Consider the following 286,627-nt stretch of genomic DNA (forward strand, 5'->3'; position numbering starts at 1 on the left):
AGAGGATTTATATGAATATCAAATTCATGTGTCTTATTTACTAATCACAGCAAAGGCCTAAATAAAGACAATACAAAACCACATCTTGATACATTGTCTCTTTTCATTGATCTTATCTTTACAGATGGATCCTTTGATTGTAATGTGTAGTTTTACTTTATGAATATCTACACTCATAGTTCTGAGCGACCGTTAGTACACTGTACTAAGATGGGGACCCAAAAGCAGACGCCACAAGGCAAGACATTAGTCATCAACATCAATCTATTCTCAGAGTTCTGGTGCTGGTCAATTAATCAACCAATGACACAATAGGACTGGGTGGGTTTTTACTTGAAGCCCCTACAAGGAGTTTGTAACTCATTAAACAGCCTTCTTTAAATATTGCTGCCTCTTTATGACCTACAACAGCAGAGGAGACAATGAGGGAGAAAAATTGCTTCTTCTATAAACAATTGTGAATATCTGGTCGTAAATGGCTACGTTAAATCAGCTCTAATATTGTTAGATTGTCTTTACAGACCAATGGCTTCATATTTTTCTGAATCTTTATTTTTGTATGAGAATGCTGACAAATTTGATATTTCAACCCCCCTTGTTGCACTTTGGTAAGTGCACCCAGGAATCACTCACTCATTTTGCATTAGGAGCAGAGAGAGACGGTGGTGTGAGAAGGGGATGGAAAGTGATGCAGTCGCTGTTTCATGTTATATCATTTCAGTAAATACAATCTAAAGAGATCTGCAGTGTCGCAGTGTTTTCTTGCTCTTTGTCCAGATTTTCCACTCCTTCCAAAACAAACGCACATGCTGTGTGCATCGTGGTTTGTACGACAGGTGACAGTGGAAACATTACTACCTTTGTCCACCTTGGAGCCAAAATCCACAGTAATGAAAAGTTCCTTGTTGGACCTAAAAGGGATGGTTCACCCAACGATCTACTTACCACTATGCCGATGAACGGGTGGGTGAAGGGCTATACTTTGGGAGTTTCAGGGAGAAACAGCATAACAAATTCAATACAATTTAGGTAAATGGTGACTGATTCTTCTGACGTAAATAAATCAGCAGAAAAAACACTAATAAATGTCTCCATACTGGTGTCATCCATGTGTCTGCACATTCAAATTCAGCTAAAAACGGCATCATTTTCATCAAGTTTTGAGCCTAAATATCCTCAGCCCAGAGCCACGTCCATGTGCTTCTTCAATGTGATTTGCTCCCATCTTTGTAAGACCTCAACAAACATTTAAATAGCTTTGTGCATTTATGTGTGTGATGTCAAAATACATATATTACTAAAGTTTCTCTGATCTACTTGTTCAGTTGCATACAAACGGAAGGTAGCCAAATTGTATTTGCAATTTTAACTGCATCCACAGGCTGTGCAACTGCAATGGAACACACAGCCTCTATCAACTTGTCTTTGTCAATTTGCAGGACTTTAAATTCCATGTGGCCTGCTCTTCCTACCTTGGAAAGCTGCTGTTGATTGAGGTTGATAGATAGCTTCACCCACTGTTCCCAGAAGATTCCTGCTTTCGATACAAGGTTAAAGTCAAATCTCCTGAGGGAGACACCGACAACTTTCCCATTTACCACTGGATCGCAGACAGCGAGGTTCACCTGTTCAAAGCAGGGACAGTTATGTGGAACCTACACTACAGTGTGCATTTTGCATGTATACAAACTCAGAAAGATGATTATTAATCAATCTTAGTGATCATCTTGGCAGGTGCAGTAGAGAAGGATGTGAAGCTGAGGGAGCAGCTGTAGCAGTGAGAGCAGTGTTATGAATTCATGTATAATATTATACATTTCAGATCCTCAACCCATGAATCCTTAAAGTGAGTAAGACATAAACTGTTGCTTTGTTACTTCTGAAAAGTTTATATCTTCATTTTATTGCTATATCTTAAAAGTTTTTAGATATACAGTATAGGGTAATATTTCCATTTAGTACTTTTCAAAAGTGCATTTCTTCTCCAGTCTGCTCTGTTTTCTCAGCTGGGACACGAATAAAGAGAAACTACCTCACTGCATCAAGGCAGATAACTGTCTGTCTGCATCTACTGAGGACAGTTTCTGAAGTCCCTCGCAGAATGAATCTTTGCTGAACCAGTGTGAAAGTGTGTCGTGAGAAAATGTTCCATTCGAATGTATTTTGATACCTTGGAAGTGTCCCTCATTAGCATTGTGCAAGAAAGATGACAGGTAGTTGGATCGACGATGAAAGGTGTAAACACTTAAATGACTCACAGTTATTTTTCGTCTTGCTCTGATAAATGTGCTGCAAGATAACAAACTGTGGGTGTAAAAGCAGGTATGGACTTGACTGGGCCCATGGAATATCTGCCAGAAGTCAACTGGTTAAGAACGAGGAAGGTCAGATTGTGTGAGATACTTCTTTTTGAAGACCTTCATGTGATGTTCTGATTTAGCTCGGACCCCAAAGCAGAGATTGAATACAGGAGTAGATCTTACTTAGTACAGTTTCAATGATTATATTCAGTGAATCAATCATCAATATCTTTTTTTTTCATGCAGACTCCAGCAGAAAACAATACAATGACTTTTGATGGCAAAAGATCGTCAAAGAAGTGTAGATTTCAGCATCAACTCAAAATTCACATTCTGCCTGAAACATTTCAGTGACACTCCTGTGACAAAGCCTCTAGTACTGCAAATAAAATCAACAACATGTCGACACTTCCTCACCAAAGCTTGAAGTCACCACATTTGAAGTTAATGAGCAGTGTTTCCTCCTATGAAAAGTGTAGTGTCATTTTACAGAAAATATAATAACACTTGCACAACAATTGTCGCCATCTTTTCTGTCTTTTATCAAATCACAGTGCTAAAATCTTGGTCTGTTAATGTCTGTCTGCTGCTTCAGGCATAGCAGGAGTCAGAAAGTCTTGTCAGTGAACAGGAAGTGTTGTGTATTACATATTAAAGCAACTCAGGAGTGAGGTGAGCCAAGGTATGTGGGTTGTTTTAGAATGTAGTGGGTAGACAGGTCTGACGGGCCTACTTTCCCTGCCTTCACCTCTCTAGCAGGAAAGAGACTTTATGGAAAGTCCCTAAGTAACAAGCAGCACAACAAACAGGCTTATTCCTCAAAGTGAAAGAACTAAATCAGGCAGCAGACCCCAACACTCACAGCCTGAGACTTCTATGTTGGGGATGGTGAGGCCTCCTTCATGTGAGCCGTCCTATTTCTATGTATTTCATGCTGATGTGCCGTACTGCTGTGGCAGGTACAATCTCAAAGAGTAGCTGCCGAATTCAAACAGTTTGTCTATATATTGGGATTTTCATTTGCTCAGGCCAGGATTTGGCTGTCCATTTATAACAGATGCATCGCTATTATCTACCGTGAACTGTGATTGGACAATGAGAAAGAAATCTTACTACACAGTTTTCTTTTGTCTATCTCTTTCTGAGTATTATTTCCAGTTTAACTTTGACACTGTAATGGGAAATTATTACATATCATGACACAACAAGCAATTATCAATTCTGGATGTTTAATTCAAACCGTCTGCGGACGGTTTACAAAGGTCAAGTCACGACAACAGACTTGACCTCAATGGCACAGAGCTCAAACATCACGGTGACAGATGTGAGGGCAATGGCAATGAGCTCTCAAAAGTACACTCCATTTATACAATCAGATCCCTCCTCTCCACAGTAAAATACATTTGTCCAATCAGCTTCTCTCCATGTCGTTACAGGAAGACCAGACATTGGTCTCTGGCGGTCTCTTTGAAGTTTGAACAAGATGCTAAACGCATCTTGTTCCAGACCCTGTGAGTTTCTCAGAGATCTCCTGTCTCTGCAGGTCACACCTATTAGCCTTTGAAGCTCCCTGCTGCAGAAGACTTAATTGGCCCCTGTTGAGAAACCTTTTGTTCACACTAGACTGAGAAGGCCACGTCTATAAGGCCCTTCAAGAGCATTATGCATAGTGTTAACTTGAGCTAAACTCTGACTATGAGTCTTAAACACAGAAATACATCTTTCAGTAAACTTCTTTCTATATAAATGTAATCTGTTACATTTGAACATGTCTAAATACAAAATTCCCATCACAATTCCTCCCTTTTTATCCATCTGGGATCAACATCTTTATAACATCTCATCATTTAGATTGGGAATTTTCCAGGATATGTGAATTAAAGAAGTAACACTAGTCTTTAGTGCAAAAACAATACAACAGAGTTACACAATTGAAAATGATCAGTTTCTACAAACTTCAATAACGTATTTTACAATTATTAACATGATGATCATCATATTATCAAAATGTTCACTGTATTGGTGCCACACTTCGTCCTGATCGTGTGTCGAACACCTCCTTGTTGAAGAACATCTTGTTTCAGAGACATCTTGTATGCTCTGACTTTGATGATCAGAAATTTGATGTTGTTCCTGCCAAGCATTCGTGAGCAGGGAAACCATCTCTTTTCCCTTGAATGCTTCTCAGTCGTATAATCATGTGTTGCTGATCTCCTGTTGGTGCGGTTGTGTTCAGCGTGTAGCTCTTCAAATGTGTTGACTCTCCTTGCAACACCTAAAAATTTCAGACTGAAGCTCACACACTGGCACAAAGCACTTCCCGTCCTGTAGATCCACCCCTGGCTCTGGAAATCCTCCTGCGTTGGCCCTCATCTCCAGGTTGACCTCTGCGACCTTCCTGTCATCTGTGTTGAGAGGCATTTGGCTTGCACTCGTTCCATCGACGTCGTCTTCTTCTTCTTCCATCCGCACGTCCTTAAGCACAATCCAGTCTCCTGGTTTCAGGTCACGCAGTCCTCTCTCCATGGATTTAGATAGAATCTCCTCGTCTGCCTGTGGATTTTAAAGAGTACAGGAAACAGTTTAAAACAATATCTACCAGTTTGTTTTTCAATGTGTTTTTCAATGTGTTTGTTATGTTTGTTTTTTACTTCCTTCTCTCTCCACTGTCCCATCCCTGGCGGGATGTGGCATGATGTTGCCTTGTGTTAATACTCATACTCACCAGTATCCATAATGCTATACTTATGAATATGTTACCCTTGTCAGCGGACATCCTTTTGAAATCTTCCATCATGGAATGAGTTCTCCGAACAGTATCTGTTTCACCGCTGGAGAATCCTGTTTAGATGTTGGGGAAACACTTCTGCTTGCATAGAAATCATGTCATAAAACAAAACAGTATTTATTTATTTCCCTAACCTACTTTATTTAACTTAATCTTTATTAAACCTCTCTATAAATGATTAAACCGTTTGTTTTGAGGTGGATGTCAATCTTGTAGAATCTGGATGTCCTTATTTTATTTGTAACTCAAATTACATAACTCTGTTAAAAAAGTTTTATTGAATATTATTTAGAGTGTTTCTTGTGTACACCCAATAACCCAATTCATCTATATCCAGCATATGTTACTCCTCTCTCTTGACACACTGACTCCAGTCATGTGTCAATCCAACCTAATGAGAAAACATACACAGGTTGAACAAAATCATCCATATCCCACATCAAAAGTCCATCGACCACCAAACAAAACACAGTCTATCAAGACTACTTAATTCCTAAACTAATAAACCCAAATCTGCATTCTAAAAAAAATTAGTTTGATGTAGTCTTGCTAACCGCTCCTGTAACCCACATTAAATGTCAGTGTTAAGAATCATTCAAATGCCTTCCATGTCCTCTACAGACTGCATACTGTTTGCAACCAGTAACACAGTCAAGGCAAGACAATGGTGTGAAGTCAATCTCATGAATTTCTTCTTCAGCCCAAATCACATGCAGAACCCCCATGCAAACAAGCTATCAGTGTAAATCTTGACACTCTCGCCACTAGCATATTTGCATCTCTTTGGTTCATGCATGTAATGATGGGGACGGTTTTCCTTTGTTTCAAACAGAGTCGTAAAACCCCTCTGTCATTCGTTATCACACTGTGATGCTGAAAACCTGTCATCAAACACTTCAGTTTCACAGTATTCAGCTGTTAACCATTTAAATCTTAATTTGTTCTACTGATAAAGTTAAGAATTTCCTAGTTAAAAACTTTCTATTTGTAAATAGTAATGTCTATCATCCAAAACAATCCTGTATCATAGCTGAACCTCCTAGCTGTTGAAAAGTGAACGTTATTTTCTCCAGCAAATATCATTGTTACAGCATATGACACTAGTAAAGTCTTATTTCAAAGTATCACACATATCACATTATTCTGTTCTCTCAGAAAATCGTTTGCGATTAACTTTAAACCTTCCTTTTTAAAATCTTTTCATTTGATTAAATGTATTTTCTTTTCTTATAGCCAATGTATCTATCAAAAACTACTGAGACAACACCGTATTTACTTATTCTAAATGCAACCAAACTTATTTTATCCTTAATTTACTTACTATATAACCTTTTAAACTAAATTTGTCTGACCAAGTGTTTAGATAAATCTAAGTAAATACCATTTGTGCTCTAATTTGATCTCTCCCCTTGCTCTTTGCAAGAGGATGTTAATTTAGAGGTGAGAAATTTGTCTCGGATCATCCATTGATACGCTTTTGTCAGATCCCCCTTTCTCGTTTAAATAAATGCAGATGTTATTCAACTCTGTCTTCCACTACTGCCCTGCTGTTTTAAAATTTAGCATACTATTCTATCTTCCCCCTAAATTTTACCCAGCAGTAAAGTGACAACAGAGATAAATGTTTGTCTTGCATTTAGCCTCTAACCACATTATTAAACCCCAATGATAAAAATGGATCTATCTACAACTTTTGCATATGTTTTTCTATCATTATGAGCTATATAACATTCATTCTAAGAGTAATATCACACTATTTACACATATTTACTGGTGCTTTTAGTTCCTGAACCTAAAAATAGATTTAATTTGTGTGTTTTTAGCAATTAGTTTTATTGATTTCTAATTTAACTATAATAATGTTAACCATATGCTTTATGTGTAACATTAATTCACATGGTGTCTGCAGCTGTGTTCTTACGATATTGAAGTTTTGTTGAACTTCTCTCTCTCCATCATGGTCTGCTCTTGATGGCATTTTCTACTGTTCCCAGCTCAACTGCTGGTCAGTAACACTGTTGTGTGGATTCTCAGGGCAATTTCTTGCCCAGTGTCCTGCTTCAGCGCATATGAAACAAGTCCCATCTCTCCCACGTCCTCTCTCTCTACCGCGTCCGCGGGCTTGGCTTTTCCAAGCATTTGGCTGTGCAGCTTTCAGCGTCCCTGTAAAATTAGCACATCTTCCACATGCAAAATGGTGGAAACTGAAAGCCTGCTCACCTTCACCTCCACAACAAAGCTGAATTCTGGAAGTGTTGATTGGGACGTTTGAGGCCGACGCCTGCTCTGTCTGCAACGATCTCCCTCTCAGTGGAAATGTATCCAGATCAGAACCTATTTGGAGAGACTGATACCTGGAGATTATTTCGGTTACTTCCTTCTGTATACTGTCTCTTATGTTGACTTCAGTCAACCAACACTCAAATGCTCTCCAGTCTGGCACAAATAGCTCCACATCTCTCCCTGTGTCTTGTTCCTCTTTGCTTCGTTCTTGTTCCACGAGCAATTTGATCTTAAGCTGCTTCAACTGATTTAAAGTTATGTTCCCTGTGTTTGGAAAATCATAGTTTTTTACCCACAAGCCAAACTGTGTAACACTATAATGACCATACTTCAGAACCATATCTTGAACTGTAGGAGAAGAAATCTGTGGTAAATTCATCTCTGTAATGGTTGTTTATCAATTTAAACTCTGATTTATTCAGTAGAATACGAATCTTTTGGGAATTTAAGTTCTACTGATATGGAAAAGACCCTAATGTTTCTGAGATTTTTTTCCTAAAGCCAATTATTTCCTAATTCTTAAAACCGTCTATTTTCAAATTCATTTTAAGATTGATCTGAATCTTTTTCTTTTTCTTTTGATATAAGCCTTTAAAACTTACACATATATCCCAAATATGATTGAAATTATACTCACCTTATTCCAGTGTTGAGAATTCCAAGAAATCCTCTCTCACTCACTCCTCACTTTTTCTTTTTCAGCTGTAATTCTCAGATTAGTCTCATCAAATCATGCATGTTACTTGTATCAAATCATCAACATTTGTGTAACGTTGATAGTAACCTTTCACCTTCAAAACACTTTTTAAGAGACAATGAGAAAAACCCCTTCAGTTATAATATTGCCACTGTAATCACCTCTTGTAATTACTAAGTTTTAATTTTAATTCCTCTAATACAATTCTAAAACTCTGCATGAATCAAATCGCCTTAGAGAAAACTTAATTTCACATTTCTCTTAAACAAGACACATGCAGGTATAAAATGTATGGGAATTTATCAGATTTTTCAACAGATAGCTATGCTGAGACGATACAGACCTGGCCTAGGTCTCTCTGTCACAGCTTTTCCTCCATTTCAAAATAATAATACTATTATATATTTATATTCTACTCTTCTGCTTGTTTACAATAACTATGAGCATGCCGCAGCGTCCAATATTAAAGTAATTTAGCATTAAACTCTTTCGCTAAACCCTGTTTAACATTTTGATCTTTTTTCGAAAAGAATCTTAACCTATTAAGCTTAATGAATCCTACACCGGTCTCTAAGACCTCCGCAATGCATACACGTCTGTAACTCACTTCCCTGAATGAGTGAATTTCTTTGGACCTTTTTCCTTAAAAGATCTAAAAACAAGAATTATACTTTACCAGAATGAAACTGCTTGCCTGTCCCAGTCGGTTCTTTAGCCCACCTCAGTGAGCACTCCGGATTCTCAGAACATCAGGCCCACTGAAATAATAAAGGTTTAGTTCCAAACGTACTGCCCCGGCGCAATTACCTACCCTCAGCACCGAGAGCCAGAGTCGCTCACGTGGATGTCACTGCCAACAACAGCCAAATGTAATGGGAAATTATTACATATCATGACACAACAAGCAATTATCAATTCTGGATGTTTAATTCAAACCGTCTGCGGACGGTTTACAAAGGTCAAGTCACGACAACAGACTTGACCTCAATGGCACAGAGCTCAAACATCACGGTGACAGATGTGAGGGCAATGGCAATGAGCTCTCAAAAGTACACTCCATTTATACAATCAGATCCCTCCTCTCCACAGTAAAATACATTTGTCCAATCAGCTTCTCTCCATGTCGTTACAGGAAGACCAGACATTGGTCTCTGGCGGTCTCTTTGAAGTTTGAACAAGATGCTAAACGCATCTTGTTCCAGACCCTGTGAGTTTCTCAGAGATCTCCTGTCTCTGCAGGTCACACCTATTAGCCTTTGAAGCTCCCTGCTGCAGAAGACTTAATTGGCCCCTGTTGAGAAACCTTTTGTTCACACTAGACTGAGAAGGCCACGTCTATAAGGCCCTTCAAGAGCATTATGCATAGTGTTAACTTGAGCTAAACTCTGACTATGAGTCTTAAACACAGAAATACATCTTTCAGTAAACTTCTTTCTATATAAATGTAATCTGTTACATTTGAACATGTCTAAATACAAAATTCCCATCACAACACATAACATCGACATAAGTTCAATACTCACATACACATTCATGGAACCTGTGCTGCTGGAAAATATGGTGGCTGTGTGCACATAACTCTGACTCTCTCTGACTATAGACATGGTGATAATTAAGAATCTTTTTCCCACAGGGATTTGGTTCTCTTGAGTCTTTCAACTCCCCAGTGATGATTTTCCATATTTTCCTTTACTATGATTGTCTAAAGCTCATTTTAAAAAGTTCTCAAACAAACTTTGACACTGGGCAAACTAAATACACTCAAATCTGACTTTTGAACAATAATATGTTTATTACTGACCGTGAGGATTTGGATGTTTTATTAAATCTTCTCATTTATTCAGAATACTCCATCTAGTTTTTGTCTACAGTGGAAACAGAATCCCCAGAAGAGTCGATAGGATTTTGGAAGTTTTGGATGACGTGCAAAGAGAAGTGGCTGCAGGCCATTGTTACCAGGTTTACAGCCAACCTTACTTTCAGTGCAATTTTCTGTTGGATTGCATTCATCCGATTAAGAAAGACAATCAAAGCCAGTAAAATAAACCTCAGCCTGTTTGTATGAGAACACAAAAACACCTCCTGACCTAACGGGGTCTTAACAACTCATGGAGTTGTTTTAATCAGAGATTGTGGTCAAAAGATTTGGACTCTTCACTATTGTCCTCTGGTCACAATTCCACCATATAAGACTATCAGTATTTATATGTTTTCATTTCTAAAATGTCAGTGTTTATCAGTCAGATAAAATATTTCAGCCTCTTATCTCCTCCATCTCCTTCCTCCTACCTCATAACATGTTTACTCCTGCCTTATGCTCTCATAGTTTCACATTCCTGTGGTTCTCCCTGGTGCTTGTTGCCTGTTGAGAGTCAGTTATTTGGAACTAACAAGTCACACCCATTAAACTGGATTTATATAAAGAGAAGATAGTGGTGAACACCCATCAATGAATATCCTCAGTCTCTTCAGCGAAGGTAAGAGAGATGATTTTTTGAAATGATTTAAGTCTGCAAAGATTTGACTGCAAAAGATCAATAGGAAAATACAGATGTAATAGGAGTAATTGTAATAACCTTATTTATTCTAATTGATTCTATGCACTCAAGCTGATTTATTGAAAGTTAACATTATCATTGCTGACTGAGAGAGTGATTAATGTTATTGTTGCGGGTGGAAATCAAAGGCAGGAGGCGTCGTTCTCAAGTTAAAATTAAGCAGGTTTATTCAGAGGTCACAGGTCAGGAAACTGCGGTGTCTAGCAAATGATCATGCATGGTCCACTGATCCTACACAGTTAGCTGCACAGGAGAAATGGCGCTGGGGCAAAGTGCGCACATCGCTTATATATTGATATACTGGGCGTGACAGAGGTTCTTGTACGCGCGGCAGTGCCTCGTTGGCTGTTTCACAAGGCAGTCCTGCCCTCCTGGCGTTGGGTCCTTCTCCTGGCGTTGCGTGTTGATGATGCTGTAGGTGCGCGCCATTGCTATGGTTACGAGAGGTCATAGTGTTCTGGCCTCAAAGCATTCTAAGACTGATGATCTCACAGGAGAGAGGACGTTTTAGAAATTAATATAATGAAGTGATTCATGGAAAACTGTGAGAAAGGCATGAAAACCTCTAGTCTAATCTGTCCGCTGTGTGTGTGAGGGAGGGAGGTCTGTTCGTTGTCTGTCTCACCTCCCTCAGATGTTGGGCCTCTGCCTTGTGTGTGTGTGTGTGTGTGTGTGTGTGTGTGTGTGTGTGTAGTTAATGCTCAAAGGACATGGTATGTGTATCTGACCACACGTTAAAGTGTGTGTATGTGTGTGAACAGTGGTGTATTATCAATATTATTCTGTCCCTACCAGGATTCTTCAATTTCCAGGGTGAAAATGGTGAATTACGAAGTAACAGTTTACACCACCAACTGCGCCTTTGCCGCCACCTTCAACAATGTCTACATTAAGCTGGTTGGCTCAAAAGGGGAGAGCAATTGCAGCTGGATTTGGAGCATCAGAGGGTCTCTGGCCCTCTTCAGAGGAGAAGTAAGTTTTGAGTATCCCTGTTAATTAAAAAAACTCAAAGCACACTTATCTCACTTTTGCCTGAATGAGATTTCAAGCATGTTGTAAGGCCATCATGTTGTGCTTTATTCTGTCAAATCCACTTTATGTCCACGTCATTGATACAGGTTTTCAAACTGTTTCTGTCATTATCCCAGGTTGCATATTTCACTGTCAGCTGCCCCAAATCCCTTGGAACTTTGTTCCTGATAGAGCTACAGAAGCAGCATTTCCTATTCTTCCAAGACTCTTGGTACCCCTCTAGAGTGGAGGTGAGATCCCCTGAAGGAGACACGTACTGCTTTCCTGTCCACTGCTGGATCACTGACCGTGAGGTGCACCGCTTCAGAGAGGGAAAAGGTTTGTGAAAATTAGCTTGTCCTACATCCTGTGTGCTATTAACTGAAAAGCGGTGGATCTAAGATTTTTCTTCAAAATTTGGGGCCACGGAGGGGCCACAATTTACAAAGTTAAAAGTCCGGATTCAGTAAGGTGCACATTTAAGGTATTTATTTTTACTGTTACCTCTATAGCCTTGAACAAAGCCATACACCCTTGACTATATTTCGAAGAAGCTTACAAAAAAAACAATTAAGACCCTCCCCCTATGTGATAATTTATACAGGAAACAGTTCTGCATGTTTTAGTCTAGCCTCACATTTCATTTTACATGGAAAGCTTCTGCTATAGACATGCAGATAGGGAAATGTCTTCGATTCACACAGGAGTGAACCCACTCATATGTATTTTTTCCCTCTTTCCAATTTGACATTAAACATATGTAAACTATTAATTTACATTCTTGCATACTGTTTGTTCTGCTGTAGTTATAAGTTCTTCAATCCTGTTATGTTTAAAAAAAACAATACCACGTTGTGCTTCCTCTTTTAAGCTTTGAAAGCCTTTGAAGAAACCCACGGTCTTGCCAAGCACGCCAGGAAGCAGGAGCTCATTGGTCGAAAGAAAGACTATTGGTAAGACATCAGAGCTTGTCAAATTATTAGCATTGTATACATCAAAGCTAACATGCATCCAAACTTCCTTCACCTTTTGGGAGATTTCGAAAAAGATGCATTACAGTACAACATGCAGTGTCCAAAGAAAAATTAAATACTGGTCAAGTATTATATGCTTTCGCACTCTAAATCAGGGGTATTCAACAAAAATTTAAAAAGGTCCAGTTAGAGAAAATGTATTGAAGCAAAGGTCTGGAAGATCATAATGTCTAACTATTTAGTGTGATATATATTTAAAAGCCTAGTAGTTGTATCAACATCTGCATGTACTCACTACCTGACTGTCAAATCAAACGAATTCAGTATGATTCAAAAACTTTTGGACTATTTATTGTCAAGTTGCATAGAACTGAACATATATGTATGATTGCAGATATGTATAATGTTCTTTCATTAACTAAATAAAAGTAGGGCTGCATTTTCAAAATAAGAGAAAATAAATGAAATGTGAATATTGTGCATGTTCAAATAAAGGGCTTAACTTCAGAAAAATGAATTAAAGGGAGCTAAAGCTATAATTTAAATTGTTTATGTTTCACATCTTGACTCAAAAGTCTCAACCAATTTTGCAGATAATTAATCTCAACACATCTTAACAATTGAACAGTTTTAGAATCCCTTTCTGCCCCTCTCATATCCCACTCCCCCACTTTTTTCGTCTGTTTCTCTCCCTTTCTCCAACTCACTCCTCTGTTTCTCTTCCTTTCTCTGTCTCACTGCTCTGTTTCTCAACTTTCTCCGTCTCACTCATCTGTTTCTCAACTTTCTCCGTTGTCACATCTGCGGTCCACCTGTTAGTGACCCCTGCTCTAAATTAATACTGTTAATAGTTCGTTACTCCACTCTGTTTTCTCTAGCTGGAAAAACTGGGAAGAAGGACTACCTCACTGCATTAAGAACGAAAGTCCTCTTTCTCTGCCTCTTGAGGTTACGTTCTCCTTCACCAAGGATACTGAGTTTTTGTTGACTGCAGTAACTGGGTAAAGTCCTGAAATTAACAACAGATATCTATAAATTAATCATTAAGCTGCCTGTTTATCAAATGAATAAATACTTTGCCATAAAGATACTTTGCTTTTGATTTTCTAGGGATGTTAAGAAGCATCTGAAACAACCTAAAAAACCATTGGAGCCATGGGCTAGCATCCATGAGATCGAACAGGTGTTCAGGTTCAAGTCGTCTAAAATATTAGGTACTGTAATGATAGATGAATCGGATACTTGATACTACATAATAGTATATTCAACTCTATTAATTCCTATAATTAACAGTGCACCATTATACTACCAGTTAGTGTGTCGTTGAGTCATCTGGGTCAAGTTACCTGTAAATTGTAGACCAACCCTGCTTTTGTGTGAATCATTAGGGTCAGAGGGGGTGGGCTTGGGATAGGTGTTGAGCTGTCTGGGGAGAGACCATTGTAGGTCGCTGAAGGTTAGTGTCTTAAACTACCTTCTCTGTTGAGTGATGGTTTTTTTGTTATTGGGAAAAAGTTGACAGAGAAGGAAATGTATATGTGTCAAAGAAACATCAAAACATGCCAGCGACAAGCTGCACAGTGTGTTACTGGTGGAGCTGGATAATAAGGGATTTCAGTAGTCTGTGTAACAGATTGTTCTTTTCTTCCTAGACCATGTCCAGGAACAATGGAAGGAGGATGAATTCTTTGCCTACCAGTATCTAAATGGTGTCAACCCCATAATGATCAGACGCTGCAAAGAACTGCCAGAAAACTTTCCTGTCACTGATGGCATGGTCTTTCTCCATGGTCAGGGTAGCTTGACAGAAGAAATAGAGGTAACCGTCTCATACTGACTGCAAATTTCTTCATATCTAATATTTCTTTGTGATAAAACCATGTATTGACCGCATTTGTCCGATGATTTTTTTCAACCTCAATATAATTTCAAACAGAGAGGCAACATATTCCTTTGTGACTACAAGCGTTTGGATGACGTGACAGCAAACACCATCAATGAGAAGAAGCAGTACTTGATGGCCCCACTCGTCCTGCTCCACAACAGAGGTGGCAAGTTGATGCCAATTGCTATTCAGGTGAGATAAGCGATCAAACATGGCTCATTCACAAGCTGTAAGTTTGAGTATTGATCCAGGCAGCTATCACTCAAAAGGATTGAGAAGCATCTTATTTGCTAAAAATGTCTTAACGCAAAACCATGGAAACTTCATCTGCAGCAGCTGGAATTAACTATTTCTGTCTGTGTTGGATTAAATTGATTCTATTAACCATGTCCCTCTATCTTGTCCTGTAGCTGAAGCAAACCCCCGCAGATGACAATCCAATCTTTCTTCCCACTTGCTCTGAGTATGACTGGTCGATGGCCAAGATCTTTGTGAGAAGTGCAGATTTCCAAGAACATGAACTCAACGTTCACCTGTTGCGCACTCACCTGCTGGCTGAAGTTTTTGCAGTGTCACTTCTGCGCAATGTGTCCATGGTGCATCCACTGTACAAGGTAACAAATCTATCCACCGAAGTTGACTAACCATTGTATTTTAGTGTTTTATATAAAGTGCCAGTATTTCAAAATGCTAAATGACAAAGAGGCATTAAGATTTCTGTTTTTGACAAACGATAGTGTTAATAACAGAGTGTCCTCTTTCTCCCAGCTCCTTGTACCTCACACTCGCTACACTCTGCAAATCAACATCTTGGCTCGACTTGCTCTAATTTCTGAGAACGGAGTATTCACACAGGTACAAAAACACCCCCACGCTCTGAAGACCTACAATTACACAGCAGTTTGGTTTCTCTCATGTCTTTTTCCTTCATATTTGACTGTTTGCTAGTTTGCAGCCTCTGGGGGAGAGGCCATGATCACAATCATGAAGAGATCACTGTCCGCAATCACCTACAAGTCCCTCTGTATACCAGACGACATTGAGGAGCGTGGGGTTGGGAAAATACCACACTACTACTACAGGGATGATGGACTCAAGCTTTGGGATATCATCTTCAAGTATGACAGATATTTTGCATTTTGCATTATCTCACAAGCAGGGAAAACAGTTTGTGATGACTGGTGTAATTATTTGCTGGATCACATGCTTTCCTCAACTGAAGTGATGGTAATGAAGACAAATTAACAGGCCTGATACTATACATATTGTTTACCCAAAGACAATTTGCAGTCAAAGTAAGTAATGCTCAACATCATGTGATCATGTCTCCACCCTCTTTTTTACTAAAGTTTCTTTGCTTCAACTCTGCAATTTTTTTTGACCAGGCACATTTGAGCATGGTTGCCTACAGGTAAACTGTCCATGTGGAGAGCAAGGAGGCGGAACACATCAGTGGAAATGCATCAGCTCACAGCTTTTCTATTATCTGAAACTATTTACAATAGCTATATACACTGTAGATTTTCCAAAATGTTGTACACCAACACCAACCAAAAGTATCAGTGTTTGTGAGACTATGGCTGATGGGCTCTGACCTTTTGTAATTCCCTCAAAACCACATCTGCTTGTATTTAAACAAAAGCGATTCAACATGTTAATTATTATAAGTTGTCCATTGTGTTTCCCCCTGCACCCAGTTTTCATGCTAAGCTAAGTGACTTTCCTGTAGAGCCACAATTAATCAATTTTCTCATCAGAATTTTGGCAAGAAAGTTAATAAGTAAATCTTTCTGGTTACTGTGTGAAACATCATGCTAACTTCCCATGAATAAAAACTACAACACCCTAACATTATCTATTAAAGGGATGGCAATCAAATTATCTCACCAAAGTGCCTGTTACTACTAAAGTGTGTATAAAAATGTGTGTTTCAAGGAGAAATGTATTTTACACTGCTTTCCACATTTGTCCAAGATTCGTGGAAGGAGTACTCAGACACTACTACGGGTCTGACGACATGGTTAAGAAAGACCTTGAGCTGCAGGACTGGATTCAGGACATTTTTGAACATGGATTCCTTTCTCAAGAAAAAACAGGTGCCAAATACCAAAAAATAAGATATATTTTAGAACAAACTTCATCTGGTCATTTTATCATTAGACAAGTTCATCTTTTAGTTATGCAATTGATGCTCTGTTCTCAGGAATTCCACAGAAATTCTCCACCGTGGCTGAGATGACCAAGTTTGTCACCATGGTGATCTTCACCTGCTCATGCCAGCACTCAGCTGTGAACAGTGGACAGGTGAATCCTTTTAATAAACCGGGATGATCAATTGTAATGGTGCTGAGTGGTTAAGGTGGATGGACATGGATGAATGAATTCTGGTCAAATAGGTGATATCTGACCTTTACAACAACCTTGCACATAAACAAAAAATGATAGTGTTTATATCTTAGCATTTGGTAATAAGCCCAAATAATGAAAAGTATTTGGCAAAAGAGTAAAAATAGGAATAGTTTAGAAGATAGTTATTGTAAATCATCCTGAAACAATGTCTCGTCCAAATTCATTGGCAATCCAACAGAGCATTGTTTGGAGACATTTGTCTCAAAACCACCAAACATCATGGTGCTGCTGGAGGAAAAGGTCAAGGGATCACGAAGGTGATACGTGGTTATCCTCTTGGGTCCTTCAATGTTACTACAAGTATAATTGCAATCCATCCAAGAGTAGTTTTTAATATAAAAATATGATAAATATCGAAATAATTCTGGAATAAGTAGTGGAACGACTGATCAAGGGACTGACGTCCCCACAGCCAAGCCACAAGCGTTCCTGAAAACTGCTTTAAATTGTTCATATGGTCTCAGTGCTACTGCTTCAAAAAATATTAACCAGTTAATCATTTCTTCATTGTAGTATGAGTATGGTGCCTGGATGCCCAACACTCCCATCTCCCTGCAGTTTCCTCCGCCAACAACCAAGGGACCAAAAGAACACATTATGATGGAGACTTTGCCTAACAACAGCACCACAGCTAAAGGCATGTCCACCATGTGGCTGCTCAGCAAGGAGTCTTCTGACTTTGTGAGTATAAAAGACTTCATGAAATATTATATAGATCATACCATTATTACATAAATCATATAATCATACCATTTATTTATTTTTATTCGCTGAACATTAGGTCCCGCTTGGCCAGTACCCGAAGGAATATTTCACTGAGCCTTCCCCCCTCGATGAGATAAAGAAATTCCAGGGAGATCTTAGCCTGTTGAGTGCTGACATCAAAAAGCGAAACGACAATCTGAAACTGCCGTACACGTACTTGGATCCAGAAAAGATGGAAAATAGTGTTGCCATTTGAACACTTAAAATGAGTGACCTTGTTAGCTGTTGGCCTACTTCAGCGTCACATTAATAAAATAACTTCTATATTTTGTATTTTTCCTTATTATATACTGCTCTTTGTGCTTCTTTGCTGAATTAATTAAGTCACTTATGTGAGAAACAATGCAAATGGGAAATAATTAAAACTGCTTTGCTGTTGTTTTTTTTTCTTTTTGAAGTGATACTGAAAAAATAGGACAACTTTCTTTCTAGCTTTTTTTCAATGTGTTTAAGGGATAAAAACAATCATAATGTTTTATATGAATATCAAATTCATGTGGCTTATTTACTAATCACAGCAAAGGCCTCAATAAAGACAATACCAAATTAAAATATTGATACATTGTCTCTTTTCATTGTTCTTATCTGCACAGATGGATCCTTTGGTTATAATGTGTAGTTTTACATTGTGAATTTCTACACTCTTTCTACGTAGTTCTGAGCGACCATCAGCACACTGTACTAAGGTGGCGACCCAAAAGCAGAAGCCACAAGGTGAGTTCTTGTGCTGGTCAATTAATCAACCAATGAAACAATAGGGGGGGGGGGGGGACTTGAAGCCCCTACAAGGAGTTTGTAACTCATTAAACAGCCTTCTTTAAATATTGCTGCCTCTTTATGACCTACAACAGCAGATGAGACAATCAGGGAGAAAAGTTGCTTTTTCTATAAACTATTGTCAACGTCTGGTCGGCACGGATTACTCATGAGGTCAGAGCAACGATTCAAGACAGTCAAAAGCCTCCTGTGTAGGCAGAACAGAGAAGAAACAGAAGCAGGGGAAGCTAACCGGGCTACACGCCAGGCTATAGGCTAGGCCTATAATACTCAATGGTTTGGTTAAATCAGCTCTAATATTGTTAGAAGATTGTCTTTACAGACCAATGGCTTCATATTTTTCTGAACCTTTATTTGTGTATGAGTATGTTGACAAATTGTATATTTCAACCCCCCATTGTTGCACTTTGGTAAGTTTGGTAGGTGCATCCAGGAATCACTTACTCATTCTGCATTAGTAGCAGAGAGAGACGGTGGTGTGAGAAGGGGATGGAAAGTGATGCAGTCCCTGTTTCATGTTATATCTTACAGTAAATACAATCCAAAGAGATCTGCAGCGTCACAGTGGTTTCTTGCTCTTTGTCCTGAACTCGCTACATGTCTGTAGATTTTCCACTAATTCCAAAACAAACGTACATGCTGTGTTCATCCTGGTTTTTACGACAGATGACAGTGGAAACATTACTACCTTTGTCCACTTGGCGCCAAAATCAACAGCAATGAAAAGTTCCCTGTTGGACCTAAAAGGGATGGTTCACCCAATGATCTACTTACCACTATGCCGATGAAGGGGTTGGTGAAGGGCTATACTTTTGGAGTTTCAGGGAGAAACAGCGTAACAAATTCTATACAATTTAGGTAAATGGTGACTGATTCTTCAAAAGTAAAGAAAACAGCAGAAAAAACACTAATACATGCCTCAATACTGCTCCTATGGTGTCATCCATGTGTCTGCACATTCAAATTCAGCTCAAAACGGCGTCATTTACACCAAGTTTTGAGCCTAAATGTCCTCAGCCCAGAGCCACGTCCATGTGCTTCTTCAATGTGATTTGCTACCATCTGTGCAAGACCTCAACAAACATTTAAATAGCTTTTGTGCACTTATGTGTGTGATGTCAAAATACATATATTACTAAAGTTGCTCTGATCTACTTGTTCAGTTGCATACAAATGGAAGGTAGCCAAATTGTATTTGCAATTTTAACGGCATCCACAGGCTGTGCAACTGCAATGAAACACACACCCTCTATCAACTTGTCTTTGTCAATTTGCAGGACTCTAAATTCCATGTGGCCTGCTTCTCTACCTTCGAAAGCGACTGCTGATTGAGGTTGATAAATAGGTTCACCCACTGTTCCCAGAAGATTCCTAGTTTCGATACAAGGTTAACGTCATTGTCTTTTATCAAATCACTAATATATTGGTCTGTTAATGTCTGTCTGCTGTGTCAGGCACAGCAGGAGTCAGAAAATCGTGTCAGTGACCAGGAAGTGTTGTGTTTTACATATTAAAGCAACTCAGGAGAATAGTGAGCCAAGTTCTGCGGAATGTTTTAAAAAGTAGTGGGTAGACAGGTCTGACGGGCCTACTTTCCCTGCCTTCCCCTCTCTAGCAGGAAAGAGACTACATGGAAAGTCCCTAAGTGGCAAACAGCACAACAAACTCCACAAAATGAAAGAACTAAATGAGGCAGCAGAAACTTTGACTCAAATCCCAACACTCACAACCTGAGACTTCTATGTTGGGGATGGTGAGGCCTCCTTCATGTGAGCCGTCCTATTTCTATGTATTTCATGCTGATGTGCCGTACTGCTGTGGCAGGTACAATCTCAAAGAGTAGCAGCCGAGTCAACCAGTTTGTCTATATATTGGGATTTTCATTTGCTCAGGCCAGGATTTGGCTGTCCATTTATAATAGATGCATCTCTATTATCTACCGTGAACTGGGATGGACTATGAGAAAGAGATCTGACTACACAGTTTTCTTTTGTCTATCTCTTTCTGAGTATTATTTCCAGTTTAACTTTGACACATAACATCGACATAAGTTCAATACACACATTCATGGACCCTGTGCTGCTGGAAAACATGGTGGCTATGTGCACATAACTCTTACTCTCTCTGACTATAGACATTGTGTTAATTGAGAATCTTTGTCCCACAGGGATTTGGTTCTCTTGAGTCTTTCAACTCCCCAGTGATGATTTGCCATATTTACCTTTTACTACGATTGTCTAAAGCTCATTTAAAAAAGTTCTCATACAAACTTTGACACTGGGCAAACTAAATGCAGTTCAGAAATCTGAATGCAATATACAATTCTGCTCAACTCAAATCTGTCTTTTGCACAATTATATGTTTACCCCTGACAGTGAGGATTTGGATGTTTTATTTAATCTGCTCATTTATTCAGAATACTCCATCTTGTTTTTTTCTGCAGTGGATACAGAGTCCGCAGAAGAGTTGATAAGGATTTGGAAGTTTTGGATGAAGTGCAAAGAGAAGTAACTGCAGGGCAGTGTTACCAGGTTTACAGCCAACCTTACTTTCAGTGCAATTGGATTGGATTGGATTAATCCGAAAAAGAAAGACAATCAAGGCCATTTAAATAAACTTCAGCTCGTGTGTATGAGAACACACAAACACCTCCTGACCTAACAGGGTCATGAGAACTCATGGAGTTGTTTTAATTAATGATTGTGGTCAAAAGATTTGGACTCTTCACTATTGTCCTCTGGTCACAATTCCACCATATCAGCATATCAGTATTAAGATGTTTTTTGCCCACCCTTCTTTTCCGTTGCACTTCTGTATTGTACAGTTTACCTCTATTTGCACATAGTAGTTATTCTTATTCTTTTTGTGCACTGAGTGGAATTCCGCAGAGCAGGGACTGACCCAATCCCGTTTCTATTAAAGCTGGTTTCACAGAATTGCTTAATGCCATTGTCTGGTCCACGTTCAGGATAAAGCCCGAAAGAAGAAGTCCCAAAAAGCGAAAAATAGATTGTTTTACTCATGTTACTCATGTTCCAGTCTTTCTAAAATGTCTTATTGTTTATCAGTCAGATAAAATATTTCCGCCTCTTATCTCTTCCATCTCCTTCCTCATATCTCTAACATTTTTAAGTGCTGCCTTATTCTGTCATAGTTTCCCATTCCTGTGTTTCTTCCTGGTGCACGTTGCCTTGTGAGAGTTTGTAACGGGTCACACCCACTAAACTGGATGTATAAAAGAGATGATAGTGGTGAGTCCCATCAGCGAAACTCCTCAATTTCTTCAGCAAAGGTAAGAGAGATGATTTTTTTAAATGATTAAAGTCTGCAATGATTTGACTGCAAAATATCAATTAGAAAAGACAAATGTAACAGGAGTCAATTATTCTAATTGATTCTATGCTCTCAAGCAGATTTATTGAAAGTTAACATTATCATTGCTGACTGAGAGTGATTAATGTTATTCCGTCCCTACCAGGACTCTTCAACTTTCCAGGGTGAAAATGGAGAATTATGAAGTAACAGTTTACACCACAAACTGTGCCTTTGCCGCCACCTTCAACAATGTCTACATTAAGCTGGTTGGCACAGAAGGGGAGAGCAATCGCAGCTGGCTTTTTAGCATTGTAGGGTCTCTGGCCCTCTTCAAAGGAGACGTAAGTTTGGAGAATCCCTATTACGTTAAAACTTATAGCACACTATTACATTTACTACATTACAGGCAAGATGTAAGGCCATCATATTGTGCTTTATTCTTTCAAATCCACTTTATCTCCACCTCATTGATAAATGTTTTCAAACTGTTTCTGTCATTATCCCAGGTTGCACATTTCACTGTCAGCTGCCCCAAACCCCTTGGAACATTATTCCTGATAGAGCTGGACAAGCAGGATTTCCTAGTCTTCCAAGACTCTTGGTACCCCTCTAGAGTGGAGGTGAGATCTCCTGAAGGAGACACGTACTGCTTTCCTGTCCACCGCTGGATCACTGACCGTGAGGTGTACCGCTTCAGAGAGGGAAAAGGTTTGTGAAAATTAGCTTGTCCCACATCTTGTGTGTTATTTACTAAAAACAGAAGAAGAACAACGGTTGTGCAAGCCAGTGGTGGATCTAAGATTTTTTCTAGATTGGGGGCCATTCAGGGGCCACACTTTACACAGTTGAAAGTCCACATTCTATTTAACATGGAAAGCTTTTGCTATAAACATGCAAATAATGAAATGTCTTCCTAAATATATGGATCAGACTTCTTGTGGTTGACAATTTAACAGAAGTGAACCGACTCGTATGTATTCTTTTCCCTCTTTTTAATTTTACATTTACCTAATGTAAACTATTAATTTACATTGTTGTATACGGTTTGTTCTACTGTTTTATATGTTCCTAAATACTGTTATGTTTAAAAAATGTTTTACCTTGTGCTTCCTCTTTTAAGCTGTGAAAGCCTTTGAAGAAACCCACGATCTTGCCAGGTACGCCAGGAAGCAGGAGCTCATTGGTCGAAAGAAAGACTATTGGTAAGAGATCAGAGTTTTTTTTGGAATAAAACAAATGCATTACAGTACAACATGCACTGCCCAAATGAAAAATGTAATACTGGTCAAGTATTATATGCTTTTACACAAATGTATACTTTTAACAGTTTGTTGCTCCCCTCTATTTTGTCTAGCTGGGAAGAGTGGAAAAAAGGACTACCTCACTGCATTAAGGGGAAAAGTCCTCTTTCTCTGCCTCCTGAAGTTAGGTTCTCCTACACCAAAAATACTGAGTTTTTTTGGACTTCAGCAATTGGGTAAAGTCCTCAAATTTTCAACAGATATGTATTAATTCACCATTAATTTGCCTGTTTATCAAAGGAACAAATACTTTAAAATAAAGATACTTTGTTTTTGATTTTCTAGGCAAGCTCAGCGGCACCTGAAAGGACTGGAAAAACGACACGAGCCATGGGCTGACATCGATGCGTTTGATCGGGTGTTCACCTACAGGACGACTGACATGTCAGGTACTGTAATTAATCGGATACTAATACTGTATGCATAATAGTATATATTCAACTGTATTCATTCAGATAACAGTGCACCATTATACTACCTGTACCACCATTATACTACGATCTGGTGGTTGAAATCCTAACCAGTTAGTGTGTCGTTGGGTCATCTGGGTCAAGTTACCTGTAAATTGTTGACCCACCCTGCTGTTGTGTGAATCATTAGGGTCAGAGGGGGTGGGGTGTGGATAGGTGTTGAGCTGTGTGGGGAGAGACCATTGTAGGTCGATGAAAGTTAGTGTCTTAAACCACCTCCTCTGTTGAGTCATGTTTTTTTCCAGTTTGACAAAGATGGCTTCTATCGCTCCTCTTTTAAACCATCTGTTTTCTCGGGCCAAAATATATATATTATTACCATACTAAAGAGTGTCCATTGTCCTTGAGTGCTGAGGAACTGGCTATTTCTCTATTAGCATCTTTACTTTGTATATTATTTGTAGAACAAGATGACAGAAAAGGAAATGTATATGCGTCAAAGAAACATCAAACCATGCCAGCGCCAAGCTGCACAGTCTGTAAAGATTTACTGGTGGAGCCTGATAATAAGAAATTACAATAGTCTATGTAACAGATTCTTTTGTTTTTTTCCTAGAATATGTCCAGGAACAATGGCAGGAGGATGCTTTCTTTGCCTACCAGTATCTAAATGGTGTCAACCCCATAATGATCAGACGCTGCGAAGTACTGCCAGAAAACTTTCCTGTCACCGATGAAATGGTCTCGTTTTGTCGGGGTAGCTTGAGGAGAGAAATGGAGGTGACGTCTCATACTGACTGCACATTTCTTGATATCTAATTTATCTTTGTGATAAAACCATGTTTTGACCACAATTGTCCGATGATTTTTTCAACCTCAATATAATTTCAAACAGAGAGGCAACATATTCCTTTGTGACTACGAGCGTTTGGATGGAGTGACAGCAAACACCATCAATGGGAAGAAGCAGTACTTGATGGCCCCACTCGTCCTGTTCCACAACAGAGGGGGCAAGTTGATGCCAATTGCTATTCAGGTGAGATAAGCGCTCAAACATGGCTCATACACAAGCTGTAAGTTTGGGTATTGTTCCAGGCAGCCATCACTCAAAAGGATAGAAAAGCATTAAATTAGCTAAAAATGTCTTCAAGCAATACAATTGAAACTTCATCTGCAGCAGCTGGAATGAACTAATTGAATGAATTAATTAATTCTGTCTCTGTTGGATTAAATTGATTCAATTAACCATGCCCCTCTATCTTGTACTGTAGCTGAAGCAAACCCCCGCAGACGACAATCCAATCTTTCTTCCCACTGACTCTGCGTATGACTGGTTGATGGCCAAGATCTTTGTGAGAAGTGCAGATTTCCAAGAACATCAACTCAACGTTCACCTGCTGCGCACTCACCTGCTGGCTGAAGTTTTCGCAGTGTCACTTCTGCGCAATGTGCCCATGGTGCACCCACTGTACAACGTAACAGAATCTATCCACCAAAGTTAAAGAACCATTGTGTATTTGTGACTATATGAAGTGCCAGTATTTAAAAATGCTGAATGGCCAGGAGGCATTAAGATTTCTGTTTTTAACGATGGTGTTAATAACAGTGTCCTCTTTCTCCCAGCTCCTTGTACCTCACACTCGCTACACTCTGCAAATCAACATGTTGGCTCGACTTGGTCTAATTTCTGAAAAAGGAGTATTCACAGAGGTACAAAAAGACCACTACGCTCTGAAGACCGACAATTAAACAGCAATTTGTTTTCTGTCATGTCTTTTCCCTTCATATTTGACGGTTTCCTAGTTTGCAGCCTCTGGGGGAGAGGCCATGTTCACAATCATGAAGAGATCACTGTCCTCAATGACCTACAAGTCCCTCTGTATACCAGACGACGTTGAGGAGCGTGGGGTTAGGGACATACCCAACTACTACTACAAGGATGATGGACTCAAGCTTTGGGATATTATCTTCAGGTATGACAGACATTTTGCATTTTGCAATATCTCACAAGAAGGCAAAAACAGTTTGTAATACCTGGTGTAATATTTTGCTGGATCACATGCTTTCCTCAACTGAAGTGATGGTTATGGGCATAGATATATATAAAGACTAGATGTCTCGTCTGGAACGTCCGCACATGGCGGCCATCTTGCTAGGGGGCAGCTCGCTCACCCATAACATTGTGTTGGTAGTGGTAAATAACCATAACTTGCTAAATTTTCAACCAATTTTGAAACGGTTTTATGCCGTGTCATAACTAAATCTCTGACGTTTATAACAAACCAGATCGTTTAAAAATCGGTTGAAAATTGAGCAAGTTATGGTTATTTAAAAAGTAAGTACTACGACAACACAATGTTATGGGTGAGCGAGCAACCTCTGGCAAGATGGCCGCCATGTGTGAACGTCCAGCTCCGTCGAACGAGAAATCTAGTCTTTATATATATCTATGGTTATGGGGACAGATTAGCTGGCCAGCACAAAGGCAACACATCTGTGTCAATGAGATTGCCCCGCTAACAGAGAGTACCAATCCTCAAAGGAATGTTACCTGAAAATACAAATATAGGATTTGAGGGTTCATTTTTTTAGATTTTATTCAAAGGGCTGTGAAGTATCTCTCTGATCTGACATTATCTACACTTCGCTGCAGCTGTATAAGCCAGTATACTGCAAATAAGAGTCAACTAATGTACTGTATAGACAACAGCAATACTGAGGATACTATAAATACCTGTATTGTATGTGAGTGATCATGCTCAACATCATGTGATCATGTCTCCACCCTATTTCTACCATCAGTTTATTATAATAAATGATTCCCATTAGCTATATACACTGTAGATTAGTCAAAATGTGGTATGGACTTACAAAAACCAACAAAAAGTATCACTGTTTGAGTTTGTATGGAGAAACGTTTGACTCGTGTGATAATAGAAACTAGTCGGACTGGAAACACTTTTCGGCGAATGTAAGATGGAGTCTTGATCCAAATAACCGCTGTCTACAATGAAAGCCCAGAAATATTGTTTGTTGCTGCCAGAGGATTATTCGACGTGAGACTATTGCTGATGGGTTCTGACCTTGTGTAATTCCCTCAAAACCACATCTGCTTGTGCTTAAAAAAAAAAAATGCAACATTTTCATTATTATAAGTTGTCCATTGTGTTTCCCCCTGTATCCAGTTGTCCTGCTAAGTCACTTTGCTGTAGTGCCACAATTAATACATTTTCTCATCTAAATATTGGCAAGAAACCTAATAGGTATATTTTGTCTGGTTACTGTTTCAAACATCATGCTAACTTCACAAAAATAAACAGTCGCTAACATTATCTATTAAAGGGATGGCAATCAAATTATCTCACCAAAGAGCCTCTTAGTACACATTTTTAAACACTATAATAACTAAAGTGAGTATAAAAATGTGTATTTCAAGGAGGAATGTGTTTACAGTAGTTTTCCACATTTGTCCAAGGTTTGTGGAAGGAGTACTCAGCTACTACTACAAGACTGACGATGTGGTTGTGAAGGACTCTGAGCTGCAGGAATGGATTCAAGACATTTTTGAACATGGATTCCTTTCTCAAGAACAAACAGGTGCCAAATACCAAAAAATACCATGAATCATAGATCAAACTTCATCTGGTCATTTTAACTTTAGAAAAGTTTATCTTTTAGTAATGCAAATGATGATCTGTTCTCAGGAATTCCAAAGAAATTTTCCACCGTGGCTGAGCTGATCAAGTTTGTCACCATGGTGATCTTCACCTGCTCATGCCAGCACTCAGCTGTGAACAGTGGACAGGTGAATCCTTTTAATAAACCGGGATGATCAATTGTAATGGTGCTGAGTGCTTAAGGTGGATGGACATAGATGAAAGAATTCTGGTCAAAAAGGTGATATCTGACCTTTACAACAACCTTGAACATAAACAAAAAATGATAGTGTTTATAATATATCATAGCATTTGGAAATAAGCACAAATATTGAAAAGTATTGAGCAAAAAATTTAAAATAAGAATAATTTAGATTGCTATATGAAAACATACAGGGTCACCAATGTAATTGTAATTCGTCCTGAAACAATAATGTCTCGTCCAAATTCATTGGCAATCCAGCAGAGCATTGTTTGGAGACATTTCTCTCAAAACCACCAGACTTCATGGTGCTGCTGGATGAAAGGTCAAGGGATCAGGAAAGTGATAAGTGGTTATCCTCTTGGGTCCTTCAATGTTACTACAAAATATAATAGCAATCCATCCAATAGTAGTTGAAATATTTATATCTGGAATAAGTAGTGGAATGACTGATCAAGAGACTGACATCCCCACAGCCAAGCCAGAAGCGTTCCTGAAAACTGCTTTTAATTTTTCATATGGTCTCAGTGCTACTGATTCAAAAAGTATTAACCAGTTATCATTTCTTCATTTTAGTATGACCATGGTGCCTGGATGCCCAACACTCCCATCTCCCTGCAGTGTCCTCCGCCAACAACAAAGGGAAGAAAAGACCACATTATGATGCAGACTTTGCCTGACATCAGCACAACAGTTAAGGGCATGTCCACCATGTGGCTTCTCAGCAAGGAGTCTTCTGACTTTGTAAGTATGCAAGACTTCATCGAATATTATATACATCATACCATTATTACTTAAATCATATAATCATTCCATTTTCTTTTTTAAAATTCACTGAACATCAGGTCCCGCTTGGCCAGTACCCGGAGCAATATTTCAGTGAGGGTTTTACCCGCAAGCTGATTAAGCGCTTCCAGCGAGAACTTCGCAAGTTGAGTGTTGCCATCCAAGCCAGAAACGACGATCTGAAACTGCCGTATACGTACTTGGATCCAGCCAACTTTGAAAATAGTGTTGCTATTTGAACACTAAAATGAGCGACCTCGTCAGCTGTTGGCCTATTTCAGCGTCACATCAATAAAAAGGGAAAGAACTTCTATATTCTGTACTTTTCAATCTTACTATATGCTAATCTGTGTATTATAGACGACCCTTCAATCAAATTACAAACTCTAGTCTAGAAATACTGTTTTATATCTTTCTCCTCATCCTAAATAGAATTTATATAGATAGGGTTATACAGCAAATTTATCAAATAAATAAACATTAGCATATTATAATAATAACAATAACATACAATATCAAAATCTAAGATGTGAAGCTGTTTTATTGTTTTCGACACAAACATTTATAAATCTGATAATAATGTAGAACGTGTATTACAGCATCTGTGTTGAGGTTTTCATGTGAGCCAGTCATCTAAAGAGCTTCATTGCTGAATTAATCAAGTCACTTTTGTGAGAAACAATGTAAATGGGAAATAATGAAAATTGCTTTGCTGTTGTCTTCCTTTCCTTTTTGAAGTGTTACCGAAAAAAGGAAACAACTTCTTCTTTCAAGCTGTTTGTCAATGTGTGTTAGGGATAAAAACAATCATGATGGTTTATATGAATATCAAATTCATGTGGCTTATTTACTAATCACAGCAAAGCCCTCAATAAAAACAACACCTTGATAAATTGTCTATTTTCATTGTTCTTATCTTCACAGATGGATCCTTTGGTTGTAGTGTGTAGTTTTACATTGTGAATTTCTACACTCATATTTCTGAGTGACCGTCAGTTCACTGTACTAAGATGGGGACCCAAAAGCAACACAAGAAGGCAAGACATTAGTCATCAACATGAATCTATTCTCAGAGTTCTGGTGCTGGTCAATTAATCAACCAATTAAACACAAAGACTGGGTGGGTTTGTACTTGAAATCCCCACAAGGAGTTTCTAACTCATTATGAAACAGTCTTCTTTAAATATTGCTGCCTCTTTATGACCTACAACAGCAGATGAGACAATCAGGGAGAAAAATGGCTTTTTTGAATGTCTGTGGCCGGGACGTATACCTACGAGGTCTGAGCAACGATATACAACAGTCAAAAGCCTCTGTTTAGGTAGAAATGAGAGGAAATGGAAGCAGGGGAAGCTAACCGGACTACATGCTAGGCTATAGGCTATGTTCGTTTTCCATATTCGACTTGAAACGGTGTAATTTAAACCACGTTTAAAGCCTATAATTCCACTGGAAGTGGCTAAGCTAGCGGACGTAGCCACACAATGGTGTGTCAGAGGGTCCATGAACGCACCTCAAAGGAAGATATCAGTGGGTATTTAGGCTAAAAATGTGGTGTAAATAACGCTGTTTGGAGTCGAATGTGAATGTCGGGACATGTGGGCACTTGGATAACACCACACGAGTAATATGGAGGGATGTTATGTTTTTTGTGTATCTTTCTATACGTCTGAAGAAGAAGTCATCAGTTCCTCTGAATGGATTGGATTGTTTATATGATATATATAAAACATATGTTTATTACTGACAGTGAGGATTTGGATTTTTCATTTAATCTGCTCATTTATTCAGAATACTCCATCTTGGTTTTTTCTACAGTGGTAACAGAGTCCGCAGAAGAGTCGATAAGGTTTGCGAAGTTTTGGAACGAGCAAAAGAGAAGTAACTGCAGGGCATTGTTACCAGGTTTACAGCCAACCTTACTTATCAAAGCCAGTGAAATAAACCTCAGCTGGTGTGTATGAGAACACACAAACACCTCCTGACAATGTATGTCTATTTATGTAAGTACACTGAGTGAAAGTCCATCCAACAGTCTGGGGGTAGTTTAAGGAAGGACAAAATATATTACCTGACCTATGCTCCCAGTTTGCTCTGAGAGTCCGTTCTGGCATCACACGTCATTGTGGAAAGTCTAATTTTAATTATTGACAGAATTTCTCCTACTTTATTTTGTAAAGGCTATGAGATAATTAAAGGTATTTGCTCAAAACACACATATCATGTTTCTTCCACAAAAACAGCGACTGACCCAATCCTGTTTCCTTGAAAGCTGATTTTAGATAATTACCTAATGCCATTGTCTGGTCCCCGTTCAGGAAAGAATCTGATAACAGAAGTCCCAAAGAGCAAACATTTACATTTCTTACTCATGTTACTCATGTTGAATGATTTATAAAATATCTTAGTGTAAATCAGTCAGTTAAAATATTTCAGCCTATTATCTCCTCCATCTCCTTCCTCCTTCCTCATATACAGTATAACTTGTTTAAATGCTGCCTTAATCTGTCATAGTTTCCCGTTCCTGTTTTTTCCGGTGCATGTGGCCTTGTGAGAGTTAGTTATTTGGAACTATCAAGTCACACCCACTATGGATGTATAAAAGAGATGATAGTGGTGAGTCCCATCAACGAAACTCCTCAATCTCTTCAGCAAAGGTAAGAGAGATGATTTTTTGAAACGATTTTAGTCTGCAATGATTTGACTGCAAATTATCAATAAGAAAAGACAAATGTAACAGGAGTCATTATAATAATTCTTTTATTTTAATTGATTCTATGCACTCAAGCAAATTAAGTGACAGTTACCATTATCATTGCTGACTGAGAGTGATAAATGCTATTCTGTCCCTACCAGGATTCTTCAATTTTCTAGGTTGAAAATGGTCAAGTACGAAGTAACAGTTTACACCACCACCTGTGCTTTTGCCGGCACCACTAACAATGTCTACATTAAGCTGGTGGGCTCAGAAGGGGAGGGCAAACGCAGCAGGCTCAATAGTGTCAAAGGGTCTAGGGCCCTCATCAAAGGGGATGTAAGTTTGGTGTATCATTCTCAAGTTAAAACTCATAGCACACTATTACATTTACTACATTTCAGGCAAGTTGTAAGGCCATCATGTTGTGATTTATTCTGTCAAATCCACTTTATCTCCACCTCATTGATAAATGTTTTCAAACTGTTTCTGTCATTACCCCAGGTTGCACATTTCACTGTCAGCTGCCGCAAATCCCTTGGAACATTGTTCCTGATAGAGCTGGACAAGCAGCATTTCCTATTCTTCCATAAGTCTTGGTACCCCTCTAGAGTGGAGGTGAGATCCCCTGAAGGAGACACGTACTGCTTTCCTGTCCACCGCTGGATCACTGACCGTGAGGTGCACCTCTTCAGAGAGGGAAAAGGTTTGTGAAAATTAGCTTGACCCACATCTTGTGTGCTATTTACTGAAAACAGAAGAAGAAGAACAAAGGTCTCGCAAGCCAGTGATGGATCCAAGATTTTTCAAAAAATGTGGGGCCTTAGGGATCTCAGGGTGCTAATAGAGAACAGACCAATGCAAACATCTTATTTAGGAGAAGTAAGGCTGTTGTCTGAGCCAATTCAGACTGGTTCTATCTCGACGAGGTTTGAGACAGGATCTGAATATCATAATAAGTCACCGGACGGTTAATAAATCATTCTAAAAGCGGAGAGACTTCAGTTCTAAGTAATCTAACAAAAAATGTACTTTTCCACCACACCCACATTTAATTTCAGATATATAAAGCTATAAACATGCAAATAAGGAAAATGACTTCCTAAAAATATGGAAAACACTTTTTGACAAGTGCTTGACAATTTGACGGAAGTGAACCGACTCATATGTATTCTTTTCGCTCTATCAATTAAACATTGTCCAAATTACCAGACTAGTACTTAACGTTCTTGAATATTGTTCTCTTGTACTTATGTTCCTCAATCCTTGTCCATAGCTTTAAAAGAATATTTCTAAATTTTGCCTCTGTTACCTTTGTGTAATGTATACATATTCCATCATAAAAAAAAACAAAACAATAAAAAAGACTTTAAAAAATGTCAGAATATTATAATACAAGGCTCCGCTCACTTAACGCCGCCCCTGAAGCTGCACCTGCCATAAGCTAGAGTTTATTCCTGCCAACATCCTGTTGTGTTTTAAAAAAATGTTTACTTTGTTGTCCTTCCTCTTTTAAGCTTTGAAAGCCTTTGAAGAAACCCACACTCTTGCCAAGTATGCCAGGGAGCAGGAGCTCATTGGTCGAAAGAGAGACTACTGGTAAGAGATCACAGTTTTTAAATTATTAGCATTGTATACCTCAAAGCTAAAAACATGTTTTAAATGCATTACAGTACAACACGCATAGCCCAAATGTAATATTAAATACTGGTCAGGTATCATATGTTTGGACACTCTTAATTAAATCTGTTAATAGTTTGTAACTCCCCTCTGTTTTCTCTAGCTGGCAAGAGTTGAAAGAAGGACTACCTCACTGCATTAAGGAAAAAAGTCCTCTTTGTCTGCCTCCTGAGGTTAGGTTCTCCTACACCAAGGATGTAGAGTTTGGTTGGACTGCACTAACTGGGTAAAGTCATACAAATGACCACAGATGTCTTTTAATTAACCCTTAGGCTGCCTGTTTATCAAATTACCAAATACTTTACAATAAAGTTACTTGTTTTTCATTTTCTAGGAAGGTTGAGCTGCACCTGACAGGACTGGACAAACGCAACAAGCCATGGACTGACATTGATGCTTTTGAACGGGTGTTCCGCTGCAAGACGACTGACATATCAGGTACTGTACTATCATGATAGATGAATCGGATACTTGATATTGTATGCATTATAATAATTAGTCAACTGTATTCATTCAGATAATTAACAGTGCACCATTATACTATGATCGCTCCCTCTTTCCTTCCTCTCTGGCCTCATCTGTTTTATCAACCCTCCCTTCATCTTTCTCTTTCTCCCTTACTCTGCCACAGACACTCTCCTCTCTACTCTGTCCACCTCTCTTGATTCTCTCTGTCCTCTTAGTTTACGACAGGTGCACAAGTCCTCCCCAGCTCCGTGGTTTTCTGACTCGGAGCGCGCCGACAGAGCCACTATCAGTGTTGTGCAGGTTAACACCTCTCATGAACTAGTTCAAAGTTCAGTAAACATGATAAGTTCACGTTCATAGTTCACCATTTAAATTCTGAACTAGTTCATAGTTCAGTTTATCTCATAGTTTAAAGGTGGAAAGTGAGAATGAAAGACCTTACTTGTTTTTTAAAGAAAACTTTATCCATCACTACCCCTTGCCTTAAAATGTACTTCATATGTATCAAGTACTAAAATATTTTTTTATTAGTGCTAATTTTGCCTGTTTATATATTCATACCCTGCAAACAAAAGGCACCACAAATCATAGTGCTATGCTTGCTATGAAACCAATTATTAGGCTAGACCAGACATGGGCAAAGTACGGCTTTTTAATCCGGCCCGCCGAACTTGTCCAAATAAAAAAAAATTATTTTTGAAGAAATCGTACTTTCTTGATTCTTGTTGTTCTTGGTTTGAACCCTTGGGGTTGAATGCACTTATTGTAAGTCGCTTTGGATAAAAGCGTCAGCTAAATTAAATTTGCCCGGGAGTGTGGTGTATAGGGCTCGAAAGGGCACATGATCTCCCTTCACTTTTTCCCTTTGCCCTGTGAGCCCTTCTGTAAAATGAGAGGATCAAGGAAACGAAAAGTGGACAATGAGTGTCCACTCATTTGTTGTTTAACACGGAGTCGACAACAAAATACTTTTTCACTGATGTCCAATCGAAGGCTGTATGCCTGATATGCCGAGAAACTGTCGCAGTTTTCATGGAGTACAACATCAGCCGTCACTTTGCTACGAAGCATGCTAACTACGCTAGCAAGCAGTCAACCAAGAACGGGTGGCTGCAGCTCAGAGGTTGGCGACTAATTTACAGACTCAGCAACATTTTTTTCACAGACAAACTGCGATTAAAGAGTCATCTACCAAGGCATATTTTTTGGGGGGCATTCTAAATAGCAAAGGCTAGCAAGCCTTTTTCTGAAGGCGGTTTTTGTTAAATGGCCTTGCAAAGAAGTGCTTTGCTACTTGGTAAAGGCCAAATCCTTTCATGTAATGATTTTTCCATGTCATTTATATTAGTTCACAAAAACACTCCATCCATCTGTTCCTGGCCCGGCCCCTCTGTCAAATTTTGGAACCCATTGTGGCCCGCGAGTCAAAAAGTTTGCCCACCCCTGTTCTAGACCTTTCTGTTGCATTTGACACGGTGAACCACCAGATCCTTATTTCCTCCCTTCAGGATCTGGGTGTCTAAAGCTCTGCTCTCTCGCTGCTCTCATCCTACCTCAAAGACCTCACTTACCGGATAACTTGGAGAGGATCCGGAACAAGGTTCTGTCCTCTCACAACTGGGGTCCCTCACGGTTCTGTTCTTGGTCCTCTCCTCTTCTCTCTCGACTCTGTCATTCACTCAAATGGCTTCTCCTACCACAGCTACCCCGATAATCCACTCTTTTCGCTCCTCTGCTACCTTCACTGGTTACCAGTGGCTGCCCGCATCCGTTTCAAGTCACTAGTACTTGCATACCGTGCCTTGAATGGATCGGGTCCAGTCCTCATCCAGGACATGGTCAAACCTTACACCCTAGCCCATCCACTCCGCTCTGCGTCTGCCATTCGGCTTGATGCTGCAACTCAAAAAAATCATGACTATTAGCTGTTGTTGTTCTGGGTTGTCAGGTTAACAAAGATGGCTCACTCCTCTTTTAAACCATCTAACCTCTCTGGCAAAAATACCTACATTACCATCCTAAAGAGTGTCCCTTGTCCTTGAGGGCTGAGGAACTGGCAAAATCTCTATGAGCATCTTTACTTTGTTTATTATTGGAAAAAGTTGACAGGAATTGTATATCCGTCAAAGAACATCAAAACATGCCAGCGACAAGCTGCACAGTCTGTAAAGACTTACTGGTGGAGCCTGATAATAAGGAATTACAATAGTCTGTGTAACAGATTGTTCTGTTTTTTTCCTAGAATATGTCGAGGAACAATGGCAGGAGGATGAATTCTTTGCCTACCAGTATCTAAATGGTGTCAACCCCATAATGATCAGACGCTGCAAAGTATTCTTGATATCTAATTTTTCTTTGTGATAAAACAATGTTTTGACCCCGATCGTCCCATGATTTTCTCAACCTCAATATAATTTCAAACAGAGAGGCAACATATTCCTTTGTGACTACAAGCGTTTGGATGGAGTGAAACCAAACACCATCAATGAGAAGAAGCAGTACTTGATGGCCCCACTCGTCCTGCTCCACAAAAGAGAGGACAAGTTGATGCCAATTGCTATTCAGGTGAGATAAGCGCTCAAATTTTGCTCATACACAAGCTGTAAGTTTGAATATTGATCCAGGCAGCTATCACTCAAAAGGATAGGGAAGCACATCTAATTTGCTAAAAATATCTTCAAGCTAAACATTGGAAACTTCATCTGCAGCAGCTGGATTAATTATTTCTGTCTCTGTTGGATTACATTGATTCAATTAACAATGCCCCTCTATCTTGTCCTGTAGCTGAAGCAAACCCCCGCAGACGACAATCCAATCTTTTTTCCCACCGACTCTGAGTATGACTGGTTGATGGCCAAGATCTTTGTGAGAAGTGCAGATTTCCAAGAACATCAACTCAATGTTCACCTACTGCGCACTCACCTAATGGCTGAAGTTTTCGCAGTGTCACTTCTGCGCAATGTTCCCATGGTGCATCCACTGTACAAGGTAACAGAATCTATCCACAGAAGTTAAAGAACCATTGTGTATTTGTGTTTTATATAAAGTGACAGTATTTCACAATGCTAAATGGCAAGGAGGCATTAAGATTTTAGTTTTTGACAAACGGTGATGTTATAACAGAGTGTCCTCTTTCTCCCAGCTCCTTGTACCTCACACTCGCTACACTTTCCACATCAACATCTTGGCTCGACTTTTACTAATTTCTGAGAAAGGAGCATTCACAGAGGTACAAAAACACCCCCACGCTCTGAAGACCTACAATTACACAGTAATTGGGTTTCTCTCATGTCTTTTCCCTTAATATTTGACTGTTTCCTAGTTTGCAGCCTCTGGGGGAGAGGCCATGTTCACAATCATGAAGAGATCACTGTCCTCAATGACCTACAAGTCCCTCTGTATACCAGACGACATTGAGGAGCGTGGGGTCGGGAACATACCAAACTACTACTACAGGGATGATGGACTCAAGCTTTGGGATATCATCTTCAGGTATGACAGACATTTTGCATTATCTCACAAGCAGGGAAAAACGGGTTGTAATACCTGGTGTAATTATTTGCTGGATCACCTGCTTTCCTTAACTGAAGTGATGGTTATGAGGAAAGATTATCTGGCCAGCACAAAGGCACCACATCTGTGTCAATGAGATTGAGCCGCTAACAGATAGCAGCAACCCTCACAGGAATGTAACCTGAATATAGAAATACAGGATTTGAGGGTTAATTTTTTATAAATTCGATGTTATTCAAAGTGCTGTGAAGTATCACTCTGATCTGACATTATCTTCACTTCAATGTAGCTGTATTAGCCAGTATACTGTAAATATGAGTCAACAAATTTACTGTATAGACAACAGCAATACTGAGGATACTATATACATTGTTTACCCAAAGACTATTTGCATTCAAAGTAAGTTATCATGCTCAACATCATGTGATCATCCAGTTTCATGCTAAGCTAAGTCACTTTGCAGAAGTAACTATAGCGTGTATAAAAATGTGTATTTCAAAGAGGAATGTGTTTTACAGTACTTTTCCACATTTGTCCAAGGTTTGTGGACGGAGTACTCAGCTACTACTACGAAACTGACGATGTGGTTGTGAAGGACACTGAGCTGCAGGACTGGATTCGAGACATTTTTGTACATGGATTCCTTTCTCAAGAACAAACAGGTGCCACATACAAAAAATACCATGAATCATAGATCACTTCATCTGGTCATTTTAACATTAGACAAGTTCATCTTTTAGTTATGCAATTGATGCTCTGTTTTCAGGAATTCCACAGAAATTTTCCACCGTGGCTGAGCTGATCAAGTTTGTCACCATGGTGATCTTCACCTGCTCATGCCAACACTCAGCTGTGAACAATGGACAGGTGAATCCTTTTAATAAACCGGGATGATCAATTGTAATGGTGCTAAGTGGTTAAGGTGGATGGACATGGATGAATGAATTCTGGTCAAATGGGTGATATCTGACCTTAACAACAACCTTGAACATAAACAAGGAATTACAGTGTTTATATCATAGCATTTGGTGATAAGCACAAATAATGAAACGTATTGAGCAAAAAAGTAAAAATAAGAATAATTTATGTTGTTGTATGAAAACATAGAGGGTCACCAAAGTAATTGTAATTCATCCTGAAACAATAATGTCTCGTCCAAATTCATTCGCAATCCAGCAGAGTATTGTTTGAAGACATTTCTCTCAAAACCACCAGACATCATGGTGCTGCTGGAGGAAAAGGTCAAGGGATCACAAAAGTGATCAGTGGTTATCCTCTTCGGTCCTTCAATGTTACTACAAAGTATAATTGCAATCTATCCAATATTAGTTGAAATATTTATATCTGGAACTAAGTAGTGGAACGACTGATCAAGAGACTGACATCCCCACAGCCAAGCCACAAGCGTTCCTGAAAACTGCTTTTAATTTTTCATATGGTCTCAGTGCTACTGCTTCAAAAAGTATTAACCAGTTATCATTTCTTCACTGTAGTATGACTGGTGCCTGGATGCCCAACACTCCCACCTCCCTGCAGCATCCGCCACCAACAACAAAGGGAACAAAAGACCACATTATGATGCAGACTTTGCCTGACATCAGCACCACAGTTAAGGCCATGTCCATCATGTCGTTGCTCAGCAAGGAGTCTTCTGACTTTGTAAGTATGCAAGACTTCATGAAATATTATATAGATCATACCATTATTACATAAATCATATTATTATACTGGTTTTTTTTTTTTATTCACTGAACATCAGGTCCCACTTGGCCAGTACCCGGAGCAATATTTCACTGAGGGTTTTCCCTGCAAGCTGATAAAGCGCTTCCAGCGAGAACTTCGCCATTTGAGTACTAAAATCAAAGAAAAGAGTAACGACCATCTGAGTGTTCCCTACACCTACTTGGATCCAGCCAACTTTGAAAATAGTGTTGCCATTTGAAGCTGTTGGCCTATTTCAGCGTCACATCAAAAAGGGAAAGAACTTCTATATTATGTATTATTCAATCTAACTATATGCTGCTCTGTGACTTATATACAACTCCTCAATCAAACTACAAACTCTGGTGAAAAATTAATGTTTTAAATCTTTTTCCTCATCCTAAATAGAATGGATATAGATAGGCTTATACAGAAATGTATCAAAGAAATAAACATTAACATAGTATAATAATAATAATAATAACATACAATATAAAATCCAAGATGTGAAGCTGTTTTATTGTTTTCTGACTCGACATCAAAATTCATAAATCTGATAATAATGTAGAACGTGTATTACAGCATCTGTGTTGAGGTTTGCATGTGAGCCAGTCATTTAAAGAGCTTAATTGCTGAATTAATCAAGTCACTTTTGTGAGAAACAATGTAAATGGGAAATAATGAAAATTGCTTTACTGTTGTTTTCTTTCCTGTTTGAAGTGTGACTGAAAAAAGAAAACAACTTTCTTTCAAGCTGTTTTTCAATGTGTTTTAGTGATAAAACTATCATGATGGTTTATATGAATATCAAATTCATGTGGCTTATTTACTAATCACAGCAAAGGCCTCAATAAAGACAATACAAAAACAAAATATTGATACATTGTCTCTTTTCATTGATCTTATCTTCACATATGGATACTTTGGTTGTAATATGTAGTTTTACATTGTGAATTTGTACACTCATAGTTCTGAGCGACTGCAGTACACTGTACTAAGATGGGGACCCAAAAGCAGACGCCACAAGGCAAGACATTAGTCATCAACATCAATCTATTCTCAGAGTTCTGGTGCTGGTCAATTAATCAACCAAGGAAACTGGGGTTGGTTGGGTGTTACTTGAAGCATATTAAATATTGCTGCCTCTTTATGACCTACAACAGCAGATGAGACAATCACGGAGAAAAATACCTTTTTCTATAAACTATTGTCAACGTCGGAACGGTTTACTCACAAGGTCAGGAAAACTATTTAGACAAAGAAATTAGGTCTGTGTTTGCAAGTAGCAAATTCAACAATTTTTTTTTTGTTTTTGTTATTAAAAGAGATGAATAGATCAGATACAAATTTTCAAATGTTAAACAAATCTCAAACTGGTTGACCCAACATAATTTAAAATGACAGTCTTGCATAATTATACGTTTAATGAATCAGCCAATTTATTCAGAAAACTCCATCTTGATGGAAGACTTATAAATTAAGCTAGCTGCAACTGTCATTTCAGCAAATAAAATCTTGAAAAAAGATTTTAAAAAATAATTTCAAACAAACTAGTTGGGGAAAATCAATCAATGCTCTGATTCGTGGTCCACCATCATAATCCAGCTGCGGCCTTGGATCTGCAAAAAACGATGAAGCACAGGAACTTCGGGAAAGAAGTCAAGTCAGTAACATGTATTTATGAGATTGATTGATGTCTTTAATGTGATTAAGAGGGAGAAGAGGAAAGAGAAGCTCTATGTGTCATGTGTCCCCAGACATTGTAGACCTATGGCAGCATAACTAAGAGCAGGTCTAAGACAAGCCTGAACCAGCTCTAACTATAAGCGTTATCGTAAAGGAAGGTTTTAAGCCTACTCTTAAATGTACAGAGGGTCTTCCTCCCGAACTGAAACTGGGAGATGATTTCACAGGAGAGGAGCTTGATAGCTCAAAGGTTGATAGCTCAAAGGTTGATAGCTCAAAGGTTGATAGCTCAAAGCTTGATAGCTCAAAGCTTGATAGCTCAAAGCTTGATAGCATAAAGCTCTGGCTCCTCCTCTACTTTAACAGACTTTAGGGACAAAAAGTAAGCAGTGTCCGCCAAAAGGCTTTAATTGTTATTTTGGGCCTTTGCTAAAGCAACATCGCGCTCGACGAGAAGTCTTGTGACTGTTGATGCCAATTTCTGACCCTAACGTCCGCAGCCTCGGAAGGCTAGCCACTTGCTGAGTTTTGTTAAGTCCACTGCCTCCTCAGATTTCTGTTGTTGGCTGATGTCGTCTTCTGATGTTGATCTTCAAGATTGAGCATTCTGCAACACTTCTCTACTAACCACTGTTGTAAACTGTGTTTATCAGAGTTAACATTGTTGTTCTGTCAACTGGAACCAGTCTGGACATTCTCCTCTGACCTCACTCAGCAATGAACCGATTCTGTTTGCAGAGCTGCAGCCCACTGGATGATTTTTTAGTTTTTTGCACTATTCCGTGTAAAAAATGTGGAGACTGTTCTGTGTGAAAATCCCAGGAGATCAGCAGTTTCAGAAACACTCCAACCAGCACTTCTGGCACTAGCAATCATGCCACAGTCAAAGTCACTGAGATCACATTTTTCCCTGTATCCTGATGTTTGATGTGAACATTAACTGAAGTTCCTGCCTTGGTTTATGCATTGCACTGCTGCCGTATGATTTGCTGACTGGATAATGACATGAATAAGCATGCATGCCTAATTAAGTGCTTGGAGAGGGTCATAAAATCTGAATTGTTAACATCAGATCGCTGTCCTCTCCTTCTTCTTCTCATTTATTCATCCTTTGTGGCATCTACTGCTGCTGATAGCCCTGTGCTTGTTCTGAGTGTGTGTGTCAAAGAGGAGCTGCTCATCAAAACATTAGACGACAGCATTGTTGGGGAAGGCCCAGTGATCTGACTTAGAACAAAGAGTCGTAAACGAGGCCTACACGCAAGGCTGAAACCAGCTCTAGAGTGTCCTGGGGGTCGACACCCCAACCCCCCCCAGCAGGTCCTGGGGGGGAAGATGTTGCAAGCAGCTGGGATCCTGAAACGCCCACTGAGGTCGACTCCCCGCCCACTAAGGTCGGAATCCTGACATTCTCATTGGATGAGAGCCAACTGAACCCTATGACCACTTCCTGAGGAAGCAGGAAGTCCTCAGGTGGTATAAGAGTGCTGAGGTCCCAGAAATCTCTCTCTTCTACTCCGATGCTGACGTTGTACTAGACCCCCCCCCGGGGGTCTTCCTAATTAACCCAGCAATCTAATGGAGGCGATAAGACGTTTATTTTAACTCATTCCAGTATTCTTCTTTTATCTCAGTCGAAGTTTTATTTTGAAAGGACATTTCGCTGTTTTAACTTGAAAAGACCAAACAGGAATCTCACTCGCGAGACGAGTGAGACACGGACTTTACTTTTATTCTTTCTCCACACGATCTATAACGGCTACAAGCAGCCGCACGTTCCTGTGAGGCAGCACGATCTCCGCTGCTACCGAAGAAGACTAAGCCTCATCCCGCCACGGAGCACGACGGATCCGCTCCGGCCCAGCTGCGGTGCTCACGGGAGCTCGCCTGAGAGACTTCAAGCTATTCACTGAACTTCCGGGATATTCGCGCCAACGCGCATGCACCCCACAAAACCATGGTTACAGTAAGAGAGGCTTATGTTGTCTGGGCAGATGTTAGTTTAATACGTAGCGTATTGTTTTAATACTTGAGTGTATTTGTTTTATAGGAGACCGCCGAGTCTCCAGTGTTTTAGCCGCGGCGATCTTACAGAGAGTTTACCGGTCAACTTCAGCACACAACGCCGCTTGAGTGCTGAGTGGTAAAGTAAATGTAACTTGTCTCTGACGATGTTTTTAAGAGCTATTTTGATATCTCCTTGCATGTTCTCTCTCTCCCTCTCTCTCTCTCTCTCTCTTCTCCTAAACCTGCTTACACACATGTTCCGATCTGTATTTATAATACAGTTCATGTCACATAGTTAAATCTATACTTCGAGAGGCTGAACACATCTGGAAACCATTTGGCCCCCAAAGCCAAGTAGAGATAAGAATTCTCTTTGTCTGAAATTTCCTTTGTGTAATTCATCTGGCGACCACCATTGTGAGTTCAGGCCACATGGTCATTAACATATTCTCCATTTTGGATAACGTTAAGTTAAACCACCATCTTGAGTCTATTATTGCCACGCCTTCTCTCTCTCTCTCCTCCCATTCTGGATCTAACTTCCAAAGCGGCCATTTTGAGAGTTTTAAGCTAATGACTCCTTGAGTCATTGTCTGCCTCCATCTTAGATGTGACGTCACGACGTTACTGTGTCATCGCCACGCCCCCTTCTTTCTCTCTCTCTCTCTCACACACCCACACACACACACACACACACACTTTGATAGACACAGACAGATGCACACACACACAGATACACATAGATGAATACATGTGTTTTCTAAATTGTGATAAATGCTGCTGCTGTTGTGATCTTTGAAATATGGGAGTTTGTTAAGATGATGAATCATTAAATAACACTAACTTTATTTCACACACACACACATAGACACATACACACAGAGGGACACTTTGACACAGACACACACACACATAGAGACAGACATACATAGGTAGACCGCCGGTCTTACATGTATTTTCTGAATTGTGATAAGTGCTGCTGCTGTGTTTATCTTTGAAATATTGGAGCTTGTTAAAATGATGAATCATTGAATAACATTATAACTTTATTTCCCCTTTTTAATAAATGCTTTTGTAATTAAAGTATCTGTAGTCTGTGATTACTTGTGCATATGTGTGTGATTACAGCTGGATTATGATTGCCTGTGCTCGAACTTAGAAGCCTTCACTGTTTATTAAGTAATCGTTAATATTAAAATATTGACATTATTAATTTGACATTTATCATTATGAGACTGATATTTATAGCTTGATATCGTTGGTCCCTGTAACCAGGGTGGTGCCCCTCTACGATAAGTTATGGCCTTATCATTTTTTTTAAATTATTTTTAATAAATAATCTTTTATTATTTTTATAATCATATTTCATGATTATTAATAATTAGCCAACGTCAAGTCTACTCCTATTGCACAACAGCATTATTAGTAGTAATAAACTTAACAGGATACACTCAATGTATGTACCCTAGTGACAGATGTGGCTATAGTCAAAGAAGTTTGTTTGCTTTTTTTATACTAACAACGGAGAAACACGCTGCCTTGACCATATGGTTCTTTGTCTTTCCTTCTCCTGTCTCCTCCTCCCCCTCCTCCCCCTCCTCATCCTCCTCCTCAGGTGCTGCAGAACCTGAAGCCCATTTACAATTAAGATAGGTGATAAGAGACTGGAGGCGCAGAGACTTCCCTCTCTCTCTCGCCACAGCGGCAGCCTGCAGCTCACCTTTGTTTGCCCGGTGTTATTACCCCCGGCATTCATGTTAGGTTTTTTCTTATTTTGGTTTGTTGTTTTAGTTTGAGATCTACAGTGGTCCCGTTTTGGTGGTTTGGTTTTCATCTAGATTCAGATTCCTTGTTTATTTATTAGATTTGGAGGGAGTGCTGGGTGCGACGGCAAATTGCGAGGTTCGCCCAGAGTCTTACTAATCTTTTGCTCATTTTGGCCGGGACCTCAGCCTCATTTTGTTTCAGTAACTTAGTCTCTTTATGGTTTCCGCTTGTTTGCAAATAAATCATTTTTTCAGTGCATCAACCTGTTTGTTTGTGGCGTCCCTATTTGTGTTACGGCATCATTTGAGACTCTGTTTGTTTATTGATTTTTGTGGGGGCGCAACAGTGATCATCATACAAATTTGGAGCAGGAGTCTGTGCAGTAATAGTCGGGGATGGATCATGACATTTTATAGCATCAAATTACCATTTAAACCAGACAGATACCGGGCTTTACTCAAGTCGTCTTCTACTTCACTTACAAACATTTAAAAAACAAAACATGTTTTGTTTCTTAATATATCAGTCAAATGTATTTTATTTACATACTGGTCTAGATAAATCTGAATTTTGGTGAATGCACCCATGCATACAGAAAACCTCTAAATTCCAGCCAATGCCCTTCATTGTCACAGCATACAATACGCAACTACGTGCTTTGCAAGTTACACACAGAGCACTCTACCATAACACATGACATACACATTTTGTGCACTTTAAACTGCCTTGCACGACACAAGGTTTCAATCTGTATACATGTTCTTGAATCAAAAAGTTTAAATACCAACCATTTTGAAATCCAATTAATATCCATGGATGAATTAACATAACATATAAACCACACAACAAATGGGATTGGAGAGTATGTACACGCAACTACATTTACAATAATACAAGTGGTGAAAAGCCTAAAAAGTTGTTGGTGTTGTCTTTATAACAAAGGGCACTTAATAAAACAAAGCACATACTGTATCATAGAAAGTAACAGTTTGGTTTGCAAATGTCAGACACGTTTCAAGTATATGAGAAACATGATGGTGGAGTGTTTGAACAACTTTAAGAGGCTTCAGAAAGAGATCCAGGTGACCAAGATGCTTTTGTGACTGTTTTCCACCAAACAAGATCTCTGAAATAAAACAAAAAGAAAAACTGCAAAACTGTGCAATAGAACAGTAATGAACCATACCGTACTGACTGATTCAGGTTTGAAGAAATCAAATCATAACACACATTTTGTCTTTTACACTTTTTCTTTTTTTGAATATTTCTTACCTTCAAAGAAAATGAATAGTACCTCAGATATTCTGCTGATCAAAACATTTCCAAATTGCGCCCCTGGCTGCACGTTTTAACATCAGGTAAAGAAAAAGCAATGGCTCAAGGTTTAAAGGATCAAGAAAAAAGCCTACCCCTGAGAAGGGGAACCATACTCTCTCTCTTCAGGGAGAAATGAAGTGAACGTGGGCCTCTCACTGGCACGGCTGGAAGGCTAGCGCTGTGTTAGGTGGAGTAATATCTCCGTGGTGTTGAGGTACGTGCAGGCTTCAGACTAACGCGGTGATGGAGTATGAAGGAGGCTGCGAAGACGGGAGTGTGCCGCCCATGAGATTCTGTTCCAGTCCCTTTATTTGTAGACAGTTGAGAAAGAGAGAACCACTGTTCTGCAGACGCACAATTTTTCGGACATCGTTCACAGGGTTGCTGGGGGGGCCGGGGGGTGTCAGCTTGGGCTACTGCCAGAGTGAAGGGGGTGTCACTACAGAGTCACTTCTCTTTGAGATGATATTCCCTCGTGTTTTCGTTCTGCTTTTTCCCCATGTTCTGTCAGTTAGAGTCTCCTCAGATTGTGCTCCTCCGTGCAGGAGCCTTTCCTCAGGGTGATGTCGTCCACGGCCATCTCTCCACTCCTGCCTCGCCCACGCTCCCCCTTCAGGATCACCTGGGGAACAACAGCACAGTGCACAGTGAGGTACTATCGTAGAGAAACAAAAATAATAATAACATAAAAACAGTACAAAGTTTATTACTATTACAGCTTTCAAAAACAAAATATGCTTCACAAAATAAAAAGTGCAATGATAGCATATCGTAAAAAAGCCAGACCATACTCAGCGATGAAATAAAACTAAAGTACTGATTATTCCGATCTAATGTTTATAGATGTTTGTTGGAGCTAAAACCATAAACACATGATCCACTATTTTCTGCCTGGATAAACCTATGATAAAAACTTATGGTAACACAAGGCTGGGTTCACGCCTCCTTTTAAAATGCAGACTTTGAAATACTCTGATTTTTTTTAAAATAGGATTTAACACATTTCCATTCACAACTGTCAAAAATGACTGCAGAAATAATAATTAAAATATCAGTTGGAGCTGCATGAGTGAAATTGTTCACATGTTTGTTTTTACTTACACTTTCCAGGCCTGTGCCCCATAATGTGATTTGGGTGTGCCTCCAGCCGTTTCCACCTGTCCGGCCCCACACTGCTGGACTGTACTGCTTCCCCTTCTTCACAAACACCTGCAGCATCCCCACGTGGTGGCCCGCCAGCTTGTGCCGGAACGACAGGCACAGATTGCCATCGTTCCAGGGAGGGGTGAGCGGGAGGACCAGCCGAGCCCCTCGTCCAGTCCTCTTGTTTCCTACATCAGGTATGGTGAGGTACCGTCCACCTGGGGGGGAGCGACAGGCGTAATAGAGTTAATTAATCAAAATTAAACCAGTGAGGCACAGTTAATTAGCATGTGTTCCATATATCCTCTGCTCATGTATGTCCAATACATCTGTCCTTCACAGCAGGTGGTGAGTATAAACATCTGGGGCGGATTCAGTCAGCGTACAAGCCAGAGCATTTGGATTTGTTTATCCAGTAATTCTGATTTAAAGGGTCCTTCTTAGGGTCATGCCCAACAAAGTTTGACGGGAATAAGTTGTTTTTTAGAAATCCTAACAACAACAAAATGGCGCATCTTCGAACCAAGTTTCACGGTATCAGAGCTCCCGATAGTCAGGTGCAATACCCCTGAAAACTCGAATATTCAGAGCTAGAAATCATCTCTGCTGCAATGTCAAGGGGGAGAGGTTCTAAGGGTAGGAAAACTGCGATCAATCAGCCTGAAATTACGGCGCAAGACGAAGCTAAAAACGCGCTAGCTGACCTCGAGATGGAAGAAGATGGCTGCCATGAAACTACCTGCTCTGAACTAGCCGACAGCGAGGCTGGAGTGCGCTCGGGTCTGGCAAACATTAGCAAGGACATAAAGGACATAAAAACAGAAATGACAGCCTTACTCCGCGCATTTTGTGAAGATTTGAGGAGGGATGTGAAACGAGACCTGGATGATTTCAAAAAAGGAATTAACCAAGAGTTCACTAAAATTGGCACTGAACAGCAGCTGCAGAGCGGGAGGCTAAACGAGGCAGAGACGCGGCTGGAGAAGCTAGAATCTTGGGCACTGGAGGCAAACAACGCTCTCATTACCTCTTTGAAAGAACGGAAAACCCTGCAAGACAAGTTAACTGATTTGGAGTCGAGGTCGAGGAGAAACAATCTCCGCATCTATGGGGTCCCTGAGGGAGAAGAGGGCGAATCGACAGCTAAGTTTTTGCAAGACATGCTCAGGCGTGAACTGCAACTGCCGGATGACTTAAATCTCCAAATACAAAGAGCGCACCGATCGCTGGCACCCAAGCCAGCAGCCGGCGCTCAGCCGAGACCCATCATCGTCAATTTCCTGGAATTCACCACCAAAGAGAGAGTCCTACGGGACGCGTGGAAAACCAAAATACAGCTGAGAAACAAACTTCTGTCATTCGATCACGATTATGCGACAGAGGTTGTTCAAAAGAGGAAAGAATACAACGCTTCTAAAATGGCGATGGAGTGGCAGCGCAGAGAGGGACCTCGGAGGAGCACCGCTTCAGCAACGACCATGGCAACGACACGCGCAAGGGATAAACTACAAGAATTCAGAAGATCTGGAGATTGAAGTAGGATCAAGACAACAAACATGATGACCTGTCCGGTAGGAATGTTCCGTTTTAAACTACGTCTACAAAAGGTTGAATATTGATCAGCACGTTTGCCCTATGTAAGTATAATTAAGACTATCGGGACCTGAGTGTTACCCTATTTTTTATTCTTTTTCTCTCATGGTTTTTTTTTTTTTTTTTCTTTCTTATCCGTTGGACTCACTTAGAATGACGAAAGCCTGTACCATAGGCCATTATGGCATTACTAAGTTAGGGCCCTCTCCGAATGAGAGGCTTTCCCTTCGGCCCCCCAACGGGACCGGAATTCTGGAGGACGAGAAGACCCTCCTTCTTTTGGAAGTGTTTTATTTGTTTAGTTCGTATTGTGCCACTGTTCAGGCACGGTTAGTGGGGCCACTGATGTTCTTATTTGTCCTTAAGTGATGCACGTTAGTGATGTGAGGATAGCGTCCTTAAATGTGAATGGTTTAAATAATCCAATTAAAAGAAAAAAAGTAATAACCAAAATGAAGAGGGAAAACATCCACTTGATATATTTACAAGAGACTCACCTCTCTCAGCAGGAGCATTCTAAGCTTGGGTCTTTTGGATATAAAAATGCCTTTTATAGTACGTTTAAGAATGGCCCCAAAAGAGGAGTTGCCATATTAATCTCTAATTGTGTGAACTTTGAATTCATTAAAGAAATAAGGGACAAAGAGGGGAGATATGTCATCGTAAAAGGAAAAATTGACAATAATATAGTTACTTTGGTTAATGTCTATGTGCCACCCGGTAGTGATAAAACTTTTCTGAAATCAGTGTTTGAAATTATAGTCTTGGAAAATGAAGGGACCCTGATTTGTGCAGGGGATTTTAATATGATCTTGAATCCTAAACTTGATACAACCAATGCTAAAAGAAATAAGACACAATTATCAAAACTTGTCAATATCACACTAGTTGAACTGGGGATGTTTGATGTGTGGAGGGAACTCCACCCTTTAGAGAAGGACTACACGCATTATTCTGCTCCTCATTCCGTTTACTCTCGAATAGATTACTTTTTTATGAATACAGCAGACAGACATAGAATACAAGATTGTAGTATTGGGATAGCTGATCTGTCTGACCATAGTATAGTCTATCTTAACATCAAATTGGAGGCAAGGAAGAAAAATTCACTCTGGAAACTAAATGCAGGTATGTTAAATAATCGGGACACAAAAGAGGGAATTAAAAAAGAAATTAAAAACTGCATAGAAGAAAATATAGACAGCCCTGTTGATGATACCACTCTTTGGGATACGGTTAAAGCGGTTATGAGAGGGAGATTGATATCAAGGGCAGCATACCAAAAGAAAATTAGAGAGGAAGAATATAAAAATTTGATTAAACAATTAAGAATACTGGAACAGAAACATAAAAACCATGAGGGTGGAGCCCTTCTGCATCAAATAAACATTACAAGACGGCAGATAGACGACAGTTTAAATAATGAGATTGAGAAAAAACTGAGATTTACTAAACAAACATATTACGAATCGGGCCCCAAAGCGGCTAAATACTTGGCTAGACGCCTTAAGGTGCAGCAAGCTGCTAATACGATACACAAGATCAGAGACCCCTTAACAAAAGAAATTTTATTTTAACCGGAGGAAATAGAAAAGGTCTTCAAAGAATACTATGAAAACCTGTACTCTCAGCCCCCAGCAAAAGAAAAACACGAGATGAAAGAACTTCTCAATTCATTGGACTTACCGGCTATTGGAGAAGATCAAAATAGAAAATTAAATTCTGCTATTACTAAAAAGGAATTAGACAGTGCTATTAGCAGATTAAAATTGAACAAATCACCAGGCAGTGATGGCTATCCGGGCGAGTGGTATAAAACATTTAAAGAGGAATTGTCTCCACTTCTTCTGAACTCCTTTAATGTAACTTTGACAGAGGGTAAAGTGCCCCCCTCTTGGAAAGAGGCGGTGATCTCAGTGATACTAAAGGGAGGTAAAGAAAAGGAATTATGTGAATCTTATAGACCTATCTCGATTTTAAATGTAGATTATAAGATTTTCACGTCAATCATCTCTAAAAGGTTTGAAAATGTTATGTCTGATTTGATCGATGAGGATCAATCAGGATTCATTAAGGGGCGACAGACTCAGGACAATATTAGACGTACTCTACATATCATAGATCACATCCAGAAACAGGGACTGGAAGCAGTATTAGTGAGCCTTGATGCCGAGAAGGCCTTTGATTGTGTCAATTGGGAATTTTTATATCAGGTACTGGAGAAATTAGGTTTTCAGAAACAGTCAATACAATGTATTCAAAGCCTTTACAAAGAACCCACAGCAAGGATAAAAATCAACGGCCACTTAACCAATAGTTTCAATCTACAAAGAGGCACTCGCTAGGGATGTTGCCTTAGCCCCACTCTATTTGCCATATTTATAGAACCTTTAGCACAGCTGATCAGACAGGATAGCAGTCTGAAGGGAATCCAAATAGGAAAACAGGAACACATCATAGGACTTTTCGCCGATGATGTTATTGTGACCCTGCTGCACCCAGATAAAACCTTTTCTAACCTGATGGCAATATTAGATGACTTCGGTAAATACTCTGGCTATAAATTAAACATGGCAAAAACACAAATCCTCACTTTCAATTACTCTCCTAATAAAGAAACCAGAGAAAAATACAAAATTAAATGGAAGGCTAAAGTATTAAAATATCTTGGAGTGACATTAACAAAAACTCTTGGCAACACGTTTGAAATCAACTATAAACAGGTCAACGAAAATATTGGAACAGATCTCAGGAGGTGGTCAGCCTTTAACCTAGATATGGGGACACGTATAGATATAGTGAAAATGAACATACTACCAAGACTACTATATCTGTTTCAATCTATTCCACAGATGATCCCAGAAGCACAATTCAGGCTGTGGGACAAATTGATTTCTAGGTTTATCTGGGCCGGCAAGAGACCAAGGGTCAGGTATAAAACACTTCAAATAAATAAAGAGGAGGGTGGTGTGTCTCTGCCTAACTTGAGACAATATTTCTATGCAGCACAAATTAGATTTGTAGTATGCGGAAGCTGCCCGCAATATGAAGCCAGATGGAAAGACATTGAAGTTAACATAGAGACCTCTCCAATCCAAGCAGTGTTAGGGGACACAGCGAATAAAATGCGCCAAGAAAGCAACAATGATATTATCAAACAGACCCTGGGTATTTGGAATAAGATGGTGAAAGACTACAAAATGGAGGGAGACGCAAGGATTTTGACTTGGCCCGCCCTGGATCACAAATTTAAACCAGGAACGAATGATATTGGGTTCAGACAGTGGTGGGACATGGGTATAACAGCTATATGTACACTCACACAGGGTGGGCACTTCAAGAGTTTTGAACAATTACAAAAGGAATTTGATCTAGATAATAAAGATTTTTTCAGATATTTGCAAATTAGGGATTACTTTGATAAAAAAATTAAACCAGAACTATCTGTAGAGGGTAATGCAGTGGTTGAAATCCTAGTTGAAGCTTATAAAAAAAAGAGTAATAAAACTATTTCCAAAATATATCAGGGCCTACAGAAACAAAATGGAGAAAATACAGGATATGTTAAAGCAAAATGGGAGAAGGAATTAAACATAGAAATATCACAGGAGGATTGGTGTTCTATGTGGAAAGCACAGCATTCATCCACAAGCTCAAGGAAGTGGAGAGAATTTGGTTGGAGGAACTCAATTCGTTATTTTATAACACCACATATTAAAAGTAAGCAAATTCAGTTAAAGGAACCGTGCTGGAGGTTGTGCGGAAACACGAACGCCCATCACTCTCATATTTTTTGGCTATGCCCAAAAATTCAGATATTTTGGGGGAAAATATGTCTGTCTTTAAGTAAGATTCTGGGATATGAAGTCACAAACAATGTAAAGGTGCTTTACTTCTGTATTTTAAAGGATGTCATCTCAGGAAAAGATTTGTATCTGTGTAAAATATTGCTCATGGCCTGTAAGAAAACAATCACTAAGAACTGGTATCGAGCGGACACTCCAAACCTCAAACAATGGATGGACATAGTAAATCAGATTAAGACAATGGAAAAAATTACTTTCTCTCTCAGATCCAGAGGAGCGATTTTCCCAAGTAAATGGGAGAAATGGACCACCTTTATTGAAGAATTAGATGACGCTTCAATATCAGGATAAGCTTTGGACAATCAAAGAAAATATGTATAAAACTGTTATACCGGTGCGCCCCCTCGTTATTGGTTATGTTATTGTACTTGTATTGTGTGTATGTCCTTTAAAAATGTGAAAAGACTAAAATAAAAAGTTTAAAAAAAAATCAGTTTTAATGAAACAGACAAACAAACAGCAATGGTAACATAACCTCCTAGGCAGAGATAATTAAAAGAAGAAACTTTGAAGTGAGCATTCAGTACATTTTCAGTCAAACAACAATGAATAGAAAAATCCTGCTTGAAAACCACTTGAATTTTGTGTTAGTTTTAACAAAAGTGATTATTTTCCATCTCTCTTAAAGCTGCCACTCACTCCTGAGTGGAGTCTCATTTGTTAGTACATAGTCAGTATATTCCACAGACTCACAGTTTTCATTGGAGCAAAGAAAATCTGTCCATGCAAACTGCAAAAAATGTCTGTGCATAATTCTGCAAAGTGGAACTTTTTTCTGTAACTGCGCTTGAGTTTTACAAAATGCAGTTATTGGATTTCTTTGAGCAGCACAAATGAAATCTGAAAGATTTGGGTAAGAGGTGGACAAAAAAGAGAAGATATATTTCATCCTTTCCATCCAACTGTGGAATTTGAAGTGATACAAAAAGAAGTGGTGAAAAAGACTTGACCCACTTACGTATGTTTCTCCTTCTAAAAATATAGCCAGTTACCCATGGCAACTATTTTTTGGTATTCATTCATGCATTAGTTAGTGATGGAGCTGTATAGTTTTAAAAATGTAAAGGTAAAAGTGCTTGTGGCTTATATGTGATTAATGTTGATGTATTTTGCGTATCTAGTGGATCAGTGTATGGCTGCTGTTAACCACAGGGGGTCCAGTAGCTACTGTATCTGCAGGCCACACAGACTTTCTGCATAAGCTATGAGCCTCCTCCAAATCTGTGCCAAGCTTTTAAAGCCACGAGTGTCTGCCAGTGGCTGTCAATCAAAAGAGCTTAAAGTGATGAACAGTAAATAGCTACATATTTCACAACACACTGAAGATGTAGGTGCACACACACGCATCCATAAATAAGACATAAGTAAAATGTTGTGATTTAACATATTCACCACACACTGCAGCAGATTGAAATATGTTCTTTTAAGATGGATTAATCTCACTCAGACCTTAGTTTATGATTTACTGTACATTATTTTCCAAGTCTGGGCAAAAGTATTTACTTGCACTAATAAGTGAGCACAAACTTGGCTTAAATGAGACCTGAATGTCTGGAAACAAACTTGTAACTGCAGGCCAGTTGGCTGTGGAGGCCACATGGAGCTTCTGTTAAACATTGCCAGGACGCTGCACTGTTTAGTCTCCACGCTGCCTCTACTGAGACGTCTCAGTGTAATTCAACAGAACTTCCCTCTCGCCTGGACCCCAACAATAACAGTGTTGTGTTTCCCAGCCACAAGTATGAGAGACGAGTCACGTAATCCACTTTTCATCTGTATAGCTTTGTAAGGCAAGGCACTAATCTGCAGAAAACACAGACTACTTCCCACAAGTAACTCTTCATTCTGACCTGTGAGTGAGCAGAACAACGGATGTTGTGGTGCCGATGAGTGACACAAGGACTGATTCTGTGACATGTGGGTGTTTATTGAAACAATAACCAGATCAGAATAAAAGCTGTAATATCAGTCCATGCAGACAATTCAGATTGAAATACGTTAAAATGTGTTTGCTATTGATAGAAGCATTCGTAAGCTAAGCTCAGGAAACACACCGATCCTCACACACTATATTTTCCTCTCTATGTGGTTCACTAGATCCCCAAACAATCAATGCCAGTGAGGTGAATAACCATCACGATCCCTGAAGCACTCCAAGTCAGCTATGGGCTATCACGTTCTCTGCTAGATCATTATAGATATACTGTCGATGTATATATATATATATATATATATATACAATGCTATGTATACTGATATGGAGGGCAGCCCTGACTCTGCATAAACTGATGTTACAGCTTCTCTATAAATATCGCAAGTATTCTGATCTGGCTAGTTTGTTGCAATAAACTCATTCAAACCCACAAGTTGCGGTTTAAGTCTCTTCTTGAGTCACTTGAGCCGCTTATGTGTGTGTGTGTGTGTGTGTGTGTGTGTGTGTGTATGCGTGTCTGCATGTTTGTGCGAGCCAGGAAGTTTAACACAGCTCTTCTCATTTTCATTTACTGAATGTAAAATAAATAATTTTCCATATTTGAGTGTGCGGGCTCTGCAGTTACCTGACGGATCAGGTGTCGTCTCCCAGTGTAGGTCTCCGTCTTTGTCCCTGATCCAGCCGCAAAGGCCGTCATCAAAAGAGCAGCTCAGATACCCTGACTCTGAAGAGGATGAAATGTTTTCAGAAGAGACGAGGACACACACGCACACGCACACACACGCACACACACACACACACACTCTGTGATGCTTGACAGGAGCTATGCTTTGTGCCTCTAACTTCACCTAATGCCAGAGGACTGCTGATGCTCTGATGAATGAAATGAACACAATAGAAGTGTAAATATATGTTATAATGTAATTTCTGAAGAGACCTGTTGCATTGAGGGAAAAATCCAGTTGAAAGCTACGTGATAAAAAAAATGTGAAAAGCATCATCATTATTTGTTTAATTTGCTGGCACTGCGATATTAGTGTATATAAGTGTATTTACACATACAGCTTATTGTAAACATACCATAATAAAATATCTCACGGTTACGACCTAGCCATAAAATGGACCGCTCTGTTTATTTATTTATTTTGTTATTTATCCACCACTCCAAAGTGCAACAGTTATTCTATTTATCAGTGCATACATTATTTTATGACTGTCTTTTGTGTCTCTATTTTGATTCCTTGTATATACATATGTTATGTAGATATAGAAAATATTTTATTCTATTTTAATATTCTTAAAGCAAGTATTTCAAATTTTATCCTTTACCTCATAGTCTCAAGTTGTGTATATGAGCTAATAAGGCATCTACAGGCTTTCTCCATACAAACTTTCATTGTACCTGTACAGTGACAGTAAAGATCTGTCGAATCTCAAATCTCTTGAATGTCTTTATATTATGAGGCAAAAATAGTCACTCTCCATGAACTGCTGCACAAATTTTGGATCCAAGATAAGAATAACCTCCATTATTTAGTTAATGAAGCCCCGTATCCCAAAAAAACACTTCTCAGTTCCTTCTCTGAGCCAATGAAAACTCTCGACACTGCATGACAAATGATGCTCTGCCAACCAAAAATAAACATGCGACTAAATCATTAGGGCAAATTAATCTGCGTGCCATTGACAACAATAAATCACACTGAGCAAATACGACAGACAAAATGCTGTCTCCTTTCTAAATCTATTTTTTTTAATTGTTATTGTAGGAATTCTACATCAAGAACAATGGCGCTTATGAGCGGAGATGTGCCTCCAAATGATCAATTAATCTTTCAAGCAGTCAAGCAGGCTTCATGTGAAAATTGAGAAAATCTGGCAGTGCGTCCTGGGCTGTGAGCCATTATTTAAACGGATATGAACAGACCTCGCGGTGAAAGGCCTATCAAAACACATCTGTTCACTGTAATGTCTTCGCCTCGGCAGCGATACTACAGGAGCTGATTGTCACTTTCATTTTGCCCGTGACAAATGTGGCTCGTCTGTCATTGTTTGAGCTCTGCAGTCAGCCGCCGCTGATTGTCTTTGTCAAATGTGTTGTTTACCTGGGTCGTCTCTGGCTTCATCCGCCGTGTTGCCGAGCTCAATGTCAAAGTCGATGCCGAGCACGGTGTTGTCGCCGTTGTTCCGAGGGACTGAGGTGAGAGAGGCGCAGGGTTAGATAAAGGATTAACAAAGGTATTATATTTTCTCACTGCTTGTGGCTACCGTGTGGATTTGTTTCATTACTCCACAAGGATGAATCAATGTCATGGTTTATTGCCCGTGTATCTAAACACATTTAACCACACAGACCAGAGAAAACCTGCACAAACACCAGAAGTCAAATGTTAATCATAAGGTGAGAAAGGGCAACGGCTCGTCTGAGGCGTATTTTGGGTAAATGCTGCTGCTGCACAACCAGGAGCTTACACTTACACACACACACACACACATACACACAAAGATACGGTTGTACAGCTATCTTAGTGAGGAAATTCATCGGCATAATTCATTCCCTAGCCCCTAGCACCTAATTCTAACCCTAACCCTTAAACCAAGTCTTAACCTCAAACTGTTCAAACTGTAAAGAGGGGTGACAAAGTTAGGACCAGCCAAAATGTCCTCAATCCGTAGGTTGTAGACACAAAGCTGTACAATAGCACAGACACACAGACACACACACAGACATACACACACACACAGACACACAGACACACAGACACACAGACAGACACACAGACAGACACACAAACACACACACACACACACACACACACACACACACACACATACACACACACACACACACACACACAGTCCTGAAATAGCCACTTTCCTTCTCCAATGGGGTCACACAGCCCAAAATACCATAAGCCAAGCTGTCTTATGAAAGGTCAACTGACAAGTGACGCCCAGAAAGTTGGTACAAGTCTTTTTGCAGCTTGAGATGCTTTGACCCTTTGGAAGGAAAGTTGTCTTCTCTGGTTTGAAATCATTTTCACAAAGGAAAGTCATTCATTTATTTTCTAACATGCAAATTGGTGGCATTTTCCTGATAAGAAGAAACATCTGTGGAACTATTGCCAACATCCCGCACAGATTCCTGCTACTATGCTTCAAATGTGCTGTAACCTGCACTTGAACCGTCGGCCCCCCACAACCCCCCCCCCCCCCCCCGGGCCACACAGCCCCGCAGACTGCAATGTAGTCTGTCAGTCGTAGGAATCTCAGAGCAGGGAGGTCACACTCACACCAGGCTCTCCGGCAATCCCAGGCACCCAGGTCTGTGTGTACGTGCTCGTGTGTGTGTGTGTGTGTTTGTGTGTGTGTGTGTGTGCTTTTAAGGAAATAGCCACCCAGGAGTTGTTCATCCGGTCGTAGGTCAGAAATATGGAGTGTAAATAAAGTGACGTGCTTATTAAAGGAGCGATAATTTGAGCTGTGGCACTGAGGCGAGTAGTAAAATATAGCTTTGATATTCTATCTCATCAAGTTGGGCAGTGGATCCACAGTCAGTGGATTGTCCAGAGCAAGTGTGACACTGTGTCTGTAAATGCAAACTGATCCAAATAAGCAGAGCAGCTAAAACAATATAACACAAATGTTTGAGGGAAGTAACCCTGTATAAAAGTTCATACTTAATTTAACTACATTAGTAACAGTTGTAATTTTACCTTTGAGGCTTTGTGGTTTATTCAAAGCAAATATTTAATTCATTATTGAATTCAATAAAAGCGGCTTATGGGGGATTTTCTATGATTTGCTTAAGCGTTGAGCAAATACACTGATCAGAGACGACTTTTCTTTCCTTGTCTCTTTATGACTCAAAAGAAAAAGCATTTTTCATGATTTGAATTTTTTGAAGATGAAGTGTGAGGAACATTACATGAAACATTAAAAAAACACATTGTCACTAGGTGATAACCTTGTATCTCGAAAGAACCATCGTCTACGAAACTTCTATTGTGTTTTTTATCTCTGGGATTTGAGGATATTTCATCTTACAGAAGAGGCTATTGTCCTTTCAAGAAAAGTATATTTACTTTCAAGGGTAATGTGCTGATTTGATTTCTCTCCATCTTGACTTAGGATAGAGAATATTGCCTCTAGATCAATGGAGCCTGGCTGTGAAGTTACCGTGAGGACGAGGGTCTGTTACGCCTGCCGCTGAAACGCTCCTATGGGATGTATCAGAGCCTGAGGGTAGCTTACCTTAGCATAAAAAGCAAAGGGAAGAGGGAAGAAGCTAAAGCTGAAATCTAAAATCTCTTTTGACTTAAAAGTACACACACTGAAATGTAAAGGCAATGTATGGACCTACAGGTAGTTATAGGCACGAACCTTTATTTGGCTGGAAGGTTTAAAATCAGAGGTGATGGGTGGAAAGAGCAACAAGTACCTTTCTCTAAAAATACAACGTTACAACATACGAACTGTGATTTTTACATTTCTGTTTGTGTCCTTGTACAACACAACCCCAAAGACTGCCTGTCTAAGTAGCTTATTATGACTCATTTTACTTTATTGTTAAGTGACCCCTAGTGGCTATGGTAAGTGTGACAGGAGCATATTGTTATTGGCCATGATGGCGAAGGTCTGTTAGGCCTGCTGCTAATCTGCTTCCAAAATATGGTATGAGACAAACAACCTGTAATTAAGCACATGGTGCTATTTAAAAAAAAAATTATTATCATAATTATTAGTAAGTATATTTTTTAACTTAGCAGAAAGCCAAAGTCCCGGCAACTTTTTGCTAAGATTTATGCTAAGCTATGCAACTTACTTCCTAGCTCCAGGTTCATACTTGACACAGAAACGTGACTAATTATAAAACTTTTAGTTGAAGTTTCCTGAATTTCCACTGTGAAGCAATCATGCAGGCGATTGAGAAGGTCCGGACTGAACAGGAAACCACAAAACTCAGAAAATTGCTCTGGCCACAGCACACACCTGCACAGCTGAGGTGTCCTTCATACCCTGAGGCTCTTATTCAAATGATTCCTATTTCAGACTGTGGTGTCTCTGCTCCTTCCCTTCCTCGTCCTGTACAAACCTTCTCCAGGAAGCTCTGATTTCTCGAACTGCTCTGGTGCAAACTAATAGATTGATGTCTCCCTCAAGCAGTGCAGACAGGTGTTAATGTAATTTCTCTCCTCCTTCCTTTTTCTAATTATGTGCTGCCATCTGGCAAGGTGAAGAGGAACCACATGATCTCCCCTCTTATCCTGTACTTTGCTGTTCTCTCCAAACATGTCAGAGGAGCTTAATGTTGGATTTTTTATCCACTGACTGTTGCTGTGCCTACAAGTGAGCATGACACAAAAACACTTCTATTTATGTTTGATTACACTTTCTGTGTTATTCATGCTCTTGCTGCATCTGGACTTAACAGTCCTCACCTTCTGCTGCTTTTTCAGTTTGGCTATACGCTGCATCATAATGTGCCTATTTACCAAAGCTGCCTTTCCGCCTCAGGAACACAACCCAGGAACTCTGCGGTTCCACTGGAGGGACCAGGATCCAATTTAAGTTTGGTGGAAATATTTTTAACCAATAAAAAGTCCCTGCTCAGCAATGCTGAAGATATCTGCTTGGTTGAGTGCTACATTTTTAATTAGTTCCGGTTCAATGTGGTTATTGTTTGCACAGAGAATTTAAAGATATGAAAGGGACGTTTTGGACACTGAACAATATGAAGGATAAAGATGGCATCATTCCAAATTTATAATAATATCAACAAATCCTATAAAAAGCATTAATACCTTAGTTCTTTTAAATACTTTGCAACTTCCCAATCCTGTCTTTAGATATTGATCCTTTTAAGGTATTTTTTTCCTACTGAAGAGGTGAATCTTTTAAAATGCATCACAGCTTGATAAAAAATAAATAAAAATCTAAGTAATTTTCAAGAACAGTTGATAATTAAAGTTCCTTTCAATTTCACTTCATTCAAAAGGAAGATAAATAGAGCATTTGTTGGGGACTATTTATACTGGCGGATGAATATGCAGTAGGTGTGCTCATAAGAAATTTACCTTGCCAGGATGTATGAATAATGAATAATTCTCTGCTACATTTTTTTTGTTACAATATAGGGTTAATTCTCCCAGGCTCCAAAATAACACATTGTACCTCTGTGTCAAGGTTCTTAAATATTTAACATAAAATTTCTGCTCCCACACAAATGCGGTGGAGTCGGAATAAATTGTGTTGTCACCCAGTGCAACAGTGTGGCTCAACCGTGGAGGCTTACGGCACAGATAAATGCACTGTATCAGAGTTATACACACAATAGCTCTTAGTGAGATCAGTTCATTGTTGATTTTTATGGGGTATGTTGACAATCTGGAGTAATATGGATCCTGCAATAAATCTAGCAGCTGTTCCTAAGTTATCGGTCCTTTGCTGTCAGGGCCCAACCCAGAATTCAAACCTAATGGCTTTTGTGGTATTTTTTATTAGCGATTACTTATGTGTTTCTCTATCATTCATCTTCTTTGTTCAGTTTATTTGTATTTATTTATTTTCTAACCATTTCAAGTTTAAATGATATATTAAACTCCTTTGCTTGTCCCCTTTAATATTTAGTTTTATTTGCCCTCTTTTTGAAGCACTTTGTAAAGGCTGTTTTTTAAAGGAATTGCATAAATATAGTTATTATTATTATAAAAAAGTGTTTAACTCCATACAAATAGATTCACAGGAGGGGTAAGGGTTATACTGTACCTGCGTTTTTAGACCAAAAGTAGCAATTCTACGTTTCATTATAGGTGAAATCTATTCAACACTGAGAGAATTGCAGTGTTTACCTCCTATTTTAAAGCGAAAAAGAAAAAAGAGGTATCAACCGGCTCTCCCTGCTACAGTATTTTAAATTCTGCTCTGTTATTTGGTTACTGTCAAGAATGTCAAACTAAATCAAAGACGGGTAAAGCTCCATGCTTGGCAGAGAGCACGATGTGGCATGTGAATAAACAATAGTCAGATGGAGCACCAGTCTGTTTTTTAACTCACCTTGAGATGAAAATGTCTTTACTGTGCTGTAGATGCAGCTTGATTTACGTATTCATCATGTTAAATTCATATATAAAGAGGGTCACATATTAAAGTGAGAGCCTTAGCCTGGCTGATTAGACATTTCAACCACTTTTAGTTGACATTATAAACAGTTTTAAAGTTTCTAGATACACTGCAGCCCGATGCAAATTGCTCGGATAAATTGCATCCACATGTTCATGAGTTTGAATACAAAATAGATATGATAATTCACATAATCAGACAGGTAAACATCACTCCTGATTCCCCAGAATGTGTCATGTTTCAAAATAAACGCAGTGTTCTCGGATTCAGATGAAGAAATATGCTAATTCTCTCCAGCGATAGACCTGTCAGGGAGTTGATGAAGACGAATAGCGAGACAAATAAGAGCCTTATAGAGTTAAAGTCTGTGACCTGAAAGTAAACAGGAGCTTCACTGCACAATTAAACAGCAAAACCCAGAGATTAGAGCCTCCTAATGCAGCGTTACTATGTTAGACCTGCTCCAATCAATATCTTTATATGAGCATACTGCATTTGGTTGAAATGTGAACAGTGTTGCTTCATCTCTTAACTCTCAGTTATTTATTGTGTATTGGTGTTTTTCAGGTCAGTTCTTTGGGATTTTACAGCCCATCACTCTACTGTTTTGGTTCAGTTTAAACACTGTCATCATCATCATCCTCTCCAGACACAGCAGCATCTGTTATTATTGAAAAAAAGATTTAACAGCTAAAGAGGCAGATATTTCCCCAAGGAGAAGATTCACACCTAAATTGGAGAAAAAAAAAAATGAGTGAATGTGGGGCACGGCTTCAAATGAATTTTTTTTCTGCGTCTCCTGGATGTGGGAAACTGCAACAGTTTGGAAGCAGGTTCACCAGATGTATCACGTTAAGAGGTGAGAATATGTCAGAGCTGTTGTTTTGCAGATATAGTTTAACTGCTCTCATGTGGCCAGAAAATGAATTTAATGCAGCTATGAAGGTCTGCGTATATTATTGGTATTTGTAAACAGGTTTATAATTGAATTTGTCTTGAGTTTAAAAGCATTTTCTGTCTACAAATCATCAATAACTCAACTACAGCTCTTAAGTTCTGCTTGTGCTTGGATTTGCTCTGCTTGTGCCCAAACTTCGATGTTTAGTTATTTTTGTACAGATTTCCTTCACTCCAGCTTCAACTCTTCTCCTCATACCTCGCGGTGTGAACATGAAAAGTCTATTCCTCATCTGCTCTTTGATCTTTTTTCAAAGTTCGCAGAAGGGTAAGTATAAGAAATATTCTAAAATCTGAACATGACATCAATAAGTCCTGCTCTCACACTGACAGAGCATGCTGTTGAATATAGATAGTAAAATAAACCAAAGTAAAAAAGGTGTGAAAGGCGTTAAATGTTTCTTTTCTACGATAAGAGTGTCATTAGGTCACCAACAGTTCAGAAATATAAATAAAATAACGGAAAAATCAAGCTCTTACTGTGAACGTCCCCTCTCTGCTTCGTGACCTCCTTCTGGATGGTGTTGTCTACAGGGGTGGGTGGTGGCGGCGTGGAGGGGCGACTGGTCGGAGCTACTGGCCTGGGTGGGATGAAAGGCTTGCGTGTTGGTATCAGAGGCTTCCTGGTGGGGATGAAAGGCTTCCGGGTGGGAACTGATGGTTTTCGTGGGGCTGGGGTTACCCGACGCGGAGGAGGAGGTGCCTTGGTTGTTGCAGTTGGGGTAGTTGTTGTTGTGGTGGTGGTGGTGGTGGTAGATTTGGGGATAACGGGGAAGATTCTCCTTGGGGTCTGTGGAGGGCGGATGGTTGTGGTGGTCCTCCTCTGATCCCGGTCAGGGATGTGGTTGTGATGATTTGGGGGCGGTTTCCCCGGTCTCGGTGGGTCAATAACCACTTTTGGAATGGCTGGAATGATAAGAGAATGCAGATGGAGCACTGAAATATGAGCACTTAAGACTTAATGAGGCGTAGAATTGCAAACTAACTGCAATGATTAGCTTGACTTTTGCAGAGGAGGGCTTTCTCTCATCTCCTGATATCAGTTAACTAAATGTTAGCAGCCTAAAACAAATTTGGTGTCTCAAATCACACCGACGGAAAAGCTCACATTTGCGAAAACAGGCCATTAAACCAGCTGCAGTTCTACATTCATTCATTCAATTTGGAGCTTTTTAAAAACAAATCTGCCACTGTGAAGGCGACCTGCTTTCAAATGAATATCTGCATTTTTTTTAAAATTCACATTGCTTTTTGGCCGTGGCTTCTTATTCACGCTCGTCCTGATTAGCGATTCTTTGTGCGCTTGTAGCCGGAGGCTTCACAGCATCGGGCTAAAGCTGTTTTCTGTGTGTGTGTGTGTGTGTGTGCGTGGAATGATCTCTGCTTTCAAACAGGCGGCGGTGCCCTGGAGATCACCCTCACTCTGCAGACGTCATCAAAGTTACACCTCCCATTTCCCCTTTGTTCTTGCGCACATTCTTCACGTCAGGGGCAGAAGCAGAGACTGGGGTGGTGGCTGTGGTGGTTGGTCGGGGGGGTGTCATGAGTGAGGAATGAGCGTGGACAAAGGCAAGCGGTTTGAACTCAGTTATTGCATTCTCGGGTTGCAGGCGACTTTGATATGTGATACACAAATAGGATATTGCAACTCGAGTCCCAGAACTCTTGGGGCTCACACCCTGTGGGCAGGTGACAGGGTGAAATATTTGCGGCGCCCTACGCCAGGAGGCATCCTCTCTGCTCCATGGACTGTAACACCAGTTGTGTCTGTTGGATGATTAAATAACTGTGGAGAATAAATGACTCCTTGTCCACTGAGCTGAAACTGCAGACGCACTGACTAATAGACTGTGTGTCAGCGAGCAGAAAGAGACAAACTGCCGGGGAGAGAAATATTTCACATTTGATGATGATGACTCTTATTTGGCTGATTAAAATGGCCGGATGTCAACATCGGAGTCAAGCCTCACTCTGGGCGCATGTGATAAGGGAGCAGGCTGATTTAAGTAAAGACTGACAGCCATTACAAAGAAAGGAATTTCAGTCCAAGCTCTGTGCTTGCCAGGCTATTCCTCCCTCGTCCTTGCTTTCCGAAACACGCTAGCGAAGAAAAGAAAAATGTGGGGCCCTGAGTCCCCGCAGAAGGGAACACTGGGGCCAGGGTTTTGTTCTCCGTCCTTACGTTTGCAGTCGTGGCCCATCCCCCTGTAGCCGTCTCTGCATTTGCACTTGTATGAGCCCGGCGTGTTGTAGCAGGTGGCGAAGCTGCTGCAGTGGCTCTGACCTAAAGAGCACTCATCCACATCTGAAAAGATAATGGAAACGTATCAACATTCAGCGAGTGGGTGCAAGTGTAAAACGCTTCAGACAAAACAGCAGAATATCAAAGGCTAATTGCTTCACATCCACTTCAAGGAGGGTTTAAAGTTTATGTCAGGTGTACTGTTAGCGAAAGCATTTAAGTGAATAACAGTGATCCCTCCATGAATGCCAGAGCAAAATCATTACAAGGAGCTGCAAGGTCCTTGAAGCGAATCAGATGCGACAGCCACCAGCTCCTCCAACTACCACTGCTGCCCTTTCTATTCTTCAGCCTCAAAAAAGTTTGTTCTGAAAAAAAGGTTTCAATAAAGGAAGACTGGTGATGGTGAGTTCTCCACATGCTGCCAGGATTCAAGGGAAATGTGGGTTTCTGTGCACAAATAATTTTAGTTTTAATGGCAGCTACTCTTGAGTGTAGTTTCCTGTTCCTCTTTACAAAATAAAGGGGAAGGGACAATTGAGTGAGATATTTCAAATTCAATTAATTGTAATCCTATCTTTTCTTTAAAGATTCTACATGCTTGTATTCAAAATACTGTCACACCCGATCCTCTTTAGGGTCATGGATGTTACTCAATGTTTTTCTTCAGCAATTCTTCTGTATGAATCAATCTCAATTTAATTAATTTAATTTCGCTATTTAAATTTTTAAACACATTTCTAGTTCTTTCTTAATCCTAAGCAGTGGAAGAAGTATAGTGCCTAAATACTCCATTAAATGTAAAACAGCAGCATTTAAAATTAGATTTTATCACCAATACGTTAAGAAAAAAACTACCATGGAAGAATGTTATTTACTAAGGAGCTAATTTGAGCAGTTTTTTTTACAGTGTACACGCAGTTTAATGTATAAGAATGCATAATAAGTTTATGTATGTACGTTTTGTAAATAAATCTTGATTTGCGAAAAGATAAGAAACTATAGTAAACAATTAAATGTAAGGGATTAAAAACTACATTATATAAAAAAGAAAGAAAGTTATTTCGACTTTAATGTTTCTGAGCTTCTATTAAAATTAAATAATCAGTTTCATGTGTTCCTGCAACACTGATATTGTGCATGTTTTAAAATGTACATTAAAGCTCCGTCATTGTCAGTCAAGCTCATTAATAAGAACTTATCTATTAGTCGAAACATCTCAGCAGAACCCTAACCCTAACTGTGAGTTTATATCTGTGACCGCCACCGTGCAGAGGCCTTGTGACGCTACCTGTGCACTGGTATTTCCCTCCGATGTACTGCAGGTCAAAGCCATCGTGGCACTTGCAGATGTAGCTGCCGAAGGTGTTGATGCATTTCCTGAACCGGGGACACACAGCGATCCCTGCTGCGCACTCATCCACATCTACAAACAAAGAAAAGCATTACATACAGAAGTGATTCAAATTCACATACAGTATTCTACATATTATGCACACACGATAACATAATGTACTAATACCTTTGGATTCAAAGTGGCATTTAATTCAAGATTCAACCAACATTCATTTTCAAATGAGAACTTTTTTCAACATTCACTTTTGTGAACAAAGCCCATTATGTATTCTGTTCAGTGAGCAGAATCCAGTGTACACTGCTTTGTTCCATTATTTAATGAGCTACTCTAAGTGTCTTTGTTTATCACCTTTGCAGACATGGCGGCATTAATATTTAGACACTGAGAGGCTCAAAGCATCCGCCTTAAAATCATTAATGGGTCCACTGCCGCTGAAGCATAGTGGAGCCACAGGGACTGTACTTTAAAAGGACCTTAAAAATACACCTGGACCAGCTGGGGAAACAAGCCAGTGCAGGAAGTGGGCAGAGCTTCCTTATCTCCTGAACAACCACTGTTGGAGTTCTCATCAGCAAGGCACACTGCTCCAGTGGAGCTGCTAAATGGACGACGTTTTGAGGGTGCCGCTGCTGCTGCTGCTGCACCCTCCATTCTTCAGCTTCTGACAGGACAATGGTGAATTATATTTACACAAGCAAACTTTGATGCAGGTACTGTACAGATTGTCTTTACACACAAAATATTGCTGCTTATAAAGCTCTGGATTTATGAATATATGAATATTTACATCGGGCTTTGAAGAAAACTCTGACTTGGTAAATAGCAGGGTTAAGGGTACACACACACACACACACACACACACACACACACACACACACACACACACACACACACACACACACACACACACACACACACACACACACACACACACACACACACACACACACAGCAGCAGCATTTCTTTCCCTCTCCGGTTGGGTTTTCTAATTGTTTTAAGCTCCACAAATGTCCTATTCTTTCATCCCTATTAATACATCAGTAACAGCACCAATTATTAATAAATTCCTATTTATATATTATTTTTTCATAGTTCAAACTATATTATGAACAATATTAGCGTGTAAATCACCGCTCCTCTAAAGCAGGTGATAAATATATATGTATTAGAGAAATGCTACTGTCTCCACCTCTCTCCATAAAACTCAAGCAACCTCTCCGTCCTCTCCTGCATCCTTTTTCATGATTTATGTCTGCCCTCTTTTGGAGACCTGCCCCCCTATTAGCCGGCCCGGAGATAAGTGGGACTATATGGCAGAACAACAGGAACGGCCCAGTTTGGAACAGCCTGTCTTTAAACTTGACACAGGTTAACTGCCTCAACCAGCCCCCTTCATCTGCTAGTTACTCATGTGAGGAGCTGAGCCGCGTAAAAGAAGGAGGGGATGATGGGAAGGGTTCGGGGGGGTGGAGCCGGGGACTTCCCCTGAGGACATTTCTTCTGTGAAAGCTGGAGGAGGTAGGAAGTGGAATAAAGTCCCTGTTAAGTGACACACTGTTTAATTGCTGGGGTCCTTGATCAAAGTAAACAAAGATGTATTAGTTAATATTTGGGACGAGTTTCAACTTTGCTCACTAAGATATTTCCTTTCAGCTCACAAATAACATTTTCACTGCCAATCGCTTTCTCTTGCTCTGCCAAAAACTGTTGCTTGATTATCACTCAGCCCATTAAAAAGACGAGAACAACACTTAACAAATAGAAAAATATACATTCTCATTTGTGATCCATTGCCAGTCGACTAAAAAAGAAAGTGGGTAAAATAAAGGCAGAGTTTTTTTGCCTCTTGTACGGTGGCCCTGAGAGCTCAATGCACTTCAACTTCAGAAAGCGAATGTAGACTTAACACAGGGAAACAAAGAACACGTCTGGATCAATGACAACACATAGCACAGCAAATAGAAAACTGTTGGTTGTGTTGCCAGTATTTGGTTGTGTTGTGAGTATTTGGTTATGTTGTGAGTATTTGTTTGTGTTTGTTTGCAGAGCATTTTCTATTCACTGCACGTGTGTTCTCAAATTGATAAAGACGTGTCCATTTGCGTGTGTTGTGTCTATTTGCAGGTGTTTCCTTAAATTGCAGTGCATTGAACCCTCTGGGCCACCGTACTCTGGAGATACACAGTGTAAACTGTGGGACGTACCCACACAAGTTCTTCCATCTGGAGCCAGCTGCAGCCCCGGTGAAGGACACTGACATCGGACCTCTCCTTTCATCACCTCGCAGCCGTACTGGCAGTTGGCCATGCCACAAGTGCGGGCGTCTGGTGGACACAAGGGGAAGACAATACATATTGCTGATGTCAAAATGGAGTGCAAAGGGTGCAGAGTTTATACTGCCTTCACTCCCACCCACACTTAATAGACTCTCAAGCTTGGTGCTTATCCTCCAGCCAATGTGTACGAGGTACTTGCCTGACTTTTCTGATATTAGTCAGGTTGATCCTGGGGTGCAGACAACAGAGCAGCACACACGCTGCCATTATTAGTTTCCTGCGCTGCACAATCGCCCTGTGTTCACACCTTGCCCACGCAATCCTCCCTCACCAACTTTTATCCTCTCCAACACTTGAAAACTCATAATGCATCACCGACGTATGGAAGCGCCAGTGTGCAGCGGCTCTGTGGTTGAGCCGCGCCAGGCAGATCGAGACCCTAGATTTCGCTCAGCCTCTCTCGATAACTTCGGACATTTCACAGGAAATTAAAAGCGAGGCCCGTGCTGCTGCTGCCTTAGTTGCCGTGGCACCCTCGAGTACAGAGTAATGTCTAAGTAATCCAGGCTGATTAAAAGCTACAGTGATCTATTGATCAAAGCAGCAGCCAGGGAGAGAAGATGGTGTTTAACACTATCATGCTATCATCACACAACAACACCCCAGCATATCTTGGTATTGCCTCCAGAGGAGAGCAATTCAGACTCTGAAAATGTATTATCTTCTGATAAAAACACAAATGAGTAAAAATGAGCTACTGGGAGTTACCCATACCAGAGAGGAGACATGTAGAGAAAAGAGTTATCAGGAGAGGAAACAGAATTTACAAACAGGCTTCTATTCCCTTTCTGTAAAATACCTCAGGGCAAACAATAAGACTACGGCTCTAAAGATGAAGTTTCTGTTTCATTTAAGACCCCTTTAGGTTCTTCACAGGGGTTCTCCACAGTGTAGTGCTGCTATAATGAAGCAAATCAACATGGGGCATTAATCAAAACAGTCTATCAAAGGATTGTGAGGCTGCCGTCAGAGGTAGTGACACAAGCGGGAAGAAGTATTTTGTAATAGAGAGCATATGTCATCAGCTTTTCCCTGTGCAGGCGCTCAGATGAATACGTTTTTAGTGAAGCGAAGAAAAGGCTTCGCAGAATCACACCCGGGCTGCAAAGCAGAGGAGACAGAGGAGGGAGAAGACAGGGCAGGAATGTTTGAGACAACAATGCAAATGGTGTGTACAATCATTGTGTGTGTGAGTGTGTGTGTGAGGGGGGGGGGGGGGGGGGGGTGTTCACTCACTTCCACAGGTCCCGTCAGGCAACAGCATGTAGCCGTTGAGGCAGTAGCACTTGTAACTCCCGTATGTGTTCATGCACCTGTGTTTACAAGGCCTCGGCTTCAGCCCGCACTCATTCAGGTCTGCAGAGGGAGGGAGAAGGAAAGAGAGGGAGGCATAAGTGGACTGAAGGGGAGAGGGAGAGAGAGAGAGAGAGAGAGAGAGAGAGAGAGAGAGAGAGAGAAAGAGAGAGAGAGGCCCTCCGAAACAGATGAAATTAGTCCGAGGGCAAAGGTGAAAAGGTCAATTGTGTTAAACCTCACCCATCCATTAAGTTTGGGCTTGAGGTGTCTGTGTGTTTTTGTTGTGTGTGTTTGTGTGTGTTTGTGTGTTAATGTGTGTGTTTAAGAGGGGGAAGGAAGTGAAGCGTTGCCGTGTTCCGACAGGCCCACAACTCCCCTCTTTGATGATATAACAGGAAGCCAGCGTTAACCGTCACCCTGCCGATAAAAGATTAAGTTATTACTCTCTGACTCACCACAGCTTAATGATAGACACATATAATTCCCATTTTTTCTTTCTTTTTCTTTTTTTTATACGCAGGCATAAACAGTATCAAGATCTCGAACACAAGAGCCGGTGAAAATTGTAATAGAAAATGATGTTTGTCTGAGTTCGCGGCAGGGAAGGCTCCAGGGAGAAAGGAGTATGCCCAGAGCTTAACACCTGTCAAACGCTTATGCTAATTCAAAACATTATAGCTTTGTTCGAAGCAGACAGCCTCAAACTCCAGGGTTACTAAGAAGGTTATTCATGTCTCCGCACTCTTGACGAATCTCAGTCCCAGGGCCTGGAGTGGTTCGGCAAAAACTACTGAACAGATTTCTGCGATTGACATTGGGAGATTTTTCAACAAGTAATTGATATCTCAGAGAATAATGCATGGTTCTTGATATTTACGAGTATGTGGAATTTGGTGCAGATCCACGAAAAAAATTAAGATCCAGTGAATTTAAAAGTGGTTTCATAAGGACACGGTAGGGCCTTGGAGAAGGAATATATATTTTACTGAGTACCATTCTATTTTTTTTTGTATTCCTCTTACTGCGATTCAACAAAACCTCTAATTTAAGGAACGTCACAAAAAAGAAAAGAACTGTAGCTAAGCAACCGCTCAAGAGCTCTTTAGTCTTTTCATAATGTCAGAAGGTTTGACGTGTTATAGCAAGAAATCCACAGGTATAACTAATAGCATTAATAATGTCTGCATTCCATTCAGGTATTTTAGTCCCAGGGCCTCTGTGTTTCGCTCCAGTGACGTACAGACACTCCTAGACGGAACAGAGCAGTCGTTAATGTTATTAGTTACACTCGTCCTTCCTGCTATAACAGAAAGTCAAGCTGTCCTTCATGAGTCTACTGCTGCCTCTGCACCATCTTTGTGAAAGCATGTAACTAAAATAGCATTCACAACATCCAATTTTAATGACATTTTTTTTTTACAGTTAATCGTGGGAAAAGGCTGAATGTATCTAATAACATTACACATGTTGGCACTGATATTAGGTGTTTCAGTTTCATGGATCTAATGTGGAAGAGGCATTAATGCTCACCTATAGATATATAATACATTGGGAGAAAAACAATCAAAGAGCCAAAAAGAGTTTGATCGCTTTGTCTCCAGTAGTTTCTTTTCATGTGATGTAAGAGAAAAAACACAGGTATAACTTATAACATCATTAAATTGCTATCTATGCACATCGTTACCAGGGCCTGTTTAATTGCGTAATGGCTGACAGGCTCCAAAAAATATACATTTCATATACACTGCTCTTAAGAGAATATTAATCATGCTGCTATTAGTTGAAGTGAAATCTAAGTTTCTCTCAGTCAATTATTTATTTCAGAAGATTCCTTTTGCACACAAAGATTTTTTTCATTTTAGTTTGCTTCAAGCTTCTTTTTCCTCTGAAATCAATTTGAAGTTTTCTTATAAGTGGTGTCAGTGAACTGAAGAGAACTGAACGTTAAGGAACGTTCATACGGAACTGGTTGTGATAAGCAGACGCGCCTTTTCATAACGCAGCTCTTTCTCACAGCCCTTTTCAAGAGTATATCTCAAAATGTATTTTTACTAGTTATTTTTTATTAGTAATACATTATTTACCTCAGTTATGGAGGGGATGTTTTTTCCCCTACCCGTTTGTGTGTTTGTTTTCCACTCAGCCTTCAGATGGGACATGTGCCAAAAAGAAGGCATCTAATTAGGGGGCAGATCCAGCTATTTCTTTTATCGCTTTCTCAAACATTACAAGAGAGGCCTGGTGTCTTTGGGTGACTGCACATTGGTCCAACTGGATTGAATTTAAGGGAACTGTTCTGTAGAGGTAAAGTGACAGTGCTTCCAATTTAGTTCAGTACACTTGCAAGCTACCTAACTGTGGGTTACAGTAACTGTCAATTATCCACATTAACTGGCTATGAGGGAAAAAATACTATTTTTAACAATCTGTAAAAGTTAATACACATTGAACCAAATTGTATTCATCTGATGCCTTTAGCTATCAGTTTTAATTTCCTTGATATAAAAGTCACCACAGCATTTAATGGAATTTTTACCTGATTATATTCTTTAGGATTTAATAAAGGCTCACATTGTGAATGGCTGGAATACTGGAAAGTTGTTCTTGGCTTGGTTTAAGTGTAAGGTCCAATTCATTTTAATGTCTGATCAAGGATAATTTAGAATGAGTGAATAGGCAGGCATTAAATATTTATGGTTGCTGATGGAGACAGTGGGTAATGTGTCTTACTTGGTCCCAATCAATTCTTCATATTTCTTCCACAAATATTTCTCCTGCCACTGCAACTAAACTAAATGTCTGGTCCGTTGGGAGTTCCAGGCCCAAAAGGCGAAAGTCAAATGGGAAACTACAGAAATAGACTTCAATGGAATGATGGAAATATAAATAACTTGAACTATCATCACCACTCTGTTTGTGGGTTACTGTGGAACCATCACAAATAGACTGCACATGCCGGGTCATTTCCATATTGGCTGGCTGCATTAGAAATGGTGCCCGGTTTAGCCCTCCGGACATATGCAGGGTGCATTCTCTGAGTGCCACATACCTCCCACATTGAACAGATACCACAGATTAATACGGATGAATGACGGAGCAGATGCCCGGTTTGTATGTCGCCAGACCCCGCCCTGTATTAATGGAAGCCTCGGGTCTACTAAAGCCACGTCGGCTGAGAGAATGGGCTCGGTTGGAATTTGGAATGACCTTCTGTTTGTTGAATCCAACCAAGTGCCATCAGGCTTAAAGTCGTGTTCCACAACTATACATTCCGGTGGAAATGCAGTGATGAGTTTGTAATTGGAGTGCATTAACTTGACTGAAAACAAGACTGAGGATAATAAGAGGCCTTTTAAACTGTCTTACAAGACAATTAGAAACGTATAATTAGGCCGGTTTTACACTACAGCGGATATTTTGTTGAAACAATATTTTCCTCTCCGTTTTTTAACAAATCTCTGTTCACGGGAACTTCATTCACAAAATATCTCAACCAAACGACTACAAACGCTCGATCAAGCATGCCGGGCCAGTAGGCGGCAAATAAAAATTCTAAATTTAGCTGCAAATTTGTAATTAGACCGAACAATGCTCAACAAACGTAGAGAAACTGTTATATAGCCGCCATTGTTACTGTTTCTTCTGGCGCATGATAATTTCACAAGCTGTGACTTCACAGCGTTTTTGTGACTTAGAACACGAGAATGACGATACAGGGTTGTGTCAAATCTTCATAAAACTTTGTGCAAGTACAAGTTCAAACCTGGTGTGTGTGTGTGTTTGCCTCTTCAAGGTTATAGAAGGAGGTTTTCTAAGTAGGTGGTAATACAGATGCAAAGTCACGCCAAAATGAATGGTGACATTGCAGCATACACACAACAGGTTTTGTTTACCAAATGCTGGCTGCGGGGTGTGTGTTTGTGTGTGAGTGTGTGTGTGTGTGTCTGTGTGTGCGTGGACATAGAGGTAGCTCCTCGAAAGCCAGGATACTTTCTGTGTGGGCGGATATTGATGCTTCCTATTTCTTTATCAATAATCAAACTGATTTGTCCTGACAGAAGGGTTATTATCGCTGTTCCTTTTCATAAGCCCAAGCATTTGTTCTCTTTCCTCACAAGACGCTGACCGACATATACACAAACGCAAACGCACACACACATTCTCACTCTACAGTTCTTTTTAATTAGCGGTGTCACCCCATGTTTTCAGCCCTGGTGTTCACAGTAAACAAACTGCATTCTTATAACTGCAATCACAGAAAACCATAACAACACTGTCCATTGTCAGTGTGGCAGAGGAACAGGTCTCCTCCTGCCCGTCGCTCTGAAAAACAGCTTAAAAATGTAAATGAGGGATTACTGAAACGGTCACATTCTCAGAGAGAGGGGCAGCTCCGTGAGCATCAGCACATGCCAGGCACAGGAAACAGCCAGGGCCTCCTGTGTGGAGTAGGAAAAGAAAAAAACAACAACACAACACACAGGACAAAGAGACGACACAACAAGACAGGACAGGGCAAGGACACAGAGGGATTGAAGAGTTGAGCGATATTAGACGGATAAGAGCACGGCACTGACAGCTCGACATGGCCCCAGGACTCCAGAGGCCTGTGAGAGAGCGGTGGAGGTGGACAGCCGCCTCTGGGCTGTTCACTGTACAGTAAATGAACTGCTAGGACACATGTGAAGGGATGCAAAGTGGACTGATTTATTGGGTCAGCTCCACTGAGGTATGCTTTGCTGCATTCTGGACACGCCTCTATCACTGACAGAGAGATTAGCAGGGGTCTCTCTCTCAGGGGATGTGCGTGTCTCTGAAGAAAATAAAACTGGTGGGGGGGGTGGCCTTGTTCTAGCAGTATCGAGGAGCGGTGAGTGCTGCGTCCATGTCGATGATGGTTTTAAAAAAAGGAAGGAGCGGCTGCCTTTTTTTTTGTCCAGGTGCTCAAAAAAAGAAACTGGAAAGGAAACTGATAAAAGAAGAAGGGCGCAGGAACAGTGAAGAGAAGATTGTGACGGCTGTTTGGTTCTTAGGGTGGAGAGTTTCAGAAAGAGGCAGTGGTGGAGTGATAAAGACTATGACATGCTTGGCATTCATGCTGGCACTTCTTCTGAAAAGCTGTTCCTGTGGTGGCTCTGGGTGGCGGACGACAGAAAGCAGTGAGGAAATAGTCGAGATTGACATTCACTCCTCGCTCTCGCACAGTGCTGCACCATGCATGTTGCTAAGACGGGGGGAGAAGGGAAGCCGCTGGGTGGGGAGGAGGTCGATCGATGAATCTCACCCTCCATCACCACTCTGGCTGGCTGATGATCCACAGGTAGAAAGATAGGGAGGTGACTGGCCCACACTGGTGGGGTTAAATAGTCCAGCTCTTCTTCTTTGTACAAAAGGAAATGGGTCAGAGAAGAAAGGAGAGGGTGGGATTGGGGGTATTGAGGGTTTGATGGAGATAGAATAGTAAAGAGAGGAGGATGAATAAAAAGGACAAAGAGACAGAGAGAGAAAGAGAGAGAGAGAGAGATGTGAGGATGACAAGCACCAACCAAAGGATTAGAACACCTCTGACCACACACCACATTCCTGGAAAGTAAAGAGGAGCATTATGAATCAAAGAGGATTACACTTGTGGGAATTGGACATGAGCTGAGTATCAGGACCGAAGAAATTGAGGGCTCGTGGGAGAGAGAGTGAAAATTGTTTTTGAGTCCCTTCTCCTCCTCCTCATTCCCTTTCTTTTCCTCACCACTCCATTTTTTTTTGTCGTGAGGATGAAATAGGATCTTGGAGAATTACATATACATCGTACTTTGCAGTTTCAAAGGATCCCTTTGCAATTTGTATGAGGAGGTTCAAAGGTGGAGAGGCATCGCCATTGCAGAAACCAGGCAAAGACGAATTTCAGCCCCTCCCCTCTCTCTCCATCCAACCACCTCTCCTCTGGCGCTGAGCTAACAACACCTATTGTTAAGTGATAGCAATATGATACAGCAACCTGTGACTGCTTTGCAAGCTTCAAATCAGTCAAGCGTGTTCCTATCGCAGGGTTGTGGTAATTTAAACCGAGAGGTTATGCAAGCCCAGTGCATTCTTTCTAACTCTGCCCAGTACTGAAACAGTAGTTGTGAACAAAGAGTCACAGTTGGTGTATTGGTTTGAGAGTTTTCAGTGACTGAGAATAAATATTCACCGGCAGAATCACTTCACCTGTGCAGAGCAGTCTATTCAAAGTTTGTTTGTAGCTCAGTTGTTTGCATATTATAATGTAAATGCATCAAAGTTAAAACTAGGGCTGGGCAAGTTAACTCGTTTCAATCGAGTTAACTCGAGTTATCTCGCATTCACTCAGGTTTGATTATTTATTGTTTAATTGTGAAAGTCAGGCTTTTATTTTGTGAAAGTCTGTTGCTGACTGCTGCAGAACAGGAAAAAAGAAAATAATGCTGCAGAACAGGAAAAAAGAAAATAATTGGCGGATAAACAATCGAGTTAACTCATCACTTGAGTTAACTCGATTAAAACGAGTTAACTTGCCCAGCCCTAGTTAAAACCTCTGCCAAGAACGTTACATTTTCATTGGTGTTGTTTGTCATTTACCAGGATTACACAAAAACCAACTAAATCAATTTCCAATGATATTTTGTGGAGGGCTGGAGCATGAGCCAGGTGAGAAACCATTATATTTCGGAGCAGATTGGGATAAACGGGATTATCCAGGATTTGTTTTAAACTTTCTTTAACATGAAGAGAAAGGACGTGGGCAGAAGTATGTGTGCGTCTCTAGTCCTGATTTAAATTTGAGTTCTGATAAACGATTGATCCACATTTGATCAAGAAATTTAAATAAGATGGTTGTCAGGCTCACAAACGGGACTGATTTGGGGAGATGTTAGGAGTAGATCAAGGATTTATTTTGCGATGTAGAGAACATTTCTCAAAGAATAATTCATGGTTCTTCTTGCAAAAATCCGACATATTAAGTGACTGATATATATGAGTGTGCAAAATTAAGTGAGGATCCAAATACAAATCTGGATCTAGTGAGTTTAAATTCATAAGGGGCTGTGTCTTTACAGGGAAAATGTGACTTTCCGTTTGCATCATGACTATCACCTCTCAGGGGGGAATTAGGATGAGGTCTGTTCTTTCAACGAGATTCTGTTTCCTACTCCTTGCATGTACTCTGCAGATCAAATATTACTTCATACCACCTTAATGACCTTGTTTTAAAACAGAACATTGATCAAACAAACACAATTTGGAGCAATTAGATGACGGCGGAGAGAAAATACACAGTACGATGACATGCATGCGATACTCTAAATACTTGCAGCTGTTTGAGCACAGCCAGGAACACAAACAGTGACGGAGAGAGAGGGATCCGTTTCTAAATCAACATCTGTGTCGTATCTGTCCACACATACGCTGAATTAAATTCATGAGGAGATCAGTGGAAGTGGCCATGAAATGACAGCGATGTAGCGTTACCAAAATCAAGCAGTTAAGGTTCCAGATATAACCCAATATTCTAAACACAGATCTAGGATCAAACCATGCTACCACAGTCCAAGACGATCACACTTAAGGTGGTATTAATTATACAGTTGGCTGACAAACAAGGAGCGAACAGAAGAAAAACAGCATCTGGAGACGATGTAGCTCGTTTCTTCTGATGTACGAGAGATTATTCCTCCAGCAAGAGTATTTTAATAGTGTCTTAACAGGAGGTCAACTACACCTAATTAAATCCACCTGCACGGAATAATCGTTGTAATAAAAGGATTGGATCAGCAGGGGAAGTGTGCGGCCAAATTGTTAAACAGATTATCCCGATAATGAGTTTATTTGTGCAGCGAGAGTGGTTCACCTGTTGTCGCCGAGCTGCATGACAGATGCTTTTCTCATCGGTAACGAAGGTGAAGCACTTCTTTCCCCCAAAAAATAAAAGGGATTCTTTAACTAGAGGTTGTTATTCAAATTTCTTTTGGTTCTAATGATGAAAATAAATAAATAATGAGATTCATTAAAATCAAATCCTGTTTTTAAAGTTTTGAAGTGATGAAAGTGAAATTAGCACAGAGGGGAACTTATTTGGCAGGTGGAAAGTACTGGCACTAAAAGTACTGCAGGTATGTAGTTACTGAAGTATTCATATTTTCCTAATGATACCGCCTCATAAATATGACTTTTGTTCTGGAAGTGATTTAATCAATTCGGTATTTGCGCTGCTTGTTTTGTTGTAACCATCCTGTTTCCTCTGTGGTTTGTTTTTGCTCACACACCGGTGTTCCCAAGGTGTTTAACACTTGTGTTAATCCCGATGCCTCCAGGGTCATGCAACTATCCACACCTCCCACTCAGAGCTAAAGGAATGTGCATACGTTGAAGTGTGTTTTCCCCACAAAATTCTCTTCAGATGGTAGTTTAACATTTCGATATTTTAATGATTTATGACCTCCGCAAAGGGAGTCATGCTTTTATCTGGGTTTGTTTTTCTATTATTTAGCAGGATTACAAAAATACTGTTTCATTCATATGTTCTTTCTTCAAAGTACAGCAAAGAAGTGCTGTTGGAGCGATTTAACCGATGCATGTTGTTGCTAACATGCTAATGATGCATCTTTCAAAGCTAAATTTCAGTTTAATGAACACTGAAATACGTCCAGAATAATGTAACAATAATGGGAAATGAAATTAGTCATTTTAAGTATAATAACCTAATGATTAATACATAGTTTTGCTGTGCATCCTTGTCGCTGCTTGACTTTTAGCAGCATGAAGGTTAGGGAAGCAGCTCTGGGTATCTTACTTCATCTTACTTCACCAGCTCCTGCAGTTGACTTGTCAAGATAAATGTGGGGCTCCGCAGGGACAGGATATTGGAATACTTGAAAACATTGACCACCTGGCACATCAATAGTAAACCTCAAATCAATCCTTAACTGGGGCTGCATTTAAATGAGCAAATCTAATCTATGGCTCCTGAGTAATTAAATTGGTTTTCATAGCGTGAAGCAGTTCAAAAGCAGAATCCAAGGTTATCTCCATCCTGAATAGGCTGAAAGGGCAAGTCCGCCATTCAAAGCGTATGTCAAAAACGGACGTCCCGAGCTTAATGGACAATCATGCGTTGGATGGACACTTTAAAGTACAGTCTCATCTTGAAAAGGTCTGTGCTATCACATTTGTCAGATAAGTCCGTCTGAATGGTCGGCGGCAGCGTCTATTGTAGTCGGATATGGGACATTGATCCTTTTTCCTCTTCCCTTTGTTGCGGATTAAGACAAAGTCGAGCCGTCTGGCCGGGCAGACAGGAGCCACCTATAGCCTCGAAATGCATGATGAGTCATTTGGAACATTCCGGAAAGGATTTCAACACCCCCCCCTCCCACCATACCCCTCCCTATACCTCCCCCTTGTTTTTAATTACACACTATCCTATTCCTGTCTTAGGGCGTGAATTCCACAAGTATTCTCCAACTGCTCGGAAGCACGTCAACGTACCACTAACCGAGACGCTCCAGTGCTTTTCAACATGCCCAATCTGTCAATGATGAAAAAACAGAAGGCTCAGGCATCTATACACACACACACACAAACACACACACACTCTTTCAATAACATCGGATGCACTCAGCCGGTTGCACTCAGTTATCTCAGGTCAGTAATTGAGATGTTATCTTGACGAGAGAGGATGCACTCCGGGCATCATTCAACACGGCCTCACCACTCATTTCCATTTGAGCTGAATCAGCGTTCTCTCTCTCCACCTCCTCCCCATTGTGATTAAAGTGTCTCACTTCTCTTGGCTGGTGGGGAACCAGCTTCTGCTCGATGAGTAAGTAGTAAGTGTAATACGCTGTGTGTTGCCGCAGTGAAGACCGGACCGCAAAAACCATTGACGATCGTCCTGCCGCTGCTCGGTGCCTGCGGGGGGGGGGGCTCTGCTACAGTTTTCGTTTGAAAAACGTAAATGTCGGCAGGTGTGTGTGGGCTCAGGAGATTGAGTCATGATGTGCTCATTCTCGCTCTTTCTGAGAAGTGTAATAAAACAATTTTTACACCACAAGTAGCGTGTGTGCACAGGTTTTTTAAAACTCATTTCCCGTAGCAGTAGAGGAGTTTGCCTTCCTGTATTTTCCGCAGAGAGATATAATAGACATCTTACCTCACTGTCAGGTTCGGGTCTCGCTCAATACGAAGACAGAAATTGCTGTTTTGCATGTTGTTCCCAAGATGTAAAAAAAACCTGATAAATAATCTCTCACGGTTATTTATGTGTAAATAAGCGGAAGTTCCATGTGAGTCATCACGTCGCGCAGAACAAGAAGAAGAACTTTGCTCGTTCACCCAGGGGTCATGTTTCTGTCACGGCCCATCGGAGCCGATAAAAAACAGAGAGTCGTGTGACCCAGGAGTAAATGCAGATTGTATCCAGTCTCATTACAAACAAAAGCCAGAAGTTAATGGGTATTAAAGTTGTTTTTGACAAGTGGAAAACGAGCGTATGTTTCAGTTTTAGTGCACAATGACATACAAAGTCACACAGGATGCTCACCTTGATTGCAGGTCTTGCCAGTGAAGCCCGGGTGGCACTTGCACTTATTGGGTCCCACGCAGTCTCCGTTCTTACAGCCCGGCTGGCACACAGCTGTTCAGAGAGGATTCAGAGAAGAGGAGACAGATCAGTGCAGCGCCCCGGCAGACGTCTTGTACCAGATCAGGATGACAAAGCACTTAATCCCACTGCGTCTTGACTTCCACAACCCCTCGGCTGTAAATGATCTGTTTACTCCACATTACAGCAATAAGACGGCGTGATGTAGGATATTGATCATTAAAGGAAATAACTCATAAAGGAAATGTGTTTGTTTGTTTCTCTACGTGTGACAGTGTTATTATCACTAACGATAATAGAGAATCCATTTTCAGCTAACTGGATTTTTTTTTTCACATCGGGAAAGTTGCTTTGACCTTTTAACACCCGAGAAACTTCCGGTTTTTAAATGCGCCACTGATATTTACACTGGCACACAGCCAACAGGAAATACTTAGGTACTTAGGTGAATAAATGTTTCCTCCTCAGACTGGAGACAAAACAATTAGAGCACCGAAATAGTAAATTATAATTAGTGCCTCCGTAAAGCGCTACCCTCACTTGGTATACTGTGCGTGGAAGGTGATATTTTGAGTGTGTGCAGAGACGTGGAAGCTGCAGGAGCCGCACACAGCCTCAGTGACTCACTGGGTTCTGTCTCAGTGAGCTGGAGGCCTGCCCTGCTTATCTGACTGTGCTTACTGCAGCCTGCTGCTGAGCATGTCTGATACATGGGGCCGCAGCCAAGTGTTACTAATTTTCATTAAAAGCTTCATTAATTCTGTCATAATACAGTGCAATCAGAGGACTTAATTATCACTGTGGTGGAGGACGCAGTGTGTGTGTCTGTGTGTGTGTGTGTGTGTGTGTCAGACAGAGGGAAAGAGAGAGAGTGATTGTGGTGGTGAGTGCTTATCACAGCAGCCAGTTTGTTGTGTAGTGAAAGGAGTGATGGTGAACTAAGTTTTATTTGTGGCAACACAGTTGCAGGCTTTACTATATTGCTGTGTCAGCGCTGCCTTACATATTACAGCCAAACAACCTTCTTGGTAAATGACCTGTAAGAGGGAGGTTTTGTTTTTGCAGCCTCCTGTTTGTCGGCCTGACCTTTAGCAGCATTGCTCAAAAACAACCTAATGGATTTCAGTTATAAATTGGTTCATGGTGCAAAAGACAAACAGATTAGTAAAGGTTCAGACCCCAAATAGCACTACATTAAACATGTTGTGTTGGTAAGGATGCTGTGTTGGGTTTGGGTGAGAAGAAGACAAATGATCCTCAAATGAAAAATGAGGAAGTCCAGTATTAAACTGGAATTATCGCCCTGCTGCTGTGTGTCTCTGCCAACTACTTTCAGCCTGCATAATGTAGGCTACACTTTTGACCTTTGACCACTGAAATATAATCAGTTAATCTTTGAGTCGAAGGGACAACCGGTCAAAACTTGAAGAAATTCCCTGACGGCAGACTAGAGACATCATGTTCAATAGGTCAAAAACATGTTTTATGAGGAGACTGTGACCTTGACCTTTGACCACCAAACTCTAAACAGTCAATCTTCAGATCTATGTGAATATTTGTGCCAAATTTTAAAGGATTCTTTCAATGCGTTCTTAAGATAAAGTGTTCAGGAGGTAAAACAGAGATTTATGAGGTTACAGTGATCTTCATCCATGAGTCTGAGAACTTATTCTGTGTCCAAGGATCAAGGGTGAACTGGATTGTAACTGAGCATGATCTTACCTTGGCGCGTGAATAGCAGCAACATAAAGCACTTTTAACAATGAGGTGACATATTCACATGACACATTTGCAGCTCTATATCAAATGAACTATGCAGCCTTGGTGGGGATATCGCTCTCTAATGCTCTAATGCTTTTATAACTACAAATAATTCGGAGGCTGTTTTAACACATTGACACATATCACATATTCACTTATATAAGGAAACCTATTGGACCTGAAGAATAAAGGGTTCTTTATATAGGAAATACACACAATCAGAATCAAGTTACAATCTCTGAAGTTTCCATTCGTACACATTCAGCTTGTGAGGGCCGCAGGACTCTCCAGAGGAACAACTTCAGCTCCTTATGTTTCAGTCTCTAACACTGAGTTCACAGGCAACGCTATGAGATGAATCCTAGCCTCTTCTGGAGTAGATAACATCTCCAGACTCAATCCACTTTGTTGAGTGATATAATGAAATAGGAGGAAAGTATTGTTTGCCGACTCTGTGACGCCTTTGATATGAGCCAGGGTGTCAATGCAGTGGGCAAAGTTCACGTAAAAAATGGCCCAATTTGGCGAAGGAACATGAAGAGAGTCGTACTTTTCTGGAGGCAGAAGATTGTTAGACCTCAGTGCGGTCAGATGATGAAAGGGAAGTGGTTACTGATGTTGTTCGTTAGAGGATAGTCAAGTGGAGGGCTTTCTGTTTGTCTCCTACATGGGGAGGATTTGATTAGCGTGATCAGAGGGGCCCATCAACAGGCCGTGCCTCTGGGGGTATTTTTGAGCCTCTGGCCTGCCAGAGAGATCAGGAAAATGGCCAGTGTTCATTAAACACACCAAAGGACACGGAGGACTAAAAATGGCCGTGCCAGCTGGAAGGCCAAACATAGCATGTACGACCCTTGGTCCATGAACATCTTTAAAGCACGCCGAGTGATGACACACTTTCACTCTGATTTACATCAGCCATTCCTCTGGACACGAGACGTCTGGTACCGATGCAGACTCTTTTGATTTATTGTCTATCTGTGAATATCTGACTGTAATTACAAAGGAAAGTATTCTTTTTTTAATTGATACTGATACTGTGTATGAATCCTAATACCAGCTTAATGAACTAAAATGGGAAAATCATTAAATAGTTAAATAGAAGTTGCATCAACTTACAATTCACTAATGAATCACACAAGGCTGCTTCTAATGATTATTTAATTACGGGATGATTTTATGAAATGCAAATTTTCTCTTTGAAAATACCAAATGAGTTCCCACAGACTGAGGTTATAGTTTAAATAGAGTATTTGTCAGCTCAACAGTCCTGAACCCAACAACTGTTCAGTTTAAACTCACATAAAAAGTGAGAAAAACAAATAATGCATGGGAATATTTGGCGATTTTAACCATATTTCAACCTTTTTAGCCCTCTGAACTTTTTCAAAGGAACTAGATTCTCGCAGCCTTTGTTTTCATCACAGTCTAAAGACCAGAGGAGACCAGATAATGGGCCTGCTGACAAATTAACAACCGATGGCTACAACAAGTAGTTCCACTCCAGTCCACCAGGCTGCAGTAATGATGACTACAGCCAGGATTATGCTATACATAACGTATATATGGATTTAGAGCACTAGCAACTAACGTACTTAACAAGTTTTTTTAAAAATGGGGGCTGAAATAAGCTCCACAAATCAGGTATGTTTAGCCCTACGAGCCCCAACTCAAAGGTTCCGGTACTTTCGCAAAGTACAACCCCCCCAACACGGACTTATTTGAGGATAAATAGAAACTTAGTTTAGAACCTTGTCCCTGCCATGTTCCTGCCAAAGGTTCAGAGTTCTGGAGCAAAGTTTCTGTGGTGGAAAAATTTAACAAATGACGAATGATTGAAAATAGAATTGTTGAGCTGATTAAATGGTAGATTAATCTCCCACCAGAGTCCTTCACCAGGTGACTCACCAAAAAGATGCATAATGGGTAGAAAATATATTGAATTAAAGAGTACGGGCATGGGTTGAAAATGAACTAAACGTGGATGGGCAGTGGGTGAGAGCTTAAGAATTAAAAAAAATTCTGAAGGAATCAAAATTGTATTATTGAATTAAAATGATTGTGCCTTATTTTTAACATTCAAATCACCTGACGCCAAGTCAACCAAAAGGATTTGTTTAATTGTGAAAGCCTACTACAGCAAATTTGACCCGTTCATTTCTGCGAACTGGCAAGCCCGTCACAACGGATCACATTATGACAGAAATAGCCAGTGGTGATTACATTCTCAGCAGCATTGCTGCTTGTAAAAAGTGCCAAAATGTACCAGCTTTTGATAGCTGCAAGCTAGTCCCGCACGTCACATTGACAGCTGCAGTTTACAGATACTTTACCATGAACACCACTCAACCACCTAAACGTGAGGACAAGGAGCCCATGAGTATGACGGGTACAGCTGACAGGTCGGGTTGCGGGACATATGCTGACAGTTCCTGGGCAGGTCTGGATTTGACTTGGAGATGATTGCAGGTAACAGGACAAAGCTTTGCGGTTGCGGGTTTTGCAAAAATCAACACGTGCAGGACGTTGCAATCAATCAATCACAAAGTAAAAAGTACACAGATATCAGAACAGTCGGACCTTTTGGTGCCTGAATTAGTTTGATTTTGGTTTGTATGGAGTTAATAAAATGCCACTGATCTGCCTGGTGGTGTTGTTCATGCTATTAAAGTGAAGTATGACGTTTTCATTCTCAACCCAACTAATCCAATCAAGATGTGAATGTGTTTAGAGCCTCTCTCGCACCGTGCAGATGGATCTATTATATATTGATGTATTAATTAAAAAACATTATGGATTTCAGCTTTGGGGGTTTCATTAGCATTCGAAGGGGGTCGAGGGGGAGGGGGAGTTGAATCTTAATAAGCCACTAAAGAACCGCAGCATAATTCATGTTAGACATGTCTTCAGGTGAAAGCAGGTCTGCTGAGCGTAAGCTGTTTGCATAGATCTGTGGCCAGAGGGAAGGCGGTGGTTCGCTGCCAAGGGGTGTGAGGTGTTGGGTGTTGGGTGGGGAGCTGAGGGGGGGTGGGGGTGTTGGGTGGAGTGGGCTTGGCTCTATAAATAAGTGAGTGAGCACAGGATTCAGAGGATGTGCCCCCCAGCAATACATGTCTAGCAAGATTATTTCAAGAAACATGTGGAGCTAACCTTGCGGCTGGCACCTTATCCCGACTACTCTGTGAGTTAAGGCGAAGAGAGCTGCAAAACAAATAGCCACACAAACAAAAGGTTGCAGGTGCTGTTTAGTCTTTGAGAGGGAAGAAACAAAATTAAACATGATGTTAGAGGGCAGAGCGGGTCTCTGTCACTGGGACAAGCAAACATTCCTAAAAAAAAAAAAAGAAGAAAAACACACACTCGCACACACACTCTGGAGTTCTGGAGTCACACATATCCCAGTTGCCTCAGGACAACATGTAAATTTTTAAGTGCGTTTACACTTGAGTTTCAATAATTGAAATGAAGTTTGACTGGACCCCGTGTCTGCGGGGGTGTTTTTCTGTCATTCTGGGAACTGTTAAATTCATATTCCATATCACTAACATCTAAATGGTGCTGAATAAAGTAGTTTCTCCTCACACTCGGCACAACAGTAAATACCACCATTATCATCCAATGGGATCATGGTCCTGGTTTCTTCAATATAAAATAAATGCTCCAGATACCTGCCTCTACACTGGGGATCGGATTTTTTGATCACCACAATTTTCACTGCCTTTAAAGCCAGAATTGTATCAAATATTCCACACACGAGTCTTTTATTTCTGCAAACGTTCCCTCGACTTTTTTTCTTTTTACGAGCGACCCCTTCCATTTAGTTTTAACCTTATTACCTTAAACAGATAGCTGGGACTTTACAGCCCGGTGATCATGAAAGAAAGAGGGAGTTGACGAGGAAACCGCACAGACAATCACGATAAAGTGAATAACTTAAACTGAGGTATCGCCTCTATGCTTTCATCTCTCACTTGTTAGCTCACATTACAGATTCAGGAGTCCTGCTTTAATCCTGTTCACTGCGTCTGCAGAAACAAAGACTCTACACAATTACACTAAATCCTGCTCTCAGTGGATTTGGAAATTCACCGGGACCAAATTATACTGCGTGAACTATTTAATAAGGAGGTATGGAGAGGAAATCAATGTCTTTCTACCTGTTCTAAGTCTGTTATACAATAGTCTCTCGTCTTTTGAGACGTCCAAATCAAGTCACAGGTCTTCCAGGTTTCAAACAACAACACAATATGCGGACAAGTTCTTTTCATGTAAATTATTGTACGTTTTCATTCACTGCGGATATGCAAATATTAGAAATTGGTTAATTGAGATAGACAGCTGGTGACCAGACTTTTTTTCAGTCAGTTGCCCAAAAAGCATTGCAGAGGAAAGGGTGTAACTATATCACAAGTCTTAACTTGGACACTTAAGTCACAGACTGATCTTGTGAAAGATATTTTAAGTACTATAATAGGAAGTGTAGGATCAAGGGCAAAATATCAGGACTTCTCCCAGTTTCTAAAAGATCGACGATAAAAATGTATTTCCTCTACATCCGCACATGGCAGCTATGATGTGAGTAATGCGTTAGAAATTGGTGGTTATACCAAATAAACTTAAGGTTTGCTGTAAATGGTGGTATATTTATAAAAATAAACAACATTTGCAGGTCTGTGACCTGACACAGATTTCTGTCTCCTGTCTGAAAGATGGAGACACTCAGAATATACGACACCAACTTTTACAGCCTTGGGTGAGTCTAATACTCATGCGTGAGGGTCTGTGAGGGTCTGCTAGAGTCTATTAGGGTCACCAAAAGTAAACTTCTGTCTAGAAGTCCATATACCCACCAAATGGGTTGTGTCCATGAGGCCATATATGCAACCACAATGATTCACTGGCACCAACTGCTCATGCATAGTGGGAACTGTTTGGGTCTTTTTATGTCATGATTTGGCACTTGAGCTGATTTGAAAACCTTTTATTTTAGTTCATTCATATTTTTTACCATGGAGGCACGTTGTAACCTTGTTTAGATAAGCGCAATACTAATAAAGTTATTATTATTATTCTTGCAAGCAAACTTGAGGGAAGTATAACAAGAATAATCCAACGTCCCCAGTGTCCTTAGCCCTGTATATTTCTGCAAGGAAGTATAATAAAAGATTTATTCTCAAAACCGCCTGCACTGACATGAAATGTTGGCATGAGCGTGAAGGGCGGTGGGGAATTGTCCAATGTGAACTTATTCAGAAGAATGCTCGGCTGTATAATCAGGATTCTTCCGTGTGGCTGTCCTACCTGTCTTTTCTGTTTTTTAAGCAAACCCCCAAACTTTTTTCTCAAACATACATTAAATTAAAAGAAAATATAAATACATTTTCTTAATAAAACTTGTTAATATAACATTTGAATGAAATGTTTACCTTTTTGTGCTGTCAATTTAAGTATCTTTTAAAGTTGGTTCAACAATTAAATTTTTTCAGTGTATAATATGATTCAAATCTTTTTACAAGCACATAATTAGTTTGATCTGACATCAAATGAAACAGATGATCAGAGTGAACCACTGGATATTAAAATTAGTTGAGGCAACTTGTTGATTAGATAGTTAATCATCCTCATCAAGAGAAATGGAAATTATTTGACTGTTATTGCACTTGAAACACAGTTAGGCCGCCAAATGCTGAACAAATGTTAATATGCTCACAGTGACAGGAAAATGTTCCTGATGGCAACTGGTTAGAATAAGTAGCTTCAAGTGTGGCTCAGCCTGCCTGATGGCCTGTCAGAACATTATAAGTGGAGCTTGAGTCTACTATGAATCTAAAGCTCTGCTCTCTCTCTCTCTCCATCCGCCTGATTTTCCCACTTGTCTCCCTCTTCCCCTCTCTGCCAGCCTATCGTCCTTAACTCCTTACCTCTAAAGCATTTCCCTTTCACCTCAGGATTTCTACTTTCTCCAGCTCTTAGTTCTTTCCTTCCCTCGCCCCCTCCTCGCGCTTTCAATTCCGATAGCTTTTAAAAAAGTCAAGGTTGATCCATTTCTCATTCTTTGAGAGAAGCAGCACAAACTTATCGCTGAGCTCCGTGGCCGAGAGAGCCACAATCCTGCGGCTTCGATCTAATCTCCTCTATCGCCTCAGAAACTTAAACCTGAAATCTGTGACGACTGCATCCTCTCACACGCATGCACACACACACACGTTTGTTAAGCTATCTTAGTGAGGACACGTAATGGCATAATGCATTCCCAGGCCCCTTACCCTAACCATCCACACTAAATGCCTAACCATAACCCTTAACCCAACACAAACCAAATTCTAAACCTAACCCTAAACAAAATCTTACCCCTCAAACACTCCATTAAAGTGGGTCACAAAGTGAGGACCAGCCAAAAGGTCCTCACTTTCCCAAAAGGTCCTCTGTAGGTTGTAGACTAAAACTGGTCCTCCCAAAGATAGCATTACAAGAACATACACACACACACTTCCCATGATTACAATCCACCTCCTACCTCTAAGGTTTAAATCAGCACCTAACTATCTTGATGGAATACTGATTGTAGTCTCAAGTGAGCAGATTTGAGCTGTGCACGCAGTCAGGAGCATTTAGAAGCATTAAGGCCGGCACTGATGCAACTCTCACTTCAGATATGGTTTTGATGGGGAAAAAAAGTAGCACCTTGATATTGTGGTTAAACTCAAAATTAGCTGATATTTTTGGTTCAACACAGAACATGTGGGACTCCAGAACAACAAAGAAAACATGTTCACACACTGCTTCTTGGGTGGTTGAGTAATTTGATATTATATTAATGCCAACTGTGATGTGGTATCACTCCCATTATCTAGAGGCAAAGCTACAATTGCGACGCTAATTGAACTGTTACCAGGCTACAACATGTGCTCTGTGCTATGGCATCAATGTTTAGGTTTTAAGTGGTTGAAATATCAGCACATGAATCACATCTTGCCTCATAAGCCTCTGTGTTAATTATCGTCATCTATTTCGTCCTCGTCCAAAACCTACATCTATTCCACTTTGAAATCTTCTGAACATGGGGCGCTGTCAAGGCAGACAGCCCAGTACAGATGCACTGGGAGGACTTGGGCATTGAGACGGCTGACACGTGCCAGGATTGCTGCTGAATCTGGCCCCATGTTCAGACAAACAGTATCAAATGATGCAATTGAGCTGTGAGGGAAACATAGCTGCTTTTGCTTAAATCAGTCCAGCATAGACTGTGTGGATCAAGTGTCAAGGCCTGGTGAAAAGGTAGGTTTTTTCGAACAAGGCAGACTAGTGCAAATAACACTCTAATTTCCAACCATGAAATCAACCCTTCCTCAAAGGTCTGGCCCATAAAACATTAGCATACCTTGTTTTTCTAACACTCAGTGTATGTAAGAATAAAATTATCCTATTTTGTGTCTAACAGACATGAAGCCAGAGGTGGATGAAAAGCAGATTTGCCTTGCAAAGACCTCGGGTTAATCTGGAGGAGCTAAAAGAAATACAAAGCACCGGGGGCCATGAACTCAAGTAATGCTGTTTGTTTTCTCCAAGATAAAATGAGAAATAGTGCACTACACTCGAACATGAACATAAAAATGGTATTTTGACACTTCTGCGTGGAAATCCGAGTGAAGAATAACTGCTTATACCAGCAAATTCAGCAAACTTTAGGATGCAGCAGCTTTGGACCCAACAAGCAGTGTGTGAAATATTTTTGCACAAAAAAATATAAAAATACAATGAGTTAAACAAAAGGTCAATTAAGGCATGGCATGATGAGTGTCAACACATAAAAACAGTAAATCATATGTGACAATTTTAGCAATGAAAAACACAAAATGAGGATTAAGGATTAATAAACATTATTTACAAACTATAACATGGATCCCGAACCAACATGCACCCTCATGAACCTTTATAAGCCTTTTCCACAACAGGAACTTAACAGTCCGTAACTTGGAGCTTCGAATAACCCGAACTTTTATGAACTTGTAAGACTTTGGTCCTAAGTTCTGTTGTTTGTTTACACTGTGTTTAACAGAGAGGGATGACGTATCCGGGGATGTTTTGATTTTGTTTTACTTTAATATTGATGAGGTTCCCTTGATTGTGGCATTTGGTTATTGCAATTGTCTTGTGTTTGTACAATAATTATCCTATTTCTATGATAATTTTGCCCTCTGTACGATCAATAACACATGATGTACGATAATTGGATCATTTTGTGACATCGGGTATTATCAGTTGTATTCTGAATTGTGAAATATGGATCAAGTCTTCATTTACGCAACTCTTCTCACGCGACGTCTTTCTAGCAAATAATGCATGTTGTGATTATGAACGTAAACATTCAGGTTGCAGTTTGGTTCATTTTCCTGCGATGGAAAAGGCCTTTTCTGTGCTTCACCCACTTCCTCATGAAACCTCAACAGCAAAGCACCAGCTATACCATATACGGCACCAAGCCATGCAGTGGGTGTGACATTTGTGAGGCAACTGGCCAGAGAACCATGTAAACATATTCACACCTCCCCTGGTTAGGGTTACAGGAGAACTTACACAATGTAAATATTTCAAAAATGTGATGTGTTCATGTTTCTTACAGTGCAACACACACATAGTGCTGTGATACTATAAGAAGTAAAGGACACATCCTCTGAGTGGCGCTGCTGAATGTACGAGTCGAGGTATGTAAACCTGACAACACTGTGGATTGTGTGCACACAGCCCCTGCTACGTTCCGTCTTCTGTCAGTGTTGGCAAGCTTATTTTTTCGATTTAATCATTTATAGTCCACCTGCAGCTACAGTCTATACCTCATTACTGCCACATGCAGCCGGTCCTCCATTCAACCGGTTATTACCATCAATCTTTAGTCAAAGACCTTCCCAGGTGTGATGCCCCATTAGCTTTATGTTTCTGTTGTGAGAACGTGCATGTGTGTGTGTGTGTGTTTGTTTCCCTGAGCCTTTGGCATTACAGCGTCCCCTCTGTCTAATGGTGTCTGTGACCCCAGCTTGGAACCTCGCAACCTTGTTAGCCCCATTTGCCCCCCCCCCCCCCTCCAGCAGCAGCGGCAGGCATGGTGGCACTCACGTTGGCAGTGACCCCAGGAGCGGCGGGTCCATCCCCAGCAGCAGTCCACCCTGGCCCCGTATCGACACAGGCCGTTGGATGAGGCCATCTGCCGTGGCCACCTGTGTGGGGAGGACATAATTAGTTCACGGCCAATTAAAATGTCTCAGTGAAAAGCAGGGGTCTTTTCAAAGTGGTTTGGGGAGCGGCTTAAAAGTTTCCCCATGATTCATTTCATTCTTCTGCTGTAGAGAGAAAAGGAGAACATCAAGTGTAAACATGAAATGTTTCTTTCTTTATTGATTTTATTTTTTGTTTGAGGATGGATGGTGGAGGCCACAGATTGTAAATCCATACGAGTCAAGTTTTCTAATAGAACCTTGATTCTGTCAGGGCTACAATACAGTAAAGATATTTTCTATTATCAGTAAATAGTGAGTCCCATTACAGTTTTATTATTTCCTTACAGGCTTGTGGAACAGATTCGAAGTCATTCACTGCCTGGTGCCCTCGAAAATACGTATTTTACCATTTCATTAGAGAGTATATAATACTGTAACCATACAATTTGACGACAGTGGTAGATAATATCTATTGTCCCTACTGCTTCGTATTAGTTTTATACAGACATAAGTTATTTCCCCAAACAGTGAAATTCCTCTTAGAGAAATTACAGCTGGATGTTTTTGTTACACCATGTTCTATTCAGCTCAGAAATAGCTTCTTGGCAGACAGTGCATGTGGATTACCTTTTTATCTGTACCAAGGCTCACCACATATTTATAGAGAGAAAAGGGTGAAGGAATGAGTCCATTTAAGGATACTGATGAAAATCCGAGCTGCATACTTTGGGCGCCAGGCTCTGTGATGTTACCTAAAATCTAGCAAATAATAAATGGATCTGAAGCGAGGAGAGACTTTGCGGGGTGACTTCTACAGTACAATAAAGAAAACTATCTATCTCCCTAAGCCCGGAGACTACACTTTCTCTTTATCTCTTTTTATCATTATAAAAGGTCTTGAGGACACAAGATTTTTGCAGGGATCACTGAGTAAGTCCAGTATATGAAAACTGAATGCCCTGAACTGACTATGCAGATTTTAAGCTTCACAGAGGTGCTGCAAACACTGTAATCCACTTCCAAAACAAAGAAGTTCTTCTTGAAATACCTCCTTTACACAAAAGAAGCCTTCTTGTGTGCCGGAAAGTGAGAGTGAGGTTGACGCTCAGTATTCAAGGCACATCCTTTGCCGCTATCCCTGCCTAGTTAGTGTCTCTATGCCAAGATGAGGAAATGCTAATGCTTGCCCCCGCTGCCAATCACCACATTGGAAATAAACCCGATGGATGCTAAGTGAGAGTGGCAGATCCAGGGGAAAATGTTTGTTTGCTGCCCGGCAAGCAGGGACGCAGTCAGGCAGGGACAGACTGCAAGCCCATAGGACAGGAAAGGAAAGGACACAATAGGAAAGGAAGGGAAAGGAAAGTAAAGCAATTGGAAGGAAAGGATATGGTAGGATACGATTCAATGCAAGACTATTCGATGAGAAAGGAAAGGAAAAGATGGGAAAGGGAAATATGGGAAAGGAAAGGAAGGGAAAGGAAAGGATACAATACATTAAAATACGATCATTACGAAAGGAAAGGAAAGAAAAACAAAAGGATAGGAAGGGAAAGGAAGGGAAACAAAAGGAAAGGAAGCAATTTGATACAATACAATACAGTACAATACGATACAATAACAGAGAAATGGATGAGAAAAGAGAGGAAAGGAAACATTGTAAAAGGAAAAGAAAGGATGGGATAGGAACGGATAGGGAAAAAAGGAAAGGATACAAAACGATAAGATCAGAAAGGAAACAATGGAAAAGGTAAGGAAAGGAAATTTACGATACGAAAGGCCAGGGCATGACAGAAGAGGAAAAATGATTATACTCAATATCTACACACACACATACACATAGTAACACACTGTCCCTCCCTACTGTACACTAGTCACATAAACAAATCAAGAACCTCTCTGCATGTGGCAAACGTCTCTTCACTGGGAGCTGACACATTCAGGAACATCTGACACCCTCCCATTTTTGATGACATTTAAATCTGGTGACTGGAAGCTGACTTTCTCGTCCACGCTCTTGAATTTATTCATTGGTGTGCATAAGGTAATTATCATCTCAGCGCACGGAGGCATCAAGTGGGAAGAGTTCATGCTGCTGTGGGGTGCACCTGCTCCCATTCAACCGAACGGCCTCACATTCCTCTGAATAAACATATGACATTACTAAATGATCACCTGAGCCCCAGAGGAAAGCTTCACATGCAACCGCAGAATACAACAGCACATCGGCTATATGAGTGAGCGTTACATGGTGTAAGGGAAATGCAACATTTTGATCATGCACAGTGTAATCATGTTAATTTCACCTTCGATTGATTATGATTGAATCCTATACAATGTAAGCTTGATCATGCTGTATCCTGTACAACTGAATGAATGTTGGCCTGATTGCCTAAACTAAGGCATTTCTGCCTTGATGTCCTCAGAGGATCCTGCCCCTTGGCTTAGCAACAACCTCAACCGGAGGGGGAGGAAAGAGCCAGACGTATAAAGAACAGCTTCCCATCTGTGCGCATATTACAAACCAACCTTTCTCTTGTGCACCATGCTCTGAGCATTAAAGTTTGACAATACTGTAAGAGATTTGTGTCTCGTTCCTCTTTGTCAGAGTGCGATTGCAGAATTCCCACGACAATTGATATTTTCTCCAGGCAAGAACGTAAGTGCTCATAAATGAAGGTTTTTGTTTTTCTCTTCAGGTACTGGACTTGAATGGAATACATTTTCACCCAGGCGTTCATAAGAGAAACTCTGCCATAGATGTATATAAACTTATCCTAACAGTAGCTTCTCAGACAGGGATTCAATGGTGTTTATCACACGACTGGTTCCTTGATTTCTCCATCTAGAAATACGCTTTCTTTTATTTGTGCAGAAGTTTTTGGTTGAATAGCAAATTGTCAGACTAACATGATTGTTGTTCCGCCACCTCTTCTTCTCTCAGCCCCTTGAAGTTAATCTGATGCCACAAGTTGCTTTGAAAATCACATCTAACGGCAGTGTTTGCTAGATGTTGTTTAGACGTAGTGTTTGCAGCTAATTAGCTTCATATCACTTGCCAAAGTAGCTGTCTTGTTCCACTGGCGTAGTTATGTGATGGAAATATCCTTATTTCTATACCTATTGTTAAGTTAATCTATTTGCTGTTCAATCAAATAGCAATGAATCACAATAGCTGACTGATGGAGAGTTGTTTTATAAAAGTGAGCCTTTGAACAAACATCAGCGTGATAAAAACAAACTAAAATGACAGAAACTATCTTTGGAGAAAATGTATTTGATGTGTACTTTGACTTTTTAGTTTGGTCCATGTCTCTTCCAGTGACAAGGAGGAGGCAGGAATTATGATCTATACTGCAGCTAGCCACCAGGGGGTGATCAAAAAGCTCTGGCTTCACTTTTGGGGTGAAGAAGATGTCAATGATCCAAGACAACAACAGGTGCACTTCGCTCTAGGAATTCTTTCTGTAGTTAGTCGGCACATTGAGAAAGATTAAAATTGACTACTAGTTAAAACCATGATTTTTAAAACCCACTATATATTGAGGCCACTGAAATGTAAAATCATTATTATTATCTAAACACACAGAACAGGCTGCCTCATCATGGAACCAAGAAAAAGTCCATGGCCTAACTTGGCATTGAAATATAAAGCACGAGGAAACAATAACAATAATAGTAAATGTGGAAGAGGTAATATTTTCATTTTACCTAGAGGAGTTTAAAAAAATGTATAAACCCATATTTCTGGTTTTCTCAACACGTGAGGGTGAAAAGGGCATGAGAGATGACTGACTCAGAGCAGAGCAAGGGTTTGAACTCCTGAGGGCTCCCACAGGACGCTGGGCGGGGGGGATTGTCTGTGTGGAAACAGGAACCTCATGAGATGCAACAGACTCTGGATTATTGAGTCAAACATTTTCTCACACAATAATATATTAACACACACACCCAGGCACACAGAAAGTGAATATGGAATCAGGTTTCATGTTCTCACTGCTTATTTCAGTCCTCTTCATGCGGAATTCAGCCTGCAGCAGTTTATGCACCGCAACACGCTCTCAACTTGAAACTGAGGATTTAATGTTATTTCTGCAATCGCAGTTTCATCACGCCAACACTGCAACTATGTCAAGTGCCTATTTTTCAGTTCCTGGAACAGTAAGTGTTTAAAAATTACAACTTATCTCAATCAACAGGGGAAGTTATGATGACACTGCACCAACAAAGTGGCTTTTTTTCAGCTGCAACTTGTCCCCAGTGATATTCCGCTGAAAGGGAAGCCGATATATCAAATTTTACAGTATATTTATTACCCTGAGGCTCAGAATAATCTTCCTAAATTGCACGACGCCTTGAGGGAATTCAGGCAGATAATTATCACCCTTCATGCACGCTGCGTGACACCTCTCTTCAAGCACAGCCAAGGTTCTTCCTGCAGAACCTGAGAGGTGGATATCCACAGTGGGGGAAACCATCCTTCATCCATTGTTTTACCACGGATATAGAGCTGGCCCATCTCCTCTGCCTGACAGTGAGGAGCAGTCAGTCCATCGCTCACCGGGGAGCAGCGTGGGGTGTAGCATGCTAATCAGAACTATGAAGGAACAGTCCTCATTGAGAGCGATGATAATTCAATCTATCAATCTATCATCCATGCATGAAGCCTTACTGAAGCATGCAAAGCTTGTCAGCCGAACGGAGCTTTCTCACAAACACCCACGGATTTTGATTGCTTGACTTGTAGCATCTTGGGTGAGTGACGTGCTCTGACCTGCAGATCTCAGCTGAAGATATGAGCCTGTGGAGTAGGAAGGTGTCTGCTGTCTTAATGAACCGCGCACTGCCAGATCTACTAGCAGGCTTCCAAGACTGCAAAAATGAATTAACACGCACAGCACCGTGTGGGATTTTGACCGATACAAGAGGTAAAGACTTTAACTGTGCAATCAGCTGACCTGTTAAATCTAAATATGTCTTATGAGAACACAAAGTGGAAGGTATTCATTAAATGGCCAGGAAGCTATTACACCAGTATGATGTAACACAGTGCAACAGCAGCCCCACAAAAAATGATACCCAAGAGGAGTGGGTCATATTGGACTATGCTCACCCTAATCACAGATATAGTGCGGTAAAATTTTAGAAATATGGTTTAATGTAATTTATTTTACAATTCATTAATTCGATATAGGTACTTTAGTCCACAGTGCCTTACAATAAGTTCTAACATGGGAAATAAAGCCAATGTCCCCTAAAGCATACAGCTGCCTGTAGGAGGATTTTTAAGTAATGAGATGTTTGGGATTTGTCAATTAATCACTATGTTGATTTTAAACAATTTTGATTAACTGCTTTAGTAATTTTTCAAGTAAAATCACCAAACATCTGTTGGCTCAAAAATTTGAGGATTTGCTGCTTTTCTCTGTAACTTAAGTCGTTTTCAGACAAAAACTCAGAAAAATGTTCAAACAATTGGGACGAGACTTTCTCCGGAATTGGCTCCTTTTAAGAACACAGAAGCAGATTGTCCTGATAAGACACGTTCACCATAACAGGAAGTGCGTTCAGGTGAGGACAGATGTCTGGGTAAAGAGCATCATGCAGGATGCAGGACGTGTAATATCACATGCTTTTGTTTCCTAAACATCAACACTGGCATCTGCCCTTTTCGTCAAAAGCTCTCGAATCTTCTTCATCATCTTTGTTTTTCACGTGGATGACACCTCTTTTGCAACCTGAGATTTATATTATTTTTATTCTTCTCGTGCTGGGTGAAGTTTCTGTATATTTTCCTGACACTCACCATTGTTCAGTAGTAAACAGAGACGCTAGAGAAGTTGTAAATAAGCGGACCAGAAACCGGAGCACACCAATGCATCACTATGAATGCCTGGCTCTGTACGTAGGCTACAAACATACCGACGGCGCAGCTGCAACACTGAAGCACAAATTGGCATTTAGTTGGAGAAAACAAGCAAACGGTGGACAGTAACATGGTAGAAATTTGTCAGAAATTAGATAATCAATACTGAAAATAAATGCTGGTTGCATCCCTGATTGCTTGGCATGTCTGTGTGCAGCTGATGGGCAGTGACTCCGCTCTACCATCCGTCTGACTGCAGCTTGACAAATTACCCTAGAATTCACTGTGGCTCATTATTAACATAGAGTAGTATTGAATTGGCAAGTGTCTGGTCACACAGTGTCTTGTGCAGCAGTCGCTCTCTGTCTGTCTTTCTATAGAGCAGATAACATGTCTTTGCCTGTATACGTTAGTTACACATACATACTTCATTTAACAAGACTTCACTACATTGATCTGGGAGTCAGTTGCTGGTGTCTAGAGGCACGTCTTCCTTAATGCATGTTTCTCAATAGGAAAGTCAGTGGAGACTTCACTTCTTGTTCTCCTGCAGAAAACCTACGAATCTTGTCTGAGTAGAAAACTATAAATGTGTTGCTGTTTTTTTATCTCCTGCTACTTCATACCAGTAAATGTGACTCAGTGTTTTAGCACTCTCATTCTCAAAGGCTAAAAAGTGGGTCTGGTTTTACAACGCCAACATTACCTGGCACCGGTCCACGACTTTGGATTATTACTGAGGAGGTCTGGTATGTGCTGCTTGGCTGCGTTGGGTTTAACAGTTTAGTGACATCACTTGGGAAGCAGATCCTCTGGTCTACTGTATGTGTTTTGTATTTTGTTTTGAAAAAAAAGAAGCGTTTTCTTTGCTACCTGACAGTAAATCTGCATCCTTCAGTCCTTGGTTGGGCATAAAAACTGGCAACAACAACAACTTCAACGACTGCTCAATGCTCTTAGGCACAGATTTGCAGGAAAGCAAATTATGTGAAGCCATGGGAGAACAAAATCATCTTGCCAATGATGCCCGTGAAGGACCCTTCAGGGCGAGATGAATAAGCCTGTTAGGAACGCTCTCTAAAAGGCAATAAGTGAGGGAGACTCGGAAATAAATGGCTTTCTTGCTTGTGCTCGGGCTCAGGGGATATTCTCTCAATGAATTAATATTGAAGCACAGTCTCTGGGCCGGGGCGAGTTTATACCCATAAAAATTGGCAAATTATGGCCACGGTGACAAGCCACTCCATCAGCAGGAATGTTAATAATGTACAATATGCTGCTGCTTGGTTAAAGTAAATGATCATTACACAAAGGCAAAGCGTGAAATAAAACTTGAGGCCCTAAACATCTCATCGGGCTGCGGCCTGTCACACAGACATTAGCCACGGTGAAAAATCTCCTAAATAACAATTACACATGTGCCGGCAAATGCTTAACTCTAATGTTCTGCTCTGTGTTAGCGTCTGCCCTCTCCTGCTTCACGCTCTCTCACAGAGACACGTTCTCTTCCTGTTGAAACCTTTGATTTCCAAATCCCTTCTTTAACAACAGTTCCCACCACAGCAGCAAACTGGATTTAAAGAGGCCGAGGAGGGAACATGTCAGAGTCTGTCAACAAGCAGGTGGAATGGCTGGGAGTCTGGAAGGGCCTTTTTTCTTTTCAATGCGTGCACACTATTTCAATAGCAATTACCATCACAATCTTCAAAGTTTATTAATTCATTTGAAGATGGAAGAACAAGAGAGGGGAGCCGGCTGCGGGACTCAGCCTGTCTGACATAGATCCATGGGGGAGAATAGAGAACAAGCGGTTTTCTCTGATGCAGATGAAGGATAGTTGACAGAACAGGACTCTGAGTAACTCTCTCACAGGTTGGGTGGACTTCAGTCTTAATCTGAGGTGTAATCCATCTCAAAATAACACAACTCACAACAAGAGGTAGTTTTCATGTTACTTAACTCCAAAAGTCTATGGTCTAATCAAATAAAAAAGCATGATACATAAACAATTTTAAAGGTGTTTTAAAAATACTTGTTTGGGACTAAATAACAATATATGGTTGTAAATAAAGCGCCAAGCATCATCCATCACTTTAGAACCTTAAACTCAGATGCAGCCTATAGGCAGAGGGAAATCTTGGACATTCTTCGGGGTCTGGCGCGTCTCCGCACCTCTGTCTTCACATACTTCACCGGATTCGTGTTTGAACATGAGCCACCGGGCAGCGGGCTGTCACATCACTTCGTAATCTGTCTGCTGCTTGAGCAAGAGGGGGAGCGCATGCGAGGTTTCTGCACGTAAACATTAAACACGCACACAACACGCACGCACGGCTCCTGTGTGCTGTGCGCTCTGAGGCGCAAGGAAACCCACATGCGCTGGATGCAGTTTGATTACAACTGTTTTGCATAAAGTTGGAGAAAGAGAATAAAGCGGAGATGCCACTAATCAGACTCTGCACTTGATCACATGTTTTGTATATTAAATAGGATATAATGCACAGTTTTCGAGGTCTTAAAATAATCGTTTGGTCAAGTGTTGCATTTAAATCAGAGGCAAGGGGAAAAAAAGGTTGATATCAGAAAAGGCTCTCGGTCAAATTCAGCAATATTTCTTAAAGGCAGTACCAGTGAAAGCATGAGCCATTACCAGTGAAACCATGAGCCTTTACCAGTGAAACCATGAGCCATTACCAGTGAAACCATGAGCCATTACCAGTGAAACCATGAGCTATTACCAGTGAAACCATGAGCCTTTACCAGTGAAATCATGAGCCATTACCAGTGAAACCATGAACCTTTACCAGTGAAACCATGAGCCTTTAACCATGAGCCTTTACCAGTGAAACCATGAGCCATTACCAGTGAAACCATGAGCCATTACCAGTGAAACCATGAGCTATTACCAGTGAAACCATGAGCCTTTACCAGTGAAATCATGAGCCATTACCAGTGAAACCATGAACCTTTACCAGTGAAACCATGAGCCTTTAACCATGAGCCTTTACCTGCCGTCAAAGTCCGCACTCGCTCCGAAGCAGCAGCAGCACAACAACACCGACAACTTTATCCATAATTCCATGGTTCCGACTGTTACGCGTCCCTCGTTATTCTCCGTAATCCACGATCCCCGGGTGGAGGCAGGACCGGGAGGACCGGAACCAGTTTCTTCTTGGACGCTCGCTTGAAGCGCACAGTTTGGAAAGGTCCGCTGGTCCCACTGTGCATGTGCGGTGGAGACAAACCAGTCCGCTGCCTGGGAGAAGAGTGACCCCAGTGAGTCAGTGTGGGAGTGTGTGTGTGTGAGAGAGAGAGTGTGTGTGTGAGAGTGTGAGTCTGTGAATGTGTGTGTGCGCATGTGGATGAGGAGCGGGTCGGACTCCTCCGGGAACAGCGAGCGCGCACAGCTCCCTCTCTCTCTCTCCTCAGCTGGTAAGTTCAGTGCGCGACCTCCCTCCCCTGCTGCTGCCCCCCCACTGCGGTCGCACCTCGTCTCGCCTCCCTTCAGCCACAGCAGCAGCAGCAGCTTGTGGTATCCAGCCGCCGGCTCTCCAGGGACTTTTACGCACCGCGTCACGACCCCGCACTCACAGCAGCCTGCAGAGGGGTGGCAGCGGCCACCCAGGAAGATGTGCACGCACACGCACGTAAGACAATGCAGGTGGAAATTACTGGGGCTGAATTGGAAGAGGACAAACAGAGGAGCATCGCACAATATGGTTAATGAGAGGTTTCCAGGAGCAGGAGAGCTGTGGAGAGATTGTAAATAAAAACCACAAGTGATGTGACTTCTGATTGGAGTAATTATTGATGTAGAGATTACAGCAGCAGACAGCGTGTCTCTGCTTGTGTGTCAAATAGTTTTGTCTTTGTGTAAAGATGTTAATCTATCTGCTTGTAATTAACATTTCAAATTAAACAACACACAGCTTGAACACTTGATGCTTTATCACTCTGATTCATCAGTCAGGGTGATTATATTATATCTGAGACCTGATCAGCACCAATGGAGATGGAAGTATTTGCTTTTAAATATACTTAATAAGTAAGTATAAGTAAAAGTACTTACAGAGTGTATCCTATTCTCTAATGCAACTGTCTCCTGCATCGTTATGGTTGAGTCTCATTATGGCCTTTTCCAAATCTGAGCAGTTTCTTCACAAGTGATGCTGCTGCTGCAGATGACAGGGTGTGATGTTCCCTACCTGCTCTGGATCAATGGACCAGTTCTCCTCTCATTATCGATTACTTTATATAACATATTTTAAAAAACAGCGTGAACATGTTACAAACTAAAATGTGAGCATTTACTGGAGTAGGAAGTCCAGATATGTGGGGAAAAGGGAAACATACCTGAACACAAATCCACTCAAGTAAAGAACATGAACAATGTAGTAAAGTACAGTAACAAAGCAAACCAGAAACCAGGATGTCTGCAGTTGGATCCCAGTCATGCATTCTGCCAAAGTTACAAAACTGAAACCCAAATGTACCAATTTGCTCCTGACAGCGTTATGAGTGATGTGTGATAAAGTGCAGCTCATAGAGGAACTGAATGACGTGTATGAATGTGTGTGGGGATGAGTGAATAGCAAGAAGTGTACTGCAAAGAGCGTTGAGTGGTCATCAACACCTTTTACTGCACACCACTGATTGGCACTTCCCAGCCCTGGTGAATTCTACTTCCTGTGGCACAATCACAAAGGCCTTCCTCAGCCTTTAGACTCCAGAATCCAAGGCGGGAAAATACTGTTCTTGCACAAGGACTCGATGGAAAGAAAGGAGAGAAGTGAGGAAAAGATGTAACATGTAACCAAACATCATCATTTTCAGTAATGGAGCAGGAGATGAATGAGTGTGAGGTTTGATGTACTGCTGGACCGTGAACAAGCCGGAGTTCCCAGTCACCGCTGCTGTTTGATACATGACAGCAGGCGCCTTGTTACGCCCCGTCAGCCGGTTTGATGAATCTGCACGTGGCACCGAGGTTTGACGTCTCCAGAAGCAAGTGATCGGAGAAACGCAGGTTGTGTATAATTACACCATTAATCACGTTATTTTCCACTGAGACGGAACTGGAACAACGTGATTCAGTGATGAGTTATCGCTTTTCAGAATGAGTTATGGGTTCTGCAGATCAACAGAATCACGCCTCATTACCGTCAATATTCATATGTTGTTGAAAGCTGGAGTCTGATAAAGGTTTAAAGAGTCCGTTCACCCAAAACACAAAAATACATTAGCCTCGCTGACATTCAATCCATTTATCTCACTCGGCCAACTAGTTTTTTAGTCTGCTGAGGTTTAAAGGTGAAATAAAGTTATTTTATTTAGAATTCAAAGCAACTGTTGATATCTATTGGGAGTCCTTGAAAGATTAGCGCAACTTAAGCCCAGGTAAATATGAATTCATTGGCCAATGATCTCAGAGGGGAAAATGAGCCACAGCAAACAAAAGCATAAAATAAATGGAAATATTAGAATAAAAGCGTGGTAATCTTATATAAAGGGTTATATAAAGGTGACGACTGAGGTGGCAAGAAAGATGAGAAGCATCAGGGAACAGATTACAAGATTATTAGGGGGCGCTAAACATCAGCTGGGACCTGCTGTAGGCAACTGGAGAGGAAGTGTGTGCATAATGATAGTTGTTATTCTGGGAATCCCATAATTATTCTCAACATTGTTTATTTGGAAAATTAATGAATGCAAGTCAAATCAAACACTGCGGTGATAATGCATGTTAAATGGAAATAATGAAAGAGCAAGTGTGATATTTTAGATAATTGGAAGGGCAGCTCGGAGCCATTTCATCTCAACTTGTCCTTTATACCAGCGCCTGTTAAAACAAGCCAAGAAAAATAAACAGATTTTTACAGATTGTCAAAAAGGGAGAATTTCAAATCAGCAGGGAGGAACCTCAGATGCACCGCGACGGGCTGCTGCTCGCAAACAGCCATAAATGCCAGCCAGGGTAATGAGGCTGAAAACGGTCGAGCAGAACATCAAGCAGAGCAGATTTTTAATCACAATTAAAAAGTGAAGTTAATTAAACAATGAAAGCGGCGTCATTTTCCTGGTAGACGTTCTCTGCTGCAGGGGAGATTGTGGAGTTCAGAGCTGCTTTGGAAAAACTCGAAGAGTGTGAGAAAAGTTATAGCGTTAGTCCAAGTTCTAAATCACGATTATTTTATCAACAATTACACAATTGCTGGTTAAATGACATTTTACTACACATGTAGAAAACCTTTGTTTCAGCTCACATGTTGGTAACTTAAACCTTAAAGGACAATCAGTTGATTACACCGTGAGCTAGATGGTTCTCAGTCAAGCACAAAGCTCCACCAAGGCCCAAGAGTCCCCTTTAGAAACCACATTTAAATTCACTAGATGATTTTTATTTGGATCTGCACCAAATTGCATACATTCATGAATATCAGTCCCCTAAACATGACGGATTTCTTCCAACAAGATCCATGAATTATTCTTTACTCCTGGATCCGTCCCCTCATCTGTATCCACGACGATACGCTGATCTCTCTTCCTCCGCAGTGTTTTTCAGGCTCATTTTCATACATTTTCAATATAGTCTATCTAATAATTGTCTTCTTGTTGATTTCAACCGCTGCCCACCCTCTCTCGATCGGACTGCATACAAAAAATGTGGAGGTGCACATGGAATTTCTAGCACACAGCTGGCAAAAGTCCTCCTATGAGGTAAAATCGTAACCTGGCCGACTTTTGGCAACAAAAGATGGGAGGGCATCCTGGTCCAGGCAACTCAGTGGGAAATTAAACATTGCTCATCTTCATATCTCGATATTGAGAACAATACAAAGCGGATTCAAAATGAATGGGTTCTTTGTTGGGTCAAGTCCCACGCCTCCACAAAATGTAGAGGAAAAAATGTGTTTTTGCTTAAAAAACAAACAAACACAGACGAGAACAACCTTCTTAGTGATGTGACAATACATTCTGATCATAGAGACTTCATGAAGCTGATCATTAGTAAATAAACGGCCCATTTACAATCAGGTATCATTACATTCGTGACGTCTGTCTGGCCCCGGGTGTTCAGGTTAAATGCAGCTCAATGTTCTCTTCTCTAATGTCAGCTCTACAGGGGAGTCACCAACTACCTCTCCCCTCCGTTCGGCCTATTTGCTCTGCTGAAATATCCACTTGTGCCGAGCCACCAGCGAGAAAACAGGCAGTCAGATGTCCTCTTCTTTAGAGACAATACCAGTCGTTGGAAGGAGCTGTGTCTGTGGCCATTCACCTCAGGATAGATTGACTCTGCTGACTGAATTCAGATGAGCCCAAAGCTGGAGACGAGTGCAACTCTCTCGTCTGTCCCTTCACAGTGAGAGCGGGACAAACCGGCGCTCCAGCTACCTGCTCAGTTTTCTCAAGAAGTTGCAACGCACTGTCAAAGCTGAAAAGAGGATTTTTTTTTTCTTCACAGACACAGATGACCGGTTTCAGCCCCGAGAACGAAAGCTCTCAGGCTATAGTGCGTCCGCGGTGCACAGGATTGGAAATGGGGAGCATATTGTGTGATTTTTAGCTACTGGGCTCTGAACACTACGGATCTAATCAAGCACCATGACCTTTTCGCCGGCATCATAAAATATTCATCGTTGCTGAACGTATTACTGGATGCATAGCATACTCGCATCCATTCTTTATGAGGAATAATCAGTTTCTCTGTAGAACCTTGACAAATGCTATATTTCACCTGATGTGATACGGGTTTAAATCCGGTTCCTCCCACTCGGTTTCTCGCAAACAAACACAGGAGAAGCTAGATAATGATAATTCCCCTCTCATCTAGTTGCAGTTGAGTTTTCTAGCAGCGAGTTTCTCTTTCTTCTGTTAATAAGAGGCGACAGAGAGCCGACTGCTGGGATCCATCACAGAGGGCTACAGACAGACTCTTCGCAGAAACAGCATGTGGAAGGATGGTGTACTTAATTCACGATGTGGGCGTGTAATTGTCATGGCTACTGTTTACCCTGACAGCTTGATCACAGTTTATAATTGAGCACATTTGAAGGATAATTCCAATATTTTTCAAATTGATATGTTCCCCGTTAATGTGGCTCTATGGGCTGTGGTGACTCGCCACCTGTGTTGGAGATTCAGGGGGGGGGGATGTGGACCGAGGTTATTTCTGGGAAATCAGCGTGAGTCTCCTTCAGCTTTCTGAATAAATAATTTTTCTCTGTGTCTGACCGAGTCACGGTGTACACTTAGGATCACATGCTGACTTATGACGACCTACATCCAGGTCAAAGAGCTCTGCATATTCATCAACCCACATCGGTTTGTTTCCACTTGTGAACGCACCTCCCCTGCAGTTGTTTTGTTCTCGGAGGTGATTATCCAGTCAGAAATCATGGCAACGGTGCTTTTACCCTCAAGGCTGACAGAAATTGTGGAGGCTGACTTTTCAGGACAGAAGAAATAAGCAGACATCTCTTTTTATTTCCTGAGGTCATTACTTACAAAAACGGGACACTTGTTAAAAGTGAATAAAAATAAAATGTGGAGGTTGGATACAAAATAGTCGTATTTTCAGCACAGACACTGAGGACCTTATCGAACCCTGACCATGCAGACGATGCTCTGCTGTTCACCGCTGCTTTCAGTCCGAGTTATGCACCACTGCTTCCAGTTGGCTCGCGCTGACTCCCAGTCCGCTCTTCTGCAGCAGCTTCCCCACCAGCATGTTGTTCTTCGGTGAACAGCTTTCAGGCTCCATGGTCATCACCCGCACCGAGTAGCCGTGGGTCTCTGCTGCCCACGACCGGTCCAAGTCGACCAGGCCCATACAGTCTTTACCTGTAGCGATCGAGGCAGAAACATACAGCTGTTCATCACATACAAATTAAACATTTCCACTATTTTCCCAGGTAACAATTTGAAAAAAACAGGCACATTCAAAAGTGACGTCGAAAACCAAACATGTTAAATATACAATTAAGTACAGGATTAAAAAAGTAGAATAAGAAATGCTTGTTAGGGTTACCCTAACTCTAACCCTAATGGATTGAGAATAGCTACAGATTAACTTCTGTCAATGAATTAATCCATTAATCCACTTTTTTCACAATTTCAGCACTTTCCAATTTAGAAATTTTGTTCAGAGGTTTTCAACATGTTGAACATAATATAAACTATAAACATTTTCGGTTAAATCTTTAAATTGTTCAGCAGGACGTTTTAGAACTTAACAATAAAATGTATTATTTACTTTGAAGATGATAATAGCTGTTACCAGAAATGTGTTTTTATTTAAAAGGAACTATTACAATTAAACTGTAAACTTTATTGTTCAATTTGAATTTGTTATTACTGTAGATACATTTTGTTAAGGAAAACGGGAATTAACCAGCCTTAGGTTTGCAGACACTGCCATACATGTTCACTGTGCCATTAAATGACACATTGAATCGTGCCAGGCTTCGCAACAGTTATAAAGAATCCAGGGAGGGGTCCAGCTTAACTCAATTTTGACTCTAAATGCCAAGAGGAAAAGATATAAGTGACGTTGTCCTTGAGACTCTGCTGTCCTGATGTGAGACGTCTCTTTGAGGAAGACAATGTCCTCATCCTCGGGGCACGGGGGGGGGGGGGGGGGGTTCACCGAAAGACTCGACGAGTATGAAAATGATGAGAATCGTATCCTGTCGCCTCTGCAGACATCCGACTTTAACGCAGCTGAACACCTATGAGACAAGCTGTCTCCAGTAGGGTTAAAGTGTTGACGGAAAGAAGCCATTTTGGCAGGCTTGGTAAATTAAATACAATTTTTTATATTTTACGAATATGTGCATGCTTCCTTTATCTTCCATTCATTCATATGTTCTTCTCACTGAGTATCCTGCTGTTCTCTAAGGATCTTCTTTAAAAGCAGACTTCAGTTAAGCAGTTATGTAGCAGGTGGCATTCACAGTAATCTGCGGTGCTGCCAGACGGTCACAGTCCCTGACAGGCTCCGCAGAGAGACGAGATCAAACACGGTTAGAAAAGTATTTGGGAGAAAGGTTGAGCCCCGCTAACTGATAAAGAGCAGGAGCTGCTGTGACGGGTGATGTCAGGTACATATGAAAAAGGCTTCAGAGTGACAGGGCAATGGAGAGCTATCAGGGTGAGGAGGGTCCTCATCGTAATGAAACACTGAACAATGACGCTTCAGCTCAAGCCCGAAGGTTTCAAACACAACACTTCCCATCTGACTCTGACAAAACTGATGTGGCAGCTGTTCAGTGCAGCTGTTTGGTCCCGCTGCACAAATCCCTGCGTTAACATTTGTCACACTTCTCCAAAGTCTGGATCGGTTGCAAACGTAGAGAAGTGAGGTCAGGTGACAGCGTGAGGCTACATTCACAACGCTACGTTTGAGTTGTAAATGAATCACTGTTGCTACGTTTATACCAACTTCCAAAACACTGAGAACACTTTCTCATCAACAGTTTCACCTCGACAGTCCCGGAAAATAAGTTTTTTAAACTTATTTTTCACCGTTGATGTTTCAATCTGTAAAACGTCACGGTGTACATGAATGTCCATCTGATTTGCGTTTTTAGTTGTGTTAGTATGGACAGGTATTATTACTGACATCAAAATGCTGTTTCTTTTAAAAACAATAATGTATTTGTGTGGATGAAGATTAAAAATCTCGCAAATCACGTCCGATGCTGTGGTAGCAACATCACAGAATTCAATCATTCTAGAAACAAGTAACTGATTTCATACCAACAGCTGAAGAACAATACATCTTTATCAACGAGGCTTATATTTCTATCACCAGACATGTGAAAAGAAAGTGGGTTAAAAATAGTACCGATGTGTCGTCGGTCAGGAGGGAGCTGGACAGCAGTTTGGTCTGCGAAGCGGCAAAGGATCATGTGTTCCTGAAACAAGGACAAGACAATACGCACAGGAACAGATTATATGGATGAAATTGATGTTAACAGTAACGCATGTTGATCCGGTCAATGCGAAATCAGCAAAATCATCAATCAAGTCTATCAGGGATAAATAATACTTGCAATTTTATGCATGCACATTCTTGACTGGAATCAGATATTTTCATTGTATAACATCCTCAGTTGATCAGTTTAAAGATTAGAGATTACACCTGTTTCCCTGATGTGAAATGTAAAACACAAAAATAAATAAAAGACAAATCCCCTCTGTAAACTTCATGTCAATTCTAAGATTCTTTTCGTAAAGTCTTCCCTGTAAACTCTGCAGAAAGGTCACACCCTGGCTATTTACCCTGTTTATTTAGTTCTATCAATTTTTGTCACTCCTGTTTTTTAACTCGCCACGGTTCATGGAACAAGTGACTCATGGGAGCGGTTAGTCATTACTAACCTGCTTCCATTTTAATTGATTCTATCCTTCACTCTGCGGGGTTGACGCTGAATGCAAGGCCACAGAGCAGGTGCTTAAACTTAGAGCTGAGCACCGATGTTTCACACCATTAGCCCTTTATACCGGCGATACACCATTTGTCAAAGTGCTGTCATTCTGTTTAACTACTGTAGTTGGGGAAGGACAGCTATGGTCCTGCAATAAAACAATGCGATGGCGCTTTTATATCTATAAGTGCCAGCTGGGGTTCGGAAGCAGAGACAAGAGGAAACAGTGGGATTCGTTGAATTGAGGCCAAACGAAGGGAATATATCAAACTTGGTTGATAAAAGCAAAACCATAAGGGCAGGATCGGGGCTCAGGTTTAAAATGGCAGATAATACATTTGCTGGTTTAATCAGAACATTGATTTTATTTTTCAGACGTTCAGCAACAACATGTTTAGTTTCTTATTTCCGAAAAGAAAATATTGCAATTGTAATTCCTTTTTCTTCTCTGGGCTTTTGGACAAACACGGCTCAGACACAACAATTTACCAGCGTCTAGTAAATAATATGAAATCTTACATGACTCTAAAGCCTCCTCTGTAAGAATGTGTTTCTTCAAGAGCACCAAAGAAAATAAAAGTTCGAGGTGGTCTGATGTTGGGATATGTCAACTCCTGAGGTTGCTATGGCGGAGACCCGCAGCAGCCTTTTTTGCAAAAACTCTCCCCAGGCGCAGTGACAGGTCCCATACATCATCACGGGACGGGCATCCCCCCCAGCACAGAGCTTGGTCTGTGCTGCTGAGCGATACAGGATTGGAAACTGAAGGGTGTGAGCCGGCCTCTCGGAACTGCCGGGGGAATCTTTGTTCCCGAGACAGTGATGGGCCCGGAGCTCTCATCAATTTTTTACTACTATGCCATAAAATGAAATGAAATTAAAATTAATTTAAAAACAAAAACAAATAGAGCAATAGAAAATCGTATTCATGCCAAGTCAAAAAATAATTTTATGAGAATTACATTTTAATGGTTGTTAGATTTATGGTGAATCCAAACCCCAGCTGGCACAAAAATAATTTGATTGCATCAGCTATTCCTGAGTTAAGCATAATCTGATTCATATTATAATGTAGATTACATTACAATTCAATTATATTGCTGTAACTGGGGAGATTTTAGACCATATTAAACAAAAATAACCAGCACAGGCCAAATTGAAATTAGGAAAATGTAATGCCAACTTCTAATTAAATTAGCTAAACAAAGGTTGCAGCAGGTTTTGTATTTCCTATTTCAGAAGCACAGTGTGCAAGTATAAAAACAAAAAGTGAAACCTGGTTTTACAAAGGGCTGCAGTTTTATTATATTACAATCTCAGAGCCCATCGCCTAGTGTCGAATTAGCCTCAGGGGGAAGCAGCCAATATTTTTGAGCTTCTGTTGTAGATGGCAGATATCCGGGCCAAGACCCCGCCTTTATCACCACATACTGTTTAAAGTCCACAAAAGTTACATTTCTCCACACAAAACACAAGCAGTGATACTTTGTGTTTGTGTTCTTGGTCCAGGCGACATTTTGTCTAATCACCATTGCCAGCTAAATCCATTAGCCGATGCATTTGGGTCTTAACATAAACTGTTTACCTGCGGGCAACCGAAACCTGCTCAAAGTGAAACTACAAAAAGAAAACCAGAACCAGAATCCTGTCCCTTACCTACCGATTCTGCATATTCACATGCAAAATCGTTTTACACAGAATAATTACAACTATACCGCCCTTACTCTGCGATTTTTTGTTTTATGTTGCAATTTTGGTTCGAGATAAACCTCCTGTTTACACACTGTAGTTGCACAACAGATGTTTTTCAAGCAACCAATTCACATGTCACTTATTAACCTAAAAAATTAAATGCTACTAGTTAGACTTTACCTAGAGATGGATATACAATAATCTTGTGCAACCAGGTGGGTGTCTGTTTTGTCTGAACATTTGTTTGACTCTTGTGTGGCTGGTGTGTTTGCTGCGTGTTGACAATCGTGCTGGGACAAAACATTCCACCTCTCTCTGGGTCACTGCTCTCAGGTCTTGACGTGTGAAACGATTCACTTTTAAACCATGTGCCTCTGATTCAATTATACCTCTGTTAATGCACAGGCATCTCAATTAAAATTCAATTAGCGAGAAAAACGTGTCTCACTGTGTTGTAGCAAAGTACGTAGGATAATGAATACCAGGTTTTAAGTCAAGTCCCACAAAGGCCAACAGCGTATTTCGGTGTGTGTGCTCAGTGAACGGAATGTTAAACACAATCCTTGTAGAAACTTGCTATAATTGAATATTCTGCACTTGATATTTTCCTCAGTGCAAATGAATAATACATGCAACAGAGGGATTTAATCCCATTTAAAAGCCTACCTTATAAGTCAGAGTTTCTTTGAACCTTTTGCTGTAGAAACAGAAAAAAGAGCAGATTTTTTTGTGTTAAATTTACAGCGGGTACAAAATAGGAGGAAAATGTAAACTGTACACCTCTATGTCATGTTTACAATCACATTTTTAGAGAAAATCCCTTTAAAAACAAACTTGGACAATATACAGATGAACCACAACATTAAAACCAGTTATCTAGTCTCACATATTTAAACCCCACCCTACTCTGGTGTGTGTGGTGTAGTGTGTGTGTGTGTGTGTGTGTGTGTGTGTGTGTGTGTGTGTGTGTGTGTGTGTGTGTGTGTGTGTGTGTGTGTGTGTGTGTGTGTACATATGCATATATAGCCCATGCATGCATATAGCATACAGTAAAACCAAAGGCTCCACACAAAAACAGCCTGCACGTCTCCCTAATAAAACACAGTCTCTCTGGGAAACATGAGCTTCTTTAAAAACAAGGCTCCTGCATTAACATGAGAACAAGGTTTGTTTGTTTGTGGTGGTTAAACAAAGTCAGATCATTGTCAGAGCTGATTAAAAATCAACATGAGGAGGATCAGAGGTCGGTCAGATCACATGGAGAGGCGTCTTAAGTTCAACTGGAACTCTTGGAGCCTTAATGAAGACGGCAGTTCACAGCTCGTAAAAAAAACCTGTGAACTCCCAGGAATGTCTACACCTGCAGAAAATCCACACCAGTACCTGGAACATGACCTGAGGGGAAAACACTAAAAGTAGCGAGATGGAGATTGACACAGTCAGGTGCGTAGGCCCCTCGCACACACTGCCCTGCAGAAACACACGGCTTCTGGTCCATTACAGCTGCGTTGGGCGGTAATAAATATTTTATGAGGTGTCAGGAGAGGTGAAGTGTCAAGATGGCAAAAGTGAGGAGGGAAGAAACTAAGTTGGTGAAAACTCCTGAATATCATCACTACATCTCGAGGGTCCTCCCCAGGGCACAGTTTTTTTGTTGATGGGCTCTTTTACACGCTAGGGTTATTTTTTCCTACGTTCCTCGCTCTAGTTGAAGTTGGACAGATAATGATGCAGCTTGTTAAGTCCAATCAGGCAAATGGTAATTTGTGAAAACAGGCTACAAAAATACAATTTAATATGATCGATAGAAAGTAGTCCCTGAAAATACGGCATCTGTAAAGAATATGCCACTGCTTTTCACCATCATGTACATTACTAATGCCATTCACATATACCACATTATACATGCTACATGTGCTCCTTGCTATTCAAATCTCACTGGCTGATAATACAGGTGTTGTGCAATGGTTTTTCTTAATGTCCTCAGCTCTATGTGAGGCTGTAACTTTTAATTCCATGATAGAGCGTATGCAGCCATGCAAAAGCTTTAAATTAGATTCTTATCCATTAAACAAGACCAGCAGTGAGGAATGTGACTGTAACGTTAAGATAAAAATAACCATAAAGAGGTAGCGACTGATTTGGAAAGAACATTTGCAGAATCCTTAACCACCACACACTGAGTGATGTTCTCACACAAAAACCTAAAATAAAAACTGTCAGTCCTAAAGCCCCAACCGTCGCTATAATCAGCCCAACGATTACACCCGTCTCCCCCTTCGCTTGCTTGTGATCACAGTCTCTCAGTTGCTACAACAACAATCCTACACAACAGCTTTGTCTGGTCGTCCTCCGCTTCCCAATGTTGTTTTAGCGACATACTGCCTTGTGTCGGTTCTGAAGCCATTACAGTGCTGAGTGCTGCTATAGCGACAGGATCAACACCATTTAAATACACCCTCGCTTTCCACTTTACCTCGCCCCTGTTGTTACTTCCATCCGTCTCTATTCAAACAGCAGCATATTTAAGCTTACAGAATTGGCAGAGATGAAAGATTGAAGGGTTAATTCTCACTAATACTGGGTGATAATCTAATTCTGATAAGAGCAGCTTATCTCGTCTGCACCTTAGACTGGATTTCCCTGTCACTCTCTAATATCCAGGTGAGAACCCTATTCTGTGTGGCCTCACCGTTGGAGGCAATGCGATGCCGCTGCCTCACACAATCAATGGCGATGAAAAGTAGTAGGTGAAAAAAAATGCAACGCGAGAGGTACAGATTGTGTTTATGTGCGAGTGAAAGAGTGTGAATGAGCGTGAAAATGTTACAGCTAAAAAGAAAGTGGAAAAATCCCTCAGAGACAGTAGATGGACGGAGGGGAGGGGGGAAAGGCACAGTGATCTAACAAGAAAACAACAAGGTCAGACACATCCTTCTTCTTTTTAAAGGCAGAAACCTGGAGAGGTGACACTGGACCGAAGTGTGGAGTGTAGCTACAAACCTCTTGGGGAAGGTGAACTTGACTGCGTTCTGAATGAAGCCATAGCAACAGGGACTGATGACAAACGCGGCTGCTGCCTGGATACAATGCTCCATCACCATGTCCGTTGCAACGCCACATGCATGGAGGGCCACCTGAAGGGAACCCGAGAGAGAGAGAGAGTAAGAGAGAGAGAGAAAGAGAGAGAGAACAACAACTTTCACTAATAAAATCTGTGCTTCTTTGAAAAGCAACTTCATTCAACAGAAAGGCCAAACCTCAGAGCGGCACAGAACAAGCACTCAATCTAATTGATTACTTCATAATGGGTGCTGCTATTAAATACATCTATACTCTCAAAGGTGTGGACCGGGGAGTTAAGGCAAGCTACATTTATTAGAGCTTCAGGCACAGAGGCACGAATTGCCATTGAGTGGGTAAACCGTGCTGATGAACACCTACCTATGCATTAGTAATGACGTGCTTATATATTGGACGGCAGAATAAAAGACTGAATATTATCGCCTTTCGGTTTTTCAGCAATCCTTCCCCCCAAAGTAAATCAGCAGAAATACATTCCAACTCTTACAAAGTACAGTGGTAGAATAGATGATTACCTCTCAAGTGTGTATTATCACACAAACAAAATGCATCATCCCCCGTCTGATGTAACAATAGATACCCAGACTCGGTGTAATCAACTCGAGTAGCAGCTCTATTCTCCTCTTCCAAGAAGTTGTCATGGTGGCGTCTGGGAGTCTGAAAGCTCTGCATGTTGCCTTGACAGCAGTGCCACGGAGCAGAAGTTCAGAGCCGGTTAGGACAGGACTAAGCCAAGACTGGCTGCAGCTCCAGAGATTAGTGAGATACAGACACTCTGAACATGGCCTAACCCTCTCATAACGAGGGGGGGCACAATTCTCAGATTTAAATGATTTCTTCCTCAAGCTCTTAAGCACACGAGAAACCAAAAGGCATAAACTAAAAAACCTGCTGTCTTTTATACGTGCAATTTCACAACCCACACTCTGAAATAAATCCTTTTCATCGGTGTGAAGAGCTCCACGTGGAAATATGATGCTTCTGCTCTGTGACTGTTCATAAGCGATCAATGATTTATTCTTCTTCAGAGAGATGTGCATTTATTTAAAAATCAAGTTAAACATGGTGAGTCTGCACATGAAATAACAACCAGAGGGAAAATTGAGAAATTAGCAGCAATTACCTGCATGGCCTTGCACGTATTTAACACCTAATTTTCTCTCACGCATTTATTCATGGCATCAGGGAAAAGCTGTATTTTCTTTCTCCAGTGTGTATCAGACTGCTGATTAGGAGGAGGAGCCCTATCAAAGATTGCATGATGTGACTTCCCACACATCTAAAGCAAAAATAATTAACAAAGTAGCACTATCACTCTTACCCAGCTACTTAATGTCGTACATTAGTCATGCCATGGTAACTCCTAATTACATTTTATAACCTTTAGCCTTGATTTAACACGGACACAAAGCCGCTCAAGCTAGACAAACGCTAACAACAAAAATAAAACACATTCCTATACGCTGTAAGAACTAATTATGTTTTCTCCAATTCTCGATGTGGACAGAATCCTCGTTAAGAATGTTCACCCTGCTCGTCGGCGTATTCTGCTTTATTATTTTCACCCTCGTCTGTGTACGTGCGCGGAAAAAATATCTCAATGCATGAGCAGATTTTCTACAAGCTTGGTAGTGTGGGCGTATATATCTCCGGATGATTAATTTTCGGTCTGTCAAAGGTTAAGGCCTGGGTCAACAAAAACACATTTTCTAAGATACATCAGGAAATAATAGGTCGAGGTCTAGAATCGATCTAAAGCTTTTATTATCAGAAAAATGATTCCCCATTATATGATATAAAGCCAGTAAAGTCGTATTGAACTCAAGGATGACATATGCATATTTCAAAAACAGTTTTCTGGGTAACTTACTGCCACTTGATGCCACTATGAATTCGGGGGAATAATGTCATATAGCATTGTGCTGCATTACCTTTTGCAACCAATAAGATTAGAGAGGCCAGCTACAGTTTATAAAGATGGAAAATTAAATAGCCTGGATACGGTATAAATGACGTTATCATGAAATGGTATAATTACAATATAAAAAGGTTAGCAGTGCCTGTATGGAGTAGAGTATATGCAGGGAGCATTCAGGGAAGGCATTGTCCCTCTGAAGATGTCTTGTTTCTCTGATTGAAGCACTTTCGATAATGAATTGCCTCAACCCAATATTTCTTTGCATTATACTAAATGAAAATTCATATTTGAAGATGACAACATGTGCCAGGCCTAATTTTAGGGGTTTTCTAACAGAACCTGCTAGGATTTACTCCTGCACAAACATTTAACTGCAGATTAACTCAAAGATGACTATCCATCCGTTAATTATAATTAATTTGTCCTTTGAGGAACAGAAAAGCTGCTTTAATCTGCATCACTCTCTAATCACATCAGAGGGATAATGAGGCTTCATTATTCACTCTTATTCAAGTAATTAAATCCCTCTGCTGTCCTATATGTGCACCTGAAACAGAACTAGTTCCTGCAATACAGGTTACTAATGTTCCACTTAATCACCATCACACCAGCACCATACTGTTGCAGGAGAGGGATGCAATCGTTTCAAAGATTTGGTGCCATAGCTTTGCTGTGTTCTGTTTTGAAAATGTAGTTTTGTTTGTTGCAATGATTTTCTTTAAAAAAATTTGACGTAACCAAACCATAAAACTAAAATATGTGTATATATCCAAAAGCTGCAATTAACTGGACATAAACAGATTCAGTGTTAAACTCTCAAAAAGAAGAAAGAAAGAAATAAAACTCCTTAAATCAGAATTGGAATTACACCTCATAAAGAAAGTCTTATTGGAATTGATCAATATCCATTTCTACTTATCGCTCAGAGCAACAGCAGAAAGTACAATTTCCTTCCCACAGCATTAAGAAGCCAACTAAGAGAATCAATCACAAACAACCCTCAAGCAGAACCAATAACAGACCAGGATCCAATTAAATCAACACTTCCTGCCTCTTTGGCCTGTTTACTCAGTGTTTGGAGAAAAATAAAACTGTTAAAAGTACAGACGGGTCCTGATACCAGTCTAAAACATGGGCAACTACAGACAACAAAGAATGAGACGCCCCACAACTTAATTATCCTGATTAAATTAATGTGACTAAAAAATGGGAGCATGTCTAATACATAAGAGGATTAAAACTGGTTCTTCAGGTAGAAGTATCTGTATCAGGTAGGAGGAATCTTGATGAGGCTGCATAAATGCTGATTTGTGAATCTCACGCGGAGAAAACATAAGCACCTGGTTCAAACATAAATATTAACATTCGTGTGAAACAAAATCCTTGTGCGCGCATTAGCACCCACATAATGGGTAGAAGAATAATCTGTGCTGTTTGTTTCTTGCCAAGTGGAACAGGTCTCAGCGGAGTGAAGACGCTGGAACAATAGCGTTTTCTAATTACAGCAGGTTCAAAAATATTCCTGTTTGTTCCAGAGAGAGTTAAAATAAGGCTACTGGAACATCTGGCTTCTCTGGAACTGGGCTACGACACACATGAGGAAGACGGATCTTCCCGGCATGTTTGGGTAGAAGACACTGACCTGAGAGACATAAATAATGAAAGCGATAAAGAGTGATTATAGAGATATGAGTGGGGAAAGCAAAATGACGCGTGTGTGAGAACAGGAATGCAGGAGAGTGTCTGCTGAGGGATTAGAGTATTTCACTTTGAATCCTAACGACTTGTCTTTGTGCGCTGGAGCGAGATTCAAACAGCCCATAAACAACCACAGTTAAGGACCTATTTGCCCTAAATTGATAATCATTATCGGTTTGAGAAGTCAAGAGCTGTGTTGATGAAGGTGGGCGTTTTAAATAAGTTTTTTTGACTTGCCGTTGGAGAGTGCTACTCAAAGCTGAATTTAAGTTTATTTTAGCCTCAGCAAAGAGTTTGAAGTGTGCTTTGAAAGCTACTGAAATATGTATTCTGTTGTCGCAGGTAGCTGTGCAGAATTAAACACATTGGCAGAGCTGGAGCGTTGTGCTTAACATACACAAACAGGCACAACTGGCGTCTTGGCAGAGATGTAGGTGGGAAAAAAAGTCTGTGATGAATTAGGCAGTAAAAGAGTGACATGGAAGCATTCAACTTGAACTTGATATTGGCAGGCGACCATTTTTATTTTTTATTACAGACCCTTTCCAAAGATTACACTTTCCTTAAGCCTTTAATACGATCTTGGGAAAGCCAAACCAAAAGCATCTTTGGACTGCAGATGTTTTTACAGTAAACTAATATTTCTCATGAATACCTTTGGGTACTGTCTGGTTAACACTACCTTTTCACTTTCCATTTATTAAAGAGGGAACAGTGACTAACTGTACATTTCATGACTGAAATACATTGCTAACGACTTTGATTTAAAAACTCTAGACAGGAAATAAAAAGCCATCTTAGCTGCTCTGAAAAGACTAATTGCATGTTGACATTTTCGGTTCCTGGAATAGTTTGAAAGAATGACACGTTTCTCCACGTGAACTGTTCTCTGTAATGTTAAGGCTGGAAAAACAATGTTCAGACACCAGTTTTGACTGTAGGAAAAAGTAGGATAACACACGTTGTTTATGCGGTGATAATCAAAGGTGTTTACTTCGCAGTTTCAATCTAACATCAGAAACAGTAAGCACTGGATTATTGGCTTTATTATCATCATTGATGTTGTGTTGTGACTCGCTGCGAAAAAAAGGTCAATGTTTCGAAATTGCTTATAAAACAGTTCTTTGTAATCTACCTCCATAATAAGGTATTGGGCCAACACTCGTCTGATTATGTGATGGGACTGATACCTTCCACTTTATTTATGCTTCCTTTAGGCAATGTTATCCAATAGCATCGTATAAATCACCCCTCACATTCCAATGCTACGCATATGACACAGAGCTGTATTATTTATCTCGACAGCTGGATGAAACTAATCAGGTAGTCAGACTTCAGGAATGTGTTAAAGACATAAAAGTTAAAAAACAAACATCATCTGATCGTTTAGTTACTTTGGAGTCTTTAACTTGGCCTCTACTAAGGCCTGAATGACCGGGCTCCATCAGATATTAATGAGCTCAGAGACCCATATTCCCCTGATGTACTGAGCTTCTCTTTCTCTCTCCATGTCACATAACTGCATGTCATTAACTTTTCGTTTTCACTCTCCCACAGTTGTACTTTCACTGTGTGCCCCCCCTTTCTCCTCGTCCTCATTCTGCAGGTGTCCCTGACTCCAGAGCTTCACCATCCAGATCTAAAACGGCCAATCATTAACCTTATAATTGTTAATGGTAGTGCTGACATAATTTGTCATGGCATTAATTGGCGCTGTTAATTAGTAACATATTACATTTATAAGAAACCTTATTATTATCATTACAACAAGTCAAGGCAGAGGACCAACCACCCTGAAACTGGTTCTGTTAGAGGTTTTCTTCCTGTTTTAACATATATTTCTCTACACTGTCAATTACTGCTTTCTCGTTGTGGGGACTGCTAGATTTCGCTCAATAATATTATGAATAATGTATGATCTGATTAGATGCTGTGCAATGAATTTGAATGGACTTGGAATCAAATTCTTGGAATTTCCATGTACAGATGACTTTGCCTATCAAGCCTTACTAATTATATTTCCCCTTATTTAAAATTGTTGTGTTACCAGGGAAGGTTTCAAAGTGGAAAGGTAATTTGATTTAATTAAAGTGTGTGGAGTTGGAAAATTGCAGAAAATGCTAATCAAATTAAACTACTGCAATAAATCTTGCTAAACTATGACATCTGTATTTTAGCAATTACACAAACAAAACATTGTATAGTCCATACAACATTATGACTACAGGTAATTCCAACATCTGTTTGATTTTAGTTACTCTATGACTACTTGAGCATCAGTTATTCAAACAAGTAAATTATATAATACTCAGGTCTATAATAGTTACCATATTATCTACACTCTATGAATCATCAAACAAAAGCTGGGAACAAAGTCTCAAGGCACCGTTCCTCACTTACTCACCCCAATTTGAAAAGGTCCAGTGAAGTAATCCAAATTAGCCTGAATGAAGCCGATGTTTTTCAGCCCGAGCTCTGCACCGCGACACTGGGCCCTGACCAAGGACTCTTCTTTGTTCTCTATGAGGATGACCTAGATATAGACAGAAAAAAGTCACAGAGTTACATGTGATTCTGTTTTTTTCTAAAAAATCAAGCACTAATAAAGTCAAAATGTATGGGAACATATAACAATGTTCAAACCAGCAACCATTGGATCTATGGAGGACAAAAACAGCTCCAAGTCTTTTATTATCGTGAGATTACAAAAGGCCTATCTAATGATTGAAATAATCACTTTATTATTGGTTGATCTGTGAGTTTAACTGTTCATCTTTTAGTCTGAACAATTAAACACTGCACTTAACAATAATTTGCACAAATGCAAAAATACGCACAAACAACCACACTAAACACAGACATTACCTGGCAATCTGGAAGAGTGTGAGCCAGAACAATCCCTACATGGCCCTGAGAGACGGCACGGAAGGAAAGACACATTAAACAGAAACATTAAACAGAAACATTAAACAGTAGTAACCATTTTTATTCATATGTATTAACCATGCTAAACAGCTCCCCTGCTCTGGGTGTGCATTTTCACGAGTGTAATTACCAGTCTGCCTGTGTGCACAAGACAAAAACAGGTTTTAAAAGTGTGAGGAACAGTAAGATAACGAGGTCCTCCTAAAGCTGCAGTGATCTAATGTACCCAAGGTCAGATGCTCTGATAAATATAGATGCAAAGCTGGACTGATGGATGAGCACATTTACCGTTCCACTGCAGAAATCCACGATGGTGTGTCCTGGCCTGGCCATCTCCGTTACCATGGCGACCAAGTTATTCAGCTGTTGCCTCTTCCTGACGGCGCGGATGTTTGACATTTTACCTGCAAAAGAAACACACCTTCCTCATTGAGTCTGAGCATGAAGAAGAAATGCAACAGGTTTTTACAGGCAATTCCCTTTAAACTCAATTAAGGGAAGAACAAATCTCTAAGCTGTCAAACGTGCATGTAATTTTATTTTTTTGTAGCTTGGTTGGTTTCAGTCAATATCTGCTCTTTACATTACACCCAACGCAAGCAACGAAATGATGTCGCAATACTTTTCATTACTCTAATGAATTCCTTCCCTCTGCCCCTGGCAACTGCTCAAATCTAGATTTACAACCAAACATTTCAGGTAATGGGAAAAGCACACAGATGAAAAGGCTCTAAACTCTCTCATCAGCATGATTCCAGCCAATTGACGACTAGAGAGTTCAAACAATCTTTCAATATCAACAACAGAAAGACTCCAAGATAAGATCGTGTGCCGTGCCCCCCCCCCGCTGTTTGCAGCACAACCTTCTGCTGCTGTGCGAGCAGTATGTAGCCCATTAACTGAAAGCAGATTTCTGTCTCCTGCACGTCCGTCTCCCATCTTCCAGCACGCCAAGTCGGTAGTGAGCTGTTGACACAATGTGCGGAAACCATCTCTGGTCCATAAGTCTAGAGTGATGAGTGGTTCATTTACTATGAGTCACACCCTCACATTCACACGAATGGAATAATATACTTCCTGGCTCACCTTGCATTGCCTATCACAACTGGGGAGGAGCGATGGCACAGGAGACTTTTCAATCTGGCTACACAAACAGGAAATTTCCTTCAGGCTCTCATACTGGCTGTTATTGAGCCGATGCCAATTGAAGTGAGATGGATTTAAATATGGAGAATTTGCAGGAGGGTAGTGACAGGACTCTGGTCTTCATTTGGATGAGTAAATCAAACGGGTGCAGCACAAGTGGATACTTGCACTTGCAAGTATCTTGCACTTGCAAGTATCCACAGCTCGGCAGAAGCCTCAAAGTAGAACTCCTTTTGATGCATCGGAGCACATTAAGATTGTTAATCGCTAATTCCAAGGCTGTGGGTGATACAATTCAACAAGGCATAAATTAAATATTATTATGGAATTATAAAACCCCAAATATAAACAGAGTACCTTATCCACACAGGGCGCATTGGATATAGAACATTTTAACAATATTGGCCTATTTTGGGGAATTGGACACTGCTTTTAATAGATAGAGAGCACAGAATCTATAAAAAGATGGACAATGTGTCTCCACTTCCTCACACAATCCAGAAATACAGCTTAAATATCTCACAAATAAAACTCGCCTTCTGGTGCATCTGGACCCAGAGTCTGCACTCAACCAATTGTGAGTCAGTCTGAGCCGTCAACCATGTTTCACCCCGTTTTTACAGAATCAAATAACAAATTAAAACTAAACTTGCAGAAAAAGCATTTGAACAAACAGTTTATATGAACTAAAATGAAAAAAAAACATCTTTGAGAAAGATTTTTTTGTCTGACTCATGTCCTACCCATTAACATGGAGGGGGCAGAAATTATGACCGAAGTTGAATCCAGCCACCAGGGGCGATTGAGTCACTTGGCTTTATTTTTTGTGAGCAGTCATGTCATCTTTATGCACGTTTTATGATACAGAACAACATTGTTTTGGGCAACCTGATGGATATAACTGCAATATTCACTACTTTTAGCTCTGTTTTAATCCCCACCAACTCCTGAGAAAAATATCTGGCTAAAGGCTACACTCTGTGCAATGTCTGTTGTTGGGTACTGGGCATAAAGTGTTTATTTGTATATCATTCTTGCTGAAATCATTAGCCGCAAACGGTGCTATGACAGGTGGTGAGGGGAACAGCACAGCTGTATTTGCACTACTTAGGGTTCGGGTTCTTTTAAGCAGTTATGTGATTCCATTGGTAAAAATACAAATTCGAGCCACTGCAAGAGTAGAAGGTTTTGCCTAGAACTTTTAACAAGGATATGTTTTTCAAACTATGCACTATAAACTTTGAATTGCTGTTGATGTAGTTGTGAGGATGCACACATCCTGTTTGCAGAGGGAGGCAAGTCTGTGAGGTCACGCAAAGGTGTTTACACATAGTTCGACAAATGTATCAGACACAGCGTTGCAGAGAAACAAAGAACCAAGGTCAGTTACACAGGTTCTAACAGAACAACACTGAAGTGCAAAAGGTGTGTGTTGCTTGTACAAATTGCTTTTACAGTCCGTGTATGTGTGTGTGTATTTGATGAGAGTTCATACACTGCTTAAGGTCAAAGCCATAAACTACGTAGAACTGAGTGGGTGGCAACAGAAGAGCTCACCACTTGCCGCCTCTCCCTTTGTTTTCCGTCTTATTTCTTGAATGTGGGTTCAAGGAAGAGAGCAAGTCTGAGAGAGGTCTTTTAAGTTCACGCCCTGGGTCACTGTAATTGCATCGAATTCACACAATTTCACATGAACATCATATTAGAGTATATATCAAATAGAGTAGAGGTCATAAAGCAACAAGATGTGAAAAGAAAACATTGGAAACACATTGTGAGATTACTACAAATAACTTGTTTCATAATGTTTCTTTCTTTAATTTCAAGTCGTTTACTTATAAAGCAAACTGGACTTCCTTAAAATATCATATGAATTTAAAGAGCATCATCTTATTTATTTTCTTGTGACTAAGCTTATGCTTTAATATAGGTAGAAAAGGGTAAAGGATCAATATCTCCAAATTAGGTTTGTAGTTTTAACATCATCACTGTCAAAACAAATAACATCAAAGACAATTTCCCTCTCGACCTCATTTAAGGGTTTATTTAGTCCTCTGGTTTTCACCTAACACAGCTGGAAGTGGGGATAAACTCTGTGGTTCTTAAATATTTAATCCTCAATTAATGTGTTGATCTCCACTGGCTGACATTTGCTAAAAATCAATGATCAGCATCAGTGTAAGTTCCAGTAAAATATCTCAGTAATTATACCCTACTCAAATATTGGATTTTAGGAACTCTGGGTTATTCTTTTTTTCCAAGCACTTTCAAGCAAAAATTTGGGTCCTAATTATTTCAAACGTGGGATTCATACTAAGAACTGGAAAAATTATCAGATTTTCCACCAGTGCAGCTAAGGACAGCTACTCTGCTGGATGGAAAGATGGACCATCATTGTCCTGCGTTGTATGATGTGTGCATGAGCCTAATTTGTGACTATTAGCATTTCGCCCAATCAACATGGCTAACCTTTGAGTATGAGATAAATTGAGTACAATGTAATAGAGGAAAGATATTTATTGTTGCAGGGCTTGAAAAAAACCATTCAACGACAATGTGATACCAGAGTTGCTGGCTTAGGAATAATGTATATGATAGCAAACACTGCCTCAATTGCAACTGCATCAGAGTGAAGATTGGAGCATATCACCACAATTCTGACATGGAGGACTTTATCCCAACCACAACTCACAAGAGAAAAAACAATCACAAACCATGTAATTCACAGAGCGAGGGGCCAATCTGCACGGTGATTTCTTTTGCACTTTTTTTTCATGAGGAGTTGTTGACAGGTGGACATTAAATAAGCTCTCACACTGTGTGCACACAACTGAGGACGAGCTCCATTATTTCAGCAATTAGTCAGGCGGTGTCTTTTATTGTAGCATTTAGTTTGTTTGCAGGCAAATAAAAATGCATGAATCATCTTTGGAGGAGTGCAAATTAAGGCAACATCAAAAGCTATGATTCCACGTTCCAGGAAATGAAAGACTTTAAAACTGGATTCAAAGACTCCTTTCAAATTGAACGTTGGCATCATGGAATACAATCCTTTGCTTGTATTAAGCAATGGGAACAGATGCAAAGGAAAGAACAATGTTGAGCCAACGGTGATTTGTCGTGGCAATTTCTGCAATCCCACTCTGACGACGTGGAACTAGACACATTGCATATTGACAATTTATTGTACCTTTATTTTCTCAAGGTACGAACAAACAAAAAATCCATAGTAAGAAAACATGGTGAAATTAGGATAAATTTCCGATCGAAACTTCAAGGCAAATTTCACCAATTTTCTACAATTGCATGTTCTTTGCTAGATCGCAGTGCAGCCTTTTTGTGTCTGGTTCAAAAACTCTTATTTCTGCACAAAACTTCACGTTGACTTTTTTGTGCTGTAGATACTGACAAATACTCACACATGGAGTCCAAGTTTCATACAACATAGCACAATCTACTTTGGATTCATATATTTGCTCAGTTTAGTGGAGGAAGACATTTATTTCGATCGTACACAATGGCCAGCCACAATTAAAGTCCTCCTCTGCAGTGGAAAATGTGATTTTTGTTTCCTTGACCTCTCAGCATTATTCTGCCGACACGTGCTGTGGGTTGAAAGTTGATTTGAGCTCTCGTGCTTTCTTCTGAAATACTTTTCTGTTTAACCTCCTTCCACAGTCTGATGTGAGCTGAAAACTATACTGATGTTGGTGAAGTTTATGAACAGGTGCACAGACACCATTACACCTGGATAACTGCTGGCACAAAACCAGAGATGACAGAACCATTGAGAGTCTGGGTCTGGCTAAACAACCTTTTTTTTTCATCAAGAGGTTGATGTCTCTCATTGCTCACCTACTACAATCTGTGGCTGCGACATTAGGGGTGAACGAGGATCTATTACCCTGTGTGTCCTCTAATGTTAAGAGGTGCCTTCCTCAGCTGCTGCTGGCAAGGAGCCCTGTTCTCTCCCTTTTCCCCTGATGCTGCAGAAGTGCCCACGGCCTTATCAAACAGGTCCATCACACAGATTAGAATGCAAAAACACTGCTGAGGCACAGGGGGCCTCTGTTTAGGCTCTGCAGGTTCCAACAGCCAGTCCTGCTCAGAGGACATGCTGGTTTGAAGACCAAAGATGTGTAGAGCCGGTTTGAGATTTAGAATTAGATGAACATTTAAAATATGAGACTTCAATATTTTAGGCTTCGGATTTTATATTTGTTTGATCAAAATGTATTTAAATCTCAGTCTCTCATTACATTTAAGAGAGGGTCAATTGAACTAAACTCTTACTTGCAGCCGTAATATTAAGGGTTAAAAGTTCCCATATGTTCACCAACGTTACGCAGCCTCAAAAGTGTTGAGCAGCCCACAGAAGTTGTCTGTTGGCTCACGTTACTCTTCAGGAGAGAATAAATTCCTTATGGATGGAAGGCGTCTCCAGACGTGTTTACAACAGAAATGTCCCAGACAGAGTCATCTGTCAACGACCCAAACATATGGTGTCACAGGAAGTCATGTTAGAAGAAGTCAGGCCTCAAAGGACGTTCTTAGAAACACTTATGTTACAGGCAAACTCTGTACAGGGTTCGAAAGTTGACTGCTTCCAGGAATGCGAGTGGTGTTTGACTAAATAAAGAATGTAGGGTTGAATAATGTAATTTCAGTTTTTTTTTTTTATATATGACAGTGATATTTTTATTTTATAAAAGATATTAAATGTGCTGTGGCTGTCTACTCTGTTTAATTCCGTGGTTATCATCGTCAGATAGTCTTTACCCAAAGCCGCCACTGCATCATAGCTTGTCATTTATATTTATCATCTTAATTTGTGCCGAGATGAAATACTGCTCTGAGTTTTGCACAAAGTAAAAAGAAAACTGATTCAGGCAGCTATTCATGATGGATAACAATACAATTTATCTCATAATACTGACTGTCAGCAGCTAAAGTAAAAACAAATAATACATTTGAAAAGACATGCCGTTAATAAAATGAACGTGGGACCTGCTAATACTTCTCCAAGAGATGGCGACTTTAATGAGCTCATTTTTTCACACCTCATCACCAGTTTAATGAAAACAAATATGCAAAACCACAAGTTAATAAATCAAGGAGAAACTAAGAAGGATAAATAGTAGGAAGGCTCTATATTGCATCTGAAGATAACAAGTGTTAAACCTTTGCATTCATTTGGTGTACCTGTGTAAAAAAAACATGTGCACACGGAGCATGTAGAATTCCACCATATCACAGTCCGATTCTACACCAGATATAATTGTTCATGTAGGCACAGGGGCACAGAATATGAACAAGAGTTGTGTGAGGGGAAATGGAAACAGGAAGGTGTGGTTGATCATTATCTTTCCAGCCTGGCTTCCAGAGGCTCATTTGATTCCTATCATGTCTGAATACCTGGATGCTGCTCAAGTATATTGCATCCATGTCTGATGAGGAGACATGGATGCTGAATGTACAGTCATAATCAGATAAGTCTGTCTTATTCCTTCTGAGGAACAATAACAATGCACTCTTACTTTGGCAGCTGCTCAGAACAATGCAGTGTGTGTCGTAAAAAAACAGAGAGGATACTGTGGGAGCTCTAAAAATGTTGATTCCTGCATTCTGCAGCAACCTGATGTTGATAGAAAACTGCAGTGTAATGTCTAATCCATACATTGGCATGTGAATACGCCAGGTAACAAACGGCTGGCTAGTGCCACCATGGCTCCTGTCAGGTGTGAGGGAGCATGCTATATTTCTATATGTGACTGAACGAGTACAAATTACTGTGAATGTGCTGCAGCAATAAACTGACCACTGTAAAGAGTGACCACCTGATCAACAGAGTGCCTGGAGCTCAGCAACAAATGGATTACCAATGTACAAGGAAGGGTACAGGCTAAACAACATGGTGCCTGTTATAGCATTGGCTGAGAAGAGTAGGGAAAATGTTGCATCGTTAAAAAAAAAAAAAAGAGGAAAGGGAAGGGAAGACTTTCCCTCTAATATGCCCAATACGTTCGTAGACATTAAAACAGTATCACTAACAAACCCTGTACCTCCTTCAAACACTTAAATAAAAACAACCACATAATTATGTTCACTATGTAGTTATGGTTACAGTAGGTGAAGTCAAAGAGTTTATGGTTTTTATAACTGCACCATTATAAAGAACGGAAATATTCTAGATGGGTTTTTTTTCATGTAAAACATTAGTCGCAAATTAAAACACTTATCACACACAGCTAATTACACATTTCCTGAAGCCTGTAAGCACACAAGCAAGACCTCAGCCTTTCAAGTAGAACATTTTCTCAATGCATTCTTTGAATAACTTCAGAACAAAACGGAATAAGCCAAGCAATCCTCCCTGGGAACACAAGGTCTCTTACAACAAGTCTGTGTTGTACGTGCTCATATGTGCGTGTGCAACTGCTGCTGATAGAGAAGTGAAAGTATGGTCAGAGGGAGATCATAAGGAAAAGGGAATTGTTGCATAATTGTAGGAGCCAATAAAACTGTCAAGGTCTTCTCCAAACTTTACAATTTGATCCACTGGTGCAGAAAATGCATTTAGCCGTATAACCTTTATCATTGGAAATCTATGGATGGAAGGAAAGTGTTGATGGGAGCAGAGGAGAGAAATATAAATTCAGAATGCTTTTTCCGGTCGTGTAAATATTCTAGGAACAATCACAAAAGCTACAACACCAGACAACACGACTGCCACTGTGCTGTGAGGTATTGAGAAAAGTTTGGGGCTAGACAGCCAAACACTGAGCAACAACTAAATATAATCTTCCTGATTTGGCTTGAAGTGGCAAAGAAAAAATAAAGATATTTACAAAACCGAAAGCTTCAATTGTTGGTGTGCTGCAAGAAAAAAACCACATACTCCCTCTCACAGCAGCAGTTACTGAATGTTTTCGATGTATTTGCACATCGAAGACTGTGATGACAAGAAAAATCTAAAATGAAGACAAACACGAGCAAGAAAAAACACTCCTCGCTGTGCATCTCTCAACAGCTTTGGAATGTCTGTCACAACATGACCAGACGTAGCTGTAGGCGAGAGGTCTGCATAATTATGGGACTCCCATGGCCCCCCTCACAGGTCACAGCACATACCTAATTTGTTTGCGCCGATTTGTTTTTAAATGAGCAAAGAAGCAAAGTGAGGCATCGATACTGCTATTCTGAACACATCCAATTACTGACTTCCCTCTGACACAGAGCATCACATCCACACATGCTTAACGCTTTAACTGGACAGAAACTGTCACCCTGAAAATCTAGACTTGCACTCGTAATACTAAAGGCTGTTTTTTTAATCACTTGATCTGTCGTTGGAAGAATATGTTCCATAATTACTGCACAAAGCCTTTTAAACTCTAATTTGCTCATGTTTCCCAATATTATACCCAAGCAGATTTTGCCCATGTGTATATTTTTGATTTTCATTAGGTTAGAAAAATGATGCTAACCTTAACCAATAACACTGTAATTTACAAGTCCCATAGTCTACGTGGTATCCTATAAGGGAATTAAGTAAACTCAAAAGGTTTTGTAAGAAATGCCATTTTAACCTGGTAAAGGAGATGGATGTTTACTAATCATTCTATAAGAAACATAGAATTCAGAATTACATTTTTTTCCATTAATTGCCAAGCACTGTCTCCACCAGTAATAAGCGATTCCAATTTTAGCACTTGCTTCTATTTCTATCACTTCTTTCCTTCTACTGCTAACCAGCAAGTCCCAGCTCGTCCTGTTTACTTGGGTCTGAACAGCTCACACAAAAAATCTTTTGGAATTCGAAATCTTTATGATAAAAAATGATGGCAAGTACAACAAACAGCACATTTCCGATATTTCCGTTTTTTTCAACATTTATTATTTTGTATATATACATTCGGGTTTAACAAATTTACTGTGAAATCTTGTATTTCTCGGTTCAATTTGGATATCTCATATGTGCAATCCTTACATCTCATATAATGGGCTATAATTGCACCAACTTCACATTGGCACGTCCCTGGTAATCTCACTCTTTTTGGCTACAGTTCGCTGTGCAAGCTAAGTGTTGACTTGCAGTCGGTCTCCTGAGTGCTGTTCACTGCGCTGTGTGAAGTGGATGGAGCAAAAGAACATCCACACTCCTCTGCTTTAAAACATGGAGAGTTTGGATTCGATCCATCCTGTCAAAGAATCTGTATTTGCCAGCGGCAGAAAAAATATTGTGTTTGTTGAGAGAGGATTCAAATGACTCAGCCGCACTGATCCTAACCAACACGTTCACAGCTCAGGTATGAAACAAATGACCTGAGGCTGCCCACGAGCTGCCACATCGGTAAACCCAGCCCGAGGGGAAAACACAAGATGTTATATCTATGGTCTTAAGATGGGGTTAACACTTTTCAAAGTCAACCTGTGATATAACAATGTAAAATTGTTCCTTATACCAACAAACGACCGAGACAAATTCCTTTCCATGACCTTAACTTTGTCCAAAATACTCACTCTCACTTTACTGATTTGACCATGTCACATTTAAGATGCATTACTGAACAACACATTACAAGAAAGCTGGTAAACCTAAATGCAATCCGGACCTATAAGGACCCTGAACAGAGGTATCATGGAGTGCAGATACTTTCATGTGTGAAGTAATATATATTTTCATTCTCTTGAAAAAAGCTTCACTTCATCTCCTCCACAACTTAATCTCCTCCACAATGCACCATAAAGAGATGGATTTACTCAACTGCCTGCAAAGATTTGGGCTGCTGATATTTTAATTTATACAGCATCGAATCACAAAATACATTATCTCAAGCCAATTAAAGTAAGGACAAGATCTTATAATATAGAGAAACGCATACGTTATCCTCATTGTGTAAGCAGTTCTGGTCAATCAGTGTTTTGTTTCTCACAGTAATAGAAGAAGTTGAGTGACTCCAGCACTATGGAAGCTTTTATCTATGAAAATAAAGTCAACAAAATATTGAAATGCCAGTGTTCTCGCCTGAAAACCCTGCCCTGCAATTTCCCTTTCAAAGTAAGTAGTTTGTTTTCATTCATCGCACACTGTCCCCCTTCATCCCTCACTTTCTGTACTCTGCCAGAGCTGTCAAAGTCAGGGAGTAAGTGGCACAACGCTGGCATCCGCGGAGGGCCGTGTCAATGTCTATTGGCCTCCCACCTCTGTAAAATCTTCCAGTATGGCTTTCAGCCCGAGCCTCACAGTGCCAAGTCAAGGATAAATAAGGGCTGGCTGGACTCGGGCCAGCTGGTGTTCCTGCTCCTCCTGGTTCTCTCGTGAAATGTCGGATTGCCAAAATCACGGCCCCCTCTATTGAGAGAAATAAAGGGATTCTCCCCTCAGCCCATATAGTCACTGCAGATGTAGACTGCTGATGTTTGAAAATAGTTTTCTACAGATATTCTTTGGCAGATTGCAAATCATTATCCCTTTTAATGTGTTTGGAATTAGGTATTTTATATTTGTGATAGAAACCATACTTTTAGGCTCAATATATAACTATTTCCCTATCATGTCCCCAAATGCCTTGGCACTCTACAAATATTCTTATTCGGGAAAGTGGGACAAGAATCAAGGGATTGCAATTGGACAGAATACTACATGTGCCCTTTGGATAATTGGAGCAGGATTTAGATGAGTCATTATGTCTTACTGAGCCACCTGCACTAGATAAACTCCACACAAGCCAATGTTCCTCTCCAGTTCTTGCAGGTGTCCCAAATTTCTGTTTTTCCCCACTTAAAAATAACTAAATTATATAACATGAAAGTAAAAAAGCATAATAAAAAGCCACACATGTAGAAAAGTAAAAGATATTGCAGTTATCAGACTGTGAAATGATGCAATCTCCTCTGCATATCCAGAGACCGACAAATCACACATTAACTCACACCCCCCCCCCCACACACACACACACACAAATGACAACTCACCCCATAACAGTGAAAGCCAACACCATGTGGGTGGAAGAAACATGAGGGGAAACTTCAGGATGTAAAACACAGACAGAAAGTCAGACACGCATGCCAAGGTCCACACACAAGCTTATTTTGAGACAAATTACACGTGCGCAGTGGGGGGGGGGTCTCTCATACAATGGAGGCACATCTCACAGTGCACCTCTGAAACCAAATACGACACGTCATCTATTAGAGTCAACACCAGATACAGAACATTATAATTCCTCCTTTGAGCCTATGTATGCCGACAACATTGGAGACTCCAGTAAGAGGCCTTTGTTCAGGGCTGGGACGAAAAAATACAAAAATGGTGTACTTTCTTTTGTAAAGCACTGTCAAAGTGCATTGAATGTGTTGTCGGGAGAGAGTGAAAATAACATTAAGAGATTAAAAGGAGAATAATAATAATAATAATAATAAGATAGGGAAAGAAGGAAGACAGTGTTTAAATAGAACGGAAAAATATAAGAATAGGTGTAAAACACACAAAAGCACATTTCACTCAGACCTGCTCGGTGAAGTATCTCCTGTAATTAACAGCAGTGTGTGGACAGGTCTTACATAACACTCCAAAGCCATAAATTGTGCAAATGAAACTGACAGATTTAATGAGCGTATTTTCGTAAATGAAGAACCACGTCACTGATTTCTACTTTGAGTTGGTAATTTCAAATGATCTGGTTCAAAACACGGCAGAACATATTATTCATCAAATCAGGATGTAGCTTTTATTTATTTGAAATTGCAGATTTGCGTCTGTCCACCTCCATTTGTGTCTTTCCACTGACTTTCTTTGAATTGATGCCAACTCTTAGAAATTAGATTTTTTTTTTTTAATACATGGCTCGAGGGTAAATCTTTTATTTCCTGTTCTTTTTAGATTAAGAGAATTTTTTGTTAGCTTTATGAGCAACTGTGGAACAAAAATCTTTTATTGTTATGAAAAAAGTTTTGAGGTTGTTTTCAGAACAAACAAGAGATAGTCAACAGGAAGTTTTTCTTCGGTCTGGCCTTTTCAAAACTGTTAATTTTGTTCTTACGGTAATTACATCAAGTTAGAGTATGAAGCTATTTTAAAAAAACAGAACCATACAAGGGTGGCTAACACAATGGAAATGATTCATATGTTATATCACTGCCATGGAGTTCGGGTGGGTGGGTGGGTGATATGCGGAGTGGCTTCACTTTATGTATTGAGCTTGCATTTGAAATGTAAAATACATAAGTATAATGACGGGCGATAAGAGACGAAGGAAAAATAAATATATTTTTTTTTCTTCAACTCTTTTATCTTCACTACCATTTCTTGTCCTATAATATTTATGGGCTGCTTGGTTCCCCTGTGCATTTTTGCTTTACTGGGAGTGCTTTTCAAACAGTGAAAGGAAAAAAACAGGCTGGCTAACTGGCAAAATGTGTGTTCTTCTTTTTCCATACTTCATTTGCCCCAAAAGTTACGGGTGGGCACAGTCACGGGTAGAGCAGATGTTACACAATTAAAAGGTGACAAATGAATCGTCACATTAGCTTGAATACAATTGTGTATTTCTCTGGTTTTAAATATTGTGTGAAACATTTTGTGAGTTCACAAGGTAACAAAATATATAGCATGGGTCTCGTCTTCTTTTGATGTTTTTATATTATTTATAACAATAAAATTCTCAAATATGTTTAACTGTTAAAACATTACCATTTTCTCTGTGACAGTCCTAGTCATAGATAACATTTGAATGTTGCATGATACCCTTTTTCCCCCTCTTTTATTCATCTAAGGGACAAAATAGCATTATAATGATCCACTCTGACAACCATATACACCTCTGCTGCATCCCTGATGGTTAAAGAGTTAACAACTAAAAGATAACAGGAAATTATTGTCCCTTTTTAAACTGTTGTAGAATTAAGAAGTCCAAACATTCAAGATTTCAAAAGACAAAGTGCATTGAACTGTGCTCCAAAGGAAAAGTCTTCAGAGAACGGATTTCACATTCTGCTCAGGGCTGAAAACACTAATAAGTGATTAATTAGGTGGCTGGTGAAATAGCTTAAGAAACACTATGTAATCCAAAACCCAGTGGAAGCTGGCCGAGGGTCAGGCAACTGTGTCCTCGCTACCTACCCTCACTGCAATGCCTCACCAGAGATGACTGAACAAAACAAAACTGAGGGGGCAAATGAATATTCATGATATGACATTTGCAAAGAGCTCATCATGAAGGCAGCCACTGGCTCTGCATTTCAATGGGCACAACTCAAACATCACTGCAAATAGTGAAACTCTGTGGAAGGCCTCCAGGGAGTCTAGATATGTTTGAACTTGAATTGTAGAAATAAAGTGCCAATTATCCCTCTAATTGGGAGTAACAAAGCTGGCTGCCTGTTGTGCTTGGTCCCATGTTTACTGCACATCTTCAAATCTTCAATTTAAAGGCTCTAATGACTTCAATTAATTGAGAATGAGAGTAGTGATTTGGTAGTCACAGCCTGCTGTGTGGAGTTGTAAGCCCAAGGGGAATGAGGTGATAACACAATGCTAGCACATTGTACAAACACATATCCTCACAAACACTCAATTAAAACAATTGGAAAATCGCATAAACGTAGTTTTTATATCAACACATGCTCTCCAAAACTCTTTCATATCTTGTTTTAATAACAGGCAATTTTGCTTTAATTACACATGCACTGACAGTGCTAAGTACAAAACTCATAAACACACATCTTTTCTTGAAGGCAAACAAAAAAACTAAATGCAACTTTTACCCATGCTAGCAGTATGACTGTAGAAATGAAAAAGTCAGTCTGTTAGCCAGGAATTGCTACTAATGTCATAAAGAATTGTGTTCTATTTGTTATTTATAATAAGGTTGATGGTTAAATGGTCACTGTAAAATATCAATCCTCAATTAGATTTCTTTGTCATATGATTTCATTACAACATCTATATACTACATATCAGCTGATATATATTGGTTTGTGGTGAGAATTATTTCTACAAATACCTTATACACATTACAATCAGGAGAAACAATATGTCTGTAGGGCAGTAATAAAATGTGAGGGTAACGATTCTCAATAAGTGGAAAAACGAAATAGCCGTGTAGTTCCTTTTAAAACGATAACACCAGCGTAACACACAGCTGAAAGAAACTGTATCATGTCCTGAGGGCCCCAGTTCAATATATCTGCTCTACTCTAATAACTTCGCTAGGAAAACCTGATGGGAAATTCATTTATCTGAACTTGAATCAAATCCTGATAATTATCTTCATCCAAGTTCAATAACCGTTAGATGAGACACCTGAGGGGAAATCATGGCCATTACCCACTCACTCAGAGCCAAACTGAACGAAACAGAACAACGCTGAATCAGAACACACGTGTGCAACGTCTTTTAGTCCAACTCACAGAGAAGCTTTGATAAACATTGTAGAAAATGTACACATCCACCTACATCATAAATATCTGTTCCCAAACTACAGTTGTGAACATGAGGGATATCTGGAAACTACACAAGACAGATGTTTAACTACTTGTTAAAACTATGCAAATGCAGTGTAGAAAAATAAATAAAGGAAAAGCACTAAAAAAGCGTAGGCCGTGGCTTCTGGTGTGGCTAACAGTTCTATTGAGATTTAAACAAAGAAGAAGATGATGATGATGCAGGGGGAATTGGATGATGGAGTCTGAAGCTTCAGCTCAGCTGCGAACACTGTACTGCGACTGTGTAAAATGCTGCCTCAGGATGCTGTGGAACCACTTAACACTGCACAGCCATCATACTGCTGAATGGCCATTACTGCAAGGTACAACCCCATAAAGGCTACCATTAGCTGCCATGCTGAAGGCTAAGCAATATCGTGATATATACAATATAAAGCAGGATTCCCATGTGCTCAGTATATTACAGAGAGCCTAATGTTATATGAGGAGAAAAGAATAGATGATATTGTGTGAATTAAGACTTGATGGTTTATATCACAGTACAATACAGTAGAAACTACAACGTTACTCAGTAAAGTGCATAGCTCTGCAGAGGGTCCCTTATGAAGCCACATGTTTGGATCCCTACCAAATTGCACACACTCCTAGATATCATTCCCATGATTTCTGTCATCAGTATCCAAACATTAATCCCAGGGGAAATTAAAAAGTCTAAGAAGTGTCAGAAAAATTCCTTGATCTGCACCAAAATGTACTGGGTTCATTCTTGGCCCATGTCCCATCATTCCATCCACGTTTTGTGGAAATCTGTTCAGGAGTTTTGATGTAATCCTGCTGATAAACCAAACAACAAACAAACGGACATTGTTGAAAAACATAATCTCCTGGGTTGAGGCAATTCAAAATGCAAGCAGCAGTAAGGACCCCTCATTGTAGCCTTGGCCCTGTCTATAACACGGGCCCTAAATAATGTCATTGCACCGTTCTGTGTTTGGACGCTAACTAGACAAATAATGAATATTTGATCAAAGTCAGTATATTCTACTTGATTGGGTTACAGAGGGGTTTGGAGTCTTGCAATAATATCACAAGTGCAGTTACCCTGTGGATTTCATGTTGGGATAATGGAACACGACTTAGATGATAACTGTGATAACATTTCTACTAATAACTCCCAATCTCTTCAGCTTTTTTCTATGTTTCATAGTTTATAGCAGAGAGGAAAAATAAATAAATCACACCAGACTAGTGTGGAGCTTGTGAAATCTCAATCACGTCTCTGCTGCTGTCTAAGCAGGGAGACAGAGACAAATGGAGCCGATTTTCACCCCAGCGGTTCAACTACTGTCATACCCTTGTAACCTAAGACAAAGACATGGAAACTCATCCCGGCTCCTTGTACCAAAACAAGCCTGGAGGACCTAATCACAGCATGTCTCAAGCATGACAACTATGCAGTTTCCTCACCAGGCCCTCCTGTTTTTCATGCCTCATTGTCTCGTTCACCCCTCTTCCCCTGCCTTGTTTTCTCCTGATAACCCCCGTCTTTCCACATGCAGCCTCACCCCAATCTCAATCTTCCACTGTCACACACTCCATCATTCCTGCCCGCTTTATTCGCTACCTACCCTTGCTCCCTCTATTAAGTGAGGCGCTGGAGACAAGACACTGGCTGCTCTATACAATGGAGCCTGTATTCACATTGCTGTTTACCTGTCTGCAGTCAGCCCTCACCACATTTAGCGAAGCAGCCCTCGACGCTAGAGAGACTAAAACCCTCCCATTCACAGAGGCCCCTTTGTTCTTCTATACATTGTGCATACCTGAGCATCTTTGTGTAGGATTTGCAACCATTGAATGGAAATGAGTTGGGTGAGGAATGGAAGGATAGATAAGACAAGGGAGGAGAAGAATAAAAAAGAAGACAGTGGCTATAAATCCAATTTTCAGGCATGGACTCTGAAAAATACCCAGAAAATTGGGTTCAGACCAGTGTTAATTTTGGCAGCTATTTTTGATTTAGTCTTAGTCTTAGTCTTTTGACGAAAATGCATATTAGTTTTAGTCATTTTTATCCTTCTTAGTTTTAGTCTAGTTTTAGTCGACGAAAACAAATTACATTTTAGTCTAGTTTTAGTCGACGAAAACAAATGACATTTTAGTCTAGTTTTAGTCGACGAAAACAAATTACATTTTAGTCCAGTTTTAGTCACATTTAATAGCCACATTAAACTCCTTATCTTTCCTTCTCAGGTCCAGGGACCCCCTGTGTTGTGTCTACAACTGCGTACTAGTCTAGCTTGCAGTACTTAGGTTGTCCATTAGATGTCCCTCCTATAGGTCTATAGCAGGGGTCGGCAACCTTTTCTATCAAAAGAGCCATTTTGCCCCCTCTTCCCCCAAATAAAATTTGTCTGGAGCCGCAAAAAATATTTGATAACAAAGCTGATAACATTTTATATAAAGTTATAATATACTAATCTGTAGATTATTGCATTTATGAAATTATAGAACAACAATAAAGAAAACTGTTGACATTTTATTTATTTTTACCTGTTACAGCAAAGGGAAACACCAAATGCTTATGAAGAGGAGAAGAAAATACACAGGCAAGTGTAGGCCTACTTTGAAATAAATTAAACGCAGAACTATGTAGGGTTATTTGAGTCATCCCCATATTTGTGGGAAATGTATGAAATAAGAAGTACCCTATTTTGAAATAAATAAAAACATATAGCTGCAGCCTATATATTTTAGTTGGCGTTGGCGAAATGTGGAAACAAAAATTGAAAGCAGATCAGACTGGAGGCGGACACAGAAGCTGGAGCTCTGTAGAAACCAGCTGCAGCCTCTGCTCTGATCCAGAAGCTGCGGCGCTGATCTCAGAGCAGCTGAGACCAGAGGAACTCTGTGTTTTCACTGTTTCCATAGTTAAGAAGCAGGTGAGTCAGTGACCGGCCTGCTTCAAGTGAACGAGCTCTGATCTGTGTCTCTCTGAGCGAGTCCGCGGGGGCGGAGCCTCGGGACCGGTGCGCTGTCTGGCAGCCACACACACACACGCGCACACACACAGACACACACACTCGCCGCTCCGGGTGCTTCATGACGGCCTGATACGATTATGTTTTTAAAAATTGTTGTGACTTAGTCAACCGCCAACATTTTAGTTTCGTCTCGTCTCGTTAACGAAAATTAAAATAGATTTCGTCATAGTTTTTATTTTCAAAGATCCATTTCGTTACGTCTTCGTCTCGTCCTAGTCATGGGAAAAGGGGCGTTAACGAATATTTTTCGTTATCGTTATCGTCAACGAAATTAACACTGGTTCAGACATTTTCCAGACTTTGCTTTTCACATATGAAAAATGCAGCAGAACATTGTCCGGGTCAGACGAGTTCTAAACAACAGGAAAATGTCCTTAACATTCAGGTGAGGGGGTGTGTCTGGGTAGAGCATGTAGGAGACATATAAATTCAGCTGTGTTTTTGTTTACAGCACGATCACATCAGCATTGGCCCATATTTTCAAAATGTCTCAAATCCCGTTGTCTCTCCAAGTTCAGATCTTGGTCTGCATTTTATACATTTATGACACCTACATAAATTGTGCATCTGTCACGTTTGAGACACATCATCAATGCTCCTTCATTCTCACAGATTATTTTCCTGCTGTATTATCACATGGGCTCACTGACATTTTGCTGATGTTTTAGGGGGCTGGCCGGAAAGTTCAGGAAAATGTCTAGAGTCCAGAGCTCCTGAAGAGCCACGTACATTTGTGTTTGTAAATTTCAGGAAAATGTCTAGACTTCAGGGCATGTCTGACAGCAGCATAAGTCTAAAATAAATAAAAGTTCAGTTAGAGAATATCCAGAGAGGGATGTTTTCTATATCATTTTGACTCTACACCATAATAATGCAATTCAAACGAGAACTAGGGGATTCAAGTGCAGACTTTCACCTTTTTGAGGGCATGGAGGTGTTCACATCCATAGTAGATGTGCACATTCTAACCTCTTTTTTTTTATTAGCCTTCAGGGATACGAATAAAAAGAGCAAAAATTGCTAGATGAATGTCAGCACTTTAACCTCAGAGACAGCGTTTCATTTTAAATCCAGTACTATGCAGTATAGGACTAAAGCTATCCAAACCTGCCGACTGAACTGTATTATATGCTTTTACTTGAGAAAGAGAAGCCAATACACATAAATACAGCCTTCAAAGATGTGTTACATTCGTTTTACAGGTATGGAAATATCATGCATTTTCCCTGTAGTATGAAACGTGTAGGCGTGTGTGTGCACACTGTGAGAGCAGATAGATGGAGGAGCCCACACACTGGGGTTCAGGACAACTTGGCTGACTTTCGTCTCTGCTACTTTTTAATTACGCAGTGCTGAAATGCAGGGGCTACCTACTATACCAACCAAATACTGCAGAAGGAGATATCTACAGCGCTGTTTATCATGCAGAGTACCGACAAATTTGGACAGCTACAATTTTGTCTCTCTCCTCGATTCCCACTCTCAGAATAGACACGCGCTGCCCACATCTTCAAGCACACTTCTGTTACGATGTCAGCAGGGGATTCAGGGATGGAAACGTATGATTAGCTCCTACCCTGGACAGTGGTCTGTCAAAATTACGAGTACAGTGCAGAATGAGAGTGGGAGGGAAGGGATAAATTCCTCATTGGTTTGGCCATGATCCAGCACTCTGTACTTGAAATGAAACAGTGAACATCAGGTTAAAGTCCAGGCTTTCAGTTAGACATACACCACAAATGTTGATATATATGCATATGATAAATCTATTAAACGTTAACAGTCAGCATGATATGGTCATAGACATTATTTTATCTTACGTCCATGTTGCTCCGACACTATTTACCAGGCACAATAAAGAATGTTCTGATGTTGCTTATTGTACTGTAAATTTTGCCTTAAAGTTAGTAAAATATCATATGAGATTGGTGTTTGATCGATGTTGTTACCTCCCCCATCATTGGTTGGTTGGTTAATTTGTCGGCAGGATTAAGCAAGAACTGTTCCACGTGTTTCCACGAAGCTTGGTGAAAGGATTGTACAGGGGCCAAGAAAGGACCCACTCAACTTTTGTGCCGATCCAGATAAAAGGGACATATTATGGTGACATTAAGTGAAAAAGAGATATCAATGAGTGACAGATGGACCACAAACATGGTTTTCCTATAGAGTCAACTCTGCAGTTCTGTTCTGTTGGTATATGTTCTCACATTTTCTGAGCATGTGAATTAGTACCTGGGGTTTTTGTGTTCTTGTTCAGATTCAAAGTAATAGTTCACCGACATGATATAACTGTAATGAAGTGGAAGCTATAGGTCTGCACAAACACATGGGCCAAGAGATGGAGGAAAAAGAATCATTACAACGTATGTTGGAATGTCCAATTTCCATTTTCTTATCTTATTATTTTTAAATGAGTGGAGAAAATAAGCAATGAGAATGAAGCTCTGCTTGTTGCAATAATATCCACGTATGTGATATGATAAAGTGGAAAGGAAATATCTACATATTCATAATATGCATTTATGTGTCTTTATCGAGCTCCTCCATTTCCTCATAATAACAAAACTGATTTATTGCAGCTGCTTCAAACACGTCTCACTAATACAAAAGAAAAACAATGCAGAGAATGAAAGAGAAAGAAACAACATTTTTCCTTTATCTGCTTCACCCGTTCCACCTGGGGCAGCAATCAACAACCCTTCCACTGCCAATTAAATACAACCACAATCAGCATCCACAAACTCATTTGCACAAGTTCGATGTTGCACATTAGTTGATTTGTGCTTTCAGTGTGCCCCGGGTTTGTGTGTTTCTGTGGTGCTAAGTGTGTTTCTGTCACAGACCTATTTCGCACTCTCACCCCCAGAACAGGAGAAGGATAACACATCGAGATAAGCACTTTAAAATTCATTAGAGAGGACTCGTGGGGGAAACGCATCCAGCTGAGGCTGGATAGAAAGCCTCTTCATGTGTCAGTCGCTAATGTTTTCTTGCGGAGGGCGGTAAGGTGCCACTGAAACTCACCAGGACACAGCAGTAAGGAAAGGTTTTATGCAAACATTTATGCACATTCCTCACTCATTGCTCCGTGTACTCTAGCCATAGTATTTGTTTTGACTTTGACCAGGTAATAAGGTGAAAGAAGGAGCAGGGCGAGATGTGTGGGCGTACAGATAACTAGTTGGTGCTGGAGGTTTCAATGCAGATAGGAGGTGGTGTATTTGGATGAAACAAAGAGCAATTAAAAAAACTAAAAAATTAGAGTGCAAGGGCAGAGCTGCAAGGGGGGAAAAGAGGAAGGGAGAGGAGGGGGAGCCACAAGGCGGAGATTCCACTTTACCTTCAGTGGGGTTGATAGCTCCTGGTAAGCTGTCCCATGGGAGGGTCCAGTCAGGGCAAGGATGAGGAGCGAAGACTGCCTCGATGCCTTTCTCCTAAGAGAGGAACACACAAGCACAGACACACAGGTTACCATAGAAACCCCTCCACAGCCTTGAGGTTCTGTGGTCCAAATGGTTGAAATGAAGCAAATCAAAGAGCTCCTCTTGAACAAGCCCTTTATTACTTTCCTCACACTGATCTGAGGCTGTGATTCCTCTCATGAGGAGAAGAACACGCCAGGACACGTATTACTCTCACAAGGGAACAAAAGTTCTCCAGTACAGTGCACACAGCTGTACATCCAAGACACTTGAAATACTGAAGACACAGCACAGACAAGGTTAAGTACTCCGGCTTTTCTCTTTAATAAGTGGGCTGTATGCAAGAGAACTCCAGTACTTTGAAACAAGCTATAAACTCAGGCGAAGGAAACTAATATGCGTACAGTAACAAGTTAATGTTTAAACTTTTCTTTTTGCCTAAACTTCAATTGTAATAACCATGAAGGTCTGTGTGGTACAGGGGAAATAATATTGACAATATTTTCAAAATATCTACAAACAACTGAATACTATAACACTAAGGTGATGTTTTTATCTTATTTATTATTAATTAATGAAATTGAGCCTTTACTTGATGGTGCTTACATATCCTGTATTCCTATTTAATTATCACTACAACTCTGCTATTGTTGTAGGCAGCAGTGTATTAATTCATGATTACAAAATAAAAAAACACCAGTGACTTTGGTATTATAAATGTACAGTGGCAGTGAAAAATAGTTTGAATACCTGATATCATAGCACATCGCAACGGACAGTTTATAAATAACTTGAAGATTTACACCGAAAGACCAGAAACACAGACTCGTATGAGGCACTTCAATTTGAGCAAACAGGCCCAGCAATAAACACTATTTCACTAAAAATATGTAATTGATGGCATCGCTACTTCAGTAGCTATGACATACTGTAACTGTACTGTGTGATGTTACGTGACATTCTGGCAAGAGAAAATACTCTGTGCTAATGTCTTGTGCAACTTCATTTGCATAAATCCAACAAACAAGAACTAAATTACAGCTTCAAAACGAAAAATGAAATCTGAACCTTTTATTGTACTGTCAAAAACACACAGTTTCCCATGGTGTTAAATTTCAGAAAACTGCTCTGTAGAAATGTATTGCAATAGACCTGACTTCAATTTTTTCTGTCAATGGATGAAACTATGAAGTCAATTTCCTAAAGAGATTAAGTAAAACCAGAAGTAATTTAATCTAAACAAGTGATTCAGCCACAATGACTTTAACTAAAACTTATAATTCTACTGAAATACTCAATGTAGATACGATAATAAATATAGTATCACATTTAAACATTCACTGTGAAAATGCTTTACATTAATAAACACCTAATCTCTGTGCAAAGTAAGATTTATGAAACTTATCAAAATCATTAATATACTCTTTTCCAGTTAAATGGTTTGTGCAATGTCGAGGAATCATTTTGGAGAAGGCAGCAGGTTTCACTGCTAGATGATAACATCAGTTCAGCACATGGTTGAGAGTTACAGCCTGAAAACAAGCTCGGGAGCAGCAGTTCAGATCAAGTGGATCTGCCTCAGCGGTTCTTGTTGCAGAGGAAGCAACAGCAGTTTGGTTTAAAAGATCAGAAACATCAGGAGATCACATCACATTTCAAGATGCATCAGTCCCATTCTAAAGCTGAGAAGAATGTGGGAAACTCTGACACGACAATAACAAATGACCTGGGAGAGATGATTCCTTAATGGCTATTAATGAATATTACATTATAAATATTCATCTGGACCAAAACCATCTTTCTAACTAAGAATATAACCTGTCATATATAGTTATGGTTAGTGTCAGTGTACAGCCATTTCCACAGGAACAGACACAGACACTCAGTAATCCCGGTTCTTGGAACACAGGCTTTCCTGTTCTTCCAGCAGAACATCCAGGACCTATTTTTACTGCTAACTTAGATTAGCTTGTTGCCTCATATCATCTAGAGACCTGTCAGTAAGCGCAGAAAGGCTTCGATCTTGCATTTCGGTGTCAGGGCTCCACTTGTGTTTACATTTGGTTTACAGGTCGTGTGTCTGCCTGTCATCGCACAAGCAGTTTGACTGGCAAGCATCTGTGTGCGATAACTAATGTGAGGAAAGGATTTTATGATCCATTTCTATTGTGGATAATGGATTGAGATAAGCCCGGTGCCTCTGGTTAGCAGCAGTGATGGATCGCGTGTCACCATGTCAGACGACGCACACCCCTAGCACACACACACATATGCATGAGGCCATACACAGGCACTTCAGCCAAGGCAGCTGCACTGCAGACATGGTGGTGGCGACACGCAGCCATCCTTATAATCCCTCTGAGGGGAAAAAAAGAATGGTGGCCATTGTGTGCGTGTCTGCGTCTGTGCACGCATTCCTCTCGGTTCTAATGTCTGATTTCACCGTGCCATGAAAACTGTCATTTGAGCACATCTGTGGCTGCCTCGCTAAATTTCATCCGGCAACATGGCACATTTGAGACACAGCCCATCCTGACCACCCAGCTCACACAGTCTCATTCAAACTCTCTCTCTCTCTCTCTTTTTTTTTTAACAGCTTTCTCCCTCTGCCTGCTTCCCGTCACATAATATCACACTGTTATAGACACTTAGCCAGCAGGAAATCACAGAAATATCTTTGCTGAGGGAGCAGAGCAACAAGACCAAGAGCACAGTTTGAAGGCTCAGCACTAAGAGGTTAGTCAGAGTCTCCATTTAAACAGCCGGGCTTGTTTATCTCCTGCTGAAGAAGCTAGTCCAAATAATGTTGAAGCGGCAATATTTGCTGTGCTGTGGAGCTGAGAAAGTTATAAATGTGTGAGTGTGTGTGTCTTGCCGATGCTTGCTCAGGGAATTACATTTTCAGAGTGTGGACACATAATGTTAGTATTGAGTGCTGTCTTATCTCTTTACACTAAGACTGTCAGCCATTACTAGAAACTACTTAGTCTGGCTATAAAACATTGTTTTGTTTTGGACTGGATTCATTGTTTTTATTGCACCTGAAATGAGGAAAAGCTGAATGTGCGCTCTCTGCACTATTGTAAGTGGCAACGGGATCCACAGAGAATACTGAAGTGAGCTTTTAAAATTTAGTGAGGGCAGTAAAACACTGTTCTTAAAAGCAGATTCTGTTCTTTTTTGAGATGAGTCACTTTTTGTTTTTGTTTGTCTTGACAGATAAAAACATGTCACACAAACAACCTCTGTGAGAAGAAAACCGTGCCCACAGCCGAGCATCCTAAGAGCTTTAAACAGCCCACTTAAACTGTTAATCCTGTGTGTGAAAACACTTAGTGTAAACGTGCTGACAGAACGATGTGAATTTGAACAATTAAGAAAGTCAGCCAGCAGACAAAACATTAACTTAGAGCTACACTCCTGGAGGCACAGAAAACTGAGGCGTGAAATTATAGGGATAATGGTTAACAACCAGTTGGAGCCTACACGCCGTCTATTCGGTGCTGTGAAGGGACGATGGGAGACAGCAGCTTTAACTAACAGTCAGAAGCTACATCCACACTACAACGTTTTAGATTTAAAAAGCATCACGGTTGCTATGTTTACGCCTGTTGTCCGTGCTACTCCACACTTTTTGATTGCCTAAAAAAAAAAAGAAGTTTGGAAATGCTATTGGTTGCGTTTTAGTTTGAAACCTGGTCTGGACGGTCAGATATTGAGATGTTTGGAAATAATGACGTATCTGTTCCTGATTCGTTTTTTATCAGTCATGACTCGACTATCCGCAGTGAAGGCAGAGGCTTTGTAAACACTGACAGTAACGGTTCCACCTCGTTGTCGCTCCAAGGAAACAAAAATCCCTCATGATACTTTTCACCATTGTTGTTTCTTAGTCATAGTATTTTCTGTAACTAAGCAACCAGCTGCAGAGCAGGCCATCTGCTTCCTGTTTACACTGGTACGCACATGCCCAGTATGAATTGTCCCATGACATGCATTTTCAGGTGTGTTAGCAAGGACGGGGATTATTAGTGAGGCACAGTTTAAATGCTTGTGTTGACGGAGATAGTTGTATTTTTTTTAAAGGAACACATAATAGTATGGATGTGATATGGGAGAGGCGGTGGACTAGCGGCAGAAACTTGGACTATGGGCAGAACAGGTCTCTGGTTCGTCTCTGGTTCGACTCCACTGAGAAACAACAAAAAGACGAACCTGGATTGATCTGTCCAAAAATCCAAGAGGATTCTCCCTACCCTGTCTAGTGCCCCTGAGCAAGGCACCTTACTCCCCAACACCTGCTCCCCGGGCGCCGTACATGGCTGCCCACTGCTCTGTGTGTCCTGCACCAGATGGGTTAAAAGCAGAGGTTAAATTTCCCCTTGCATGAGTGTGCCTGTGCATGTCTGTGCATGTGTGTGGGATAAATAAATGTATCTTAATCTTGATCTAATATATGTGCATTTGCATTCAAGCAAAACATTTGGTGAACACAGAGAGGTAAAGCATGATGAGAAATAAGTAAGAAATTGGGATAAATTACTTTGAGTTTAGTCATCGTGGGCCTGGGGCCACCGACAAAATTCAGTTGTGACGTCGTCTCCTGGTTTTCTTCTGGCTCCAGTTGACTAGTCGGGTTGTCCTTTGCTGACAGCCCTGGGAGTATGGACGTGGGAACTTGGAGGTTGGAAAGAGCCATCCCACAAGCCTTGGCTGCACGAAGGACCCCAGGTACCTCCTGTACACGGCTGAACCATCGCAGCAGGTGGGGGAACTGACGCAGAGTGCTCACAGCGTGGGCTTGGAGGGAACACTATCAGAGACAAAGAGGGGGAAGAAAAGAAGAAAAAAAGAAACAAGAATAGTGATTAAGTGACTCATCTGATGTGTCATCTCCAATGGAGCGAGATGTCAGGGTCCACCCAAACCCCCTCATCACACTGGTGGACACACATGAGGGGCAGGCGGGAAAACACATCAAAACAACGCTTGCAGGTTCGGGAGGGCGAGGACACAAACAGAGACGTGATCAGAACAGCAGTGTCACTGTGTGCGACTGTGTGTGGAGGACGGGGGAAAGAGAGGGGGACGCACACAGAGAGAGGAGATGGGGGCACTCTGCAGTACGGCGAGTGGGCGGAGTGGAAAGGATACGCCGGGGCTGCATGTGTCGCGGACAGTGATGGCCGTTAAGGGGAGACACGCTAGGCTGAGTGTGAAACTGGAAACCACTGGAGCACAGCTGACTACTAAAAGCCTCATTGTGAGAACTTCAGTTTATTCCCACAGTTGAGGAATAGCCGGTTGACAGCTGAAGGGTGAAATGGAGGTTGAGCCAGACAGTGCAGAATTCCTAATCAATAATAATATACCACTCAATTAAGCCCTGGTGCTCTCTGTTTCTAGTCTCCACTGCTGTTGCTTCGATTGCTGCGACTAACCTTACCTAAAAACATGCAATCAGTAAGAGTTATGAATATTCACTAAATGGTTGCGAGCTTCTGACGTCCTCTGGAAGATAAGAGTTTTAAAGGTCAACCTAACAACCCACCGAATCTTGATCTGTGGCAGAGAGAAACACATTCTCAAAGTAAAGTCCTTGAAATGCATTTCAACCTGCTGCATTTGAATAGAAACTCTCCCATACACTGTTATCGCTACTTGCCAGGTGGCAGCCGACCACCTTTGAGAGGGAAACGTGTGCCAAGAGTGATGCAGCGACTCTTCTTAACTCCGGTTTCTGCCTGGACGGAACTGAAAGGAGCCGGATTTGCTGTCTGCTCAGATTCAAAACTAAAAGGCATGCATAATTTGACAAGTCATCATAATAAAAAAGGCATTTAAAAAACTGCTTACGCCACATTAATGGGGATTGTTAAGATCATATTGTGTCAAAATAATGATAACATACGGGCTACATGAAATTCAAATGAGTATTTGACGTGTATTCATGAATCCAAATTTTCTGATAATAAAAGGCAGCGATAGGAGGGTCCTTTGCCACAAGGATTGATTATATCCCACACCCTCAAACATGATTCATGAACTCCAAGGCTCTTACCAGGTACTGATAGATGCATGGCAGCAGCACCACGTCCGTCAGAGTGAAGTACAGGCCTTCAGCAAACAAATGCTCCAGCGGAGGGAGATCTGCCGACTTCACTTTCCTGATCTCAGAGCTCTCCCTGGTGGTCACAGCGGGAACTGCATCTACCGACAGCTTGGCCAGAGCAGCCCTGAGCTCCAGTCCATCAGGGACCTGAGGCGACGGTCCAGGCTGCCGCTCATTGTTCACATCTGCCTGGACTTCGGGCGACTCCTTCTTCTCATTCTTTCTCTGCTCTTGGAGTTTCTGCCGGCGTATTTTGTCATCGTTGTGGACTTTGACCGGCTCCGCCAGCCGTCGCTCCAGGGAGAGGATGGAGAGAGGCAGCTGCTGATATTGATCGGTGGGGTTCTGGAGGTGCTCTTCCACCGCGGAGGGGATGCCAGTTTCACACAGTCTAGTCCACTGGCTCACCTGAGAGTGACGAAGGGTGAAAAGAAAAAAACGATTTTTAAGGATTTTGAGGTCACTCCAGTAAAGTAGAAGTAATCTGGTGCTGGAACACTTTGAGATCAGTATGAAAGACGAGCAGCTTATCACTTGAGGGATGGACATTTAATCAGTGAAGGAAGAGGAGCAGACTTGAGAACCACTTGAAATACTTTACATTAAAAGCTCAAATCTCCTCGAAGGTCTCTGATGAAGAACTGTGTAATTTTAGGAAAAATTCAGACAAAGCTTTGAAGCATTTCTTTGAGCTTTGTTAGATGTATTGTTTCTAAGCTGCTCAATCGTAACCAATCCACGTAACTAATACACTAAGTCATTAATTATTGGACGTTTTACCCTCCATATATAGAGAATTACATGTTTGCAAATCAACAGATATTGAACATGTAGATGAACATTTTTGAGAACTTTAGAAATTACCTGCATTTATATACAAATATCATCAAATATGGTCAGATATTCATTTAAGTGTTTGAACAAATAACACACACATTGAGCTTGATTGAATTTGGTCTTGAGCGAGAACATGTGCTCTAATGCCACTCTATTTACAACTGTACACATCTGTACACGAGCAGCTGAGGAGAAACTATCACCATCTCCTGTGACTAAAATAAAAGCCAAAATAGACATTTCACTAAAAAGTAGCTCCTGATACTACACGAGTTGTGACCTTTAACAGCTATTACCTCCCCTCTCTGTGAAGCTTGCAATCAGGGACAATCATCAGCAGCCAATATGACTGATGCTTAAAGGGATAGTACACCCAAAAATGTATAAATCACTCCTTTTCAGTCCACAGAACCCTTTGGGCATCTCAGGGGTAGACAGCATTGCAGCGAAATCCAATAGAATTAAAGTAAATAGTGACCACTTTAAGCCTCGACATTCAAATCTGATTTTACGTTTACACCATTGTGATCCACACGTGAATGCGGCTCCATAGGATGATGTCAGAGGACATTTAGTCCCCCCCCCCCCCACCTCAGCACAGGCCTTCAGGCAGGTCTTCTTGAAGCCCAGCAGCTCCTGCACGTCCTTCCTGGAGGGGTCGGCCTCCACAGTCTGGTTGATGATGTGTCTCAGCACCACGGCCAGTCCGGCCTTGCACAGCTGTCCGGTCTCATCCAGCACAGCGGGGAGCCGACAGCCCCTCACCAGCAGGGGGAGACCCTCCAGCTGAGCCTCACACACCTCCACACCCCCCGGTACGAGACCCTGCCTCAGTGCCCCTGAGCAGGAGGGCGTGGAGGACACCAGGGACACTTTGAAGGACTCACAGCCGCAGTAGGAGAGGAGGAAGAGGGTGATGGAGGAGTGCAGAGGAAGACGAGCCTCCTCACCTTGGCCACAAACTTCTAGATAGAGGGAGGGTCGCTGGGGCTCTGCGTCAGCGTGCGTCATTTTTAAATCACCTGTCAAAACACAAGGAGGTTAGGGGGTAGTTTAAAAGATGGCGGCGTGGAGGTGTAAGCTAAACTGACACTTTCGACATTAATATATACACACACACAACATCACACAAACACACACAGTCACACACACACACATACACACTTACCGGCGAGTTCCACAAACCCACGCTGTTGGGTGTCCCCGCTTTCTTCTTCTTTGCCTGTGCTTCAGCTCAACCAGTACCACAGCGCCACCTGCTGTCCGCTATCACAAACATACTCATGTATACTAGTGTGTATATGGCGTGTAATAAACGCGTATGTTAAAACATGAACTACAAAATACATGTGTCACATACAATTGAGTTTTAGATACGGATTATTATATAATTTAAGAATCTTGACGGGGGAAAAAAAGAAGAACAGGCAGGGAAGGTTCCACGCGTGTATATTCCGGACGTATTTCAGGGTTGCACAGGTTTCCAGAGAAGAACGGTCCGTCCCGGTTGATTCTCTTTGAGGAAGCGGTGATCGACCATCAGCTATTCAACTCCACGAAAACACCGGATCGCCGGGACTGTTTGTTTTCTAAACTTAAAACCCGAGAGAGGTAATGTAGTAAAACTTGAATTGATATTCTGTTTATTTTGTTTTTTATAAGTGACAGCAGAGAGAGGGGGGGAGGTAACTTTAGTTCCTTTGGCGTTGTTTCTGTTTCACTCTGTGCGATACAGAAGTTTGATTTAAATTAAACACGAACGACTGAATCACGGAAGCAGCGACACACGGGAAATTATCACTGAAGCGGATGTGAATCTGCAGGACACGGAGCATCAGGATCCTTCTCTCCATTTGTCTTTATTCTCTCCAGCCTCGTCCTCTTCTCTTTACCATCTAAAGTCATTATCATCATCATAGCATCAGTGTAAACATATTAAATGCATAACTCAATGGTCGTGTGGGTGGTAAACCGGGGCCAGGCTTCCCTGAGGAGGAACACACACAGACAGCTTCCACTGAATATTTCAGTCCTGCTAAATGTTTCATGTGGACGGGAAAGTGTTTTTTCTTGATTTAATGTTTTCAGGACAAAATGAGCAGTGCAGCTGAATGTGAGAGAGGAAACTCAAATCACACAAGAAGACTTAGTGATTTTGCAGTTTGGAGTCCAGAAGGCTTTTGTTCACTGTGTGTCGTGTTGAAGGAAGCAAAGGTCTGAAGAGAGTAGAGACTTTGTTTATAAAATCAATGATGTGTTTCTTAATGTCAAGTCAGGATCTTATCTCACAGTTGACACTCCATTGTCCATATGGCAGCTAAAGCCTTTTCTATGTTTTACAATCAGCAACTTGTTTAACCAAAACCTTTCATAGAAGGGACATATCAGTAATATTTCATGAAGTTGTAACCCTTAACATTGAATTTAATATTATATTAACATTATTTACTGTTTTCCAGTTTAAGCCATGGCTGGACCTGTCAGTCTGGACTTGGATCCCATCTTCCTAAAGGGTCTGGGCTACCTGCACTCCAAGAGTAAAGACTCAGTGGATAAACTCAAAGCTTTACTAGAGGATTCCCTCTCAAGAGGAAGTGACTCATCCTATCGTTCATCACTAAAGGTAAAGGGATTTCATCACCAGCTTAATTCGCATTCCACCGTCCTTATTGTTATTTTCTCTTTCAATTTCATTATATGTAATTCATTCAACAAAATGCTAACCACTCTGTGTTATTATCATATATCCTCAGGACATAGAGGTGTCCAAGGGGTCTGTGTCCAAACTGAGCTTGAGTAAACAGGACTCCAAGTCCTCGTCGAGCTCCTCGTCCTCCAGCAGCAGCAGTGGCAGCAGCAAATCCAGCTCGGAAAAAATCAAAAAAGAGGTAGAGAAGAGACCCGTTGAGAAGGTAAAGGATCTTTTTTTTTTTTATATATTTTTTTGATTAGAGTTTGTTAAATACTTAGGAGACAATAGACATCCCAAAATAAATTCCAAACCACAAACAATACATGTCTTTGCAAAGTACAGCATAAATTGTGAAAGTTGTTGAGCCATGATTAAATGACAATTGATAGATAAATAAACTAGATGTATATATCTGTCATTTCAGAGCCATTATCAAGATAATGAATTGGTTTTCAAGTTTGTTTTAGATCTACAGCTCTGTATTGCAAAGCAGGTACATGCAATTCAGCTTAGAACTAATAAAGAGAGTTGAGTCCAGAGAATCACATGCATATTTCTTAAAATGACAACTATAATAAACCGCATGGTGCTTACATTTTGAAGATGTGATGATTTGATGTCAGCCTCTCAAGTGACGTCTGTCTTTCTCCCTGTCAAACAGGTCAGGGTTGAGTTGGCTGAGGTGGAACCTCCCAAAAAGCCTCGTTTGGAGAAACCGGAGAATCGCGCTTCTCCGATTACCGTCCAGACAAGCAAAGACCTCCTGCCAAACATTAATGATTATGATGAGACCAACGCTGATGACTTTGCCATGGAAATGGGCCTGGCCTGTGTGGTTTGCAGGTACATGTTAATGATTAGCAAATTAATTAAAGTTAATTTTGCCTTTTGCATAAGCTTCAGGTCCGGCTGATGTCTAATCCAACATGTATTTCAAATAATTTTGTATTCTCTTTTGAATTATGTCAGACAAATGACCGTAACCATGGGCAACCAGTTGGTGGAGTGCCAAGAGTGCCATAATCTGTACCACCAGGACTGCCACAAGCCCCAGGTGACAGACAAAGAAGTCAACGACCCACGGCTTGTGTGGTATTGTGCCCGCTGCACCAGGCAAATGAAACGCATGGTGAGGAAAATCTGTTATATTCCAACATCTAATTGATAATTATTCGTAGCAGATCGCTACTTAGTAGGCAGTTGACTGAGTTGTGTTACAAGGTCCAGTTCCATCTGTTTGAAACTGTTCTTGTTTTCCCACTAGGCCCAGAAGCCTCCACAGAAACCGTCCCCTGCCTCTGCATCATCAGCGCCTGTTGTAAAAGACACACTGGTCAAAAAGACGGAGCTGAAATCCAAACCTGACACAACCAGCACCTTCCAGGCCTTTAAAAGAACAGAGGTGAAGGTGAGTGTCAACTCATCGTGGCCGTCGTGTGTATGAGACTTAAACAGCATGCAACATGGTGTTGATGCCAATCACGTGTCGTGAGAGAACGTGAACTCTTAACAAGCATTCTGACAACATGTGTAATAAATCTTTTGTTGTGTTCTACTGTGTCAAACTCTGGAAAACTAGGAGTCTGCCTCCTTATTACTGCTAGATAGGTCGAGAAAACTATAGTTGTCAATGTGCAAAATTGTTCTCAAAGGCAAACTGCATAAATATCTCTGCAGAGGAAAATGAGCAGAAAGTATACACTTATCTTTATTGAGCCAACCACTGACTTCTGCTGCTGTGTCATGTCTCCAGAGAGAATTTGTTTTAAAACTTTCCAGCATTATTACTTATTCACCATAAAGTTGTTTTGACAGCAAACATTTTGCCTTTAGTCGGTTATTTGATTATGTTAATTCGAGCCGCAATGGGAGGGAGTTTTGTTTGTTTTTCAAACAAAAGTGTTGCTCAAGTTGCATAGCTTGCAGATAAGTTTGCTGATAAACATGCTCGACTAGTCACAGGTAAACAATGAGCTGCCCCAAGGTAAACAAAAGAATGCTGTTTTTTGTTATGGTCACCAAAAACCGATAAAATGAATATTCCTTTTTTCTTTTTATTTGTTGGCTTTCAACAGCGGTAGTTGTGTCTTAATTAAATCTGTTGAATTTGTGGTGTGATAATTATAGTGACTGTTTTTCATTTCATGCAGGCATCCACAACATCAGCCACCCCCACCAGTAGCAGCTCCTCCTCCAGCAGTGGTCTTACAGGCTGGGCTGCATTCGGAGCCAAGACGAGCGCTGCTCTTCCTCCCAGCTCCAAACTGGGTTCCTCGGGTCCAAGTGGGAGCAGCAAGACCGTGACAGCACCCTCTGGCCAAAAACCTGCCGGGCTGTCTGGACTGGCGGGAGCAAAATCAGGACCTGGGAGTACCAAGGTACCAGGTGGTGGTAACGGAAATGGCTCTAGTCAGGTGCCCCTGAAACCTCCTCCACCCCTGACTCTGGGTAAGCAGCCACTGAACCGCTCCTCGAGCAGCGAAAACCCAGGGAAAGGCTCTGCTTCGTCAGGGGCCGGCTCCCCGGGTAGCGCCCAGGCAAGCGCCGGGGGCAACGGAGGCAATAACGGAGGAGGTAACGGGAACAATGGGAACGGGTCAAAGGCTGCACCGGGGGACAAAGCGCCAACTTCTCAGGAGTCTCAGCTCAATGCCATGAAACGGTTACAGCTGGTGAAGAAGAAAGCAGCGCAAAAGAAACTGAAGAAATGAGAAGTGGTGGAGAGGAAAGAAAAATAAGAGGGGGAGGAGAGAATAAACCTTGCAAACGTGTGAAATTTGTGACAAAATAATGTTTGTATGGCAAGAGCATCTGTACATGGATTGACACGATCCAGTCAAATACTTGAATCTTACTTTGCGTAAATGCTGCTGGACTCTGTGTGCGTCATTTTGCCCTAACGAAACTAAACATTTATAATGTGACTGTCAGTTTTTATCGACGAATGTCATTAAATATCCCCCTCTGACAAATTGCATATATCATTTACTTTGTAGCATGTGTTGTCCCTGGATGTGATACACACAGAACAAATGAAGAATGGCTCACACAAGTTATCATAAAGGTTGTGTTTATAAACTGTATTATGACATAACTGTTTAAATATAAGAGACACTATATATATATATATTTTTTCTTCATTTCACTTCAACATAAAACATATACTTCATCTATAAATCATTTCACATATAACATCTGCTTCATCTATAAATCAGTTCACATATAAAATTTACTTCATTATCGATCAACACTGACGTACAAAAGTGCTCAGCACAGTGCCTTCCATCATTTCCTTCCATCATTATCCATAATCATCTGATTACTGGTGCCGTTCTTATTATAGAGACAAAGCCAGATTTGTTATCAACACTTATGGTATGAGACTTCTGATAATCACATCTAGTGAAACCTTCATCAACCCTTTGACAGATTGGGGACCTGCCAGGGTTAATTAACTTCCAACAGTTTTGTTTGAAATGCCACAGGTTCTTCTGGAGTTTGGTTCCCTGGATGGTTTTGTTTTACTGGAAATCCTATAGCTAAACAGAGGGCCTCTTTGTTTATTAGGCATAGGACATCATGCCAAGGTAGTTGGCCGGGACGTATCCCTTCTGTCCGTTCGCCTCAGCCAGCCACCACTCCTTGTTGCCTCCCAGGTCACAGAACTTGATGATGCGGACATGCTGGTTCTCCTGTAAGGTCAGCTCCTGGTCACAACGGGCGTGAAATGCGTACACGGCATAAAACTGTGGAAACAGACGCATCAATCAAATGTCTGTGGCACAGAAAAGAAAAATGCTTGTGTGTGTTTTTTATGAAAGAATTAAACTGATGAAAGATATTTTTTAAATGTTAGTATGTTCAGTAAGTTTTAACCTCCACCAAAGGCAGGATTAGGCAGAACTACTGGACTTGGTGGCAGGATGTGCTTTGGGTCAACCCATTACATTTTTGATGGATCCAGGATTTAATGTTCACTGTCTTTAATATTGTGAGATAGGTGGACTCTTAACATCAAAGAACAATAATGGATCTTGAGGTAAATAATCTGGCATGTTTAGAGGACTGATATTTATGAGTTTATGCAATTTGGTTCAGATTCAATAAAAATCTGAATCTAGTGAATTTTTATGTGGTTCCACGAGGGGACTGATCAACTGAGTTCCATTCTGGTGCATCCTCCTGTAAATCCAGATGGGGGCACTGTTTATTAGTACATGTGGTGTGTGGCTTGATGCAGGTCCTCCTTATTTTCAATTTTTTTATGTTGATTTCAAAAAGGGGCTGTTAGCACATTTATGTACGTTCAAAAACATTACATTTTCATTTACCTTAATTTACCTTTAGGTGAAAATTAAATTTAACTGAACCAATATTTTTACCCTCTTTGCTAAGTAATGTCGTATCTTACACTGACATCCATATATGCAAGAACCTGGAGACGACCACACGCACCTGCTGAGCATCTGTGTCCGATGTCTCCTCTAGGTCCTCCGGGCTCTCTGGCTCCCCCTGTAGGCCAGAGAGGGTTGAGCCGCTGTCGGTGGTGGTGAGGTTGAAGCTTCGCAGGCTGCTGCTGCCACTTCCCGACACAAACAGGCTGAGGTCATCGAAGTCATCGTCCACCATGACAGGTGGCGGCTGCTGCTGCTGCGGCTGCTGCTCTTTGACCATCTGGCCTTTCCGCTGCGAGTCCCTCAGAGGGTTGTACGGCTTCAGGAAGGTGGAGTAGACGTAGCCCTGTGCATCTAAAAGTGACACACAGCGACAGTTTGTCAGGATGCCAGACTTGTTCCTTTTTAAATGGTCGGTTTGCCCAAAATAACAAAACAGCCGCATCGCTGAGATTTCTGCCTTCCACACAAATTAATTTTTTAATTTAACCGGATAGTTCACTAAAAAATGAAAATTTGCTCATTATCTACTCCCCATTATCCCGATGGAGGGGTGGGTGAAGTGTTGGAGTCCACGAAACACTTCGAGTTTCAGGGGTAAACAGTATTGCAGACAAATCTAATACAATTGAAGTAACTGTTTACCAATTCTTTTCATTTTTGGGTGAACTATCCCTTTCAGCACCACAGGCAAAATTGACCATAATGGGTTGAGCACACAAACTGAATGTAAAGATGGACGACATGTCTCTTATTCCTTCTCAATGTCTAGAAATGAAACCTAAATATAATAATAAGAAGAATTGTGCATAATTTGGATGAATGTGTTTTTAATATGTATGATTGTGTGTCTCATACTAAGGCCGTAAGCATAAGCCACAGTATTTGCATATACAATATCAAATCTAGTTACAGCGAGCGACCTGAGGAGTGTGTAAATATGAGGTGAGCATATTCATAGCATGGATATCAACAGAGGGATGAACAACAACTTCCTGGGAATGCTTGTAATCCCACAGGAAAAGACGAGTCTGTGAAGAATGCGCCTAGAAACATACACACCCTTTTTTTTTTCTCCTCACGCTCATAAAATAGAAATTGTTATTGCAGAGTACAGAGAGGCACGCAAGCGGCATCTCTCCAACCCTGCTCCTCAATACCCAAAGGGAAAAGCTTTGTACTCTAAGTAACACTGCTTACAACGCACAGCGGTTTATTCCAAACAAGACGTTGGGATCTCAGGTGCTTCTGTGTGACGTGGAGGGGAGATGGTGACAAGCTGAGGAGCAACCATCTCCAGAGGCAGGCAAAGAGGAACCCGGCAACCATGACATCAGAGGAGCCGCGGTGACTGATGCTTGTGTGCTGACTTGCCGAAAGTCAGAAAGTAAAGTTTGGTGCTTCTACATGAGCCTTAGTCATCTCACAGATGCAGGTGCTTTCACCGAGGAACGTGTGTTATTAAGGGAGATCCTTCAGATAATTAGTGTCAAAAATTATTTCTCCTTTTATGTCTCAAAGAGCTACTACCTCTGCCTTGAGTGTCTTTGTCCTCATGCACACACACACACACAGATTTGCACAACTTATTAGAACTTTCCATTGACTTCCATTCCTTGTGACAGCCTAACCAAACCTTTTACCTAACCTCAACCATGAACAATTCATACCTAACTCTAACCTTAACCTAACCACAGTTCACATCTTAGCCCTAACCAGAGCCAGGACCTCAGAAATGACGTCCAGGACTATGGACCCCATAAGGTCAACTAGTCCTGTCAAGGTCGGAGTGTATGCTGGAGAAGGTCTTAAAAAGGTAACAAAGATGAGTACACACACATACCTTTGCCTCCAGTGGTAACCAGCCAGCGGCTGCTGCTGCCCGATGGGTCCGTGTCCTCCAGCAAGGCCACCAGTTCTCCCTCCAGCAGGCTGAGGTCCTGGTCCTGGCAGCCGTTACACTTCCTCTTCAGCAGGTACAGACGGTTCTGGGGGTATTCTGTCAGCAGCCGGGCTCGCTGTTCCTCCGTTTGATGCTGCACCTCCATCGTCTGTATAGACAGCACGACACAAAGGAGTGTTGGTGTAAATATTCAAGCGGGTGCCACGTGTGAGGGCACATGCTGGCATATCACTGGTTACAAGATTATTCTAGGGAGGGCAACAGGTAATAATCTCCTGAGAGGTATAGGAGCTGGAAAAAACCTGCTACTCACATGACCATGCACAAACACACTTCTACATGTACAGATGAGTATGCATGTGTGCACACCTGCACATGTATCATCTCTACATCTCAGGGGACGGTTACCTGCTGGAGCTTTAGGTTGCCAGGTGCAGCAGTTAATCAGACTGGAGCTGTTCTCTTTGATAGGAAGAGAAGCTGCCAGTTCATGGCTCGGAATTTGTTGAAATGGTTTGTAAAGTATGTGGGACTCTTGTTTTTATGTGAGTTCAATGAGGAGTATAGTTCCACAACTGATCAGGGATCTGAATAGTGCCGACTCTTTGGATCCTCTACGCAGAATGATTTCATACCGTTGCTTTCTTGTCTCGTTGTCTCTCAAAGCTGACTTTGCGCTCCATGAGCTTCTGTGCATTATCTTTCACAAAAGTCAGATTATTCAGCTCATCCATGATGCTGTTCTGCACCTCAGCAATGTTCGACAGTGGAGCCTGGAAAGGCAAGAACAGCAAATGTGAGTTTCAGTGTTAAATAAAATAAAAGGTGTCTGCATTATGATGAGAATCCTTACTGGCAGCTGCTGCATGGATGGAGCCCGTAGTAGTATTTCCTCCATCAGCTCTCTGAGCAGGGCGACCAGATACACCACACAGTTGGTCAGGATGGTGTAGGCGGCCATGTTGAACCTCTGCAACTCCTCCACGAGCAAGGCGTTGATTGCTTCGTAGTCCCTCCTGGTCGGGCCGGCCGGGTCCTCTGGTGCCGGTACAGGGGAGGAGGAAGGGGTGGACGACGAAGATGAAAAAGAGGAAGAGCGCTCGAGGCGGCTGCAGTAATCCAGCAATTTGTCATAGCGTTTCTGGATGAGCTTCTGGGGGGCTGTGAACATGCCCTGCAGGGAGGAGAGGGGGACGAGGACTAAGCGCTCCATACCGTCCTTCTGCAGGAAGAAACCAGGCAGGGAGCAGAAGATGAGTAAAGATTTACAGCATTAGAGATTTATATATATTCTCTATGATTTCTTCTGACAATGTAAACAGTTACTTTTAAAAGACATTTCGGCATTAAATCTCTTGTTTCCAACATGCAGCAGTGTCTCTTTTGTACACAAAAAGCCAGTAAATTGTGCATTAACCTTGAATGCATGACAACAAGAGAGATGCTACAGCTTAATTTTCATGCAGACAGACAGATTTTGTTCAGCACACATAGGACTTCTATTATAGCGAGTTGCATGCAATGGCCTGTGTTATTCATCAAGAAAAAGAAAATCTTCTTCCCACCTGAAAGCATTGAATGTTATAGCTGTCATGTTTTGACTGCGGCAGACACAAAACAACCCTTTCATGCACAATAACTGTGTTGCTTTTCCTCTAAGAGCATGTTTGCCTTTGAGTCTAAAGTCATTTTGTCAAGGTCATCACAGATCTGGTTCGGGGGCAGCGCTGCACTGCTGCAGTGAAGAGCTGCTGCACAAAGAGTCCAATTCAGAGGTGGAGTTATATTTTAGAATTGGAAACCAAATTGCAATCCAGAGAGAGGAGAGCCGGAAAGGGAAGGTGATAGGTAGCTACCGGATCGAGTAAGGATTAATAAAACAGGCAGAAGAAAGACAGATGACCCACAGTTAGAGGATGAATGGGAGGTTGTGTAGGAACAACGAAGTGAGGCACGGCACCAATTCAGAAGATTCAGGGAGGAAAGGGAAGAGTGGGGAAAAGCTGGACAGTTACATCAGTTGTTCGCTGAATAAAACTGGTGACTATTTTATTGTGAAGCACAAAAAAAGCCAAACTCACAAAGTGCTTATAGGGATCATTTCCGTTATTGTTCAATGAGCCATTTATCCCATTTTTGTTTGGATCCTTAACAATGGTCTCCATGTCCTGGACGTTCTGGACAGCTACAGACACCATCTCCTGCGGGAAATACATTAAGCGCAAAAAGGTTAACAATGTTAATGATGAAACAGCATCGAACGTGCCCATTTTGCAGAGGGAAATATAACACCTACCTGAATGTGCTGCTGGTAAAATTGAAGATTCTTGACCAGCTGCCTCACGGCTTTCTCCAGACATCGGAAAAGCTTCTCCTCTTTGTCAAATAATTCATCTCTCACCTACAAAACAACAATAGCTGAATGCCAATCACGCCTGTAACTTTCTATATATTTCTACACTTGAAAATGGCATAAATAGTTGTTTAAATTGATAATATATCTAAAGGCCAGAAATTGTACTGATTTAAACCATCAAGCCCACAAGCTTCGTAATTTCAGTTTACGGCTTTTTATACAAGATTTGTCTGTGGAATGAAAACTTTCTTTATTTTACCTGCGGTTCAACTCCAGTGAGGATCTTGAGATAACCGGCGAACCTGTCGCCTTTCTTACGGATGGAGTGGATGTTGAACTTGTGTAGTTTTCCCCTCAATGTTCCTTCATCGTCCGACCGCTTATACTTCATGACTGAGAATAGATAAAAACACGGAGGAGAAAATATATAAAATTACATTCACTGTCCTGACTGAATTTCATCAAAATCACAGGTAGCAAAATGATTCATGGAATTAAAAAAACAGACAGCAATAAAAAAATCTCACCTATATCCTTGCGCCTCTTGAACTCATTGATGTTCACATTAATGATTTTGACAGCGGTGAACGCCTCCTGCAGAGGACGGCAGTCAGGATGGTCCTCGGGCGTGGCGTGCCACAGCTCCCCGAGCAGCAGAGGGTACTTCATGATCCTCTGAACCGGTTTGATGAGCAGTGAACCCATGTTCAGCAAGTTTGGTTTACCCCTGTGCAAATTACAAGAATTATTAAATATATGTAAAAATAAATATATTCATCAGAGCCTGACTTATGCTCATATAAATATACTGTATATATATATTAGCTGGTATCTAGATAGCATATAGAAAATAAATTTGGAACAAAGCATCTTTTCCTTTCGTTTAAGATAAATCTATTTATGCATTTTCATCGTTTCTGAATTGAATTAAACTTTTTTGCTGCAGTATGTTCTGTAAAATGTTTTATTCCCATTGATGCACGATGACCAGTGCTGATGTACTATATGTAACGGGCCATGTTCAACCAGACTGATGTTATGGTCAAACTCCAATCGATATGAGATTCAAAAAAGAAGAAAACACAGGACCAAAGCTGCTAAATCAACACAATAATCCAGATCTAGTATATATAACAATATACTAAGAGTGTCAATATGTTTTAGATCAAGGGATACTTACTCTTCATCGTAAATTTTCCTGTAATTATAAAGACAAAGAAACACACCATCAGAAATCATAAACAGTAAATCACAACATTTAGAATTTTAGGGAAGTTAAGTCTGAAATGATGTGACGATTTTTTAGAGGAAGTGACTTCACTTACTTCAGTGCCAATACACATGTGGTGAAATGTTGCTTTATTTCTTCCTCTTTCTCATACGATTTAAGCGACGTGTTGGCGTCATCGTGATGGTAACAGTAAATCTTATATACATCTTCTAAAGCTGCCTTCGCCTGGATGAATACTTCTCCTTCAAATAAAAAGTGGGACGTGAGATCTTTTTGTCTAAAATGATCCAGATGCAGTAACATTTTAACAAGTATCAAAATAGCCAACAGTGAAATTGTTAGTACCTATAACAACTGCTTCTGGATCAGGGTCAGCCAGGGCCTCATTCAGTCTGTGAAGGAGAGCTGCAGATACCTCACACAATGTCTCCATGTTGGTGAACAGCCGATCGATATCCACAACCTGACCGAACATAAGGAAACCGTAAAACATGACTTTGACCAGCTGTTTCCCATAGAAAACTCAAAAGAATACCCATGTCTAAATTTCAATTAAATTGATTCCCTATTTACTCTTAATTATAAATTATTTATGTTAATTAACATATGAGGTCAAACTTAATTTGGATATTTCAGTGTTGACTCCTGAATCTTTATTTGTTTGTAGAATGTCTCTTTATTTTTTACCTTATTCTCATAATTCTTTGAAAAGCAACAGCTGTTCAGTGTGTGAATTAAGGTTATTGTCACGAGGGGGTTAATGTCAGTAATTAGGTTAGAGATATGGGATATGTTTATATTCTAAGGTTGGCCAGATCTAGCGTTCCACATGAGCAAGTGACGCTTTTTATTCGCATTTAGGGGAGCACTAGTGTTGACATTTTTAAATGTAGATTTATAAATACAACAATAACAAACACTTGAATGGAACTCAGTAACACGCAAACAAATTAACGAGATCCAGAGTTTGGATTTGGTTGTCCACGGAATTGCACACACCCATAAATGTCTGTCTCCTGAATATGCTTGTTTGTTTTTATCAATATCCATTAGCTCGTCCCTGGGAAATCAGTGAATGTCAAAAAATGCTGTATCATGTTATGATAAAGAAAGTAAACAAAAAATGTCTGGATACTCTCCTTGTCCAGATCTTTGCCAAAATGTAACCAACCAAACAAACACACAAACAACCAACCAGCCAAGCAACCAACAAACCAACAAACACACAAACAGACCATGATAAAAACACAACCTGGAGGCAACACCTACCTGTGTGTTCCGTAGAGGCTGCACCACCTCTCTGATGCACAGCTCCAGGTCTGTGAGGTAGTCCTTCTCAGTCTGCACAAGCTCCTGAATGACCTTTGCCCTGCGGCTCATCTTCCTCAAGCGGACCTCCTCTGGGTCCATGGCTGGAGAGGGGGGTGTGGACAGGTCGTGTGGAGTCATTTTCTCTGAGAGGAAAAAAAACATGATTGAAAGACATTATGAAATAAACAAAGATGCGAATAATCTCATGTGCATTGTATGTGCTATTTACAGGCACATTCCTTTGAGGTAGGCTTTAGAGTTCAAATCTAAATTCATACAAGGTCAGGCAAAGCTAATGATGTGAGTGCACGTACATTTTGGTGGTATAATCTAGCATGTCCTGTTTTTGCCAGCATTTCAAGCCACTTGTGGAGCGTGTGCATGTGTTGGGATGGCAGTAAACACCCTGTGGGCTGCGTATGCTTGGAAAATCATACATGTCTGCTAACGCATTCGCTTGACGCCTGAGCAGCCGTCGCTATTTCACGGTGATCTAATTATTTTGACTCAGACGCCAAAAGGCCTTACTTAACATGCCAGGCAGGCGCGCTGCTCTTTTTTTATTTTTTTTTATTGCTTTGCTGCCTAATCAGTCTGTGGCTGCTCTGTGCTTTGCATGGCAGGCAGGGGTGTCTGCTCAGGGAAGAGCGATGCTTCCTTGCTGCCTAATCGACACCATGCACCACTTCCTCCTCTGGGGGGAGAGAGAGACACGAACAGAGAGAGAGAGAGAGAGAGAGAGAGGCGGAGGGCTGCGAGGCCTGTGTCAGGTTACAGAACTAATCGTGCCGCTGATGTAATGCCACGGCGTGCTCAGGCATTCCATCTGCTCAGAGTGGGAGTGTGTGAGAGGAGTGGCACACACGATGATGAACACACACACACCTGCATGAGCGAAAACACATATACACTGACCCTGATTCACAGAGGGACACACAAAACAAACACTCACACACAGTTATGCTTGCAAATACAAACACCATCCACTTCACCTTTATATATATATATATATATATATATAGGGAATGATTATGACGAGTCACACCCTGTGCATTTACACCTGGGGTTTGTTTGTGCTGTCCTCAGTTATGGTTCAACAACAGATCTAGAGTTGAGTTGAGAAATAATAGGTCCGAGCTGAGAAAAGGAAAAAGAACTTGTATGTACAGATGTCAGGTGAAATAATTCCTGGTGTTCCATACATATTTCATATATCTTTAATAAGCAAGTAGCAATCAAAACAGGATATTAGTATCCATGTATGCCTGACATGTCAAGTTGTAGCCCACGTCGAAAATTAGTTTTGGCCCAGATTTGGCCCTAATCCATCACAACCCACATCCAGCCCACATACCGCATCAGTGATGGAATGGCTGGATAATGGTGTATGAAAGAGAGAAGGTGAACCAAGGACAACTCTACTGTAAAAACATAGAAAAACACAAATATGCTTCAGCAATACCACATGTCAACCGAAGGTGTCAAAGGATTTATTTTTTTGTGCTAGAGGTGCCACATTCACCATTTATCACATGGGCCACTTTAGGTTCACAAATTAAACCTTGCCTAGTGCGCCGCATGTTTGCCGAAAAAGGTTCAAATTTGTTTTGACATATTTGGTTCACATTTGTGGGCAACTTCAGGCTCATATACATTTTTTTGCGGGCCACATGACGGCCAGACATGTAGTATCCTTTCCTGGAGTGGCCCACATCCGTATTGCACACTACTTGACGTGCATACACAAGCGACCACAGACACACATCAGTACAAATGTACATAGAAAAATACACTTTTGCGTGCACGCATGAGCACATGTGCTCTGAGGAAGTTACACTGTTAAAGTAAACCAGTGTGGCAGCTGCAGCTTGTTTCCTTTTCATTTAATTTTCAAACCGTCTTTTGTTTTTGTAGGAACACGAATCAGAAAAGTTCAGAGTAAACTGTGGCTGGAGCCATTTGCTGAAGTTTAGTAAAATATTTAATGAGATCAGTATTACCTTATGAATGCTGCAGAAGTTGTGTTCTGATCACATTCTGTGTAGTTACACCGTGTTTTCATCTTTTTATATAAGATACATGGGCAGAAAAAAATCCCACAGTGGAGAATCATCAACTTTCTAACAAGTGAAAACCAGAACAAAAGAATATTCATCATGTAATTAAAGGATTATTGGACTGGAATTCATTGTTCATGTTTTGTATCCTCCCCTCGTTTCTTGTCACGATCATATTTCAATACTTGGCATAAATATAAATGTGGCCACGTTTTGTACCATCAGTCTGTGAACTTCCTTCATACTTTTATTATATTCATTGAATAAAGTTAAACAGGTGAAATCTATGTCTCTGTCTAAATTCATCACATTGTGAAACATATTTAGAAAACAGCGACTGTCATGAGACTGAACATGGTGGTGCAGTTATTTTTTCTGCAGCAGTTATTAATGAACCTGCCATTGTCTGGTAGTTCCTCCAGGAAAAGGCACATTTACGGGAATTACTTTTGAACATATTTTTAGTTTTTACTGTGGAAAACCACTTTTCATGAATTCCAGTTAACACATTATAGTGGAAGTATTATGTTAAAAAAAAGGATCACATTCATGTTTCAACAGGATCATGAAGTGTCACATGTCAACATGGGCATTCACTGTGAAAAGAGACCCCGGAATCTGTGAAAACCTCCACCCGTGAGAAAAGTCCCCCATAGTACGACATCAGGTGAGGGTAACCCTTATATTAAGCATATACTATACTATAGTATAAACATATATATATAATATGACTTTAAACCGTGGCAGATATATGGTGTAAAGTCATATTAAGAGCAACGTCATACAGATTATTTTAAAATCTTAGTGAAATTTGTTCCATTCAAAATTGGTCCTGAAACGATTCCTCCATTCTGGTACAATGTTAGAAAAATTAAAATATATCGTGCTGCAGTCTAATTCAGCAGCAGGTCTCAAACTATGCTGACTTATCCTTTTGCCAGTATTATGTTTGGTGAGGAATGGTTGCTGGCACAGGAGTCCCCATGTAAGTGGATACAGGGCTTTTCACTGTGCAGCCCATTGAAAGGGATCCATCCGACAGCCCCGGAACAGAAAACAAGGCCTGGTGTATCACGTATCGCCATCACGAGGAATGATACGTTAGACTTTGCCATATAGCAAAGTGCACAGCTGGAATTTATCACTGTAAATGTAAATCCTGCAAGTCCACTAACTTTGATGTGTTGCCTAAAGTTCAATAAAAAATATTTAGGCAGAGGAAGGTGACACACACACACATACACACTGGTTTGCGCAGCTGTCCTTTTTGGGACACAGTGTTGACTTCAATGTGAACAGCCAAACCAAAAACTCATGGCTGACCTTAACCTTGACCAAGCCATGCCCAATCCTTCCCATAATTCAGATTTTAGCCCTGAACACATACAGGACCTCAGAAATTACGTTTTGCCTTGTTAGGACCGAGCTTTAGTCAGTGTTTTTGCTGGGAAAAGGTCCTAAAAAGATCACACACACATATATCATAACTATATATATTATATTGAACCATCACAACTAAACGCCTAACCATGAGTGATGTGTGCTGGCACATGCCTTAACTCTATCTTTCCTCTATCTTTATCTTTCATAACCATGTGGTGATTGCTCTACATGGGCATAGTCACTGTGATATATTCTTACCCCCGAACCTAACATAACCTATATTAATCAAATCTAACCTAAACTAACCTAACCTTGCCTAATCTAACCTAACCTAAACAAAATTTATAAAACCTTAACTAATCTAACCTCACGTAATTCTGCTTTTAATCCGATAACCTATTCTTAATCATCAAAAAGCCCATTGGAGTTGTAAGGATATGTCCTCACAATAATCATTTTGAACCTGAATTTGTCCTCATAATCATATAGAAAGACACACATACACACCTCCACAGACAAACACACACACTGTAAGAAAACAACAGTCCTCAAACAGCATATACAACAAAGTAACCCGCTCCATAAATGATTAGTGGCTAAACAAATACATATGAATATGTGCTGTACTTTTGTCCTTGTACATGAGTTGTGTGTTAGTAAATCATTTTCAGAACTTTTATATTTAGTCATAATGCTGTAAATAATTAGACACACGCTGATATCATGTTACCATGGCGCTGTAGCTCAACCAACCTGTCTGACAAGCAGCTGAGAACTGAGCGGGAAGCAGCAGGTCACATGTTTCCTCTTTAGATGAAGTCATCGTTTTGTCAATATTTGCAATGGTAATACCACTGTAATACTGCCTGTCAGCTGTGAGGCCCCTTACATCTTCTTTAGATTATTCAAATGATTTACAGAGGAATAATCTGCAGAGTCATCTGTTGGTTTATAATTTTTTTTTAAAAGTAGTAAAAGGTCAAAAGTTTCAGGGCATTTCTTTGCAATGTAGAAAATGGTTATTAATAATAATTGAGATAAATAATGAATAAAATATAAAAATTTCGACAGCACTTTTTGATTATTCTGTGTAGTGTATATACTGTGAAACTATATATCCTACAAGGTATATTTTCAAAACTTTATTATTATGATATTAAGCTGCTGTTTGACATAATTGTGAACACCTGAAAGTGAGGTTTTCAGCCTACAAACCTACGCAGAAGAAAGAATATGTTCATCTGAATATATTTATTTGTTGAACAGAGATGGGTTTCTCAGGGAAAGTATCAGGTAATTTACAGCCAAGGAGTTTTCCTGCTGGCCACTCGGACACTATCACAGGAAGAATTGCCTCTTAATCTAGATTTTCCAAATCAGTACTGAGGTTTGAATTGATCAAATATCACTTTTAGTCTTACTCACATTAAGTCAATCAACAGCACCTCACATGTTTCAGTGAAGCCATCGTTCTGCCAATATTTGCAATGGTAATACCACAGTAAATACTGTAGCCTACGTAATGGTGCACGTCAGTCTGAGGCTTTGGAGTCAAAGAGGGTGGGTGACTGGTTTACTGCAAACAACCCAGTGTTTTTTTTTTAAAACCCTGACTACGGTAGAGGTTGGTCAGAAAAACAGAAAGTGTCAAGTAGTAGAGATTGTCTCTATTTCAGGTAAATACAGCTGCTGATAAGGCAATTGTGTGTGAAAGCTTGTTTGTCTATACGCCAACAAGTGACATGGAGATTTTATTCGATTGAACACATCAACGAGTCTTCGTGGCTCCTTTGGCCGGAAAGAAAACCCCAGAAACCAGTGACACAGGAAATCCTTCATACTTTGTCTAACTTTCCTTCCAGCTGACACAGTGATGCGAATCATTTAGCCTGAAGTGCAACATTCCCCGTCACTGACTGACTGCATTCTGAAGGCACAAGAAACCAGTTTTGTTTTTTCCATGAACATGGGCATGACTGTGTCATCTGTTGTGATGAGGCTGCATCAATGATTTATTTATTTAATGTTACTTTCCAGGCCAATCGCTGTTGGTTAAATGTTTTGACGTGTGTGAACCAAACAGAAAGACCAAGGCCCTGAAATATCTTGAAACTAAAGTTATGATTATAACACGTAAAGACGTCAACGGTGTCAGGTCTTGTTTACAAGCTGGTCAGGAGCTCTTCTAAAGCCACTCCTCTGTGCACAGTTTGCATATGAGCCTTCATCCCTCCGGGACCATCTCCTGCTCAACACATGGTAACACAACAGGTGCCTTGTATCCAGAGCTGTGCAGCAGTGTATACTTTATGTGTGTGTTCATCTACAGTGGACATACTTGTCTAAAACATCACATATCCAGTGTGTTTTAGTTTTAATTGTTTAAAGTGTTTCCAGTGTAATGAGTTGAGAGACGTGTCAGACTGCGTATTGGCTCACGTGTGTGTGTAGATTGTTGCCATAGTTGTGACCCCTGGGGAGGTCATTAGCTGAGGTACCTTTAAGTTTAGCGCTGTACTCCGTCTTGTCAGATTGACTCCTCCTCACCAGCGTCCCCAGGTTGAAGTCACCTTTGGCCATGTCATCATCCACTATGGTGTCCGTCTTTCTCCTCTCCAGGTAACGCAGGAACACAGGCCGGTTCCTCCTCTTTATCGTCTTGTCCTTCTCTTTTTCCTTCTCCTTCTCACCCCCAATGGCCTCTTTGGGATCCATGGTGAGCCCTGTGCCTCCAGAGCAGTCAAGGAGAAGAGACGGGGGGGAAGAGAAGAGGGGACAGGAGAGAGAAGGGAGAGCGACAGGGAGAGAAAAAAGAGCCTGGGAAGTGCAACAGGTGTAATGTGCACTGGCTGCCTGCTCTGCACAGGTAATGTAGCTCCTCCCAGTGTCCACCTGTCATAAGAGCTGTAGTGGCCCCACCTCTCCTCTGCTGTGCTATGCTGCTTCCCTTAAGACCATTCTTTCCACCCAGGGAGGGAAAGTGCATCTCCTCACTTTCCCTCAAAGGTCTGCTGACGTAGCAACGGCCACAGGCTGAAGTCTTGTTTTTGCGTTGACTAAAAACAAAATGTCCTCAGAATGAAAAGAACGTCATCTGTCACAAAGACACAGAGGACAAGGAAGTATTTATGTTAATAGGCTGGGTACTGGAAATCACAATTATTAATTCAGGGAGCGTTCCAATCACAAAGTGAGGAGCGGGTGAATTTCTAAATCAAGTAATTAGTCAAGCTGTAAGTTGTTGAGCTAATGTTAGCTACAGTTAATAGATTCAGAGAAAAAAAATGTATTAATTGAAACTAATAAAAGAATGAATAAACATTTAAAACTGGCAGGGAATTATAAAAGTTTGCATTTGAATGATACTGATTCTAAACAGAGTTGGGTGTATGATATTTAATGAATGAAGAGTGGGTTGAGCTCTGTTTCATTTTTTTTGAATACTCAACAACAACAAATTGTAATACACAGTCTTTGTTTCCTTTTACAAAATCATAGTCTTTCTAGTAATAACCCATAAAGTGGCACTCGTGAAATGCCCAAACTAGTTTGACAGGTAGGTCACTGACACATGATGATTTCTGGTCATGGCAACCAGATACTGTGAGTCCCAGACAGAACAATGAATGGTTGCATTTCCTCCCTATTGAAGCTCAGGTCATGAGGGCTCACACTGTGTTCTCAGATCCCTGTGTAGTGTGCTCACACAGCACACCTGTTTTACTACCACATGTATGTCTCACAGCGACATAACAGCTGCTCAACACAAGACTATATAAAAACATTAGCAACATTATACTTTCAATAAAACATACAGTATCCATTATTATCACTTTATTACTTGTGAATTATCTTCTCAAACAAATACTGTCTTCTGTACCAAAATACAACTAACCCCGTTAGCAGCATTACGTAAGTGCATGTAGTGACCCAAACACTGAGGAATCACGTATTCAGTACAAACATGCAGGAGGGTAAACAGAGTCATCTCCTGTGCGCTGTCAGCGTGGCATGAATTGTTTTGCCCTGAGGAACCTATTGTGTCATCATGTCACTCAGGGTGTGGCTCTTCTTGACCTCGATGTATACACTTAATTTGCATCTAAAAAAGCCTCTTGGGGCTTATACTGATTAAAGAATACATTTCCATAAAATGTCAGGAAATTGTAAAAAAATAATTTTTAAATCTCATTTGAGTGAGGTTGGAAAAAGAGAATGTTTTCGTGTTTACAAAATCATTGACTTGAATCACAAATCGAGTATAATGATAGTTGCCGATTAGTTTTTCATTGTACAATACAAGAAATGGATTCATTATTCTAACTGTACCTATACTATACTAAACATCTAATGTACATCTAATGCACTTATTTTGAAATATAGTGGTAAACAGAAAATAAATATTATCGGGATAAGCTGCTTTTGACAATGATTAAGTGAAAAAAATAACCTTATAAAAAATACCCAACTAAACCTAACATCCTTGTGGAGACAAAAATAACGAGACGAACCTTATTTTCTCAGGGAAAATAGCTGGAGGAGTCAGAGTACTGAATATAGAACATATATAATTAACTTTATTTATATAGCCCTTTTAAGTTCCAAAGTGCTTAACAGACAGAGAAAGTGGAATTTGAAAGAACAGCAATTAATACGAGAAAAAGATAAACAATCTATAAAACAGGGTAGAATAAAAAACTGTACTCAAGACTGTTATTGCTGGTCACATGGACAACACCAGTGAAAGAGTCATTGAGTGCTTTACCCTTTGACTAAGGACTCTGACTTTCATTCTAGATAATCTCACCTGTAAACATTTAGCCTCTGCACACCATCAAAACATGTTGGCAGCTTGAAATATGTCCTTGGTAATAACTTGTATCTTGTGGCTTAAACAATTAGAGTTCAAAGGGTTTTGTGCACTGGAAATTCAAAGCCCCTTGGCAACAATATCAAAGGCAAGTACGCACTTTTTGTATTTTAATAAACCAGCTTTTATGGCTGCTCTTATGTGTGTCATTTGTTTGCACAGTGAACAACCTACAGAACAGATAACGAGACACATCAAGGCGACTGGGGTGTGTGTGTTTGTTCATGGTACATGGCCACGTACAGACTTTGATCTGGTGGTGCATTTGTCAAGATTTCCACCATCTAATCCATTTACACGAGGTTGTAAAAATAAAAGAAAGGGGGCAATAAAGCAAAAGTAACACATTTCTGGGAAAGTTTCAAAATCAACAACAAAGCTGCTCTATTCTCCAGTCACTATGGAAAACTCAATTCTGTAAGTTTAATGTGTTTTAGCTTGATTGGCGAAAAAGAAAGATCACGTGAAACTCTTGCATGTTTTTCTTCCTTTGTTTCAGTCGTAGTAAGCGATTAAAATAAATCAAATGAGGTTACTGCACACAAATAGACAACTGTTGCCACTTATTTTCTGTGTATTTTGCAGCTGGAAAGTCGATGATTAGCATAAATGTGTTTTCCTGGTCAGTTACACTCCAGCAATTACTGCCTAAGTCTGCGATAACTAGGTGGCAGCAAAATAACGCTACTACTCGGGTTACAGGCATGCAAAAGAAGTACTATCAGGTATGAACGGAAAAAATTACTGACTTCCTTTGATATTGATGTCCTTATCAAAATAAAGGCACACTAATGAAAATGAAATGCAATAACTGGCAAGTGGCTAAAAGTAGTCGGACACATAGCAAAATATACTGTTTTAAAACCCAGAAGCGGGATAAATATGTATGAATACATATATGATAAGCAAAGGTATAAATTGTGCCACTTATGTATGAGAGACCACGCCTCTCCCCTCCCCGTATGAACAAATGCTAAACTTGCTGCAGCATAATTTACATCGTACATTCAGGATCGTGCTACAAGAACCCTTGTCATTTTATCTACACCAGGAGATTTCTTACTTTGCGACATATTCATATTTGTTAACAATAAATTGGCCTATTCCAATGCATGCAACAGAGAGTAGACTTTTTATTAAACTTGCTTTAACTGAGCTACACTATTAGAATTCCATTTTGACCTAAATTGATTGAATAACTATAAAATTACCTTAATGCCCTCAATGCCTGTGACATTTGCAGCCTGAACCTTTATCTGTTTCTCAGACAACTTAGATTTGTCTATCGTTGATTTAAATTTTATCGCCGCACTATTCGATCTTTTCATCTACACTGATTGAAAAGCACTTGGCTTGACTCCTAACTAAACCTTTGAATATGCCATATAAATAAATGTTCACATAAAACTTCTCCTACGTAATGGATTTTATCACACTGATGTTTTTTAAGAATCTTGACCAGTTGTTAAAATTAAACATATTTCTCAGTCACAGAAACATTTTTATTATCTTTTTTATATCATATTTTCAGCTTCACATGCTTTTATTGTGAAACCCACAGAGCGGAGGTTCCGGCTCCTCGGTGGCGGATGACGACGGGAAGCAGGAACCGGAGGAGGAAGAAGAAGAAGTGTGTGTCTGTATAATGACTCCTCCGCCGCTGCGCTCCTGCCTCGGCTTCCTGCTGAAAGTCAGCGGCTCGTTTTCTGTCTCCAGAAACAAACTCGTCGCACAAGCAGCAGCTCTTCCTCTTCCTCATCTTCATCCCCTGAGAATGACCATGCACTACCTGGCGGAGGAGAGAGGGAGACCTCACTCTCAGGACTACCGGATCTATTTTAGTAAGTTAAATCACCGTGAGTACGGAGAGGAGCCTCATGTGTCTACGGGTTTAACGGCGCCGTGCTCCGGTCTCCGGTCACCGGGCAGGTAACCTCGTCTGACCTTTGACCTGGAGGTTGTTAAGTGTTAGCACACAGCACTGTTACAATGCTGAGTGTTAGCATTAGAGCTAAAGCACTGCTACTGTCAGACTGTCCACATGTTTAACTCTTTCATAAGCAGATAGGAAGGAGAGGGTTTGTTTTTCACCTGCTTACACATACACACACACACACACACACACACACACATACTATACACGTTATTTACACAGTTCCTAGCCCTTTGCCTTTATTGTCACTTAAAAACGTATACTATTTAACCTCGTCTTAATCCCCAAAAGCAATTTGATGCTATGATAACCAGTCAATATGACCTCAATGATGGTTTTGTATCAAAATGTGTCGTCAAATTCATAGAAAGTCGTATACAAACACACGCACACACTTCGTCATTTCCTTGCCCCAAGCCTTACTATCCCAAACTATACTTTATTATAACGTAAACTCTTTAACCTCGTTTTAACCCTCAAAATGCACTTTGATGGTATGACAACAATCCAAATGTCCTCACAATGATGGTTCAAGCCAAAATTTGTCCGGACAACCATTGAAAGATGAGTACAAACACAAGCACAGTGGAAAAACAAACAATTTCCCTAAAGCATTAGTACAATTCAGTCCCACACATCAGATAAAGTTAAACTTAATTGAATTGTGATGCAGAGGTTAATTACTCCTCCTTTTTTTTCTATAATCAAACCTGAAGATTCCATCGATCATTTCATTATTATTTTGCTCTGGTAATAGTGATAATGATCAAGGCTGGATTACAAACAGCCGACTGCCCACATGCTCCCGACCCCCAGGGGGCCCTACAGCCTCAGGTTTACCCAACATAATTTGTTTATGTGAAAAAATGGTTTTGTGATAATGTCTGAGAAAACATTAGCAATGTGGACAACTTTACAGTTCGTCCTTTTAGGGTCGCAAGGGCCGGAGTCAATCCTAGCTCACGTTGGAGAATCAACTCATGAAGTGGTGAAATGTCAGTTCATCAGATTTCCTATGTTGATACGATTTGAAACTTAATTCTGTTGCTAAGAACATTTGAGGTTCCCGCCCTGAATTTGACTGAGAATAAGCCATTTTTCTGTAATTTCACCTGCACACGTTTTTCCAGAATTTTGTTATGCCACGTGCATTTCTATTTTTACTTTATTTTCCTTAGAAACCTCTGAAGGGAAATATGTTTCGCCGTTCCATGACATTCCACTTATAGCTGAGCTGGAACAGGTAAGTCTTCTGATTTCAGTTTCTGTTTGATAAATGTGATGCAGAAAATGTGACGACAGCTGTTTGATATTTATTCACACCACAACAGTCAAACTAGCAGCTTATTCTTTTTTAACAGGACAATGATGTACCAGCTAAAAAACCCAAGCGTAATGAGAAAGAGGTATTGTCAAATTAATCAATTGTATATAATTTTTACTTTCACCACAGTATAAACTCGGATTAAATAAAAGATGTCTTCTTTACTCTCAGGTGCTCTATAACATGGTTGTAGAGGTTCCTCGATGGTCAAATGCTAAAATGGAGGTAAGTATAGATTTATATAGTATATTTGTATATCTATATAAATCTATATACAGGCTTTAGCTAGTATCTCACTTTTGATACGACTACGACTGTTTCTTCTTTAGTAAAGGAAATGTTTAAGTATTAACACAGCTGGTTTACACAGACTAATATGTTAACTTCATTCACTCCTGTTTCATTACACACTTTTCCATAGTGTATTTTTAATTGTTTTATCAATTAGCTAGCATGGCTGTAGTTTGAAGCTATTTAATTTAATTTTAGAAGCTAATAAGTTGATTGTTGAAATTAAAGCTACACAAAGTAACTTTAATGAGCAACAGCGCCCTCTGCAGCGAATATTCTGTTGGGCTGCGTGTCCAATCGAGCAAGTGGTTTTCATGAAGAGGAAAAACAAAGCCTAACAATTGAGCAGAGTTCTGACTGTGTGGTCACCGAACGGAAACACAACTGAATGGTGGATATTCCTCATGATTCACGGCTTTCTGAACCTGAAGAGCCGAACTCTGTTAAGAATTCAACATTTTAAAAGTTTCCTTGCTGAATATCTCAGAGAAATGTTATTTCCCAGTCAGTGTAGCATCAAACTAAATCCTAAGCTTCTATTTTAAAATAAAAATGCATGATGTTGCTTTAAGTCATGTTTGTATGACCACAAATACATTTGTGGTCATACAAACACACAAATATATTTACCATTGCTCATATTCGCTTCACTTTTTCAGATTGCCACAAAGGAACCACTGAATCCAATCAAACAAGATTTAAAGAAAGGCAAGCTCCGATATGTTGCCAACATATTTCCACATAAAGGTTATATCTGGAACTACGGAGCTCTCCCACAGGTGAGGAAAATGGCTCACATTTACATTAGAACATAGTTTATTAAGAATTTAGTGTATATCTAATAACAATACAGCAATTTAAACGCAATGAAGAGTTTAATTTAAGCTTATAGGTGCATTAGACTGATATTTTTATTGATTTATATAACGAGTGAGTTTTTAGAAAAAAATAACTTCTTTCATGTTTCTGAACCGTTCCCCTGAAAAAGACATGGGAGGATCCAAACCACACAGATGCAGAAACGTCATGTTGTGGTGATAATGATCCCATTGACGTTTGTGAAATTGGGACCCAGGTAAGACTGCAGCAGTTTGTAAAATGAATCCTAGAATTTTATTAGCATATTTTTTGCTTGCTTCATTACACATACCTTTTTTTGCATTGTGTGACTGATTGACAATAGACTAACTATTTGTATTGTGTTGGCCCATTCAGGTGTGTTTTCCAGGTCAGGTGATCCAAGTGAAAGTGCTTGGCATCTTAGCCATGATTGACGAAGGAGAAATGGACTGGAAGGTCATTGCTATCAATGCTCAGGACCCGGATGCCAAAAATCTAAATAGTGGGTGTGATCATATATTCAACATCCAGAACGTCCCGTACTGATCCACACTTTACCGGGAATAAATTCAGTCCAGGAAACCTTTAAATTAAAATTGTATTTGGAATTAGCAAAACAAGTTGACATAGTAGAAAGGTAAATGTTTCATAATAAGATACAAGTTTAAATGGAATTATGCAGAGCTTTATGGAATTAGCTGCCCACCCAGTCTCAACCTCATACTTTGAATATGGTATTATTGTAATGTACATGCAAAGCTCAGTAACTTCAGACAAACCTAGAATGTGAAATGTTTATTCTCAACACCGTTTTGTTTACTTCAGCTGCAACCAACCTTGTCCTTGTGTAGTTTTAATGAAAAAGTGTAAAAAAATGTAAAGCCATTTTTAAATGTATTACTTGCTTGGGCATATGTACCCACTATTAACATCAGGAGGATATTTATAGTCATAATGTTATCTTTTGTTAAGATGAAACTCTACTACGGAGTGTAAGTGGCACGCAGATTTATGTCTAATTCATAACAACCAATCTGTAAATCCTGGGTTCCTCTATTATCTGTATAACGTGTTACTGTCCTTTAAGGCATAGAGGATGTCCGCAAGAGCCGACCTGGTCATTTAGAGGCAACCGTGGACTGGTTCAGGAAATACAAGGTGCCCGATGGAAAGCCTGAGAACCAATTTGGATTCAATGGACAATTCAAAGACAAGGTACTGAGACCTTTGCAATACAGCTTAACAGTAATGAACCTTGACAGTTGATATACGAGGAGTCGTGGTCCTCTGTGGTTTAAATGGTTTAAACTAATTTGACTGAAACGGACTGTTCTAGAAGACATCTCAATGGTATCTTCTTTGATCTTCGTTCTTTTGTTAGGACTTTGCAGTTGAGATTATCAAGTCCACCCATGAGCACTGGAGGGCACTAGTGCAGAAGCAGGCAAATATTGAAGGGATTGAATGGTAAGGTGGTGGAGTCATAGAATTGACTCTGTGATTGGCATGAACAGAACTGACTTTTTATTTTGGACAATCCCTATTTGTTCAGCAAAAATATCTCTTGCTGTGAGAGTCCTTTGAAATGCAGTGCTGATGAGGCCAGAGATGTCGTCCAGTCGGTGAGAAATTCTAATTGTGTAAATGATAATAAGGAAAATAATAGCTTGTAAAACATTACAAATGTCGGGTTTGGTAATTTTCGTTTATATTTTGTGACTCCTCAGGCCCCAGCATTTGGAAGCCCACATCCTGTGTCTGCAGAGGGTAAGTTAACAATGAGTGAATCAAACTAAATTTGGTTTATTTGAGGCATTTTATCTTTTAATGCTCATACTTTTGACTTTTTCTTTTGACAGTGGATAAGTGGCATTTCGTATGAAAACCCTGAAGACAATAAGGAAACTGACCAAAGTTCCTAACATCCAATGAAGATTTATCTATATGCAGCTGGATTTATTTTTGGTAAGAACTCTTCTTCAGCTGTGTAAAGTGCCACCTGCATTTGCCATCCAATCATTAGTTAAAAAGAAAATTTAAATGAAAAAAGATTATACTAATGCACTGACCGCACAAGCAAGTGAAGATCTTTTGAGTAGAATTAAGAACATCAATTTTTTTTTTTTAATTAGAAGTCTATGAGTTGATCACAAAATATTCTCCTTTTATTGTAAGTTATTTTTTATATGTATTGCAGTACTTTTGTGGCAAATGTACCGGTCCAGCCTTGACTTCTATTGGACTGAACGTCGAGTTAACATGCTCCAAATCTGTTCTGAAGTCATAATTGTACCTGCAACCACAGTTTCTTCTTGTTTGAATAAATAATAAAAAATACGATGTGAACGCGATAAGATCTCTTCAAGTTTTAGAAATAATTATACATTTAAAATCTTCAACATGCTAGTTAGTAGTATTAACTTGGAGTAACAAATCAGATTGCTTTAAATAAATATAAATTTTATTAAAAAAACACCCACATCTCAGCAATATCAGGAATGATATAATAAACAGCTTTCAAATAAACTGCATTCAGTACATTACAATACTTACAGTATTAATACCCATCCTTAATTCCATTTTTTGTAGCATACCAAACTTCAGAAGAACTAGGAAAGCCTTAAAAAAATAAAATGACAGGCAAAAAGTTGCACTTTTATTTTTTTTATACCTTTTAGTGTCTAACTGCAAAAAAACCAAGTGTGTATCAACTGCTAGCTTAACCTTTGAGCTGAGCACATATTGTGCACAAGTTAAACCCAGAAAGTTATTCAAGTAATGTTGACTCACTTAGAAACACTCTGAAGCATCTTCAAGTATGGCTATGCTTGTAACCCGCTATATCTTAGACACCTCGGCTTTCTCAACCACAACCTGCTACTGTAGCTGGGTCCTGTACAATGAAATTCAACATTTTTATGTAGATTTATTTTACAAAATTGGAACAGTTAAAAGAAAAAAACCTAGACCTTCTAATGTCGTAGCTAACAGGTTACTATAACTGTAAACATCGCTGTGACAGTGACCGTAATATTTACAAAGACTTCCTGGATAATCTAACTATGATCATTCTCTTAACCTGAAAGAGTAAAAGGGATATTTTAAGATATGATGAGAAGCTGTGGGTCAAATTGACAGAAAAGAAGATCATACATCAACATCGAAGAATTAGTTGTATTCTTGCAATACAAATTCTCGGTATGTACACTGTGACATAATTTATTTATTTTTTTAACACATTTACAATCTGTTTAAATAAAATGTTTGTAATTCTTTGTTACATATTTTTTTCCTGAAAAAGAAATGAAGTGCTTGCAGAAAATGAATACGTTAAAGAGTGGGGAAAGTTGTTACCATAACATGAGTCATTCCTTTATATGTCGCATTAATTAATCAGGGAATAAAATCATTATACAATTGCTTAGTGGTTATAAATAAATTTAACTATACACAGGCACAAAGATGTGCAATTACGTTAATCATTGCCCTGGTCTTTCCTCAAAGCAAAAGCAAATGCATTGCTTTTAACTTAGTCAATATCATACTTTCCCTTTAATCAGCTCAGTGCATATATGTTCAATTACTTTTAATAGATTACCACCATCATTCTAGCTAAAATATAGGTAAAGGATTGCAGGGAAATAATTTCATCTGTGTGGAATAGACAATAGTTCGGGATGCAATGGCAAGTCCCTGAATGAGAAGATAAGTTGAACACAGGCGATGAAGATGTACACATTAGTTTAAAATGTCCCTGATTTTACAGTAACATCAAAGATTCAAGTTCAGGTGATACTTTCTAGCAGATTGATAAGAAAGTAAGAAATGAACTTTTATGCCTTTTTTGAGTGGGCTTAAGCCAAGCTGTTCTCAACATTTTGAAAGTAATATACAGAGGAAGAAGGAAAAATGTTATAATCATATTGCCAAACTAATTTTGAGGTATTACAGGTTTGTACTAAACATCATTTAAAAGCCTTCTCACTGCCCCAAGAGTCTCACATTGTATGCGTCTAGTAGGTTGAATAGCACCTTATGAAAAAGTCAGTTGAAACCCAAAGAATACAGTTTGCATTTTTACACAAAACACAAAATCTATAACAGCAATTCCAAAACGGGAAATTAATTTACTGTACAAATCTCAAATGTTTATCTTACAGTTAGATTACAATAATTAAAGACCCCACAGCAAGCCAGCTGCCCTCTGAAACTGACACTGAGCCTACCCTGTTTCATGTTCCTCAGTGTATAAAAAGCATATTTACTAAGCACGAAAGACAAAACTACACGAAATATTCACAATCCAGGCTTGTTCAATGAACCTACAGTAGGGAACATTAAAAACAGTTGCTAACAATATAGTAAACCTGGTAAATATTAAAATAACTCAATTGCAAAGTTTTTCTCAAAATGTTAAAAATGCACCATTTAGTATGGCTCAATTTACAGTAAAAATGACATAGGAAAGGGAAAGAAGCACCAACACAATGATCGTTGTGAACTCAACTTATTTCATGGATTGCTCATACAATCCTCTAATAAATTTGTCAATCAAAATGCCATTTTGCTAGGGAATTAATTACTGTTATAAGAGCAATAAAATCAGATTTTATGATTTAAAAATATAACCATATTACCAAAACATTTAACTTTCATTATTAAAAAGTGTTGTCAATCGTAGAGTGTGTTATGGTATTGTGTGAAGGCATTTGATTTAAAAGAAATGGTATTAAGCACACTTCATAGCACCATGAATGTTGAAATTTACAAAGTCAGTGTGTCATGCCAAGTTCGACATCTCCAAATATTTGTAAAAAAAAATAAAGCCACCATTAAAGAAAGAGAACTTTGTTTCTGTAAAAATAGGTCCTTATGTATCTGTCTAAAGCACCAGAGAATTTGACACTATTTTTCAAAAGTTGTCAAACAAAAATAAATACATCCTTGGTAGGGTCAACTCGTAAAGCTTGATTGTTAAAGAGGTGAAAGACCTGATGTGAAATGTGATTTCATCTGTTCACAGGTTCCTTTTTCTATACAATGCTGTTGTTAAGTTTATGGATAGGAAGGAGTGTTTAAATGAGGCCAGTGGTGCTTAAAGTCTTTTGTTTATCATTTATGCAGCCCCTTCACTTTTCTTCATCGTGAGTGTTTTCTACACAAACTTACTGTAAGGTCCTGTGACCTTGGTGAAGGCGTATGGAGTTGTACTGACATAGGTGTTTGTTGTGCATGACAAGGACCCCTCCATTAGTGCCTGAATAAAACGCTTGTAAGGAGGCGGAACACTGGGATCTGTTGACTCAACATGTTCCCGCTTCACCCCCTTTTTGTTGCCCTTGCTAGGTGTCCCCTCGCCACCGTTCCTTTCTGCATCTTCCTCCTTCTCTCGAGCCTTTTCTGCCATCTTGGCTTCCCACAGTGCCAAACCATGCTTGGCCTCATTCATATTTTTGTGCTGGTAAAATACCAAGGAGATGCGAGTTGGGTGGTTGCGGTCTGGATTTTTGAGGGGTGTTGTTGCATGGAGCTCCCGTTTTGCACACTCAATCAGAACTGAGCCATGGCTAGGGGCCAGTGCCACACCACCAATATCTGGGTCCAAGAAGTTGTGCTCATTGTCTGACCACATCTCTGGTTTTTTTGGTGTTGTGGGTGTCGGTGGTGTTCCAGGCTCTTGCTTAATACCAGAGCCCATGAGGCTTCCATTAGGCAGACCTACCCCTGGCTGTGTCTCGCGGTTTAAACACCCACCACCTAACTGAGAAGAAATCTGTGGGCTAGGCATGCTCATCTCTGTCTTGATTTGCATATGGAAAGGATCTTGGCCTGGTGGTAAAATTTGAGGGCTCCGAGACAGGTATGGATTTTGGTATCCTCCAAACTGATTGCCTTTGCTTACAGCAGCGTTATATTCTAGACCTCCATGGGATGATGGTGCTCTGGACAGGGGGTCCATAAACTGGGGTTCTGAGGCTCCATTAGGACCATAAGGGCCATAGGGTCTCATGGGGTGTACTGGCCTCATGCTGCATGCATTGTAACCATTTACCTGTAAACCTGGCTCATTGTACCTTGGGGGATAAGCGACGTCATAACGTTGATGTGCACCATACTGCTGCTCTGAATAAAGCACTGGCCGCTGTTGTCGGTACATGTCTAGGTGCTTTGGGTTTGAAGTATAGTATGGATGGTAATTGTCAAGGGGCATTCCTCCATTACATTGATAACCTGGGAATGGACGATTTGATCCATTAATGTAAGAGTTTGGTACATGGAGTGGGGAAGGATAAGGGCTGGCTGGTGTTGGCGGCTGGTGGGGATACAAGCTGCCTGGCTTGGAAGTGCTTGGAAAAGACCCAGGATGGTTAGGGAACCTGGGGTAGTTGGCTGCATTTGGGGAGCCAGGATAAGGGGGTAGAATACTCTGGTGCTGTTGTTGTAGTTGCTGAGGATGGATCCCAAGGTGGTGTGTTGGCTGCCCTGGATGATAGGTTGCTCCAACTGCACCTGGAATACGTCCTAAAAAAGATGTTGGTTTTTTTTAATGAACGCCTGAGAAGTAGCAAAAAAAATTACACCAACCGCCAATTCAAACATCATCAGCTATGAATTCTGTAGTGTAATTGCTCTTAGAGTTTTTTATTATTTACTTAGCACATTTACAATGTATCCCTACAAAGAGATGCATTTTTATATAGACACGAGATGATTTAAAAAAATGTGTAATAAAGTTTAAACAGTAAGTAAATAAACAATAAATACCTACAGTACCTGCCATAGGAGTGCTGTGAGTGATATTCTCGTAAGTGCCTGCTTTTGTCTTAGCCAGGAGGGCCTTCTCTGCCTTATCATTAGCGCTGTCCAACATGGCATTTTTGTTGGCAGCTGCCTTTTTAGCGTCCAGCTTCTTTTGCCGGCAAGACTTGGCGGGCTCTGCAAGCATGCGCACCTGACGGCGAAATGCACTCAGGACTTGGATAGCGCCTGACTTGATTTTCTCTTGTTGACCCTCCTCACTGCCAAATTCATCAGTTTTGGAAGCCTTATAAAGAGGCAGAACGTGGAGCTGCTCATCCTCTGGAATCTTTCCAATCTCACGGTTATCCTCGCTTGTTAATGTGCACACCTGTAAAATGGGAATGAGTTAAATACTCATTTAGGAATGTTACAGACATTAAGTACTTTTGTCATACTAATAATGGGAAATTAAAGTATAGCGTGATGTGCATTTTAAGTCTCAGTATCTATTCGATCCTCAATCTAGAAACTTGGAAGAATATACATTGCCCAGGTTCTGCTTACCACAGTACTGCCACCCTGCATGTTATGGAGGTCTCTGTGAGCGTGGGCACAGAAGTCCAGGCAAGCAGTGACTCCAGAGAATGGTCGGCCCTCCTTATGGCCCAGACGGCAATCTGGTGCCCTTTGTTCATGTTCTACCTGTGTCAGGAAAATAGGAGGTGTATTTTAGAACAGTATAAGTTTATGAGGGTCACTAAAAAATATAGATAGGACATTTCACAACTTATTTTTCATGCATTTATTTGTAGAACCCAGTCACATTGTGAGGATCTTATTGTTGTTGGCATGCAAGTTACATTTCTTTGTATGTATGCATATGTGTTAAAACCACAAATGTGATGAATGGTTTGATATATTATATCATTATATTAATGTATTATTTGATGACTGATACTTTTGAGGAGCAGGGTATTCTTTTTCAAGTTTTGTTGATTTTGATAAATCATTAGAATGTAGATTGGGATTAGTAAACAGCCTGTGTAATGTTCACATATACTCACCTGGTTTCCATAAGCTTCAGGTGCCATATCTTTATACAAGGGACCCAGTAAGGTTGCCAAATTTTGCAAGTTGTGATCAAGTTTCTCTTCCTGAAAGACATAGAATGGCAGTCGTAAGTTACTGGAATGGAAGTTTTCTGGAAGCTGGTGAAAGGAGAACTCAGGCAGCAGCTGATGTCTCATGCAGAAGGTTTTAATATAGACTTGATTAAGGAGATCAGAAGGTGGAACAATATAAAAAGGCTAATAGAGCAACATGAGCAATTGTCACCCCCAAGTCTCAAGATGTCTCCCACAGCATCCCAGTTTATCTCCCTCTACTTGCGTCACCCATTCCAACAGCACATCCATGAATGGCGAGAATTGCTGTCACTCTCAATGTTACATGTAGGTGTTCGCATCCTATTGGATAGACAAGCCTAAAACGTGCAGTCCTTAATCACATTGTGTCCTTACATCTTTCCATTGGTGAAATATGCAAAAGAGTTGAAGTTGGTGCCTCTCTGTCTGGCGCATCTGAGTTAGATATGAAAGTCCCTCAACGTAGACACTACAATGTACTGTTTGGCCCTTTATCTATAACCTGACCTTGGGTACTGTTTAAAGAGAGAATGGAGTATCTGTGGAATTTAGAGGCACTATTCTCCTGTACAGATATAATATTTAATATACAACATACATAATATTTAGTAGCATATACAGTTATGTGTGAGTATGGTAAAAAAAAATCCATAACAGATACTTTAACATGTTAATTTAATGTTACCACTATTCACAATTAGACTACTATTGTAAATCTAGATGAAATACCTCCTTCACATCATCTCCTAGTAGCTTGAATTTCCTTGGGATTTTGCTTCGGGCAAATTTGCATCCATTGTAGTACATGCTCCAAGAGCAGCCAAAAGAGAAGGATGCTCCACAGGCATCAGGGTTTAGCCCCTGGCATGCACAGGTCCTCCTGAAGGGGGAAGACACAAGGTTTAAATTTGTCATTTTTGTCCATTTTAAATCAGTGGTAGGCAAAAGTGGTGAGTGAGGATCCAATTGGTACCCTTTCAAGTCTTTGGTACATGTAACACGTATATTCTAAGGTTTTTTGAGTTTTCTAGTGCCAATACTTACTCCTCATTGAGAGCGCAGCGTCTCTGGGTGAGGGCTCCATGCTTTTTTAGAGTTTCACTTAGCTCGAGGTAGAGGCGGTCAGCTACGCTGGGTAGGACGCCTTCCCAGACCAGGATTACCACAATGATGCAAGCTGTCTCACAAGTGTGAGCAGTACGTTCCCGCACCAGCACCAGTAGCTTTTCATCTACACTGGATCGACGAATCACCTGAAACATGATTGGTATTTGAGAACATGTGCACATGTAGATATTTGAGGCAAATACATGGGACCTGATTTACTTACTCAAAAAATTAAATATACAATCAGTTCTTACCCATTTGGCTATGGGACACCCCTGTGTACTTTTTCCTTCCTTGCCGGTAAATATTACTTTTTCAATCCTGAGAGCGCTACCAGTGAGACCAGACCTTCAAAGAGGAATATGGGCATTAAAGTAAATACAGGTACAATAGTGCACAGTGGTTATAAAACACACGATTAACATTTTTTTCAAGAGGTCTAGTTTGCGGCTTACCTTTTCTCCATCATCTCCCGTATAAGAGGAACACTAGGTGCTGATCCCAGGTGAGTGTAGTATGGGCCTTCATCCTTCTCACTGATTTGTTCTTAGGTCATAAAGAAACATGAATTAATATTTACCCACCAACTAATCAATCATGTTTTAAATATGAGACTTACCAACACAGTGACACGATGCAATATCATATTGCGTTTTCACGGGGGTATCCAGTAGATTCTTTATAGGTGTATCCAGCAGCTTCATAGGTGAGTCCATAAAGCTCTGTAGGAGGTTTTCCTTCTTAGGAGTGGAATCATGTGGTCTTTTTGGAGCTACTGGGGCTGAGGCAGCTGCATATGATTCAACTCCACCCAGGTCAGTATTGGTTGAAAGGATTGTGATAGGGCCAGAAGATTCCACTTTGACTTTGTTTGCTGCATTGATGACGAGTGATTTCTTCTCAAACACAGGTGAAAGCTGGTACTGCCTCAGACTTTGTTCCATAGAGGCCAAGATGCTTTCCTGCCTCTTGCTCTGAGCACACTGGGATTGTTGATTTTCCTGCTTGACTTGTATTCCACCTATTCCTGCCTCTCGCATCTGTATCTGATGCTCCTGCTGCTGTGAACAAGGGACCTCAAATCTGGTACTGTTTTCCATTTTCACAGCCCTGAAGCTGTGGTCACTAGTGTTCTGGGGAGAATGAACAGGGCCCTGACGCTCCTGCCTTTGTAACAAGTGCATACGAAGGGCTGCGTGCCTCTGAAAGTCTCCATGGGGACTCGCAGGTCCCAGAGGTAAACGAGGCCCCCTTTGGAACTGGGTGTGTGATGTCTGCAGATGCTGTTCAGTTTTAGGATACATTTGTGTTGATACCTGTTGGTTTAATGCACCTTGTGGTAAATGAGGTTGTGACTGTGGAGAGGACTGGGGAAAGTCTGTGTGGTTTGGCTGGTGGCAGTGGTTGATAGGCTGCTGCGGTTGAAATTGCGTGAGGTTACTGCTGCCTGAGTTTGGTGGATATTGCCGTTGTTGTTGTTGTTGTAATTGTTGCATTTCTTTTGAGTTGTTGTAACTGAATGCTATGTGGTCAGTGTGCTGATTATGTTGGTTGTTGGGTTGAGCAGGTTGAAGCTGCTGTTGACCTGGAGCAGGCTGACTGCGAGGTCTGTAATTGGTAGACTTGGGTTGCCCTTCAAATTGTGGTGGGTGGGACAATGGACGCTGAAGATGACAGTGCTGTTGTTGCTTTGTTGTTGAAAGCCCAGGTGACAGTATATCCTGCAGGTCAGGGTCTTCACATAAGTGCTCTGACTGCATCTGGGTGTGGTACTGGCTGTCTGCTTGCCGATTTGGGGGAAAGTTATGGTGCTCAGGCCTTTTCTGGGGGTGCTGCATTTGAGGGGCTTTAGCATTTGATTGCTGACACTCAGGGGCAGTGTTGTGCTGGGCTGGCACACAGTGAGTTTGGGCTGGGAGACGGTCATGTTGTTGCTGCTGGAAGCTGTTAGACCCCTGACTGCCATCTCTGAAAACTCCCTGTGTCTGGAATCCTTGCGGTGAATTCATTTCCAACATCTGGCTGTGAATCTGCTGGTTAGCTGCCTGCTGCTCTGACTGAGGCTTAGCAGAGTAGCCCCTCCACATATCCTGCTCTTGAGCCTGGGGTAACGGGCCATTTCCAGATTGCTGGGGAGAATGTGAAGAGTTCAGCTCTATCCAGCCTCTCTGGTGGGGAGTCGGACATGATACGTTGACTCTCTGCTTAGACAATGTGTTCTCCATCCCATTTTCTAATCCAGGATGACATGGCTGCTGGAGACTGGGCCCCATACTATCGTCTCTATGTGGCTTCTCAGCATTTTGTTTAAAGTCCTGGGGTTGCATCCGGAACTGATGGCCCCCATCAGTGCCATGATGCTGACCAGACCTGGGTCCCTCACTTTGTCGGATCTTATCTATCCCAGAGCTAGGAAAGGGGTCATATCCACCCTCCTCTGGTGTCTGTAGAGGAGCACTGCATTCAAGAAAAGAGTTCTGAGTAAACCCCTGGTTGGCCTTCACATATATACCTTGAGGATTTGTGTCATCTGGGTAACACTGTCGACCATTTGGATGTTGTTGTGAGCTGTTGGCAGTATTTGTAGGGGATATCATACCAGGCAGCTGACCTAGAGGCAGCTCCTGTCCAGAGTAAGAACGTGGCCGCTGCTGATGCTGTTGCTGCTGGTGTTCTGCTGCAAAATTGGTTGAGTATCCATTCACTCCATAGTTGACAGAATTGTAATTTTTACTTCCTTCAGCACTGCCAGATGCTCCAGGCGGCTGCTGTTGTGAGTCAGGCCTTTGGTCTGAATTGGACAACCCTGAGGTTAAAGAGGGGTGTTGAGCACCTTCACTGGGTATCTTGTTTGCCAGTGAACCATTGACAGCATCAAGGTTTGACCCAGGTGTTTGTTGTGCAATTGAAACTTGCTCAGGATAATACTGAGACAGAGTTTTCTCTAAAAGGTCACCTGGAGTGCTATCTATGTTTGAGGAAGGCGATACAGCACCATTTGGAATTGAAACTTGTTTATTCCTTGGTAGACAGAAAACATCGCCATTTGGAAAATTACAGTTCCTAACGTCTAACTTAACCTCTCTATGTGGGGCCTTGCATTCAAATTCTGTTGCCTTTGTCAACTCAGGAAAGTTTGCCAACAAACTAGAGCTTGTGTCATCATTACCTTGAATCTCAGTGTCTACTTTAAGCTTTTTGGTCTGGTGGACCATTAAGGATTGCTCAGTGAGCCCATGCTCTCCATTCATCAATTCTCCATTCATCATGTAGGCTCCTTGATCAAATAGCCCTTGTCCTGAAGCTGGGCTGTTGCAATTCTCTCGGTGCCTCTTCATGGAGTTGGCACCTGTATTAGGCTTGTAATGGTTCCAGTTTGTATCCCCAGTGTTCTGCAGAGAATCTGCCTCTGAAGACTGATCTCCATTCTGTAATTTGTGTGAGATGTTTCGAGATTGGCCAAATTGTGCTAATATCAGACTTTCTTCCGCCTCATGTCTGGCCTGTTTTGTTTCCATCTGGCCGACTCAGAGTCCATCCACAGGGCTGCCCTCTGTCTGTCCTGAAAGGCACAATGTAGGAGATACATATTTAGTTATTTCATTGATCAAGCAGAATTAGCTAAATGTGATACAGTCAAATTGTTATGCTGTGTTTGATGAGAATGCATACAAGCGGTTATCACAGAGATATCTTGGCTGACCATGTGAAACACCATTTTGAGTTTTACTTTTACGTGGACATTAATTTAAGAAATACAACAGCCAAAATCCTTACTGTCCCCCACCGACTTTTCAATAGGTTTAAAAAAATGTGGCAATATTAGGGAAGTGCCATTACTCTCCTGTTTGAGGGGTGGTTGAATACTTCATTGGAATATGGAGTAAACTTAACAAAATGGTTCATTTGTTTTAGTACAAAACGACAGAATATATTAATCAAAACACAAGTATAATTGATTTAAGACTGGAGGACATAAGGTTAACCTCACAGATGGTAGATGGGAGGAGGAGCTGGCTGCTCTTCAGCTGTTCTGTTGTTGTATTCCTCGCCATTGCCTCATTGTAATGTCAAATTTGCAAATACAATTAAGTTCTCAAATTTGAGGCCTTTGTTAAGGGCTATACACAAGTTACAAGCTTTGGGTAATGAAGTTATGACTACAGAATCATAACCCACCCCAATGTCTGATAGACCCACATAAATCTAAATTAGTCCATATGTCCAGAAAATTACTTATCAAATTAATTATATTATCAAATTACACATTTTGCGCAAAATTTACAAAAAATGTATTTGACATTTGTAATATGAATTTAAATGAAAGCTGAAAGAGAGACAGCTTTTAATTTCTATAATTCAATAAGATTTCTTCAGAAGGTTAAGCAGCAGACTGAGCTTATGGTTTCATTTTGTTTTCCCTGTGCTCCCTGCCAAAAGCAAATAGATTCCAGTGATTCCAGTAGAATATTGATTTTTCTCTGCCGCCCTTCATTGTTAATGCATGTCACATCCGCAGCATCTGCAAAACAATTGCACTGCACAGGCACATAGAGCCGCAGTCTAATCCATCATAATTATGAGCAACTCCCTGCAGATGCTAAAGGAATGGGCAGCTGATAATCACCAAGAGGGGGCCAAGAATTATTAAGTGTTAAAGTAAAAGAGTTAGTGTTGGGCATTAAAGCTGGCTGACAGAAGATGGCAGCTGATGGTACTGATACGTCAGATTCATGGTTTGCATGAGAGGAAGGGAGTTCAGATCTCCAACAGTATAAGTCACAAACCTGTCATTCAAATTAATTCCACTTCAGTTTCTCCTTTTTTTCAGATGGTAACATTTGTATCTTGCCTACATCTCGGCCAGTTTACGGCTTAAATGTATTTACTCCATTTCAACTCTCCATTTTCCATTTAGGTTGTGTGGTAATCAATTTCAAATGTAGTGTGGGCTGCCGTCTTTTCAAATGCTCTGTGCTTGTCCCTGAGGGTTATTTTTCGTACAGATGTTAACAACAAAATAAAAGATGCATTTTCCTGACTTTAATTGGAGGTTCTTCTGCCTACGTACAAGCCCACTAGAAGCCCCCTCCAGCTTCACAACCAACATCTACTCTGAATATTTGAACTCTGGGTTGAATTGTAATGTAATATGAAACCCAACAAAGTCTAACAGCCTTAATTTTCACAATTTAATATATAAAATGATGAATTAGTTGTCAATTTTTAACCTAATTTAAAACATTTAACAAATTCACAGAAAATCCAAATTCACGTTACTCGTTTGTAAGTTTTTAAACTTTGCAATCAGGTTGAATAACATTAATAGATTGGTCACAGATGACAGAGGTGATGAAGCACCTTTACTGCGTTGGTGCAATATATGCAGTATATGAAAGAATTACTCAAGGAAATTCAGGTTTCACCAAGTAAAAAAAACTTTTGTCTCTAAAACTTGGGCCAGTATATAATGGGCCAGTATATAAAATATAATGTAAGGAAGTGGTTTTCCGACTATTTTCCTGAAAGTTCAACTGAGCTAAATATTTTTGGTGTAATTAGAAAGTAAATAATATCTTTGGAGTATTTAGTGAAGCCTTGGGTCTGAATGGCCGGCTGCTACGGTCAAAGTGCTACACAACCTTTGAAAACATAATGGGATCCAGCTTTAGATTCCCATAAAAGTCCTTATATAAGCTCACTGTAGGCACTGGGGGGGGGGGGGGGGTCCAAATATTTGAGGTATATGGCATGTTTTATTTAGCGTAATAGTGCGTGATTGTCACATCTGGAACCAGTTATAGTTGCTTATGGTTCTGGCAAAAGACATTTGCTTGATAACCTATTTAGAGTTTTTTACATTTACTTGAGTATGTTCAGATTCACTTTGAACCATGAAATGCATGGACTCGATTAATCATCTTATGTACAGGCTACAAGGAATGTAAACAAAGGAAGGATACAATAATGCATTGCAATACGTGAAAAAGACTGAAGTATAAGTGAATTTGATTTACTTAGATAGGTAATATAGGTTAGAGAAAAGTGTATCAAACAATCCATCTGCAGCCGAGATATTAATTTGGGGCGATTTACTTTTGAAAAGTTTGCATTTCATTAAATACTTCAACATACTTTTATCTTGTAGAGACAACATGGATTTCAGATGTCCTTAACCACAAAGCTCAACCAGGACAAGTGGACCAAAAACAAAATCACTTCTATGCAATAGTAGGCCAGTCGACCATCTGGATCACGACCATCTACACAGAAAACTGTCAGGCTTAGCTCTGACCAGGCGAGCTGGTCAACATAATGATCTCCTTCCCTGTTTCAATCACCCCTCCAGGACATTAGCAGCCCTCCAAACCCCCAAAGTTAGAGTGCTAAATCTCCCACTAACGAGCCAAGCTGTTACAAGGGTGTCTGGAAGCTCCCACCGTTGTCACAACACAGAGGCCAGCTGCCTGTTAGCAGGTGGAAGAGAGAAGCTGCACAGTGAAAACAAAGACATCTCGCAGGTCAAGCGTTGCAGAAAATAGTCCAAAAGGTGTTGTTCTATCTGCAGAGAGGAAAGTGGGCGCATCTTTCACCCCAAATATGAACTTTCCCTTTTAGTCAAACTGTTTATTAACTTGATGAATATCTATTTTGGGGGTGTTAACCGAGGCTTTCAGATAGTCTGTCAAACAAGAATATAAGAGAAATGTCTAAATCACAACAAAAAGGAGAATCAAACTGAGGTCAAAAGATGTTAACACATCACTTTAATAGAGCTATCATGCATTTACCATTAAACGGATGTATAACAAAACATTGCAGATAAAAGATTCATTATATCTTTTACTGATTAACCCTGTGTGTTATTGTTTTCTAGATGTATGCCCTTATAATGATAAAAGTGATAAAGTTCTTAAAAATTTCCCCTAAATGCACCAGTGTGATGTCTTTTTAAGGGAATATCTGTGTTTGTATTATGAAATAAGAATCTATGGTCAATGACTGTGGGCAATAAATAAGACTTAAGTTTGCAAGTTATACTGAGACAGTGCTGGACCATGAATTTCATGAGCTGCTCAGGCAACAAGTTGCAAAGTTAATCTCCTTTTTGCTTCTGTCAGACATAGACAAATGTAAATTGCCACAACGGGATCCCACCACCCGCATTGTAATCAAAAGTGACACAGAGCCTCTAGGATTATGTCAGTTATTAAAATTGAAATGTTAAGGGGGTTTAATTCATTGGAGGATTGATAAATGGTCTTTGCGTCCAGAAGGCATCTTTATTCATACACACATTCATACATTATCATTTGCAGGAGTTCTTCTCGTTTTTAAATGTGCTGTTTGGACAGACCAAGAAAAGCAACTGACAATGATTAACATGTTTTCCATTTGCCAACATTTCAGGAAAATGTCTGCTTAAATATTATCTGAGGGTGTTTTCATTTAGAGGACACCGATTTGTGATTTTAAAAAATTCTTAAATGTGTTTTTATATTTTAACTCTAGTCTATAAAAGAGCCATTGTTAAGTTGTGACTGTATAATTTCCCAAATTTCAAACAAGCATTTAATTTCTTCATTAGACCAAAGAAATCCTTAAACAACCATGTCTAAACTGGATGGTCAAATAAATGTGATGTTACATTCTGAATAGCAAAGCACTTCACAACTTTGGCAAGAGGGACATGAAGTTAACTCACTATTAAAGCATTATTCTAACTTGATTTGCTTTGAGAATAAGGTTTAAGCTGATACCCCCACCCTTTTTTTGGCACCCTCACATGAAAAGCATCTGATCCCTGAAAATGAAACAATGAGATAAGCGGGTGAATACCACTTCCCGACCCCATGTGACTACTCTTTTGTTTTGTCTGGCCCTCGGTGCAGTCTGTAAATCAGTAACTAAGTCAAGAGGTGAACACCAGTGCTAAGCTGTTCTCAGTGCAGCTCCAGTCCTAAGGGACAGTCCAGGCTTTACAAAGGACCGAACGGAGCCAAGCAGCTTGTCACAGTTGGATACACCCACACTGACAACAAAAAAAAATCTTTGCAAACCCAGAACAAAGCCAGAGATCCCAGCTGAGCGTGCGTGCGTGCGCCTGTACACGTACAAACACACAAACCCTCACCAATTATGCAACGTTGTAAGTCCAGCTTTGAAGGTGCTTGCTTTGAGACATTTGGAGTACTGGCTGCATTCCCTTCATTATTTATATGATACAGAGGGAGGTCTATTTTTGCCCTGGAAGTAGAGCAGAAAACTAGACCAGAGGCACTGTGGTGTTGTGAATTTAGAGGGTTTGCCTTCTAGAAGTTGTGGTACTTTGATCTATTTTGGTTTTCTTGCAAGTAGATAATGTCCATCAGGGAAATGAGCACTCTGTTTCAGTTCATGATATAACTCGGCTTGTTTGGCTCGAACTGGATTCCCAACAAAGCTTCCTTTCCCTCCAGATGTCAGTTTCTTTGTCTCTGTAGGCTGTTGTTTGGTTTCCCTCTCTCTCCCTCTCACAGAGCCTCACCTCCAGTTCTCTGCCCTGTAATTACACACCAGATTCATCTGTACTCCTGCCATTCATCTACTTCCTTCCTGTCCGGTCCATCATAATAGTCCGTGCAGTTATGAAGCTGGCTGCTAAGGGCTGTTGTAGAAATCTAGACAGTCATAGGCCTATAGTTACAGCCTATGCATGTATTTGTTGGCATTTATGGAGGGTCAGTTGCTTTAGTGCTTTCAAGCCTGGGGGCAAGGATGGACTATTGGACACAGTGTGATCAGTATTGTAAAACAATGGACACAGTTTGCACAAGAGTCATTTAACGGCAGTAGTTAATGCACATGACAGTAGAGTATTATTTTAACAATTGTCTTTTTTTAATATAGCTTTGCTCTACCAAACACAAAAGTAACCAACATGTTTCAGTATGTCCATTGTCCATACAAGGCTTTAAAGAATCAGCTAGAAATCATAGGTGTTGGATATTTATCCATATCGACTCCAGTCATGTGAAGCTTTATCATGTGTAACAAAGTTTAATCCACTGGACACACACTGTGTTTTTGTTATTCCCAGCAAGAGCCAGTGAAATATGAGAGCTGCCATAGTAGATGGGTTCTATTTGGCGTGACTTGGCAGCCGTATGTGACATTCACCGCTAACGACAGCTGCTGGGAGACTCAGGTCTCTGCACTTTCAGGTTGAGGCCTAGGCAGCTGGGCCAAAGAGCCCTGCTGTTGAAGAGAGAGAGAAGGGGAGATGTAGAGCAGCCCTGTAAATCAAACACACACTTGCCAAGGCACACCCCTGTTTTGCAGAATAGAGTCAAGAATAAGCCATACTCTCAAGTGAACATTTCCTTTTCTCTGCTGAAATGGGACCATTTGCATGTTCCTGTTTGAAAGATAAGAACATGGAGCATGCATCCAGTCCAGAGACTATAAATTTTCACAGCACTTAGTAAGTAAAACCCATATGAAGTGGGTCACAACAAAGTGGGTCATTACAAACATACATATTGTAATCGGACTGAAAGTTGTAACTTTTAATGAACTATAACTTCATTTTTACATGCTCACAGGGCCAGTAACGTCTGTTCTAACCCATAGAACTATTAACACATACTGTATAGCATTCACCTAGCGTGGTCTGTTAGCAGTCAGTGCAGTTTAGTAAGTTCTAATATCAAGTACAGTAATTATCACTTGCTATTCTTAGCTAGTTTGCTAGCATTTAGCCACTGATTCCACAGCATTGCTAACTCTTGTATAGGGCCAAGCATTACAAGTGTTTTCATTAAAAAGTAGGATTAAGGATTGTTATTAAACTGATCCAAAGTTAAATACAGTTTTGATATTGGTTTAATATAACTCAGACTTTAATTCAATTTATAGGAAAATAATAATGTGTAATAAAATGCCATTTACTTGGAAGAACTATTAAATCAAAGTTATTTAGGCCTCTAATGATTTTCATGTCCCAACGAAAGTAAAAAAGAAAGTAGTTCTTCATTTTTCAACATAGTGGAAAATTAAATATGGCAAAACCAACAAATGTAAATTGTATAAGCTTAATATGAGCCACTGAAATTGACTGAAATCCCTCTCTTAAATTTTTTGAGATAACTAATTTCACATATCTTACTCTAAACATAAAGATAAAGCTTTATGGAAAAGGAAATGTAGGTTATACAAGTCCTTGTTTGGTAATACAGTAATGTAATGTAATATGATGACAGACTGGAGTTAGACAGTTCAGACTGTGAGTGAAACCTTACCCTCAGAGACTTCTACCAGTCTAATTAGGTCAGATGACTTGCATTCTGCAGTGTTTCAAATCCCTCCCGTAAAATGTAAAGCTGGATTCGCGGCTCCGCAAACCTCATGACCTCTGACAACATTTTCACAACTCTGCATTCCAGCTGGCTGTGTAAATAGCAGCCATGTAGGCTCAAAAACACTGCACATCCACTTCACGACCATTTTTAAATCCTACACTGAATTTCAGCTGTTGCCACTGGGATCTTAGCGCTTAGACTAACCTTCAAACTATGTATGATTGGTCCAGTTTTTGACACCAAACCATTTAACAGCCTGAAACATACACGTTTGCCTGATTTAAGGCAGTGTTTGATTATGCTTTCAGACATCCGTGTAGAATTTGAATTATGACAACCCATGACATATGGCTAGCATATGATCTGAGGGGGTTTACTCCATTGGACAGAGTTTTAGGGAAAAAGTTAAGGGGGGTGGACTGCAAAGTCTGGAAGGTTGTAACACACCAAGTCATGAAGCACAATGGGAAGCAAAGTGTTGGTAGCTTGTGTTGTTACTGACGGTTTAAAACTAATCAGACGTGTGAGGACACATGTTCATCTTCGGCATCGCACAGATTCTTGCAGTCAGGCCACCTAACACTTGTGACTACAGCATGCCACATGTCACACACATGCACTGTGTACAATGCAATTTGTTTGTGCTCTATGTCTCTCCTTTTTTCTATCAGTCTGAACATATGACACCCTCAACCCTGGCTGCGAAACAGAAGCTCCCAGTGTCTTCAGTCGATTCTGTAATCCTTCGAATTTACTTGGCGGGTCAAAATTTGTTCGGAGTGCCTTGATCTTGTTTCAATTCTGTTGCGTTAAGAACCTTCACAACATATGGCATCGATACACTCTTACAGCCACTGACAGAGGAACAATCTCAAGAAATCCAACATGAAAGTAAAATCCAAAACAAAAAAAACCATAAAAGCAGACCACACACACACTGGTCGGAGATCTTTGCCATTTCCTCATTTATCAGATCAGAGAGACCCATAGTTTTATTCTCCCCTCAAAGGAATAGTTTTACATTGTGGGAAATGGTTTGTTTGCTTGGTGTTGAAAACAACACTACTCGCGAGTCTCACATTTGTTCTAAAAATATGAAGATTCTCCAGGAATTCACTGCTTGCAGCCAAGTAATAGCTCAGCACTAACTCCCAACAAACCACAACTTGCCATTTGTTACAACTTTTATTTGGGTACAGATTAAACATGTCAAATACAACATTTCCTAGAGGACCTTCAGACAGGGCCCGGCTAGTAGTTTTTCAACTTTTTCTTTTGTGTGTTTACTGAACAGACTTAAGGGTGTAACAATCTAATCTAACTCTTGGCAACTAGATGAAAAGACATATTTCCTATGGTGAACTATTGCTTTAAGACTGAAAGGTAATCTGACATGTGAAGGTGTAGCACTGTTCTAAACAGTTGTGGTTCACCAGATGTTTTTGATACACATATTGCCTTAATTGTCCCCAACTGACGGTTGATCTATCTTCCAAAGTTTGGGGCATACAGCGTCTGCTTTACGTTAAGGTGCTGTGATCTTTTGTATCGGTGACTGAATAGATGCAGAAACATGTGTAAGTTATTATCATGAATACAGAAGCATGAGCATCTGATTTAGTGATGTGACCAGAGTACCCCTCAAACCCAAGTCTAGTTTTAGAGTCAGGTAGAGCAGTTTTGTTTCCTGTTGTGATATTTACATCATCCAGCAACTTCATATTCATTTTCAGGAAGAGTTGTGGGATTTCCTGTGATATATCTTCGCACATGCATGCAAACTATACTCTAGCTCTTGCTTTTCTTTTCGGAATCCGAAGACAAGATTAATAGATTACCACAGAAACACAGAGGACGTACACTTCTGTTTGTAATTTCTTCCCTGGAGAGCATCCTCCCCCTCCAGAAGAGAAATGGATCTGCACAATCTACATTGTTCTTTATGTCTAATGCAAGACAGATGTGGCCTACTTCAGGAGACTCCCACTGCAGTCTTTATGCTTGCACTGCTTTTTGTCCCAGTCTGCCGTCTTTGATTGTATTTTGACTTCTAAAAACTAACTATAGAACTATTTGAGCAAGTTAATTTGAACTACTCAACATTATTTTACTGAATTGATTTCTTTTTTATTAATCATGAACTGATAACAACAATTTATGGTATGCATTTGGGATTTGATGGAAATCTTAAGCCGCAGATCTAGAGTAAGATTTCTACTATGTTATATGAGCCTACATATTATGTTAAGGTGAATATCAAGGGGTGTTACCGCCCCATTTTTTGGCTAATGGTAGCCAAATCTACAGAGCCGGGGGGATACTGGTGGACCTACATCAAGTCAAAGGGATTAACAAAATGAAAGACATGAGAGATATTCTGGCACCAACAATAAACCATATTTAAGTGCTCATAGCCATAATTAGGATCAACGTCAACATTAATCCAAGATAGTTTGATAATGATGTTAAGGGTTCAGTGGGCTTTGTCTTTGTGGAGCTCAGGAAGTAGTGAGGAGGACATAAAACCCATATAGGAGTCTGTGATTTGTGGCAACCTTTAAAAGACCCAAGGACAAGACTGGTTTACTCAGTCTAGTTTTAATGGCTTAGGTTGAACCGGATGAACTGCTGACAGTTGTTACTTGACACTGTTCATATTGTGGATCCAGCATGTTGCTGGCTAACACACAAACCTATGTCTCAAAGTTGTTGAGCTCGATGAAGAAGTTGAAAATACTGATAGAGAATTAGTACATTAACGTATGTTGTAGCCTATTATGTTATTGAGTTTAAAGATATTGCATGTTTTTATGCTTTTAGATTCATGGCCTTAAATGCCAGGAGGTTTGAGCGAGTTTAAATGGCAAAGGTGAGATGGAATTTAAGGTTGTGTAGATGACATTAGTATGAATAACTCAACAGTCTTTGTTGGCAGGAACAAACTGCCTCTGTACATATGTGATATAACCTGTTACGCAAGTGTTGTGGAATAACCGCACACACAACAATTGCAAACAAAATATCATCCTTGCACGTACTACTGTAGTTTTAAACGTGGTCTACTTTAATCAGTCTGATCTTTTCAGCACTTTCAAATCTTCTAAAACAGCTACTTCAACAGCTAATGAGAGACTAACTCATGTATTTAATTAAGCATAACTCTTTAACACATAACTCATAAATCGTGAACTAAGAACTAAGTTACCAAATGCCAGTATGACACAAAAGATCGTATTCGCATACAAAAACTAAGAGGTGGACTTGATTCTTAAGTTGCAAAACAATTACTATGTCCACCCTCTGGGCCAGTGTCACAGATCACATCTGTTAATCATCAGCCATTCCTTCAAATATGAAGGAATTGATGTTGAACGTTTTAAAGAAGAGGTCATTCTTGATAGTAGATAGGCCCATCTGACTCATCCAACTGCCTGATCTTTGTGGTTTTTCCTGTTTAATCACCACAGCCTGGAGGAAACCTTGCCTAACTTTGAAGCACACTATGCAAAGTTTGCGCTCAGAGTCTAATCCCTTTTCTGTGCCTTCAAGCTGCATCACATAGAGACTCTAATGAAGAATTTGGCTTCTGAGCATACAAAACCCACTAACCTGTCCCCAACCCCTCACAGTTCTGCACCTTTCCTTGCAATCTGCATATCTCCTTTGCCCTTCAAACCTTTGTCTACGCAACAGTCAATATATGTGACTAACTCGATGAACTGTGTGCAGAGCAAAGTTAATTTCTTTCAGAGTACATGGTATAGCCATGGCGACCATCTTATGAGCGCTCCAGAGCCCATCTGGTCTAAACATTACCCCAGCATGGCTGACTGCAGAGCAGGCTGCTTTGCTGGGGTGTGCACATGTGCTTAATGCATTGATCGTGCCAGTAAATCAATAGTGCCACATATTCAGGAACCTACATTTGCCCTTCTGCAGATCCATATATATCACTGCATTTTAGAAATTTGTTGAGCCACAAAACCTGACAAAAAAATGATTTCTCACTCATTTTTTAAATTTAGGTTGCACTTCTTGTTTGTTGTCTTTAGCTTCTGCATTTATGTTTTCAGCATTAACAAGAAAGAAAGTGTAGTTGCTCTAAGCTGAACTAGTTAGATGAGAGACTCATTACTTATTGACCCTTTCCTCTTTATTCATTGTTTTACCCACTACAATCTGGCATGAGGTGGAACACTCGTACACACAGCAAAATGATGAACAAACATGAATCCCATGTTTCTTTAATTCACACTCCAGACTGCAAGTCTTGGCATGTGATACCCTATAGGCACATTTATATAGCAACTTTTCCGTTTCTGTTTGCATGATCTAAATCCCAGCCAGTTACTAATTAAAGAGGAAGTGAAGGTGAACAGTAAACAGAGCAAAGGGAATCAAAGGAAATAAATGGCAGTGAAGGACTTTTAAATAGGTACCAGGACAGACTGGTATGGCTGAGCTACATATAGGAGTTCACTGCACAAAAAGCATGGCAAGATTGGAAATCTATATTTTCTTTTTTCTATTCTCAAAAAATAAAGCCAAAAATATAGTATAGCAGTGCCTAGAATAACTTTTCTCCTATATCCTCTTTTGTTATCTGGAAAGCGAATGTGGAGATATTTTTTCCCTCATTGGTTTCTGAGCAGCCTGACCTAAGCCGCTGTTGCTAAGCGCCCTCTTTCCCTCCACTGAGTGGGAGTCACGTGACTCTCATTGAATAGAAATCACAAATCCTCCTGGGTGAGGGATATTTTCTGTGATTCAGGGCTTCAGCGCAAGGATGTATAAACCCAGAAGTGCACTTCTTGCTCCACTCAAATTTTAAGAAAGTACTTACATTCTGTGTGTTGTTTTATATTTCCCTTAAAGACAATATTTTATCCTAATGTGGCAGAGCTTCAGGAATAACAATAGTCAAATTCTGCTATGTTGATTGGTGTTTCCCTGCATATAAAACTGTATTTGTACTGACCTTTCTAAGACTAGTTCTAGTGGGGAGTGTAGTGTATGAATGAAAATTGTGCATGAATGCTGGGTATTATCCTGCAAGGAGTCTCTATCCATTCAGACTGAGAGCTAAAATCGGACTTAACAAATACGTACATGGATACAAATCCAACGTGATTGTCATTGAGTGGTCCGACTCGGAAGGACACCAGCTGCCACACTCGTACATTCCTCAAATGAAACCTAATAGTGAACCTGAGCCACTTGAAGCCCTCAGAAATAGTTAGTGATGTCATTCAAAGCCTTTGGTAGCGTAACGCTTCTCAATGACATTCAGGACCAGCTGTCTGTCTTTGTGCTTCTTGTGTAGACAACAGGGGGCCATGGAGCCTAACCTTTCAATGACAGCTCCCAGCAGCAAAATCGTCCATATCTGACAGCCATTTCAGAGAAGGCCAAACAGCCATCAGAAGCAGTTGTTTGGATCAGCGTGGTCGCCTTTGAGATAGCTCTGTTATGACAGAGCTTTGCATATCATGTGGCAGGGGCATTAGCTATTGAAATAGCTTTTCAGATATACATCTAGATCAAGATGAGTTTTGACAGGCTATTTTATCTTGAAACCAATGAACCTTTCAGCAGCTTGAAAATGTAACCTCTTACAAAGTTTCCATCGTCACATGTTTAGTATTAGGGGAACTGAGAAATCTTCTGACATTAAAGTCTTACTAAAGGTCAGATCCTAGCATGAGGTCAGGTCACAAGATTTGTAAGCATTTTGACAGCCTGTGTTCAAGACTTCAATCTCCACACCCGTCATGCTTTGTTTTAACGGGCACCTCTGGGCGTGTCCTTATAGTGAATCATTTTGATCTGCAACTTGTTCTACTTATTAACTGATTTTTCTTGCACCATCTCTTTCAAGAGCGCTAGCTTTGTTTCAGTTTCATTCAAAAAAAAGTTTTTATTATTGTTTTATTATTCCTAGAATTGGGAAACGTTATCTAAATGGTTTTTGGTCAAACCATGTTTTCTCCTTTTGGAGTCAAATGTTCCTATATTATTGTCTGGTTGCATTCAAATGTTTGTTTTTAGAATAAGCATTTAGTTTCATGGTGACATTACCCATAAAACTTTACAAATATTGAAGTTAAGTTGTCATACCGCAAAGCAAGAGCTGTGAAACAAAGTTATGAAATCATGTAATTGGTTTACAACCACTTTAATCTCCCAATTTGCCACTATTAAAGGCTGTAACCTTCCTAAGAGCTATTCATTATCAAAGTGGCATCAACATAAGAAAAGGCTTGCTCTCAGTCTCGCTACGTTCCCAAGCACAGACGCTGTTGTGTCCATGGCTCCTAATTTCTTTTTTTAATCTTAACTTCTAGCACCGGAACCGACGAAAACAGCTTTCAAAAAGATTGTCCGAGCGTAGGAGGAGCGCTGTGGCGAGAAGCGGGAAGAGATGCGATTCGCTTTGAGTCAGTTACGTAACATCTCACTCTCTCCGCGGACTGCCACGATAGTGTTTGTAAACAGAGCGGCCATGTGCGCGCACTCACGTGGAGGAAGCTTTTGAGTCGGTGCCCTCGCTGTCTCACCCCTGAGGTAAACCCTGACATCGATACATGCTCACAGGGCCAGTAACACTCCCGCCAGCCCTGTGCCACTCAAACAGTGCCTTATCACGTTCACTCCATAATTACGCATCAGCCGGTTAACAACGCACAGCCTTATGAGAAAATAAGGCCACGAGTCATAGTTGGGATTCACAATCTGTATAACCCTGTGGCATTTACTGATAACGTGTTTGTATTTCAGACGTAAAAACACATTTTGGTATTGCCCATATCCAGTCACGTACGAAAAACCATTCCCAAGCCATTATTACATTACAGACTTTTTAACAGATTGGGGCCTTCATAAAAGACTCTGGTTGGGGTTTGGCACGAGTCTGATTGGTTATTTATTGATCACCGACATAATTCTTTGAGTATATATGTATATAAATGTATTTTCAGAGTATAAAAGCACAAAACTCTGAATCCCACTGTTACAAAGGAGCAGGATCTCCAACTGTTTTCAGACATATAGCTATTAAATGCTTAAATGTGTGCTAATATCATGGTGAGTAAAATGAAAAATAGCTGTATTTCAACTCTCCCTTAAATCTATACAAGGATGCATGAGGCTAACACCATGCAGCTTTATCTATTCATTAACTACACACAGCTGGTCATTACTGAGGGTAAATTCCTACAAATATATAAAATGTGAGCTAAAATAGTGACAACATAATGACACTCAGATTCCATTGCAGAAGCACCTGATTGTGGTTTGCAGCTCCTCCCTTGCTTTCTATGAGGAAAAAAAAACCAACCCCCAATAGCAGACAAGAGGGAAATCAATATTGTGGAAATCAATAAAAACACTCAGTATCTCGCCATTTTGTCTCAGGAAAGCAGCTGAGCTATGGACCAGCAAGCCAGCAGGTAGTGCAATCTAAAATGTCTAACCTACCACTGGGCCTGTTACTCTGTGTTACTTGTGCAACTGCCCCTGGCTGGAAATATGATGCGTGGGCTGGACAGAGCAGGGTCAGAGGTGAGGGCTTGGGTAAGGGCTTGGGTATTGTAAGTAGACAGCATTGTTGTAGCACGCTATGGCAACTGGACATTCTTCCCAAAGGTGAATTGTCTTTTCCCCTTGGAGTGACATAAAGGGGACTTACGGCCATGACGAAGGAGCAATCCGACCGCAAGGCTTTATCTGTAGGTGTGGATAGAAGGGAGAAGCTATGTGCAAGAGATTGATCTATCTGGCCCTTCCCCCACTCAGCCCCCTGTAGGCCCATTAATGCTCTGGTGCCTGCAACAGCAGCCATGCGGAGACTCTTGAAACCCTCTCCAGTAAGATTGTGGGGGTTTTATTTTTCAGTTTTAAAACATGTAAGTTATGCAGTTCAGGATTATCATTAGTAAAACCTGCAACTGAAGACAAAGGACAACCCAAATTGTACATTCAAACTATGGCAATCATGTGCTTTCATTGGTATGCAGAGAACTGGGTTAGAGGCAATCCATCCAAACTAGGCAGTAGATATGGAGTGGAATGTAACATTCCATCTGCTTAAGGATTAGATAAAAATCAAGAAATCTAAAATAGACTCGATTTTCATGATACAGAACTGTGTCTCAAATGTTTGGTAACAAACATAAAATAATCCAACTGATATGACTTCATCAGGTCATGAGACAGTATCTCTTATCTATTACTTCTTAACATTATGAATGGGGCAATGGGACACACATGCACACAAATGTGTGGATCACCTGATCTCATCCAGTCACAACATACTTTATGGGTTCTATGGAGAACACCACAGCTTCAGCACTCGTGTTGACACTGCAGTCAATGACCATGCTTGCATTATCAAAACACTGTCATGCCCTTGCGTCAGAGAGCCACACCACCATTGTTGGTTCAAAAGTTTCCTGACAGTTCACAAGGATTTTCATCCACAACAAGCAGATACATTTTAGGGTTAGGGTTGATTAGAAAAGTGGGAAAAAAACCTTTGGCAAATAGATAAGGTTCCTCTTTTCTTCCGTGTTATTCATGTATCCATGAGTTTCTCTCTAATAGAAACTCACTGTCACTATTTTCACAATGACTGTATTTCCTTGAACTTTCAGAAAATTTAAAAAAAACGTAAAGCTGAAGACCCTGCGTTGCACCTCTGGCCAGACTTTTAAACTGGGCCCAATTAATAGTGGGTCATTATTCTCCACCCCCCAGGCATGCCTTTATTTAGCTTTTTACCTGAGGCCATGCTGTTTGAACATTACAGCTTCAGTCAGGACAATACACAAACCCAATACACAAACCAGAGATAGACCCGTTATATTCCAATGGGCCACTCAGATAAGTAGTATTTAGTGCATTCAGGGGGAAAACAACTAACAACAAATTAGCTAATTGCTTTTGAGATAAGACCAGAGGTTCTACAACTCGTATGAATTTACATGTTGTAAATATGTTATTAACCACTGCATTTCCAAGGTATATAAACTCAATCACTCACCTATGGGTGATTATCTCCTTGTAATCACTCCATTATTGTTTTTCTAAACTGATTCCTTAAAAAAACGATGAGACATCACACAGAGACGCACATTTCTCTTTGTGTTGTCAATGATCTATTTGCCAATAGCTCTGTTTACAAAATAACACACTAGGCTGATAGTACTAACCTTTAACTGCTTATACTGCATTACATTATACAACCCTGCTGGGCTACTATTGGTTGAAGTTGTTGCAGCTCTCAGGCAACTATCCCCTGTTTAGGCTGTAGTTAAAAAACCTGCCTCAGAATTCCCATTCTTTTGCCCCCAGTTAATGGTGCGGTAGGATTGAGTTTCAGCTCCTACAGAGCTTTCTGACCTTGTCTGCCTTCACCACTCTCTGCCACCACCATTCTCTTCTCTTTTGCTTCTCCTTGGGATTTGCCTTTTGTGTCCTCTTGTCATTCAGTGGTGAAAGCATTGAAAGCTGATTCACAGAGATACACAAAGCCAGAAGCTATGCCACTGCAGACACTGTGTGCACTCACTGCTGGACATGTCCTGGTTGGACTTTTCACTCTCCTACACACAGTCTCCCTCGTGAACAGCACAAACAAACACGTACACGGCTGTGCACGTGAAAATAAGAAGCCACATGGTGTAGTACCTTGTTTATCTCAACATATTCAACGAAGGTTATTATATTTCTCTAATAACCAATAATTATGCATAAATGTTAAAAATGTGTTTCTGTTCTTAAAACAAATGCTCTTACACAAACACACATACTCACACACACACACACACACACACATTCCATACTCAAACACCTTTAATAACATGAGCCTGATAGTAAAACAGCCGGGTTGAAATGTTGGCAGAGAGCAGTACACCGGCATTTGCTTTATGCTCAAAGAAAAAGTCCTGAACAAGCAGCCAAACTAGACTATTTTCTATGATGCATTCAAAAGCAGCAAGAATGTCGACTGAACACAACACACAGGAAAACAGGGAAATGTTTCTCTCAAATTCAGCTTGCAAAAAAGGAAGAAAAAAAGAAAGAAAATGGTCAGCCATGTTGGAGTAGCTTTATCTAATATCCCCTCCTTATTATGTAGCTCTTGGTTTTTCGGTGGGAGGACATTTGCCTTCCCTCACTTGATACAGAAAACCCCCACAAAATACAGACAAGGTTACATGGGATTAGGGTTAGCAGAGTATTAAGCCTCCGAGCAAATTCTCACCTCCTTTTTACGTCCCTCCACTTTGTAGAAATTCCAACAAACCGTCTGGATCTCCTCTTTAACAAATCCTAAAGGGCAGCCATCTTGCCTCCTTCTGTTCTTCTATGTAACAGACTATCCTCCACATCAATATTCATGGAAACCGCTCTGACGTCGGCTCTCATCATCAGGAGAAGCCCGGGTGTCGCTGTTTTGCCGGCTTGAGAAGCACACTCATTTGTGGCCCTAGCGTAAGGCAGCCGAGGCACGCCGAGGGCACAAGATGCTGCTGCCGGTCAGGGGGAAGAGCCACGCTCGCTGGCAAACTCTAATAATCACAAAATCACTTTCCTGCTGAGTCCTTCCCACACAAAGAGACAGGTTTTCTCCCCCCTCTCTGCTCCCTCCTCTTTTTTTCTTCTTCCCTCAGCCGCACACAATAGTGAACACTATGATGGCTGCCCTGAAGCACTGGAATGGATTCAGTGAGCAGGACAGGACTCCTCCCCCCCCCCCCCAGTGCAGCTTATGTTGAATATTGCACTGGTCTCAACTGTCTGACTCCGGGCACCTCCACCCCCTTCCTCTTCTCAGACAGGAAGCCGAGTGACTCAGGGTTTTTCCCTCCCTTTTCACTCGGTCTTTCTCGACTTCCTTATTTCTTTTTCCTCTCTGCCTCTGTCACAGGTTACAGAAGTTCCCCTTTGATGTAGTAGCGCTTCTCTTTTGAGAGCATTACGGCAACAATCCGATGTGGACAGTTTGGAGCCGAACCAGTTGAGCAATGTGCTCATTTCCAACGACTGTGTCTTATTTTGGCACGCCTCGGCTGGGTGGCTGGCCGGTTTGCTGCCTGGCTCATTTTTAGACCAGGGTGTAAGACAACTCTGCAGCCTACTTTGCTTCATGTGTCTGCCAAGACCCACCTCCTGTTGACACTGGCCACGTGGGCTTGAAAAAGATAGAGAGAGCAGTGCAAGGGGGGGGGGAACAGGGGCTGAGGGGGGGGTTTAAAAAAATTCAGGCTTGAACACTTCTTAGAATCAGACGAGACAAAATGTGCTTCAATGGCAAAAGGACTTTAAGTTCCTCTGTGGTTTCTGTTGTGGGTTTCCGTGTTAGGTCATAAAGCCGAGTTTTACGCCTGAGGTTCCATGAGCAAGAATGTGCTTTTGTGCATTTTGGATTTTAAAAGGTCAAAAAATATAATTCTACGAACACGACCTACATTTATTTTTTGAAAAAGTTCTAATCTGTAGTGATTTCAAAAAACATGTGACTACAGCTTTAACCAGCGTGCTCTACAGTCAACAGCGCCTCCATTCACTGGACTATTTAATTCCTCCTTTGCTTTACTAACAGGTGGGTCTTTTCTGAAAATAATCTGCCTTTAGCTGCAGTTTAGCCTTAAAGGAAGACCCCACCTCTTTCCCAGCAGCCTTTGCCTCGCTGCAGTGACATTTGTTGACTCAATAGACTCCGGCTCAGAGCAGAAAAGGAGATTTGTTTTTACACAGAATGGGGGAGGGGAAGAGGCAGAGAGGGGAAGGAGGAGTCACCCGAGCTGCAACACATATCCCACAAAGACAAAATAGACCCTTTTACTCTGAGCCTGACATCTTTCTTTGCATAACTCGGCTCTTGCAGGCGAATGTTAACCTGCTGAGGTGTAAATGTCTTTAAACCTCATTGTACAGCTGCAGTTGTACAGGTTTTTTGTCGCCTGTGGAAATATTTCATGAGTTAATGTTTAGCAGTAAACATCCAAACTATTTTAATCTTTGCATGAGGAGTAGAGTTGAGTTAAAAGTGTCATTGATTCCCCTTCAAATCTAGATTGATCACAAAGGAGATATACAGCATTTAAAAGTGCTCATAGAGTTAACTGCTTTTAATACACATTCTGTTTGAGGCAAATATGGAGTTAATTTAATACAAGAAAATAGATATTACAGTGATAAAGGCAGTGGTACCACAAAGTCTATCCTGGCTATATTCCTGGGTAATATCATGTTTGTGGAGTTTCCAGGAGACGGCCGACAGTGGCATGTTTACTTCCGTCCTTTGTTGTAAATCCTTGTGTGCATAGAACCTGTGGTAATCCGAACCGCTCCTGGCGCGACTAAAAGTTAGGGTGCCTGTGACTCAACAGTTTAAATTCCCAGAGGAGTTGTCAACATCTCAGGAGTGTTTGAATGAAAACCCCCCTTTCCCCCGTCCCATCAATAGCCATTTACTGAGAAGGGCAGTAAACCTGCACCAGTGAAGTGCCTCACGGATCACCGCTGCAGGGCTTTGGACTGGTCAGCTTCCCTCCATCTCCAATGGCGGCTGTAAACAAGAGAGTTCACTAAGTCAAACAACATCTCACCATGCAAACACACACTGACGTTTTCTTAACCATTGTCCAAATTAGATGTTCTATTGGCCCCTGTTGCATTGAGGCTCTAAATGAAGGTAACTTTTACTTTGCCAATGAGCTTTTATTAGTCCTTTCTCTCTGAATAATGTGTTTAGGTTGCATGGGCTTGATTTTCAAGCCGCAGCTCTCCAATGGTGCATTTGGAGAGGCGGTGGACTAGTGGCAGAAACTTGGACTATGGGCAGAAAAGGTCTCTGGTTCGTCTCTGGTTCGACTCCACGGAGAAACAACCAAAAGACGAACTGTCCAAAAATCCAAGAGGATTCTCCCTACCCTGTCTAGTGCCCCTGAGCAAGGCACCTTACTCCTCCAACATCTGCTCCCCGGTACATGGCTGCCCACTGCTCTGTGTGTCCTGCACACAGATGGGTTAAAAGCAGAGGTTAAATTTCCCTCCTTGCAGGAGTGTGCTTGTGCATGTGTTTGGGACAAATAAATGTATCTAATCTTAATCATTTATAAGGGTTTGTCTTTCATGCATTTTAAAATGGCGGCATTGATTTGTACTGTCAGCAGTCAGGCAGCAGAGCTTCTTGCCGGGGCTGCTTCCCCCCGACAGCTACTGTAACTCGTAAATCAGAGATTATCTTGTCATTCCTCTCACCTTGTCACATTTCAAAGGGGTGGAGGCGTGTGCCTGTTCCATCTGTAAACACAGAGCCGTGGCCTCATGCTGACCTGGGGTCACAAAAATTTAGGCACACTTGTCACTTGACTGATTTCACACCTAAAGATGATGATGAGCGCTGGTGAGAGATTTTAACTGTTTTTCTTGTGGGACCAGTGCTCTTGTTGATTTATGCCAAACACAACAGAGACAGGGTCCTACGGGCTCCCCAGGTCAACTCTCTGGGCCTGTGGTCTTAACATCTCTGTCACTTTAAGCCATGCTGTGGTTTATAGTCCTGCTCCCCAAACAGACTTCATCAAACTGGGTGGTGTAAAACCACAAAGGGAAACTAGTCAGTCTTTTTACCGTTTCTTTCAGTTTACAGGCAGCACACTAATGTCTAAAGTGATGAGAGACCACAACTACTGTTAAAATATCACTTATTTCAATTAGCCAAAGCAGAGATGTAAAAAATTGTCATTAGATGATTTATTTTCCGACTGTTGTGTCAGTTCTTTGTGAACAGCACATGTAAACGATATGAGGGAGGAAATGTCTTTACTGCCCGGATAAGTTTTGTTTTTATATTTGGTGTGAATCATTTGCTCCTAAACGAGGGGGAGGCTGATTTATAATGAGAGCAGTGATTTACAGCTTTCCTTACATAGGCCTGAAAGTGGTAGAAAAGGGTGACATCTGAGGCGCGACTGTGAAGCTGAGAAAAGCAGCACTTCTCCGAGGAACCCGTCGTATCAACACACATCTCACCTGGGGCAATCTAAACACACACACACACACACACTCAAACTCTTTATTTAGGGTAATAACTAGCTATCCTTTGCTTAGGCCCAATACACAAGTGAGTGACCACAGGTTTGCATCCTAACAAGATGTCACCCACTGCTGCCCCTCCTCCTGTAGTTATCTTAAAAGACAAGAGAGAGTCGTTAGTTTGGGTCTCACATAGCCTAATTGTTTGAGCCACAGCGGGGGGTCTGGGACAGGGTGGTGGAGACGGGGGTGTTCAGAAAGCAAGGGAGAGTAACTGGGAAACCTTACTTTTATGCTATTTAGCTCCAAAACTCAGGACATCTGAACATTTTTTGGACACTTTTGCACAAAGAAAGTCTAATTTGCAGGAACTTGCAGGACATTTTGTTCCACTTCACAAACACCTCTCTGTCTGCCATGTGTGTGCAATCTAACGATGGACAGAGTTCCTCCCTGGGCACAGCAGGGTTGGACAAGGCCAATCATGGCCTGCCGCTGTTCCCGTGGTGACCAACTGCTTCTGAAAGGTTTAAGAGCTGGTTCCCGCATTCAGGTGCTTCCATCCTCCCCTCACGCACCACCCCAAGCTGAAAGCTCCGGAGCCACAGCCAGCTATTAAGGGAGGGGAAGCCCTTCTTCTTTGCAGCTGTGACGTAAGCTTCTCAGCCCCTTAATTCCAGAGGTCGAATTAAAAGCCAGGCCTTGTTTGGGTCACTGCTTTGAACAGGTCACTGTTTTTAGTGCATAACTGGATTCTTAAACCAGGAGAGGAAACACACTTAAAACACTGGTTGTAAAAATGGTTGACTTTGCAAAAGCGTGAAAATCTTATGAGAATTTGTCTTGGATAACAACATGTTTATAAACACTAAGTGCAACTTATATGATTCTATGTGATTTTATTTGTTTAGCCCATTTTCATTTATTACAGTTTGTCTCATAGGGCTTAACAAGCTGCGACACCATCCGTCCTAAAGCCTGAACAAGAGAAGGGACAAACTACAAAAAAAAAAATACTAACGTTGGGGGGGACCAGTGCAATAGATACTGCATGTAGCTGAACACATTAACAAAATTGCAATATTTAAAACATTGATTAGAAGAAACTGTTTTTAAGATAGTAAATCAATCAGTGTCAGATCAGTGAAAAGTGTCCCACCCACTCTAGGGTGGTCAGGATGAGTAGAGCTGAGCTCCTTCAGTACAGAGACCCCCGCTCTTTGTTGAGGATGTGCTCTGCTGATCAGTGTGGAGCAGATGATGACCCCTGCTGGTGAAGCATGATGACCGCCAGTGCTGCTGAGCCCCCTTGTTTGTGTATTTTTTTTTCATCCTTTTAATGGACTTTAATGGCATCTTATTTCTTGTACTTTCCCGGACACTAAAATTTAAATGTTATTTTAACAATGAACCCCTTAATTCTGTTTCACAATATCCCTGCACCTTTCTTTGTTTCAGAAAGGTCAGTGTTTTCAATCTCTAATTTATTATTGCAGTCCAGGTCTGCAGAAAAATACTCTAGCTCAAAACCTTAGAGCGTTTAAAGTGAAAGTAAACAGCAGGATTGTTTTGCAGAGGCACCGAGTTATGATTGGTGCCTTTTTGAAAAAGGAACAGAAAATGAGATGCAGCCACTCCATATGCAGGCAGCTGGCACTTGACATTTGTGACTGTTAATGTCACATTGCAGCACAGCAGCTTTGAATGGTCCCAACAGTCAGAACAACACCCTGATTCACCGTCCTCCTACAGGTCCCTGTCGCAAACCATAACTTCCAGGACACGTCACAGCCCCCCCCCAACCCCCAATACGTGCTCAAGTTTCTGTTTGTCAAATTGGTTACTTTAAAGTTCAATATATATTGATTGTATCGTGAAGGTACATTGTGTCATTTAACAAATATTAATTGACTCATCTAGTGGAGGCAGTGGTGGAGAGTGTATTCAGATCCTTCACTTAGCCAGTGGTTCCTCATGGTCATGAAAAGTTCTTAAATTCAAAAATGTGAAATTTTAGGCCTTAAAAGGTCAATATTACACACTAGCTCCTACATATATTTAGGGAGGTTTTAAATATGTTCATTTAATGCTACATCTGTTGCACTCAAAATTTTCTTCTCAAGAGTTGTTTAGTCGGCGTAGTTTGTAATGTCTCAGTTTGTGGTTCTTTAACAGTGAAAACTACAAACAAGAACAGCATGCAACTGAAAACTGTTTACAAACACCTCGGTCACAATCTGAATACTTGCCTAAGCCGTGGGAAGGACTCCTGTCACCCACCGTCTCTGCCTGTAGTTCACCAGATAATGGGTTTACGGGGCTATTCTCTACTTGGCCACTTCACCTTATCTTCACTTATGGAGAAGCTTGAAAATAAGTCTGGCTCTTAAATCCCTTCTGTCTTACTTGACATAGGTATTCAATTTCATTAATGTTCAAAATGAAATACTAGTAAAAGTTTTGTTTTCAAAAACAATCTTAGTAAATGTATTTTATTATGAACCAGAGTTGTGTGGGACAAATACATGTATCTTAAAATGTATCTTAATTTAAAATGTATCTTATCTGAAAAATCTTAAAATTATTCAGGTCCAATGACTTAAACGTATACTTATATCTGAAGTTCTCTTATTTATAGTGAATGAGTAGGATTTAATGTTGTAGATGGTTAAGGTGGAGCATTAACAACTTTACACATAGTTGAGCAGGTTTGGCTTCACAATACATCGAATGCTTGCATCTGTGCAATACTTGACTTAAAATGTCAAGAAAATGTTTTTTCTTTCCCTCATGTGATCTCTAACTCAGAACATGTGATGTTAAAGGTTCAGTGTGCAGGATTTAGTGACATCTAGTGGTGAAGTTGCGTGTTGCAGTTGACGACCCTTCATCCCACCCTCCCCCTCCGAACATGAAAGAGAACCTGTGGTAGCCTTCAGTCATCATAAAGAAAACAATTTCAAAAATTTTCGATGAAACACTAGTGGAAACATCACAAGGATTATTTTACATTCAATTTCTGCCAATCGATCCCTTTCACCTCAATCTTACACTCTGAATCTTTGAGTCATTATTCTCACATCGAACCTTTGGACCTTTCCTATAGGGACCTCCAAGGTTTCATGGTATCGTGATAAACAAAGCCAAGAATGTCGCTCCACTTGTTTGTCAGGCTGAAATAAAGCACAAGCAGCCTGTTGAGCTGCAGCTGGCGGCTCAGACACAGTCACGCAGCAGCAGCAGCAGCAGCAGCCTCCTCCGTGCTTATCTCTGCACTGGCAGCAGAGATGCTCCTTCTAGATAGCACCGACGTGAAATCATCCCCTCACCTGCCCCGGGCCTCGTTCAGCATGACGAACACCTAGCGCAACAACCACCCCCCCCAGCCATGTTGTCTATCACCAGACAAACCTCCCTTCCTCTGAACTGCTGAACCATAAAACACTTCAAGCTGACAGGAAATAAAAACAGATAAGGAAGGCAAAGCTATGATTTTACTCCCTAAAACAGAACTGTATCTGACGACGGGGGAGATTAAGCTCAGATTAAGGCGTTCGGAGCCGAATTCACCCAGACGAGTAGGCACTGTGGCATTAAGGTAATTAAGGGGATGTTTTGCAGCAGCAGTGGCGAAGACGTGCTTGTGACTCAGAGTACGCAGCGTAACAGCTGTGCCGTGACACATAAGCCCCCCCCCCCTCCGCAGCCAATCGCTGATTGTCACAAGTCCTTGGCTGTGACCTTGCTCTCCCTCTCCCCGTGCTGCCGTGAGCGGGAGATGGTTGACGATCAATTCCACCTGCGCAGGAGCCAGCATATGGCTGGACATGATTTACGCACAGACATGGGCGCTCCCTGATATGGCCCCCCCCCCCCCCCCCCTCCCTTGCTCCACTCCAAAAACATACAAACAAGCACTTACATAAATGATCATGTTTTGCGCTGCTGCAGATATTTCTGGTGTGTTGGTTACGTTTCCTGCACGTCTGTGGTTAAGAAAAAGGAAAGATGTAGAGGAAAGGATGTAAATAACAGTTGCACAGAATTAAGGATTAACTAAAGGTTTCAGGTTGAAACAGTTTCCCTGTTCATTCACTTTAATAAAAACGAACAAGCACATTTTTCCCAGAATTTGTGCATTAAACAGAAACATGTTTGAAAGATAGATTCACTGCTGTTCAACAGATTCCTCTTCTGATCCAATTTTCCATCCTGTAATCTTTCTTATCATTTTCTCAATACCACTCCAACTAAAAAAAAAAAAAAACACATAGATTCTCATGGCCTCCTGTTCTCTCATCATGTGAACCACAGGGGAGAAAACCTCTGATACTTTGCCCCAACCTGAGTCTCGCTCTCTGGGCTCCTTATCACTAACGCTGCTGGCCCTCATCCTTTAATGATATCCATTTGACTTCTGATTCCTCATCTTGTCCTCAACTCATTCCTCCCTTCAGTCTCGCACCCTCATGCGACCCGCCAACATTTTTCAGATTTTCATGAATATGCAGCATGAAAAGCAACTACAATCTGTCAGATAAATACAAATAATACTGGGCAGGATGTTGCAACAAATGTGCAGGACAAACCGGGAGGATTTTTAAATCAGTGTGATGAGCTGCAACCTTTTAGCTGCTCCAGACGATTCAAGATGACTCACAGATTATCGAGTCCTGAATGTGTTTCTAGAGACGTGAGGTTTGTACGTCTCAGATGAGGTGGCGATAAAAGTGTAGTCTGGGTGAGGATTTGAGGATTTGAGGTTGGAACGCATCGATTGGTTTCTGGTCAAGGTCTTGGTTTTTGATAGATTTGTTAACATTAACCCATTGGTTTAACCATTGACAACAAATACAAATATCGAGAGGAAGATAAGGATGTCTTTAGTTGAGATAAAGCAGTATACTCAATGTTCCCAATTTGAATAATTTATTTCAAGTCCTGCCTTGACAATTATCAGAATGTTAGATTGAAATAAACCTAGTCCGAAAATATAAATATCCGACATCCAAAATTGAATCTAAATTTGTGAAAAAAACTGTTCTCTTTTCTTGTGCCATGAATCCTCTCCAGCTTTGGAACCACTGCATTAAACCAACTTAACTGAACACACAATTATTCAAGATTCAAGATTCAAGATTTTTTATTGTCAAATGAACAGAGATAACATGAAGTAGTCACTGTCAATGAAATGCTTGGCCACACACTCTCTTTAAGCAATGCTCAGTAATTTCAACCCAAAAAAAATAAAATAAGAATAGAAATAGTATAAAATAGAATAAAAAAGAATAAAATAGAATAACAATGAAATAGAATAACAAAAATTTAAAATAGAAAATAAAATATATACATCTAAATATATATCTTTACAGATGAATGTTCAGTTTGAACAGATGAATGTTCAGTTTATTCAAACTACCTTATTTGTTGATAAAAACTACTTCACTTAGGCAGAAGTTTGGTCGCGGTACCTTTACTCATAATGGACTAAGTTTTTTTTTGTATTCGTATTTGAATACTTCAATCGCTGCATGCCCAGACACCAGGGCTGAGCTGAGGCCACGTGATTGTAAAACCATCCATTATCTTTACCTCTTATCATTTGAGGGTCGCAGGGAGCTGGATCCAATCCCAGCTGACATTGGACGAGAAGCAGAGTACAGCCTGGACAGGAAGCCAGTCAATCACAGGCCTGACATGTTGAGAAAGACGACCAGTCACACTCACATTCACACCTACAGGCAATTTGGAGTCGCGGACTAACCTAACACGTCTCTGGACTGTGGGAGGCCGTCATTTAAAACAGGAGAAACTGAGTAAGGCCCTGGATGTGTGTCAGTTTCTAACCCACAACCTTTTAGCTGCCTTGACTCTATAAACACTGACAATAATGTTGCTATGGTGAAAATGTTGTGAGACACTTTAAAGTTTGCTTTCTTAATCTTGACTGAAGCTCTTTAATCACCGAACCAGAACACATCAGAAATCAGAAAGACATTTTACTGATCTGTTTACCTCTTATTTTTTTTTTACTAATCGTCATAAAATGAGCGATAACAACTACAAGCTCTAAACTGTTGTTGTTTTTTAAATATAGTTTAAAAAAGTCTCAGTGTTTCCCTTCTTACCTCATGGAATAATTTGTCTAAAGCAAAAAAAAATAAAATAAAAATCACTCGGCAGCGATGGGGTTTCTATTCACTTTTACTCAGAGCTTCGCCATAATGATAGTTTTATTCTGCCAGACATGGACTAAATGATTTCATGTGCTAATGCGATGGGCTTGGCCGTCCCCAAGGCGATGGCAGTGGTCTCATTAGGGTTTCCAGTCATGAAAGTGGCGAAAAAAGGAAAAGCACTGAATGGGATCGTTAAATATATCATCAAAGAGGTGTGTCTCCGCTCTCTCGTTATAAGTTAAGATAACGGAAAAAAAGGCCCCCCCATTATGGGGGCGGTTGTATGGGGGGGGGGGGAGTAGTTAGTGTTGCATGTATTTCTGGATTTGTATTTAATTATCGAGTCATAATGAATTCTCGATAGGAAGTTTAATTTTGTTGCAGCCACTAACACCAGTTGCATGGCTTGGATATCCCAGAGAATATACAGAGCATTAGGGAGATATATCTTCTTCATTCATCTATTCATTTGCAGGGTGGAAATAATATTAATTCTGATAATAATAAAAATATTATTTCTATTGCACTTTACATCTCCTCTTTTGAAATCAATAAGTAATTATAGAAATCCAGTTACTCTCTCACACTAGGGACTAATCATGTGCAGTTTTTTCCCTATATTTATTATTGCTATGGATTTTGGTGCAAATCTATGCAACTGTGATTCTTCTTAACCGCAGAGGACACAATGAATCGTTTAATATTCATCTAACTCCTTTAACATCTGCTGCTGAATTTAAATGCAGCAGGATAATAGCAGGAGAAATTGTGGACGTGACTCGCTTTCTATCTGTGGCTGTGATATACATTACCTACATACGTTAAATATCCACTAGAGGGCAATGTGTCCAATGCATTCAATCTGATATCATAGGTTTCATAAGGGCGACAGACCCACACAAAGAGGAATGACAAAGAGTCAGATATTACACCGTGTGCAGACGGGCACAGGGAAGCTTCCCAAAATCTGATCATTACCTTGATGTGAGCTGTTCCTCTCCGACCATGAGGTGACGGACGCCTCTTTGCACTTCACTAATGAACAACTATCAGGCAGCTTCCATCATGCAGCATCACATTGAAAAGGAAAACTAACTATGATAGAGCGTGGAATCAATAATCAAAACGTGAGAGAAGAGGGACATTTAGGGACAAGTCAAACATCTGTCTTGTTACATTTTGAATTGTTTATTAGCAGTTATCGTGGAACAAAAGATAAAACCTACAGTTAATAGCAACTGGCAATAATTGGTATAAGAGATAATGAGATGAATTCTAACTACAGTAATTTATAAGGTCGTTAAGCAACACGTTTTCTTTTATTTTCTTGTTTTCAACTAACTGCGAGCCTCCTCTTCCACTATCTGCTCCTGTTTCTCTCTCTTTGTTCATGTGTGTGTGTGTGTGTCTGTGTGTGTGTCCTCTTCGTTCCCCCTACTGCTATCTGTTCCTCCCTCCTGTGGGATCATGGGAATTGTGCAAGTAGCGTGGCATTCCACGCTCTGCCCGCGGCGCTCCAGGAGGAGGCGTGCAGTAATGACCTGCTCCTCAGCTCGCTCGCCATCATCGCCCTCACAATTAATTCCCGCCTCGCGTTCCTCTGTGGTGGGGTTGGTGGGGGGAGGGGGGGGGGCTCCCTCATTAGAGCTCCTTGTAATGTCTCTGGCAGCAGCTCCCATCCTGCCACTTCTGCCCTTCCACTGCTGCTACCATGTTTGCTTTATGGATGCCTCCCTCTATGCCTTGCTGCCTCGCAGAGTGACTGACACTGAGTGTAGAGCTGCACCTGCTCTGTGTTTTAAATCCATCGGGGCTCGGCCGAAAAACATCGTTCACGTGTCTGACACAGGAGGGGAACATCTCGGAAGGTAATTTCAGGTGCATCCTCTCAGCAAATGAGGCTTTTCACTTAGAAACAACACAATTCATGGAAATGTCCAACACACACATGATGACACATGATGATGCCTTCACAAACACTCAATGACATTTGGAACGGCTGGTGAAACTCTGGCTATGAGCACTGAACTTTCAAACCCCCGGCAGAGAAGAGTCTGACCTGGATTTCAACTCTGAGCTTGACCGTGGAAATCTCACATCTCACATCATGGTCGGCCTCACACGGTCGGTCAACCTGCAGATTCTCCAGGTTCTAAGTGTGAAAGAGGAGCAGCATGAAGAACCATAGTTTTCAAACCATGGGGTTTAGCATTTTTCCTGTTCTTACTTTTTGATGGCCATACTACTGGCAGTAAAATGTTAAATAAGAGTCTTGTTAAAACGTATTAGAATAAAAACTTTGAAGTGGGTATAATTCCTGAATGTCTCAAAAATCAACATGAAGATTTGACTGTGAACATGCTCGTTAAAAGCAGTGAACCTAAGATAATTATCACAGAATCTGCATCTCACCATGGTTTCACGCAGCTTTTCAGTGAGTTTCAGTACATTGTTCATTGTGGGCTAAGCTGGGCACCAAGCAGCTGACAGGCACACGTAGCATTTAGCTGGTAAACTAAGTTTGTCTGCTTCGAAGCTAGGAGACTATGATTAATGCTAACCTGACTAGTCAGCAGCAATTACTCAAGCCAGATTTGCATTTGACCAATAAACACGAAGATATTTCCATTTCATTTCACTTTCCTTCGACTCCAAATACCATCAAAGGAAGGGGGTCGCAATCAGTGAGACATTTTCAATTGACCAATCAGCATGCATGATCGAAAAGCTAGCGTGATATGGACAAAATCACAAAAGGAACATTAGTATTGAATTGTTTCAATTCGGATTCATAATATATATGAATTTGCAAAAAATCTAAAAAGAATTCTACCTTTTCATGTAGAAGCAGGTGTAAGTAATTATTTTAGCCATTTTGTTCCATTGTGTATATTTAAGACTCGTTACTGCCCTCTAGAGGAAATGAGCCAATTCTGTAACAGGCAGAGATGTATGTTACATCGTTAACTTGTCTCTGCTGCCTCCAAGTGGCCAATGAAAATAATTCATCAGAACCTTAAATCTACGTTTTTAAAGATATCGTCACCGCCCAGTGGTCCGCGAGCACAATATGAGAAAAGCCCAACTCTACTCGCTGAGTTTTGTCTCTTTTCCCAATAAAAATTATGTCTTTCTTTGCATCACAAATTTTGAAACGCAATGATAATAGCACAGTGTATATGTGCTAATAGAAAACAAAGTAGCAGACTGATTTTCTTTTCACACAAGATAATATATACTGCTATATGCTAAAGAGGCTGACAAACTGAGACCCATTAGTCAGTTGTTGACATTTTTATATAACATGCAGTTTAAATTTTGAATGTAATAAACAGAAGGCCTGTCAAGCAAATGTCAAGCACTTGTGTTCCAAAAGTCAAGAAATTATACCGAAATTTCAGTTTAGGGGTGAAAATGGGTCAGTTTCATACTTAATAATTAGTTGGAAGAGATTCAATATGTGGCACGAACCTTTTGAAAAAAAATTCCTCAATAAAGCTCGTAGATAGGCAGCTACACGTGGATTTTGAAAATAACACAAAGGAGGACGATGACTCCTCAAACCGTGTCACGAAAACTCTGGTCAGTTGAGCTCCGTGCTGCTGCACCGAGGATCTCACTCGCTGCCATGCTTGTTTCCGGATATGCTGCTGAAGTCGGATTCAGCGTCTGCCATTGTGGACTTTGTCAAAGCCAAGGCTGCAGCTCAGAGGTTGAGTCAACACACGGATAAATATGAGGCAAGTTCTGGTCAAGAGTAAAAAAGAAGTTTTTAAAAGTTGCACTTCTTTCACCTTGTATTGAATTATGGCAGTGATGAGTTTAATTTGTGAGCGTGTGTAAGCATGTATGTTTCTCCCTATCTAAATAATAATGGTTGTTACAGCCGGTTCAGTTCTTCTAACTTCTACCTAAATACATCTTAATACAAATACAAAGACAAAGACATTTACCCATCATATAAACGTAAATATCAAACCAGAACATTGTTCTGGTCATTGAATATCAATCATTTATATGAAAAGTAAATGCTGGCTGAGTTATTTTTTTGAATGAATAAATGAATCAGAAGTGGGTGGTTAGGGTGGATCATATTTTGTATATCAGGGTTTGTATCCATGGTCTATGGTTTGGTTAAGTGTGAATAAAGACATTCTGCTTAAGGTCATCATCATCATTTTTTTCTGTATTAAACCAAACTCCAACCGGAACCAAGGGCAATTTTAATAAGTCTGTAAAGCGGATACCGCTCTGCAAGATCTGATGTCAGATTAAACATGCCTGATACGCAATTTCCTCATTAGGTTGATAGAAAACATGATCTGGTCGGCACCATGGAAATGCATTTGCCGTTGCAGGTTGGTTGTATATAAACACAATTTCTAAGGAAAAAGGAATTGGCTTGTTGAAAGGTCAAGCAAGTTTAGCAAAAATTGATGAGTTCAAAAATGCATCCATTGACGTTGGACGCACAATGACTGTTGATAAGTCAGGTTTGTCAATCTAATGTAATTAGGATTGTGAAAACAAGAACACTCATTAATACCAGGCCTGTTATTAACCAAATTACACACACACACACACACATACAGAGTATATCTCAATATCAATCGTAAAAAAAAAAATTTGTTATCCAGATACACAACCATATTTCAGCAGCTTTGGTAAGAAATATGCAAAATCAAGAACCAAATTCCAACAGCTTCATCACCAGCTGCTGTTTTCTAGAAGAAAAATTGTACAATGTGGTGTGAGCTGCTCAAAACTGAGCCTCTTTGTGAATGTGACTTCTGGACTTAACTAGGTTCCTCCAAGATGTTTGTGTTTGCCGAAGCTGTTTGCTCAGCCACGCTGACAGATGAGCTCGGCGACTGTGTTTGCTCATATTAGCACGAAAACAAAAGTGTCCCCAATCCAGATTCTTGAAGAGAGACACTTAAACTTGGATCGTTTGTCAGTGTTTGATAAATTTAGTTTGTTGTTTGGTGAACAATCTGTTTTTAACTGGGTAGCTGCCTCAGTTTACCAAAAGAAAGAAGAAAAAGTTTCTTGAAATTTTGTGCAACAGCTAAAGGATGAAACTTAACCTTGGAGTATACACACTCCGAGGGCTATTGGTGAGTTTCTGGGTAAATTTGAAAGAAAAAATAAATAAAAACACAAAAATAAATCCCTATTTCTCTAAACGGGGCTGGCTCTCACTATTTCTGTGCCCCAGTCGAGATATTCTTCCCACCACTGTTAATTCAACACCTTTACTTACTAGTTAGTTTTAAAATGAGGATTTTTACACAAAGTTAAAAAATGCAACACATTATTTTTTTTATTTTCAAGAAAGTTGTTTGTTCGTTACTTATCATCCTCTACTCAGCGTGGACGGATTATCATGAACACATAAAGACTGTGTACACAAATACTGCACATGCACTGTGTGTCCTCTAGGGCAATTTACAACCACACATCTAACACCAAAAACATTATATTTGTTATTTTGATATTTTAAATGAAGGTGATTTTAGGTCCACGTTGAGGCGTTATTACATCATCCTGCTCCTGACATTTGCGAGGAGGACCGCTCTCTCTCACGGCTGCAGACAGGAAGTGTCTGATACAGTCTTAACGAAATGAATACCTTAACGTCATGTGATTCAATCTGTATAAATGTAGTTGACTGATTAGGGAGTGATTTCAGATGCAGCCTGTGATTACAGCAGCTACTAAAAAATAATGTTCAACACTGTCTGACGTTCATTTCCAACAAAGGAAGGGTTTGTACTTCACAGACACCTGACTCAGTTTCTCCTGTTTACTGTCTGTGTTCTGTTCCAAAGCTTCAAAGACGGATCCTTACTGTCTCAAAGTTTACGTTCATGTGCCAGGACAGCCGTGCGACAGCTGAGAGCAAATATTGATTGTGGGCGGCGCAGTTTGTCTTTTAATTCCACCTCATGACCTTTGTCACCTGCAGCGCCGCTGCTCGCACGTCCTGCGTGTGAAGGAGCCAATCAGGGCGGACGTGGTAACCAGGACCAACAGTATCTGTCACGTCGTCAAACTTTATTGTCAACAATTAAATGTAATTAGTGGTGCTATGTTTGTTTTCTGTGTGTTAAATGTTTAGCCTCTGTCTCGCTCTGATCTCTCTTCAAAACCTTTACAAGTGCAATGAGTGACACTGCATTGTATAAATCTAGAGTTTACAAAGAAGATATCTAAATGGAAAAACGCTCTGGAGAGCATAAACCTCCAACAAGGCCCAGTAGTCCCTTTCCAATTTGATTGAATTAATCCCAGGGAAATTGGTCACAGTTTCAAAAATGCTCTGTCTCGCAATACCTTAGAAAGCGATAAAAGAAATACGTGAATCTGCCCCTTGACACAGATCCACGGCAGCTTTTTTCAGATTCTTCCCCTGATTCATGCTGCATCCTTCCACCAAGTTTCATCCATCTTCCTTTCTACGTCATCTTCTGACAAACAAACAAACCAACATACAAATGAACAGATGACAACATAACCTCCTCCAAAGAGATAGCAAGTGGTGCTATGTTTATTTTCCATGTGTTTAAAAATTTGTGAAAAAGTCATCATATAAATAGATTACTGTAGCTTAACTTGCTTATTCCAGGACTCTTAACAAGTACATTAACTCAAGTACATGTTTTTCTTCAGAACTAATCATTTTTACTTTTACTGTAAAGAAGCTGAGTGCTTCTTCCACCACTGCCTAGTTCTGCACAGATAATGTCAGCTGATCAATGACCTTAAACATTCAGCTAAACGTTCCATCCATTTGATCTGTATGTTATTGCCCAGGATGCTCCAACCAACTTGATACGACTCGTTCTTTTTTTGTTTTGTCGTTTGCTGTGAAGAAAACACACCGAGTGACATTTATGCAGCACAGTCACACAGATTGATGGATCCAAGCAGGAGTTTAAATCTTATGTAGCTGCAGACAGAGCCAGAAATAATAACAATAATAATAATAATAATAATAATAATAACAATAACACAGGCCTCCAGTGTGGTTTTAAAAGCAGATGCATCTTCAGACTACTTTCCATCCACATGTTCCCTGAGCTTGGGAAGTGACTGTGTGTAGGTGCTGTCATCTGCACCGCCACGTGTGCCAGGGGTCGGATTTCGCTCGGCAAAGCCACTAACTGGATAATTAAGAGTGCTCTGTACACTCCAATTAGCAGGCGGCGGCGGCGGCGAGGGGAGGAGTGAGCGCTCGAGTGTAACCGAGGAAAGCGGCGCAAAAACCGGGCTAATGCACACGGAAACAGGCCGAGGAAGCCTAATGTGGGGGTGCAGGAGGAAATGAGGCAGGTTTTCTAAATAAATACTGTCAAGGCTGCTGCTGCTGCACTGTGGAGCATCGCTGCAAACTGATAGTCTCACCCTGTTTATTTTCCCAAGTTGGCCCCCCCCCCCCACACCTCACACACACTCCGTCTCTCCTCGCCCTCTTTCCGTCTTTGTCTGTTCTGTTTCTCACAAGGCCTGGGAGGAATGCAGTTTACCATAACAGTGTGTGTGAGTCCATCAGAAACACCTCCAGGAGAGAGTCCGGCTCCTCCTCCTCCTCCTTCCTCCTGGTCAGATGTCCATGTTGGTGAGGAGAAGCAGCTGAGAGCCTGTCGTGGTTCTGCTTTGGTTGCTTATCAATCTCTCCATCCTGCCGGTGCTCGGGTGCCTCCAAACAAATGCAACGTATATGGAGTTACCTGGAATAACAGGTGGAGCTATGTGGAGCTTATGCTTTAAATTTCTATTTCAGTGTGTTTCTTTGATTTAGATTTGGTTTTGCAGGAATTCAGAAGGGGGGGAAATCCAGGCTGGATTTGTGTGTGTGTGTGTGTGTGTCCCTCCGTGAATCTTCCCGGTCTCTCCCATGACAGATGCGAGCCCGGATCAAATTGAGACAGATGAATCGATGGATTCACACCATCACCCCTCCAACAGCCATGTCTCGTGACGCCTCTCCTCTCTGATTCTATTTCCATCGACTAAATGCAGGCGACATTTAAATCCGGGGGTCGTGGTTATTAATTACTCCTCCAAGTTCAGTTGAAAGCTCAGGGAAGACGGGGGGGGAGGAGCGGCGGCATGGGGAGTAACGGCGGAGCACGCAGACAGGAACAAAGGCCCGCCACGAGGGTTCATGCCTCCCACTGCTGGAGACCCACATACTGCTGGGGTTTCTGCAGAAAGAGGTTAGGACCACCTAGGCAGATTTCCCCGGAGGGCTATTATCGCCCGGAAGATAAAATTATTTTCAGACGGAGGAGCTTCCACTCACACAGATGCACAGGGTGTGATAGCAAGGGCACTGAGGGATCGTGTGCTCTGAGGACAGGTCCATTAAAAAAAAAGGAAAAGAGGCAGCCATCAATCCAACCGGTGTCGAAGGACAAATTCCCTGCTTCAGAATCATTCTGCAAATGTAAATGCTTATTTTGTTGCTTAAAAGGGAAACAGGCAAAAATCTATAAGAAAAAAATAAGAAAATGTCTGTTTGAACACTAAAGACATGAAAATAACAACCTTTCAAAATAAGAGTCCATGAGCAGAAGAAGAGGAAAAGATAAATGCAACCAGGTTTGGTGTTTTAGTTCCAATTCAAATCAGTCTAAGGAAATATCTTTGACGTATTTTGTTGACGTCATGTAGCACGTTGAAGTCATTCAACAATATTGCTTTAAAGAACCAGTTTAAATGGATCCATAATAATCCACCTTCTCTCATTTCATGTCTGCAACCGAGAATCATGTGAAACAAAGACAAAATATTAAGTCCTCACATACTATGAATACAGGAAAGGATCTCAGTTCGTCCAGTGGTCACTGATTCATACACGTTATTATAACCAGACAAAACCTGTGACACATCGAACTGAGCGCTGAAAGACTTTCTTTATGGACTGAAATGAAGAAATGATCGAGATGAAAGCGGAGGTGCAGACAAGGACGAGTCAACTGCAAAATGTCTTTCCTCCCACTTTCTGAAAACAGCGTCCTCGTTCCACTGTCTCTGTTTTCTCCGCTCAAGCCTTTCCAAGCCCAGGTTGTTGGTATAGGTCGTGTCCCTATGTCCACAATGACTGGCAGACACTGTAAGAGTGGGGGGTTTGACAGGTAGTGAGAGAAGAAGGTCACATGTTCAAACCTGAGCAAAGACACGCAGGTTAGTTTAATTAAAAAGTATAAACTGGGAAGTTTTGGGGTTAAAGGTTTGTACGTTAAAAACCTGGGGGTACACTCTGTAATTCAGGAGGTCATGGGTAAAATATTTTTGCTGACTTCTTCTTTCTGTCTCCTCAGTCATACCCTAGACAATCTCTTTGATGAGGACACCAATTCTTTGAAATTAGTCAACTCCCCAGGTCCCTACAGTCGACATGTGGATATCACAGATTTCTGCTCCTTTTCCTATCGAGAAGTTGACTCATGACCTCAATCACAAATCAGTCAAGTTTTGGAGGATCTGGGAACCGGTGCATTCCTTCTTACAGAAACCATAACTCATAATCTTTTTCTGGAAGGGGAGGCCTGACTGCCTTTTTATTTTATTTTGTTTCATTCTATTTATTTTATGCACGCATATTCCCTTGCCTGTCTCCTGTCATCCTGCTGATTGTGTATGTATGTGTGTTTGTGTATACATGGATGTATATGTGTATGAATATATATATATATAATATATATATATATATATATGTGAACGGATACATATTGCGGTGCTCACTGTTAGTTTGGGGTGGGACTTTTTTGTTTTGTTTGTTTTGTTGTCTGTTTTGTTTTTCTAATGTTTGTACTCATAAAACGGTAAAAAAAAACAATAAAAAGAGTATTAAAAAAAAAAAAAAAAAATTGATCTTATAATAAATAACTTGTTAATGAAATCCATTCTAGTGAAAACATACTACACGTAATAGTGCATCATTTAATGCAGACGTCTTTGCTTCCTCTCGGTCCCACCGATTGCCAGCTCTCAATAAATTCATCAAAGTGCAGCCGTTAGCAGCCTATAGGCCTGTGTGACACCGCTCACCTGGAGGAGCTGTGTGACTCCGAGACTTAGAAATGTCAGCTGTCAGTTTGTTTACTCGCACTAAGCCTGTCTCAAAGTGGAAGGAATCCAGGGATTGTTTATTCCCTCTATTTCATGATGTAATTTGAAGTGAGATGTCGCACGGTGCTGAAATGATTAGCAAGCTCGCTGATCAGTCAACTGACAAACAAAATCAATCAGCAATGATTCTCATTTAAGATTAAATCAGGTTTTAAGCAGTAAGTTACTGGTTCAAGTTTCCATTTTGGACCCTTTGTTCGAGGAAGACAAACTTTTTGAAAGTGTTTTGTAACTCAAACACTTTCACCCTCAGAGTTGGGAGGAGATAATGAGGGATTTTTCATTTTTTGGGTGAACTATCCCTTTAAGTGCCATAGGCTAACTGCAAAATTCAGTTCAAATAATAATATAAGAATATTCAAACTTGGAAACTTTCCATGGGAATATACGTGAATTAACGGGAATAAACTGGAAATGTTGTGGGTAATTTATACTAACTGTTTTTACCTTGTCATATACAGACATAAATATAAACATTTTGTTTTGTCATAGGCTGATTTAAGCCCTGAGGAAACTTTGGGCACTTGACTATATGCTTCTGCATCGCGTCTTCAGGTCTTTGCACAGTATTTGCAAATGTACACAGCCTTTCCTTCTACATTGGATGGGGTGAAATGTCTCCACACATGAGAGAGTGCACATGGCATTGTTCTGTAGAATAAGATGAGAAAAAAGTTTGTAAAAAAACGCTAATGTAATGCCAGAGATGTAAATAGTTAGCCAAACTATTGGAATCGTCTGTAAACATATTTTACAATTGATGGATAAATTAATGGATATAGGCTAGATGAACAGATGAACAATCCTCAATCAGCATGCTAATATATTTTCCCCAGTAATATCATCGAAACTTACCTGACTCGTCCTGCACACTACAGTAGGCCTCAATAGCCCTGCTGTAAAGTGAAGGATGCTGGGAGTTATCTGTGCATGTGATGGAAGAATGCACAGTGGAGGGTTGAAACTCAACGTGCAGTGTGTGCTGCATTACATACATCTTTAAAATAGAGTTTTGAATGATGTTTTTATTGCTCAGCATTTAATTAGCTTATTTTTTTTTTTTCAAAATTCCCAAAATTCCTGAGCTTAACTTCCCATGGAAAGTTTCCGGAAATTTACCGGAAACTTTCCGCCCCTTTGCAACCCTAGTATTATGGTTAAAAAATGCTTTTTCAAAATTGTTTTTCAAATGTATGTGATTTCTGGAATCCTGCGACCCTCAATGTGGACTCAACTTTTTTTCCTCTTTGCAACTCGACCCTGAAGCTGAAAACATAAAAACTGCTGATGTGTGTTAAAAATTATTTATTATTAAAAATAATCCACGACTTCATTTCATCTGGGAGCTCATGAGCAGCAACGTGGACGAAGCCCGTGTGTTGTCAGCCGGTGGGAGATCCGCAGCCATGGGTGGGATTTATAATGGTGATGAATCCCGGGGGTCTGAGTAATTACGGCTGTCGCTGGACGGAGAGAGAGAGAGTGGGGGGGGGGGGAGGAGGGAGGAGGAGAAGGAGGGAGGGGGTGGGGGGGTGCAACAACCCCGGCGGAGGCATTTTATCTTAATCACAGCTCAGCTCAATTCAAATTAATTTGACAAGTTCCCCCCCACCCCCCCACCACCAATCCTTATTAAAAGACGCGCGTGGCAAATTATACCCTCCCCTCCCCCCCCCCCCTAAATACCTCGTCATAAATGAAAAAAAATATTAGAAATATCTGTTTTTAAAAGCTAGAGGGAGGAAGGAGGGGGTGCGAGATGATTTCCCGGAGATATTTGTCTCCCTGTGTAGTGCGCCCTGAGCCACCATCCATCCATCCATCCATCCACCCCCCCCCCACACCTCTCCCCCTCTCCCCACCCCCCCACCTCCCCGGGTGTTTCTATAGTAATTTCCAGCCAATGATCAGTAGGTGTCCACATCCCTGCTCGCTCACCTCAGCACCAATCAGCCACACACAGCGACAGGAGCCGCGGACTGAGCAGAGGGAGCACAGGCAGACGCACGGCACGGCACGGCACGGATCAGGAGCAGAGGACGCGCGTTAACCCCCCCCAGCTCTCCCGCCACCTCGACCCCCCCATCCTCCCACGCTTATTGTTGTGCGCGACACCTTTTTTATTGGAGGATATTTTTCTGCACTTTTTGTTTTTTTCTTCACCTTTTTCTTCTTCTTCTCCTAAACGTGACAAGAAAGTCGATAAAGAGAAACGCTTCTTTTGTTTTGAGCGCTCTGAACACACGCACGCACGCACGCACACACGCACACGCACGTTATTTCCCTCCGCGCGGCGGGGATGTGCCGTTACGCGGACGCGCGCTGGTAGCATCGTGGGAGCTCCTCTCTACAGGAACCTGGTAGGTGATGCCCTCTCTCTCTCTCTCTCTCTCTCTCTCTCTCTCTCACTCTCTCTCTCTCTCTCTCTTCCTCTCTCTCTCTCTCTCTTCCTCTCTCTCTCTCTCTCTCTCTCCCTCTCACACACACACACACTCCCCGTCTCTTTCTCTCTCCTCTCTCTCTCCCTCTCTCTCCCCATCTCTCTCTCTCCTCTCTCTCTCTCTCTCTCTCTCTCTCTCTCTCTCTCTCTCTCTCTCTCTCTCTCTCTCTCTCTCTCTGTGTCCACATGCATGCCTCCCCCCCCCCCCCTGTCCCGGATAGTCTCCGCGCGGCTGCCAAGTGATCCAGCCGGTGTCAGATGAGTGTTTGTGGACTAGTGTTTGCTCTGTAGCACCGCTCTCCTCTTCCTCCTCCTCCTCCTCTTCCTCCTCTGTGGATTATCTATGCAAGACCTTTGGTCTGATCGTCTCCCACAGACCAGACTGAGAGTCATTAACAGCATCTCGGTGCAGCAGCAGCAGCAGCAGCGGCGGCGGCGGCACAATGGTTCGTCATCGGACGTGGCTCTTTCCACTTTTCTTTCTTCAGTCTCCTCTTTACGCACCCCCCCCCCCTCTCCCTCTCTCCCTCTCTCCCCATCTCTCCATCTGTGTCTCCCAAGTATTGAACATTTCTGTCTCTCTAAACTTTGTTTACAGGCTGAAAAAAAAAATCAATGTCCGTGACTTGATTGCCTTTGGGCTGCGTATTTCGCTCCAGGGGTGAATTGATTAAGTAATAATGACCCTGAGGAGGCTGATCATTAAGCCGAGGAGGGTTTGTTTACTGCTGGTTTGCGGGCTTGTTTTGGACGCCTCATCGACACAGAACCTCCAGATCTGGAGCCTCACATTGGTGCCACAGCATTTAAAAACAACAACAGCTCCATGTTTTTGTGCAGGATTGAAAAGGGAGAGCCATTGTGAAGGTGTTGAGATTGTATCATCAGGATAGTTTAGCATTTTAGCAGTTTATGACATATACGTTATTCAGCGACCGGGTGGCTCTATCTCCCTCCACTTAAATGTGTGCATATTTTTAATTCCCATATGTTTTTCAAGGCAGCTGCTGGGTAGCACCATGGAAGTGATTTGAAATGCTGTAGTGTTCCAGCAATGGATCAGCTTTGGCAATTAAGAGAGAAAGCCCAGAAAAAGGTAATGGAAGTAGGGGGAGATGTGTCTAATGGGCTTTTATCTGTGGAAACCAAATCCAGACAGACTGGTGGAGAGAGGCAGGGAGAGAGAGAGAGAGAGAGAGAGAGAGAGAGAGAGAGAGAGAGAGAGAGAGAGAGAGAGAGAGAGAGTAAGGGGAGGGGGGGGGGATGGAACACACACACACACACACACCTCACATACACACATGTGCACCCACACCCTTGGACACATTGTGGTTGGTCTGGTCCATGATCTGGATGTAAATTCACCAGTGACTATCTTTGCTGTCAATGGGTAAATGTGATAGAGCCGGTCTGGAATGAAATCCAGGTGTTCTCCAGAGGCTGGACAGAGTCGTGTGTACATGTGTGGGTCGCCTCTGCTATTCGGATAAGATGAAAAAAAAAAGGATTTCCAAAATACTTAACTATGTTCCTCCTGGCGCCCAAAGAAGATTATTTTTTAAGAGCTTATATCGCAGGCCTCAGGTAAAAGTCTTTGTGTTTGTAGCTGCTGCTGTCTTAATCTGAATTCTGGTGAGCCTCTCCTCAAACTTTTTGAAAAAAAAAAGAAAGTGATATTTTGGGTTTGAATATTAGGCCTACATTTGAATGTTTTGATGAAACGTACCCTTGTGTATTCAGATGTATTTATTCAGTCTGTGAAGTGGCTGATTGGACTTTTCTTCAAAATATGTAATGTAAGAATAACTTGAAAAGACATCTAAAAAATGTTGAAAGTGTGGCGTTTTCTGAAGCATGCTAATTCCTCCCCACATTATAACAATGGCATGTTGGTCTGTCACAGCTATCATCACCAGATGAAGATCACTTCTGACTACTTGTGATAGTTGCATTACAAACGTCAGAGCGTAAACAATGTGCCAGAGGAGTCTTCAAATGTTCAGCCGTTGTCTTCAGAGAGAAGTTGACGCGGTGAGATGAAATCTGATTAGAATGAAAACATTTGCCTTTCTTTTTATGTGTAACTGTTGTTTCTTTGCTTTTAGCGCGGCAGAAGATAAACCAGGATGGTAACACGCGGTTGGTAACCAGCTTCACTTCAACGACGGCCACCATCACTCCACGCTCTTCTCCTGAACATTGACGACCAGTCCTCAGCCATGTCTAACCTAAACAGTGCACTGTGCATTGAAAACATACAGAACGCAGAAGTGGCTCTCCTACACAAGGATAATCTGTCCGATGGTGGATTAAGCCAACTTTTGGATTATAACGCAGAAATGGAAAGGTACCGCTCTTTTGCAAACTTTTATAAAGCCAACGGGGCATTTCCACAGACTGCCAAGATTGCCCGCATCACAACGCCCATTTTTCCCAGTGCTAGAATTGGCATGTCCCCTTGGAACTGCGATAACGCCATGCTCTGGGGAAGGAAATCAGCGGCAATAAACCCTAATAGGACCAGCATGCATAGAAATGACTCCCAGAGGCCGGGGAAGCCTGGCTCGCTGCCAGAGACGCTGCAAATGGCAAATAATAATTTCCTCTCTACCTTATCCCCCGAACACTGCAGACCTTTAGCAGGAGAATGCATGAACAAGCTGAAATGCGGCGCTGCTGAAGCAGAGATAATGAATCTCCAAGAACGCGTTGGAACTTTTTCCGCTATTCCGGCTTTAGGGGGCATCTCATTACCTCCCGGGGTCATCGTCATGACAGCCCTTCACTCCCCCGCAGCCTCAGCAGCCGTTACAGACAGTGCGTTTCAAATTGCCAATCTGGCAGACTGCCCACAGAATAATTCCTCGGCATCCAGTGGAAACCCAGCGAAGAAGAAAAGGAAAAGGTGTGGGGTCTGTGCGCCCTGCAGGCGTCTAATCAACTGTGGTGTCTGCAGCAGTTGTCGGAACCGCAAAACGGGCCACCAGATCTGCAAGTTTAGGAAATGCGACGAGCTGAAAAAGAAGCCGGGCTCATCGCTGGAGGTGAGAACCGGGGCTCTGCTTCCCCTTCTTTTGTTATTATCCCCTTGCACTCCAAAGCATTAACCTTTTCATCCAGTCACGTTCTAAGCCCTCGAAAATTGTTTCCATGCCCACCCATGCCTGAACATCCCCCCGGCTTCTCAAATCTGCCTACCCGCCTAGCCTAATTGGCAGTAATTAGGGGTGTTTGTGCGGAGCGCAAGCTGAGCTTGGCTCAGACACCCCTAATTGCTGCCAGTCAGGCTGGGGCTGGAACGCATCCGAACAACCCCGAGCTTGGCTCAGCTCCAAGCAGGGCTGGGAAATGGTTTTCAGCAGAGAGCCATCCCTCTCTGCACCCGGTCATTTTAACCAATTATGGAAACCGTCTCTGGATGGGGAGAATCAATATCCCACAAAGCCTCAGCCTCCGACCACCAAGAGACGGGGAGAGTGATGGCAGGGCCGCTGATGGCGCTGCTCAAAACAGCCCCCCAAGTTTTGTGTATGAGGGAGGGGGGGCGGGGGGGGTTAGTGAAGCAGCCAGAACGATCCTGTGTGAATTGGTCGTGCAGATAAAGAGGGGTTGAGATGAAATCATTCTATATTATATTTGTGTCATTAAGGCCAATTATAGATCAATGTAGGGCATGATGCAGATCAGGAGGGAGGCAGAGGCAGAAATAAATCACTGTCACTCAGGGAAGAGGAACAAATGTCTCAGCTCAGTCTCAGCTGACGAGCAGCGAGGGGCCTCGTTAGGAGACAATCAGGGGACAGCGATGTCTTTGAAACTTCATTTTAATCGATTTATTTACGGAATGATATTCGGTTGTCAAGGGCAGAGGCAGAATATGTTAAGTTGCAGACGTGGTTCTCTTCACCCTGAGAGCTTGAACTTGCTCACTGACTTTACACCAGCCTGTGTATGGGTGAGTCACCTGCCGATGCAACCGGAGGGCCTGATGATTTGCTCATTAATTAAGTGATTACACAGAGAGGGAAAGGGGGTTAATTAGAGGAATTCCACCTAATCTGCTTATGGAATAACACCATGTATGGGGGTTTATTTGTTCACGATAAATTCTGTGATTGATTTAAAAAAAAACGGTTAATTTAAGAAGATAATATTGTGTCTGCGTTCTTCTTATGGTTTGAAGTGTAAACATCACCTTGTTCCTGCTGCTTTTCAGTGACCAAGATATTATGGAAACATTCAGAGTAGATTAAAGACATAAACATGCAAATGTTGAAGCTTGTTCTTGACCTATGAGGTGACAAGCTCGATGTGACATAATACATTTAATAATCATTAGTCATTAGGATGATTTAACAGTAATTAGGTCTGTTGTTTGGGTCTCTAACACAAAGAGTGGGTCAGTAGTTTACCTTTAATAGTTAATGATAGTAGAGAGAGGAGGGGATGGTCCACTGCTCAGGAGTCTAACCAGGAACCTGCTGCTGGAGGCCATCTCAGCCTGTGTGGTGCACACCTGAACCATTCAGCCATCAGGTAACCGCTGGGTCAGTCATTTTAAGCAATCGTCTCAAACGTTGTGCAGAAAGCAAAGGTTCAAAAGTCTTTGAATCTGCTGAGCTTCATTTTACATTTTGATCCTGAGCCCAAAGTTCCCAAAGTTCTAAAATAAGATCCAATTTGGGGAGTTTTAAGGTCAAAAGATTTTTTAAACAATTTTACCTGAAAAAATCTGCACATGCAATGAGATTATGTCTAAAATGTCTGTAGCTTCCAACAAGATATAATGCTCTAGAAATTAAAATGACACATTGAAAATGAGTGTATATCACTTGCTTTAATTTGGACTCAAATTACAAAAAAAAAGATACTGTATCTAAATTATTTCCGTATGTTGCAGTCATATATAAACCTTATAAGTTTAAATAATTAATTTGGTATCTTGTACTGTAGCTTTAACCGATTGTTGGAACAAGGTGATAGAGAATCTAGATGGGACTGGTTTTACAGTGTGGAAAACTCCGATGCTCTTCAGGGGGAAATTAGAGGGAAACCTCAGTTTGAGTAAAGAGGCGACTGATTGGTTGTGGGCTGTGGGTCGGACGCGACCAGAAGGTGTTAATCGGAAGCTAATTTAATGTCGTCTCCATTCATCGTGTACTAACAGGTGTCACAAACAGGTGTCCGGGAAGCCGGCCTCACGCTCTTAATGCAGGGGTAGACGCACTTTTGGAAAACATCCATTTGCAAAGACGGTTAGAATTACCAGGGGTGTGAAAAAAAAATACCCAAACAAATCCACACTTGCTTTTAAAAGCTCCTCCGGTGAGTTCAGTAATTCATATGATACGGACTCCCCTCGCTGTAATTGTTATTTTTGACTCTGCATCTGTAATTACAGGTGCACCTTCTGCTGCGGAAATGGGTTTAAAGGCATCTCCGAGGTGTGAAGTTTCGCTCCTGCTTAGTCCCAACTTTTATGCGAACATTAACAAGGGTTTGGTTTCTTCACCTTGTTGATGCTGCTAATGGTTCTTCGGGGTGAGAAGTGTGAGAAATCGGGGGCTGGAGCGATTCTATCGCCTTTTCGTGCAAATTCACACGCGAGCAGCACAACACATGTATGCACACTGTGTCTCTCATCCTCTCGCACACATCCACACTCTCACAAACAAACAAACAAACGCACACACACCAAACATGAGCAGAGTGTACTTTTTTGCCTTGGAAGAGACGATAAGCCACTGGCAGCCAGTTAGATTTGGCTGTCAGTGTTTTCCACATGGGAATCACCCTGAACTAATTATATCTTAAGCAGCGGTGGAAAATGCAAATCAGAATTTTACTCACACCCCTGAAATTGGAGAGCCAATTTAATCTAATACCCCCTTTAATTTAGCGCGCTAATGCAAGGCCCTAGAGAATTGCCCTGTGTCACCGCTGCTGTTCTGCAGCAGATTCCGCTCTCTCTCTCTCTCTCTCCCTCTTTCTCTCTCGCTCTGTCTCTCTCTCTCTCGCTCTCTGTCTCGGTGCCGCTCTCAGGCTCCAGGATGGATTAGTCTGGCAGAGGAATCTCATCTAACCTAACATTTCCTGAGCAGTTACGTTTGCATAGCTTGAGCTCCGATGGCTCAAAGGTCTTTCATTAACTTTCAATTGAAATAATACTCATGTGGGCGAGTTGTGTCGTAGCTCACCTGTTTACCTCAAACCTTTTCTTTTCTTTCTGCAGCAAGGCGCTTTAGTTGAATTTTGTAAATGTAAAAGTTACACATGCCTGCATGTATTCCTCAGCATTTTGATTCACACTGTGGCACCAGTGTTCACACAATGTGAGGGGATCCATACATTTACAAGCTTTTCCTTTTCTAAAGCAGCGTTTTCAAATCTGAGTCTGTAAAATGAGGCAGTTGCACTTGTGACCTCACATCACAGGTCATGGCCCTAGTGAGAAAAGGACAAAGATAAAATCAATCAAATATTATTATTATCATTATTATTATAAGAAAGATTAAAACTACTTATAAATGTTTTTGTTTTCTTGTGACCCTCACCTTACACTATGCCTCATTGTTATTAGAGGTTTTAATTTCTTTGCAGCACATACACTATAGTATAATACAAGTCAATGTAATTAAAATGATCATGTTAATCTCTGTAATTATACAGATCATATTATGAATTATCTTTTAGTCCTATTCAATGTGTTAATGTTTTTTGTTTTCAGGGGCATTTTGCCTATTTTGTGTTTTGAAATCAGGGTCGGGAGGGTAACATTCACTGGAATGGCTCTAAAGTAGAGCGCCAGTGCTAATGTTCTAACATAAAACTACAAAAACTAGAATGATGTCGTCCTCATGGGTTAATGATAGAAGACGTTCAGATTTATAAAAGACCCTTCAGAAGGCAGATGGGGAAGTTATAATGGAAGTTATAATAAATGCAATCCAGGTAACAGCAACATTAGTTTTCTACGACAAAAGACAGAGTGCCTGGAAAGACTTATATCCAAGCTGTGAAAAGATCCTTTTAAATTTCAAGAACATTTAACAACTTTATCACATAATTTTTCTTGTAAATTAGTATAAAAACTGAAGATTTCACACCTGGAGTCTAATGCCTTCAGGTTGACGTCCAAAACAACATCTTCAATCATGACCCTCAGAGTCCTCATAACCACACAATTTCATGTGCTGCCTCAACACTTGCTTCTTGGAAATATCGTCAGGAACAATTGAATGCAAACACTTCTCTTTTTCTGTTTACAATACTGCGAAGGCAAAGCAGGAGACTTGTGAAACAGCAGCATCTAGAGAGGCTGTTCATGGATTGATCGTATTAACACGTGTAGGAAAAGCAGGACCGGGGCAAAGCACGATCCAGTGGAACAGATTCCTCCTTTCAATTACAAATGTCATAGGGCGGCCATCAAGTCATGTGCAGGGAAACCTACAATAAGGCTTTCTCTCTTGCTCTCTCTCTCTCTCTCTCTCTCTCTCTCTCTCTCTCTCTCTCTCTCTTGCTCTCTCTCTCTCTCTCTCTCTGTTTCTCTCTCTCTGTTTCTCGCTCTCCCTCGCTGTTCTTTGTGCAGCGTTGATACGAGAACATGAAATGGGTGAGATGAAAAGGTGGCAATGGCGGCCGAGAAACCTTTTGCTATTGTGATAAAAGACAAGGCCCGAAATGGCAGGAAGCAGGACCTTGAGGAAAATAGCTTGGATTCAGCCTCCTAATGAGTGTGCGGGAGCCAAATAAGCAACAGCAGCCAGGTCTAATTTGTTTTAGGTGTGCTCAGAATAGATAAGGACAAATCTGTGGCCTTCACCCCATCCCCACCCCCACCCCCCAACCTTTGCCTCCCTGGAGATAACACTGAGTGCTCCCAGCCAATCTCCGCGGGCAAAGGAGAAGGGGGGGGGGGGGGTAAGGAAATAAAAAAATAAAAAAGGCAGCGGAGGAAAAGCCTGAGGGACAGACGGCCTTTAGATCTGCAGATCTCTAACTCACTGGATTTATTCAAGCTTTAAAACTGCAGATTAATTTGGTCGCAGAGGTCTGGGGGAGTGTGAAAAAAAAAAGGAAAAACGAGGCTGCACGCCGCCGCGCATCTCGACCTAAAGGGCAACCTTAAGCTCCTGTCAAGACAATAGGATTTTGCCATCTGAACCGCGATGCAGACCGCTTAATTATACCCATCGTCCCTGCGAGCTACAGTCGGCTACTTAGGAGCACAGGCCCCCTTATTCCTTGTCATGGCCTTTTCCCCCTAGATTGGTTGTGCCGTGTGGATTTTCTGTCAACTTCCATTTGCACAGGGTAGCTGTCCTCCTTAGGCCTGTGCTGTGCTCGGAAAGAAGCCACGGCCGGGTGACTCTGTTAAAGAATTCATCGTTTTCGCCACCGCCGCCAATTAAGGCCAAAGCGTAATCGGAGGCGTCCAGACGATGCCCTTACATTATGTGGTCTGTCGCCTCCTCTGCCCCTGTTTGATTTAACATCCCTGGTTCAGTGGTGAAAAGGAACTCATTGTCATTGTCTTTATTATAGTGAGAGGATGAGAGAGGAAGAGAGAGGAAGAGAGAGAGAGAGAGGGAGGCATGGGGGTAGAACGGCAGCCCAGTGGAGGGTGGACAGTGTAAAAGAGCAGGTGCGGGAGGACGTTAATGTGTGGCACTTTAAATTTTAAACAGATGAGAATAAATTATTGATGCGGACTCTGGCTGAGAAGTTAAAAGGTATCTCGTCATTACCGAGAGCCCGTATGAGAACGTGTGAGAGAGAAGTATTCGGTAAATTCATCAGGGGATTGAAATGAGAGACACACAGCTTCTCGGGAGAAGAATGATGACTTTGGATTTCTGCACATGTTTTATGTTTTGGCTCTAATGTGAAAATTAACTGCTGCTACTTTTACTTTTTTACAAAGCATTTTCCTTAATGAGAGAGTGCAACAATGCCCGTGAATTGATGTCACATAATGATCAGATTAGATTAAATTATAAAACATGTCCCTGAACATTGTATTCCTTCATTATGTGTCGGTTATTCCCATACGGAGAGAGCACTGAGTAAACGACACAGGGAAATGATCCTCATCATTGTCCATTACAGTAACACTCACATGATCATCACTTTTCTCATTTCAGGATAAGATTAGGGTCCCTCTAATATCTGGACTGAGAATAGTAATCGATCCAACTAATTGGTCATCTTAAAAGAAAGCAGAATATCCTTAAATATCATGAAAGATATAATATGTAACAATTCTCCATTAAAATGTATTAAAACGACTAGAACTGTTATATACTTTATGGACTAGTGTACTGATGTTATCCCAAAAATTTCAAAAACGTTTGAACATAGAAAAGTCGTCAGTTTTATTCAAAGTAACAGGACATTTCATTTTGGTCGCCTGGTAATTGCGCCGTAACCGCTTTACCTGCAGCTTTGTGCGATCGTATGGTTAAGAAAAAACACACTGATACCTTGTTTGTATTGGTCACTCGTAATGGGTCGCGATTATTCATCGTCACTTGCTGCGTAATACGAGTAAAAAACATTAAAAACTTCACAGTGTAAATGATTTACGCCTGCCTCAGGTAGATTTTCAAATCCCATGTTCCACGCTGCCTCACGATGTCACCTAGCTATTTCTTATTCGATTTCTTGGGGATTGAGAGAAAATCTGAAAACTTTTCTGACAAAAAAACAATATTTCCCCTCAAACCAACAGACTGAACAATGAGCTCCCCCTAATGCAAGCAAAGTTTACAGTTTCTACAAAAATCAGTTTACAGCCTTCATGGTAAAGCTAAGCAGCATCCGATCTTCCCCTGTGTTGTATGTGAGATGCTGATAATGTGCTCTGTGTCTGAATTTCAGTGCAAACGCTGCTTTACTCTCTGTCTCTCCCTCCGTCTCTGTTCCTCTCGCTCTCACACATCGATCTCTTTGACAAACCACTAAATTACAGTTCTGCTATCGATTTCAAACATTTTTCCTCAAGTCAAACCTCCAAACCGTCCTCGCTGCTCATAACACTTCCTTCCCACCGTGGCTCTGGTTGACTGGACAGATCTCGTTGTCTAAGATGAAGACATTACCCTGCCCTCTGTGCCAGGGTTTTCTCTAGAGCAGCAAATTTAAGGGCCCGGAACAGAGTTGATTTTGCATAAAACGTACTTATCGACTAAAGTCCCATCACCTTGGAAAGTTTGTGATTTCCTACTTTTCAAGAAGCCTGTTTTTGCAGAGACTTGTTTGAAATAGGAAATCCATCACACTCAAAATCTTAGTCTGCTTTGGTTTAACCGATATTATCAGGGCATGATAATGCTGTTATGAACAGGAAGACTCATGAAATGTCTTCCTTGTCAGTGCAGTGTTTCATAAAATGAATCATGTGTATGTGGCCCTTTTGGTCAATTATATCCTTTATTTGACCACATCAACTACAGGTAGATTCAGGTGTTATTGTCTTTTTGTTTGTCGTTACTGAAAATAGAGAGTGGCATTAAAAAACTTCATGGATTTAAAATGAAGTAAACATGCCTGTTTGGGGTTTTCATGTACTATTCCATGGCATTTTAGTGATATAGCGCCCCCTTTTGTTCATGTATGGAACAATTAATTTTTTTAACCGAACACTAAATCTCAGATTTCTCATCTCCATGCACTGTACACATATAAACAAGTCCATTGTCGATAGGTTAGAGCCATAGACTATATATAGAAATCTACAATGCGGCTCCACTTTCTCCCGTTGTACAAAAATGAATCCATACAATCGCAGATACGAGTGCAGCTATCTTGAAATCCTTTGTGCAATGATGGTTTAATTGATTTGGTTTAATTCCAATCCACTAACATGGTGTAGGTGGGGGTGCATGATCTATGCTACCAGCCACCAGGGGGCGATCAAGATGATTTGGATTCACTTATGTCGTCCATGTTTATATGGTTCGAGCACAGAGAAACACCAGAATGTTCCTTTAACCGCATCACAGGCTGCTAACCAACGTGACACAGATTAAAATATTGAGGTGCAAAATAAAAACAAAAACTCTGTATCCAATCTACGTTAACCTCGTTGCAGTTGGTAAAATACATTAAATATAAAATACAAGGCCTTAGAATTAAATCTCTGCATATCCTCCAGTGAGTTTATGTGTGCGTTAGGAGGCGGCGATGACAGATGGCTCGGAGCCATTCATCCGCGAAACCTGACGTGAAAGTGAATTTGTGAGTGACAACGGGTGATGGGAGAAAACCGGTCAACGTGGTTTAAGCGCCTCAGTTTCTGCAAGTCAAATCCTCGCGTGCTGCCACCTCCTCTATTGTGGCTCTGCTCTCAGATTATGAATATTTCATGGCGAGCATCTGACACCATGCCCAGAAAGATATTTCAAGGTTTTTTTTCTCCCTTCCCGATAGAAACCCCGGGGTTAGAGAGTGTCACACAGGCATGAAGTCAGTCTGTGGCCCCCGGGCAAGAGGATAGGATTTATGATGCACCGGTTGATGACATCAGGTGGATATTTTCATTCCTGAGCGGAGAGCCCCTTTGTCCTCCGCCGCTGATAAACCACGGAGCCGTTCACAGTTTGTTGTCACTCGTGCTGTCTGTTGTACAGAGAAATGATTTCAATCTGCTCTGAGTGCAAGCTGTGTTTTGACAAACTGTGACCGGTTTCCCTGTCTGATCAGTGAGACGCTGGAATGACTAAGCAGGGGGGAGTCTGCTCGGATTAGCGCCGTCTTAAATGCTGCCTTTAGCATATTACGTTGCCCACTGACTTTCCGCAATGATATCTCTCTTGTTTTCGTCTTTGTTAAATTTCACTTTCCAGTTTGACTAAAGCCTTCTTACAAATGTTATTCCTCATTTTCAGTTGCTTTAGGTGGAATATTAGTCTCACGATTCTGCCTAAATTACTTTAATCCTTGTTTCTCTTTCTTCCTTTTAAGAGGAAGGTTTCCACCGTCGTGTCCAGAAAGCTATTCTCACAACGTTATTGTCAGAGTATGACAGCTAAATTAAATAAAACCAAATGATTCACATGGAGTCACCTGGATTCTCCACCGGTGTATGTAAATGCACTGATGTGGTTTCCAAACTTTTTGGCTTGCGATCCTTGAAAGTGGAATTATATGCTTCTCTGAAGATAAACAGTCTAATGGGTTTCTGTGGGTGGCAGAGAAGCCGACATGCACATCTCCCCAATCACAGCCACGCGTCGTGTGGACCTGCATGTCAAGCAACCTGATTGGATGGCTCTACTCTTGTCAGGAGACTCATATGAAACGGAATCAAAACCAAACGCAAACTGTCGGCAAACATGATTTATCTTTAGCCAATCCCTTTAAACTGGTGCTTTTCCTTATAAAAGAAATTTGAAATGATATCACCAGCGCTACATAAGCTGCTTTCAGACAAGCACTGAACTCCAGGCATTTCACCTGAAATTACAGTGGCTGTACGTGAGAATGCAAGTGCAGTTGCTCTGGATATTTTACATTCCAGAAAATGTGCGACAATTTCCACAGAAGACTTTATACGACGTGTTCTGCTGCCTACATGTTCGACTCCAGACCCACTTCTTGCTAAAATGTTACGGAAATACTCCTGTTGTAGTGAACACATCTGACCTGGTCAAGCTCCCTGTCTGACAGTAGCTAAAGAAACAGAGTCTTGTGAGTAATTGAACCGTAACAAAATTTTATAATATGACCAGCAGTTTTCATTACCCCAACTTTGTGTGTGAGAAATCCTATTCAGAAAATCCAGAACCCTGGCTCCCTTTATACGGACAAGAAGGTCTGATGTTTTCCAACACAGTTATTCATCTTCTGTGATGATGGTTCAACCAGAAAAGTTTCATTGCCCGTGCAAGTGTCATTAAAGTTCTTCAACTGTGAATCACACAACACGGTCCATGAAAACAAATGAAGAGGAATTTTCCCTTTCACAACCCGGGGCATTTGAAACACAGCTCGACTGTGGTGGTCCTGACCCAGAGCTGAAAAAACACTGCTTTAGTTTCCAAGTCTTTGTGCCTTCAGAGAATATTTTGAAATAATAGCAGCTTTTCACATGTTGCGTTTCCCCGACATGAATCAACAGCAGCATGTATTTGCCCGTACATAGATGAAAGCTTGCGCAGATGAAAACTTGATGCACACATTCTCAACCGTTCTTACTAAACTGAAATTTGTTACTCGCTGAAATCGTCGCACAGATAAACTACAGTCAGGTCTCAGTTACCTGAGCGCAATTAAGAATTCAACTTTGGCTCTGAGTATTTTCTAATCCTAACCTAAATATTATGTTGATTTACAGTAAATATGCAGAGCTCTGTGTATAGACAGTCGGAGTTTAAGGGCTCCCACACAGATGCTGAGAAATCTGCTCAAAACAAGGAGGCCTGCTCCTACTTTGCATTTCAATTTAACATTTCACAGAGCTGGCAGCATGTTGCCTCGCTTAGCCCTCACTTCGTTACACCCACATGGCTCCTCACCGCGCTCGCTGACATCTTCCGCTGTTCAAAAGGCTCCGACTTGGCTGAGAAATTGGGGATTTCCATTACCAGATCCCTCAGGTATCTACACTCTCAAAAAAACCACATGTCCTGCTCATCCTCCCCTTTCCTCCGCGCCTCTCGTCCTACAACGCCTGCTCTCCGCTCACGCCGCTCTGATGTCCCCTTCGCAGAGACCTCTCCTCCGTGGCATCTGTTTGTTTTGTTTTTCCATGAAATCCCAACAGCACCCTGCTGTTTCCTGTATAGGGCCGGCTCCCAGAGGAGAGCGAACTTTGGTAGCGGCCCTGTGTAAAATTGCTTGACTTGGACAAGGGTTCTTAGGTGAATCTAATTGAAATGGATGCTGGCGCTGTTGGGTCTGGTAGCAGGTAGGTGATCCTGGCTACAGACGGCGGCCTCTGACCCATAAGTGCTGCCTCGCTCTCTTCCTACAAGGGTCAGCTCGGCCTCCGTCTGCGTGGGCGAGGGTTTTTCCGTGCATGATAAATCGACGGCGTCTCGCCAGGGTTTCAGCTGTCAAAATAATAAAATAATTCGCTCTGTTTTTAACCTAGATATCTCACACTGTGTGGGAGGACTGTGTGAGATTATATTCCGCGTTATAGCATGAGAGACTTCCAAATAGTTAGTGAATTAGTGTTACTATTAGAGCATCCCAGACAATCTTTGACTCCTAAAGGGAAATATAAATCTTTTATTCTTGTTTTTTTCCGTTTAACTTTTATTCTGATGACAAACGCAGATAAAGACAAAAACAGTTTGAGAGGACGATGCTTGTAAAGATTCGACCATTTTAAATTTCCTTTGCCAAATACATTTGGGAGGAAACGCAAGCCAGGATTATTTTTAATTGCAAGTGGGGGTTTTTTTTCCAATCAAGGAAGTGTGACATCTTTGTGCTGCACAAGTTGTAAGGAGGAAGTCAGGATGGATGGTGGGTGTAGAAATCCCCCCGGGTTTTGAACAAGAGACAAGAAACAACTGCCTCTTCTGCGTAATTTACATTCGGGCTACTTGGTTAAAGCTACGGAAGATTGTGGTTTTGGTTGAATATGGAACATATTGTAGGGTTGAGTGACAGGAGTGAGTGGATGCTGAAAACATGTGGAATACAGTGTGTTGTTGGTCAGGATTTATGTTTTTTTGACAGTGGATTTTAAACATTTTGTTATAGTGATTAAAAAGCTTAAATATTATATAACCTACAAAAGCATAGTCTGTAGAGCAGATTGCAAATATTGACGCTGCTTTATTTGGAGTCCTTTTATTAGCATTTATAGGACTATTGAATAATGTAATGAATAAAAGACTGATGTGTAAAGAAATAATCATTAAAAATAAAGTAAAACACAATTGTTATGACACAAAACATGTCTAAAATAATTTTCGACAAAGACTGCAAATCAATTAACACTGTCAAAGGTTTAAAAACTGTTCTCGTAGATACAAATAACTGTATCATATTGTGTGAATAACAATTTAACTATTAAATGCTAAATAGGGAATTTAAAGTGTTACTGTCCATTAAAACACAAGAATATCTTCTTGCGTGATCCTTTACAATGATACATCCTGTGGATACTGTTACATCATTGTGGATTATAGCATTGCATAGCTAACTATAATCTTCGGAATCCAATGGCTTTATGGTAAAAGCTACAATATGCTAGCTAGCATTAGCATGGTACAGGAAATCGAATCCCCCTCCCTTCTCTGCTACGCCGCCACCGCATCTACTTCCTGTTTGCTGTCTCTGTTAATGACGAAATTCTTTAAAGGGACGATGAATTTAACCAAATCAAAAAGAACAAAAGTGCGGCATGTATTTTGAAATTCCTGTTTCCTGCTCAGATGATTTGCTCTAAAATTAGACTTCAAATGATTTTGGGACATTTTTCTTTCTTCTGGCAAAAGCTGGTTAACGTCCCAACATCAAAAGGTTCAAACTGGCAGTGAGTCACCAACGGCAGGAATCAGAAGCTCTCTGTGGTTGGAGCGCCGCTCCTCAGGCCGCGCTGCACTTAGTGACGTCACCGGCTCGGCAGGTGTTTTGCCGTTGGCGGCCGATGGAAGACGTCTGCTGTGACATCACTAATTGGGGCGTGTCCAGAGCAGAGCAGCAGATTGCGGCTCTGCGGTTTCCTTCGTATGTGTTTCTGTGTGGATTTACATTTTTTAAAGCACTTGACTCGGGCTGTTTCCGTCACTGTTGACACATACTGACTCCCTCGTAAAGTGACATATTGCATAGCTGCCCCAGTTAAACTGGGCCCGTTCCATTTAACTATCCACTCAATGGCTCCCCGACTGTTTGATAAAAAAAAAAATAAGCGTATTTTCTGAAGCCACTGAGGCTTGGCCCGTCTTGCTGAAAATCCTCTCCTATGGAGGGCGGGTAAAATATACGTCCTACAGGAATACTGCACTGTAATTACATTCCCCTATTAGCATACGGAGGCTGGGAGTCACACTGCACTCAGCCTCCAGCAGCACTTTGCCATATGGTCCGTCTGCGCTTCTCGGGCAGTGTTTGGCAAGACTCCTGCGGAAGGTCAAATATCAAGTCAGAGGACTGTGCCAGAATTGCATCTATGCTAATTGCTCTCTCTCTCTTTCTCTCTCTGTCTCTCCCTCTCTCTCTCTCTCTCTCTCTCTGTTCCCTCATCCATATCACGGTCCTCTGCTCTTCTCTCCCTCCCTCCCTCGCTCACTCCCTCTCTTCCTCTCCCACTGAAGTAAGTAATCTGCTTTAGGATGTTTCTGAGATGGAGATGGATTTGGTTTTCCTCCGCTGCCCCACAGCCTAATCTCCCCCCTGTGACCACCCCGCCTCTCCCCGGCACCGCTCTTAAGCACACCATCATACACCCCACCCCCCTCCCGCGCGCCACCCTTCGAGTCCATACGTGCCGAGTCAGCAAAAAACTCCCAAATTCCTCATTACTCACAAACATCCGCAACACACTTAGCTTGATTTGCTCCAACAGATGCCTGGTGCAAGGCTGGACCTTGAATTAAAAGATTGGAGCAGGATCTCAGTCCTGGAATGCTATCATGACGCCGGTGTACTTGGATTCTTTGTGTGCGTGCATTAGTGCTGTGAGAATATTCAAGTGGGCCGGTAATCTGAATACATGTGCTATTAAGAGAATTAATAGGTGAATAGGGGACGACGACATCAAGTGACGCTGTGGGCAGAGTGTCGACAGAAAACCTGCTGGTGAACGTCTGCTTGACGATATGTGATATATGATCAACCTTGAAGGGTTTTGATCTCACGGTGATTCATTGGGTGGTAAAATGCCGTTGTAAAAAATTAGAACTGATTAAAAATAAATTCTTATCAATCACACACCTTGATTTTTATTCAAAATCATTATGAATTAAATGATCATTTCACTTGTAGTTAAAGTTAAACCATTAAAGCCGAGCTCTGATTGATTTGAATCCCGATTTTTATGGCGACTGTGAAAAATGAACGGCGTGGAGCGAGGCTGGGTTTGTGACCTCCGTGTTCTCACACACCGCAGGAATTTAAACTCCTCTCGCTCCGCACGCTGTCGTCCACTGAGCTCATATCTCTGCAGTAATGATGAGATGCCTCCAAGCTGTAAAAAAAGGATTATTTGGATAAATTGTTTGGACAAATTTGCATAGTTTATTTGTTTCAGGAAGTAAGTTTTATCTCATTTGAGGATGTTGATAAATCAAAACTACTACAACCATTAAAAACAACATTCTAACAATTCTTAGTGTGTTTTGGGGATTTTGAATTGATATTCCCAAGTTTTATTATCATATTCTGAAGGTTATGCTATAAGTCACACTGCGCAACTTCATATACTACCTTTCCATACTTTCATAAGAAACACTGATGATTGGCAGAGTGACACTTTGTAGGATGACAGTATTCAAGATTATTTCTTTAATTGTATTTATAATATATATGTAGTTAAAACATTCTATAGTAGTAACATAATGCAATATATAGTTATAGTTTAATTATGTTATATATAGTTATAGTTAATGTAGAAGTATAGTTTTTTTTATTGTCACATGATATCTAATATTCCTTTAGGTGTATACACACTTATCTATAATGACTTATCACCAACATCAATGTAAACAGCTCATTTGCAACCATGAGTCCAAAACCAAACCATTACCACCAAAACTGTCCAAAGTAACAAATAATTAAATAATCAAATAATATTATAAACTGTCAAATTAAAGATTTTAAGGAACAATCAAATACCCTAAGTTTATATTTTAACTACAATGGAACAGAATCAGGGTAGAAAACTATACTAATGTAAGAGTATGAATACAGCACATATATCTGAGTAATATTTAACCAACTGTAATGTAGAAGTATACACTGCAGCTCCATTATTATTTCCATTATTTGCTGTATCGGAATAAGAACAATAAAATGCTACGATATATAATATAATGATTAAGATGTAATCTATAACCACTGTGCCATACAGATAATATATTCCATTATTATTATCACCAAGATAATCAGTGTTTTTGATGATTATTTTTATATGCAGGTAATATTCCGGGCTTAGGCGCGGGTGCGGAGCAGAATCAGTTTGTGTTACGGTGTCGTGATGCAGGAGTGGGGGGGGGGTGCAGTGGCGTGTGGATGACTAGATGAGTGGTGTGTCCGTGATGGCGGCCTTGGAGAGGTAGCTTTTATAAACGGCATTGGGCGGCTGGAATATTGGCTACAAGCTTCGAGATGAGATTTCCACCCCCACCCACCGACGCTGGTAACAGTGGAGGTGATGGATTGCTATACCTTCCAGGTTTGAGCTTGGCAACGCCCCAATATTCCTGCAGAATAAAGTGACAGGCAATATATAACACATCAGTTAAGGTTGACTGCACCCCCACCCCCCCACCACCGTCACCACCGTCACCCCACCCTGCCCCTATCCTTAGACCCGGAGATCGGCCCTGAATGTTCGTCTCTTAAAGTCCTCCTTCCTTGGCTCGCGATGAATCATGCTCTCTCTCTCCTTCCTCTTTCTCATCTCCTCCGAGTTCTGTCTTTCCTCGCCACCGACGCGCCTAAGGAAATAATCAGTCGTTTCCTCACGTCCTGTCTTTTTATACGGAGACGGCCGCAGATTTTGGCACTCGCGAAAATGCAAAGGGGATCATGGCAAAAAAAGAAAGATAACAAACCGACTGACCAGGCTTTGCACACAGATTTCTCTTCGCCATCGTGAAGCCGTGTGAGAGGCGTAAGCCGGCGTCGAGACGACTGAAGCAGTGTCAGCTGACGTGTGTGTCAGACCAGAGGCAGCGTCTATTTGTATATATTTTGTTTGCATACTGTCAGGGGCTGCATCCGAAGCGTCACGGTTATGAGTAGTGGCCTGCCAGCTGATGAATAATGGGTATTGCCACGGTAACGTATGGGCCATGCGTTATAATGAGTATTCACAAACACATTAGCACACTCCCACACGCCACCGATCAGCCACCGTTTCTCCCTGAGATCCCTGAGCTCCTTCTGCCTTCGCAATTCTTCACCACCACCTTCTGTCCTTCTATCCTTTCAATCTTCACTCTGAGTTTTTGTACCTCTACCACATTTCTTTCAGGATATTTTTCTCATCTCTCACATAAAAAAAAAAAAAAAAAAATAGAAAATCACAGAGTCAGACGAGATTCTTTAGAATTCTTAGACAGAGAAAGAGAAGCGGAGCTGCAGTTGGGATTTTTTTTTAAAAATCACCCGTAATTATGGTAAATTAAAAGTTTCATGATGTCGTGCACGTGTGTGTGTGCATGTGTGTGTGTGTGTGTCAGTGGAAGAGGGGGATGATGGTGGGGGGGGGGGGGGGGGGCGCTGTGACAAGGCTGGCTGGGAGCGCAGAGCAGAGGGTTAGTGCCAGACATGTCTCAAGAGAAACCGGGGCACATTTGCAATCACCCCGAGTTCAAAAGGGTAATTTATTCACAGTCTGTGGTTAAAGTAGGGCTGCTCAGGATGCCAGTGGGATTGTGCCCGGGAAGCCGAGCAGCACAGACGCATTATTTTCATTTTTTCTCTCCTCTCCTTGTTTTTTTCCCCCTCTCCCTACCTCTCTTGTTTTCCTCCCTCATAGTTCTCCTCATTGCCTGTTGTTGTCTCGGCGAGTCCTGCGTGGCGTCTTTTAACACACGCCGCCGAGCATATTTCACTTTTACACTCATCCGCATTGACGTCCCGGCGCTGATTGAATTTTGAGGCGCTGCGGCGTCTACCATTATCATCCTCATCGTCTTGAGTGGTTTATCTCTGGCCCCGGCTCAGTGTGACGCCAAGGCTGCAGGGGAGAGGAGGAGCAGGGCGGGGGGGCTGGGGGTTGACGACGGCTCTTGCGTTTTTTATTATTTGTGTGGAAAAAAAAGAAAATAGGAAGGAACGGCTGCAACCCCGGATCTTTTAGATTTCCGTTGGAGGTTTTCTGTTGTGTGTGCACGCGTGTGTCCCTGCAGAGGAAAGAATCGTCTTTTCACGCTCTGCTCTGGTCCGGCTGGTTTGATTATGATTCGACGACCCGTTGCGGCCGCGCCGTCTCTCCGCCGCCTCGTCTCAATCAGATGTCAACATGGCTTCACCATTAACTGCACCTGCCAGGCTGGGTTAGGATCACAGGGTGTCATGGCGGCCCAGAGACCTCACACTGCCTCGCCAGAATCAGCAGAGAATTATTCCACCACATGTCACTTTTACTGTGTTGTTATCACTGGAAAGCCACCGGCAGACACTTAGAACACATCGCCCACTGCGGTGCTGTGGGGTTAATTTGAGGTCTGGAAAAAAATGTCTTCCTCCTCCTTCCGTCAATACTCAGTCGTGTGCATTCATTGCCAGAGCGGGAAATTGTCTTTCCCTCGGTGTGCCGCCGGAGCCCGGGTTGTTTTGTATGCTCTGCTGCAGAGGCAGCGGTGTTGACACGAGACTGAGCTGCTGCCACGACGTCTTGATTTGAGGTGAAACCTTCGGTGTTGCTCCTGTGTCCCCGGTGTAACACTATCAACCCTTACTTTCTCCCCTCCCCCCCCCTTTATTCTCCTCTGTCAGTGGTGTTTCTGATTTCTCGTGTCTTTCCCTCTCCCCTGGCGGTTGATGGAGTGATTTTGAAGGCGCATGCAGGTGGGGGTGTAGACAACGTGGAGCTGTGCTAATTGAGCCTTCTTTGTGCCTGGTCACTGCAGTGTGCCGAGGCCCGGGAGTGAATCCAAGCAGCACTCAAGAGCCCCCGCTGGATCGATAACGCTGGAATTTAACAAAACAGAGACATGCCAAGTGCCCAGATCGGGGTCATTATTGTCTCTGGCGAGCCGCACTTCCACCGGGGACTGATCAATGTGAGAATATGGATCAAGATAAACATTCTCATCTCCTCTTTCTCTCCTCTCTGCCTCTTAGAGCATCACGTTGTACAGAGAGAGAGAGAACACAGCTTAAGACTGAAAGTGCCTCTGTGAATGCACAATATCCAGCGTATGCATCCTCCTCCCTGTGCCTTAAAATGAAGATTCGTCACATTCCTCTCACAGAAATGTCAATATTTTGAGCAAGAATTTCTCTTGAATTATCTTCTTTTTAAGGAATGTGTTTGTCGAGACAAATATGTGTCTTTCGCTCTTGTCTTCGTGTTTCTATTCTGAAAATAAGGGTGGGTTTTTTCACACAGATTTATTGTGCGAAACAGTCTGCAGAAATATCATGGGTCTCGGATTTACCTATAAAATGATTAATATTTAATTGTTGAACAATGTTTATCAATACTATCATGGGATTGGAGATTTTTATTTTTTCGCTCAGTGTCCAGTTGGTCATTCATGAAGTTTTTTATGGACCTTTTCAAATAAATGACTACTGACGCTGCTGGAAATATGAAATCAAATACAATTTTTAGTTGCTTACTGTTAAATACCAGTCGGTTTCTGGTTGATCTCTTAAATATGACTTCATTTATAGAGTATTCTCTGTGATTCTCTCGATTCCCAAGTACCTGAAAGTACCTTTCAGTGGTGAGAAGAATGTTAAAATGTCCAATAACATCTTATCTCACAATGTTAAAGAAAAACCCTTTGTGTGTATCTGCACCAAAATGTAATGGGTTCTTCCTTGACCCACATCATGTCCTTCCACGTCAGTTTAGGGAAAATACGTCCAGTAATAATTTGGCTGGCAAACCAACCAACCAACCAACCAATCAACCAAACAACCAACTGAACAACCAACCAATATACAAACAAACAGTCTGCAGAAAATATCATGGGTCTCGGGTTTACCTATAAAATTATCAAGATTTAAATGTTGAACAATGTTATCGATACTATCATGGGATTGGGGATTTTTTATTTTTTCACTCAGTGTCCAGTTGGTCATTCATGAGGTTTTTATGCACATTTTCAAATAAATAACTACTGATGCTGCTGGAAATATGAAATAAAACACTATTATTTGTTGCTAACTGTTTAATACCAGTCAGTTTCTGGTTGATCTCTTAAATATGACTTCATTTATAGAGTATTCTCTGTGATTCTCTCGATTCCCGAGTTCCTCAAGCTTTCAGTGGTGAGAAGAATGTTAAAATGTCCAATAACATCTTATCTCACAATGTTAAAGAAAAACCCTTTGTGTGTATCTGCACCAAAATGTAATGGGTTCTTTCCTGACCCACATCACGTCCTTCCACGTTAGTTTAGTGGAAATACGTCCAGTAGTAATTCGGCTGGAAAACCAACCAACCAACCAATCAACCAACCAACCAACCAATCAACCAACCAACCAACCAACCACCCAACCTATATACGAACACAAAATATATAAGTGGTCAGTTTGCCAGAGACGTCCACATCATCCATGAATAGCTCAGTGTGATTTTAAGTCTGGTGACTCAAAGGTAAAGCGATCAGCACTTTATTCTGCAAAACAAAGTAAAGCTTCTGTGCTTAAGATCACAGCAAACTCATTAGACTTCATCATTAGAACAGATTTTCTCCCCGGTGTTTTCCGTTGGCTCAGACGATAAGAAACCTGCCAATGTACCAACACACCTTTGCTTCACGCCACAAACACATCCTGTTTTTCTCCTCTACAAATAAAAATCTGAAATTTTCTGTAATTGCTTCCAAGAAAATGAAAATTAATGGAGCTAGAATGACACAACAAGGGGGCAGGCACCCGCTCATTGTAATAACGCCAACAAAGATTTGGTGAGATTCCCAAACATGATGGTGCTTCAGTTGATCCATGGTTTGAAATGGGTGGTGATGGTTTCCTGATGTTGTGGGTCTCTCCATCACTCACTGGGATAATAGTAATTGCTTAATGTGGTGTGAAAAGACGGTTAATGATTGTTAAGCGCATAGGAAAGAATATTTGCATCCAAAATGAGTGTGATGCTGTGTTAGTAGCTGTCAAGGTGCTGCTGACTGTTACAGACTTAGAATAGGCTCAAAACCCCCCAGAGGAAACCAACAGAAAATATCTGTTATCTGAAAGTATCCTTTAATTTCATAACGGCTTCATCTATTGTCTAACAGCCTTATCTGATGAGGTGTTTGCAGAGCTTTTTAATTCATTCATTTCATTGTCTTCTCATTGATATTCATGGGTGTTGTTATGTTTGGTTCATATACCGACTAGGTTGAGTAAAGCCCTGTCAGTTATTTCTCTGAGCATCACAAGCTAAACAAGCAAGGACCAGCAGAGACTGTATATAAACATGGATGACATGATAGCTACCAAAAGTAAAGCCAAACCATCTTGATTGCCCCCTAGTGGCTGGCTTCTGTACAGCCCATACACTGAGGCTCCTCCTTGTTGTTTAAAACCAAAGTACACGTCAAAAATTTTTTTCTCCAAAATGATTTCTGTCATTTTTGGTAGTTCTTATCACGTGGATGTTTCTTCAAGTCTTATTTTTTCCATATAATTTATTATTTATTGCAAAAAACAGTTTGAAATGTCATGATTGACAGCTAAGACTGACTCCAAGTGAGTAAATGTAAAAGTGTCAATGCAAAAATTTGCAATATGGCCGCATAACTGCATCACAGCTGATGCACACACATAAATTTACTACGACTGAATATTATTGAAATACTTTCAAATCTTTACATCATAGTTACGACGTGGTGAATGGAAAATAATGAGAATGATGCTCATTAAATCAGTGATGTTTCTATGGATTGAATTGCTTAATAAATTGTGTAAAGAAAGCTCATTTTGTCCATCAGGTCTAAATCCAAAAATATCCAGTTAACTATAAAACAGAAACATTTGAGTTAAAAATTACAAATGTTTTCAAACCTGTAAATTCACTGTTGATAAACTAATTTGACTTATAATAACACTTTTAGCTCTGCTGTTAGGCGTTTTATCAGACCAAACATTTTTCTATGTCCAAACAAAGAAGTCACAAAGAAATTAATTGATTTTTTTCATTACAAATGCTTGGGATGATTAATTAACACATCAGGACTGGGTAAAAAAGACATGATATGCTTCTGTTGTCACCATGTGATCCCACGAAGAGTCGGTGTGTTAATATAGAATCATCTCTCAGCCTTATGCTGCTCAGTAAATACTTTATACATGCAGCCCATAAACTGCACATGTCTGAGTGAAGGAGACCTGCTCTCATCAGTATGCCTTTAAGAAGCCACTGATGACACTCGGTATTAAAATGTCAAATTGCCCTCCACTCAGACTCAAGTGATTTTAGTTGTGATTATGCAGCCCCCCCCTCACACACGCACACGCCCACCACCACCATCAACAGCCAGGAAAAAAGAAAAAATCAGAAACTGTGCTAATTGGTCATGGAGATTGGTGGGAGACTTCGGTATTTTTATGTCTCTGACTTCCAAATGAGTTTGGGGAAGGAGACACTGTCATTCTGGCGTGGAGGTTTTGGGGAGGAAGAGGAGGGGCCGCTGATGGCGCGGGCTCAAATTGAAATGATGCACTGTTCCCCCTCACTGCTGCTGGAGCTGCAGTAATTAAATGCCTCATTGTTGCTTCTTGGGAATTTGTATTGAATATTTCATCCAGCGTAATGATTATTTGGGTGTGGGTGGGACGTGGATGTAATCACCTTGGCTGGCTCTGTGATGAAATACTTTGGTTTGGTGGTCGTGCTTTAGAGCCCTTAAGTGCCCTCCTGGGTTTTTTACTTTAGCCCGTGCTTTTTCAAACTGCTGTTGCTGATCATCATCACGTGAATGTGTGACATGACAATGATGTGGCCTCAAACCCTGAAAATTCAAATGTGTCCTTCACGTTTTGTTTCCCACAGAGGACGCCGGTCAACACTGGCGAGGCTTTCCGGTGGTTCTTCTAGAGAGGCGAGCCGCAGCCGCCCCACCCGGCAGCAGGAGGGCAGGTGGGACTCTTGACTCTCTGCCAGGAGCACTCCATCGGTTCACAGGACCCAACGTGCTCGGCACACTTCGGAGAGGACGAGAGAGGACAAAAGGAGACAGACGAAAAAGATAAATGAAAACATAACGGTGTTGTTTTAACTCTGTAATTTCCTTTTCTGTGTAATTATTGTACCTTTTGACAGTATCATAATGTATATTTTCGGTGTCTATGAATGTGTTTTTCAGTGTTGTGGCTGTAGGTTCACAGCCAATCCTATGTAAAGGACTCAAAACAGACAATCATACAATCATCCTGAATCCGTCAAACAGAAGAGGCCACAAGGATTGATGACATAAGGAAACACAACACACTTACTCTGGAGCAATAATCTATTCTGTTGATTACTCTTCAACCTTTCATTTCTTTTGACTCCTCGATTATTATTGTTATTCTTTCTTTTTTTATCAAACAAAATCATCCTCTGGTTTTGTCTCTTATTCCATCTGAAGAGCATGTATTGAAATGTCTCGCTGGCAGTGGGACGTGACTCGCTGAGCGCCACGGACGTGCAGGACGGCAGCAGTACGTCTGTGATGGACTTGTTGACTTGTTGACTTGTTGACTTGCTTCCTCGGGACTCGTCTGAGTGGACTCGCTGCAGAACAGGGCACATTGTCCTGTGCAGGGAGAAACACCCTTTTGGAAATCTAATCGTCATTTTGTTGTGACAGCACCTGGAGGTGGTATTTTCAAAAATGGTGTGAGAACATGTTTTTTACTACTTTAGTCATTAAACCTTTTTTTGTTTTGCTCCGTTTGGATCACTAGAGCTTGTTTACTGTCTAAAAGGTAGGGAGTAATGCCAGTAAAGGAACTGTAGGTTATTTTGAACACATTCAAATTTAGAATTAATGCCAGAATACGACAGTTCTCCCTCCTACAACAGTAATGTTAAAAACATTCCAAAAACTAAAATTATTCAATAAGTTACTCATTGTCTTAAACCCTATTGTTGCATGTGTAAATGTGTTTTGGTTTTAAAGATTACTAAGAATTTGTATATTGTTGTTGTGATGCTTTTATGTGTTAAAATTAAAAAAAAAGACTTCAGTAAAAGACACCTTGACAGAGAATGTTTGATTTGCAGGAATCACCGAAGACAGAGAGAAAAATAAAACTGCTTAATTAAAACAAAATAAGAAACAATGATCAACAATCAGTTATGATCACCTGACAAACATTATACGGGTTCCCCCCCCCCCCTCCCTGCAAAGCATCAACAGGAATAACAACCGGGAGGAGACGGCAGGAATGTAACAGCATCGGTTGCCTCCCCAGTCACGTATTCCCTAGAATACTAAAATGTTGCATGGAGAAGAGTGGTTCCCAGAGGCAGCAGACTTTAAAGGACTTGTGAAATCCCATGTGGTTTGTCATGCTGGAATGAACTGGAGGGAGGGAGAGGGGGGGTTACAGGGTGGGGAAGCAAGAGAAGGGAGGATGGTGGGTGGGTGAGGGTGGTGGTGGTGGTGGTGGTGAAGTGAGACAGGCTCCTGAGATAGCTTCGGTAGCGGAGCGTTTGCCGGGTCTTTGGGTTTCAGGGGTTGGGATGTGTGTGTGTGTGTGTGTGTGTCTGTGTGTGTGTGTGTGAGGGAACACAGATGCACATTTTAGTCTGTAGCTGAGGTGGGAGGGGGGGGGGGGGGGGGGGGTCACTGCTGAGGAGAACGAGCAGAGAAGGAGGAAATCATCCGGGACCGACTTCTCCCCTGACTGAGCACGCTCGCCATCACCCAAATTGAGCTGCTGACGAGCCAGGGCCAGGAAGATGACTTGAAGTGCTCTGCGGCGGCGGCGGCAGTGGCAGCAGCAGTGTTGGCGGCAGTGATGGCGTCTGGGCCCCCCCAATCCCCCCCCCCCCCACTGGTCATCAGAGGTTGATAACGTGCATCAGGGGTGCGCCGGCTTGCTCCCCTCCCTGGCTGGGGAGATTAAATAACATCAGAGACAGCTCTCTCTAATCCTTCCCCCCCCCTCCACAACCACCACCACCTCCCACTCTGTGCTCTGGAACTGGGATTTAAAGATCTCAGGCCCCAGTGGTAATGTTCACTCTCCTGCTTCAGACAGGGACAGGCAGAGACAGAGGAAGCAGGAGGCACGATGGCGAGTTAACAGGATGGTGGGAACAGTGTGACCTCAGTCCACATGGGAAAAATTCACTTTTTACACCGTAGGAGCTTCTTAGAACTAATATTCCAGCTGTATAATATTACAGGAACTGTCAAATAGGGAAATGTTGCTTGTTTTCTTTCTTGCTAATAGTTAAATGAGAAGATCAATGCCCTCAGCCTTATATATCTGCATTTAGTGCGGATTTAGTGCAACGATAGCAATTAGTTTTGCTTTACTCCAGACATGAACTGAACTCCGGAGATCCTCCAGACTTTCTCCGTCTGTATGTGTAAACGCAAGTTGTTTGAGAAAGAGCCTCCAGAGTTTCTGCGGACTATCTCCGTCTTGCCCCTGAAAGATAAGAGAGAGTCTGGAGGAGTCGATGTGAGAACGCCACAGGATCCACCTTGGGCGAGAGGGTTGCTGAGGATGTTTCTAACATGCGAAAGACGCAAAAAAGTAGACAAATATCTCCACGTGAAAAAGTCGAATCTAACAGAAAGAGGACACAAACAAGATGTCAAGCAACTAAACAAAAACACGTGATCTCCGCAACAGAATTTATACGTTACATTCTTCCTCTGCCAGCTGCTCCACCCTTCACATGAACACTCCAGAGATTACTGTGTTGTTCACCAGAGAATCTCCGGCTGCATTTATTACGTGTGAAGGAAACCTCCGCAGAAAGTCCGCACTCAACCCTCCACAGATCCAACGGAGGTCGAGTCTGGAAACATCTTACGATAACCTGGTGTGTCGAGACGTAATTACACCACCTTGGTGGTTTCATATTTATTGAATTTACCAAACCCCAGGCATTTTAATGCTGTTCTGCTTTGTAGTTGTCACGTTAATCTTTTACTCTCTGCTAATCAAGGTCTAGGGTTTTCTGTGCAAAATCTGTTGAGGCAGGGATTCTTGATTGTCACTGGAGGGTGTCGTTGTCAGTTAATCATAAATATTTTGAAGATTAACCAAGATTCTGCAGTTCTGCTTGTCCATGTGTAAAAGTTGCAGCATGCCACTTAGCCATGGTTACAATGGCATCAGTTCTGCCCAATAAATGGAGATGGACCGTGAAAGTCGGGATGAACAAGCTTCTAGATTATATTGGAGCAGGATGTTTCAAAATGGTGCATTTTTATTTTCAGGCTCTCTCATATTTTAATAACATTATAAATGGGAACCTATATAAAAACTGGAAGTAGATGGTCTGATACTTGAGTGGTTTTAGACATGAACTCGAGAAAGGCTAGCAAAAAAAATTTGACTTGGTCCATCCCATGTACAGCACCTCCAGAAAATGTCATGAATACATGAGACTTAAGGGAAAACTCTGAGAGCAGATTTAATAATTTAGACAAAAAATTTGATCAAAAGACGGGAATGAAAACAAAGTGTTAATTCTGCCCTGACTGGGAATATTAAGATGAATGTCTCCTCAAGTCAGAAGAACAACCGGCGAAAGATGCTGACCTTATCACTTATGAACCAATTCACTTGAATGTAAAATCAGCTCTAAATAGTGGCTTTTAATGTCAACTCGTCAAATGTTACACTTTTGTCTCTTGCAAACTGTGCGTCCATCTCTCACAAGAGCCTGATACCACATTTTAGCCAACACGGCCGTTTTTAGTATAAATGCAGATTCATTTTAAATCATTTACATGCCCGTTACACCTGATGTTGACACCTCTTCCACCTCTTTCACAAACACATTTTGTTTACAGCATCCATGTCGTTTCCACATTCTGACTTCGAAGCACATGAACACAGGGAACTTAGGAAACGTGACCTGCAGATGAACATGTGACTGAACAGGTAACTTCATGTCGGCAGCACGAGTCCACAGCGCGAGGGGAAACACATCGAGGAGTCGGCAAACGTTCTGGCAACAGACCGGGGGGGAAAGGGGTCTGGTATAAACACTAATGAGCATGAGAGAAATGAGGAGCAGGTGTGTGGGCAGGCGGGGAGGTTCCAGCCACTGGAAATGGGAAACAGGTGAGCAGGTGGATCTGGAAACTGGAAACTGGAAGAAAAGTCCGGGGACATCTGGTGGGCGGTTGGATTATGATAAGACGCCAATAAACCAGAGAAATCGTGAAAGTTTTAAATGTCCAATTTCGAACATTTGATTGATCCTTTCGTGTATGAGAGTTTTTTCTCGTTTATCTGAAGTTCAAACTGCAGCAGGACGTCACAGCATCACATGTCCGATGTTATTTCTGTCCCAGCAGGAGATCGTCAGTCCCTCACTCCTGACAAGCATCGTAAGGGAAAAACGCAGCATTGAGGGAATATAACCAGTTGTCATCGACTGTCCCTTAAAGGATCGCTCTGTTTTCATTATTCTTTCTATACATTATTAGCCTGACGTTGTCATACTCATGATTCTAGTCAGAATATGAGTCTGAGACCGCTCCATTGTGCTGTGATTATGGGGCGTGTTTCAACCGCACCAGGAAAAAAAATGCCTCTTCGCTCAATCGGATAGACCTACAACCAATCAGAGCAATGTAGTATGTGACGTGTGTTGAGCGATGCATAGTTGTTGTCAACAGAACTCAACTGCACGCACGCTGGAAGAAGTAAAAGAAGAAGATGAAGAACGATTTTAGCGGGTGTTGTAAAAAGAATTTAAGGATACACGGAGAACCTACTCAATGGCAGCATCTACACATCTCAGCTCTCCAGCAGCAGGCATGTTGGTGGAAAACAACCCAAGCGCTCTTTGATGACGTAGTTGATTACGTAACTGTTGATCATCTGTCCATCATCATATAAAACCCGCCCTGACAATTTGATTGGTCCTAAGAGCTTCTGTTCGGAGATAATTTCTCGCCAACGGAGCGACTCCAGACCGAACTTCCCGACCAAAAAATATTGTGGGCGGGGCTAAGTTCGTCTGGCACCCAGGCTAATACATTGTCATAACTGTGCTCACTATGTTAACTTCTGAGATATCGGAATGTGGCCACATCAATCACTACGCTAACTAAAAAGACGTATCATACTGTTTAATTATTTACTTTGATTTGGTTCCCCCGTGCCATTCTCAGTGTCAGTGCTATTTCTGGGATGCTTTAAATGAGAGTTGGAACAATGTGGATGGTGGAATTCCTCCGGTAAATACTGCCAAACCTCTTAGTGACCTGTATCAGTGAGAATATGATATAATCCAGTTTCAGGAATAAGATTTCTACCAGTTTTCAGGACTGCTTAAATAAGATTTTAAAGCAGTGAACTCAATTTGAACCCGACTGTACACACCTCTCATAAAAATATTCCATGTTTGCAGTTGGTTAAGTCACTATATGGATGACTAAAGCAAATACTGCAGCATTTTCTGGAGATGAAATCATTTGATTAATTTGAAAAAAAAACAGCATTACTTTTTTAGACAAACTAATTATTCGGTCCATGTGTCCGCACAGAACTGCAGCGTGGGGAATTCTTTTAAGAGCGAGACAGCTTATAAGATTCATCCTTAGATCCCATCTTAAAAAACAGAGGGCGCTGTCACACCGACCCTGTCTGGTGTTGACCTTCCAAAATAACAGGTGTGAACGGTGCCTTGGATCAACGGACCAAAATTTAGTCCGACTAAAAGAGGTGGTCCTTCATAAAACTGAACCACAGTTTGAATCATTTGCAGTATGATAACGTTTATATTGTTCGGACTTTCGGATCGATTGCACGAAATTGTAAGAACTATAAACAGTAAAAGAAGATAAAGAAATTCTCTGCATTCTAACGGAAAGACTACGACCTGCTAAATTGAGGTCAAACGCACACATGTAGACAAACCAATCAGTCAACTATCGATAGATGAAGCCCACAGAGGTGAGGAGGACAACATGTACGTATATCGTACAAAAGTCTTTAGTGTACTTCCTTAATTACAATGTGAAGCCAAAACTAACCAGATCAAATCTTTGACAAAACTGTGAATCCTGGCTCGGACCTTCCTCCAGACTTTCAGGAGTGAAAACCTCCTCCGAGTGGCTGAAGGAGCAGCTGCCACTCAGATAAATACTGAGATGAGCACAGGTCCCTGTGATGCCAGTCAATCCACCGGGTGCCAGGGGTTAGTGGGCCAATCAGATGTGCTTACCCTCTCTGTGTCCTCCACAGAAATGCAGAATCTCTGTGATAATCCCTACTGGGATTTTCACAGAGGATGATGCTCCCGCACTCCACTGACATACTGAGCAGAGAAGAAATCCACACATCTTGCTGGGAAGAGGTGCTCAGGGAGGACATGTATGACGCAATGCTGGATGAATATTAAATGACAGAGGCAAAAGGTTCTCCAATTGGCCTGCACCTTATATTAAAACATAATAATTTCTAATAATAAGTTCTAATTTAAGGGTTAATACCATCCTAAAAAAATGTTTATTGCGTTTTACATCCCTGTTAAATAAGTAATTTTTTAAAAATAAATCCTAGTTTCTTCTTTCCCTCGTTAATAGTGATGACATGTTGCACATACAGCACCCCACTGTACCTATATTTCAATACACAATGTACAAAACATTTTCCCACATTGAATCACTCGCAGAGGACAGAGAAAGAGGCAGAGAGGGAGCGACACGTAGAGCCTCCCTCCTCCCCCCGCTCCCCTACCTTGTCTTTCATTATTTATTTACTGTCTGCAGTTTTTCCATCGCACGCATATTGATGCAGAGAAAGCAGGGTGTGAGTGCGTGTCAGAATCATTTCCTGACGAGGGAGACAAGGTGGAAGTAATCAGCAGAGCGCTGATGCAATATGACAGCCTCTAGAACCGCTGGTACACAGTTAAGAGCAGGAGGGAGAAGAAAAACATCTCCCCACTGTAGGAAGCAGCAGGATTTGCACAAGCGACATTTGGATGGAAAGTAGATTTACAAAGTTCTAAAAGTTTGGTGGAGGAAAATCTGATTCTAGGGCTGTTTTGTGTGAGCTCATCTCCGAAATTTTCTCCGAAATTTTAAAAAGAGACGATGGCATAACGACAGTGTATTGTTTTCTTTTTACATAAATCTTCACACGATCGTTCAACAAGCTAAACCAAAATGAGCCTCCAGATTAAGCGGCTCTAAGTGTAAACAGCAGGCGTATCCGTAGCATTTCAAATGAAAATTTACTAGCATGGGTGTAGCCTGAAATGCTTCATTATTCCTTCTGGTCCGCTTCCAGAAAAGCCCAGTCTGCTCCGATCATTATTTCGTGACTGTACAGCCATTTAGAGCGTGTTGTTGATGTCACGCCCTTTACCCAGAGGCTTCCTGGTCAGCTGTTACCGCGGTAATAATAATGGCATTGGCCAATCCGAGCCCAACAGGCAAGTCACATGTTATATTGTGTCATAGATGCTTTACGGAAAAAAAACGCTACATGACAAATGAAAGGAAAAGAAACTTAATATGGGCACTTTTATGTAATTTGTTTACCAGTTTCTATAATTGCGACTAAAGTCTAGATTTTTCAAGAAGAAGAAATTGCCCAATGGCAGCAATAATAAAAGCATCAATTTGTCATTTCATAACCATTAAACAGTTATTCTTTTTGATTCTGTGTGGAGGAGGTAAAGAGGACGCAGACGACCAAGGTCTGCAGAGGAGCCAGCGAGGCGCCTGGCTGACGTGATCCTCCTCCACTAATCTTGTCTGACTGTTGCTGCCTCCCTCTCTCCGAGGCAGGTATGGATTGATTAGTTATCCTGCAGCCATCACCGAGCACAGTGAGACGTCCAAGTGCGCCGGCTCCTTCACCCTGTTTCTCCATGTGAAACACACCTGTGCGTATCTGCCTCACACATCTGCACGTCTCTATCGCGAACATTTCTATCTCTGCCTCTGTCATCACCTTTCTCTGTCTCTCACATACGTACACACACACACACAAACACATACATGCACTGACACACGCACACACACACCATCTGCTCCTCCTGACAGGCACAACCTTCCTGGGTGCAGTAATTGATAAATGTGGAAGATGGTGCATTTAGGGTCTCGCTGCCTCTGCTCCTCACTTGCAAATGGGATGGGTGAACCCCTGCGACTAAGCACATACAAACACACACACACACACACACACACACAACCTACACACACAGAGAGAGGTGCCAGCATGCTGATTGATTGATTGGGGCGGTAGGTTTCATGACGGCTGGCGACATTTCTCCACATCATGTCAACGCCCCTGGCAGCAAGAGTCCCAGAGTGATCTCTGTGGAATGTTGTAATCAAAGTCACTGGGACTGGATTCCAGGCTGGTGTCCGTGCAAGACTCGATTTAAAATACGAGAAAATATATTTTTAATCAAAGTGATATTTTTTGGGGATATGTGTAAAGTACTGGAGGCGTTTAAACTCATCAGTACGGCATCTTTAACTTAGTGTCCTGAAATATCCATTCCCGGCAACTAAGTGGTAATGTTTGGGCATATGGGTTAGGGTTAGCAAAAAATGAAATCAGAAAAGTATCTAAAGCTGACTGGATGTGGTTGTGTGATACCAGGACTGTGGATTTTATTTTGAAATCACTAGGATGGGCTGAATAAACAGAAAAAAACTGACTTGAACCAAAATCGAAGGATGCTTTATTACTTTATTACCCCAAATTCTATATTTCTTATCACAGATACGTTTTTAGAAGCATCTTTTCTCACTCTTTATTATGTGTCTTTTTGGCGAAACCGACTAAAAGGGAGGACTGCAACAATAAATAATGTCAAAACATTTCAAGTAGCAGCAACATACCTGATGTAACCATACATCCTTCCTGATTGGGTCGACCAGTGGTGAATGCAGAGCAAAGCAAAGCTAAACCTTGCATTAAGTAAAAGTTCCACCTGGTAAACAGTCTGGCAACATTGGCACATGCATGACCACTGTATGTGAATAGTCATGTAGGAACTGAGATTATTACTCATCAGTGTGGACGTAGTCACATTGTAGCCAATGCAAAGAAAAGAAAGTTATAGATTCAATGAGATTACGTTTTAGTTCTGTTAATGGGAAAAATTTGAATGCGTGATTCCCAGCAACTTCTATACTGAACTATAATATTTCAGAATAAAGAGACAGTTCATGGCCTTAAACATCATAACTTTTCTCCTTCAAATGAGGTTCATACAGTATCTAATAATTTCCTTTCTCTGCATCACTGCATCATTCTCTACTCACTTAACTTCACCCAAACACCCATGACCATATAAATTAGTCCAATCCATTCAAAACGTTGATGGACTGACTGATGCCGTGCAGCTGTATTGTGTGATGCATAAAAGGTTACAGAGGCCCACAAGGACACATGTAATCAAGATAAAGTAAATTACCCCCGCACTGTATCTCTGACACTTTGAATCACTTAACTCTCAACTTATCACTCATCCTTCAATCTATCCACCTGTCCTTTCATCCATGCATCGACCCTGCTATTCATTATCTGTCCATTCATCTATCAGCTGCCGCACCAGCCCGCCCATGCATCCACCCACCGAGTGTTGCACGAGTGATCCGACGAACCCGTTACTCCCCTTTAAAAAAACCACACAACAAAAAAACCACCTCTTGGCTTTGTTGTGAACACTGACCAAGGACTCAAACTGTGGCAAGACCATAAGCGTGGTGGTGAATGTTGGAGGAGGAGGAGGAGGAGGAGGAAGAGGAAGAGGAAGAGGAAGAGGAAGAGGAAGAGGAAGAGGAAGAGGAAGAGGAAGAGGAGGAGATGGAGGAGTGAGGAAAAAAGACAAGGAGGATCCAAGTGTCAGGTCCCATTGGGGTCAGGGGATGGCGGCTACATTTACCAAAGCAAACAGCCCAGAGGAGCAGAGTACTTCACCTGTCGCTGTGGATTACTCCATTATCACATCCACCAGTCTCACGGTGTCCCGTTCTTACCACTCACTATTCAAAATTCATACAACACGCAGAACGGTGGGTTCTATAAAATGTTAAACTGCGGGAGGATTCAGCGTGGACTGTATTACTGGGTTATTGCGTGTGAAGCCCCGGTGAGGATGAATTCTGGGAAGTCTGGAATAATGAGAGCGGTCATCCTTTATGCACGTATGAAGTACAAAGCTGCATCGGTATTATTTTTTTGAGTAGGATAGTACTGTAGGATGCAAGGCGATAGGATTTAAAATAGGAGAAAATACATAGATGTGGACAGACAAAGCAACAATATACGTCCTGTTGACAACAACTGTTGAGTTATTTTAATCAATTATTAAACCCCCCCCCCCGACCTGGATTGGCACCAGAAGTGAATGAGTTCTTCTTTGACTGGTATCAAATCCTTCTACTAAGTTTTGTGATAGTCCGCCCTCTAGTTTCTGCGTAATCCTGCTAACTAACAGACAGATGTAAAGAAAGTGTAATCTCCTTGGCAGAAGTAATGATCAACTCAGAAAAATAAATTTGGCCCAACATGTATTTGACATAGCATAAAACCCTTACCCAACATTTGTTGTGAAATTGACTGAATGACCCAACTGTTGTAATAACATTACAGTTCCTCCTAATTTTCAGCAGGATGCCCTGAAACCAGGGTCTGGACGTGGATTCAGCCGCACCGCTCTAAACCTGCAGCAACACTCAATGCCAAGGCACTCATAGCACCACTGTGTGTGAGCTCGCCGGCAAATAATAACAAAGGAAATGGCACAAAGACAAATCCAGGGTAAAGAGCCGTCCCCTGAGAGAAGAGTGACACCAAGTAGTCCCTCTTTCCCTTTTGCAGCGGCGTGATTAATAACCCCGTGCCCCATAATCTCTCCATCATCTATCTATGTAAATGCCCCTGGACCTGCAGCGCCACCACACTTTGACTGATGGCTGTTCCACAGCACTGGGCTCAGTGTTTGTTTGTGAGAGGCAAAGAAGAGATGGGGAGGGTCACGTGTGTTCGATGCCTTGTCACAGTCTGGCCAAATGCTGTAGTTTCTGTCTGTTCCAAAAACACTTTGAGAAAAGACAGCAGAGAGCTCGAGAACAAGGATATAATTTCATCCCACAAATAAGGAACAAAAGACAGAATTAGATTTGGCCAAATTGTTTAATAAATTCTCCTTTTATCCTCTTCGCCCCTCTTCCTCAGCAAAGGCAGTTTCAATAAACAGGGTCAATGGGATTAATTAGGCCTCCTAAAGCATCATTTAAAATATTACATCCATTATTAATGCTTGTATAATTTTGTTATTCAATGAAAGTGTCTCCAGTTCATATTAGTAAGGGTTTCCCTGGTTTCAGCTGGGTTTTGTACGGACTGGGAGTGTGAGTGCTGACACTGTCCTCATGTTTGTCCCACGGAGGCAGAAAGATGCTACTGTTCTTTAAGACGTGTCACATTTCAAAGCTGTTCATTTTCAGACAGAAACGTCCGGACATACAGTTCATCTGTCTTCACGTGAGAAAATATGCGGGTCTGGACATTTTCTGGAGTTTAACTTTCACATATGAGGAACGCAGCAGGAGATGCCCTGGGTCAAAAGGAAAGGAAGATGTCGGGAACATTCACGTGAGGAGTGGTGCCCTGGTGGAGGCCCTAATCACCAAAACTCCTGATTCTCACTGTTCCAAGTTGATCTCTTTGACGGCGTCTTCTACGTGTATGGGCTCTTTGTTTTTACCCTGAGACATTTCTATTCTTCCAGTTCCGCATCGTCGTGTGTTAGAACCGTCGTCAGCCGGCCCACTCGCTCTGAATCTTCTGGACATTTCACTCAAGGACTGAAAGGAGAAGTTTGGGGAAATGTGAAATTTTTCAGTAGTTCCACAAATGGGATTCCAGATGTTAATTTAAAAGTCTTAAAATTGTTTCTTATTATAAACTCACATGAAAAAAGATAATGTAATAATATGAATCTTTCTTAAACTAATGTGCTGAATTTAATTGAGCAAACTATAATCACCTTTAAAATGGCGCAGTATGGATTATTGAAAGTTAATAAATGAATCCATCCTTGAAAGAATCGTTTGCAAGTGTTGATCTCATTTATATGTAATGGGCCTCAACATGCAGGATCACTAGTATGTTCCTGTAAATGGAATCTAAAAGACTGGAACACAGGGTTTACATGAACGTCTAAAGTGGCGGATGGAAAGCACTGAGCCACACGAGCAGGACGCTTGGTGTTTTTTAACCATCACAGCCCTCAGGCAGTTTTGGGCACAAAGACAGATAACAGGGGAGTTATGAAAAAGGTCAAGGAGTATCATCCTCTTAATGTGCAAACTGATTCTGTCTGAGGACAGAGGAGGAAAATCAAAAGATCAGCTACAGCAGATCCAGCTGCAATGCATGTGTGTTTGTGTTTATGTTGCAATGGAGATAGTTTCTCGTAGAAAACCACCTTATGTACGACTGAACTGTACCAGCAGATATGTGGGAAACAGACTGGATTATGGAGTCAACCTTTATTTGATCAAGAAGGAATGAATGAATTTCTGCGTTTATTAATGACTTTGATGGCTTCTCGTTTGTGATTATGTTTAGGCAACAAAATAATTTTATCAGGGAGAGATTGGGTTTTTGGGTAAATGAAAATGCTGAGTCTGAAGTTACTCTGGAGTTTTAATATTTGAAAAGTTTCTTCACTAACCTTCACCAAGTTCCTAAACGTAACCATAAAAAGGTTTAATGCTGCTGGAGACACTGTATTCTATGCTGTGTTTACTGATGTTGTCACAATCAACACATTAGGGTCTTGACAAATATCTAAGTTAACAACTTATCTTAATTATGTAACAATATAATATGTAACAATTCTTCATCAATCAAGTGATTAAATCTGAAATTTATCAGCAACATTTATTATTTAGTTTTTTAGTGTATCTGTACAATGTGTTGTTTTTTCTCATGTGTCACTATTCAAAAATGAGACATCAACACTAAATAAGTTAAGTATTGCTTATTATAGTTGAGTATTTCATTGATCTTTGAATTCTGTTGGGTGTTTTTTGTTGTTTACATTATAATTTACTCATCGCAGATTTATAATTCTCTAACATGTCGGATGTTCTTTGGGTTATAAAACATAATGATATGTGGGATTTGTGACACCTCTGACAAGAACCTGACAAATCTCGACCTAATCCTGGTTTTAATGCAGAGTGTCGACCTGACTTGATTCACTAATTATCACATCGTCTCAATCTTGTAATTGATAATTACAGCCGACTGATTGGTGGATGATTACAATGCAGCCGAAATGAAAATAGACACCTATTGATTACATGCTATTTGATCTGTTACCTTCCATACAACAGTTCATTTATAAATCCACAGTGTTATGAAGAGATTGTCTGAAGGTCCATAATATTTTCCTTCACTGAACCTTATTGTGTATCAAAACAAAGGCGAATGATGTTTTTCTAATTTAAAGCAGGAAAATGTTGTCGTTGCATTTTTTTTAGATTGCCTCTGGATTTGTCAGCAGAGAAAAGAGTTTAGCTTATTTTCTTTATTCTTGAATAAACTTAACTGATAACATGGTTGAGCCTAATTTGCTTGCAGGAATGTATTTGTGAAAAAAAAACTATTATGCTATTTTTTACAGTGTAGATGAGGGTTAAGCTTCCTGATGGATTTCTAAAAACGATTAGACCTAAAACAGGTTCTAAATATTCTATTAGGTTTTAAGAAGATTCTATAGTTTATACATTGGATTAAATGAATACCATCTGACAGCAGCAATTAAATTATTTATACAACATTTACAATTTATAAAATCACATATAGTTGAATCCTACCTTCAGCAAATCAGGGAAATTAGGACTTCCTGTCACTTATGAAGCCAAGAGCCAATCAATACATTTCTTCTGACGGCTTTTTACATGAGGAAATAGCATGGAGACAAATTTCCACATGCATTCGTTTTCAAATCTTTCATTGACACAGACTTTCTTCGTGATGAATGCCTTGATTTAAGTGCGAAGTAAACTCAGTCACTTTGGTTCTGCTTGTGTGTTTACAAGCGAGCGTAATACAACGTCTCACACGAGAGGGAAGGGAAGTGTAAGCACCTGCAAACTAGCAATTTCCCCAGGAGTCGTCACCGCCTTAACTGCATATCTCCGTATCCAGGGGATAGTCAGCACCCGGCCCAATCTCCCAACCCACCTCACACGGCTCTTCAGAGGGGGAGACATGTTGTTAATAATTAAGGCTGTGGCTGGAGGCACAGGGAGGCTAAACTTCCTCTAACAAGTGGCTCTCTGACAGCGCAGACATATGGCTCTCGCTTCCCCATATCCTCCTCAGCCCTCAAGACTTGTGCATTTTACACACGTTCAAAGTGAGGGGGGGTGGGTGGGTGAGAAACCTCCATCCTGGCTGCCAAAGAACAATAAATCAAATTCCTAATGGTCGGCAACAATCGGGTAATTATGAGCGCGGCTGCGTGGCACGAAAGGGAATTTTCTCCTTCAAATCGAGTTAAGCATTTAGCCCGATTTCCTGCCAGCGCTCTGAACATTTGGTTCAACAGGCCACACAGTGGGTTTTTTTTCATTTGGAACCGATACCTCCCAAATGTAGAGTTTTTAGCCTCGCTGGTCACGATCTTAAACGCCGCAGTGATTAACTGTCTGTTGTGGCACATGGAGCCGGTGGTGGAGAACCCGTGAGTGTAACAGTCATATATAACGATTTCTGACGACTTACAGTCACCCATTAAATATGTTTTTTTGCACAGTGACATAAATCCTACACGATGATGCCAAACAGATCTGATGAAGTACATGTGAGGTAAAGAGAACTGGATCTGTACCATTGCTGTGTTTTATAGGTTTTTAGCAGGAATTGAAAGCAGAAATGACGCAGAATTCCCCTGGCAGACGTTTGAGCGTCTTTTTGGGGGCAAATTGGGCGTTTTTTTCTTTTCTTCTTTTTGGCGAAGAGAAAAAAATGTCATTTTTGAGCAACCAATGTCTTCCCAGCTACCCATCCCTCTTTCCGCTGAGGGGGGGACAAATCTTGTTTTGATGCCGGTGCTGTCAGGGGGGCTCGCCAGAGAGGATAGCAAACACTGCTTTTGCAGAACATTTAAAATCAATCCTTCAGCCACAGGCCTCAAAAACCAACCCCCCCTGCCCCTCTCTCTCTCTCTCTCTCTTTCTCTCTCTCTCTCTCTCTCTCTCTCTCTCTCTCTCTCTCTCTCTCTCTCTCTCTCTCTCTCTCTCTCTCTCTCTCTCTCTCTCTTTCCCCGAGCCTTTCTTTCTTTCGTTCTCTTTTTCTCTGCCCTCTCCCTGTAATGTGGCTGCCGCTCTCGGAGAATAGAGGCAGCACTTAAAAGCCGGGCGGAGGGGCTGAGTTTTGTGACAACAGCTCCGGCTTTTATTACCACGCTGAGATGTGACCAGCACCCACCGCCGCCGCCACCGCCACCGACTCCACACATGCAGACGCACACATGCACATCCAGACACACACACTCACGCCACCTTGATGAGTAAATAATCATGTCATTAGCCCGTATGCGTTCAAGGCTGTGGTTCATTTACCAGCATCCAAGCCGCCACCTTTAGTGATGATTGGCCGGAAGATAAGCTGAAAATCATTTTGTTCCCGGTGTTATTACTTGATTAAGTCACAATTTGCCGACCAATGGAAGCAGCCGACAGACACTCCTGTCAGACGACCACCGGTGGTGCAGGGGAATACTAATACATTTGCATTTACATCATGATATCGTGACTTTTTTCTTGTCTCCATACCTTGAAACCCGAAACCATCACCTGCATCTGGCAGAATTCCCCTCAGCACCCCCCCTGTGGCTTGGTCTCTGTGTGTGCACCATTAGATGGCTGAGCTGCGCTGTTGTGATATCTGACCTGAAAGAGGGAAACGTGAACCCTGGTCCACACAGGCAGCACTCTCACTCTGAGCCGGCCACACCGAGGGTTGTGTGTGTGTGTGTGTGTGTATGTGTGTGTGTGTGTGTGTGTGTGTGTGTGTTTGTGTGTCACCCACCACCTCCTCTATGGAGCATTTTATTCTATAATTTTCAGCTGGCAGGGAGACAGACAACCACCACACGCATTCTTGTGGCCTTTTTAATGATTTTCTTCTTTTTTGTGAATTACAACCTGTTAACAACATGATGTTCACCAGAGGCAGGTTCTGGCGCCTTAACAACTGTGTCCTGTTGAATCCTTCATTGCTCAGGAAAGGAAGGATGCATATGAAGGAGCCTTAGAGGGACAGTCTAGTTCCAACACTGTGATGCAATCGTTCTTAAAATGCAGTCTCTCAGGAGGTAGAGGGGGTGGTCCACTAATCAGAAGGTTGGTGGTTCGATCCCTGGCTCCTCTTTACCATGTGCTTAAGTGTTGTTTGGCAAAAGGCTGAATGCCCCTGTGCCAGCAGTGTGTGAGAAGAGGTAGTGGTAGAGGAAGTGTAGCACATGGATAATTTGGGTAAATAACAAAACGGTGCTGTAAAGTGCTGAGAAAAGAAAAATGTCTGTATAAATATAGATCATTTACCATCTTCAGGGCCAATCAGAAACAAACAATGGTAACATTTCTAATCACTCTTTTTGGCCAATTGGAGTTATTACAAATATTAGATATTCAGTATCATTGGTTAAGACACAGACCTTTCAAATGAAACATCATTGGTTCAATACTCAACTGTGAGCTGACCAATGAGGACACACACGAGTTCATCTTAAAATAAACCGATACTGACAAAGTAAAGTATAAAGAAGAAACCAGTTTTCTTGATTTAAATCCGTTGGATTAAAGATGGAATATAAAAGAATGTTCAATGCATCTTATCTACGGAACAAAAATAATTGGAGAAAAACATAAATTTGGAACAGGAACCAACTACCAGTAAAATTAAAATGATCATAAGTCTGATGCGTTTATGTGTGCTGTAAATAGCCTCACCCTCTTTATCCCTGGAAATCAAAATGGTCTTTCAGCTATATGAGTGAGCATCGAGGTTTCTACGCTGCTGCACATGACTTCAGATAGGGGCCGCCGCTGGTGGGGGTGGGGGTGGGGGTTTGGAGGGATTTCTGGTACAAACAGCCATCAAAGAAGGGGGGGTGTTTCATGCGAGCAAAAAGGAGCCGTGGCGACAGTCGGCTTTCACAGTTCTCTAGTGAAGCTTACATCGCCGGGCCCCCGAGGACCAGGCGCAGTAACGATGGACACATTTCACCCTCCGCACTGAACTGATAACAGCTTTGGGCGCCAATGCACCGGGGCAGATGGGAAATTTCTATTTGACTAACAAAGAAATTGGACCGAAAACTGAGAGAGCAAATTTCTTTGCTTTCAATTTCAAGTCTGATATTGAAAAGCAAAGAGAGGAAGGTGGAAATATTTTTAGCTATTTAACCTTCTATAAATAAAAATTGGAATTAAACATTTTGACTTGAGCGGTTCCCCAACTTCCTGCCATTTTTACTTTGTATAAAAGAGTGAGGAAATGCAATAGAGTCTGTGATTATTGAAACGCATTTTAAAGCTACTTACCTTTCTATTCTAAATCAGTTGAGTTTATATCCTTGACAGCTCACTGGAGATAAAGCATATTACTGAGAACATGGTGCCTGAAAACACACTAAGAACATGGCTCATGTGGTAAGAATGGAGCGTACTCATTGGTGCACTGTTAACAAAGTGGCTGTAAAAGATTTCAAACTTAATTTCCAAACTAATGAATGTCCAAACTGATATTGATCAATTTTTCAACATGGTTTTCACACTAGGATTTTGAAATGAAGCTGAAGGCGGTGAGATTAAACCTAAACAGTAAAGTTATTGGATGAACAGTAAAACATCGATCTGAAACTCACTATATAATTCTGGGATAAACACTGGGAAACAATGTTTCTGCTGCTAACTCATCCAATATAAACTCAAATTCTACATGAGGTCACAAAAGCAGAAGAAAAGGATGTAGACTGTCACAACGCTGCCGATTGGTCCAACTCGAAACCAGAGGAAAGGTATTTAAAGCAATTTGACGACTCACGCTGCTCGGCAATCAACACGCAGCTGGACATTTATTGTCCTCCAGTTTTTATTGGACCATAAGAGGAAAAGGCTCTTGCAGGGCAAATGTGCTGCGTTTACCAGATGCACGGTGCACACAGGTGTTGATCTGAGAGCTATTCCACCTTTTAAAGATGATTTGCACATATCCAGATTGCACAGCCGACACCACTCACGTGTTCCTCAGAGCAACAGGCTCCTGGTCCTGTCAACAGGTGTTGGCACAGTGGACAGGCTGAACTGGGACGTTGTGGGAATATTCAACTTCCCATTATCTGAGGCACATTTGCAGTGTTGAGGTCTTCCCAAAAGCCCCGATGGATATCAATGCTGCATTAGTACACAGACCACATAGGAGATCTAATGAAGAGAGGGTAAATACATGGATACGGTTGGAATTTCAAACATGCAGATTTCAAATGATGTTTCCTGCTCTGCTCATGACAGCTACACTTTCCTGTGTCCTCTCCGTTCACACAAAACAGGAGAAGGTAGCTGGATATTGATATGATGTGTACAAAACAGCTTTTATCGGGAAACTTATCGTCCAACACTCTCTTTTTCTGCAGATTTGCCATTTTGTAAGCAAAAACATAGAAGAGTCAAACTAATTTGATATATTATTGAAGGAGGTTTAATTTGAATTCTCTCAGATTGATTGCCACTCAATCTTCATCTGCACTCATCCTAAACAAATATGGATTTTAAAGTTTCCTTAGTTTTCTTAATGTGATGCCCGATACACTGCAACACATCAGAAAAAGACTGTTCTCACAACAGAGGTGAAGGTCAGACTCCAGTCAAAAGAGGATGTTTAGAAAGTCATCTTTACAATGTCCAGCTAATTATTTTAGAGTGATGGAAGTCTGACCATTTACAGTATAAACACAAGAAACTAGACCAGCTGTCCCCATACTGAGGCTTCAAGCTCTCAGCGGCCAGGGTTCGATTCCGGCTTGCGGCCCTTTGCTGCACGTCACCCCCCTGTTCTCTCTCTGTTCCCTGTTCACACACTTAGCTCTGTCCGGTCAAATGATGGCCATCAAACGTCCTCTCACTTTCTGCAAGAGAGCTGATAAACGTTCACACCAATGTAAAATATATCAAAGAAAATCAGATTTGAGGGTGACACGGTGGAACAGTGGATTGTTTGTCTCTGTGTGTTGATCCTGAAATCTGTTGACTTCTCCAGACTGAACCCAGCCTCTCGCCCGATGTCAGCTGTGACCACCATGCCCCTCAAAGGACAAGTGGATGATGGATGGAATCAGATTTCACCCCAAAAACATTTTTTGGGATCAGAGGTTAATTTGATTTGTGCTGTAAAAAAAAAAAAAAAAAAAGACAGAAAATTACTTTTTCATTCTTTTCTCTTAGTGCAATCTTTCTACACCTGTGGCCGCATCAGTGATGTAAGCAGGGATGTTTTTCTTTTCACAGATGATGCAAATCATCAGCTGTGTGTCGTCAGTGTGACATCAGAGGACGTCTTTGAAATCCACACAGTCACACAGAGCAGTGTATTTCTACCATAACCTATGTAATGCAGTATTACAATACACCTAAATGACCACAGCTTAATATGACACAGAGTCTATGGACAGCTGAAGTCTGTGGTTCAGACGAATATGTTGCGTGTTTTTAATTATATCACGTGGACAATTTTGTCCCTGTAAACAATAGCTTATAACAGCAAAAAAACTGATCCTACTTAACTGGAAGAAGAGAGAGGTCCCTTCATTTAAGCATTGGTTGACTGATTTGACAGACACCTTACATTTGGAGAGAATTCGATTTATTCTGAAAGACAAGTTGAGGGACTTTGATAAAATCTGGCAACCTTTGGTCTCTCATCTCGAAGGAGAATCTGATTGAGTCCCTAGTTGGATGCTTTTTTCTTTTTCTTTTTTGTCCTCTCCTTTTTGTTTCATCTTTTTGTTGATGCAGGGCATTGCTTGTTTACTTGCTAGTCTTTTTTGTCATTAGTCTTTTTTGTCACGGATTACTTTTTCACCTTCTATAAAAAACAAAGGAAACACAACTGTCGACTGTTAATTTCTCTGTTATGTGATTGGTTTCCCAATAAACATATTTGAAACAATAGTTAAAATGAAAAAAAGCTCTTGCACACCCAAAACCAGTCATTAGGTTAAACCTACGCATTAAAATACCTCCTCCGAGATACTGTGGCCACTCTGAAGTGAATTTCATGGTCAACACCTGTTTGTGCAGAAGTCCACACAGAGACAATGGATCCTGAGCAGAAAACGTCGTCTTCACAAACCTCTGTGGAAGATGGGATTCTTCTTGACTCTTTTCTCGAAGAGGAAGGCTTTCTTCATGCATGGCTTCCGCTCGCTGCTCGGTGAAGAATGTTGTTACCAGGCAACAGGCATAACAATGACACAGGTGCTCTCTCCCTCCCTCTCTCTCCCTCTCTCTCTCTCCCTCTCCCTCTCCCTCTCCCTCTCTCTCTCTCTCTCTCTTTCTCTCCGTCTCTCTCTCTCTCTCTCTCTCTCTCTCTCTCTCTCTCTCTCTCTCTCCCTCTCTCTCTCTCTCTCCTTCTCTTTCTTTGTCTGTCTCTCTCTCATCCTGTGTTCGTGGGTTCTGCATCCTCTCTTCAATAACGCTAAATATCACTTGTTCCAGGTTCAGCATGGATTTGTCACACTTATAAAGAGGTTGTACCTTGATTATTCCGAACATCCTGATCTGGGCTCTCTCTATTTTCATTTAGCTCTCGGCTTGTGCGGCTGCATTTTTTCTTTGACTTTTTACGGCTCTTTAATGTTGTCTAAAAAAAAAATAACACCATAATATATTAATATCATTCAGCATTTTCATCTATGATTTAACCCGTTAGACCTATTTTTTATTGTTAAGAGAGAGTAAAATGTGGGAAACTTTCCGGATGTAAGATTCCGACTCCGCTCGAGAGAAAAGAAAACCGTAATGAAATCAAGTCATCACATTGTTTTGAGAAAATAAGATTTAAAGGCCTCGATCAAAATAACAAGATTAGGTGATATATCTATTTTTTTTTAACAGTGTGAGGTAGAAAAGAAAAAACAATCAACAAGTTCTAAAGCCATAATGCTTTTATGGAAACCCAGCAGCCTTCCATATTTTCTGAAAACAGATTTTCAAAGTTTCTTTCAGACGCCTGGAGTAATCCTGGCTCACATTTTTCTAAACAGCACATCACAAACAAAGAGGCAGAAGAGGAAGAGAAGCACGGGCAGAACCAACACACTGTTAACACTGGAGCCCGGCCCCAGCTCCTCCATGTCTCTCTCTCTCTCTCTCTCTCTCTCTCTCTCTCTCTCTCTCTCTCTCTCTCTCTCTCTCTCTCTCTCTCTCTCTCTCTCTCTCTCTCTCTCTCTCTCTCTCTCCTCTCGCCTTTCAGACACGGCGGCGGCTTTGAGCTTCGTTAAATTGTCCCTTCTGCCCCTCCCCCACATCTCCCTCTCTCTCTCTCTCGTCTCCTTCCCTCTATCTCCCCTCCACCGTCTCTCTCTCCGTTTCTCATTCACTCTGTTCTCGGGCGTCCCTCCTCCCCCTCCTCGTCCTCCTTTCCTCCTCCCCCCCCTCCACCCTCCACCACCTCAACCGGCAAGTCTTTCGCCCTTAATCAGAAGGCTGCAGCTCCCCTCGCTCCTCTGCCGCCTCCCTCCATCCTCCTCATCACCCCCATCCCCCCCCTCCTCCTTCTATCCTTTCACCACCAGCCGCCACTTCCCTCTCAGCACTCTCTCTCTCTCTCTCTCTCTCTCTCTCTCTGTACATTTTTTTCCTTTTCTCTCCCACCTCCACCCCACACCCACACCTCCTTCCACACCCCTGCAGTTAACGTCTGCCAAAGGCCGCTTCTGTTCATCACTCACTCATGCACTTAGCAACAAAAGACGTGTGGTAATTTCCTCCCCGCGTGCGGCCGACCGCCGGCCCCCCCGGTCACACCCTGAGGGGGCAGGGGGTGGGTGGGTGAGGAGGGTGTGGTGGGGGTGAGGCAGTTTGCCTTGCCGCAGCTTGCCGCTGACCCCCATCTCACGCATGGCCGGCGCCGGGGAGAGTGGCGTGCTGCAGCTGTGTGACTGGCAGACTGGGGGGTGCAGGGTGAGAAGCTCTGTCAGGGAGGTGGCGGTGGGAAGTGATTGTTTGTGGGTGTATGTGTGTGTGTGGGGGGGGGGGGGGCATTGTTTCTGATGGCTGCCACCGGCCCCGGCCACCATGTCGTGTTTGTTAAAATGACTTCCTCGTGCAGCGTTGTCACCGGCTCGCTGCTGCACCTGCTCTCCTCCTCCCCAGCCGCTGCAGATTCACCCTCTCTCTCTCTCTCTCTCTACCTCCGTCTCACTATCATCACCACAGCTCTCCCCCTTTTTACTTTCTACAAACACTGCTTTTCAAATGACCACAAATTCTATCCGGGTTCAGGCACACACACATCTGCACGACCTGTTACACGAGTGTTCCAAAAAGCATGCAGCACTGAACATCTCAATAAGAGACGACAATCGTGCACAAAGCCCGAGAGGTGAAACACAGGTGAGCTTTAGCATACGCCGAAATACTGTACAAACACACAAACACACACACACACACACACACACAAACACACACACACACACGCTCACAAACATGAAGCGTACACGTGTGAGTAAAATCACAGCCACCGAGGGAGGAAGGCATATTACTGGAATTCTCAGAGTGCAAAGCCCCTGTTCCCAGCAGTGAAAGAGGGTGTGTGTGTGTGTGTGTGTGTGTGTGTGTGTGTGTGTGTGTGTGTGTGTGTGTGTGTGTGTGTGTGTGTGTGTGTACGGAGGGGTAGTGTAAGTGGGGTGGTGGATGCGGGGGTGGGGGTGTGGAGCGGGGGTGCGAGGACACTTCCATCCAATCTGATCAATGGTGATATTAATCTGAGCACAAGTCAGCCCCGGCCGCCCCGGCATTTGATTAAAACAGGGAAGAAATATGACGTAACCAATAAATCTGTTTGTCGGAGCGGCACGTGGCTCGAGAGGAGAGGAAATACTGGCACAGATAAGGAGAGGAGAGGAGAGGAGGTTGATTGACAGGGAGAGAGAAGGAGGAAACGCGGAGGGGGGGGGACGGAGTGCCTGGTGACTGACCTCCTCAGCATTTCCACGCATGAGTGAAGCACTCAACCGAATCCTCACCTGCTTACCTCCCTCTGCACTTTCACCAAACTATACCTCTTCCACCTTCTCTCTCTTTCCCTCCGTCTCTCACGACCCTCCATCTCTCACCCTCTCCCAGCAGAACCCGTGGATAACTGAATAATCCTCCTATACCCTGCACCGGGAACATGAATGTGAGCGTGTGCCTGCTGTGTGGAGTTTTGGGGCCTCTGAAGATGGAAATAACACTAGAGAACGAGACTGGAGAAATGTGCATACGGTCCGAAACCACATATATTCAATGAAAAGGACTCTCATCTAACAAGAAAAGGCATGAAGCATGAATGCCGATTGTAAAAGCCAGATGTGAGCATCCGGACATCCGGACATCTGAAAGTTTACACATCTTCCGCCAAAAACTAAAAACACACCTCTTCCGACTGTACCTTGAATAAAAAAAAAAACTAACCACTTTTTGAAACTAACACCTTGGTAGCACTAAAATGGCACTTACTTATAGCACTTTGTAGTTTTGCTTTATTTCGAAGAAATTGTACTGTCTTGATTCTTGTTGTTCTTGGTTTGTACCCTCGGGGTTGAATGCACTTATTGTAAGTCGCTTTGGATAAAAGCGTCAGCTAAATGAAATGTAATGTAATGTAATGTTAGCAGATGTTAGTGGTTTTTTTGGAAAGTGAAAAATGGGCTAAATGTTCCTTTAAACAACTGAACATCCCCCACACCCATGTTGCATCTTCCATATTTACAGGTGTAGAAATAGAAAATAAGAAATTACTGGGTGCATTTAAAGTCAGTCAGTCAGGTCGATAGAAACCGGTCCCACCACACCTTTCCACCATGGGACTGGGTTCGGGGGGGTTGTGTCTGACCCTTCCCATTGCACTTCGAACCCAAAGATCTGATATCCACTCTCCCTTCACGCAGCCATTAGCCATGCAGCTACATGTGGAGGTGAGAGAAAAGCTGAGGTTCGCACTTCTTTCTTCAGCTTTCTTGTTTTGTTAAAACAACTTTTTCTGTTTCTTTTTGGTGTAAATATTACCAACTGCAAATCTGTGAACCTCTCCCGGGAGAGACGAGTAGAAATGAGTGTAGCCATTTGATTTTCAACTCTGTCAAACAGCGCGTTGAAAGAACTCGTTTTTTAAAGGAAGATTACAAAGATTAGTAGCTGTTATCATACTACTTGTTGATGTAATGAAAGTAATCACATTACTGTATCATATTATATTATTTTATATGTTTGTTTGGAGCTGGAGGTAAGAGAGAACATGTTGTGTATGTGATGCTGTTAATTAAGTTGAGGAAGCGATGACTCACATGCAATCTCCTCCCGTGTCACTCCTTCAGCTCGGGCTGGGAGCCGGTCACCGTGGACACCGTCTGGACGGGAGAGGAGCAATCTTGTTTGTACGCTTGTTTGTCACTTGTGTTAATCCTAATGAATGTTGTAAAGCATATAATTAAATGTGTAAATAAAACATTTAAAAGACTTGACAACTTTAATAAAAAAACAAGTTGTCCTGTAAAGACTGTCGTGTCAAGGGGCTGCTCTCGTTTAGCAGCGCTCGCGGTCGTGTTAGGAGGCGGAGGGAAGCTTTGTTTGCCCCGATGACTTTCCACGGATCCTCACCATCTGTGTGCGCCTCTGCCACGAGCTATCCCCAAATGTTTGTCAAAACGAGACGTGCACAGGGGGAAGAAAACGGAGGGATGAAGGGATTAAGACGGATGGAGGAGGATGACAGAGAAACGGAAGCGATGGAGAGTGGGGCCATGTAGGAGGAGAGCCGACCCTGGCGTGTCACGTGACCTCTACTTGATCTCACTGCGGGGGGGGGAGTCAGGCAGACAAAAGAACCTGTCAGCATCCACCTAGAGGAGCCAACGTGCACTCACACAACAACACAACGCCTCAGCTCGATGAACCTGAGCGGCAGCAGCGGATGCAGGAATGTTTTTTGCATTAACTTGGGCCAAGCTCAACCTTCGGAACATCAAGGTGCTTGGTATGAATAACCCATCGACCAAGAGGGATATCGGGCCAGCACAGAGGGGGGCGGGGGGGGGGCAGCCCCTTCCTGACATCTGCAATCGCCAATATCTTACCGCTGTGAGATATTGGCGATTGCTTGGATGTGTTTGGAGAGGCGGTGGACTAGTGGCAGAAACTCGGACTATGGGCAGAACAGGTCTCTGGTTTCTCCACGGAGAAACAACAAAAAGACGAACCTGGATTGATCTGTCCAAGAGGATTCTCCCTACCCTGTCTAGTGCCCCTGAGCAAGGCACCTTACTCCCCCAACATCTGCTCCCCGGGCGCCGTACATGGCTGCCCACTGCTCTGTGTGTCCTGCACCAGATGGGTTAAAAGCAGAGGTTAAATTTCCCTCCTTGCATGAGTGTGCTTGTGCCTGTCTGTGCATGTGTTTGGGACAAATAAATTTATCTTAATCTTAATCGCTGTGTGGTCAGGAGAGGAAGAGGGATGGAGAGGAAAGAACATTCATAGTTTTAACAAAATACTGAATTATACAACTGAAATCATGGCAGAGGTAAAAGGGAATATCGGCAGGTTCTGACCCAAAGGGGTCGCCACACAGCAAGAAGGTTCCTGGTTCAAATCCTGTGTCTTCGTGGGGTCCAGCTTCCTCCCACAATTCAAAAATTGCACAGTTTTGAGTCGGGTTAATTGGGAATTCTGAATTCACCATCTTAAAAAGGGTGTGTCCCGTCTCTCCTCCATTGTCAGCTGGTTGTGGCTCCAACCCCCCTGTGACCCTTGAAGGATTAGAGCATATTGGCTCTGAACCTCGGTGTTAATCGCTGACCAGGGAGTCGTCTAATATTAATGCAATTCCTTGGGATACTGTGCTGCGTGAGTGCATTGAGATACACATGCCAGGGGACCAGTGGTTTTTACCAGATGTGGAGTCTGCACTTTTCGCTCTCTGGGTGCTTCTACAGTTGTTCTTATCTTTTGGGCCGGTCTCTTAGCATGCAGTTTCAGTTCCAGTGCAGTGATGGGTGAGGAGGCGAGAGCCGTATCTGGGCCCTCTTGCTAATTGAGCCCAGCGCTGGACCCCAAGGTCTGCCTGGCTGACGCTTTCTTAATCCATGTCTGTTTAACGCTGGCTGTGCTTGAGTAATTAAGCAGATAATCTTCAATTAAACCGAGCTCGACCCCGCAACCCCCAACCCCCAGCCGGAGACAGATGGGCCTTAGAGCACACAGCTCTTCTTCCCCAAGATAAATGGTCCACTCCCCTGCCACGCAGCCCGGGTGCTGCCATGCTTTATGGCAAGTGTGTGCGCCATTATCATTTTTTACCACAGGACTAAATTATTGCTGCGCTGACACATTCTTGGCCGGGCTTACTGCACTTTGTTTTCAGTGGGCTTTTTTCTTTTAACATCGTTTATTTTTAAATTCACATTGATCCTAATTTTCATTTCATGTTTTTGAGTACGGCAAATTATGATACATGTATTTTAAATCTTTGCTAGGTTTTCTACTCGAGTCTAAAAAAAATGTAATATAAGAATTCTAAAATACTCCAAATATGCTGTATATATATTCAACTATTTAACAACGTCCAAATAAAAGTAATTCATATTGCAGAACCTTAAAGTTCCTCTCCTGGGCCGGTTTTATTTAAACCACTAAAAAAATTCCTTCATTAAAATAACTTCATTTAATCATTTCAGATCTATGAACATATGGAATAGTTCCTCCTCTATCTCCACCCACTAGTTTTTCAGTTTTTCTAGCTATTATATGCTACACAGGGCGAAGCAGTAATATGATAGTGATTCAGATATAATTGTTCGAACCAGAATCCAACTCTGAAGAGGAAGAAGAGCGACAGTCGACTGGTAACGTCTTTCAAAATCAGGTATGGCAAAACAGGGGGTGCAATAAATCTGCTATGTCAAAGTCATACAGAAGATCCCTTCTAGAAAATATGTTGATGGACAAACCACTTGAGGAGTTTCAGGGGTAAACCGTGTTTCAGCCAAAGAGACGACTTCTTCAGACGTGATATAATGAAGGTCGGGGCTTGCGGACTCTTGGAGGTCACCACAGGAGGAGAAGAGGTCACAATTGACTTTAATTGTATTGGATTCGGCTGCAACGCTGTTTACCCCTGAGACTCAAACCCTCCACCCACCCCCCATCTGCATAGTGGTGAGTAGATGATGAGTGAATTTAAATTTTTCTGTGAATTATCCCTTTAACAGGATTGATTTCTTGGGTATGTGATGAGTGAGTGTGGCTGGTTCACTGTAGTGTCGAGGCGGAAATCCTCAGACTGTTTGTTTCGCTCGTTATATGTGAGATATTGTATAAAAACACTATATGGATCATAAGGAATCGTTACCATGGTTAAAAATTTGACTTTCATTATAAAAGTGATCAAAATTCATCATCACTGTTGTACTTATCGAGCTTAAGCTTAATTAAATAGTATCAAGCCATATTGAAGAAGACAGTCTTGGGGCTTGACCTTCACTCAAAACAAATCATATACCGTAATTAAAAAGGTCTAATAAATGAATTCCCCAAATTAAAAGCCCAGATGGAAAAAAACATATATGGCCCTACTTTTATTGTTCTTCTTCAACTTCTTCATGTTGAGATATTAAAGCACTGAGGTCACGTGTAGATAATTTCATCATTTGGCGAATAGACTGCTACAGGGATGATGAATTTTTTATCGGTCGACCCGCAAATTTTCCCTCAAATATTCTTTGAATTTTCTATTATTTGCAAGGCTATTGCAGGAAAGAAGCTCTTTGACAAACATACGTTCATTATATTTACACACTTTGTTCAGAAAAAAACTTCTAGGATTTTTTTTAGAGCCCAAATGCAATCACGCACGTGTCTGTGTTTGCAAATGTTTCTCAAACAGGACAGAATAGTATATTAATTGGGGACTATTTACAGTCGTGGAGTGATACACATGTAGTAGAGTATTCACAACAGCAGGACAGAGAATGTGTAAATGAGTCAAAGAAGAAAAGGAAAAGTGTCAGGGTTGCTCATTTATGTGTTTTTGGCACAAAGTCATACGATTATCAGCGAGTTGAACAGACAATCCACATCAGCAGGAAGCCTTCAGCGGTGGTTTCAGTCTTTTCGTGGCTCAGTTGTTCTTTCGGCTTCTGTGGGCTGCAGCATCGGATGAGAAAAACAAGCAGCGACTCATAGAAATCTATAAAAAAAGTCAGCGGGACGCAGATAGAACGTGCTCACGAACCGTGTCAAATATGTGCTTATTTATTGAGCTTAAATAAGACTCAGAATTCCCCCTCACCCAAAGCACATACATTTAATATGCCTTATGGGACCTCGGTGCCATTTTAGCCTCACGCTAACGATCTATACAAGCTTATCAGTGCTGCTAACACGTGCACATAAACCTCTCTTTCCTCTCTCGCTCTCCCTCTCCCTCCATCTCTAACCACTCCTGTTTCCACAGCGATAATTAAGCCATCAAAGCGCGCAACCATGCCCATCCTCCGTCTCTAAGGTGAAAATACAGGCCCACATGTCAAGTGGAGCGCAGCCACCCGTGTGTCTCTTTAAAGGGGAAGACACAAGGGACGAGCAGAGAGAGAGAGAGAGGTGGATGTGTGTGTGTGTGTGTGCGCGTGTGTGTGCGTACGTGTGTGCGTACGTGTGTGTGCGTGACTATCACCACAGCAGCTGCAATGGGCTGCTAGACAACACAGTGTGACGTAGGTTGGATGTGTGATACCCGCTGCCACACGGTGCTGGTGAGCCACAGAGGACTGTTTGTCTTCAGCTCGGTTTCTTCAGCACTTTTCTTTATGAAAAAAAGAGGAGTTAACAAGGTAAAATACAGCCGGGGTGTGCAGGTGTACTCACACATACATCTACCTTTTACACACACACAAACCCACACCCACACACACACACAGACACCTGTCCCAATGTGCTGCTTCCTGCTCTTTCAATAAATTCCACCCACAGACGCTGCATGTGATCAATCAGTGATGTTCAGCGCGTCCCAGCAGTCATATGTTTATTTCCTTGTACCAACATCCCACCTCATCTGTGTTGTATTTAATGATCTCCTACATTTCCCAGAATGCCTTTTGACATTCCCCACACACCGCGGTTGTTACTGTTGGATTCAGCTGTGTATTGGATTCAGAACATGACCAAGGGCCAAATTATACCTAACGAAGGCTTGTGGCGCCGAGGGTCCACATTATCTACATTTTGACATCTGCCGCTTTCTATGTCCACCAGCCATGGCTGTGTCTATTTTTAGATCAACAATCTGCAGGATGAGCACCTCAGAGTTAAAGTCATGTATCAGTCTGGTCAAAGGTGCTGGACCGACTTATTGATGACCTATATGCAGATGTGTAAAGTAACGAATTACATTTACTCACGTTACTGTAATTGAGTAGTTTTTTGTGTACTTTGTAATTTTTTGAGTAGTTTTTGAAATGGGTAATTTTACTTTTAGTTAAGTAGATTTTGACTGAAGTATTGTACTTCGCTACATTGGAAATTACATCCGTTACTGAGTAAAAAAAAAACATAGTTCAAGGCGCAAGGCAATTCTCACTGCAGTGGTAGACAGTGTTGTGCGCGAGCCACACCTGCCAGTAGCGATCTTTTCCGTATTTTTCAGGAAGTGCCTTTTCAAAATAAAAGAAACCATTTCAAAACAAATGTATCAAAACTTTGATTTGTTGTGCCTTTTCGTTTGCAGGGTATGAATAAATAAACACGCAAAATTAGCAATAATAAAACAAAATAAAAAAAACATTTATTTTAGTAATTGATACATATGAAGTACAGTTTAAGGCAAGGGGTAGTGATGGATAAAGTTTTCTCTAAAAAACAAGTTAAGTCTTTCATTCTCACTTTTCACCTTAAAACTATGAAATGAACTGAACTTGACATGTCCTCCCAAAAGCTCTTAAATGTTGTGTCGACATGTTAAATGTTTAATGTTTGACATGTTTAATGTCATTGCACTTAAATTTGTAAAGTTTCTCCTTTAATTAAAAATAACTGTTTTTGGATTGGATTTATGACCCCTTGTCCTTATTTGCACTGTATTAGAGAGGCCCCTATCAAGTAGTTGGAAGTAATTAAGTAACTTTTACTTAAAGTACATTTTAAATGAACTACTTTTTACTTTTACTTGAGTAGATTTTTAGATGGGTACTTTTACTTGTACTTAAGTAAAATTTCATCAAAGTAAAGGTACTTTTACTTGAGTACAATATTTCAGTACTTTTTACACCTCTGCCTATATGTACAACACGTCGCTAGGCAGAACAATAACAAAAGAGTTTGAAATAGCATTGGATAATGGGAGTTGTTGTCTTCACCACCATTTCTTTTTACCAATATCCTCTTGGGTCACTCGGTTCCTCTGTGTTTTTGTGCTTAACTGGGAGAGTTGACCGAGTGGCAGGAAATAGTAATAATCGTGATCCAATACAATCAATGGAAAGAGAAAACAGCAGACTGGCTAACTGAGGGTTTTTTCCTGTCTCAGAGGGTGGGATTATAGCAGAGACAAGCAAAGCCACATGGAGAGAAGATGTGATGCAATTAAAAAGTGACCAAACTGAATCGTCCCGTTACCTTCAACTATATTGTGGATTTCCCTGCGTTTTAACATAGTACATAAGTCAAAAAAATACAAAACATTGGCCAATTCATCTACACACAAAACAAAGGACTCAGAAAAACAACTACATCTCTATGAAGGTGTTTCACTGACTTGATGACTAACACGACACCTTTTGTCAGAAAATGCACGCACAACCGTTTCTATGTGATCCGATGGAGAAATCTTGAAAATGCAACAAAACTAAAATACCAACTTTCCACAAAACTAATGTTGCAAAGTAAAGTTCTTATAGTGGTGTCGTCTTTCTCATTCCAACAGTATTTACATTTTTGACGTTGCCTCCTCTTATTTTGATATTCAGCCCCATGTGCGTTGGTTAACGTGGTTTGTTTGTGGATCCGGCGAACAGGTGCACAGGTGCAGACTCACAACTCATTACATCAGGAGCAGACCTAGAAACTGGCTCGGCTCGTTGCCAGGTTGGTAAACTTCACCCCATCCCAGCTGTGACAGAACATCAGAGCGGGACAAGCCCCACAGGCCTCATCCAGTCAACTACACATGGGGACACGGGGACAAGGGGACAGTATGAGGACAGACTCGGATCCTGACCTGAAAACCAGACGAGTGTAGAGTGTCTGAACCAGCGACTTGTTGTTCAGAGCACAGATACAAGTTGTAGCAACGGTGTGAATTGCTATAACAATTTTAATTTAAATAGGGGACTATTGTCTCTTTGTCTTTTTCTTAGAAAATCTTCCATTTCATTACCTGTACAAAATTACAATCTAATGATTCATAAACCCTGATATTTCCTGATTATATGTGATACTAATGAGATGTTGAATACAAACAACAACGCTGATGTGGATCTCTAGTGTAATTGTGTGGTTTGAGCTTTTTGAGTAAATATATAAATGACTGTCCAACCAATTTATCATTTGGTTGATAATATTAGACGTTATGAGCCTTTCACAGACACATCAGTAATCTGCGTTTACATTTGCATATTTGCGCCAAAAAAAATAATAAAGTGAGTAAACATTGCAAAAGACGTGTGCGTTTATGTTCACAATTTATGAAAGTACATATTTATTTGCTGTACTAAGTTCTATATATTTGATTATAATTGTGTTTTCTATTACCTATCATAAGGTTTATGGTTAAACTGTTAAATATCAAGCCTCAATTTAATTTCTAATAATTAGGGTTTGATAATAGCATCTTCGAAATTGGAAAAATAGAAAATGAAATTGAGAGAAATTTGACACTTGCGACCAATTATCCTTTGAAAAGCACATTCACTTGGCTGGATTAGCAAACACTTGAAGACAGTACAACACAAGATATAAATAAATAACTGGTACTATACACAGAGATTTCACAGGATTATACGTACATTTCTTTTGGTGATTACATTAATAAAAATCGGGAAATCTAAAAGAGTGACCTCGAACTGACAAGCATGTCTTCACGGCTGCATTTATGAAACGTTTAATATTTCATATTGACGTCACCATCCAACATCCCTGCACATGGAGAATGTGTTTATCTGCACTGATTCTCCGACAGTTCAAAACACTGAATTAAACAAACAGGGAAAAAGTCGATTCAGGTCAAAGCCAAAGCCACATGTGAAGGCTTGCATTGCAATACTTGTACACAGCACGCACACACACACACGCAGACACACACACACACACACACACACACGTCTGTGGGGATTGTGGACTCCTGTTCTTTCCCGGCTGGTTGCCTCCCCTCATGTTACTGACAGCTCCTAATGGCGGCGGTAGACCTTGCGTAATTAGGAGACCGCACGCCTGCCATGACGCCTGTCTCTCAGAGGCCAATTGTCCCTGATGTTTTCCTACACCGCCACTAAGCACCCCACCACCACACACACCACACACACACACACACACACAGGTCTACACGCACACAATAACTCCTCTGCTGCCCCCTGAGCGGCGGCCGTCTGCTCTCCCTGGCGCCGTGCCCCAGGTGGCAGCACGTCCGCCGTGTAGCTCCCTGTGTAGCCGTACCTGGGGGAGGTAATTATCGAGATGAGCAGCATGAGTGAGGAGGGCCCGGTTTGTTTGAGCGTGTGCGCCACGTGGAAGGGAGGAATCATGTCAGTGTATCTAAATCCCCAAACTCCGACATGGCCCCAACAGGAGCCCCCACTGTACACCAGGGGAGATTTACGTTTCTATATCCCTCATTTCAACCTGCTCTCGCTCCATCTGTTTTGTCTCTCTTTCCCTTTAGTTTCATTTCCTCCTTCCCCCTGATTCGAGCCATTAGCCGAGCCGTTCTGTCACACCTTCACGCCCGTGTCCCCAGCCGAGCTCCAGCCAATCCCGACGCTCGCCGCATTACAGAGGTGACAACAAAAGTTCCATTACATCTAAATATCTCTTAATAATTCCTCCCTCAGGATTGGCATCAAGCGCTTTCACCACGATTAGGTAACGCCTGAGCCAAGGAGAGACTGCAATTGCAGAGAGGGAATAAGGGAAGGGTGATTATTCTCAGGGTAGGGGTGCTCGGGATGCTTCACTAGAGAGCAGGAGAGGGATGAGAACCAATTGTGAACGAGAAGAATTTACACAAAAAAGGAGGGAAACACTGAGGGGAACGCGGCGAAGGACGAGTGATGTTAACGAGCACATGGTCACATCGGGTAGGTGTGTCTCCATGTGACACGCCGCCGTGCTCTCGTTTGTCTCCAGATTGAATACATGCACATGATAAATCTGGAAATTAAGGTCGCCCCGTGATTAATCCTTCACTGCGGGGGTGGGGGGGCAGATGATGTGGTGATAATGGAGCCGGTCGGTGGTCTCCGGTCAGCGGCCCGGGGGTCTTGCAGGAGAGAGAGAGAGATATAACCTTTGTCTCAGGGACGGCAGATATACGAGCCGGGGCGAGCGCCAAGGATTATACACAGAGGTCCTCGGCAGAGAGATGGAGAGAGAGGGGGGGGGGGGGGGAGCCTGTGACCGTGGAATAATTTCAGCCTCCCTCCCTCCCTCCCTTCCTCCATCCCTCCCTCCCTCGAGACCACACGCTGTCTGAGCCAGCCACCACCACTACCACCCCTCCTCCTTCTCCTCCTTCTCCTCCTCCTCCTACTTCCCTCCACCTCTCCCGCCAATCCCATAACTGCCTGCCGATGCCGGATGTCTCTTCTTCTCCTCTTCAACGTGCTGGGGGGGGCAGCAGGAGGTGGGTTGTAGGTGGTGGAGGGGGAGAGAGAGAGAAACGAGAGTCAGGTTCCTGTGTTGCTGCTGCCGCCGCCGCTGCTGCTGCTGCTAAGTGCTGCAGCAAATCATCCCTGCATTAGGAATATGGGCAATTAGCACCGAGGCACATCCCTGCAGACACACACCACACACACACTGAACACACGCACACACGTGTACGAGCACACGTAAAAAAAACAAAATATGACCCCACCACACATCCGCATTCAGATGTAAAACAACATCCACATGCATCTATGTACAGGTGAGACGGATGTGCAGCCACTTGCAGTGTTTCCAAATGATAGAATATCACAAATCAACACTGGATGTTTAGTTTTTTTACCGATTTTTTTCTTTAACACTGACACAAAAAACAATTACAGCTGCACAAACGTTTTCAAATAAGGCGTTTCGAATCTCAAAGACCATGCAGATCATTTCCAGCAGACATCCCTTCACAATAAATCCATCTTAAGCATTTAGGTGGTAGTGTATATGCGGAAGGGGGGGGGGTGCAGAGCAGGCAGTTGCCGTTCCACCTTAAGAAAGGTACCTTAAAAGATTATCTCGGTTATTTCACCGCCACTGAGCCGGCACTAATAGTCCAAGGCAGATATTGAAGAGCAGCGCAGGGCCGCAGAGATCTATTAGAAATTCCCATCTACGCGCCTCATACATATTGATTTCTGACACCAAGCAGCGATGAAAGGCCCGGGGGAATAATATATTTAGCAGGGTTTGCAGTGAGGAGGTCACAGAGTGCATAAAGATTAGCTGCACAGACCCTGACAGGACGGTGTGTGAGCCCAAATTGTAGACAGAAAGGCACGCACTGATGCACGGCTCACAGACACACACCTTAGCATGCACACGCACACACACACACACACACACACACACACACACACACACACACACACACACACACACACACACACACAGATATATGCAAACACACACACACATAGATATATGCAAACACACACCGTATATATATATATTCACACATTCCAAGTGGAAAGCTTTTGTGCATTTCCACGGTGTCGGAGCAGGGCAAACTGGGGCTGCTATACTTTTTTTGAAAGTTGTTGCCACTCACTTCATGAAAAAAAATAACAACAAGAAAAGCACATGCTGAAAGTCAAAGCTCCACCGCTGGAAATATCCGGATTTCTTTCTCTCTCCGAATGCAACCTTTTGTCTATTTGTGAGCAAGAATCCAATGTTAATTAATTCAGCCAATATTCAACCCGGTGTTGAGAGTGATCTTATGCGTCCCATGAACACGGGCCTCCAGTGGAGCCTGTTTACTGCTCTGTCTGCTGAGCTGCATGCAGAGAGGTGAGACCAGGGCAGAGCCTCCAAACACAAGTGGACACACAAACAGATTTAATGTCTCCAGCACAACACACCTGCAATACTACCCGTTTTCAAAATAGTAATGTTTGGCTAGGTTTAAAAAGAAACAGCACCACAAGGTTCTGCAGTTGCATCTGGGGACTTAAAAATGTACATTTGTTTTTTTTTTCTTTAGTTTTTTGTTGATTATACAATATATATAAACACACACACACATATATATATAGTATATATGTGTTATGTGTATTTTATATATGTAGTTATTAGATTACTTATGTAAAGTGTGTCTGAGCATTGTTGAAAGTACTATATACAATCCAATCCAAGGCCATTATTGTCATAGCCCCAAAATTTGTGTTCC

The 286,627-nt window shown here is 41.2% G+C and overlaps 9 protein-coding genes and 1 pseudogene across 9 annotated transcripts; 6 read left to right on the plus strand and 4 right to left on the minus strand.

Annotated features, from left to right (window-relative positions):
• Positions 1 to 11,436: 11,436 nt before the first annotated feature.
• LOC133018144 (polyunsaturated fatty acid lipoxygenase ALOX15B-like) lies at positions 11,437 to 17,866 on the plus strand. The gene is made up of 14 exons (XM_061084463.1): positions 11,437 to 11,598; positions 11,775 to 11,976; positions 12,509 to 12,590; positions 13,490 to 13,612; positions 13,722 to 13,825; positions 14,264 to 14,430; positions 14,548 to 14,688; positions 14,907 to 15,110; positions 15,265 to 15,351; positions 15,445 to 15,614; positions 16,471 to 16,592; positions 16,700 to 16,800; positions 17,419 to 17,586; positions 17,687 to 17,866. Exons 1-14 carry the CDS (start codon positions 11,446 to 11,448, stop codon positions 17,864 to 17,866), a joined length of 2,004 nt encoding a protein of 667 aa, XP_060940446.1. The 5' UTR covers positions 11,437 to 11,445.
• A 4,063-nt stretch (positions 17,867 to 21,929) lies between these two features.
• LOC133026990 (polyunsaturated fatty acid lipoxygenase ALOX15B-like) lies at positions 21,930 to 28,356 on the plus strand. Its single transcript, XM_061093992.1, has 14 exons — positions 21,930 to 22,103; positions 22,269 to 22,470; positions 22,883 to 22,964; positions 23,117 to 23,239; positions 23,349 to 23,452; positions 24,090 to 24,253; positions 24,369 to 24,509; positions 24,745 to 24,948; positions 25,097 to 25,183; positions 25,277 to 25,446; positions 26,949 to 27,070; positions 27,178 to 27,278; positions 27,908 to 28,075; positions 28,177 to 28,356. The coding sequence occupies exons 1-14, from the start codon at positions 21,951 to 21,953 to the stop codon at positions 28,354 to 28,356; spliced, it is 2,001 nt and encodes a 666-aa protein (XP_060949975.1). The 5' UTR covers positions 21,930 to 21,950.
• A 2,405-nt stretch (positions 28,357 to 30,761) lies between these two features.
• On the plus strand, positions 30,762 to 38,415 carry LOC133027099 (hydroperoxide isomerase ALOXE3-like; annotated as a pseudogene).
• Positions 38,416 to 45,462: 7,047 nt separating this feature from the next.
• On the minus strand, positions 45,463 to 99,342 carry npnta (nephronectin a). The gene is made up of 14 exons (XM_061092155.1): positions 99,266 to 99,342; positions 90,291 to 90,391; positions 84,327 to 84,377; positions 79,356 to 79,448; positions 74,082 to 74,177; positions 68,738 to 68,857; positions 67,370 to 67,489; positions 65,099 to 65,233; positions 63,748 to 63,870; positions 62,046 to 62,471; positions 55,592 to 55,681; positions 54,112 to 54,210; positions 46,053 to 46,312; positions 45,463 to 45,573 (listed from the first exon to the last, which is right to left on the minus strand). The coding sequence occupies exons 1-14, from the start codon at positions 99,337 to 99,339 to the stop codon at positions 45,463 to 45,465; spliced, it is 1,899 nt and encodes a 632-aa protein (XP_060948138.1). The 5' UTR covers positions 99,340 to 99,342.
• A 5,382-nt stretch (positions 99,343 to 104,724) lies between these two features.
• gstcd (glutathione S-transferase, C-terminal domain containing) lies at positions 104,725 to 148,221 on the minus strand. The gene is made up of 12 exons (XM_061092740.1): positions 148,188 to 148,221; positions 147,611 to 148,041; positions 146,132 to 146,590; positions 144,614 to 144,883; positions 139,989 to 140,082; positions 119,295 to 119,410; positions 118,947 to 118,991; positions 118,486 to 118,614; positions 112,385 to 112,518; positions 110,048 to 110,078; positions 107,107 to 107,176; positions 104,725 to 105,101 (listed from the first exon to the last, which is right to left on the minus strand). Exons 2-12 carry the CDS (start codon positions 148,028 to 148,030, stop codon positions 104,905 to 104,907), a joined length of 1,965 nt encoding a protein of 654 aa, XP_060948723.1. The 5' UTR covers positions 148,031 to 148,041; positions 148,188 to 148,221; the 3' UTR covers positions 104,725 to 104,904.
• A 294-nt stretch (positions 148,222 to 148,515) lies between these two features.
• On the plus strand, positions 148,516 to 152,667 carry ints12 (integrator complex subunit 12). The gene is made up of 7 exons (XM_061092346.1): positions 148,516 to 148,630; positions 149,479 to 149,642; positions 149,773 to 149,931; positions 150,373 to 150,554; positions 150,681 to 150,840; positions 150,976 to 151,119; positions 151,862 to 152,667. Exons 2-7 carry the CDS (start codon positions 149,487 to 149,489, stop codon positions 152,420 to 152,422), a joined length of 1,362 nt encoding a protein of 453 aa, XP_060948329.1. The 5' UTR covers positions 148,516 to 148,630; positions 149,479 to 149,486; the 3' UTR covers positions 152,423 to 152,667.
• A 607-nt stretch (positions 152,668 to 153,274) lies between these two features.
• Positions 153,275 to 167,061, minus strand: arhgef38 (Rho guanine nucleotide exchange factor (GEF) 38). Its single transcript, XM_061095505.1, has 14 exons — positions 166,845 to 167,061; positions 160,865 to 161,049; positions 159,941 to 160,058; positions 159,690 to 159,837; positions 159,545 to 159,562; positions 158,892 to 159,091; positions 158,624 to 158,757; positions 158,305 to 158,409; positions 158,090 to 158,209; positions 156,862 to 157,230; positions 156,644 to 156,781; positions 155,949 to 156,156; positions 154,167 to 154,459; positions 153,275 to 153,457 (listed from the first exon to the last, which is right to left on the minus strand). The coding sequence occupies exons 1-14, from the start codon at positions 167,059 to 167,061 to the stop codon at positions 153,275 to 153,277; spliced, it is 2,436 nt and encodes an 811-aa protein (XP_060951488.1).
• Positions 167,062 to 170,808: 3,747 nt separating this feature from the next.
• On the plus strand, positions 170,809 to 175,958 carry ppa2 (inorganic pyrophosphatase 2). The gene is made up of 12 exons (XM_061086885.1): positions 170,809 to 171,057; positions 172,328 to 172,392; positions 172,511 to 172,555; positions 172,645 to 172,698; positions 173,424 to 173,543; positions 173,753 to 173,839; positions 173,980 to 174,106; positions 174,692 to 174,819; positions 174,986 to 175,071; positions 175,157 to 175,226; positions 175,332 to 175,371; positions 175,464 to 175,958. Exons 1-12 carry the CDS (start codon positions 170,862 to 170,864, stop codon positions 175,484 to 175,486), a joined length of 1,041 nt encoding a protein of 346 aa, XP_060942868.1. The 5' UTR covers positions 170,809 to 170,861; the 3' UTR covers positions 175,487 to 175,958.
• A 125-nt stretch (positions 175,959 to 176,083) lies between these two features.
• Positions 176,084 to 203,494, minus strand: tet2 (tet methylcytosine dioxygenase 2). Its single transcript, XM_061091615.1, has 10 exons — positions 203,202 to 203,494; positions 183,217 to 186,159; positions 183,053 to 183,143; positions 182,852 to 182,945; positions 182,535 to 182,743; positions 182,220 to 182,370; positions 181,410 to 181,499; positions 180,910 to 181,047; positions 180,379 to 180,733; positions 176,084 to 180,126 (listed from the first exon to the last, which is right to left on the minus strand). Exons 2-10 carry the CDS (start codon positions 186,113 to 186,115, stop codon positions 178,760 to 178,762), a joined length of 5,394 nt encoding a protein of 1,797 aa, XP_060947598.1. The 5' UTR covers positions 186,116 to 186,159; positions 203,202 to 203,494; the 3' UTR covers positions 176,084 to 178,759.
• A 24,467-nt stretch (positions 203,495 to 227,961) lies between these two features.
• cxxc4 (CXXC finger 4) lies at positions 227,962 to 270,121 on the plus strand. The gene is made up of 2 exons (XM_061084472.1): positions 227,962 to 228,786; positions 270,056 to 270,121. Exons 1-2 carry the CDS (start codon positions 227,962 to 227,964, stop codon positions 270,119 to 270,121), a joined length of 891 nt encoding a protein of 296 aa, XP_060940455.1.
• Positions 270,122 to 286,627: the final 16,506 nt, after the last annotated feature.

Source organism: Limanda limanda, chromosome 2, assembly GCF_963576545.1.
Source record: "Limanda limanda chromosome 2, fLimLim1.1, whole genome shotgun sequence".
Lineage (NCBI taxonomy): Eukaryota > Metazoa > Chordata > Actinopteri > Pleuronectiformes > Pleuronectidae > Limanda > Limanda limanda.

What these genes read in the sequence shown, in the direction of transcription:
- LOC133018144 (XM_061084463.1), top strand. Translation starts at nt 11,446, where the DNA reads ATGGTGAATTACGAAGTAACAGTTTACACCACCAACTGCGCCTTTGCC. An exon ending in AGAACGGAGTATTCACACAG is followed by an intron (nt 15,352 to 15,444) that starts GTACAAAAACAC and finishes ACTGTTTGCTAG; the next exon opens with TTTGCAGCCTCTGGGGGAGA. An exon ending in CAGCTGTGAACAGTGGACAG is followed by an intron (nt 16,801 to 17,418) that starts GTGAATCCTTTT and finishes TCTTCATTGTAG; the next exon opens with TATGAGTATGGTGCCTGGAT.
- LOC133026990 (XM_061093992.1), top strand. Translation starts at nt 21,951, where the DNA reads ATGGAGAATTATGAAGTAACAGTTTACACCACAAACTGTGCCTTTGCC. An exon ending in CAGGACGACTGACATGTCAG is followed by an intron (nt 23,453 to 24,089) that starts GTACTGTAATTA and finishes TTTTTTTCCTAG; the next exon opens with AATATGTCCAGGAACAATGG. An exon ending in CCTTTCTCAAGAACAAACAG is followed by an intron (nt 27,071 to 27,177) that starts GTGCCAAATACC and finishes ATCTGTTCTCAG; the next exon opens with GAATTCCAAAGAAATTTTCC.
- npnta (XM_061092155.1), bottom strand. Translation starts at nt 99,339, where the DNA reads ATGGAATTATGGATAAAGTTGTCGGTGTTGTTGTGCTGCTGCTGCTTC. An exon ending in GCCTGACGGGACCTGTGGAA is followed by an intron (nt 67,490 to 68,737) that starts GTGAGTGAACAC and finishes TGTGTCCACCAG; the next exon opens with ACGCCCGCACTTGTGGCATG. An exon ending in AGATGGAAGAACTTGTGTGG is followed by an intron (nt 65,234 to 67,369) that starts GTACGTCCCACA and finishes CTTTGTTTGTAG; the next exon opens with ATGTGGATGAGTGCGCAGCA.
- gstcd (XM_061092740.1), bottom strand. Translation starts at nt 148,030, where the DNA reads ATGACGCACGCTGACGCAGAGCCCCAGCGACCCTCCCTCTATCTAGAA. An exon ending in CATGCATCTATCAGTACCTG is followed by an intron (nt 144,884 to 146,131) that starts GTAAGAGCCTTG and finishes TGTCTCTGATAG; the next exon opens with TGTTCCCTCCAAGCCCACGC. An exon ending in CTGGACCTTTTCAAATTGGG is followed by an intron (nt 112,519 to 118,485) that starts GTGAGTAAGTGA and finishes GGTTCCCTTCAG; the next exon opens with GTGGCCCTCCATGCATGTGG.
- ints12 (XM_061092346.1), top strand. Translation starts at nt 149,487, where the DNA reads ATGGCTGGACCTGTCAGTCTGGACTTGGATCCCATCTTCCTAAAGGGT. An exon ending in CCAGGCAAATGAAACGCATG is followed by an intron (nt 150,841 to 150,975) that starts GTGAGGAAAATC and finishes TTTTCCCACTAG; the next exon opens with GCCCAGAAGCCTCCACAGAA. An exon ending in TTAAAAGAACAGAGGTGAAG is followed by an intron (nt 151,120 to 151,861) that starts GTGAGTGTCAAC and finishes CATTTCATGCAG; the next exon opens with GCATCCACAACATCAGCCAC.
- arhgef38 (XM_061095505.1), bottom strand. Translation starts at nt 167,061, where the DNA reads ATGGATCCCAAAGAGGCCATTGGGGGTGAGAAGGAGAAGGAAAAAGAG. An exon ending in TCCAGAAGCAGTTGTTATAG is followed by an intron (nt 159,838 to 159,940) that starts GTACTAACAATT and finishes TTTTATTTGAAG; the next exon opens with GAGAAGTATTCATCCAGGCG. An exon ending in CATCCATGCAGCAGCTGCCA is followed by an intron (nt 156,782 to 156,861) that starts GTAAGGATTCTC and finishes TTGCCTTTCCAG; the next exon opens with GCTCCACTGTCGAACATTGC.
- ppa2 (XM_061086885.1), top strand. Translation starts at nt 170,862, where the DNA reads ATGACTCCTCCGCCGCTGCGCTCCTGCCTCGGCTTCCTGCTGAAAGTC. An exon ending in CCAAGCGTAATGAGAAAGAG is followed by an intron (nt 172,556 to 172,644) that starts GTATTGTCAAAT and finishes CTTTACTCTCAG; the next exon opens with GTGCTCTATAACATGGTTGT. An exon ending in GGTCAAATGCTAAAATGGAG is followed by an intron (nt 172,699 to 173,423) that starts GTAAGTATAGAT and finishes TCACTTTTTCAG; the next exon opens with ATTGCCACAAAGGAACCACT.
- tet2 (XM_061091615.1), bottom strand. Translation starts at nt 186,115, where the DNA reads ATGGAAACAAAACAGGCCAGACATGAGGCGGAAGAAAGTCTGATATTA. An exon ending in TAGGAGATGATGTGAAGGAG is followed by an intron (nt 181,500 to 182,219) that starts GTATTTCATCTA and finishes TATGTCTTTCAG; the next exon opens with GAAGAGAAACTTGATCACAA. An exon ending in TCACAGCACTCCTATGGCAG is followed by an intron (nt 180,127 to 180,378) that starts GTACTGTAGGTA and finishes CATCTTTTTTAG; the next exon opens with GACGTATTCCAGGTGCAGTT.
- cxxc4 (XM_061084472.1), top strand. Translation starts at nt 227,962, where the DNA reads ATGTCTAACCTAAACAGTGCACTGTGCATTGAAAACATACAGAACGCA. An exon ending in AGCCGGGCTCATCGCTGGAG is followed by an intron (nt 228,787 to 270,055) that starts GTGAGAACCGGG and finishes TGACTTCTCCAG; the next exon opens with ACTGAACCCAGCCTCTCGCC.